The sequence below is a fragment of the Colletotrichum abscissum genome, assembly GCF_030869225.1.
Source record: "Colletotrichum abscissum strain IMI 504890 chromosome Unknown Scaffold_47.1, whole genome shotgun sequence".
Classification (NCBI taxonomy): domain Eukaryota; kingdom Fungi; phylum Ascomycota; class Sordariomycetes; order Glomerellales; family Glomerellaceae; genus Colletotrichum; species Colletotrichum abscissum.
In genome coordinates, this window is record NW_026850398.1 from 74,507 (window position 1) to 341,879 (window position 267,373).

The 267,373-nt window shown below is 51.6% G+C and overlaps 93 protein-coding genes across 93 annotated transcripts; 54 read left to right on the forward strand and 39 right to left on the reverse strand.

The window, feature by feature from the left end:
• Window positions 1-1,238: 1,238 nt before the first annotated feature.
• On the reverse strand, window positions 1,239-1,523 carry CABS01_13669 (uncharacterized protein; the record flags this gene model as incomplete). The annotated part of the gene is made up of 1 exon (XM_060547011.1): window positions 1,239-1,523. One exon carries the CDS (start codon window positions 1,521-1,523, stop codon window positions 1,239-1,241), a length of 285 nt encoding a protein of 94 aa, XP_060394601.1.
• A 2,375-nt stretch (window positions 1,524-3,898) lies between these two features.
• On the forward strand, window positions 3,899-7,390 carry CABS01_13670 (potassium/sodium efflux P-type ATPase; the record flags this gene model as incomplete). Its single annotated transcript, XM_060547012.1, has 3 exons — window positions 3,899-4,302; window positions 4,627-6,583; window positions 6,641-7,390. The coding sequence occupies 3 exons, from the start codon at window positions 3,899-3,901 to the stop codon at window positions 7,388-7,390; spliced, it is 3,111 nt and encodes a 1,036-aa protein (XP_060394602.1).
• Window positions 7,391-7,717: 327 nt separating this feature from the next.
• CABS01_13671 (uncharacterized protein) lies at window positions 7,718-8,618 on the reverse strand (the record flags this gene model as incomplete). Its single annotated transcript, XM_060547013.1, has 2 exons — window positions 7,718-8,394; window positions 8,447-8,618. 2 exons carry the CDS (start codon window positions 8,616-8,618, stop codon window positions 7,718-7,720), a joined length of 849 nt encoding a protein of 282 aa, XP_060394603.1.
• Window positions 8,619-10,435: 1,817 nt separating this feature from the next.
• CABS01_13672 (uncharacterized protein) lies at window positions 10,436-11,163 on the reverse strand (the record flags this gene model as incomplete). Its single annotated transcript, XM_060547014.1, has 2 exons — window positions 10,436-10,561; window positions 11,044-11,163. Coding segments are annotated over 2 exons (246 nt in total), but the record flags the coding sequence as incomplete, so codon positions are not given.
• Window positions 11,164-13,212: 2,049 nt separating this feature from the next.
• On the forward strand, window positions 13,213-13,924 carry CABS01_13673 (uncharacterized protein; the record flags this gene model as incomplete). The annotated part of the gene is made up of 2 exons (XM_060547015.1): window positions 13,213-13,365; window positions 13,424-13,924. 2 exons carry the CDS (start codon window positions 13,213-13,215, stop codon window positions 13,922-13,924), a joined length of 654 nt encoding a protein of 217 aa, XP_060394605.1.
• Window positions 13,925-14,224: 300 nt separating this feature from the next.
• CABS01_13674 (HET domain-containing protein) lies at window positions 14,225-15,757 on the reverse strand (the record flags this gene model as incomplete). The annotated part of the gene is made up of 1 exon (XM_060547016.1): window positions 14,225-15,757. The coding sequence occupies one exon, from the start codon at window positions 15,755-15,757 to the stop codon at window positions 14,225-14,227; it is 1,533 nt and encodes a 510-aa protein (XP_060394606.1).
• A 7,404-nt stretch (window positions 15,758-23,161) lies between these two features.
• Window positions 23,162-23,449, reverse strand: CABS01_13675 (uncharacterized protein; the record flags this gene model as incomplete). The annotated part of the gene is made up of 1 exon (XM_060547017.1): window positions 23,162-23,449. One exon carries the CDS (start codon window positions 23,447-23,449, stop codon window positions 23,162-23,164), a length of 288 nt encoding a protein of 95 aa, XP_060394607.1.
• Window positions 23,450-24,269: 820 nt separating this feature from the next.
• Window positions 24,270-25,751, forward strand: CABS01_13676 (uncharacterized protein; the record flags this gene model as incomplete). Its single annotated transcript, XM_060547018.1, has 2 exons — window positions 24,270-25,150; window positions 25,220-25,751. The coding sequence occupies 2 exons, from the start codon at window positions 24,270-24,272 to the stop codon at window positions 25,749-25,751; spliced, it is 1,413 nt and encodes a 470-aa protein (XP_060394608.1).
• A 330-nt stretch (window positions 25,752-26,081) lies between these two features.
• Window positions 26,082-31,403, reverse strand: CABS01_13677 (SNF2 family domain-containing protein; the record flags this gene model as incomplete). Its single annotated transcript, XM_060547019.1, has 1 exon — window positions 26,082-31,403. One exon carries the CDS (start codon window positions 31,401-31,403, stop codon window positions 26,082-26,084), a length of 5,322 nt encoding a protein of 1,773 aa, XP_060394609.1.
• A 775-nt stretch (window positions 31,404-32,178) lies between these two features.
• Window positions 32,179-32,836, forward strand: CABS01_13678 (NADH:ubiquinone oxidoreductase 20.1kD subunit; the record flags this gene model as incomplete). The annotated part of the gene is made up of 3 exons (XM_060547020.1): window positions 32,179-32,355; window positions 32,440-32,751; window positions 32,807-32,836. The coding sequence occupies 3 exons, from the start codon at window positions 32,179-32,181 to the stop codon at window positions 32,834-32,836; spliced, it is 519 nt and encodes a 172-aa protein (XP_060394610.1).
• Window positions 32,837-33,458: 622 nt separating this feature from the next.
• CABS01_13679 (uncharacterized protein) lies at window positions 33,459-35,390 on the forward strand (the record flags this gene model as incomplete). The annotated part of the gene is made up of 6 exons (XM_060547021.1): window positions 33,459-33,555; window positions 33,619-33,811; window positions 33,867-33,922; window positions 33,990-34,193; window positions 34,259-34,804; window positions 34,858-35,390. 6 exons carry the CDS (start codon window positions 33,459-33,461, stop codon window positions 35,388-35,390), a joined length of 1,629 nt encoding a protein of 542 aa, XP_060394611.1.
• A 1,244-nt stretch (window positions 35,391-36,634) lies between these two features.
• On the forward strand, window positions 36,635-38,452 carry CABS01_13680 (beta-glucosidase A; the record flags this gene model as incomplete). The annotated part of the gene is made up of 1 exon (XM_060547022.1): window positions 36,635-38,452. One exon carries the CDS (start codon window positions 36,635-36,637, stop codon window positions 38,450-38,452), a length of 1,818 nt encoding a protein of 605 aa, XP_060394612.1.
• Window positions 38,453-39,015: 563 nt separating this feature from the next.
• Window positions 39,016-40,689, forward strand: CABS01_13681 (ochratoxin A non-ribosomal peptide synthetase; the record flags this gene model as incomplete). The annotated part of the gene is made up of 1 exon (XM_060547023.1): window positions 39,016-40,689. One exon carries the CDS (start codon window positions 39,016-39,018, stop codon window positions 40,687-40,689), a length of 1,674 nt encoding a protein of 557 aa, XP_060394613.1.
• Window positions 40,690-41,826: 1,137 nt separating this feature from the next.
• On the forward strand, window positions 41,827-42,873 carry CABS01_13682 (alcohol dehydrogenase GroES-like domain-containing protein; the record flags this gene model as incomplete). Its single annotated transcript, XM_060547024.1, has 1 exon — window positions 41,827-42,873. The coding sequence occupies one exon, from the start codon at window positions 41,827-41,829 to the stop codon at window positions 42,871-42,873; it is 1,047 nt and encodes a 348-aa protein (XP_060394614.1).
• A 399-nt stretch (window positions 42,874-43,272) lies between these two features.
• CABS01_13683 (major facilitator superfamily transporter) lies at window positions 43,273-45,189 on the reverse strand (the record flags this gene model as incomplete). Its single annotated transcript, XM_060547025.1, has 3 exons — window positions 43,273-44,283; window positions 44,339-44,781; window positions 44,856-45,189. 3 exons carry the CDS (start codon window positions 45,187-45,189, stop codon window positions 43,273-43,275), a joined length of 1,788 nt encoding a protein of 595 aa, XP_060394615.1.
• A 3,699-nt stretch (window positions 45,190-48,888) lies between these two features.
• Window positions 48,889-50,337, reverse strand: CABS01_13684 (uncharacterized protein; the record flags this gene model as incomplete). The annotated part of the gene is made up of 1 exon (XM_060547026.1): window positions 48,889-50,337. The coding sequence occupies one exon, from the start codon at window positions 50,335-50,337 to the stop codon at window positions 48,889-48,891; it is 1,449 nt and encodes a 482-aa protein (XP_060394616.1).
• Window positions 50,338-51,696: 1,359 nt separating this feature from the next.
• CABS01_13685 (uncharacterized protein) lies at window positions 51,697-51,864 on the forward strand (the record flags this gene model as incomplete). The annotated part of the gene is made up of 1 exon (XM_060547027.1): window positions 51,697-51,864. A coding segment is annotated over one exon (168 nt), but the record flags the coding sequence as incomplete, so codon positions are not given.
• A 628-nt stretch (window positions 51,865-52,492) lies between these two features.
• Window positions 52,493-53,155, forward strand: CABS01_13686 (uncharacterized protein; the record flags this gene model as incomplete). The annotated part of the gene is made up of 3 exons (XM_060547028.1): window positions 52,493-52,657; window positions 52,746-52,966; window positions 53,041-53,155. 3 exons carry the CDS (start codon window positions 52,493-52,495, stop codon window positions 53,153-53,155), a joined length of 501 nt encoding a protein of 166 aa, XP_060394618.1.
• Window positions 53,156-53,821: 666 nt separating this feature from the next.
• Window positions 53,822-55,616, forward strand: CABS01_13687 (cytochrome P450; the record flags this gene model as incomplete). Its single annotated transcript, XM_060547029.1, has 6 exons — window positions 53,822-54,147; window positions 54,216-54,246; window positions 54,302-54,445; window positions 54,527-54,656; window positions 54,716-55,373; window positions 55,436-55,616. The coding sequence occupies 6 exons, from the start codon at window positions 53,822-53,824 to the stop codon at window positions 55,614-55,616; spliced, it is 1,470 nt and encodes a 489-aa protein (XP_060394619.1).
• A 1,580-nt stretch (window positions 55,617-57,196) lies between these two features.
• On the forward strand, window positions 57,197-58,591 carry CABS01_13688 (FAD dependent oxidoreductase; the record flags this gene model as incomplete). Its single annotated transcript, XM_060547030.1, has 1 exon — window positions 57,197-58,591. The coding sequence occupies one exon, from the start codon at window positions 57,197-57,199 to the stop codon at window positions 58,589-58,591; it is 1,395 nt and encodes a 464-aa protein (XP_060394620.1).
• A 3,182-nt stretch (window positions 58,592-61,773) lies between these two features.
• On the forward strand, window positions 61,774-62,505 carry CABS01_13689 (necrosis- and ethylene-inducing protein; the record flags this gene model as incomplete). The annotated part of the gene is made up of 1 exon (XM_060547031.1): window positions 61,774-62,505. One exon carries the CDS (start codon window positions 61,774-61,776, stop codon window positions 62,503-62,505), a length of 732 nt encoding a protein of 243 aa, XP_060394621.1.
• A 1,119-nt stretch (window positions 62,506-63,624) lies between these two features.
• Window positions 63,625-65,051, forward strand: CABS01_13690 (uncharacterized protein; the record flags this gene model as incomplete). Its single annotated transcript, XM_060547032.1, has 2 exons — window positions 63,625-63,981; window positions 64,071-65,051. Coding segments are annotated over 2 exons (1,338 nt in total), but the record flags the coding sequence as incomplete, so codon positions are not given.
• Window positions 65,052-66,137: 1,086 nt separating this feature from the next.
• Window positions 66,138-66,777, forward strand: CABS01_13691 (uncharacterized protein; the record flags this gene model as incomplete). Its single annotated transcript, XM_060547033.1, has 3 exons — window positions 66,138-66,310; window positions 66,372-66,466; window positions 66,560-66,777. The coding sequence occupies 3 exons, from the start codon at window positions 66,138-66,140 to the stop codon at window positions 66,775-66,777; spliced, it is 486 nt and encodes a 161-aa protein (XP_060394623.1).
• Window positions 66,778-67,075: 298 nt separating this feature from the next.
• CABS01_13692 (C2 domain-containing protein) lies at window positions 67,076-69,334 on the reverse strand (the record flags this gene model as incomplete). The annotated part of the gene is made up of 2 exons (XM_060547034.1): window positions 67,076-67,985; window positions 68,043-69,334. 2 exons carry the CDS (start codon window positions 69,332-69,334, stop codon window positions 67,076-67,078), a joined length of 2,202 nt encoding a protein of 733 aa, XP_060394624.1.
• Window positions 69,335-73,808: 4,474 nt separating this feature from the next.
• CABS01_13693 (uncharacterized protein) lies at window positions 73,809-75,441 on the forward strand (the record flags this gene model as incomplete). The annotated part of the gene is made up of 3 exons (XM_060547035.1): window positions 73,809-73,830; window positions 74,080-74,149; window positions 74,205-75,441. The coding sequence occupies 3 exons, from the start codon at window positions 73,809-73,811 to the stop codon at window positions 75,439-75,441; spliced, it is 1,329 nt and encodes a 442-aa protein (XP_060394625.1).
• Window positions 75,442-77,174: 1,733 nt separating this feature from the next.
• CABS01_13694 (uncharacterized protein) lies at window positions 77,175-77,729 on the reverse strand (the record flags this gene model as incomplete). The annotated part of the gene is made up of 1 exon (XM_060547036.1): window positions 77,175-77,729. One exon carries the CDS (start codon window positions 77,727-77,729, stop codon window positions 77,175-77,177), a length of 555 nt encoding a protein of 184 aa, XP_060394626.1.
• A 1,125-nt stretch (window positions 77,730-78,854) lies between these two features.
• Window positions 78,855-79,575, forward strand: CABS01_13695 (Erv1/Alr family protein; the record flags this gene model as incomplete). The annotated part of the gene is made up of 2 exons (XM_060547037.1): window positions 78,855-79,096; window positions 79,203-79,575. 2 exons carry the CDS (start codon window positions 78,855-78,857, stop codon window positions 79,573-79,575), a joined length of 615 nt encoding a protein of 204 aa, XP_060394627.1.
• Window positions 79,576-80,354: 779 nt separating this feature from the next.
• CABS01_13696 (proteasome component PRE3) lies at window positions 80,355-81,490 on the forward strand (the record flags this gene model as incomplete). Its single annotated transcript, XM_060547038.1, has 6 exons — window positions 80,355-80,388; window positions 80,477-80,522; window positions 80,582-80,596; window positions 80,655-80,689; window positions 80,832-81,072; window positions 81,175-81,490. 6 exons carry the CDS (start codon window positions 80,355-80,357, stop codon window positions 81,488-81,490), a joined length of 687 nt encoding a protein of 228 aa, XP_060394628.1.
• A 1,073-nt stretch (window positions 81,491-82,563) lies between these two features.
• CABS01_13697 (uncharacterized protein) lies at window positions 82,564-83,163 on the reverse strand (the record flags this gene model as incomplete). Its single annotated transcript, XM_060547039.1, has 1 exon — window positions 82,564-83,163. One exon carries the CDS (start codon window positions 83,161-83,163, stop codon window positions 82,564-82,566), a length of 600 nt encoding a protein of 199 aa, XP_060394629.1.
• A 4,281-nt stretch (window positions 83,164-87,444) lies between these two features.
• CABS01_13698 (cyclin) lies at window positions 87,445-88,962 on the forward strand (the record flags this gene model as incomplete). The annotated part of the gene is made up of 2 exons (XM_060547040.1): window positions 87,445-88,716; window positions 88,777-88,962. 2 exons carry the CDS (start codon window positions 87,445-87,447, stop codon window positions 88,960-88,962), a joined length of 1,458 nt encoding a protein of 485 aa, XP_060394630.1.
• A 1,756-nt stretch (window positions 88,963-90,718) lies between these two features.
• CABS01_13699 (glyoxalase/bleomycin resistance protein/dioxygenase) lies at window positions 90,719-91,190 on the reverse strand (the record flags this gene model as incomplete). The annotated part of the gene is made up of 2 exons (XM_060547041.1): window positions 90,719-90,891; window positions 90,974-91,190. 2 exons carry the CDS (start codon window positions 91,188-91,190, stop codon window positions 90,719-90,721), a joined length of 390 nt encoding a protein of 129 aa, XP_060394631.1.
• A 945-nt stretch (window positions 91,191-92,135) lies between these two features.
• CABS01_13700 (major facilitator superfamily transporter) lies at window positions 92,136-93,779 on the reverse strand (the record flags this gene model as incomplete). The annotated part of the gene is made up of 5 exons (XM_060547042.1): window positions 92,136-92,303; window positions 92,371-92,809; window positions 92,887-93,128; window positions 93,191-93,203; window positions 93,262-93,779. 5 exons carry the CDS (start codon window positions 93,777-93,779, stop codon window positions 92,136-92,138), a joined length of 1,380 nt encoding a protein of 459 aa, XP_060394632.1.
• A 2,396-nt stretch (window positions 93,780-96,175) lies between these two features.
• Window positions 96,176-97,246, forward strand: CABS01_13701 (homocysteine S-methyltransferase; the record flags this gene model as incomplete). The annotated part of the gene is made up of 1 exon (XM_060547043.1): window positions 96,176-97,246. One exon carries the CDS (start codon window positions 96,176-96,178, stop codon window positions 97,244-97,246), a length of 1,071 nt encoding a protein of 356 aa, XP_060394633.1.
• A 318-nt stretch (window positions 97,247-97,564) lies between these two features.
• CABS01_13702 (uncharacterized protein) lies at window positions 97,565-98,602 on the reverse strand (the record flags this gene model as incomplete). The annotated part of the gene is made up of 1 exon (XM_060547044.1): window positions 97,565-98,602. One exon carries the CDS (start codon window positions 98,600-98,602, stop codon window positions 97,565-97,567), a length of 1,038 nt encoding a protein of 345 aa, XP_060394634.1.
• A 2,834-nt stretch (window positions 98,603-101,436) lies between these two features.
• Window positions 101,437-101,691, reverse strand: CABS01_13703 (uncharacterized protein; the record flags this gene model as incomplete). The annotated part of the gene is made up of 1 exon (XM_060547045.1): window positions 101,437-101,691. The coding sequence occupies one exon, from the start codon at window positions 101,689-101,691 to the stop codon at window positions 101,437-101,439; it is 255 nt and encodes an 84-aa protein (XP_060394635.1).
• Window positions 101,692-102,106: 415 nt separating this feature from the next.
• Window positions 102,107-102,802, reverse strand: CABS01_13704 (uncharacterized protein; the record flags this gene model as incomplete). The annotated part of the gene is made up of 1 exon (XM_060547046.1): window positions 102,107-102,802. The coding sequence occupies one exon, from the start codon at window positions 102,800-102,802 to the stop codon at window positions 102,107-102,109; it is 696 nt and encodes a 231-aa protein (XP_060394636.1).
• A 600-nt stretch (window positions 102,803-103,402) lies between these two features.
• On the reverse strand, window positions 103,403-103,507 carry CABS01_13705 (uncharacterized protein; the record flags this gene model as incomplete). The annotated part of the gene is made up of 1 exon (XM_060547047.1): window positions 103,403-103,507. The coding sequence occupies one exon, from the start codon at window positions 103,505-103,507 to the stop codon at window positions 103,403-103,405; it is 105 nt and encodes a 34-aa protein (XP_060394637.1).
• A 196-nt stretch (window positions 103,508-103,703) lies between these two features.
• Window positions 103,704-104,447, forward strand: CABS01_13706 (uncharacterized protein; the record flags this gene model as incomplete). Its single annotated transcript, XM_060547048.1, has 2 exons — window positions 103,704-103,805; window positions 104,274-104,447. 2 exons carry the CDS (start codon window positions 103,704-103,706, stop codon window positions 104,445-104,447), a joined length of 276 nt encoding a protein of 91 aa, XP_060394638.1.
• Window positions 104,015-104,535, reverse strand: CABS01_13707 (uncharacterized protein; the record flags this gene model as incomplete). Its single annotated transcript, XM_060547049.1, has 2 exons — window positions 104,015-104,180; window positions 104,333-104,535. 2 exons carry the CDS (start codon window positions 104,533-104,535, stop codon window positions 104,015-104,017), a joined length of 369 nt encoding a protein of 122 aa, XP_060394639.1.
• A 742-nt stretch (window positions 104,536-105,277) lies between these two features.
• CABS01_13708 (Na+/H+/K+ antiporter P-type ATPase) lies at window positions 105,278-109,142 on the forward strand (the record flags this gene model as incomplete). The annotated part of the gene is made up of 8 exons (XM_060547050.1): window positions 105,278-105,495; window positions 105,583-105,650; window positions 105,746-106,285; window positions 106,394-106,664; window positions 106,735-106,975; window positions 107,040-107,446; window positions 107,506-107,854; window positions 107,916-109,142. 8 exons carry the CDS (start codon window positions 105,278-105,280, stop codon window positions 109,140-109,142), a joined length of 3,321 nt encoding a protein of 1,106 aa, XP_060394640.1.
• A 1,648-nt stretch (window positions 109,143-110,790) lies between these two features.
• Window positions 110,791-111,735, forward strand: CABS01_13709 (uncharacterized protein; the record flags this gene model as incomplete). The annotated part of the gene is made up of 2 exons (XM_060547051.1): window positions 110,791-111,560; window positions 111,639-111,735. The coding sequence occupies 2 exons, from the start codon at window positions 110,791-110,793 to the stop codon at window positions 111,733-111,735; spliced, it is 867 nt and encodes a 288-aa protein (XP_060394641.1).
• Window positions 111,736-112,003: 268 nt separating this feature from the next.
• On the forward strand, window positions 112,004-112,615 carry CABS01_13710 (uncharacterized protein; the record flags this gene model as incomplete). Its single annotated transcript, XM_060547052.1, has 3 exons — window positions 112,004-112,247; window positions 112,400-112,484; window positions 112,540-112,615. The coding sequence occupies 3 exons, from the start codon at window positions 112,004-112,006 to the stop codon at window positions 112,613-112,615; spliced, it is 405 nt and encodes a 134-aa protein (XP_060394642.1).
• A 1,012-nt stretch (window positions 112,616-113,627) lies between these two features.
• Window positions 113,628-115,251, forward strand: CABS01_13711 (uncharacterized protein; the record flags this gene model as incomplete). Its single annotated transcript, XM_060547053.1, has 2 exons — window positions 113,628-114,898; window positions 114,957-115,251. 2 exons carry the CDS (start codon window positions 113,628-113,630, stop codon window positions 115,249-115,251), a joined length of 1,566 nt encoding a protein of 521 aa, XP_060394643.1.
• Window positions 115,252-116,492: 1,241 nt separating this feature from the next.
• Window positions 116,493-117,202, forward strand: CABS01_13712 (uncharacterized protein; the record flags this gene model as incomplete). Its single annotated transcript, XM_060547054.1, has 3 exons — window positions 116,493-116,774; window positions 116,826-117,042; window positions 117,138-117,202. 3 exons carry the CDS (start codon window positions 116,493-116,495, stop codon window positions 117,200-117,202), a joined length of 564 nt encoding a protein of 187 aa, XP_060394644.1.
• A 733-nt stretch (window positions 117,203-117,935) lies between these two features.
• CABS01_13713 (thioesterase superfamily protein) lies at window positions 117,936-118,520 on the forward strand (the record flags this gene model as incomplete). Its single annotated transcript, XM_060547055.1, has 1 exon — window positions 117,936-118,520. The coding sequence occupies one exon, from the start codon at window positions 117,936-117,938 to the stop codon at window positions 118,518-118,520; it is 585 nt and encodes a 194-aa protein (XP_060394645.1).
• A 299-nt stretch (window positions 118,521-118,819) lies between these two features.
• CABS01_13714 (uncharacterized protein) lies at window positions 118,820-119,967 on the reverse strand (the record flags this gene model as incomplete). The annotated part of the gene is made up of 4 exons (XM_060547056.1): window positions 118,820-119,076; window positions 119,142-119,491; window positions 119,563-119,801; window positions 119,863-119,967. 4 exons carry the CDS (start codon window positions 119,965-119,967, stop codon window positions 118,820-118,822), a joined length of 951 nt encoding a protein of 316 aa, XP_060394646.1.
• A 1,283-nt stretch (window positions 119,968-121,250) lies between these two features.
• CABS01_13715 (uncharacterized protein) lies at window positions 121,251-123,342 on the forward strand (the record flags this gene model as incomplete). Its single annotated transcript, XM_060547057.1, has 3 exons — window positions 121,251-122,662; window positions 122,723-123,029; window positions 123,103-123,342. The coding sequence occupies 3 exons, from the start codon at window positions 121,251-121,253 to the stop codon at window positions 123,340-123,342; spliced, it is 1,959 nt and encodes a 652-aa protein (XP_060394647.1).
• Window positions 123,343-124,404: 1,062 nt separating this feature from the next.
• CABS01_13716 (uncharacterized protein) lies at window positions 124,405-126,187 on the forward strand (the record flags this gene model as incomplete). Its single annotated transcript, XM_060547058.1, has 2 exons — window positions 124,405-124,629; window positions 124,682-126,187. The coding sequence occupies 2 exons, from the start codon at window positions 124,405-124,407 to the stop codon at window positions 126,185-126,187; spliced, it is 1,731 nt and encodes a 576-aa protein (XP_060394648.1).
• A 1,619-nt stretch (window positions 126,188-127,806) lies between these two features.
• CABS01_13717 (uncharacterized protein) lies at window positions 127,807-128,316 on the forward strand (the record flags this gene model as incomplete). The annotated part of the gene is made up of 2 exons (XM_060547059.1): window positions 127,807-128,090; window positions 128,160-128,316. 2 exons carry the CDS (start codon window positions 127,807-127,809, stop codon window positions 128,314-128,316), a joined length of 441 nt encoding a protein of 146 aa, XP_060394649.1.
• Window positions 128,317-128,987: 671 nt separating this feature from the next.
• On the forward strand, window positions 128,988-129,818 carry CABS01_13718 (uncharacterized protein; the record flags this gene model as incomplete). Its single annotated transcript, XM_060547060.1, has 4 exons — window positions 128,988-129,402; window positions 129,467-129,506; window positions 129,557-129,602; window positions 129,663-129,818. The coding sequence occupies 4 exons, from the start codon at window positions 128,988-128,990 to the stop codon at window positions 129,816-129,818; spliced, it is 657 nt and encodes a 218-aa protein (XP_060394650.1).
• A 295-nt stretch (window positions 129,819-130,113) lies between these two features.
• CABS01_13719 (OPT oligopeptide transporter) lies at window positions 130,114-133,330 on the reverse strand (the record flags this gene model as incomplete). The annotated part of the gene is made up of 11 exons (XM_060547061.1): window positions 130,114-130,843; window positions 130,905-131,160; window positions 131,237-131,648; window positions 131,708-131,732; window positions 131,812-132,148; window positions 132,204-132,534; window positions 132,585-132,793; window positions 132,855-132,936; window positions 132,991-133,069; window positions 133,133-133,188; window positions 133,241-133,330. 11 exons carry the CDS (start codon window positions 133,328-133,330, stop codon window positions 130,114-130,116), a joined length of 2,607 nt encoding a protein of 868 aa, XP_060394651.1.
• A 12,118-nt stretch (window positions 133,331-145,448) lies between these two features.
• CABS01_13720 (TBC domain-containing protein) lies at window positions 145,449-147,772 on the forward strand (the record flags this gene model as incomplete). The annotated part of the gene is made up of 2 exons (XM_060547062.1): window positions 145,449-147,203; window positions 147,269-147,772. 2 exons carry the CDS (start codon window positions 145,449-145,451, stop codon window positions 147,770-147,772), a joined length of 2,259 nt encoding a protein of 752 aa, XP_060394652.1.
• Window positions 147,773-149,166: 1,394 nt separating this feature from the next.
• On the reverse strand, window positions 149,167-151,549 carry CABS01_13721 (eukaryotic translation initiation factor eIF2A; the record flags this gene model as incomplete). The annotated part of the gene is made up of 3 exons (XM_060547063.1): window positions 149,167-149,589; window positions 149,651-151,181; window positions 151,278-151,549. 3 exons carry the CDS (start codon window positions 151,547-151,549, stop codon window positions 149,167-149,169), a joined length of 2,226 nt encoding a protein of 741 aa, XP_060394653.1.
• Window positions 151,550-152,334: 785 nt separating this feature from the next.
• On the forward strand, window positions 152,335-154,329 carry CABS01_13722 (T-complex protein 1; the record flags this gene model as incomplete). The annotated part of the gene is made up of 3 exons (XM_060547064.1): window positions 152,335-152,738; window positions 152,815-154,189; window positions 154,270-154,329. Coding segments are annotated over 3 exons (1,839 nt in total), but the record flags the coding sequence as incomplete, so codon positions are not given.
• Window positions 154,330-155,533: 1,204 nt separating this feature from the next.
• Window positions 155,534-155,899, forward strand: CABS01_13723 (uncharacterized protein; the record flags this gene model as incomplete). The annotated part of the gene is made up of 1 exon (XM_060547065.1): window positions 155,534-155,899. The coding sequence occupies one exon, from the start codon at window positions 155,534-155,536 to the stop codon at window positions 155,897-155,899; it is 366 nt and encodes a 121-aa protein (XP_060394655.1).
• Window positions 155,900-157,032: 1,133 nt separating this feature from the next.
• CABS01_13724 (uncharacterized protein) lies at window positions 157,033-160,097 on the forward strand (the record flags this gene model as incomplete). Its single annotated transcript, XM_060547066.1, has 3 exons — window positions 157,033-157,162; window positions 157,249-157,541; window positions 157,614-160,097. 3 exons carry the CDS (start codon window positions 157,033-157,035, stop codon window positions 160,095-160,097), a joined length of 2,907 nt encoding a protein of 968 aa, XP_060394656.1.
• Window positions 160,098-161,006: 909 nt separating this feature from the next.
• Window positions 161,007-164,806, forward strand: CABS01_13725 (ankyrin repeat protein; the record flags this gene model as incomplete). Its single annotated transcript, XM_060547067.1, has 5 exons — window positions 161,007-161,594; window positions 161,708-161,980; window positions 162,081-162,252; window positions 162,312-163,303; window positions 164,180-164,806. The coding sequence occupies 5 exons, from the start codon at window positions 161,007-161,009 to the stop codon at window positions 164,804-164,806; spliced, it is 2,652 nt and encodes an 883-aa protein (XP_060394657.1).
• Window positions 164,807-168,729: 3,923 nt separating this feature from the next.
• CABS01_13726 (uncharacterized protein) lies at window positions 168,730-169,320 on the reverse strand (the record flags this gene model as incomplete). Its single annotated transcript, XM_060547068.1, has 2 exons — window positions 168,730-169,010; window positions 169,116-169,320. Coding segments are annotated over 2 exons (486 nt in total), but the record flags the coding sequence as incomplete, so codon positions are not given.
• Window positions 169,321-171,859: 2,539 nt separating this feature from the next.
• On the forward strand, window positions 171,860-173,368 carry CABS01_13727 (fatty acid desaturase; the record flags this gene model as incomplete). The annotated part of the gene is made up of 2 exons (XM_060547069.1): window positions 171,860-172,901; window positions 172,959-173,368. 2 exons carry the CDS (start codon window positions 171,860-171,862, stop codon window positions 173,366-173,368), a joined length of 1,452 nt encoding a protein of 483 aa, XP_060394659.1.
• Window positions 173,369-177,349: 3,981 nt separating this feature from the next.
• On the reverse strand, window positions 177,350-177,952 carry CABS01_13728 (uncharacterized protein; the record flags this gene model as incomplete). The annotated part of the gene is made up of 1 exon (XM_060547070.1): window positions 177,350-177,952. The coding sequence occupies one exon, from the start codon at window positions 177,950-177,952 to the stop codon at window positions 177,350-177,352; it is 603 nt and encodes a 200-aa protein (XP_060394660.1).
• A 2,539-nt stretch (window positions 177,953-180,491) lies between these two features.
• CABS01_13729 (deuterolysin metalloprotease) lies at window positions 180,492-181,743 on the forward strand (the record flags this gene model as incomplete). Its single annotated transcript, XM_060547071.1, has 4 exons — window positions 180,492-180,720; window positions 180,777-181,465; window positions 181,526-181,655; window positions 181,718-181,743. The coding sequence occupies 4 exons, from the start codon at window positions 180,492-180,494 to the stop codon at window positions 181,741-181,743; spliced, it is 1,074 nt and encodes a 357-aa protein (XP_060394661.1).
• A 2,666-nt stretch (window positions 181,744-184,409) lies between these two features.
• Window positions 184,410-184,610, reverse strand: CABS01_13730 (uncharacterized protein; the record flags this gene model as incomplete). Its single annotated transcript, XM_060547072.1, has 1 exon — window positions 184,410-184,610. The coding sequence occupies one exon, from the start codon at window positions 184,608-184,610 to the stop codon at window positions 184,410-184,412; it is 201 nt and encodes a 66-aa protein (XP_060394662.1).
• On the forward strand, window positions 184,509-185,179 carry CABS01_13731 (uncharacterized protein; the record flags this gene model as incomplete). The annotated part of the gene is made up of 4 exons (XM_060547073.1): window positions 184,509-184,533; window positions 184,646-184,707; window positions 184,770-184,924; window positions 185,062-185,179. The coding sequence occupies 4 exons, from the start codon at window positions 184,509-184,511 to the stop codon at window positions 185,177-185,179; spliced, it is 360 nt and encodes a 119-aa protein (XP_060394663.1).
• A 1,514-nt stretch (window positions 185,180-186,693) lies between these two features.
• On the forward strand, window positions 186,694-190,426 carry CABS01_13732 (uncharacterized protein; the record flags this gene model as incomplete). The annotated part of the gene is made up of 2 exons (XM_060547074.1): window positions 186,694-189,235; window positions 189,288-190,426. 2 exons carry the CDS (start codon window positions 186,694-186,696, stop codon window positions 190,424-190,426), a joined length of 3,681 nt encoding a protein of 1,226 aa, XP_060394664.1.
• A 565-nt stretch (window positions 190,427-190,991) lies between these two features.
• On the reverse strand, window positions 190,992-193,474 carry CABS01_13733 (zinc finger protein; the record flags this gene model as incomplete). The annotated part of the gene is made up of 2 exons (XM_060547075.1): window positions 190,992-193,013; window positions 193,070-193,474. 2 exons carry the CDS (start codon window positions 193,472-193,474, stop codon window positions 190,992-190,994), a joined length of 2,427 nt encoding a protein of 808 aa, XP_060394665.1.
• A 1,277-nt stretch (window positions 193,475-194,751) lies between these two features.
• Window positions 194,752-195,758, reverse strand: CABS01_13734 (DEK C terminal domain-containing protein; the record flags this gene model as incomplete). The annotated part of the gene is made up of 4 exons (XM_060547076.1): window positions 194,752-194,940; window positions 195,000-195,458; window positions 195,545-195,684; window positions 195,746-195,758. 4 exons carry the CDS (start codon window positions 195,756-195,758, stop codon window positions 194,752-194,754), a joined length of 801 nt encoding a protein of 266 aa, XP_060394666.1.
• A 1,629-nt stretch (window positions 195,759-197,387) lies between these two features.
• CABS01_13735 (short-chain dehydrogenase) lies at window positions 197,388-198,541 on the forward strand (the record flags this gene model as incomplete). The annotated part of the gene is made up of 4 exons (XM_060547077.1): window positions 197,388-197,474; window positions 197,531-198,127; window positions 198,187-198,352; window positions 198,408-198,541. The coding sequence occupies 4 exons, from the start codon at window positions 197,388-197,390 to the stop codon at window positions 198,539-198,541; spliced, it is 984 nt and encodes a 327-aa protein (XP_060394667.1).
• Window positions 198,542-198,881: 340 nt separating this feature from the next.
• On the reverse strand, window positions 198,882-200,030 carry CABS01_13736 (uncharacterized protein; the record flags this gene model as incomplete). The annotated part of the gene is made up of 1 exon (XM_060547078.1): window positions 198,882-200,030. The coding sequence occupies one exon, from the start codon at window positions 200,028-200,030 to the stop codon at window positions 198,882-198,884; it is 1,149 nt and encodes a 382-aa protein (XP_060394668.1).
• A 397-nt stretch (window positions 200,031-200,427) lies between these two features.
• Window positions 200,428-200,577, forward strand: CABS01_13737 (uncharacterized protein; the record flags this gene model as incomplete). The annotated part of the gene is made up of 1 exon (XM_060547079.1): window positions 200,428-200,577. The coding sequence occupies one exon, from the start codon at window positions 200,428-200,430 to the stop codon at window positions 200,575-200,577; it is 150 nt and encodes a 49-aa protein (XP_060394669.1).
• Window positions 200,578-201,664: 1,087 nt separating this feature from the next.
• Window positions 201,665-202,953, reverse strand: CABS01_13738 (uncharacterized protein; the record flags this gene model as incomplete). The annotated part of the gene is made up of 5 exons (XM_060547080.1): window positions 201,665-201,895; window positions 201,959-202,057; window positions 202,111-202,631; window positions 202,688-202,823; window positions 202,876-202,953. The coding sequence occupies 5 exons, from the start codon at window positions 202,951-202,953 to the stop codon at window positions 201,665-201,667; spliced, it is 1,065 nt and encodes a 354-aa protein (XP_060394670.1).
• A 1,277-nt stretch (window positions 202,954-204,230) lies between these two features.
• Window positions 204,231-207,474, forward strand: CABS01_13739 (amidohydrolase; the record flags this gene model as incomplete). Its single annotated transcript, XM_060547081.1, has 3 exons — window positions 204,231-204,378; window positions 204,527-205,737; window positions 205,795-207,474. 3 exons carry the CDS (start codon window positions 204,231-204,233, stop codon window positions 207,472-207,474), a joined length of 3,039 nt encoding a protein of 1,012 aa, XP_060394671.1.
• A 567-nt stretch (window positions 207,475-208,041) lies between these two features.
• On the forward strand, window positions 208,042-209,005 carry CABS01_13740 (uncharacterized protein; the record flags this gene model as incomplete). Its single annotated transcript, XM_060547082.1, has 3 exons — window positions 208,042-208,081; window positions 208,140-208,451; window positions 208,509-209,005. The coding sequence occupies 3 exons, from the start codon at window positions 208,042-208,044 to the stop codon at window positions 209,003-209,005; spliced, it is 849 nt and encodes a 282-aa protein (XP_060394672.1).
• A 352-nt stretch (window positions 209,006-209,357) lies between these two features.
• On the reverse strand, window positions 209,358-211,457 carry CABS01_13741 (uncharacterized protein; the record flags this gene model as incomplete). Its single annotated transcript, XM_060547083.1, has 3 exons — window positions 209,358-210,324; window positions 210,387-210,983; window positions 211,420-211,457. 3 exons carry the CDS (start codon window positions 211,455-211,457, stop codon window positions 209,358-209,360), a joined length of 1,602 nt encoding a protein of 533 aa, XP_060394673.1.
• A 2,758-nt stretch (window positions 211,458-214,215) lies between these two features.
• CABS01_13742 (glycosyl hydrolase family 61) lies at window positions 214,216-215,238 on the reverse strand (the record flags this gene model as incomplete). Its single annotated transcript, XM_060547084.1, has 1 exon — window positions 214,216-215,238. The coding sequence occupies one exon, from the start codon at window positions 215,236-215,238 to the stop codon at window positions 214,216-214,218; it is 1,023 nt and encodes a 340-aa protein (XP_060394674.1).
• A 3,795-nt stretch (window positions 215,239-219,033) lies between these two features.
• On the forward strand, window positions 219,034-219,520 carry CABS01_13743 (cytochrome c oxidase-assembly factor cox-23; the record flags this gene model as incomplete). The annotated part of the gene is made up of 4 exons (XM_060547085.1): window positions 219,034-219,116; window positions 219,176-219,283; window positions 219,376-219,403; window positions 219,473-219,520. The coding sequence occupies 4 exons, from the start codon at window positions 219,034-219,036 to the stop codon at window positions 219,518-219,520; spliced, it is 267 nt and encodes an 88-aa protein (XP_060394675.1).
• A 643-nt stretch (window positions 219,521-220,163) lies between these two features.
• On the forward strand, window positions 220,164-223,519 carry CABS01_13744 (N-acetyltransferase B complex non catalytic subunit; the record flags this gene model as incomplete). The annotated part of the gene is made up of 8 exons (XM_060547086.1): window positions 220,164-220,298; window positions 220,359-220,643; window positions 220,703-220,783; window positions 220,836-220,925; window positions 220,974-221,323; window positions 221,372-222,501; window positions 222,566-222,684; window positions 222,734-223,519. 8 exons carry the CDS (start codon window positions 220,164-220,166, stop codon window positions 223,517-223,519), a joined length of 2,976 nt encoding a protein of 991 aa, XP_060394676.1.
• Window positions 223,520-223,845: 326 nt separating this feature from the next.
• Window positions 223,846-224,566, reverse strand: CABS01_13745 (uncharacterized protein; the record flags this gene model as incomplete). Its single annotated transcript, XM_060547087.1, has 3 exons — window positions 223,846-224,156; window positions 224,222-224,360; window positions 224,453-224,566. 3 exons carry the CDS (start codon window positions 224,564-224,566, stop codon window positions 223,846-223,848), a joined length of 564 nt encoding a protein of 187 aa, XP_060394677.1.
• A 544-nt stretch (window positions 224,567-225,110) lies between these two features.
• On the forward strand, window positions 225,111-226,535 carry CABS01_13746 (prenyltransferase and squalene oxidase; the record flags this gene model as incomplete). Its single annotated transcript, XM_060547088.1, has 3 exons — window positions 225,111-225,825; window positions 225,886-226,187; window positions 226,263-226,535. 3 exons carry the CDS (start codon window positions 225,111-225,113, stop codon window positions 226,533-226,535), a joined length of 1,290 nt encoding a protein of 429 aa, XP_060394678.1.
• A 389-nt stretch (window positions 226,536-226,924) lies between these two features.
• Window positions 226,925-229,942, reverse strand: CABS01_13747 (uncharacterized protein; the record flags this gene model as incomplete). The annotated part of the gene is made up of 4 exons (XM_060547089.1): window positions 226,925-229,489; window positions 229,566-229,683; window positions 229,744-229,772; window positions 229,895-229,942. The coding sequence occupies 4 exons, from the start codon at window positions 229,940-229,942 to the stop codon at window positions 226,925-226,927; spliced, it is 2,760 nt and encodes a 919-aa protein (XP_060394679.1).
• Window positions 229,943-231,838: 1,896 nt separating this feature from the next.
• On the forward strand, window positions 231,839-233,154 carry CABS01_13748 (uncharacterized protein; the record flags this gene model as incomplete). Its single annotated transcript, XM_060547090.1, has 2 exons — window positions 231,839-232,892; window positions 232,961-233,154. 2 exons carry the CDS (start codon window positions 231,839-231,841, stop codon window positions 233,152-233,154), a joined length of 1,248 nt encoding a protein of 415 aa, XP_060394680.1.
• A 169-nt stretch (window positions 233,155-233,323) lies between these two features.
• CABS01_13749 (S-methyl-5-thioribose-1-phosphate isomerase) lies at window positions 233,324-234,487 on the reverse strand (the record flags this gene model as incomplete). Its single annotated transcript, XM_060547091.1, has 1 exon — window positions 233,324-234,487. The coding sequence occupies one exon, from the start codon at window positions 234,485-234,487 to the stop codon at window positions 233,324-233,326; it is 1,164 nt and encodes a 387-aa protein (XP_060394681.1).
• A 582-nt stretch (window positions 234,488-235,069) lies between these two features.
• On the forward strand, window positions 235,070-239,784 carry CABS01_13750 (uncharacterized protein; the record flags this gene model as incomplete). The annotated part of the gene is made up of 3 exons (XM_060547092.1): window positions 235,070-235,103; window positions 235,204-238,037; window positions 238,087-239,784. 3 exons carry the CDS (start codon window positions 235,070-235,072, stop codon window positions 239,782-239,784), a joined length of 4,566 nt encoding a protein of 1,521 aa, XP_060394682.1.
• Window positions 239,785-240,598: 814 nt separating this feature from the next.
• Window positions 240,599-240,823, forward strand: CABS01_13751 (uncharacterized protein; the record flags this gene model as incomplete). Its single annotated transcript, XM_060547093.1, has 1 exon — window positions 240,599-240,823. The coding sequence occupies one exon, from the start codon at window positions 240,599-240,601 to the stop codon at window positions 240,821-240,823; it is 225 nt and encodes a 74-aa protein (XP_060394683.1).
• A 1,102-nt stretch (window positions 240,824-241,925) lies between these two features.
• CABS01_13752 (3-oxoacyl-(acyl-carrier protein) reductase) lies at window positions 241,926-242,693 on the forward strand (the record flags this gene model as incomplete). The annotated part of the gene is made up of 1 exon (XM_060547094.1): window positions 241,926-242,693. One exon carries the CDS (start codon window positions 241,926-241,928, stop codon window positions 242,691-242,693), a length of 768 nt encoding a protein of 255 aa, XP_060394684.1.
• Window positions 242,694-242,876: 183 nt separating this feature from the next.
• CABS01_13753 (uncharacterized protein) lies at window positions 242,877-244,849 on the reverse strand (the record flags this gene model as incomplete). Its single annotated transcript, XM_060547095.1, has 5 exons — window positions 242,877-243,094; window positions 243,192-243,296; window positions 243,384-244,114; window positions 244,190-244,615; window positions 244,692-244,849. The coding sequence occupies 5 exons, from the start codon at window positions 244,847-244,849 to the stop codon at window positions 242,877-242,879; spliced, it is 1,638 nt and encodes a 545-aa protein (XP_060394685.1).
• A 2,886-nt stretch (window positions 244,850-247,735) lies between these two features.
• On the forward strand, window positions 247,736-248,601 carry CABS01_13754 (uncharacterized protein; the record flags this gene model as incomplete). Its single annotated transcript, XM_060547096.1, has 3 exons — window positions 247,736-247,830; window positions 247,974-248,506; window positions 248,573-248,601. 3 exons carry the CDS (start codon window positions 247,736-247,738, stop codon window positions 248,599-248,601), a joined length of 657 nt encoding a protein of 218 aa, XP_060394686.1.
• A 2,264-nt stretch (window positions 248,602-250,865) lies between these two features.
• On the reverse strand, window positions 250,866-252,691 carry CABS01_13755 (cytochrome P450; the record flags this gene model as incomplete). Its single annotated transcript, XM_060547097.1, has 6 exons — window positions 250,866-251,281; window positions 251,345-251,929; window positions 251,983-252,051; window positions 252,109-252,193; window positions 252,253-252,378; window positions 252,431-252,691. 6 exons carry the CDS (start codon window positions 252,689-252,691, stop codon window positions 250,866-250,868), a joined length of 1,542 nt encoding a protein of 513 aa, XP_060394687.1.
• Window positions 252,692-253,048: 357 nt separating this feature from the next.
• CABS01_13756 (O-acetylhomoserine (thiol)-lyase) lies at window positions 253,049-254,975 on the forward strand (the record flags this gene model as incomplete). Its single annotated transcript, XM_060547098.1, has 7 exons — window positions 253,049-253,252; window positions 253,320-253,403; window positions 253,465-253,824; window positions 253,882-254,302; window positions 254,368-254,512; window positions 254,570-254,663; window positions 254,724-254,975. 7 exons carry the CDS (start codon window positions 253,049-253,051, stop codon window positions 254,973-254,975), a joined length of 1,560 nt encoding a protein of 519 aa, XP_060394688.1.
• A 488-nt stretch (window positions 254,976-255,463) lies between these two features.
• Window positions 255,464-256,793, reverse strand: CABS01_13757 (aristolochene synthase; the record flags this gene model as incomplete). The annotated part of the gene is made up of 4 exons (XM_060547099.1): window positions 255,464-255,851; window positions 255,936-256,209; window positions 256,304-256,688; window positions 256,791-256,793. The coding sequence occupies 4 exons, from the start codon at window positions 256,791-256,793 to the stop codon at window positions 255,464-255,466; spliced, it is 1,050 nt and encodes a 349-aa protein (XP_060394689.1).
• A 755-nt stretch (window positions 256,794-257,548) lies between these two features.
• Window positions 257,549-258,559, reverse strand: CABS01_13758 (uncharacterized protein; the record flags this gene model as incomplete). The annotated part of the gene is made up of 3 exons (XM_060547100.1): window positions 257,549-257,953; window positions 258,000-258,433; window positions 258,493-258,559. 3 exons carry the CDS (start codon window positions 258,557-258,559, stop codon window positions 257,549-257,551), a joined length of 906 nt encoding a protein of 301 aa, XP_060394690.1.
• Window positions 258,560-259,652: 1,093 nt separating this feature from the next.
• CABS01_13759 (gibberellin 20-oxidase) lies at window positions 259,653-260,850 on the reverse strand (the record flags this gene model as incomplete). Its single annotated transcript, XM_060547101.1, has 3 exons — window positions 259,653-260,357; window positions 260,425-260,491; window positions 260,561-260,850. The coding sequence occupies 3 exons, from the start codon at window positions 260,848-260,850 to the stop codon at window positions 259,653-259,655; spliced, it is 1,062 nt and encodes a 353-aa protein (XP_060394691.1).
• Window positions 260,851-261,519: 669 nt separating this feature from the next.
• CABS01_13760 (uncharacterized protein) lies at window positions 261,520-262,406 on the reverse strand (the record flags this gene model as incomplete). The annotated part of the gene is made up of 2 exons (XM_060547102.1): window positions 261,520-262,060; window positions 262,114-262,406. The coding sequence occupies 2 exons, from the start codon at window positions 262,404-262,406 to the stop codon at window positions 261,520-261,522; spliced, it is 834 nt and encodes a 277-aa protein (XP_060394692.1).
• Window positions 262,407-266,828: 4,422 nt separating this feature from the next.
• On the forward strand, window positions 266,829-267,260 carry CABS01_13761 (uncharacterized protein; the record flags this gene model as incomplete). The annotated part of the gene is made up of 1 exon (XM_060547103.1): window positions 266,829-267,260. One exon carries the CDS (start codon window positions 266,829-266,831, stop codon window positions 267,258-267,260), a length of 432 nt encoding a protein of 143 aa, XP_060394693.1.
• Between the last annotated feature and the right edge of the window lie 113 nt (window positions 267,261-267,373).

Genomic DNA, 267,373 nt, shown 5'->3' on the forward strand with positions numbered 1-267,373 from the left:
CAAATGCCAAACGGGGCTGCTGCAAGGTGTGGTGGATTGGTTGTGACTTGTCCACAGTCATGGTCTAGAGCGAACTGGTCGATACGTGGCAGCAATTGCCGGGGCGTTTGCTATGTAACAAGGCTCCCCAGGCATAGCGTGTACATTGCTGAAACTTGGCCATTCTGCATTCCTTGATGATCTGATAGTATCGTTGAGCTGAGTGGCTGCTCATGATATCATGTGGACGTGGGACTGCAAGAGGATTGAGAATTGCTATGCAGGCTTGTTTCGGCGTAGCAGACTGGCCCAGAAGAGATCCACTGCGTCGACGATGTTTGAGCTGCCGTCGTTGGTTGGCGCTTCTTTCGCAGTGTTGTACCGTGTAGACTTGAGGGAAGTATGCATTCGTATCCTGACGCAGGTTTGGATAATTGAACTTGAGCAGGCATTTCTTCCTCGGCTCCAGTGGCCACCATGAAGCTGAGGAGACGCATTTTTCTTGGCGTTTAGCATTCAGCGATTGAATTTCAGTAGGGAAAGTCGAGGCGGGACTGGCCCCAAACATGACACTGCAGACCACGTACGCTTCCCTCAAGTTGGAACTTTGTGTACTTTGTACGTCTGCGCAGAAGTCGGTGGAAGGGGAAGAAGAGAAGACTGGTTCTAGCGGTGTTTGGAAATGCAAGGTCAGCAAGAAATCCCGCCGGGCGTTGAAGTATCCGTCTTAGGTACTCTGTTTCGATCCAAATGGCAGGTCCCTCAGGTTGGAGCATGGTGTGTGTTGGGATAAGGCTTGCTTTGGTCTGCTCACCTACCACTTTGGGAGGATAAGTGGATGAGGTGCGGAATTGCGCGATTGGCTGTGGGTGTCGACAAGCCTTGGAAAGACCACACAGGAATTGTGACAGTCAATCCAACCAACATTTGGGTCTAGTTTCTCCATGAGCGTCTGGACGTTCCCATTGTTTGGTGTGTTTGGCAATGGTCCCGTCTTTGCTGAAGAGCGGAAGCAAGCCAGTCACGACAGTGAGAGAAAACAATCCTAGCAACCAAACAGCCTGGGCGGAAGAAAACGCGGTAAAGCGAGGCGAGTCGAATGTATGCGTAATGTTGGTAGATGGAAAGCAAGGCACGTGGGCTAGCTAGACTTCTTGGTATGATGTAAGGTACCTAAGATATCGGTCTGTGGCTGTCTGTCAGAGGATACGATGAGCAAAGGTGAAGCTTGGCGGAACATGCTGCGACCGTCTCCGTACTCAGTGCTCCGTACCATTGCGAAGGCGAGATGGCCGTCGCAAGGTTTCGCAAGGTTTGCAAGGGTAGCCCTTCGTCAGTCCATTAATGTCTGGTCTGGTGGGGAAGGAACGAATGTCATCTGATGTCGCTCTGGACAAGGCACATTTTGGGGGCCAAATGAAGCGCGCTGAGGATGTGAAGGGGAAAAAAGTACATGATTCGGTTCGGATAAGGTAGAAGAGGAATACCCGCAGATAAGCGCACAAAGGTGTTGGATTGAGAAAGAACAGCTGCCAACGAGACATTCAATTGGCAAGATGCAGTCAAGCACTTGCAACTTGCCAGGCATTGATTGCTTCCTTCCTTCTTCTCGAACGGAATCAGGGTAGTGGGGCGGGGGGCACTAGCGCAGCTTGCCAAGAGCCGCGTGCCATTTGACCAATCGAATGACTTGAATGAGCAGGGATGACATTGGCAGTGAGGATGATGGCCGTGGAAGTTGGGACTGAAAAACGAAGGGATCATTGCGTGCTTGTATCCAAAGTCAGGTACCTGATCAGAAGCTTCAGGTAGCGTATCCGTATGTACAACTGTCAGGATTGACAAGCAAAGATTCCGACGACTGGTAGACTGGATGACCAAGAGTTTGGTGTTCTTGGCCTCAGAGAGCAAGACGGTTTGGATGAAGCGAATGGTTTGCACAGCCACTCTGGGCCGCCCCTATCAGCTATCAGCTGGCCAGAAACGGCCCCGACACCCCAGCCACTTGCCGAAGCCATGATTGGATGGCGGGTTCCCTCCTTCCCTGATGACGACGACCAGCCCGCGCTGGGCGGACATCGGTGCTCCTTGGCGGCGCCGCTGCGTTGCTTCTCCACCCCGGGCCTGCGCGTTCCCATCATCAGCACCGTTTCTCGCCTCGCCTTACCTTACCTTGAGGATACCTTACCACGATACTTACCTCACACAGTCACCATCCAAGGCATTCTCTCAGCTGCGTACCTTATTGAGTGATCCGACCTGACGCTACAGCGGACCTTTCAGTGATTGCCACCATGCTTCAGGGGCTGTGACGACTGATGCGTCACGCAATGTTGCTGCGGACTGCGCCGTCAGCCAGGTACCTCAGAGCTGTCATTGTTAGTCGATCCAGTGGGCTGGATTGCACCGTTTCCACAGTTTCGCCGGCACGAGACCGCTGGGGAACACGGAGGCGCTGACGGCGACTGGAGGAAGCTCGTCTTGGCAACTGCTCACTTGTCGTTGTTTGCGCCGCTTCGAGTCTTAGTGCTTTCCCTTTCTTGTTCAATTTGGCCTGTCAGTCCCGTCACTCTGGCAGCCGGTCTCTTCTGTCTTCCAAGTTGGTGGCACTTGCCTGCGCAGTACCAGAGTAAAGTACCTATCTTGAGGAAATGGAAATGGACTGGGAAGGAAACAGACAACCTGAACGAACAGTGTGCCTTCCCGTTGCTTGCAGCTGCATCGCAATCATGGAAGGCAGGAGCATCCGTGAAAGTATCAGGTACCTTTCCTTCCCGTCCCCTTTGGATTGCCGCATCTGCATCCACGGGCGTTGTTTTCGGTATACTCAGCCATCCCCCGCATCATCTTCAATTTGCTTCCTCTCGTCACGCCTTTCCCGTTTTCCCGTTTATCGTTTCTTCTGTCAAGCACAACCTTGACGTCTCGTTTCGTCCACAGCTGCAAGCCGCAAAAAAGCCAGGACTCCAGACACACCCCCATCTTGAACACATCTACTCCGTAACCTTGTCACCTATTCACTCCCCTGCGATTTGCCAAGCTTCCCGCCCACTTTGTCACTCCATATCCAGCATATCTTCGATCAAGGTATATGGCAAAGTACCTTACTTTACGTACCTGACCCAAAGTGCCTATCTCTACAAGGCACACCGCGCAGCTTTTGTTGATACCAGCTAACAGATGATACCTCATATCCACTCTCCAATGCCCTGCATGCAAGTCCTCCTCCCACCACTCTGCTCAACTGTTGCATTCCTTCGTTCCGTCACTAACAATTGTGGCCCTACTTTAGCTCATGACGGACACGGTACGAATACCTTACTGGCTCAATCTCCCCAGACAAAGTCCAAGACAGGAAGTCGCCCAACGGATGCGCTTCGGTCCTCACTTCTTCGGCCCATCCACTCGTCGTCCCGTTCGGTCGGAGCTATTTTCCCACCACCGTTCCGCGCCCGCGTTGCATCCCTCCACTCCTCCCACCCCAGTCCTCGGACAGTCAACGGGGGTCGCTTGGTAAGAGGTACCTCGTCCTCTCTCTCTCTTAGAGTCTCCAGGTCTCTCTCGTTCATCCGTTGCGGAGATACGTCCAGATCTTCCAGTATCCCATCCATTATCCATCCATCCTCCTTCAGGTTTGGTCGTCTTTCCGGTACATACATCCTCGCTCCCCTCCCTTGGCACGCATTCCACCCGCCACAAAAGTATAACTTAACGCTGCCTCCTAGCACACACCTCTCTTACCCTTCCCTCTTCTTTTTCCCTTCTCTTCTTCATCACCACCCCCAAGCTCTGAGCTTGCCCGTTCTCTATTAACAGATTTCTTTCCAGATCAATATCTGCAGGGCTTTACCAAAAGCACCAACACACCCCATCCAACCCCCCCAAGCGCGCGTTTTAAGCCGTTACCTACCGATATCCGATGGGAGAACCCGACGCCGTCAGGCATGGTGAACACAACACAGCTGCCGCGGAAGTAAATCCCGAGCAGGACGAGCCGCCGTCTATACCGCGGCCCCCGCCCATTCCCAACCCGGTCCCTCAGCGACCTGCCCATTCGGTTCCTGTCACGGACATAGGTCTCCTCTGGCAAACCGACCTTGAAAATGGTCTCTCAAAGGCCGATGCTGCCGCCCGTCTTGAACGGGACGGGCCTAATCGTATCGAGGGCGCAAAGGGCCTATCCGTTTGGGAGATTGTCATGAGACAAATCTCCAACAGTCTGACCTTGGTTCTTGTCATTGTCATGATTCTGTCCTTTGCTATCCAAGATTACATTGAAGGAGGTGTCATCACCGCCGTTATCCTTCTTAACATCGTCGTGGGGTAAGTTACGTCGCCTGCCTTCACCCTGTTACTTCGCAGTGGCATATGTCTGCTTCCCTCTGGTTCCTCGTGCCTGGCCTACCGATTCTATGATTCTCTTGAGTTGTTGCAAAGCACGACTGGCCACTCACCTGGCTGCCGCCCCACGACTGGGTAGGGTGACTGCTGACCGCTCCTGTGGACCGCGCACTCAATGTACCCTGCTCGCGAGATTCTTGGCAAAGTGGCTCATCCTCTACCCCTGCCCCCGAGCCAACTCGGTCTCACACACCTTTCCTACCCAGCACTTCAGTCGCCGAGCATTCATGGCTGACATCTTTCTAGCTTTGTCCAGGACTACAATGCCGAACAGACTATCCAGAGTTTGTACGCGCTGTCCGCCCCGACGTGCAAGGTCGTCCGTGACGGAATCGCGGAGACCATCAAAGCCGAGACTCTGGTCAAGGGTGATCTTGTCATGATCGCCGTCGGCGATGTCGTCCCAGCTGACCTTCGTCTTCTCGAGGGAATTAACCTCTCCATCGATGAGGCCCTACTCACCGGCGAGTCCCTGCCCATCAGCAAGCACCCCGAGGCACTCTTCGAGGAGGCTGATATTCCCCTCGGCGACCGCATCAACATGGTGTACTCGGCTACCACCGTCACTCGAGGACGCGCTCGCGGTATCGTCACCACCACCGGTATGGAAACCGAGGTGGGGAAGATCGCCATGATGCTTCGCACTACTCGTAAGAGAGACGAGAATGCCTCACTCCCCGCCCGCGCTCTCGCGCGCTTCAAGGCTGCCATGAAGAGCATCCTTGGTCTCGAGGGCACTCCTCTTCAGGTCAAGCTTAGCAAGTTTGCTCTTCTGCTGTTCGGTCTGGCTATCCTTCTGGCCATCATCGTCTTCGCGGTCAGCAAGTTCGACATTGACGACCAGGTTCTCATTTACGGTATCTGCGTCGGTGTCGCCGTCATTCCCGAGTCCCTTATCGCCGTGCTCACCATCACTATGGCTGTTGGTACCAAAGCAATGGCGTCTGGAAACGTCATTGTTCGCAAGCTCTCCTCTCTCGAAGCCGTTGGTGGTGTCACCAACATCTGCTCCGACAAGACAGGTACGCTCACGCAGGGACGAATGATTACCAGGAAGATCTGGCTGGCCGAAGATACGACCGCCATTATAGAGGGCACTACCGACCCCTATGACCCGACCAGCGGCAAAGTGCGTTGGCCTGGATCGACCGCATCAAGCTCGGGCTCTAGTGGAGCGTCGACTCCGACGGTTGAGAAGTCTGACGACACTATCATTTCCTCATCCTTCGGTGCCTTCCTCAAGGCTATTGCTCTGTGCAACAACTCCGCTGTTACCGATGGCAAGGCCTCGACCGATACTGAGTCTATGACCACCGCTACCGAGGTGCCGGTTTCGTGGACCGCCATTGGCGAGCCCACCGAGATTGCCCTTCAGGTCTTTGCTATGCGATATGGAAAGGGAAAGACAGACCTCATCTCGTCCGAAAAGACGAAGATGTTGTACGAGTTCCCCTTTGACTCCACCTGCAAGCTCATGAGTGTCGTCTACGAGTTCCCTGGCGCTCCCCGCCAGGTCTTCACCAAGGGTGCCGTCGAAGTCATGGTTGAGAGATTGGCCGAGTCGGACGACGTCAAGCAGAGGATCGCGGCCAAGGCTGACGAGCTAGCCTCAGAGGGTCTCAGAGTCCTCTGCGTTGCTCAACGATTCCTCGAAGATGCTGACAACGCTAGCGAGAGAAACGAAACGGAGTGCAAGCTCCGTTTCCTCGGTCTTGCTGGCCTGTACGACCCCCCTCGTGTCGAGACTCTCGGAGCCGTCAAGAAGTGCAACACGGCTGGTATCTCAGTCCACATGGTTACTGGAGATCACATTAAGACTGCTACTGCCATTGCTCATGAGGTCGGTATCCTGCGTGGCGGCGAGCCGTCTACTGCAGTCATGGCCGCTGGACAATTCGACGCCATGACCGACGCCGAAGTTGACGCTCTTGAAGCCCTCCCTCTTGTGGTCGCTCGATGCAGCCCTTTGACCAAGGTCAGAATGCTCGAGGCCATGCATCGTCGCAAGGCCTACTGCATCATGACTGGTGACGGTGTCAACGATTCGCCTGCTCTCAAGAAAGCCGATGTTGGTATTGCCATGGGCAAGAGAGGCAGTGACGTTTCCAAAGAGGCAGCGGACATGGTTCTTACCGATGACAACTTTGCTTCCATCGTTACCGCCATTAAGGAAGGTCGTCGCTTGTTTGACAACATCCAGAAGGTTTGTTTATCCACACATGCACATTTCCTCGAGACACTTTTCTAACCAGGCTGTCAGTTCTTGCTCCATCTCTTGATCTCCAACATCTCCCAGGTCATTCTTCTCCTTATTGGTCTGTCCTTCAAGGACAGAAGTGGCACCTCCATATTCCCTCTATCCCCTTTGGAGATTCTGTGGGTCAACCTTATTACATCCTCATTCCTGGCTATCGGTCTTGGTCTGGAGGAGGCTCAACCCGATATCCTCCTGCGTGCACCTCACAGTCTACGCGTTGGTGTCTTCACCTGGGACTTGATCCGCGACAAGATGATCTACGGTTTCTTCATGGGCTCGCTCTGCTTGGCCGCGTTCACTTCCGTTGCGTACGGACCAGGCGCGGGCGATCTCGGCAGCCATTGCAACGACGGCTGGAACGAGACCTGTGATGTCGTCTTCAGGGCCCGGTCCACCGTTTACGCCACCTTGAGCTTCCTGCTCTTGGTCACTGCCTGGGAGGTCAAGCACTTCCAGCGCAGCTTGTTCAACATGAACCCTGAGTTGTGGACTGGCCCCACGGCTGTGTTCAAGACCATCTTCAAGAACCGTTTCTTGTTCTGGGCCGTCGCCGGCGGCTTCATCATGACTTTCCCCGTCATCTATCTCCCTGTTGTCAACCGCGCTGTCTTCAAGCACGGCATGATTACCTGGGAGTGGGGCATTGTCGTTGCCTGCTTGGTCGTCTATGTTGCTCTCATTGAAACCTGGAAGGCTGTAAAGCGTCACATGGGTCTCGGCATGATTGCACGCAGTCCTGAAGGACAGGTTTAGTCCGCGCGCTAGATTGGAGATGATTCTGCTGCAAAGCAGATGCCTCTGCGCAGGCTGTAGTCAAATGCGTGGGAAGTTTCCTGGTAATCGGTGCCTCGGTGCGAAGTATTGGCGGGATTAATATCGGATCCAACATCGGTAATGGGAATCAGGCAGAATGGGGCTATTCAACATGAGTCTGGCAGGCTTTCGGGCTTTGGTGATGCGTTCGCTTTCGTCACACTCTTTTAGTATCTTTTCTACAAGGCTCTGGCTGTCGAGGATTTACTCCAGCCCCAAATTGCCACGCAATAAAATGAACTCGATGTTTCGAGCTCAACACACACTCTAAATGTTCCCTTGCGTACTAATGTGCTGACGTTCAATGGACCCTTGGTTCTCTGCATGCTTTTCGACAAAACCTGCTTCTCTCCTCTCCTGCTCAACCTTCTTCTTGTACTCAACCCAATCATCGCTCCTCGGAAACGGCACATTCGGCACCTCGGCCCCCAAAAACGCACAAAGCGGCTCCCATCCGTCTCCAAGTCTCAACTCGAGGAACTTACGCCCATCGGTCCTAAACGCCCTCACCTCCTCATGGTGCCTCTGAAAATACGCCTTTCCATTCTTTCCAAAGTCGTTGTCCCAACAGACAGAGTGGTATGCGTTCGCCAACCCCTCCATTGGCGACTTTCGAAATTCATCCCGGTGGAGATGTGCGTGGATCAGCGTATCCCGCATCGAAGACGCCCAGGAGTCGAAGGAGCGGGTGGTGAGGATTATCGGGGTTGTAGGGTATGCTTCTGCAAGGGCGGTTGGGAAGAGGGAGGGGGGGAAGTCGGAGACTGCTTCGTACGAGGAGAGGAGGGCGTCCCATTGGGATTTTGACCAGGGGCTTGGGGGGTTGGAGATGGGGAGGTTGTCGGTTATGGCGGTGATCCAGAGGTCTTGGTGGGTGTTTTTGGCGACTTCGCGCATGTGGTATACGGGGGCGATTTTGAGGATTGCGAGGGCGTCGGCGAGGGCTGGGGAGTGTTAGAGAGGTTTTAGTCAACGGGGATGGTAGGTGAGAGGTACACTGTATGCCTGTTCTGGGGAGACCCAGGACGAGAACTTTCATTTCAGACATGTTTGGCAAGTTGATCTTGTTAAAAGCGGACGAGGATACCATGATGTTGAGATGGGCGGGTTCTCGTTTCGTGAGTGAGCTGACCACAGCGATTTGAAGGAACTGAATACAAAACTTCATTGCGACTTCTGGGTTTGCAATAGTTTCTGCCATCTGACCTCGATAAAGGGATCGAATGAGTCCGAGATGTTCCGCAAGGCAAGATCACGGGGCTGGCTTGGATAGGAAGCTGACTCGGAGCGGGTCGGATCGGAGATGCTCTGAGGATCCGGGGCCCGGTCGCGGTTCCACTTTTACGGGATTGCGGCCGGCGTCATTCCCGATTTTGTCCGCTGGCAGATTACGTCACTCGAAAGAAGAGCCTCTACTGCAGGAAATTTGAGAACTTCTGAGAAAAGGATGAAGTATGGTCTTTGCCGAAAGAATAGGCAGTCTTGAGGGGACGGCAGGGCCACTCGATGCTGGATGCTCGACTGGGTGCAGGGAACTTTGGCCGTTGCTTGTATAGAGCCTAGCATACGGAAAGACACAAAAACATTGGAGTTCTTCGTGAAAGAAACGACCGCGTGAGGATCTAGTGTAGTAATCGTTGCCAGTGATTGAAGACGTGCGTAGACCAAGTACTTGTTTAGGTCAATTCATTTGTTGATCTTCAGTGCCCCCCCGGGGGGGGGGGGGGGGGGGGGGGCGGGTAGGGGGGGGTCGGTGGGGGGGTGAGATGTTGTATTATTTCTGAAGGGTTAAGAACGGGGCGAAAAAAAAAATTTTTTTTTGTTTAATTTTTTTTTTTTTTTTCGGCCCCCCCCGGGGGGGGGGGGGGGGGGGGGAGCCAGTATAAGTAGGTCCGTACGTAGTCTAAGAAGCGATAGAGCAGGCAACAAGCATGCGCGTGCAAGCATCAACAGCCTGGATGGAGCCTGCTCACCCATGGCTGTGATGGGAATAATCTGGATTGGTCAGCCTGGGTGGTGATGTAAACAGTGATAAGCAGACAACGACTCGCCAGCTAAGCCTTTACCAGTCGCCCGTTATTCTTGTCTCGGCACCACCGCTACCAGAGTATTCAACCCCTAATATGTGCGAGAAGTAGGATAGTGCGGGTATATTGGAAAGAGTTCTTATACTGGTCGTAAAGAGCGAAAAATACAGGAACAGCTTACTATTGAGTGAGTTAAAACAGGCACATCTTTTCCACACCGAGAAATTCGAGATTTCAGTCCCAACATCCCACCGTCTGGTTGCTATCTCAGAGTTCTCTGTCGCCCCCTTTTATATTGTTAAATTCATGCAATTGACCATGTCTTGAGAGCAAGAGATACCGATACCCAGACACCGAGTACCTTAAACAGAGGGCCATCAAATTCAATGCGAGTGACACGAAACGACTGCCATAACATCAATGAATTGCTATACTTCCACCTCAACGCGAGCTTGTAGTTGAGCTCATGTGTTCAGACATAAAGGGTGGCATCCAAGCTCCGATCGGAACAAGTAAAGTGAAGCTGGACAGTGCAGCTCAAGTGAGCAAACACCAGTCAGTTGCGGTCTTCCACCCCAAGACAATTTCATGTGAGTCTGTCAAAGAAGCTCCAAGTTTAATTAAGATAGAAGAGTTGGCATATTTTTATACTTAGGGCGGCTGGTACCTCCACGGGAATTCAGTTTGTTCTAGAGCATTTACCTACCAAGGTTACCCTGTACATCACAAAAGGGCAATGTTAGGGATCTACTAATATCAGGGACCATTCATCTTCAAGTTCTTTCAAGTAGACTCTCCGAGCACGGATCTCAAACTGAGGGTTCGCCCCTCCATCAGCTAACTTTACCCCTTTCGTCATCCGCTCATCGCGATTTGCCTTTCGGTCCTGCAGGCTGCGTTCATCTTTACTCACCAACACAAACTATACCACCGAAGTTCGCCCAATGCCGGAACACTCTCAAAAGTAAAATCCCCCAAGGGTCCGTCTGGAAGAGCAGGAAGTCTTTCTCAACTGGAGTGGGCATGGTTTGGAGTTTGGAGTTTGTCGATTGACGGGTTGAGTTCCCTGCGAGATAGGTCCTTTCCACGCCACCGACATGGCGTTAGACTAGATCACCCTATCTTTGCGAAGCGAGACTGGAAACATTCCAATATTGCATCGCCGTAGGACCATTACCGAACTACATCTTATATTACCAAAAAGAAGGAAAAGGCCATGTTGGTGATCTGGGGGCTTGGCTGCTTATATCTACTCATTGCTTCCATTTGCCAACAGCCACACCGATCACTCATTCCGTGGAGCAATGTACCGAGGCATACTTTGCCACTGATAAATGTGTGATAAACCAGTTTCTTTCCAATCAGAAAGCATCGGAGAATAAGCTTATTCGATGAAGAGCGAATCGCATTCGAAATGTGTGCCGTGAGGTCAAAGCAGATGACCCGTCACCTACCTATGTCTTCAGCCTTCTCCACAATGGAAGCCACAAATAATCGTTTCATTCCTCGAAAACCATCTGCCAAATACCCTAGAACTCCGCTCGTACCTCTGGAGAAGTGTTCGACTTCAAAGCGCGCGACTTCAAAGCGCGATGGGGATTTGTTGATATCAGGGCTACTTGTTTGGACGTCTGATCTGGTCAGTGAGAAGACAAGCTCCGAATATCCAATCTGGGCAATACTCGGCCTAAGAAAAAATCAAGAGGACAAGAGAATCAGCAGAACTTTCTTGATCAGGCAAGAAGATTGTGAGATGATGCAGCTCAGAAACTCCCCTGCAGAGTCAAACATTTTGGGCAAATGGGGGCCGGACTACCAAGGGTCCGGACCTTTGAGACCATGAGCTATACCGGACTGTTAGGACAGTGGCCTTTCAGACCGAGAAGGTTCTGGTGGAATTGGACGTGACGAATCCGCGGTCCAAGCCAGCCAGCCTCGGTGATTCGCCATTCTTAACCCAGGCTCGTGAACCAGCCAAATAGGGGGCACAGCGCGCCGCCGTACCCTGTTTGAAAACATCGGACATCGAACGAGGGCTGGACATCGAGTGAGAGGTGCCAGCTACCTCGCACGCATCCCCTCCCGCTCCGAAGACCACCTGGTGGTCCACGATCACTTGGCCCCCTGGCATCCACAAATCTTGTTGCCATCCGACGAACTGACCTGGGGGAAGGACCAGTTGATGCCACCACCATGACAATGACAGATTCAGTCATTCAAGTCCATGTCGGGATAACCCATCCTCAGCCACCCCCGTCCCAGAAACAAATTTGGTGACAGGGTTGCAGCTTCAGAGTCCTAGCCAGGCGCGGCTATGCGCCTGGCACGGACCTCTGCAGAGGAAACCTGCGGCGAAGTGACATATGGCAGACATTTGTCAACTGTGTCACTGTCTCGGATGGGGCACAGGATGCTGAGTCGAATCCGAATGCGCGGCTTTTGATTGCTTGGCACTGGCCGGGATCGTGGACACAGTTATTGGGACATTGGGCGCTAAGACGTCGTGGAGGCTCCCATCGAGACGTGAACGCACGATGACACTCAGTGCTGCACTAGCGGCTGCCAAACAGGAGACAAAGTGTCTCTGTAAGATGCCTGTCTAGCGCTACTCCGCCTTGCTAGGCACTAGAGGCAATTGACACACATAACGCTAACATGTTATGTGCAGGCGGAACACCCCGGAGTGCTGCTGCGTGCTAGCCTTCCCGCACCAGTTACCTGAAGTTCTGCAGGAGTGAAGTCAACTCAGTCTGCGCCACTGATTAGTCTGCTGAATACTTGAACCATTAAGTAAGCTTATTGCGTTAGTTTGGAGAGAATATGCGGGCCGAGAGGCGCGACAGTGTGCAGTACGTTTGCCAAGACCGCGAGCCTGATATCGAAACCCAGGCTCTCAGTGTTACCTCGGAGCCATCATAGCTGTCGAGCAGAAACATTTGACACAATATCTTGACAAATTTAGGGGAAAGAAATTAATGATTTGTGCCATCTGAAATGCTTCGGTGGGTATCGCAGCTTGCCGCGATCGCAGTGTGGTCTAGGCGGTGCGATTCATGAACGCACACACCATGGGAAATGAACAGCACCGCTGCCGGAGGATGAAAATAGAAGGAATCACCCTTTTCAGGTTCAGGGTCGCCATGCAGACTGAATGTAAAAGCCCACCACTTTTTGCCCGGGTCGAGAGACTGACGCTTCTAGTGGGGGTCCGTGAATCCACATTTCGTTTCGTCTGACCGTGAAAGCCGTGATCTTTGGTCGACGACCGAACCACGCTGCATGGCGTGCCGTCTGCGCGCGTTTCAAGGGTTCATCCTCGGCCGTGACTACACTCAGCCGGATGAGGCTTCCGCGGCGCCAATTGCAACAGCTTAGGCGAGTACTGACAGATTCTGACGATGGTTACTGTGAGAGAAGTCGGTTTTGCGTACCGCAAGTCTAGGTACTGAGGATACAGGCTGATGAGCCGTATGGAATTCGATGCTTCTTGGGCTGAGACTGCAATGGCTCGGATGAAGTCTCTGTGACGGGAATGCAAAGACCAAGTTGACTCGTCGTCAATGTCCCGAAGCTGGTATATTAAGACGGTGGATTTCCAGGTCTAGGTCAAGTTTTCCTTCCATCTCATCAGCATCCAGAATTCTCAGCTTACAACGATATTCCAACACTTTCCTAAATAACTTTCATCCTTCGCGTCAATCAGACCAAGCCTTCGCTTACCGAATACCAATCAAAATGCACTTCACCAACGTCTTCGTCCAGGCCCTGCTTGCCGGCTCCGCCGTTGCAGCTCCCGCTTCTCTCGCCAGCAAGCGTCAACTTCAGCCCATCCAGGCTGCCTTGACCAACGTCCAGGACTCTCTCACCGGGCTCGACACCGCTGTCAAGGTACGAGAAGATGACTCGAACATGATTCAGTGACCGAAGCTAACCCGCTCTTGCGTAGGCTCTCAACGCCGCGGATCCCAACACCGCCGCCAACCTGCTTGATGCTTCCAACAAGGTCCAGACCTCGCTGAAGCAAGGTACCACGCAGATTCAGGGCGCCCAGGAGCTTTCCCTCACCGATGCCCTCACCCTCCAGCAGTCAGCCGGTGGCTTGACCACCGCGGTCCAGACCTCCGTTGATGACTTGGTCGCCAAGAAGCCGGAGCTTGACAAGCTTGGCGCCACCTCCATCGCCGTTGACCAGCTCAAGCAACAGAAGGCGACTGCCGGTGACTTCAGCAGTGCCATCGTTTCCAAGGTCCCCGCGATCGGCCAGGGTATTGCTCAGCAGTCTGTTGACCAGGTTACTCAGTCTCTGGACGGTGGTATTCAGAAGCTCGGCGGTGATGCCGCCGGTGGTGCCGCCGGTGGTGCCGCGCCTGCTGCCCCCGCTGCCCCTGCCGCTCCCGCCGCCCCTGCTGGCGCACAAGAGCAATTCCACGCTGAGGTCATGGCCTAAGCAGCGGTTATTCTGAGGAGAAAGATGGTACAGGATCCAACCATGGAGATCTGATGATTATATGAAGATTTTTAGCGAGTTTCCTTTTGTGTGGTGTATTGATAGGTGAAGACAGAATGGTTAGCTGAGCTGCCGGAGCAGCTGCGCTGCATAGTGTGTATTGTTCAATTGAAGCCGATTTCTCACATTGGTGTTGCCTTTTTAGAGGGAACCTTAAGATTTGACTCTGGCCAAGGGTCTTTGACAGATCCCATCACCTTTCGTCTGGTGCCAGTGCCTGCTAGAAAGTGGCAGTGAAGATCACTCAGACTCGCTCAAGGCACCCAACATTCGGAAGTATTGGCCTGAGCTAAATGAGTTGCTGATCGGACCTTTTCGAGGATGAAATTTTCGAACACGGTCCATGTCAAAGACGATTTCCACCATCAACGCGGCTGTCATTGACAATGAAAAATTAGGGTTGATCGGTATTGCAGTCCTAATCGTTACCAATATATTTCCAACAAGGCTTGCAGAACTAGGTGGGAAGTTTTCGTTGAGTTGCATAGCGACATCGAGGCCATCCTGTTTGTTCCAATTAGGTAATATGCGGCATGCTCGAGGCCAGTCTTGCAAGGCGCCTTCGTTGTCCAGTGCCGCTTCGAGATAGATACCGATGTAACTGCCATCGTCACCCCCAGAATCCGTTATTCCGAAGATAAGCAGGCTACGACCATTTCCATCAGTAACTCCCTGGTCAAGCATGGCCATCAGACTCGTATGTTCATACAGTGCCTCGGGGGGATCTACTGCGTGAAGACGATAACCGGAAAAGCCACGCGGGAATGTGATGAAGCAAGAGACCTTGTTGAACGTTCCTTCTGTTTGCCTGAGAGGCTCAAAAATCCGTCTCCAAAGGCCTTCCTGGTCCGCCTCGTCAAGCATGGAGATCATGATGTTCGTTGATTCTTCGGGTATGAATTCTGAAGACAAATCATCAGGAGGCGAGGCGTTTCCTTCATGCCATTGAAGAAGGGACTTCATCGAAGCCGAACTGAGCGATATCCACGGTGCAGGCAGAGATACGCGCGTAAACTGGCGCCGGTAATCGTTGTTGTGAGATGACAAAGGTATGCAAACGGCGCTCCTAGCATGCTGCTCCTCAATGCTCGTGGTGCAGTTCAAAACGCCCAGAACGAAGTCAGGCGACAATGTCTGGATCAGGGGCAAAGATATTGAAAGACCGGCATTAGTCATTGCGTAAAATGGCGGCGTCATTGCCGTTGGCGCTGCCAGACGGGACCAGCGGATGATATCTGTTGACTTAGAGAAGAGCGAAGGTGACGTAGCCAAGGGTGCCGTCATGAGTAGGCTCGGCATATCGGAGACGAAAATGCTCTGGTCATCGGAGACCCTGATTATCTCCTGCTGTAGCCTTAGGAAAGCCTTGATGCCCTCTCCGTAGAGAAGAGGCATATGGACATCACAGAGACCGAGGAGACAGTATGCTTGGTCTTCTAGGCGAGTTGTGACACGGTGAGCAGCCCAAGACATGATTCTGGCAACACTGTAATTGGAAGGGGATGTTTCGCCTAAAAGACACCATTTGTCGATTCCAGTTGCTCGATGTATTACGTTAAGCAAACTTGGTTTTGTTCCAATAAATGTCCAATCCTGAGTGTAAAAGTCGATGCGGCGGGGAGCAATAAGCTCCTGCAAAGTCCAGCCACGAGTAAACCATTTGCTGTTCAGGAATTGACTGTCCAGGTCGCGATCATCCATGGCCCTGCTTGAGACTGATACGTCGGCCATATAAACGTAACAAATCGCTGCGTCCTGGTACCAGACAAACATGGAGTTAATAGCCTCTGTCGGATTAGAAGTCCAATTCGACCGCGGCATACAGCCGACTGCGCAGGGGCCAATTAGGGGCCCTATTTACGATTATTATAGCTAGCCTAACCTACAGTTAGAACCTCCCTTTTATACTTACTATATAAATATTTATATAGTTTAATTAATCTCTTCGTTAACTACGGTTCGAATTAATTATTTTATAATAAAGATACTAATATTAATTAGTAATTAAATTCTATTATTATAAATTAGTAAAGTATTTTATTATATAAAAGAAACGACTTTTTAATACTATACAGAATAAGAAATTCGTATTAATTAACTTTATAAAAATAGATAAACAAGGGAGGTAATTCTTAAATACTATACGGAATTAAGTAATTATAGCCCTTTATTATTTATAAAAGGTCGATATTTATTACGTTAAACTACGTTAATTAATAAAACTACTTAAATAATTAGACTTTTACCGTCGCTTTAAATAGCTTTTTTACTAAATAACTTTTCTATAACTAGCCCGTAATTAAAAATTAACTAATTAAATTAGTAAAAAGTATATTTACGTAATAACTACCTACTTAATTAATTAGCGTAATAAGTAAGCTTAATAATATAATATAAAAAAGTACTATATAATTAAAAAAAAGAATTTTTAAATATAAATATTCTTAGTTAGCGTAATAAAAAGTATATAAAAGTTATTAAATTAAGAAATTTATAATATATAAAAAAGTCTATTATTATAAGAATTTTATAAATATAACTTTAAGCCCATAATCTAAACGACCTCTTTATAGCTCCCTTAACTACTTTCTAAGTATTATTTAAAAATATAATATAAGGGACGGTTTAATAAAAGAGGAGGGGATTTAAAGGTCTTAATAATATTAAATTAAAAATATTATAAATCTCAGAAATTAATTTAAAAAAAAAGCGACTATTCTAAAATAGTCCTACGACTTTTTAATAAAGTTATTATTAGTTTAAAAAAAGGCTAAAAAAACGAAGATCTAAAGGGAAAAAAAAAGAATTTTCTAAAGGGCTATTAAAAAGCTTTTTTTTTATATTAATTCTTAACGTAAAATTACTAATTTCGAAATATTAACTAAGTAATAAAAGGGATTATTAATAAGCGATAATTACTTAACCATAATTAAGCTATAAAAAAGACTATTTAAAAAATATAAAATAGAGTATTAAGAGGCTATAAAAAACGAGGTCCTTAAAGTATCTAACCTTATTATATATAAATAATAAGTAAGTATTTTTAATAAGTTTTTAAAGTTTACGATTTTATAAAAAAGAGGGCTTAATTTTATTAACCGTACTTAACAGCTTATATAGTTCTTAATAACTTATATAGTTCTTTTATAAACTACTTAATATTTATTTTTAACTATTTTTATAAAATATTATTTTAAAAAAGATAGGTTAAAAAAAGAGGTTATTTAAAAATTATAAAAAGCACGAGGCTTAAGAAGTTAAAAGTATATAAAATAATAAAAATTAATAATTAGTAAAGATCTTGAGACTAATTATTATATTATTTTATAGTAATATAAACGTTTATTATTATTATTAAAAAAAAGAACTATTAAAACCTACCTTTTTATACTAAATAAAAAAGAGGATCTTAATAAGTATAATAATTAATAATCTAAAAAAGTAATAATAATTATTAAAAATAATAAAAATAAGAATAGTAGCGAGATAGTAAGAAGAAGTAGGAATTTCCTAGACTTTAATAAATTTATTAAATAATAAAAATACGGATTTATTATAACTAATACGCGGATTAAATATATTCTTATTAAAATTAAATACGCTAATAACTACTAATACGAGTATAAGTTAGAATATAACCCTTAATAAGTTAAGATAAAAAAAAAAGGATAAAACCCGATCCTAAATAGAATCCTAATCTTTTATAAGTAAGTAAATATTAACCCGGATTATTAAGGAATATAAATATATAGAATTATAAATTAACTTAATAATAAGTAAATTAATATAGTATTAATCTATTTAATTAAGGTTTATATAAAAAAGGGGCTATAGGGGCAACCCCTATTTTATAAAATTATAAATAATCTTAATTACTAACTAAATAAATAGTTTATAAGCGCAAGCTTAGGAATTATAAAAATAATTAATAAATTCTTTTACGAGCGAGGGGTATTATTAATATAGTTATAATTATAAGAACTATATAAAATCTTAGTAACGACGATTATAGAGGAGGAATTTATATTATAAAACTAAGTATAAGTTGATAGGGTATATAATCGTTTTAATAAATTTAAAAAAAAAGTAAATAATATAGATTTCCTTTTTATAATTATTAATAATAATCTATTATTATAAAAGGATATATAAAAGCGAAATATAATACTAAAAATACGATAATTAATAATTCTACTTATTTTAATTTATAGCTCGTTACCGTTACTAATACGAAATTTAGTATTAATTAGTTAATAAAAAAAGAAATAAACGACCTAAAGTTATTAATAATACGTAGCTACGTAGGGATTATATATAAATATTAAAAATATAATAATAAATATAAAGTAATTTACTAACTTTAAAAAGATCTTTTTAAAAAAGAAATTATATTTTAAAAAGAAATATAAGGTTTTATAAAAAACCCTAATAATATTTTATAATTATTATAAAAAGATCGGGATTAGGGAATACTAATACTATTTAATAATTAATATCGTATTTATAAATAAAGCCTTTAATTACTATTACGAAATAGTACGTAATCTCGATCGAAACGACTTTTTTAATATTATTAACGTAATCCGAAGCCGCTTTAAAACTTATAATAAGAACTTAAAGCTCCTATTTAAGCTATAAGTAATTTATTTTATATTTATAACTAGGATAATAAAGGGTAAATCGTAAATAAAGATTTTTAAAAAGCTTATTAATCAAATTAATAAGCTAGTAAAAACCTAGCTAAATAAGGGAACTAATAAATAGAAAATCGAATATCTTTATATTATAATTTAGTATATATTAAAAATAAAAATAACCCTATACTAAGTATTTAAAAACTATAAGACGCTCTACTTAAAACTAAAATTTAGCTTTAATATTAAAATAAAAATACCATACTAAACCTATTTTTAGAAATATAACGGCCCTTATTAATAATATTATATTAATTAAATATATAATAAAAAAAAAAGAGGCTAAATATAATAATTACTAATAGGGAGGCTTAGATTTATTAAATAGGCCGAGATTTAACTCGTAAATAAAGTAATAAAAAAAATAATATTATATTTATAAAAAAAATAAATATTAGTTAAGTAATTACTCTAAGGAAGAGCGTATTAAATTATATAAATAGTATAAAAAGTTAAGAATAGTAAATAGTAAAACTAGCCCTCGTTAGTTTAACTAATTCCTTATTATATATAAGAGTAGATCCGGGGGTACGGAACTTAGTAATAATAACTAAAATAGTAGTTTAAAATATCCGCTCCTTATAAAAAATTCGGAAAATAAAAAAGATCTTACCCTCTATATTAATAAATTAGATTATAATAAAACTAACGATATTAATTACTTTTTTTTTACCCCGTTAGTTTTTAAAAAATATACGAGGCTAAACGAATAAAAAGTAATAAAAGCTCTTAATAAGTAGGCTTTTATTTATAAATAATAAAAAAAGGTCCTTTAAATAATAAATACGGAAGTAGCTAAAAAAGTAAATTTAATAAGGCCGAAGTCTATTCCCTTAATACTTAGGGAGAAGACGCTATTTCTCTTAATATTTAAAAAAAAAAAAATACTAAGTAAATTTAGAAATAGTTAGAGGGGTCCTTTTTATACCTTTTAAATTACTTAAATACTAAGCTCGTATAAGTATTTTATATAAGCAAAAAGTACGGCTTAGATAATTTTTATAAAATTATCCTAAATACTAAAGTATTATAATAATTAATAAAAAAAAAAGGGTAATTCTAAGTATTATAAAAGATCGTACTAGTAACGCTTAATATATTAATAATAAGTATTATAAGGATTAGCTTTAGCTTAGGTAAGGAAATCGTCGCCCTAGGTATAGTAAAAATAAAAACGTATTTTAGAATAATAACTTTTTATATTTTACTTATTAATACCCTATTTCTCTTATACCTAAAAAATATAAATTAACTAGGTATTATATTTAATAATATAAGGAATAGAATCTCTAGTAATAAGTATTTTAAAATAGTCGAATAACGATAGGGGTATACGTTTATAAAGCTTATTAATAATACGAAGTTAATTAATTATTTAATAAAAAGTAAGCTTAGATAACTATACTAAAAATTCGGGCACCCGTTAGTTATAAAGCTATATAACTTTTTAAAATAATTAGGTAATAATAATATCGAAATAGGGGTACTAGAGTAGTTAATAAAAGTATATTACTAATACTAAATAAATATATAAAGCCTACGTAAATTTAAATTTAAATTACGTAATAAGCTTAACTTTAATTAAAAAATCGTTATCGATATTTTTTATTTAAATAGTCGGCTAGTCCTATATATAATTAATATAACTATATCTTTTTAAGTAAAGTAATTCTTTTAGGATTTATAAATAAAAATAGTATAAATAGCCCTATAAAAAGAATAAATCGATATATACTAAGGACCGCTAAATAGTATTAAAACCGATACTAGTACTAGTTTTAAATTAGTAAAATTTAAAAAAAATACGATAGCTTATAGTATATAACTAAAAGTTATACTTATTAAAGCGTATTATAATATTAAAAAAGTAAAAAGGGTATATTAGTAATTAAAAAGGGCGTTTAGAATTATTAAAAAAGAAAATTTCGATTTTATTAATAATAAATGCTTCTAGATAGTACTTAAATACTATAACGATACTATAGGGCCTAACGGGCTTATACTAATACTATTAATATTTAGAGTATATTTAAAAACGACCTTAGCCTCGCTATTATTACTAAATATAAGCTAACGAGCCTAAGTAATTAAAAAAGTAATATAAGTATTATATAAAATAAGTATAAAAAAGTAAGTTAATAAGGTAATTATTATATATAATAAGCCTAATATAGGGAGTAATTTAAATATATTACTAAATTCGGATATATAAGTATAATATAAAATTACTTAATAATAGGCTAGGCTATATAAGTTAATTTTTATTAACGAGCGCTCTTATATAGTTATAAAAGATCGTAATTAGTTATTTAAAATATTAATTATAGTAATTAGACCGTACTATATAAATCTTAACGAAATAATTTTTAATTTATAAAAAGAAAAAGAGCTAGGGGAAACTATATAACCTATAGTAAAGGTATAGGAAATTATCTTTAATAAAATCGTTATAGTAATATTAATAAATAATAAAGAAAAAGAAATTACTAAAAAAGTACTAATATTACTAATAAAATATTATAAAAAACCACGATAGTAAGCCCTAACGTAATAATTTATTATTAATAACGAGGTAATTAATACTTTTTATATAATAAAAAAAAAAGCCGATTTCGAATTAGTAATTAAACTACGTAAAAAAGGTATAATTATAATTACTAAAAAGCTATATAAGGGATTAGATCTTATTAAAATAAATATTTTTTATAATCGAGGGGTTTATTAATTTATTTTTTATAACTTAGAAAAGTATATAAACCTCTATATATTTAAATTATAAATAGTTTATAAAATTAAAAGGAAAGGAATATCCTAGCTATATAAAAAGTCTAAATACGTAATTTAGGGATATAGTAACGTTAAAAAAGTAATACTACTTATATAATCGCTTATTATATAGCGCTATAGCTAATAATTAATAATAGTATTAATAGTATTATTACGGAAAAAGGGATACGAGATTTAAAGTTATAATATTACCTAGGCCTATATTTAATCAGCTACGGGGCTTATAAAAAAAATCCTAGCCTATTTACTAAAAAAAATAGTTAGTAAGTACTTAGAAAGTACGATTATTAAAGTATTTAAGCTACTATATAGGCTCGTAAAATCGGGTACTTATTAATAAACTACTTATTACGATTTTTATATTAATTAATTATTAATAGTTACCTCTATATATAACCTGTACTTATTAATTTCTAAATACGAAAGTAATTAATTTAAAATCGTTAAAATATAGACCGATAATATATTAAGCCTATTTAATATTAATTTTATAAAAAAAGAGAATAAAGAGCTTTAGAAAGCGGGTTTCGTAATAAAATTAAAAAAGGTCCTTATAATAAATACCCCCCTAGTTTTTAATAATAGGATTTTTATAATTAAAAGGGAAACTATTATTTTTTAATAAAAGGGGTAGGGTAAGAAGATTAACCTTATTAATCCGAACGTAATTAATATTAAAAAATAGTATAAAGCTAAGCTTACGCAAGGGGTATATATTATAAATATTTATTAACCTAAAGTAATTTTTAATTATATTAAAGTAGTATAAGCTATAAATCTAATTAAATAAAACGTTAAGGTACTTAATAAGTAACTTAAATAGTAATAAATAAATCTTAATTAAGGCCTTGTTTATTACTTAATTAACTTTATAATTAATAAGCTCTACGTTTTTATTAATAAGTTATTTACGAATAATAATAACCTTATTTCGTAATTAGGGTATATTATTATCCTAGTTAATAAGAATATAAGTAAGAGCGAATTTACTATATATAGTAATATAATCTATTACTCGTTAATTAAAAATAAGTAAATAATAAGAAGTATATTAATATCAGAGGTTTATAATATAGTTAATAACGTTAACCTCTCTTATACGATTTTAATAATACTAAAAAAGATTACTAATTAACTTAGTTTTTTACTTATTCTAATAATTATTTATACTAATTTATACTTACTATATAAATACCTCGTTAAATTAGGAATAATAAAAAAAAAAGCTTATAATTAATATTATAGCCCTTAAGTAATTGTACGAAAAGTATAAAATACTTAAAATCCGTTAGATTAATAATAAAAATAACCTTATAAACGCTTTTATAAAAGTAGTACTAAATAAGGAGTTAAAGTAATTCGTAAATAGTAAAAAAGTTATTATATAAATAGAGGGATAGGTTATATAAAAAAAATAAAAAAAAGAGAGAAAAAAAAACGGCTTAATAAATAAGCCCGAGGTCGAATTATACTTCTAACTATAGTAATTAAATTAGTAAAAAAAAAAAAAAGTTAATATTAAATTAGAAATCTAATTTAATTATAGTATATAGCTAACTATATAAGGGCTAATTAGGGGCCCTATTTATAATTATTATAGCTAGCTTAACTTATAATTAGAACCTCCTTTTTATACCTACTATATAAATATTTATATAATTTAATTAATCTCTTTATTAACTACGGTTCGAACTAACTACCCTATAATAGGGATACCAACAGCCTCGGATAATTTAGCAGAACTCCGCTTATCGATGCAGTTGGTATCTACCCAGGCGTGTGTGTACCCATCCTGCAGGGCCAGGCGGCAAAACGATTCGATCTTGAGGAAGCCTTTCTTTCCTGTCCTAGTCTCACGCTGGCTCCATTCTTGGAACGATACTTCTCCGTCCTCCCAGGTGTGGGAAAGAATGGCATACGGTGGAGTGCCGGCACGGTCAAAAAACTCCTCGAGCTCCAATGTCGCCGTGTTGATCAGATGCATGATGGGCTAGATTGGGAGCACTCATAAGAGAAGCTCACATCTAGATAACAAGAAGGCCGCGATGAGATCCACGGTGAGAAGGTGAGGTGTCAGAAGCGAGGTGTGTTTGGGATGAGGGGTATCCCAGGCATCCATCAGTTGGGAGAGCCTGATCACTTAGAACTTAGAAGCTATGTTGAGATGACTAAGCGGCAAGAACATGTTCATCTTATCTTTTGGAAAGTCCTTACCTTCTATTTGGGCAGTGCTTTCATCGCATGATGCCAATTGTACTCGAAGGAAGCATCAGCCAACGTCCCTTTCCGCGCGTTGACGGCCACCTCCGCTGTGAATCGGGCAAGTTCCTAAGATTAACTTTCCAGAGCCGTTACGACCGACCTGATTGTGTCTGAAATGCTCTCACGTGCCTATGTTGGACGAACATGGAAGCTTCTCAGTTTTGCCACAGGATTCATTCTGACATCATCCCTGAATCCCCGGCGGAGCCTCTGCTCCTAGCCCCCCCCCGAATGTCACCACCCGACATCTCTCGACCAACAAATGAAGCCTTAGATCCTTCTATCTACCTTTGTTAGTTATGGATCCTCGTCAGTTAGCCTGTACGATCAGTATGACTTTCCGTTGGAAGTCCCGGAAAGTCATGATCGTCTCCCTCTGGGGTCTTGGCGACGTGATGTCTTGCTATCTGTTTTGATTTACTGCTTGACTATCCTCATGGAATCTATGATGGCCATCTTTTCTTCGCAAACCCTTTCTTCACAGGCGTTGTATCCTGTTTCCGTTTAGTAGATGTCTACGATCTCCCTGGCTTCTGACAGTGATGGACGAGAAAGCAGCTCCTGGGGCCGACAGCCCCCCTGGTCCGAGGCATCCGCGCGCCCGTGATGCCAACGTTGAACATCACCATGCTCATCAGTATGACCCTACCGCATTTGGTCGTCATAGTCTACAGATCAGTCAGGCTTCACAGCCTGCTTCGGAGTTTCAGCCTGAAGGTCAACGACAGTATGGGATCGTTCCTAGCACAAGAGATGGAGACGTGCTCGATGAGAAGAGGCCACAACCACAGAATCCGCCAGACATCGACACATTCCGCCGCCCGGCCTCAGCACCACACAACCAACCATCATCCCCACGATCTCCAAAGAAACACACCACCAGACCAAGCCATGACTTTGACCGTCGCTACGACGGCCCCTTCAGCCGGCCAAGCCTCGCCATGACCCGGCGAAGCTCGCTCTCAGCCACACGGCCGTCAACGGACCCAAACACACCCCGCGCCGGCGAAGCCCCCGGCACGGCCGGTGATCCTCCCCGAACCCTCCCGGCCTTCCATCCAACTCCCCCACCACTAAACTACACCCTCCGCACCCGAAAGACAGCAATCGCTTTGTTCTGGACCCTCATCCTCTTCGACTCCATCGCCATGCCGATAGCCCTGTACTTTGGCCTTTGGTACGGGGTTGGCCCGGGGACCAACACCCCCACGGAAAAGAAGGAGAAACTCTCTCCCAACGCCGTCTTCTCCATTGTCACCGCTGCCGTGGGTGGCGCCAGCATTGTAGAGTACTTTTTGCGCTTCTGGCGACTTTGGCGCAAGGGAAGTAAGTGTCGTGTCATCGGGGCGCATAGGTGGTACCTCGACTGGTTTCACTGGAACTTTTCGTTTGCGTGGATCATCATCATGATTGAACTCATCGTGTAAGTGTCCACCCTCCTCGCATCAATCTCATAGTTACCTCAAGTCACACATTATTGACACCATCCAAGAGGCACCGTCCCAAGAAACCCCCCAATCCGACTCCTCTCCATGCCCGTCCCAACAATGCTCCTCGTCTTCGGCACCCAACTCCTCCTAATCGACGCCCTCCGCGCCCTCCACATCCCCTCCCCTCTCCGCATCTCCTCCGTGCCCCGCAGAGCCCAGCTCCGACCAGGCATCTACTCCCTCATCGAAGACGTCTGCGCCGTCGACGGGTCCGGCGGCACGGACTTCCGCGTCGCGCTCGATAGGCGGTACGAGGCGAGCCACGTCTTTCGCGCGATGCTGAGGCGGTTGGGTGTGTTTTGGGCTGTTGGCGCTGAGGGCTGTGCTGTACTTTGTACGGCGCTGATTTTCGGTTTGAGGAGCGGGGAGGCGGCGTATGTTGTTGGGTGGTCGGTGCCGTTTGTGTGGGCTGGTGTCTGGACGGTTGCGACGTTTTGGTATGTGAAGAGAGAGTTGAGGCGAGAGGCAGAGGCTTGGAGTGAGGAGGTCGCAAGGAAGGGGGTCGCAGGGTCCATGTTCATGGCGTCGGTTTGAAAGGACTCAGGTTCACGTAGACATGTAATGAGGTACCACAAATCACGTACACAAATCACGTACACGAAGAGTGACAAATTACAGATGCTTGGAGATTTATCTTGATATTTTTGCTCTCGTCCATGTCTATGCTTCCATGGGGACCTCCCCTCATCAACCCAAAACGCCTCGTTCACGACCAAAGTCCTCTGAGACGCCGTTTTCTTCCCCTCCCAGCAATACATACATGCAAAGGTCTATTCCTCGAGACCATCTCGAAAGAGAACCATATAATACAGAAAAGGAAAGCAATCGTCCAATTACACAAGGTGCCGCCCTTCTACACACAGCTTACCGCTTCCGCGTGTCGCGACCCTTCTTTTTACTCTTCTTCTTGTCCTTAGGCAGGTCTAGCGCCGTGCCCTTGAGCTGCTCCGCCATCGTCCGGAGCATGTACTCGTCCACATTGTATATTCTCTCGCCCCACGCGTTATGTTCAATCTCTACCGCTTCATCCGGTGCGACAGACTCTGAGAACCGGCCTAGCCCAGAGGGTCCCGGGCCGCCGCCTGACTGACCGGCGACATCCTCCCGCGGCGTGCCTTGGCGGGTGCTAGAGGCGCCAGAAGGTGCGCCGCTCTTTTCGTTGAACTCTGCGTCGTCGTCCTGAATCTCCTTCTCGGCGGCCTTGGCGGCTTCTACGTCTTCCTGGTCTTCGGCCTGCTTAAGGTCCTCGGCCACGGTTCTCGACGCTCCACTGTCTCCTCCACCCAGAAGGCGGTCCATGGCGGCATTAGCGGCATCATCGACCAGGTCTGTTCCCTCAGTGCCGAGAACGTCCCGCACGGAAAGTTTGTTGAAGTAGTCCGTGGTGAAACTACCCTCCTGAATGACCACGTCGTCCAGCATCTGCTTCTGCGACGCTTTACGAAGAATGTTGGCTTCAATTGTGTGCTCGCTGACGAGTCGGTAGATGTGAACATCTCGTGTCTGACCGATACGATGGCATCGATCCTGGCACTGCTTGTCCATGGCTGGGTTCCAGTCTTGGTCGTAGAAGATGACGGTATCGGCCCCAGTAAGGTTGATGCCCAATCCACCAGAACGTGTAGACAAGATGAAGCACAAGATGCGTGGGTCATGGTTGAACCTGTCCGTAAGGATTTGCCGCTGCTCAATCTTTGTTTGTCCATCAAGTCGAAGGTACTTGTGGCCGTGGATATTGAGGAACTGCTCGAGAATATCCAGAACCTTGGTCATCTGTGTGAAGATCAAGGCACGATGGCCGCCGGCTTGAAGCTTGCGAAGAAGCTTGTCCAAGGCTTGAAGCTTCCCACAGTCGTATTGAAGCAGACGCTTGTCTGGGAACTGGATGCTGTGGCGCATGCGAGACTCGTGCCATGGGTCAATGGGTGGCTGCTTGGGCATGAAAGGAGCCCACCGGACAGGCGCTGAGAGCTTGAGATCCTCGTCCGTAAAGGCCTGAGCCGCCTTTCTTCCCAGTATCACCTCGTTCATGTCGCGAGTGATGACGGCGGGAGTGACGCATGTGAACTTTTGAATGATCGTCTGCATCGCATCGGCTCGTTCGTCAGCTGGATGGATGACGGCACGGAGGAAGTCAGAATCCTCCGCAAACCAATTCAAGATCTGGTTAGGAACTCTTGGCTTGGGTTTCCGGGGTCTGCCGTCTAACCCGAGCGTCAGGAAATCAATCAGGCGCTTGCCATAGATGGGCCGACGTTGGCCGCGGAGAGCGTTCAGGTACACGCTGTGCTGCAATTCCTCGAAGCGGCGCCAGCGAGCCAGGCTGTCCAGATACATAATGTTCGACTCAACTGTTGAAGGGTCGAGGTTTGTACGAGCCAGATGAGCTCTGGTATTCTGTGCCTCTCTCAGTTCCATCAGTACCCTGTGGAGGCTGAGCTGCGAAATACGCTCCGCCGTTGTGTTGGACATATTCTCGTGTTGTGTAGGAATCATGTTGAGAACGCCCAGGCTAACAATGGACATAGGCTCTACTGCAAGTAAAGATCGGTGTAGGAACTGATCGGTAACCTGAAATTCTGCTGGAACGGATTTCTGCATCCTAAAGGACGTCATGATGGGGCGGTCCACGAAAAGGTCGGGATGGTTGCAGACTTTCCGCAACTGCATCAGACAATTGATGATGGAAAGGTAGTTGCCAGAGGACAGCGTCTCCCGGGTGTCTGTGCGAGCCAAGAAGCCATCATACAACTCGCGCTGACGTTTCGACAGGCGACAGAACTCTACGTGTTCGTACTTGGCCGGCATTTGCTTTTCGACGTCGGCCTTGAGTCTTCGTAGTAGATACGGTCGCAAGACCTTGTGTAATTTGGAAATGATCGCTCGCGCTTCCTCGTCCATCGTCTCGCGGCCGTTTTCCAGGATTTGAGACTCTGGCTTGTGGAACCAATCGTGAAACTCTTGCAAGTCTGCGAATCCACCCACGCCATTTTCGGCTGGCATGAGGAAGAACAGCAACGACCACAACTCGGTGAGATTGTTTTGGAGCGGGGTGCCTGTAAGTAGAAGCCTTGCCCGAGTATTGAAACCGAGGAGCGTCTGCCACCGCTGTGATTTGAAGTTCTTGATGTTGTGGGCCTCATCGAGAATCATGTAGTGCCACCTCCGACGTTTGAAGACCTGCTGGTCCTGGATGACAAGCTGGTAGGATGTAATACAGACGTTCCATACGTCATCGTTGTTCCATCCCTGTCGCTTGCGTTTCCTCTCCTCTTGAGTGCCGTAGTAGGAAAGAATTTTGAAACCAGGACACCATTTCTTGAACTCCATCTCCCAGTTGAGCATGACACTTGTTGGTACGATCACCAGATGCGGTCCCCAAACCTCGTGATGGCAAGCAAGATGAGCGAGTAGCGAGATGGTCTGGATGGTTTTGCCAAGACCCATCTCATCTGCAAGAATGCCATTGGTGTTGTTGGCATACAGTCCCGCCAGCCAGTCCAGTCCATGATGCTGATATTCACGCAGAGTACCACGAAGCAAAAACGGGATTTGCGTCTGTTGTGAATTGGGGTTTGGTGAAGCTGACCGACTGACAACATCCTTTGCCCCTGGGGTCGCCAAAGACATTGTGTCCACATCTGAAGGCTTTGTGTCGGATGTAGGGGGCGAATGACTTTGTTCTCGACTTGGCGGGACGGTAATGATATCGGTATCAGGAGTGACATGTTTGGTTGCGACCGTAGCAGCGGTAGATGGCGCCGGGGGCATTGACGCCTCTGATGTTTTCGATGGCGCATCTTGCATTTCCGTATCAGCAGATTCCACTGCCTCTGGTATCCCGTTGGTGGCAGCTACTACCCTCGTGAATGTTGGCTCCTTATGTATGCCATTGACTAAGGCCTCATCTGACTTGAGCGACTGTACGGGCAAGGTGAGCTCCTTCTCTGAGGCTGCAATTTCGACACCTTCATCCTGGTCGCCAGCGCTTGGTAGCACAGTAGCTTGTCCTTCTGTGTCAACCTCCATCTCGTCACCGTCCAAGAAGATACCAGGGTGTTGAATGAGAGACACTTCATCATCATCATCATCCTCAACAATGTCGTCCCTAAAGTTCGATGATGCCTCTGCTTGTCGGGATGCGCCATCAGCCACCAAGGCTGTAGCGTTTTCATGTGGCTCCTTGTCATCGGGCGGCGCCTCATCCTTAATTTTCTTCAACTCGGATTTCCCAAAGAGCATGCCCAACAATCCAGATGGCTCCTCGTCGCCGTCTTCCTCTTCCGACTCTTCATCTGCGGCAGAGCCGTCATCACTGTCGTCCATATCGGTGGACCCCATGTCGTCGTCCATGTCAACGGACTCATCGCTGGTCTCTTCTCCGGGGCTCGTTGCCACGACTTTTGAGTCTGCCTCGGACTCGACGCCATTGGTGAGTTTCTTTTCGGCTTGTTCGTCGGGAGGAAGCTCAGGTAGATTGGCGTATTTGGCGCGAAGCTGTTCCATAGTGAGCTTCTCATCGCCAGCATCGCCGGTGTGATCTTCGCCTGCTTCCTCCTCTTCTGAAGATGACATGACATCGTCGTCATCGTTGCCGGAGTCATCATCATCCGCATCTACCGACATCGCTTGGCTGTTCTCTAGGTCGCTGTCGAGGTCATCCAGGCCGTCCTCATTGTCGTCGTCGTCATCGTCGTCGAGATCATCCTCATCGGATATGTCCGAATCTGCCTGTGTTCTTCTTGCCTGCAGCTTCTGCTCTGACAAATTGACGGCCTCCTGAAGCGCAGCCTTGACCCGGCGCTGCTCCTCTGCCTCCCATTCTTGAATCCTCCGCCGATTGATCTCGTATCGAACATTCTCCCAGGTTCCAAACATGCTTTTGACAACCACTCTGTATCGCCCGATCCACACAAAGCGCGCCTCGGCCTCGAGTTCTTCTGCTGACTTTGGTTGGCGCCGGAGCCAAGCGTCCTTGCATGCTTCGGCAATCTTCTTGGCCTGCGCTCGATGTCTCTGCTGCTCTGCTACCATCAGCTTGCGGAAGTTGGTAACAGCCTTGGCCATGTGGTCTGCATGAGCCCATTGGCGAGGTGGTTCCTCTTCCGCCTCGGGAACAAACAGGGTGCAGCGCTCTTGTGAAAGAATACCGCCAGGCTCCACAGCCTCTTCAATGCGCAAGACAATTTGAGCATCCTTCTGGGCCATCTCATCAGTGTAGCTAGGCCCCTCCTCTGGGATGTACATGCCACCATCCTCAACGGGTATTGCCTGCGCCTTTTCCCAGTATTCTTCAAAGTTGGGTCCGATTCTTAGCCTCTTGCTGACTTGTCCCGGATGTACAACGGGTAGCTCGGTCGCGCGCACACGTAACTTAATCCGCGTACGGTTCGGGCTACCCGCCGATGTCGTCGCTACCTCATCGTCGATGGAGCTGCGACGGCCCCGCCTTGTCCGCGTTGACTGCCTAGTTGGTTGAGCAGATGGGGAAGGGCTTCGCTTGCGTGTGGATCGGGAGGTGGATTTGGTTTCGTTCGCAGCCGACTTTCGGCTGGAGGTCTTGGGCGGAGGCGGTGCGGGCTTTGCTGCTGATGGTTTTCGCGAGGGAGTCTTGGACTTCGAGGTTCCGTTTGGGGTGGGGGTCGCGGCATGGCCGTTGGTAGAAGCATACTTGTTCTTGGAGGGCGGACTGCTGTTAAGAGCTCCTCTCGTCATTCGCTTGCCGGATGGCGGATGGAACTCAAGGGGAATAGTGTTGATTCGACCAGACTTGCGTCTGCCATTGTCGATAAAAGACGTCGGACCCTCGGCGGTGATCTTCTTCCATGGCGGAGAGATTTGCTTCTTTTTCTGACCAGATCCAGGGGCGGATGGCGTGGAGACGCGACGTCGTTTCGAAGGGCGTTCATCATCGATGTCGGAGGAGGGCACGGGAGGGGGAGGCGAGGGCGAGGGTGTTGACGGAGATATTGGTGATGCAGGTGATGGTGAGCGGAGGGGTAGCCCGATGAAGTCGTTACCGTTGGGGGTCAGTTGGCCTTCGAAATCGTCGGATCCGAGGGATTCAAGCGGTGATGAGGGCGGATCGGTATCATATTGAGGTACAGTCGCGGTTTGTTTGTCGCGTTGGGAGTCGATGGCCTCGTTGGTGGGTTGCGCAGGGTCGGGCGACGCGGTCTTGTTCATAATAGCAACGGGGGGCGGACGCGAGATGGGGCCTTGATCTCGACGGGGCCGGCATCTGAAGCGTCAAATTTAACGTCTATAGAATGGTGTATGCTCAGAGAATTCTAGTTTCGAGTTTGAACATGATGACACGTCTTGGTGGCCGGCTGCGTTGGAAAAAGGATGCAAAACCAGCGTCGCCAGCAAAAACTTTGATGATAGATTTTTTTGCAAAGATGCAGCTCCGACCTTGCCTGGGCTAGCCGAAAGGAGAACGTTGGTACTTGGCCTCAGACCTCAAGACTCGGGGGGCGTAGGGGCGTAGAGGCAGTTCGGGTGGTGACGGCGGACGATTGATGCTGCCCTGAGGTACAGGCTACACACCACTGTGACTCGAACCACCAATGAATGACGACCGCTGTTTGGGGGACTTTGCTCCCTTGAATCAACGAAATGGGTGACAGGAGTCAGGGCAAGTCCATCCAACCAGACGTCCGGATTCGACCAAAGTGCCCCACATCTGTCTTTGGCTGGCGTGCACCTCAAAAAAGTGACCAGTTCTGAACAATTCACGCCTCAGGCATTCATCCCATCCAGGCTGGCCAACCACAATCGAGGGATTTGGCTAGCAATCATCAATCGACCGAAGCTTCGGCTCAGACCTGCGACGACATCACATCCAAAAATACCAAGCAATTGGGCCCGCATCGGAACCACAACTTCGGCCACGGTATGTCCATTCCACCCTCAATTGACTCGTAGACTATCGTGACAATCTAACTCGCCTCTTTCGCAGATGCTGTCCCAACGATTTGCGCGGGCCTCGACGGTCCGCGGCGCCGTCCAGGCCGCCCGACGAACCCCGATTGTCCAGCAACGTACCTTCTTCCCTCCTCAGTTCAACGACCGCAAAGTCCTCGAGGAGAAGTACCCCGAGTACCCGACTCTGTCTGACGCAGAGGACCCCAACATGGTCAGTGACACGGCAATTGGTTGCGAGAGAGGAAGGAAAGAGTGAGAGAGGCTCGATAGCCGTGGCTAACTCGAAGACGCGCAGAACGGCGGATACATCAACCCTCCCTTCATCAAGAGACAGTTCCGCGATCCCCACGGCGATTGGTGGGACAAGCAGGAGCGCCGCAACTTTGGCGAGCCTGTCCACGAAGACCACGACTTGCTCGGCATGTTCTCCCCTTTCGAGTACACCTGGACCACCACCGGCAAGGGCCTGGCCCAGATCGGTGCCTTTATCGTCGTCTTCCTCGGTGTCTGCGGTGTTGTCAAGGCCAGCTACCCCGACAAGGCTTCATACCCGAGAGAATTCCCCGACGGACTCGAGAGGGAGTTGGGAGGTGCTAGCGCTCTGCGGGTAGGTCTTGCGGCAGATATATGAGATCAAGACTGCGAGACTAACATAATGACAGGCGAGAAAGGCTGGCGACGCTGACCCATGAAAAGCGTGACATGTCGGGGGTTACGAATGGAGACGCATGTGTGTATTTTAGAGCAGAAGAAGAAATCCTTTGGGAACCCCACCAGCAACAAGTTCATATGTCTTCAGTCAATGTTCCAGTCAGAATCATCCGCAGTGAAATCAACCATGCTAGCCTGGCAACCAAGGTGGTCGCATCTGACAGGCGGAGTGGGACGCAGACGCGACAGCTTTGCCGCCAAGAATGGCAAGAACGCAAGGTACCTAGTTGGCTATTCCTCGGCCAGTTCTTCACGATAGAAGGGCAAGTGCCCGGCTGGCGTCGGCCTCTGGGTGTAGAATGGCGTAGAAATGTGTGGGAGCTCCTTCTTTCCGCGAGGCAACTCAGTTCCATCTCTGCTTGCCCCTTGGACGAAAGGGGTACGGTACCTTGCCGTACCAAAGTCGTCTTCTCTGTCTACCATCCGTCAGTAGACGGGGTCGACGTCAAACAACACAACTACAATATTCAGTGTTCCCAGCATACTAATCTCGATCATCGGACTCGACCTTTGTCGTACCCGTCATCGTCTGCTCGCGTTTCTACTAACAATAAAGATTTCACCCATTGTCGCGCTCGACTAGATACTGTGGGGGGTTTCGACATGCGTTACGATAATTGGGACGTCCTGCTGTTCCCCGGCAGTGGATCGGTGCCGCTGAAGGAGTTCAAGACAGACTGCTCCGTCATTCCGGACCTTGGTCAGTCTTGACGAGCTCAGTAGTCATGGACGTTTCTTTGCTGATCAATGGATGACCTGACAGAATCGAAACTAGCATCATCTCCGGGGTCTTTTGGCTTACCGGTTGTTCATGGCTTCGTCCCCAGTCTTCCCCGCAACATGCCGCTCACGGTTTCCATCTTTTCTTGGACAATCCCTTCTATCAGCAACCCGAATCAAAACGCCAACCTTGCAGTCTTTGCGGCGAGGGTTTACATCGATGGAGAACTCGTCGCGTAAGAACTTTGCCGTCGACATCGGTGTCGCTTACAGCTTCTAACGGACTTTCAGCGAGGACGTATTCGACCAAGGTCGGCGGACGCCTCTTCCCATCTCTCAAAGTCTCAGTAAGTCGACACAGTTGCCGATGCATGAACTCGCCGAGGAATATGCCGCTGATCTGACTCTTTACAGAACCAAACAAACACGGTGACCGCGATCTGATCAGGTTCCCTGCATTCAACGAGAAATATTTACGAGAATACTCCTGGAATCCTGCCGCATCCCTTGGCCGCATCCAAGTTATCGTCACGGAAGCAGTCCAGCGTGACCCGACGACTCTTTCCTTGGACCACATCAAAAATATCGCCGCATTTTCTTTCTGCCACGCTCCACTCGGTCGGTAGCACCTAGTGACTCAGTTCGCTGTCTGGACTGCGGGCTAATCATTTCTAATGCAACAGAGACGCTCGAGGAAGCTGCCATTGCCTGGCCGAACCGACGCATGTGGGAGAGTGCCACGCCGGCACATGGCTTTCCCTCAGCAGTCTATCCAACAGGCCACGATCTATCTTCTCAGCAATGGCCTACAAGACCTGTGAGAGATCCGCCTCAACAGCCTTGGTCTTCAACTCCTGCGCCCACGACTCTGCCAGTATTCCAAATAGAGGCGAGTCCGTCAGACCCGCTTCGTTCGACTGGAGATTCCGTTCAGCGTGCCATAGAAGGGTCCCATGGTTGCGCTATCCGTCGGAATCCGTCACGCACTGGTGTTCTGTCGGCCTCAGTCAGCGCAGCGCATCCATCCCTCATGCTTCAAGATACCACCAATCTAATCGGCCACAACCCAGGGCCATTAAATCCTGTTCATTGGGATTACCCGGTTGGCGAAGCCCTTCATGGCGACCGTAACCCAAGCAGTTTCTCCACCCAGAGCCGACAAATACGTGGTGAAGCACCATTGAGTTCATTGGAGGCTTCAGACTCTACAACCGACAAGTTTGTCTCTTGTACGCTATCTCGTTTCTCACTCTTGGTTGGAGATTGTGCTGACCTTCAGCAGCCGTCCACGATGCGAGGTCGCAGGCTGCCCCGGCCGCGAAGTGGAGCATGTCAGTGCTTGGTCTGCCAGTCTCTCATGGCAATGGTCCTGAACCTCGACGGGAGCTCTACGCTCCAATCCCCGCAACGGAGGTCAAGTCTCGCAAAGAGTGCCAGCCTCAGCACAACATCTCGAAGCCATTGGCATCAACATTTCCCAAATCAACATCAGACCCGGAGCTGTTGAAAAGGGTGAAAGGTCGGGCGCTCTCGACCCTGAACACGCCTCAGGCCAGGTTCATGTTGATTGATCCTGCCAACACCGCCAGGCGCGCTCCGTCGTTGGGCACGCTGGGCACGCCATCGAAGAAGCGGTCTTCGGCGGCGAAGAGTATCCGGCGATCCGTATCATTTGGTCCAGTCGTCAAGGACATTGAGATTGAGCGGCCGCAACCTGGCATAAAGCCGAGTCAGTGTAAACGCGACTTCACGCCTCTTGGTGTTATAGAAGTTGTCGCCCAATCTGACCAAGGCCATTCCAGCCCCATCCTTTGATCATCTACTGCACTGTCAGGAAGTATTGGGTGCCGAGATATCAAGAGACACGCACGTTGAGCATGACTAAACTAATCAAGAGAAGTCGCTCGGCAGAAAGAGTTTCGGCTTTGGGTGGATCGTTATGTACCAACGTATGAGACTCTACCGGCGAAGATCATGTATTGTTTACGCTGTGAAGTCTTGGGCCATGGATTACTTTCCACGAAGCACGTGTAGTGTTTACCAAAATGGCAACGATTCCCGCAAGTAGCATTCCTTGCCACTAGCAGTGAATAGAACTGTAATTCGTTAATCGAAGCTTATCGTTGTTTTGGAGTACAGTCGGCCTCAAGCTTGATCCGTTGTCATGTTACGAGCATGTGCCTCTTTAGCCACACAGTATGGTAAGATCATTCAAGGTTATTCAGAAGCTCACAAGTTACCACAGCCCAGCCGACGGTTCGGGGAGAAATTCTTGGATATTCCGGAGGTAGGGGAGCTTCGATCCACTTTAGGGCCGATTGAATACGTGGGTGATGTATGGATCCCCGGATGGATATCCATGGTGGCCATCCTCCTCGGCTCGGACTATGACAGGTCAGTGCATCATCTACCTGTTCATCCCATGAACCCCTCCGTTCCATGGGCAGATCTCGATTTTCTCTCTCGTGTTAGTTTATAGCTGGACATCCGCTTCTTGTAACTCTTCAATGAGTCGCTAATCTGTAAATGTTGTTTCTGAAGTTCTGTTAAAAGGGGCATCATTGTCCATTCCTTACCCATCATGGCTCGAATTTCAATTCCATAGTAAGTCAATACTTCAGGCTTGTACGGGAGACTGACAACTTCGGGTTTCTGGCGCTGGACGACGCCTCCCGAACCGAAAGCCGGGATGGAGTACTCGCCGGGATGGGTTGCAAAGGTACTCCAGACCCCAGATCTCGCACTCCGCAAGTGACCCATTGTGACCTGTAATTCGTTGGTTTACATGGCCTAATGCAGCTAACCATCGTTTGCATGTGCGGGGATTTGGGGAACTGCTCAAAGTGTGGGGTGTAAAGGAAATTGGCATTGGAACGTCGGGATATCCGGTCGACAGCGTGAATACGGTTGTTCCTGGCAGGCTTTGGGCAATAGTGCCTCGATTGATCTGGTATATAAGAGACTTCATGTCCAGATTTCCATATCCCGTTCGCCCCGATGGCTGATGTCCTGCAAGCCCAATTGCGTTGCAAGTAGTCAGTCAAACAGAGATCTTGACAATGCTGCAAGCATATCTAGGTCTAGCAGCAGTCTCCCTGACTGGGGCGTATGCCGCTGCGCTCGAGACTCCCGGTGCTCCATCGACAACCGCCCGGCCAACTGCCGCAACTTTGTGGTCCTACAGCACCTTTACGTATGAACAGCTGACGGTAAACCGGTACCCGACGCCGCTGCCATCTCCTCTGACCATCGCGACCCCATACGCACCACACTTTACCGAGGTTTCGACATTGTTGCCAGAGAATGTCACTTACACGACGTATTCCCTCAACCCGTCGGCTACAGCGTCCCCCGATGGCCAGTACGGCCAGAGCGCCTACGCCGCTCTCTGGGCAAACTACACTTACACGCATGAGCCTCCCTTCACGACAACCGCATCCCCGACACCCATCCCGTCCAGCGAGCTGGTATACCCCCCTCAACTGCCCGCCAGACCCCTAAATGACAACACCAACCTCAAGTTCCCTTCCGACTTTGTATGGGGCGTGGCTGCCAGCGCATGGCAGATCGAGGGAGGCCTCCAAATCGAGGGTCGCGGCCCTGCTGTGCTTGACGTTGTTGGCGTCAACGGCCAGGGATTGCTCGGTACCAATGACTCGAATGTGGCAGACATGCACTACTTCCTGTACAAGCAGGACATCGCGAGGCTTGCGGCTCTTGGCGTGCCGTACTTCTCCTTCTCCATCTCCTGGACTCGTGTCGTGCCGTTTGGCAGGGCAGGTTCGCCGGTCAACCAGCAGGCGTTGGACCACTACGACGACGTGATCAATACTTGTATAGAGTACGGCATCACTCCGGTCGCCACGTTGATGCACATAGACAACCCCGTTGGCATCTTTGAAAATCTCGACGAGTTCCCAAATCACTACGCCTACTATGCCAAGCAAGTCATGGCGCGGTATGCGGATAGAGTGCCGTACTGGGTCACCTTTAACGAGCCAAACATTGCCGTGCAATTCACCCTGCCCAGCTACGATGGATTAACGGCGTTCCTCCTCGCCCACGCGGACGTCTACCGCTGGTACAAGGACGTCCTCGGCGGTACTGGCAGGATCACCATGAAGTTCGCAAACAACCTTGCTGTCCCTCTAGACCCGGGCAACCCAGACGACGTCGCAGCCTCCTACCGCTACCAAGACTTCATCCTCGGCATCATGAGCAATCCCCTCTTTTTGGGGAAACAGTTCCCCGAAGTAGTTCTCAACACGCCCAAGATGAACGCCACGCTCACAAAGGCCCTGACCGACGAACAACTCGCCCACATCAACGGCACCATGGACTACTGGGCCTTTGACCCCTACGGCGCCCAATACGCAACAAATCCGCCAGGCGGCTACGAAGCCTGCGCGGCCAACTCCTCAGACCCCCTCTGGCCTTCATGCGTGACGCTCACCACAATTCAAGCCAACGGCTGGGCAATGGGCGCGATCTCCGAAGGCGGCGCCCTCATCGCCCCGTCCTACGTGAGAGAGCAATTCGGCTTTGTCTGGAACACGTACCGGCCGTCGGGCATCATGGTCACGGAGTTTGGGTTCCCGCAGCTGGCGGACGCGGAGACGTCGCACGATGCGCAGCGGTATGACTTCGAGAGGACAATGTATTATCAGAACTTCTTGACCGAGACGTTGAGGGCTATTCACGAGGACGGGGTGAATGTCATTGGGGCGCTGGCGTGGAGCTGGATTGATAATAATGAGTTTGGGAGCTTCGAGGCGCAGTATGGGATGATGGGTGTGAATCGGTCGGATCCAGGGTTGGCGAGGTGGGTGAAGAGGAGCTTTTTTGACTACGTGGACTTTTTCCAGAGTCACATCTAGCTTGTGTAGATACTGTTGAGGAAAGTCGTAAATACTACTCAAAGATGACTGGACAATTCATTTAGTACGATTTCGAGGTTTTGAGGTGTTAGTGCAACAGGTGACATCGGTTCTAGTAAGCGGCTATTGCGGCTCGTTTATGTCAGAGTCTCCGGCCAGTCCTGGCCTATCCACGTTTTCATCATGTCAGACTTGATGACGATCTTTCGGAGCCCCGTCCAATCTGGACGTTACCGGCCGCTAGACGAAGCTAAGCTTACGACTTTTGCATTGGTAGGCTAACCCCAGAAATTGCCTTTGTCTTCCAAAGTTCCCAAATGCCCCAAGTTTTGATTGATTAGTGGGCTAATGCACCACCCAGCTGACGTGAGAGGAATGTGGGCTAGGAGGATTGAAATCCGTGATGACAACTTCCTGCTCCACATAGTGTTCATGATGTATAAAGCAGATAGGTTACCTTGGCATCTGGATGTCCACTTGAGATCTTCTTGGCATGCTTCTTACAACCCATATTCTAGTGTGCTCAATTCATCCAAGTTGGCAGCAACAGTAGCTTCATGACAATGGCAGACGAAAGTACCCACCGCCTCATTCCACACGTTGTGGCCGAGCAGGTTGCGCGGGACCCAGATCGCATTTGGGCTTCATACGCCATCAGTAAGGACATCGCCAAAGACGGGTTCCGCGATGTCACCATCCGTCAGCTATCAAGAGCAGTAGACAGAGTGGCGTGGCACATCGAGGCCAACATCGGAAAGAGCACAACATTCGACACGTTGCTCTACTTTGGCCTCCCCGACATCAGATACGCAATCAACGTCATCGCCGCCATGAAGACGGGCCACCAGATCCTGCTGTGTTCTCACTTCAACAGCCTCATTTACAACTTGAGTCTCTGCGAGAAGAAGGATTGTCACAATGTGATGCGGAGCGAGGGCGTAGACGCCATGGTCGATCCGCTGTTGGCGGCGAGACCGATGAAGACCTTTCCCGCACCATCTCTAGACAGCCTTCTCGGTGACAATGGCGATGTAGACCCGTACCCTTACACGCGGACCTACGAGGAAGGCATCGACGATCCGGCGGCCGTGGGACACACCTCGGGCACGACGGGACTGCCTAAGCCTGTCACCTGGACACAGAGGTCCTTTGTCGTCGTCGATACCGTCTGGCGCTTCCTCCCAGATCTCGATGGCCGACCGTCCTATCACAAGGTTCTCTCAAAGGGGAAGCGCTGCTACCAGACCATGCCCATCTTCCACCCCTTTGGCTTCTTCTCAGCCGTCACCGACCCCCTTTTCCGGAAAAAGGTCCTCGTCTTGGGCCCCAACACCCTCGGTCCCATCCCGCCATCGACACTTGAACTGATGTTTGAGCACGGCGACTTTGACTGCTTGGCTGGAGTACCGATTTACCTAGAAATGGTGGCAAAATCCCCCGTGTGCCTCGCCTCCGTCGAAAAGAAACTAAAGTTCATCTTCTACGCGGGTGGCGCGCTCAGCAAACCCGCCGGCGACGCGCTCTCAGCCCGTACAAAGCTTGACCAGCTCATCGGGTCCACCGAGGCCGGCGCCGCCCTAGGTCACGAGACGGACCGCGAGGACTGGGACTGGTTCTGCCTCAACGACGAAGAGAGCGGGATCGTCTGGGAAGCCTGCGAGGTCAAGGGGTCCGGGTCTGAGGGTGAGCCGCAAGAACAGGTTTACGAGATGACGTTTGTGAGAAACCCCAAGGTGGAGAAGCAGCAGCACGTCTTCTGGCACAGCAACGTCGTCGACGGTGTCTTTCGGAGCAACGACTTGTTTGTGAAGCATCCCACCAAGGCGCACCATTGGAAGTTTTACTCAAGGAGGGACGATATTGTGGTGACCAAGTTTGGTTGGAATGTCAATCCCATGTTATTGGAGAGGGAGATTGCGCAGCATCCGGCGGTGAAGCATGTAGTTGTCGGCGGGACGGGGAGGCGGCATATTTGTGCTGTTATTGATCTTGCCGATGACGGTCAAGGGACGTCGGAAGAGGAGATGTTGGATAGTATCTGGCCCTTCGTGCAGAAGGGTAACGAGATCTTGGATGCGGCTGGTCAGTTGGCTAAGGAGAGGATCTTGTTTAGTCGACAGGCAAAGCCGTTCCCCATTGCCGGGAAGGGCAATGTACAGAGGGTGGCGGTTCTCAAGTTGTATCAGGACGATATTGATGACATGTATGCCAGAGTTGGGGATGGACCTGGATTGTAGGTGGGCAAAAGATTGATCTTGAGCAGTTTGAAGAGGCTCCCGGCTGTTGTACTTAGCTTCCATGTCTTTACAGAAATATTGAGGGCATATAACTAGTAAATTAGTTGATGCTGCCATTCTTCCCGACACCTGTCAGAGTCAGATAACCCCGTACCGCAAGATTGTATCTCTATGCTGCGGTTGAATAATAATGCCAGGAGACTTGTTGGACCGAACAAAAAGTCCGTACTAATTGATGTGGTTGTGTATGATATGGCTTGAGCCAGAGTATTAACTCCGGTATCTACGATGTTAGAGTTCAATTGGCTTACAAACAGACTCAAACTGCGTGTAGGAATAGGCCAATTTTGAGTTGCTGTTGTTGTCAGATAAAGGCACAATACTATCAATGACTTAGTACTAAGGCGCCGGGGCTCTAGGGCGTTGGATTGTTCCGGATTTCCGAAACTAGCATCAACTGATACAGGTCAAATCCTGTTAACTAACGATGCATTCACTAGAAAGCGAGACCGAGATTTGTCTCCACTATCCGACTTCATAACGATAGATGACTAAAGTAGCGGAGTTTGGGCAGCGGACTTTCACAACTCACCTAGTGGGTGCAACATTGCCAGACTTTGGATTTGTAATCCGCCCTGAAGCCCATGCTCTGCCCCTCATTTGAAGTGTTGGACTGTGGGTGCGATCACCACACACGGGACGGGGACCCGGGCGGGGCCCTTTGGAAGCGGCTCGCCCGGACCTGCGTTTCCCTGCGCCGAAGCGAGGCCCCCGTGTTTGATTGGAAGAGTATTGAAGATGTTGAGGAGGGGGGCCATGTGGTTGTAGCAGGTGTTCTCTTGTCCGAGGGAGAAATGGAACCTAATGCCTTGTACAGTGGTGTAAGGAACTGGGAGGTATCCTCTTTTCGGGAACGTATTCGGGATCGAGACTGGATGCATGGAATCTAGAAGTACAAAGAAGAGCTTCAAGTCCCGGAAGTCTTGACGTCACTGGCTTCGATATTAGAGCTTCAATTCTTATACATTACAGAACGATTCTTTACCTCGACAGTATTCCAAACTTTAGGGATTGTCAAGTCTCATCCGAACAAAACTTACGCCACTCTATCATAAGCAAAGCACATCATCACTCACCATGAAAGAAGCCATCGTCAACGCCGACCTCTCAGTCGACATCAAGGACTCCCCCATCCCCGAACCGGGCCCAGGCGAGCTCCTCGTCAAAGTCATCGTCTCCGGCACGAACCCAAAGGACTGGAAACTCCCCTTTTGGTTCCAAGCCGCCTCCAACTCGGGTGATGACGTAGCCGGCACAGTCGAGAAGGTCGGCGCCGAGGTCTACGAGTTCGCAAAGGGCGATCGCGTCGCCGGGTTCCACATCATGCGCACAGCCAACGGCAGCTTCGCAGAGTACGCCATTGTTCCCGCCTACACCACCTTCCACCTCCCCGCCAGCGTGTCCTACGAGGAGGCCGCGACGGTGCCGCTAGCGGCGTATACCGCTGCTGTCGCGTTGTTTCACTCGCTTGAGATCCCCTCGCCCTGGGATCGCAAGAGGGAGACCAAGGCGCCGGTGGTGATTTACGGCGCCAGCACGGCGATTGGGGCGTTTGGTATCAAGCTTGCCAAGAAGGCGGGCGTGCACCCCCTCATCGCCATCGGAAGCAAGAACAGCGCGTTCGTCACGCCTCTGCTAGAGGAAGCTAAGGGCGACGTGTTCTTGGATTACACGCAGTTCGATTCGCAGGACAAGTTGGCCGAGAAGCTGAGGGAGGTGATCAAGGCGACCGGACAGCGATCGTTCAGGGTCTTTGACACGGTCAGCGAGAAGGGATCGTTCCAGATGCTTAGCAAGGCCATCGCCGGGCCGCCTGAGGATGGCACGGGGTTCAAGCCGAGAGTCACGACGGTGTTGCCCGGTAACGACTTTAGTGACGTCGATCCTACCGTCGAGGTCGTGGTCACGAGCGTCGGCTTCGTGCACGAGGAGGAGGGCCAGGGCAGGCTGTTTGGCCTGATTTGGGCGCGGGTCTTTGCCGAGGCGCTGAGGACGGGGTGGATGAAGGCGCACCCGTATGAGGTTGTTAAGGGCCTCGAGGGCGTCAAGACGGCTCTCGATGGGTTGAAGAATGGTACCGTCCGTGCCAAGAAGATGGTTATCCGTGTTGCGGACGGCAATTAGTTGGCGAGATGTTAGTGGTAGTGTAGTTGACACCATGAAGATCAAAAAATTGCTTGGCTTATTTAAGGTGCTTACGGCTTGCAGGACAACTTTCGCCACGTGGGATCGCAGATGATGGCTGACATGTAATCTATTTTTATTCTTCTTCCGCATTCAATCGGAGGATTCTCCAAAAGATGCGGCATGCTATCCCGAGTAGACGGATGTTCCCCGCCAATACCGCCATTCAGTTCCGATCAAATCAAGCAAATGCTCCTAACCCGTAACGCCTCCCAATTCATAGCTTACATTCTGAAATCACGCCAAGGAACATAGGGAAATGATGAGCTCTGGACGCGAAAGTCCCCGAGCTGAAGGAATGAAATCGCCGAGAAGCTCGACTACATCTCCGAGCCTCGACTACGCCATGCCTACGTGGACATCCTTGCCCTTGACACTCTTCCACTCCACAAACACGGAGCCGATGATGGTCGCCGAGGCCGTCACAGCACTCACTAGGAACGCCTGTGCTAGGGCGTCGCTGTAGGCGTGCTCTACCGCGGGCAGGAGGGACGGATCGATGGTCTTGCGGATAGCTGTCACACCCGCGGCGATGACGGAGTGGGGGTCAATGGTCGGGATGTACTCGACTAGGCTCTCCACGAGCTTGTTGGTAAAGACTGTCTGACCGATGGCGACAAAGATGGCACCGCCAACCGTTTGTGTGAAGATGATGATGGCGGTTCCCGTGGGCACGTCGGCCATGTCGAGGACCACCTGCACAGCCATTAAAGGCTGCTGCATAGCGGCGCCGACTCCGGCACCGGCGAGAATCTGGTAGCCGATCCACATCGCGGAGGATGTGTTGGGGTTGAAGGTGGAGATGAGGCCGTATCCGATTCCCATGAGAATCGAGCCAAGAATCATCCACGGGGTGTACAGGCCCCAGATAGTGACAGCGGCACCGGCAACGAGTGAAGCGATGATGTTGCTGACCAGCATGGGCAAATTCCTGACTCCCGAGTTGACGGCGGAGACACCCTGAACGGACTGGAACCAGATGGGCAGGAAGTAGACAGACAAAAGAAAGGCGGCGCCAGTGTTGAAGGCGAAGAAGGAGGACGACCAGACTGAGCGCTGCTTGAAAATACGCGGCGGGACTGTGGCGTTTTCCTGGCCAAGGTACTGCAAGTAGAGGAAGCCCGCCATGCCGAAGCCGAAAATCAGGAAGAGAACGATGACGCGGGCAGAGGCCCAGGGGTATGTGACGCCACCCCAGTGAAGAGCGAGAAGGAGGCAGATAATGGCCGGCATGAAGAGCATGTTTCCGAGAGGGTCCATCTGGATGAAGCGCGTTCGCCATGTCTCTTGGGGAATGGAGCGGACGGGATCAGGGAAGAAGAAGAGAATGACAAAGATGGTGACGGCTCCCTATCTACGGCGTTAGCACGGCGGCATCAAAGACGAGGAATCGAAATCAACTTACAATCGGCAGGTTAATGTAGAAACACCACCGCCACGTCAGACTATCTGTAAAGACACCACCCAGCAAAGGACCAGCGACGGACGAGATACCCCACATGCTACCAACGGCACCAGTGTAGATGGGACGCTTCTCGAGAGGCACGCTATAGGCGAGGATGATGAGTGCTCCGGCAAAAATGCCGGCTGAACCTACTCCCGCGATGGCGCGGCCAATGATCAGAGCGATACTGTTGGGTGCGACACCGCAGATCAAGCTGCCCAGCTCGAAGATGGCGATGGTGATCAAATACACCCACTTAATGCTGAAGAAGCTGTAAAACTTGCCAAAGAGCAGCTGGAGAGAGGCTGTTGTGAGGAGGTAGGCACTGCCGTACCAGCCGACGTCGTTCAAGCTCTTGAACTCATCCGTGATACGCGGGATGGCGGTGGCGATGATGGAGTTGTCTAGGTGGTGGTTATGGTCAGCTGTAGCTCTACCCTATTGAAGGAGTGTGGAAATTGGGGAGACGGTTCCTTACCGAGAGCCATCAAAAACACACTGAAACACAATGCCATGACAATCAAAGCCAGCTTCATTCCCTTGGGATATTCGAGATCGTCTTCGTTATTTACGATCTCGGCTTGTTCTGACTTGGCGGAAGGTATTCTCGATAGCTCGCTATACGGGACAGGAGGGAGAAGGATGGGATCAATTCGTATATCTTGAAACGATGCGGCAGAGCTCGCGATGTCCTTTTCCATCTCATCGTAGTTTGAGCTCGAGTCGCTTGGTGTCAGGGTTGACGCTCTTGACTGCAGGAATGTCGGAGGAGCCATGAAGGACGGCACTGCGGCCTTCTGAGCGTCGAACATGTTGGCGATGACGACGAGACGGTCGAATGCTGTAGAGAGGGTTGAGAGGTCTACAAGTGCCAGTGAAGTAGAGTCGGGTACTCGGGATGGAGCAGTGACACGATGCGGAAGGCAGATGAGATGGCAGCGCTACTCTGTTGATCTTGTTTGTTTATCCTGATGAGGAGACTGGGAAACAAGGATACTGTAGGGGAGAAGATCACGGATTCTATATAGATCAAGTTACGTGTGTTGAACGTGTCAGTCCTTTGGGGGAACTTCCGACCAAGACCATGGCCTTGCCGAGGACGTGGATGCTGGGGTCGGAAGCAGACGGTGATGGTCGCGCTGGGAGAGTAGAGAGCGCAAGTCCCCGAGACACTTGTCTGGGCTCCCATGTCACACCGGCTTGCTTCCGGTAAGGGCAGGAGTACAGAAGGTGAGGTCGCGCTGCCTCTGACTCTGGCTGGTGAACGAGAGGCGGACGCCAAGTATCGGCCCCTTGGTGTTGTACAAGAGACGATACCCTGGGAGGGGGCCAGACGTTGTCTCAGATGTCTTGGGGGGCTCTTCCTCCATGCGTCGAACGGTGTGCTGTGTAAGCTGGAGCCATACCTGGTGGCGTAGTCGGGATGATGATGACGAACTAGTATTGGATGCAGTAAGTGGACGTTAGCCAACAAGGCAACTTAGCAAGCGCCGGCACTGGGCGTGCACACGGTACTTGGACTGGGGTAGGAGAACATCATCCCTCCCCGTCGCACTTAAGACTAGGCAGTAAGGGCAGCGGAAGGACGCGACACCCACACGGAATGGCAAAAGACGGGAGGCTCCAAGACCAGAGACGGGTAGAGAGCGTCATTGGCGGGTTCCTCGTAAACTCCGAGCCATTGAATGTTGGCGGATGAAGACTAGACCAGACGAGATAGAATCGATAAGGGGCTTCCAGGAGAGACGAGACGGGTCAGGGTTCAAGACAATTGCTCAGTGATGTGATGCGATGGGCGAGGGCATCGCCAAGTCGCACAACGAGGGCCTCAAGTAGTGAGAAAGGGCGGCAGGCTGCTTCTTCTGCACGATGCTGCAATCAGTTCGAGGGTCTTAGATGCCGCTCACTTGATGCATCCAGCCTGACGTTGAACTGTTGAATGCAAGTGCCCGATAGATTGATCAAAAGCTGTTGACGTGCAGTTTGATGGACATGAATGGCAACGCGTAACGTCCTCCGTTTGCTCTGCGTCCATTTCCGGGAGACAAGTACGTACCGCCGCTCCAATCATTCTGGTCACGTGCCGATCCATGGTGTTAGTCATCACTCGAATGATGACTAAGGTGAGGTGCGGGATGTTCCCTCCGCGCGCCTTGAACAACTCCGTCGATATTGCTTTGCACAAACTATACTTTCTCCTTGACTTCTCCATTCGGACCTCAATTTTGGACTGTCTCGAATTTTCTCAGTGTTTTCCTTCGGTATCTTCGAATGGTCCGCCAGGAAGCGAGAAACTGCGCCGCACGAGACCAACACGAACAGGTTCTAGCGAAGCCGTTAGATCCAAGCGGCCAGACGGAGCCCCCCCAGTTCTCGTTCGGCGGTGAGGCTTAGCATCACGGAGGGAGTCCTCCAAGTAATCAAGGACCACAGTTACGCTCGCCCATCTCTTGTCACTTGTCAGATCTAGTCGCACCACAGACTCAACACCCCAGATTGTCCAACCATTGGAACAGTTTCCAGAGTTTCGGTTGCGACCGGGAGAACCCTCGCTGCCTTCGCGGGACCAGAATGCATTCCTGCCGCTCTGTCAACCTGACTTGGGTCGTTTGGGTCTCCGACTTGGGTTCGATTGTTCCTCAATGTGCCACCCCGTTGTGCGACAACTGTCACCATCTCCTCTTCAAGTTTCTCTGATAATCGTTGGCGTCTCCTTCGTTCCATCGATATTCTAGGTCTCCTTGACAAGGATCTAGCCCTCGCCCTGCCTGCCATCAAGCTATCAATGGGAAAGGCGGCCAGGCTTGCGCTTCTCGCATCAATAATGTCAACTTGGCGATCCAACCCCTCATCATAGCTGGTCTGTTATTTCTACGAAAAGACAAGGGAGCATGTCCATAGACACGGTGACGCACGTGGCTCGAGATCGATGGGAGGTTACGTTCACAACACCATGACACCACGACACGCGCTTCTGCTACTGAGATGGGATCGGCGCTACGTTTCCTTTTGACACAAACGCGATTGCTGGCATGTTCATGCATTTAGTCCGTTCAGTGCTCATATTCAGACAGTCTTGCCCCGTTGTGTCCTTATCTTCCCGCGTGGGGCATGGCACTCGACTTTCACTCTATGCCGTCTCCCCCACAAGTCCGCGAGACGCGACACCTCGGTCGAGGCACATACCTCGAATGTTTGCGTCGTAATTTCAACATGTAACCGATTTCCCGGTCCTTGCGCTCCGCCACGAGTCTCTACGCCGTCTCATTGCACCAACTCCACGCCATCAACGTCGACAAGCCCTCTGTCGTGGACCGACTCGGCCTCCGGGGTACCTGCACCATCAAATCAACGTTGCCTTTACTCCAAGACGCTATCGTCGACGGCCGGCACAACCCCAGTACCAGAACTAGGAATGTCTCGGGAGTCAAAGACACCATTGGCGCCGCCACAAAGTTTTCAACAAATTCGAGGTCGTCTACATCTCTACCTTCGAAGCTGGCCTCTCGCTCTCTCGCCCCTATTCAGCTCTAGCTCAACCCGTCCCCCTGTTCACAAAGCCGTTGACACCATGCGAGGGTTCAGCCAGAGGCGTGTCGAAACAAGTGGCTGCTGTCGCTGCGCTACTTTGCAGGCGCACCTGTCAAAACCACCGCCGTATTGATCCTCCGTCCAGTTATTGCGGCTGATCTGAGACATGATCGAGCAATGTATTCGGCGACGAGACTGTTCCAGAACTCGGCTCTTTGCGGGCATTTGACGAGAATCCACTGAGGGACATCAGCATCGACAGCGACATCAACCTCGGCTGCCGGCATGTTCGCCGTTGTCCTTGACTGACGAGCAAACAAATAATCCGATGAGGCAATGGTGGTCGCACTTGAATGTGCTTGTGGAACACTCGGTCGTCGGTTGTATCCGCTGGATGCAGTTTGCACGGCGAGGTTTGGCAAGCATCACTTGCAGCGCATACGCGGACATCGGTGTTATCTCTCGTCGCTTGAAGCGTTTGCTTCATCTCAGTCCATGTCTTTGATTTGCGTATCCGGCCCGCTAATGTTTGTGCCAGCTACATACCGAGATCGAGGTTCTGGGCCACGGTCCCAGGACTGTTCAACCGCTTCGGAGCTTGAATATCGTTTAGGGTATTACCGACCTCGCTTGCTATCCATGCTTCCAAGGAGACGGGCGTATCGTGGTCATTCGCCTGTCTTATCCTCCATAGTCGGCATATGTTCGTCGAAGCCCGTCGGAACACACCTCGCCTATCGCATGCGTTCTGGCAGAATTGTAATGAACAGCTTTGTCTTCGATGTTTATTTCTATATGCCCGGCGTGAGGGGCCTATGGCTTCTTCGTCAAATCTATGTACAGACTGACAATGCTATGCCATGCCCCCGTTTCTATCTATTAGTCTATCTATTATAACACTCTACAGGCATTGTCTCATGCAACTATGGTCCTTATCCATGAATCGACTCTGGTTCGAGGTAGACCGACAGCAACTAAGGTCAAGCCGTTACTTCCTCCTTGATACACCCTGCATTCCATATCATTTCGATGCCCAGCGATTGGAATCGGGCATTCATAGTGTCTACGCATTGCACATCAAGGTCGCTTTTCTCTATGAACTCGTCATAGTTGACCTGAACAACCTTCAGATTGGGTAACGTGAACAAAGATTCTTCGGCAAGCCGCCTGAGCTCTTCCTTGCAGTTTTGGTCTGCATGCAAGATCTCAACCCGACGAATGGACGATGGCAAGACTTCGGCCAACCTCCATTCGGTGTATAGATCCACTCCATATTCCGAGGGAACTGCTCTTGGGGTATTGTCGATTGCCGCTTGATCAAATACAAGCTCCTCTAGATGCTCAAAGGAGCGGAAAGACCAAGCTATCCCGCCAGACGCAACTTGCCGGGAGTCTGCCCTAGGCGACCGACTACAATTGTGAGAAAGACGCAGTTTCCGTAGAGTATGGCGAACCGGGTCAAATGCCTGAAGCAATTTTGACATATCCCAATAGTCAAATCCCGAGTTGCGGTAGATTTCTTTCGCTGTGACTGCCAGCTCCTCCAAACTCGGGCAGCACTTCACCAATAGATTAAGATCTTCAAAGCCTATCTCGCTCAGCGACAATCTCCGAAGATTGCCCAACTTCAGCGTCCAAGGCTTCACGAGAGTCCAAGGACTTTGACCGTCGAAGAGACTGCAATGCATTGAATGCAAGTTTTCAAGATTTGGCGCCGCGGCGAAGAGCGCAGAGGCCTCATAAATGTGATGGTTCTTCCTGACGCCCCTGAGAGCAATTGATCGGAGTGCAGGGAAGGAAGCCCGACTATCTCTGATATGCTCATAGTCCACAAAGCTATCACGGGCTATGAGAAGCATAGCGAGGTTCGGCGATAGCAGAATTGCCAACTCCCCGAGCCAGTGGTGAATCTTCCGTCGCTGGATTCGCAACAAAGCTTCTGGCTGACCGGAGAACCCACGCCATGTTTTCGTTTGGAGATAGCCCCTGCTCGGAGCGTGCCGTAGCGCGCCAGCATCTTCGGTCGCTTTGATGAGGAGTGGAGCTAGTTCTGGCGTGCACCCTCTGATCACGTCGTTCTCTACCAGCTGTAGCATTCTGATGTGAGATGCTAGATCCGGACGCTGTATGATGCTGCGCAGGAAGACGGGCAGCTTGTCTTCGTATTCGTCGTCTTGTGAGGGCTTGCTAGGTTGTGCTCCGATACCGCAACCATGCCTTTGAAGTAACCCGCCCGTGGCGTAGTCGTGGAAAAGGAACGGCTGGGCAACAGCGCAAAATCCTCTGGAAACGCGACAAAGTCGTGATAGTGCCCTTTTGCTGAGTTGATAGTCGTCGCTTTCGGCGTCGGAAAAAGTCCCTGGGTGTCGACAGTGGAAGCAGAGTAATGAGCAGATTTGCTCCACGAGCTCGAGAGGCAGCGAAGCCATTTTCTGGAGAGTGTTTGTCGAGTCTGACTTGTTTTACAGGCAAGGTGTTTGCATCAACACTCTCCACCGCTCAGGGTTCGCCATGATGATAACATGCGCGAGGTCGGCCATGGGCCGATTGAAGTGCGCAATTATATCTTGCGATTAGCATGCTCGACTTTTTTAATAACGCGTTCGGGCGGGCGTGGCGGACGTGTACTACAGGGATGCCGGCTTGACAAGGTTCACCTGTGTTGTCAAAAGTCTGCTGTTAATATATGGGTGATGGTAATTACCGGCCCATTTCGCGGCGAGCCTTGCCCTCTGTGAAGCTCTCGGGAAAGAGTCATGAGATTTAAGCTTTTACGATAGCAGACCGAACGCTTCGTACAGTGATATCATTCCGGGTCTTCCGGTACAGTTTCATGCTCTGAGCGACGGCAAAATGGCACGCCAGCGCCGGCGCCGGCGCCGGCTTTCCACGGAGGCCGGCTTAACGCCCCGCAACGTACAATAAAATCGCGATGCATCCATGATTCTCTGCGTAGACTTGATCTGGTGGAGAGGCTGTTGAGATCCTGATTTCTGCTTTGTTCTTGGAGGAAAGAATTTGGAGCTTTAACTTAACGACTCTTATTCTTTTGACCCAGCAACGTCGTTTCCATTGTGAAGGACGCAGTGACACTATTTGTCCGTCACTATCAGTGTCAACTGCAATGCGTAAGCGCAGCTACGGCCCAGCATTTGAATATCAAGATGCACATGCATCAGACATTGACAACGAGCTTCACCAACTCGCTGACTACCCAGACACTGGACCACGCTTTACTCTATTGCCCGCACTAGGCGGTTGCATTACTCATGTTCTCTGAGAGAAAAGTAAAGCCGAACTCTGTCAAGCCACCCAGGAGACTTTGACAAGAACTTCCATGACGACTAAATTCGTGTATGTTGGTCATAATTCGCGTGGTGATTCTCAAATTGGTCATGCAACTTTAAGATCAAATCTACTCAGCTTCTGAAGTTGGCAGCCCGTCGTCAATGGGCGGAATTGTGCCCTTTTACCAATAAGATGCATCACTCGAAGCAAAGGTTTCGTCACTCTCCGAGTGCCGATTTATATACAAGTAGGGCGGCCGTTGCGCCGGTGCGAAGCTCAATATCCTGGTATCAAACTGCCGGTGTGCACGAAAGGAAGAAAGAGACGAAGCCTATTGCTTGCACCGAAGTAGAAGTAAATTGATAGAAGAGCTTTTTGTAGCGCCAATGCCACCTACGAACCAAGAAGAATGTTCCTAGATTGAGAGATCCAGTCGGGGACTCGGGGGACAAGCCGCGAGCAAAGTCTACCTAGTAAGTTGAGTGCGAATTGCTCGGCGAATCAGTCTATTCAAGGATCTTCCCCAAAGACGGCTTTTACTACACAAGCGATCATCAATTCAAGCAGCAACACAGAGAGCGCCTTTGTCAGTTTCGTCGCGCCAACCATCAACCGCTATAAAGGCAACGTGTGCGGCGGTTTCGAAATCCATCTATACGAGCGAATGACTGGCAAACAGTCAAGAGCGCGCCAGCCCAAGCACTGCCCCAAGTCAAGATCTAAGACAAACGCGTACAAATGACGCCTTGCGGTCCCTACGCCGCAGCATACGTAGCGTCGAGAGACCCCTTAAACCCTTGGTCAGCAATCTGGAATCTACCTATGCGCCTTCTTAAAGCCTCGAGCCAAGCAATCGGGTCATGCATGCCACGCGGCAACTTCAATTATGGGCGTTACGGATAATCGCGCTTTAGCTAGTCGGCTTTAATCTCACCTGTAATACTCGATGTAGCATCTGGGGTGTGGAGTTCCTCAGCCATTGTCTCGAGTTATTGTGGCGATGCAACTGGCGTTCGAACCTTATACGCGTATACGTCCTCACTAAACTCCGCGTATATGTCAAAAACCAGTTGCCGAGCCATAACGAATACATGTAAGCAAAAGTCGAAGAATATACAAGATGAATTGTTCAGTTTCAAATCTTCTACAAATTTCCAACTTCACCACCTCATCAGACCTAGAACCGCACTCATCGATCATCTACAATCAGACCGAAATCCGATCCACCGCCCGTCAAAACCGCCGACTCAGCACGAAGATCTTACAGTAAACATAAGGAAAACGATTATCGTCATCATGGGCATCCGCGACTTCTTTGACGGTCGATTTTTCGATACCAGATACAAGACCAAAATCCACATCGCGCAAGTCGCCCTAATGGCACTGGCCATCATCCTCACCATCTGGCGCATGGCCATGCCGGTCCCCTTCACTCGCGGCAACATCATGGCCCTTACAATGGTGAGTTCTTCGTGGCGGGGGAAACTTTGCAACGTTCCTTTTCGCAATCATTGTTGTCGAGAATGAGACTGATACCAGACGATTACAGGGTTTCAAGTCTCTTATCATTATCGGCTACCAACTTCTGACGACTCATAAGGAGCGCTTCAAGAAGTGGGCTTCGCTCAAAGCCAACGCTATCCTCAACACAATGGAGATTTTGTTCTGGTTCGTCGCCTTCGGTCTGTTGTGCCAGGCGAATGGAAGGTTCTGCACTGGTGGAAGCTGTGCTCTCAGCTGGATTGTGACTCTCATCGTCATGGTGTTGATGTAGGTTTCTTTGCCTCTGCCCAAAGGCAGATCCGGCTCTGCTTAATATCAAAACGCTGACATATTCGCACCAGTGTCCTTGCCTTCCAGACATCGGTCGTGTCCATCAAGGACTACCGGTACTGGAAACACTTTGGCATCAACCGAGAGACGGAGACTAAAGCAGCTTACCCGAGACCTCAAGTCTGAGATCTCGGATATACACTAGGTGCAGGTAGCACTACGATAAGGATCGCCTTGAAAAGGCCACAGTTGAAGGATTGCTGTACGGCGTGCTTCGCTTTGCCTTGAAGCGGACTAGTGTGGGAAGAAAGTACTCCGCTGGTTGTCACCACGGACAGGCTGATCGGAGGTGCAAAGTTCATGAGTGATGGAACGTGAATCACGGAATTACGGCTGCGCCTAACATTAGGGGAAATATGGGTTGACTCGGTGGTTGGTTTTGTGGCCGGAGGTCTCGGCTGATCCGTATCTTCGGGTCTTCTTAACATTAGCGATCAGAATGCGGGGCCGAGCCCGGAGCAGGCGTTGTTTTCATATCCACAAAACAAGACCGCCCATCCGGAATTCGCCAATTCTTAACATTAGGGGAACGGAATCGAACTAAATAGGCGGGGTAAACCGCCCATGACTCAACAACAAAGGTCTCGTTTGATTTGTAGGGGATTTGATTCGTCTTGTTCTGTCCTTATCTGCCCCGGTTTTACCGTTCTTCCCCAGCTGACCCCGCGGCAAAGCTGTACTATTATTACGGGGTATTTATGTTCAGCATCATTCCCAACCCTTACAAATCGGCGTGATTGATACTTGAGGTTTCACAGCAAGGCAGTGCTACCAGCAACGACAACTTGCATCATGTTATTGAACCCGCTCTCTGTGGCGGCTATCCTTGGAGCCCTTTTGGTGTTCTACCTGGCACGCTGCTATTCATCCCCCTTGTGGAGAATCCCCGGGCCAGCACTGTCCAAAATCACCTCAATCGCCTTGAGATGGCACGAGTTCGGCGCAAATCGAACGCTATACATCCACTCTTTGCACTTGAAGTATGGCCCGGTCGTGCGAATCGCTCCCAATGAAGTTTCATATACGTCTTATGAGGCTGTCAAGGAGATTTACGGATCACTCGGAAGTGGTTATGACAAGCATCGTTTCTACAACCTCTTCAAGGTTTTCGGGCGCAGGTAAGTGCCGATATTACATGGAAAATCTTGAGATGGCGCTGACCGTGAGTTTTGCGCTCGTGATTTAGAACCATGTTTTCAACACTTGTGAAGGGCGATGTAAGTTACCTAGCTTTAAGACTTGTCTGAGGCAGAAAATCTAACTTTGACTTAGCACGCGAAGCGCAAGCGTATCATTGCCGATCGCTATGCTAATAGCAATGTGGTGAAGCCCATAGCGCTGAGCGGTATTGAGAAGCGTGCGGAAGAGTTTGTCAGGCAGTGTGCTGATGCAGCAAGTAGAAGTGTGAATGTCTATGTAAGTTCAAATCTTCAAGCACGAAGAAGTGGCGGCGAGTCCTGTATCAGTAACACTGACACTATTGTCCCTGATCACCAGGTCAAGCTTCATTCTTACGCCTGTGACTGTGTAACCCATCACTTGTTCCACCCTTACGGAACCAATAGTCTCCAGAAACAAGAAGACACGGACATGATGGAGCAAGTCACGACGGACGATAGTCTACGAAGTAAGGTTGCCCGAGTTTATGTGCAGTGGGTGCTTGCTAACCCTCAACTTACTAACCAGACCGCCTTATCCAGCATCACTACCCCGTCTTCTACCAGTACTTCTCTAAGATTCTTGACTTGTTCTTCGATCCACGAACCACTCCCCTTGCTAAGGATTTCGTTATTGGTGCTACCTCCAAAATTGATCCCGCGCCGTTCACCCTGTTAAGCCGCCTTCAAGACAAGAGGGAAAGCGGCAGCAGCGTCAATCAGATGGACGCCATTGACATCGCCGCGGAATGTACTGATCACATGGTAGCTGGCATCGATACAACGGGTGATTCGCTGTGTTTCTTGTTGTGGGAACTGTCACAGCCGGCATCTCTCGAGATTCAACGGAAACTCCGGGAGGAGATTCGAGAGAATCCAGACGCCTCTTTTGACAAGCTTTCTTACCTTGACGCCGTGGTTCAAGAAGGCCTCCGATGCTATCCTGCGATTCCAATGTCCCTACCTCGCGTGGTCCCACCGGGAGGGAAGACCGTCGATGGCTACTTTGTTTCCGAGGGTACCATCGTGAGCAGCCAGGCCTACTCGGTTCACCGCAACAACGATGCAGTCTTCCCCAACCCTGACACCTTCAAGCCTGAACGCTGGCTATCCCCCACCGGAGAAGCCGAGAGGAAGAGACACATGTTTGCTTTTGCTCATGGTGGAAGAGGCTGTGTCGGAAAACAGTAAGGACTTACACTACCTTCCCACAGACTATGGGCGCGAGCTTATGCTAATCCCGAAACAGCCTTGCGTTAGCAGAGATGAAGATTTTACTCCGTGGCATATACGGACGATATTCCACTGTACCAGATCCTTCCATCACTCCCGAGAGTATGCGATCTCAAGACCAGATCATTTCTGCCCGGCCATACGGACAACGTTGTCTCTTGCGATTCGTTCCTATTGCGAATGAAGAGGCTGTATAAGCGACTGCTGGTCACTCCTCTTTGAACTGACATGACGGGAACATGTTTAAAATCGCGAGATGAGTGACTAATGCTCAAGTTGTGAAGAGGCGGACTGGAGATGATTGTAGTAGCGTTCTGAACAGTTGTTGATCAGCAGTGCTAGAGCTAGACCCAGCTGAGGTCGTCTCTGTACAAACAGACGCTACAATAAACTTTTCTAGTACGAGTTGATCACCTCTAGCACGAATCACTTCCAAGCTATCCGTGACCCGTCCACCATTGCTTCTTTACTGAACTAGGATTTCTGATTATCTTGTCAAGTTCTTGACGAGACGATCTCTCCTGAAAAGCGACCTTGGGTTTCATCCCTCTGAACGATGTATTTCGTTCAAGTTGTACTAAAGTCTCTTTACCCATTGCGTCGTCAAAACCCGAGGCGGGAGGCGGGGCGTGAACGCAACGGTTGTGAGTCAAATCATCCTTCAAGAGTGGAGTTGGGGTCTGAAAATCACGGGGGCCTTGGCCACCGGGAAATCCCACCGAGTCAGTGTCGGCATTTCATTGGAACCTTATTCATTGCTGGCGCTGTTGCCATGGATGGTGCAAATTGCGTAGGATCTCTTTTGCTTCATGTCTCACGGCCAAGCGTGACGAAATCCGACTTGATAGTGGATCACCAGTGTCAAAATACAATTCATCACCTTGCGAAAGAGTCTTGAACCGGCGGTGAAGTCACAGCTTTGAAGGCAGCGTACAGAGGTTCAAAATCCAGCTGTTCAGCGAAAAATATCGCGCATTCAATGCGAGAGCGAGCGCCTTTGATCAAAAGTTCGAAAATGACTTCTCGTGACTATTCACAATAATGAGTTGACGTGACGATGTGAAAGCTTGTCTCGGACGGAGAATTGCGCTCGCGAGGCCGGCGGAAATAGCGGGCGCATGCAAAGGTTTTTACAATGAGTTCAGGCTCATTTTACTCAGCCCACCTTGGTCGCGAACTAGTAAATTGGCATTTCTTTCTCTAGCTGTCACTCAGCCCTGGTCAATCAAAGCGTTGAACTCTAAGAGAGAGCATCTTGATCTAATCCTTGCTCAATAAGGTTGTAATCCACCGGACGGTCCGGGATGCAGTGCCTTTCGAAGCACACAAGCATGGCCTACATGCTGCAACGGGACCATAATGTAGTCTGTATCTCGACCACGGCAAACGATATGAGAAAGACGATCAAGTCAGTACAGGCAGGATTGTACTCCGTAGTGTACTCCGAAGTAACCAAATACCCGCAGAGTCCGGGCCCGGCCTTGGACTCAGAAGATGTTCGTCTGTTAATGTGGAGCCCGTTATTCAGAGTTCGTGCTCTTTAATCAATTTGACTTCATTACCTCTTTGAGTCAAACTCTCCTTGGTGATTGGCCTTGGCTCTCAACTTTACCGGACCGCCGGGCTCGGTCGGCACCTTTTGCCTTGGAATACGGCATGTACGGATATATAGCTTCTATAGTCGCCACGCCTTAATAACCCGGTCTTGGAAAGAAGCACATCTCCAGTCACTCCTTTGATTACCTAGTCATTCTTTTTTCCACCACTTCTCTTTGCCATGCGTTCTCACCTTTTGTCGCTGTGCGCTTTCAGCGCCACATTAATTAGTGCCGCTCCCTCCGGCCTCGGCTGTTATGACGAGTCCGCCTTCAAACCCGAGGACATCATCCAACGCGACGTTCTCGTTATCGGAGGTGGAGCTACCGGAACCTACGCCGCCGTCCGTCTTCGGGACCAGAACAAGACCGTCGCCGTCGTAGAGCGCGCCGACAAACTCGGAGGCCACGTTAACACCTTCCGCGACCCCGCGACCGGCGCACCTATCGATTACGGCGTACAGGCATTCATTCAGAATGACCAGACAACACAGTTCTTCGAGCGCTTCAACGTCCAGCTGAACGCCTCCGCTCTGTCTCCTTTCCCGAGCAAGATTGTCGACTTCAAGACCGGTTTCGTCGTCCCCAACGCCACGGCCGTCGACCCCAATACCCTCGTCGGGCCCCTGGCGAACTACCTTTTCGCCACTCTCAACTTTGACTTCTTGGCTGAAGGCGCCTACGATATCCCCGAGAACGTTCCTGAGGATCTTCTTCTGCCCTTTGGCCAATTCGTCCAGAAGTACAACCTGACCGAGGTTGTCCAAGTCGTCTGGATCTTCGCCCACGGTGTTGGCAACCTTCTCGAGACCCCAACTCTGTATGTCTTGCAGAACTTTGGCCAGCCCCATCTCCTCGGTCTCTCCAGCGGCTACCTGTACGCCCCTGGTGGCAACCAGCAGGTGTACGACAAGGCCGGCGCTTTCCTCGGAAACGACGTCCTGTACTCCAGCACTGTCGTTGCCTCCAAGCGCTCTGATGATGGCGTCAAGGCCGTCGTTGCCACCTCCACGGGCCGCAAGCTCATCAAGGCCAAGAAGCTCCTGATCACCATCCCTCCTACCATCCAGAACCTCGCGCCCTTCGACCTCGACGACTCTGAGACTTCCGTCTTCAACCAGTGGGAGAATGTCCCCTACTACGTTGGTGTCGTCTCTGACTCCGGTCTTCCTGACCTAACCAACTTCCTCAACGTCGATATTACCGCCCCTGATGCCCTCCCCTCCAAGCCTTTCGTCTGGCGCCTGGAGACCGTCGGCGTTCCCGGCTACCAGACCGTCAAGGTCATCGGTGAGGCTGACTCTACCAAGGCCCAGGGCTTGGTCACCGATGCCGTTCGTAAGGTCGGAGCCTCTTCCAACAGCACCTCTGCGACTGGCGGCGAGTTTGCCGCTTGGGAGGAGCACTCCAACCTCCAGCTTCACGTTTCTACGGAGGCTGTCAAGGCCGGTTTCTACCGCGACTTGTACGCTCTTCAGGGAAAGAGAAGCACATACTACACCGGCAACGCTTGGTGCTCTGACTACTCTCCTCTGCTTTGGCAGTTCACTGAGAAGAGAATTCTCCCCTCCCTGTAAAGGAGATTTTGTTCATAGAACAGCGTAATTAGTAATTTGACATACCACTGCTGCGAACACCTTTCTTGGTCTGGTCAAACCAATGAACCTCTATCATTCATCTTTAGTGCTATCACCCACTGAGCCTTGACACCTGAATAACTTACAGTTTGAGTGACTACTTAGTCTCCAAGAAGAATGTTCTTTGGCTCATGGCTCTTAATGTCACACCGCGACATTGTATACGTGAATGGATGCTAGTACGGACATGTGACTAAAAGTTGGCCCCCTGCCATGTTTCTCTGCACGAGTTTCGAATTGAGTAATTAGAGCAGCGCCCCTATAGTATACTCCATTGAGCTCACAGAGATACAAATAGGTCCCTGCCAAACCAGCCTCGAGGATAGGTGCAAGGTCTGAAATCTTCCCGTCAAAAGTTTAAAATAGCTTTTTTCGTCCTGCTTCTTCAGTGTTCAATTAGTTTTCAAATCTTACAAGAATGCTCAGTGGAGTTGACCTGATACTCTACTCGTAAGAAAGAACTCAAGATTTGGTCTTATGGTATGCGAGTATTGTTGTCCAGGTCCTCTGGTTTATATTGGCATTACAAAACTGACCGAACGTTAGACATAAAATGGCCCTCAAAAAGGGGTGCCCCGTTTATGGATGAGCATCAGATATATGTACACATTAGGGCAAATGAATATATCGGCCAGCTAGTTGACTCTAATGTTTCTAACAAAATGTGCAGTCATAAGATCTTCTATCCTGCTCAACATCGGTTAGTCGCATTCTCCCATGTTTCTGGCCCCGGCGATCCTTCACCAACAGGGGATTTAGTTTAGTAATCCATTCACACACGAGTACCGGAGCTTTTTAGTCAACGTGCTCCAGGAATTGCGATTTTGAGGTGGATCAGCTAGAGGGTAGCATTATTGATCTAAATCTAGGCTCTCGTCGCTGATTATCGTCTTCGTGAAATGGGAATTTGTGCACCTTGCCTAGGTAGGACACTTATGTCGTAGTCACGGTGACCTGGTCGTTCTAGTACACCAGAATAGAAGTTATCACCGTGATACGTCATCGTCAAGCATGGAGGGGCTCTGCTTGAGGCATCGTCGCCACTCGTTCTAGTGAGAGGCTTCAAGACCAAGTGTAGGTCCCAAGCTCTCATTTTCCCACCTTTGAGACATGTGTGGGGTGGTCGAGGCCCTTGCTGTATTTTGGGGCACCGTATTAATGCTGCAGTGGTCACATTGTTATGCCTTAAGCACAAGCCTACTACGCCCCTCTAGAGATCTTTGAATTAGCACCAACCCCAACTTTACAGACTCTAACGGCGAGAGGGAGAACTCAATGCTCAAAGCAACGAATTGCTCACATTGCAGAACAGAGCACTCGGCATTCAAAAGAAACATCAATCCTGTTCCAAGAAATTGGACACCCAGTCCAAGAGGCCATAGGAGACGCCGAGTTTCATGATGGCACTCGACTAAGCCTGTTCCTGCAGCCTGGGAAAACCTTAAGGCTGAAGTGATCTTGGCAGTCGGCCTGTCTCCGAGAGGTCGGCCTCTGATTTTACGATTAGTTGGCGGCGCTGCGGACAGTCCCGCCCCCCGGACTCCGTGAACCGGCCGAGGTGGTGTTGTGGGGAGCTTCAAAAGCCACGACCAATAGAAATACCGATGCCGGCCTTCGGGGAGTTTTCATTGGTTTTTTCCATCAACGCATGAAAGGCGCGCCTAATCCATGAAGCATCAAGTGGCAAATACACCGCTGCCAAGGCCCCCTGTCAGAAGGTTGGGGGCTGGGTTAAGCTTGGTCACCAATAATTCCACGATCCGCCGGCGGCCTATTCCCCGAATGAGCCTATTTGGGAGGTGGGCAGCGGTCTAGAATGGCTGCTCGAGTCAGTGAGCATACTTTCTTTAGCAACCTGTCAGCAGTTTTGGGTGTAAGCGAGGAAGCACGCTGTTTCAGTCCAAGCCCGCAAACTCCGACAGAAACAACCAATAAATTGTTTCGGGTGGCCTTTGATGGGAAACCTCAGAAAATGGACAGACTTTCTCTAGCGGCTATGCTTTGATGATTTGACTGTAAGTAGCAAAGGCCTGTCCAGTATGACAAAATATCTCAAGGCAATTATGTCAGAGTAACATGGTCATTCGCATATGCTATCCAACGAATATGTCGATTTATTGAAGAAAACGAAAAGGCAGCCACCACTTTCTTCTCTTAGTTCCACATGGCTCGTGACCCAAAATAGCATGTTTTAAAACCACTTTACAGAATACCACACCATCTCTCATATATGTCGTCCGTTAAGGTCACCCGGTCTGACATATACATAGTCTGAACGGGGGGCTCTCGAGCCATTTAGAGTATCCAGTAGGGCTGGGTGCGTGTGGGGGACGTAACATACACAGAGGGGCAAAGTGCCAAGAAACAATGCATTGGGTGACTGGCCTTGACATGTTCAGCTCTTTACTGCAGAGCCAGGTAGTATGGTTCAGCTCTACAGAGCAGAATTAGGTAGGTAGTATTATCGGCCTTGTTCAGAATGACCGTCCGCCGAGCCGCACCAGCCCAAAATGGCCTTGAGATAGTCTTGGATCAATCAATATGAGGTTCATGGAGCCATCTAACCGAAAGGTGTTCGGACGTCACGAGCAATCGAAACCCGCGCCGAGAGTCCGGTAAGACTAACGACCTTGTCTTCATTGCCTTAGAAGGCCTTCAATGAGACCTTCATACTTTTCCCCTGAATATTCACTGCCCCCAATATGGAGTCTTGAACGTCAAAATCAGACAGGCCTCAATCTCGGAAGGCTTGGTTAAACATCGTGTTCTGGCGACTGGTTGGCCTTGATGCCACCCACGGCCCTCAACTTGGTCAGGCCAACTAAAGACGTCTAGAAGTTTGTTTAATTGCTATTTTCAACGTGAGACGAGGATTATAAATGCTCAGCTCCTTGGCAGATGCTTTGGTGATCTTCAAGATAGTAATCAAGACATCATACAAGCAAAGCATCATCATCATCAGATATTCGAGTATAAAGAGCAAGCCTTCGTCCTTTTCCAAAGCTATCATTTCTTCTTCATTCATCGCATCAATTTCCTTCCTTTCACTCAGACTCAACTTTCATTCGCTTTACAGCACACCCACATTCACTTTTCATTCATTTGATTCCTTAACTTTCACAATGGTTTCTTTCAAGGTCTCCAACATCCTGGCCCTCGCTGCCGCCGTTGCAGCCGCGCCTACTGAGCTCCTTCAGTCCCGCGCCGTTGTGGCTCACGACTCCATCAGCCCCGTCGCCCAGAGAATACAGACTGGCGGCCTCGGCAAGGTCATCGAGACCTTCAACCCCCTTCTCCACATCGCCCACGGTTGCCAGCCATATCCCGCCGTTGCCGATAACGGTGATACCAGCGGTGGTCTTCAGGATACCGGCAGCTCCACCGGCGGCTGCCGCGATCAGTCTAAGGGTCAAACGTATGCCCGCGCTGGCACAGTCGACGGCAAGACGGTCATCATGTACTCTTGGTACTTTCCCAAGGACCACCCCACCGGCGGTGACGTCGCCGGAGGCCACCGCCACGACTGGGAGAACATTGTCCTCCAGATCGACGACCCAGCCGCGGCTACCCCCAAGATCATCGGCGGAGCTGCCTCCAGCCACAGCGGCTACAGCAAGGCCAACGGCGCTCCGCCCATGGACGGTAACAGCGCCAAGGTTGAATACTTCACCACCTTCCCGACCAACCACGAGCTTCAGTTCACTCAAACCAAGGGCAAGACTTACCCCATCTCCGACTGGGATGCTCTCCCCGCCGCCGCCAAGACCGCTCTTCAGGACACCAACTTTGGAAAGGCCAACGTTCCCTTCAAGGATGGGAGCTTCGAGAGCAAGGTCCGCGAGGCTCTCAAATAGATGGGCATTATATACATGACATAACGGCTTTATGGGCGCTCCATTACGATTTTTACGAATGTGTTCTTTGGTCAACCATTGTTGTGAATTTGGGTTCATTTTTCATTAGCTAGCTATTTCTGATCTATCTTTCCAATACGATGAGTCTGAGTTGTTCTTTCAAAACTTTGCAATGTAACGATTGGCATTGAGTTGTTGTGACATGCTGGACTCTCATACTCTATCAGGAGTACAATGCATGCCAAGTATGCGCTTCGTTGAGTTCTTGAACTCCAATTTCTCTTATCTATAATGTTTCAATTTCAAAAAGCGCCTTCGGTTGACGTGTGTAGAGACACTGTTCCGAAATCTTGAAATGCCAGTGTTGATTATCAGAGGCTGGCAAATTGTCAGCAGCTTTTTCTGCCCTCCATTGACTTCATGCGCTGTGCATGAGACACGAGATGGCCCGACCTCTCGACCTGTATCCACATAACATAGGGAACTTCAGCGCGAAGATCCGTTATCTTGCCGATCTCAGACGGGAGTCGATTGACTTTCCGATGTGTTTGGTTGATCTAAATTCTGCTCACCTTCTCCGTGGATTTTATGCCCAACAGTTGAAACGAATCCTTCAGCTATCCGATGTCGAAGGACCGCAACCTATTTATCTACGTAATGCTCAAAGAAAAATAAATTCGATATTGCAACGACTAGGCTTCAGTATTTCATTTTCATCAATCTTCATAAAATCATGTTAATTTCTGACAATATGACTTTCGGTATCCTCTCTCGGCCTGGGCGAATTGAGCTGGCCCCTATTCCTAGGTAGGTAACTCATTGTAATATCAAACAATCACGGCCAGAAATATACAACTTACGATTCAATCTCTGATCTTTCAATAGCTTCATTAGCCTCACTATTCGTTCATCACAAGATAAGGTAGTTCTTCCGACATGCTGAGCCCAGCTCATACTTTCGGATAATCACAGTCAGCCTGACAATTGATTCAAGGAACTTTGACAACATTACACAGGCTATTTTTGACAATTTCGTACATCAGACATCTCGATACACGAATAATACTGATTGGTCCAGACAATTGAAATTTCGTCGGCTCGGTCTTCATTAATGCCGAGAACATCATTTCCCCATGCCGGGTGAATCTACGTCTTCCGACGAGTCAGTCCCGCCCTTCGCCCTTCATCCCATCTTCGGCGGAGACGTTTACTTCCTCTTATTTCTCAACTTCATCACCCGTGTTGAAGCACGGATCGATTGCAGCAATTCCTAATTCTATCTCATCATCTCACGGCGTTTTTGAGATGTCAATTAATGGCGTGGTGGCTTACAATGTGGCCGTCTTCGTCAGCACCCTCTTCCTTCTCGAGGCCGGCGCCGACAAGTTCGTGGAGAACACGGCCATCGTCGCTCGGCGCACCGGCATCCCGGACAACCTCATCGCCCTAATCACCGTCGGCGCCGAGTGGGAAGAAGTAAGCCCCGCCTCATCCTGACTCTCTTTACATCTTGTCAACCACATCATTCTCTCGGAGAACAGCCTAGACTCACAATACATCTCCAGCTCGCTGTTGTCGTCAGCGCGCTGGCGCAAGGCCGCACCTCGCTCGCACTCGGCAACATTGTCGGCTCAGCCATCTCCAACATCCTCGGCGCATTTTCGCTGGGTCTCATTTTCCGCAAGCAAGGGGACGCGTTGGAGTTTGATCGCAGCGCGCGCATCTACTCGCTGCTGTTGCTCGTTATTACGACTGCTGTCATTCCTATCGCGTACTTGCCACGTACGCTCCTTTGGCGGGTCACCGGCATCGTCTTGATTGTTGTATTTGTGGTCTACCTACTATCGATAGGATGGGCAATTAGCCGAGGAACCCTGGTAGCACCAGAAGGTTCAGACAGCGATAGCTCCAGCGATGGAGATGACACTTCATCCAGTTCTTCAGACTCTTCCATTTCTTCTCGGGGAAATAGCCGCGCTCCAGCATCGCAACCTGTACCAGAAACTAACGACACCGACGGCGAGCGACAACCCCTCCTCCGTCCCTCGGACCGATTCCTGCGCCGTCGCCGCGGGCTAACTTACCACATCGCCTACCTCTTCGCCGGCTTCCTCGCGATCTGCCTCTCAGGCTACATCCTCTCCCACGCAGCGACCAACATTGCCGACGCCCTCGGTGCCTCCGAAGTGCTCTTCGGTATCGTCGTCCTCGCCATTGGCACAACCCTGCCGGAGAAGTTCATCGCCGTGCTCAGCGGCCAGCGCGGGCACGGCGGTATCTTGGTTGCTAACACGGTAGGTAGCAACGTCTTCTTGCTGACGCTCTGCCTGGGTATCGTCATGGTAGGCACGGAGGGGGCGTTGGGGAGCGCGGGGAGCGTATCGGGCGCTGAGTTAGCTGTTCTATGGGGTAGTACTGCACTGTTTACGGGGTCGATATGGTTGAATAGGACTATTCAGCGGGTGGTGGGTGGTATTATGTTGATTGGATATGTTGGGTTTATTGTTGCGGAGTTTACTGTGTTGCGTAGATCGGGAGATTTGTAGGCTGATTACGGGTAGAGTCGTCTGTAAACATAGTTGTGTCGTGATGATACTTTAGGATGACTGTCCTTATTCTCTTCGTCTAAATCACGTCGGAATGTGAGGATGAGTCTTCGGAAATTATCTTTCAAAACCAACTACGTCAACCATCTCACTCCAGCCGTGCCTTCATCCATAGATCAGGGGAGATAGAACCACCGTTCTCTGAACCCGCTGTAACTCAATCCTAGCAACGGTCTGCTTCGCTGTCTGGGTACCTAGAGTGGCAACCCATTTGACCGGTCAGTTTTCAATTTGAAGGTGGTGTTCATAATACACGCATTTCAGGCAAAACCTGTCTTGGCATGACCATTGTCACTTACCAAAGGAGCTTTTTCCGCTCCAAGGGGTCATCTGCTCTTTGACCTAGCACTCAGATCCGTTTCATTGGGTCATTCTACACCGCAATGCCATCAAACCTGTTGACATCCATGACAACAAGGTAGCCTCACCTGGACTCAGTCTGGCACTTTGCCGTTTCAAAGATCGAGTTCATCCGGCGCACACGTCTACTATGCCGCGCGAAACTGTCACAATCCGACTATTGCTGGTCTTCTACACTCATAATTGCTATAACTATTCGCCTCTAGCTTAAATTCGGGATGGATACACTTCAACGTAGCATCGGCACTTTCGATATATGAAGTCCCGGCAAATATCTGCAGGTGAACAACCGGTTGGCATATAGAGATCCTCGTCTTAGCGCCTCCCCATTTCAATTTGAGAACCCCCAACTTGTCCTGAACGTTTTGGCGAATTGCCGTTTGCGGTAGCTTATAAATGAACCATGATAGATGGACTGTCTCTGGGAAGATGAAAGAGGCAATAGGCTAAATCCCCGCAAACTCGGTAGTTGAACATTACCACCAGCTCGATCCCGCATACTCGCTTGGCCGGCGTGAGCCGTAATGCTAATTGCGTTTAAGGATCTGACAGCCATGTCTTGAGTCTCCATTATTTTGAGTATAAATAGAGTGTTCAAGCGTCTTCAGACAGATGATAAAAAGCCTTCACCAAACAAACTAAACCAAACACTCAAAACCACAAGCCATGAAGTCCATCATCATCGCAGCCACCATCTCAGGCGCCCTCGCCTCCCTCAACTGTACGGCCACAGCCGAAGTCAAAACCTACTGCTGCCCGGACACCAAGTCCGAGCTCGTCAAGACAGGGCCCGCTGGTGCCCTCATCATGATGGGCTGCGCTGCCGACAACACCAATAAGTACATCAAAGTCTTCCTGACCTTGGCTCAATAGCTCTGAGATTACTGATGAGAAAACAAGGAATTGGTATTGGAACTACAACGGCCTCTACACGGCCTACTCGACCCAATTCAAAGATTGCTACCTTAACACCATCCCTTTCAACGACCTCAAGGGTAAGCCCAACCAGATTCCTACGAATTCAATGCCTACATCCTCATATGTCTATTAATGAAGAGTAATTGCTAACGATACTCACAATGACACAGTCCTCCCCGATTGCAAGGACGATACATACGTTCTCGACCTCACCCGCGGCAAGTCCGGACCCCTCGACAAGTGCAACCCCAATTGCGTCAGCCAGAACAAGTTCCCGGCCAACACCTACTTTGGCGACCGGCAGAAGGAGACCAACATGGCGTCTGATTTTCCGCGTCCCAATCCGAGCCCGGGATGGCCTGGGGTTCGTAGAGGGCGCAGAGTCTAGACTTCGATCCCTTTCAGCAATGAGGCGGAAGACCTCGAGTTCGATGTTTCGAGATGTGGTCACGAAATGAAATTGCAACGAGATTCGTACTTTCTTTTAGTTAAGGTAGCAGCGATATTGTGAAATTCAATTATAGTCGATCTTGCAGACCATCCAGTCTCTGATCCAAGTAAAGCAATGTCCAAAGACGGGGAATATCCAAGTAGAAATAGTCAACGCCGTACCGTTGCGGTAAATCCAAACTCAAAAGGTATCAAAGATATAACGTCAAAAAAACCCATACCCACAACCCCTACCATTAATGGGCCGTCGAACTCTCCCCTCCCCCATGATGCCCCGGCTTCAGCATCCTCTTCAGACTACTCGGGTCCTCCAGCGCATCAAGCGCCTTCTGCGTCGTACTCTTGACCGGCTCGCCATCATATCCCACCTGGTCCATGTGCTCCAGCGCGCTCTCGTTGGAGCTGAGCGAGCTCGAGCTGGGACTCCGCGCCACCATGTTGATCATCTTGCCCTCCTTCTTCTTGGCCTCGACCTGCTCCTTCTTGAGCTTCTGCAGCTTCTCGTCCTCGCAGTGCATCACCACGATGCCCAGCCCGGGGAAGTTTGCCTCGAGGAATTCTTTGAGTTTCGGCAGGATCGACTTGTCTGGTCGGTAGGTGCCCGAGTCGTTATCGATGTAGAGCTGGTAGTACGACGGATTATGCGGCGGGTGCTCGTTCGGCGGGCCGTTGGGCAGCTCCTCCGTTGGGTGCGTCCGCTCAGGCGGGTCCGCCTCCTCCGACGCATCGGGCTTCTCGAGGCGCCGGATGAAGAACTCGCCCGAGCAGGCAATGTACGTCTCGACGTCGCTGTGCATGGTATGCTTGCTAAGCATGTCGATGCTAAACTCCTTACCCGTCTCCGTAAACCGGAACATGCCGTCGAGGGTCAGCACGTAGGTGAAGATGCGGCCGCCCTGGTCAAAGTGGACGAGCTTGAGGAACTGCAGCGCGGCCTCCTCGGAGCGGGCCTTGAAGACGCCGTACTCTGTCGAGCTGTCAAAGTTGTAGACGCGGCTGTGCTGCTTGTGCAGGGCCTTGTTGAGGATGCGGCCGCGCAGGCCGCTCTTTGCGAACATGAGGCCGATCATGGGGCGGAACTCGACGTAGCGGTGGTAGAGTTCGGGAGGGACGGGTCCTGAGAGCTGCATCTCGTTTGACTGGAAGCTGTGACAGCGTGTTAACAACGTGTTTGGCAGGATGGTGTCGGGCGATGAAACCTACTCGTATTTCTGGGTCTTGTTGTCCTTTTCCTTGTTTTCGGCCTCGTCAAACAAATCGGACCGGGCGTCGTTCTCCTCGTCCCGGTTGACCTTGATACCAGTAAGACGGCCAATCATGGGACTAAAGTGCTTAAAGTAGGTGGTCGGCCCGAGTGTGCACATCTGCGCGTGCGGCGGGTCAGATTGTCCTAGGAGCTCCATACTAATCCACAACCTAGGGGACATATCAACGCGCGGATCAAAGTGGCTGGTGATGGCCTTGACGAAGTAGGCCCGCTTGCTGCCCATGCGCTTCTTGGCCGTGAACTCCTGGCCGGGGCGCGGATACCCCTTCCAGTCCGGACCGACGTGGGGCACCCTGACGGTGACGTTGCCGAGACGGTCGTCGTGGTCGGGCCAGTCCTCATCATAGAGGCGGCATTTGAGGATGAAGCCGTCGGCGGGGACGTTGGCCACCACCCACTCGGTATCCCAGACGGGCTCCGTCGTCTTCCGGATGGTTTGGGTGCGGAGGGTGAGGTCTGGGTCTTCCTTGTGGCGCTTCGGAACGGCGGCGCGGAGGGTGACGTGGATAAAAGGGTCGGAGGACTGGGTGCCAATGTCGGCGGCGGGGAGGTTGCTCGCCTTGTGGAAGATGAATCGCACGGTGTAGCCGGGGGGCGCGTCGGGTAAGGGTGTCGGGTCGAAGCCGCCAGAGGGCTTGGTCTTGTCCTTGACCTTTTCTTTGCCCTCGGAGTAAAGGCCCTTGAGATCGCTAGAGTGGTGATGGGGCTTCTCGTGGGGCGGCTTGTGACCGTTAGCATCCGGGTTCTGTACGCCCTCGATCTTGTTCTCGAGGGCTGCTCCCTCTCCGTGCTTGGGCTCATGTTCGTTGGTTGGCGGCCCACCGTTTGTTGTTGTTGCTGATGGGACTGTGCCATCATTGATCTGCTCGCTAGCGGCGGCCGGCGCGCCGTTGGGCGAGGATGAAGGTGACGAGTGCCCGTTCAGGTCCGGCGCATCGTGGGTGGTGGCATTGCCGTTGAGGGCCGCCGGGGAGTGAGTTGTGCCATTGGGTGCGTGGCCGTTTGTCGAGGGACCGTCGGCTGCGGTGCCATTCACCGTGTGGCCGTTGAGGTTCTCAATCGGCTCAGAGGTTGTTGCTGTTGTTGTCGCAGGCTGAGCGGCGCCGAGATCTGTTGGTGGCGCCGAAGTTGTGGCCGTGGTGGTGGCAGTTTCGGCGGCGGCGGCAGAGGTGGACGGGTCGGCGGAATGTGGGTGTCCGTTGGGCCTTTGTTCGTCGGCGGCCGACATGGTGCGGATGGTGGTTATAGTGCGCGATTGAAACAAGAAATACTTTGATTGGAATTACGGGAGAATGTCTGCGATCGCGACACAGACAGCGACAGCAGCGACGGCGATGGTGGCTTGAAATGCGCCCGTCGGGGGGGCCGGAGAGAGGCGTTGGGAACCCCGGCAAGTGTTGGTTTGCGGAAGAGACAAGTCCCTGTGTCTTTCTCTCTCGTGTATCTCAATTTCTTAGGATCTGTAGGGCGCAGATGGAGCGAACAGAATAGCGCCAGATCCTGTCAGAAAAACCCTGCAGCGCCGTGGTGGCCGTTGCCAAGACCCGAGAGTGTCGATCCCCCCAAATCGTGGAGGGGCAGCGCGCTGCTGTGTCTTTCTTCAGTGCGAGTGCGAGCTTTCAGTCACTCTCTCTCTCTCTCTCTCTTACAGAGCTGGGCTGAGCTTCACTTCACTTCTACGATGAGCTTGAGCTTGAACCGGGAACTGAGTTTGGGTTTGGAGAGCTGTGTCCAATGATGTCTTTGGGGGGAATCACCAAAAGCTTGGCATGGGGTCCGTGGTGTCCGCTTGCAAACGAAACGAAGCTTTGGCGGCGGGCGGGAGGAACGTTGGTTTGTTGAAGAAGATGCGCTGGCTGAGGTGACAAGGGGATTCGAGGTACTAGTTGAGGTGGATGGCGCTTATTCGTCTGTTGGTTTGAAGGAGAAGTATCTATGCCGAAGGCCAAGGGGGTATCCAAAAGAACAAGATATGACGATGGCAGGAGAGAGTTGTTTGGAGGAAGGAAAAAGAGAAAAGAAGCCTTGAAATGGGAGGTAACCGGATGGAGCGAGAAGGAAGAGAAAGACTCGGTCAGACCAGACCACTGACCACTGACCAGACAGACAAGACGATGCGAGGGGCTGGGGGGGTAACAGAGACGGGGCCCGAGGGAAATCACAGGCCGCAGTCCAAACCATCAAAATTGCTCTCTTTTGGGTTAGACGTGATCCTTGACTCTTGCGCGAGCTAGCTAGCTACTCCGTTCGTGTAGGCATAGTACGAATAGAGACTAGGACTCTTTGCGAAAAACAAGGGACCCTGCCCCCTGTTCATATCCTCAGCCTCTGTTCCCCTGTACAGATAGATCATCATTAGAGGCATGGCATGGCATGGGTACGGAGTAAAGGAAAAGAGAGAGAGACAGAGAGAGAGAGAGACAGAGAGAGAGAGAGAAACCGAGCCAACATCTCAGCATAGTGAGCACCTACACACCCACTCAGCATCACACAATACGAAAAGAATAAGATACGGAACCATAGAACGCAGCAAGATCAACAAAGCGTCGCAAGCAACATGCAACTCGCGCCTGCGCCTGACGTCATGGGCCCCTCCAAGATTTGGCGTCGAGGGTGCGGCTAGAAGATGCCGGAGCCGGGGTCATGCTGCCCAGCTGAGCCAATTGCCATCCTAATCTCGAGCCCCCATTCCGGCCATCAGCAAGCACAAGTTCCTTGAGCCTTGAGCCTTGAGCCTTGAAGTACCACTAAGGTAAAGTACAGTAAGCTCTCATGCGCCATAGCCGGCCATGTCCGGGATGCTGCCGCCAGCACTCGCAGCGTTTCACCATCACGAGCCTTTTCCAACTTTGCCTTTTCTTATTACCCTACAGTAAACTTGGTAAACATTGTGCCGCTCCCCTTGCATGACAGGTGCTGCAGTCGCCCACCGGGACCACCAGTACGTAAGAAGACCAGCATCTGCGCAAATCTTATGTGGAGAGATGATGGCAACAACCAAGATAAGGTGAACAAGCGTGACACAAGGTCTCACCAGCTTGCCGACCATCCGGCTTCTCGTCCATTTTTTTTCCTGTCTCTTTTCCTGAGCCCTGCCAAGATTTAAGGTAGGACCACTTGATTAGCTGATCTGCCGCCTGGGGTCCTGCGCTGCATTCCCGTCTCCGGCACACTCCGTGCCGATTGTCTCGGCGCTGCTCCACTGAAACTCGGCCAGGCCACCCCGCTCCGCTCCGGGTTCTTGTTGACACCGACACTCCAGAAAGCATGCTGATTGAGACGTCTATACACGTTGAAGATTGCTTTGAGCATTTATTCTTCACTTTCTTGATGTTGTCTCATCCATTCATGAGCTCAAATGGCGAGACGTCCCAACAAATCCATCTCATGTCAAATTGGCCAATTGCAGGATGGCGCATAGGTACCTTACTATAGTACTTGTACCCTCCACGGAATATCGCAACATCAGGATTATAGAGGCATCTCAAGTGTATTTTTGATAAGCTTCATGTCATCATATCAATAAAGGAGATATCATCATCATCTTTGACTCACTCCAAGACACCATTTCTTTCTAGCCCAGACTCGAACCTTCGAGGTCATGTCCACTTTTCTTCAACATGATGTGCCCTGATCTCTTTCAACTCACCTTCGTACCTGGAAAGGACTTGACCATTCGATTCCCTTTCAGGTGAGGAGAATCTCTATCTTGCCCCATCCAACTATTCCTCTCTACCAATTTTCTTTGCGGGATCTTGCACTCATTTCCCTAGCCCTGTCCAGAGTTGTTCACCCTAGTAATACAGCAATTCACGAACAAGCAAGTGATAATGGCAGGTCTCACCAATGCGAATAAGCTTACAGTTAACTATCTTTGAAAGCTGTTACCCAGATCAATCTCATTCCAAAGTTATAGCCCTTTCCCTAGTCCGGGCCCGACGGTGCCAATGATGAACCTCCGGGAGATGGAAATTTCCCTCTTTCTCCCGGGCCCGTCCCATCCATAAGGTATATCGCTGCCTGACAACCATCTCTGAAAGCTACCATTCTTTGAGACCATTCTTCTCAATTTGGCCTTGCAGTGTCTCAATATAAAGCCTAACTATTACTTTCACTGCCTAGTAATAGTTTCCGGGAGCTCCCCCTCTCATCGGAACCCTTCTACCCGCCTCGCGCTCACTTTAGACCATACCCTAAGATAATTTTCACTGCCTGATGATGTCTGGCAACAGCTCTCTAAGCTCCCACCATTCGAAGTGCCTTGCCCCCATGTGTTTTTCACTGCCTGCACACCCTCATCAAGACTGCTCTGCTTATACAAAGCCTCATGATGCACTTTATGGATTTGAGAGGAATCGAATTTCCTTGTCAGTCATGACCGCCTCACTATAGCCTCGGAAAGCCTTCTTTCTCATCAATTGTTGTCCTTTATGGAGTCTATCCCTCGATCTTGCTCATGATATGATTGGTAACCTGGCAGCCGCCTGCGAAATGATCTCTGCCTGTCATGGGAATAGGTCTTCCTGCACCGAACAAGTCCTCAAACCGGCTTCAGGATAAGGCATGGCAGATCGGCCACTTGCTCTCGACCCACTGCATATCTAATGTGATTTCTCACGGCCTGGCAGCAGTCCTGTCCGGCTCCTACTCTTGAGGATCACTCGGCCCTCCCACTTCTCGCCCTGTAAGGTTATGCTACCTATGCTTAATGATGCTATTCACTGCCTTGGACCAGCCTTCGGAAGCTCTCGCCCTCTGCGTTCTCCTAAATCTTATCCTATTTCTCATGCTGTATTTTCTCCCCATTTGTCGTGCTGCCTTCTCGTGCCCCTTTTCCGTACTGCCTTTCCTGTACTGGAATCTTCTCGCGCTGTCTCTCTTGTCCTGCCTCTCTGATATTATCTCTCTCTTGTGCTATTTCTCTCACTTACGATGTTATCCTTATGATATCTCTCTTATGCTATCTCTCTTGTGTTATCTCTCTTGTGCGGTCTCGCTTATACTATCTCATTTATACCACCTCTTCCTTCTAGTCCCTCTGTTACTACCTTTTATATACTACGTCATTGATATCGTCTCTCTCCTTAACTTTAATGCTCTCTTTTGCGTTATCTCTCTAGTTTTATCTTAATCTCCCGTGCTACCTCAATCTATTATAGTGTCTCTTCCTCTAGTCCTATACTATTTCTCCTTTTTACGCTAAATCTCTCTCCTATAGTATCTCTTTCTCTTATACTACCTCTCTTTCTTTTACTATCTCTATCTCCCGTACTACCTCTCTCTCTTATAATACCTTTCTCTATTGTGTTACCTCTTTCTCTTATAGTATCTTTCTCTCTCGTACTATCTTAGTCTACTATATTACCTCTTTCTCTAATGCTATCTCTTTCTCTAATATTATCTCTTTCTCTAATGCTATCTCTCTCTCCTGTGCTGCCTCTCTCTCCTGTGCTGCCTCTCTCTCCTATGCTGCCTCTATTCCCCGTGCTGCCTCTGTCTCCCGTGCTGCCTTTCTCGTCCACCCCTCTTCCCTTCCTAGCTCCCGCCCCTTTCGATCTCGCCCTATCCCGTAGCCCATGATATTATCCACAACGTATACGGCGAGAGCTAGGCGGGGCGAGCGGTCATAAAGGGCTTTCTTTCCCTTTCAGCCTTGTCAACAAAACTTCTCCTCCACATCCACATCAAAAAGTCCATTCAAGATGGACCAGCAGTACCACGAGGGTAAGTCTGCCAACCTTTCTTTCATTCCAGTGTTTCTGGACCCCTCAAAATTCTGATCGAGGGCATTGGGCCCCTGGTTCACTGCCTCTGAGGCTTCCACCTCGATCGCGGTATAAAAGGAACCCTCTTCTCCCTCCTCGCAGCTCGATCCTTGGCTACCAGACACCGGTCTCTCGGCCCCAGAGGTCATAGGAGATTGGCCTCCCGTCGCTTTGAGGCGCAAGAAGAAATGCTGACGATGTATGTTAGAGGAGCGCAAGCGCCTGGAGTACTACCAGGCGGAGAGGGCCAGAATGGCTGGTGCTTACCAGTACGTCCCGTAAGTTCACCCCGAGTCTCGCTCAAAATATCCTCTTCTGATGCTAGAAATATAGCCCCGAGGAAGCCTACCCGGCCGAAGCTCTGGCGGACCACAACGAGATCGAGGGTCCCCGTCTTCACGACAACTACCACGAGGCCGCTCAAGGCGCCCACGAGAATCCGCTCTATGTTGAGCACCTAGGCCAGAACGTCGTGCTTCCCCAGCAAGCCAACAACGCTGTCGAGGGACCGTTTTCTCAGCAGAGCCAGAATGATGCCATCCAAGCCGAGCATTATGCTCCCATCGACCCCGAGCTCCAGAACCAGGCCATTATTGCCGTTCAGCCGGCCGGAAACGCTCTCAGTGAGCCTCACGTTGCTCCCGCAGGCGATTTCCCGCACCCGAATTTCAACAATCTGCTTCCCGATTACATCTATGACTTTCAGACTGGCGCTGCGAACATTCAGCCAGGCCACGCCGGCCAGATCGACAACTTGCTCCAGGACGGCTTCAACATCCCGTACCCTGACTTGGGCCCGATCCCTGCACCCTTCCCCGACTTTGGCGATCCCGAGATGTTCCTTCGAGAGCACGAGCAATGGCAGTATTACAACAACCAGGGATTCGAGCAGTATGGGCAGAAAATGGTTGGCATGCAGGCGCAGGAGATGCCTTATCAGGACGTGCAGCTCCAGTATCGTGAGGAACAGCATAATGAGGGCCGAGAGTATCAGGAGATGCCTTACCAACAGCACGCTCAGGACAATGAATATCATATTCATGGACAGGGCCACCACGACCAAGTTCTTCACCAGCAGCATGATCACCATGTCCACCAGAACCACGCATTCGATCAGCCGCAGCAGGAGCAGCACCATCATGACCACAACGAGGATGCCCCTCTTCAGCAAGACGACGCCCAGGACGCCGCCGCCGCTCCCAACCCGCTCGCACAGGACAATAACCCTCAACCTGCCGCCAACGTTCAAGCTCCTCGGGCCAGAAATGGGAGACGGTCCCATACCAGAACCATCGCAGGTTCTCAGTTCAACGACGGAACGCCCGACCCCAACCCGGAGCACTATGGCCTGGCAGATGTCTCTCCGAGACCACCTTGCCGGGAGCTCCCGAGAATGGTGAATGGCGTCCAGAAGGTTGCAATTGCATGCAACCGATGCACTAAGATCCTGTCGCGCAAAGATGAGATGCGCTGGCATCTCCGCCGCGACCACTATGGAGAGTATTATCCCGAAAAGGGGTTCCATATCGAGAAGGGCCGCCAGCAGGCCCTTCTCGATTGCCCCAAGTAATTGTCATCAGGGTGGAAGAAGTTGGGCATGGTTCCGTAATTGATAGGTTGGTAGTTGAGATAAAGAAATATTGACCGAGAACTTAATAAAATGGATGTGATTTCTCGTAGACCCTCGTCAGTAGATTTAACGGGACGATTCGTCAGAGAATAAACAAAGCGTGACTAAGCGATCACAGAGGAGAGTAATTAATAGAAAAAAGAGGTGCCACATTGAGAAGGGCCTGCTGGTGCCCCTTCTCGATTGTCCCCAGTGATTGTACTTAGGATGGAAGGACTTGGGGATGGTTCTGGAGTTTGTTTAGTAGCTAAATAAAGAAGTGCTTTCCCATAGACACTCGTCAGTAGATTTAACGTGACGATTCGTCAGAGAATAAACTAAGCGTGAGCGAGCGATCACAGAAGGGGCCAAAGAGGGTTAAAGTGCTGGCTCAAAGAAAACATCTTATATAATCCATACTAAGATATCCTCTTTTGAAAAGTCTTTCCCGCAAAGATGAGATGGGCTGGCATCTTCGCCGCGGCCACTATAGAGGATATTATTGCGCAGAGGGATTCCATATCGAGATGGACCGCCAGAAGACCCCTTTTCGTTGTCCTCGCGAAAGCAGAAGGAAGATTATGGAGTATTCTGGTGGGATAGAGTCGGTAGTCAATCCAGACGTGCTAATTGGGAAGTCCAGGAGATAGTGACACATTGACCAGGGTCAAGATCAGGTCCTGCTAGAATGCTCCAGAGATGGTTATTGATCCCCTTTGGGCGAACTGGTGTCGAGTACTAGAATGGGCTTGATAGTTGATGAGTGAGCCTTGCTTAAGAAACTCAACAACCTGGAAACTTGACCACTTGATGTACGGATCGTACGGTGGACGCTGCGGGAGAGATGATGAGCTGAGTGAGAACAAAGCACCAAATGCACGAAGCTGGACCAAAGGTTCTAAGTGAGAACAAGGAGCAAGTGATTGACGACTTGAGCTGTAAATGCTTGCCCTTGAGTCGGACTCTAGTCGTGGACTAAGACCAACTCTTCCAACCTTAGGGAATCCCACAGGAAGAGTTGCTGTGAGTAGGACTTACTGGAATGTCTAGAGGATGAACGATCGTGCTGAACGTAAGTAGAAAGTAGTTGAAGAGACTAGATAGACATGGAAGTTTAGTTGACTGTGTCTACAAAGGGATCTGTATAGAAGAATCCAAGAAGCACCATCGGATATATAAGTGTCCCTCAACTTCGGAAGCACGTTCTACGTGAGGATTCGATGACGAATAAACAACGCGAGATTGAGCGTTCACAGAGGAGAAAACTACTATGGTTGGGTATATGTAGTCTATGAGGTCTACCTACCTTATAGTGAATGGCGCCCAGAAGGTCGTAATCGAGTGCAATCGATGCGACAAGATTCTTTCGCGCAAAGACGAGATGCGGTGGCACATCTGCACAATCTATTACGGGTAGCAAGGTATTCAAGTAACTGGTGGGAATTACGAGATGATGCCTTTGAGCGAGGGCAAGAGCAGACCCTGCTTGCCTGCCCCAAGAGCGATTGATTGCATTCGCCGAGTCTGGTGCGCTGGAATCCTTGGAACTTGATAGGATCATCCCTAGTGTATGTAGAACCTGACGATAGCTTCCAGCTGAGCCTATGTTTTCTGCACATCTCATCTGCCTCGATATCAATTGTTGAGAGAGACCATGAGAGACATCAGAACACTGGAAGAGTTGCTCCAGATATTCAGACAAACGTCAGATTCTTATTCTTGAAGGGAATCAGAGCTAGAATGACAGCGTGGTGATAGTACGAAGTCCGATCAATGACACCATCCGTCAACATGCCAACAGACCCCTTGCTCTGTTTGTTGTTCGTCTGGCCAAAGATCAAATCATCCGCGTGCCCCAACTCCATGCCCTGGCGCAGTAGCGCAGCACTCTCCTGGGGGAGGTAATACGCGCCGGTCCTCGCCTTGCCCACGCGTCCGTCGCGGCTGATGACGACGATCCAGGCAAAGTTCATGATGGGGGCGCTCTGGTCGGCCGGCATGTCGATGCCGCCTTCGAGGCCGATCCAGTAGTCTGCGTCCTTTTCGACCTCCCGGGCGTTGCGGGCCCGGTTCAGGGCCCCGCGGAGGGTCTCTTCGTCGGTGAGGGGCTGGTCTGGGACGCCGGAGGGGACGCTGATGCCGCGGACGGTGTAGGTTGCGCCTGGGAGGGCTGATTCGAAGCCGAGTTTTGCGGCTTGGACTTTGACTGGGTTTTTGGAGGCTACAATGATTGAGATGGGGGTTGCCATGTTTGCTGTGGTGGTTGGTGTTGTGATATGGATGAAGGTAAAGCAAATTCTAGGATAATGGTACTGGCTGAAATGCTGGATTTGTGGTCACAATGGAAACTCGAAAAGATTGAGGTATGCTGGCATGGAATCAACTGAGAGTGTGGTTGCTATTGAGTTTCTTATGAGATATCTAGAGTTGAGGCTGAGAAAAGTGAGTCATCCGGGGAACACCTGATGAGCGAATTGCTTTGGTTAGTAGATAGTTGCATTTTCATGAGGCTAAAACCAGTGGATTTTGTACCTTTGAACGCGCAATTGGCAATTGCAGCTTACCTTAAGGTACCTTACTGGAGACGGCGGGCGGGAAGGTCGCCGGCACCCTGGCCGCTGCCAGGCGTTAGGGGAGTGGAGTGGGCCCGAATATCAAAGTTAAGGGGTAGCACGCTGCACGGGCCAGGGATCCCACAGGGCTGGGCCGATTCAACCAGCGACCGTCAGCGACTATGACCCCTAAGATAACGTTGGTGGCATTAGATAAGCAAATCTTGGAGCGAGCTGGAGGGGAACCTGGCCTGAACCTGAGGAGACACCTCTGGGGCTCTGAGAGATGGGATTTTGGGGGGCCATTTGGAGCATCTGGAGCAATTTGGGGGGGCATCCATGTGCTATGAAATCTCACCACTGCGGCGGACTGCGCCAGGGGCCATGCGACAGGTGGCACTACGCCCAAACTGCGGCGACGGGATTGGCGGCAGCAAAATAGCCTCGTCTGACGACCCCTGCGCCGTGGGCCGACCAAATGTCCCCTTACTGCGTAGCTTCCTGAAAGTCTGAAAGATGAACCACCCCCCTGGTCGAACCTGTCGTCCCTCGCCGAGTCTCCCCTCCTCGTCGGTGATTACTTGGGGAGGGTTTCTTCCCGGCCCTGGTAAGCTCAGATAACCTAACCAAAAAGCTGCCAGAACGACGCGATTCCCGTCCGAGGTTTCGCATCCTCCTTTTTGCGGGAGATTCTTTCTTCTCTTCAGTCCTTTCCTCCACCCTTTCGTTACCTTCTACCGACCGTATCACTTACCTCTGCGCATACCTCGACTTTTGCAAAGTCGCCCCCCCCAAAAGTCAAGCGACAGCCAATCGCCCACCATGGCGCGGAGACAACACCTCACGCTCATGGTCCTCCTGGCCGTCGTCGCCTTCTTCAGCATCTCCTACCTCTTCTCGAGCGGCACCAGCGAACCCTCATCCCCCGCGCCCCCGGCCGCCGCCGTACCCCTAAAGGGCGATTCCGTATCGTCGAGCGGTGACACCCCCGATCTTGGCCACATCTCGAGCAGCATCCTGTCCGGCGAATCCATTGCGCCCAAGTTGGAGAATGCGACGGCAAAGTAAGCCTCCCGCCCTCTTGCATGAGAAGAATACCCACATCCCGGGACCGTTCCCTCGGGTCTTCCTGGTTCTCAAGGTTATGCTAACACAGTCTCCTCCCCGCAGAGCCGAGCTCGGCCGCGCTTCGTGGAAGCTCTTCCACACCATGATGGCCCGCTTCCCCGAGAAGCCCACTCCCGACGACAGCCTCGCTCTCAAGACGTACATCCAGCTCTTTGCCCGCCTCTACCCCTGCGGCGACTGCGCTTCCCACTTCCGCAAGCTGCTGGCAAAGTATCCGCCCCAAACGAGCAGCCGTAACGCTGCCGCGGGCTGGGCCTGCTTCGTACACAACGAGGTCAACACCCGGTTGAAGAAGGAGCTGTTTGACTGTAACAAGATTGGCGACTTTTACGACTGTGGGTGCGGCGATGAGGATAAGAAGAAGACGGAGGGCGGTGGTGATAAGCCCAGCGCTGAGCTGGCCAAGGACGGGTGAGTTATGTTGCTTGTGGCAATGACTTTGGGATTGCTCTACATGGGGCTTCTTTCGCTGACATGATGGCAGTCTGACCAAGGGCGGTTAGAGTGTTGATTGATCGATATGTTTTGGATATCCGAGGCGCGTGACCATTGTACCATATCTACAAGAATACCTGTATAAAGATGCATTTCCTGGGCTGGCGTTGTGGATCACCACCGGATCCAGCGGAACAAATTGAATTTGAAGGTCTGGACGCATTTGCTCTGATCTGTGTCAAACGGAAATCGTCTATATTGGGGTTAAATTTCACATGCCAGTATCTATGGTGGCAGAATCTCCATCCCAGAAGCTATCGTCCTCACGTGGGCCCCTCCGGAATAGCATCGAACAGCTATTGAAAGGGTGATACTGTGACCCTAACACCCAAGCCATACGATGAATTTTCTGTATAAGGATATGAATTTTGTTAAGCAATCGGACTTTTCGTTGAATTGAATTAAAATCAGCTCAATATCTGCTAATGCACATGGCATCGTTGCGCGCGTCACCAATGACTGATTATGTCAGCAGTCACGTGGCTCATCCAATCGTCCCGGGCGGGCAAGGCCAACGCGTTCTGGAGCTGCCTGAGCTTCGTCAAGCTCCGTTCAACCTTCCACCGACGACACATCAAACCAATCCACCCCCCTTCGATATCTACGCCGAATCTCCCCCCCTCCCTCCGACCTCCAATCCTCGACAAACCGAATTTTCACACGAAGTAACGAGTTACACACCACACATAAGTCATCAAAATGGAGTTCACCACCACCGGACAGCTGAACGAAGGTACGGGCGGGCAGAAGCTTGGATGATGCTATTGCGGGACCACACACCCCAGAACGGAACACTGAAGCTGATGATTGCGGGCGGACAGACGGCATTCACATCGACATGGAGAGATTAAAGAAGGGAGAGGTCAAGTGAGTGATGATGCTACATCCTCGGCCCCCCACAGAACCACTGCTAACCTATGTCGTAGCCTCGGAACCTCAATGTAAGCTACCCCTCCGATCGCCCCTCCCCTCCCGCATACATCTGACACCTCGCGATAGTATGGCAGTCACCTTCAAGGACGGTGTTATTCTCGGTACGTCAGATTTACCCATACATGTCTTCCCAAACGCATACGCCCCCGCGGCGGCCACAGTAGACTTTGGTCACTCTTGGAGGGGCAAACAACCAGGGACCATACGAGGAACGTACAACTGACGACGAGTCACTCCATCTAGGTGCTGATTCCAGAACAACGACGGGCGCCTACATTGCCAACCGAGTCACCGACAAGCTCACACAAGTCCACGACACCATCTGGTGCTGCCGGTCAGGCTCCGCCGCCGACACCCAGGCCGTCGCCGACATTGTCCAGTACCAGCTCGGCCTGTACGCCATGCGCAACGGAAAGCCTCCCATGACCCAGACCGCCGCCGCCATCTTCCAGGAGGTCTGCTACGCCAACAAGGATCGCTTGACGTAAGTTCTCTTGCCTTCTGCTCTCGCGCAAGTGTCTCCGAGCGACCATGGGACACAGGGACGCTAGCATCTGGATGAAAACTAACTCGAAACGATCCACAGCGCCGGTCTCATCATTGCCGGCTGGGACGAGCGACACGGCGGCCAGGTCTACTCCATCCCCCTCGGCGGATCCCTACACAAGCAGTCATATGCCATTGGCGGCTCGGGTTCGACGTACATTTACGGATACTGTGACGAGCACTGGAAGGAGGGCATGGAGGAGAAGGAGGCCGTCGACTTTGTCAAGGGATCGCTCAAGGAGGCCATCAAGTGGGATGGCAGCTCTGGTGGTGTCATTCGCATGGTCGTCCTGACCGCCAAGGGCGCCGTGCGGCATCTGTACCTCCCCGACGAGGACTACAAAGTGCAGCACTAGGTGGGAGTAGTTGAATGTGGGAAAGCGAGAGGAAGAGGCAGAGAAAGGGAGACGTTTATTGTGATGTGGTTTGAGGAAAGCCAACTGGTCACCTGCATCGACACCGGCCGGGCATGATGAGCAGCAGCAAGACGTCACACAGGCTAGTTTGCCGCGCGGTCACGAAATTGCCCCCCGAGTCCCGAGGAGAGAAGACAGAGCGAAGAACGTCCATGCCGGGGCGAGATCTCGGGCTTGGCGACAAACGATGAATGTACAATAAATAGATTACCCGCAAGACGAGATTTCTTCACGAGAGGCTTGGGGGTTACTCCATGGGCTGTGACACTGTGACACCCCAGAAGATTACGATAAGGTACGGTACTACACAGCACGGAACGGGAGTAGGTACGGGTAGTTCGCGTGGTCGATATGATAAGATGCGATTGCGTGCGATGCTGCAACGCCACAACGGACGGGGGAGAGCATCAGAGTCTGGGGGTAAGGTTAAAAGTTCAAGTCCTGGTATTGGTAGGAAGTGGCTGAAGGAGATGCCGGCACGCGAACGCTGCCACCCCGTATGCACGATGCAGGGAGGACGGCACAATCACTCTACGGAGTACCTACATGGTAGATTAAAAAAAACTAAGGGGTGTCAGAGTGTCACTGTCGCTATCACTGTCGAAGCCTCGGATTCGGAGGCGGTGAGGGATGGTATGGGGGAGGAAAGGGGATTTAGCGCTGCTCGGTTCTGCGGGATGGTGAGTGATGAGCGGGAACAAATCAGCGGGCGGGGGCGGGGGAGGACGGGGGGCGGGAGGTGCCTTTGGCTTCTCGTTGGAGGATTTGCGATGTGATGGTGCTGTGTGGGTTAGCTTAACCTGTAGGTGAGGTTAAAGGTGAGTTTGTCTGCCCGAGGCACGCTTGATGGCATGGTGTGTTGTCTGGGCAAAGGTATCCAGAAGTTGAGTACGCAGTACGGTTCTTGGGAATCTTGACGCTGAGAGAGAATGTCGACTACACAGTACCCAGTCGACACGAAGCAAAGCCATCCAAGTTGTAACATATGGAGTAGGAGCAAGTCAAGTGCATGACTAAGTTGGAGAATGATGACGGAAGGGTGATAGCAAGTCGTTGGCCGTCGGTAACGATTTAGGAAAGGTCATGGAAGGGCGGTGGATAGGAACGTGGGACGGGGCTGTCGGGCTGCGGGCTGCGGGTGTGCCACGATGGCTGCCATGGGCTGCAATATCTGGCGATTGCGCGATATGCCTTGCTCCGTCCAGATTGATCATTAGGGTACCCGTACCTGGGGGCCGGGGCGGTATTGCGGTGAAGGCCTCATTATGTGTGTTGTACCTATCCATAAGGTACGGGGTAGTGTTGATTAGATGGGGGAATTTCTTGGAAACAAACCCCAAGATCCCAAGACCTCGTGCCGGAGGGAACGCCGGGTATTGGCCGGGAGTCACCATCCGTGCAGGCCCCGGGGGGGCGTCAAGGTGTCTTGGAAGGGGGAAAGGGGAGCTGGGCGTGGGATGGATGATGATGAAAGCTTGTTTTTGTGTTGCCCCTTTTGGCCGCGTTGGTAGTGGCAATGGGCATTGCCGTTGACTAAGGTATCTTGCTCTGAGTGTAGTAGGTAGGTAATGGGTGTCAGGAGGTGGGATAGCGGCAGCTGAGTGTTTGTACATAGATTGCTAGCGGTGTAAGCAGCAGACAACCCTTTGGCGCGAATGCAACGATCCGGCGGGCATTTGGTCGTCTCATGTGCTGTTAGTCAACATTCAGTCGGTGTTGACAGGTATCTCGCGTTGGACGGGCCCGGCGGGTACCTGGGATAGGTAGGCGACCAGGAACGACGGTCGGTCTGTTTCTATTTTCTGAGCCCCGAAATGACCGGTCGTCAAAGTCGCCGTGGCCTCCGTGTCCATTGTCAGAGCCCGAGACAGCTTTCTTTTTGAAAGGGTGCGATACTCTGTGGAAAGGGGGAAATAATGGGGAGAGCGTGGCTGGCTATGCGATTATGGAGTCAACAACGATGATGTTGCTTGATTTGGACGGAAGTGAGGTCCAGATTCGGCCGGGACTTGAGCGGGGGATACTGGAATAGAAATCCAGGATACCAGAGGGGCATGTACATACACAGTACTCCGTAGTGTAATGCCACTGCGCGGTGTTTGCGAATTTGCAGTACGTAAAATGGGAGAAGCTTGTCGATGTTTCCTCCGAGATCCAATTTGTGCCATGGCCAAAGTTGCAAGCTGCAGTTATTTTGGTGGAGCTGGAAGGGCATCTCGGGTCCAGCGTGTCGTATTACGGCAGGCAATTGGCGATTGGAATTACGATGCGAATGCTCCGTACCCAGGTATCTTACTGTGGTAAGGTAGGTACCTTATTGCTACTCGATTGGTTCCATTGGGTGTTCAGGTCACCTCAGGCCAGAAAGGGAGGTGGCAGGGCTGGCGGGCGGAGAGGAGGGGAGAGGGGAGGAGAGGGAGATACGTACCTTATCTTATCCGATAAGACATCAGAACAGCAGAACGTGCCAGGGGGTGAAAGTGTCGAAAAGTCGAGGTTCCAGGTTCCCCTGCCGGGCTCAGGTGGCCCCCTGCTCGCCAAATCTCTTATCAGCGGTATCGCGTTTCTGAGAGACCAATGGGAGAAGGGCATGGGCACACCCTCTCCTCCCGACGATGCGGATGGGTCGTCTGTCTTTCCGCCGCGTGTCAGTTCCAGTGGTCCGCCGTCTTTTGCAAGCGCTCTCTCTATGATTTCTTTTCATTTTGCGTTTTTCTATGCAGACGCTCCGACTCGAGGCTGTTGCCAACTTGCTTGGACGTGCTGCGAGTGCGACCTGTCAGGTCAGTCAGTCTCTGTTGAGGCGAAGTTGAAGCACGGTTGCGGGCTGGGGAAGCATCCAAGCCATTCAAGGTCTGAGGCACAAGGCAGAGGTTAGAGTTGCTCTATGGCGAGAATAGTATTCGTTGGGCAGCCATCCATCCCATCGGGAAATGTTGGAGACTTTGGTACTCTTCAAGTTGGGAGAGCTCGGGAATGCTTAAGCAAGGACCGGGGCTTGTGAGGTTGCGGCTGGAGAGGAGCGCAATTTAGGTCCATGTCGAGGTGAAGCTCCAGCCTCCAGGACCTCGGCGCGAGGGACGAAAGAGTGAGAGCTGGATCATGGATGGAAAATGGCGAGAGCAGGATCGCAATGAGGCTGTGCTTGGTTCGGTTGGGCCCGCCGACTAGGAACTGGGAGTTTCCGACTTGCAACGATGGCACGAGCAGAAATCCAGATTCGGGGGGCAGCCTGGGAGGCACGGAGGACCCTTGGATTTCTTGGCCCACAGGTGACGGGTGGTGTTGCTGTTGCGGGAGCTGTGAGTGGCTGCTACCTCACCTTACCTTGCCTTCCATCCATTGCTTGCTTGCTCGTGGGAGTGGCACGGTCGGGTGTTGGTGGCTAGCGCGGGCTTCTGTCATGTCATGTTTCGGGTGGCTCCTCATCTTTTTTTGCCATGCCGCCACACGAGATGCAGCGAGACATTCAGTCAAGATGAGATTCATGATGGTCATTAGCTGTACATGTAGACCTTCTGCAGATTTCGAGCAAAGACGGAAGAGGTGATGAGTGAAGAGTGATAAGACTTGGGTTTCCATTGCTGAGAATCACTCACTCACTGCTCACTGAATTCTCACCGAGTCTTAGAGTGAAGCTCAGAGCGAAGCTCACATGCCTGTGAATGACAACTCACGCGCGGATCCAAGACACGCGGGGAACCACGGCCGTGGCATCGCAACTGAGCGTGCATGCTGCCAGCTGCGCTGCGCTGTAATGAAAATGGAACAGTTCGCTGCACGGCACTACTTACTTTTGAACCCGTCAGCCACCATGAGTGACGAGCGACAGACGGTTTGGAGTCTGGAAACAGTCTACAGTGTAACAGTCTAAGGTAGAGAGTCTGGAGTCTGGAGTTTGGAGTCTGGAGTGATGCATCTGTGCAGTGTGCCGTCATTCGGGGAGCTGCTGCACATCAACAGGTGGTAAGGTCCTCTCAATGCTCTCTCATCCACTCATCCTTGAATCGACTTAACCTAGCTGAGCCTTCTGGCGGCCATCTTTTTGCCATCTACCTCATCCGTCTCCACCAGACCGCCAATCTCATCAAGGGTCCCCCTCTAACCATCTCACTCACTCTGAGTATCTATCCTCTCTCATCAGGTCACAAAAGTAAGAGAGCTGTTTCCCTTCTCATACATCTCGAGTAAAGACCAACCAAGCCACACAAGTAACTCACATTCATGACCTGATACCATCGTCTTTACTCGATATCTGGTCCAGACAGATGAAGCAAGGTGCCTGTCCTCAGCAACAACAGCATCCACTCCCCAAGTTCCAGGCCCAGTCCATCGGCCATTGCGTCTCCAGCGCTCTCTCCACCAGCCCGCTGCCCCCTCTACCGTCCCTCCAAGGTCCCGCTGCCCAGGTACCTAAGCATTGAGCGCTGTTTCCTGCCTTCACCAAGTTTCCCCCTCCATCGCTCCTGCGCAGTAAAGGGCCACCCACCTGCCTGCCGCCTGCCACCCACCGCCGCCGCCGTCGCGCCCAAATCCTCCCGCCGTTCTTCTTTTCCCCCCCCCCCCCCCCCCCTTCTCTATTACCCGTCGCCCATTTTGCCAACCCACGCCAGCTTCTCCCCCGATTCATCCTTCATCCACCATCCATCCACACACACCCTTCCAACCCGCTCTCCTCCGACCCTTTTTCTCTCTTCCTCCTTTCCTCCCCCAGTCTGCTTTTCTGTTCTGGCTTGTCTCGTCCTTCCTCTAGACTGGACGTCTTTTCAACAAGGGGGGCTTCTTTCGACGACTTCCTCTTCCTTTGATCTCGCCGACTCCCCCCTCCATCGGTACCTTGATTGTTTCTTGGTACTCGACATCGCAGACGCTCTGCGAAACAGAACAGAAACAAATTCTCGAGTCGCATAGTCGGACGAGCCCTCTTACCGCCTCAAGATTCCTGCTCCGCCAAAAGGTCGCCATCGCCGCCTCCTTCGACACCACCCAACCGTCTCTGTCAGGCCTAACGCGTCTCGTTGTGAGCCTACTGCCCTTCGACCCGATCCGACTAGACCTTGTCTACCTACGACCTCTTCGCACTCGACACCTCGTTGCTATCTCCGACGAATACTTCCTGCGACCGCGGCAAAGATACACCGTTGCCCCTTCATCGCGTCGACCTTCCCGCCTCTCTACCCAAATACTCAGTATCTAGTAGATCCATCGCCTGTCGACAGGCCCTTCCGCCTCTTTGTTGGACGACTTAGGTGAGTTCGTTCCGTCTTGCCTTCCGCCTCGGCGATTCTCCATCTTCCCTGCCTTTTCCCTACAACCCATGTCGCACTTCACTTGATTCGTCCTGGCAATGAGAGGCGCCCCTGTGACGTCGTTCGAGCCTGCGCGCGATGCTCAAGGCTGCCATCAGCTCTGCACCCAAGGCTGCTGCCATCACGATCAAGACGTTGGGCTGTGGTCTCAGCACGCTTGCCTGTGTCGTTGTTTCCCTGCTGGTGGATTCCGGCTGCTCATCTGCCATCGAGCTGTCCTTCTCATGCCTTGACCTGCATGTGCAAACACTCAGCCTTGCTTGCCCACCCTCCGCTGCCCATACGCACTCCCCTTCTCCTTCCCCACGATTACGGCTCTTGCCTCACGTCACCGCCCTCGCACAAGCTCTTGAGTCAGCCTGAGGTTCGAAAAAATCGGCCTTGTGCCGCGCTCGTTTTCTCGGTCGGGAGTCTTGGGCGCCAATGTCATCACACGGCAACCGTTGCTGCCCCAATACTACTTTGGCCTCGTACAAACGCAAACCACAAGATGCAATTTAGACATGATGCTAACTCGTCGTTCCTGCAGTTGCCTGTTCCAACCATCCTAATTGTAACTCAGTCTTGCTGGAATAATACGATGCTATGGCAGCTGTAATCGGTGACTACGTCTCTGATCCCTCCCGTTTCCATAACATGATTGCCAACCCGGGCATTCAACACCAACACTCGCACGATTCTCACTACCGATCCTCAAGTCGGTCAAGAGACGTCCCTGCACACCACGCGTCTGCGAGCCCGAGATACGCACATTCTACGAGCACCCCGCCCACGCGTCAAAAGCGCCCCGAACAAGACTCGGCCGAGAAGCCCGCGCCCCCTAGCGCAGGTGCATCTCGCTTCCCCTCGCCTCCATCATCTTCGTCGCCAACCCGCAGGCCCCAGCATGCTGATAGCCCCGCATACATGGCAACCGATTCTCGCGATGCCGGCCATGCTGGTTCCGTAGTCGCCTCTGAACAGGCTCACCCCGCTCCTAGCCAAGACTCACAACCTCAGCAACCTTCGCCCGCATCCGATGGAAATGGTGTTGCCGGCGCCACAAACTCATACCCCCTCTCCGATGCCTCGTCTCCCGTACAGCAACCCCAAGGCCAGACAATTCACATTCGCGACTTGGCCCATATCCAGAGTCTCGCTAAGGCCGACCTATTATCGGGTAATGGGCCGGGGATACTGAACGATCCGCCGCTGCAGGCGATGAAGTACGAGATCAGTGCGATGCCCATTGGCGACATCATTGAAATGGTCGCTGCCCTTCTCACCAAGATCACCACCACCAACGACCTGCAGCATGATGCCATGCAGCGCAACGTTGCGCATCAGCAGCAGGCGAGCCAGAACAGCGAGTCAGGCAACGGCTCGCAAATGAGCCCGTTGAGCACGTCTGTGCTTGCTTTCCATGGCAAGAACATCCCTGCTATCACAATTCTGAGCTACTTGTCCCGCATTCACAAATACTGCCCGACCACCTATGAGGTCTTTTTGAGTTTGCTAGTCTACTTTGACCGCATGACGGAGCGAGTCAACGAGATGGTGGTCAAGCACGAGGAGGCACGGAGAGTGTCTACTTCCCAGTCAACTCCAAAGGCACAGTCGGCCGACGTCGAAATGCGTGACGAGGACGACGAAACCGACTCGGATCTTGCCGACGATGACGATGCGGACGAACAGAACACCAAGACGAGCGAGAGTACCGGTAGCATTGTACCTCAGCCGACACCTCCTGGCGCGCCCCCGGCGGCTACGTACTTTGTTGTCGACAGCTTCAATATCCATAGACTGGTCATTGCGGGCGTAACTTGCGCGAGCAAGTTCTTCTCAGACGTCTTTTACACCAACTCCAGATACGCCAAGGTATGTAAATGGTTGAACTTGACCGATTTGTCTCGCCTAGTGCTCATTCTCATGTCTTAGGTCGGTGGTCTTCCGTTAGCCGAACTCAACCATCTCGAGCTTCAGTTCCTCCTATTGAACGATTTCCGCCTAGCGGTTCCCGTCGAAGATCTCGAGGCGTACGCGACCATGCTGGTCGAGTTTTACGCGCGGGAAGTGGTGGCACAGCGATCACGCCCTGCTGCTGTGACCGGTGGTGATTCCTAAGCAAATTTGCAATATTGCAATACTATGAGATTAATACCCTAAACTACGCTGATTTGGGGTCGAAGTGGTCTGCTATGGCTTGCTGGTACCTTTTACTAGCATCGCATCCTGGTAGAATCAACTTTTATACGTTTGGCTCGTTGGCACCTCAGAGCTTGGGAGGGATATTGGACATCTACTCATCCGACTGGGCACCAGAGGCTCGGAGCAGATTACAATTCTTGGGCGAAGGGTGCGCACCGTTTCGTCAGGGCGTGTTTGGTATGACGTCGAGCGACCAATGGACCGATGACCAAGGAGAATGGATCAGTTTTTTTCCTCGAAATACCCGGATAGAACGGGTCTGTATGGAGTTTTCGTGGGCGGTATTATATTGCAAGTTCTGGTGGAGCGCATTTGAAGGCGACTTCATACGTTGATCTCATTACGAGTGGTGGATTTCGCGCGCGAGCTGTACATGGGCAACCAGACAGACGAAAGACGGAAGACGGGTTCTGTGATGAACGGGCAGGGGTTGGACTAGGCTACACTACACGCTACGTTACGTTCTAGACTTTGCGCGGGCATACTTGGGACAAGGCGTTTGGTGTTCCGAGACTGACATAGATGGCGAGCATAATGAAATGTCCTGAGTACGAGAAATTTAATTGGAAGCCGGCCGAACTGCAGTCTTTGATTGATTTGTGATGGGCATGTGATAGGCAGTGTCTGTATGTGGATGACTCTTATTAAATGACCATGACAGGAATGGATTTGAAGCTGGCTAATGATAGATAGTCTCGCCGCTCATCGAAAACTATCTTTAGCTACTCGAAAGGGAAATGCGGTTGAATGTGTGTCGGCTGCTGTCTCAACTTGCTCAGATTTCTCTTATCAAGCTACTTTAGGAAGAGTAGGAAGATGGTTCTCTTTACCAACATGTTCCTCGTAGGGTGGAAGAGCAGGTCAATTTACTGGAGCGTGGGGCAGGCTGACTGGGTGGGAGCAAATCCAGACGAGATGAGTTGAAAACGCAGTGTTAACTTGACATCACTACTCGCTTCACTGTGATTTTAACCCTTCCTGAGCGCTTGCGATTGCATCATCTACCGACGCATGAAGTATGCAAGAGGCCCACCTCCATTAGGCCTTGGAGAGAACGTGGGACTCAACACTGATTTCTGGATGTTCAACTACCTATTGGGGTGACTTACCTTATCTTATTTCGCAAAGTACCAGAGGGTTGCCTTTGTGGCAAGCCAGACATTAGGTGTTCAACCATCCAGGTCGTCTGTCTGACACGCTTAGCGCCGTCTATCTTCGCGATGATGAAGTTGGACGGCGGGTGTGAAAACTGTGTATTCTGATGAAGAGCTGCCATTGAGGGTGCGAAGAGAGTAAACCAGGCCTTCCAAGACTTGCTATGCAACATAGTCATGCTGAGTATGGTCATCTCGGTGGTAGAATCTGGCGAGAGATAGTATGGTCCTCCGTATTTTAACGCAATTTTGTTGTAAGCATACTGAGGCTCTGAGCAGAGAGCACGGGAGGGGCTGAAGTCGCAGTGTTCAGGCAATCTTGACTAAATTATGTAGTCCAAATCAAGCGTCAAATGATTGGGGGCTTCCTCATGGTCACCTTGCTGGAGGCTTGCAGTCCTCGTGAATCATTCGTCCATCAATGTGCCCAACCCCAGCTGCCGCAGTCTCATGTTACATATGTTGAAAGCGATCCTTCCATTGAGAAACCAAACGCCAATCATCCCCTCATTGATCTTTTACTCTGTCGCTTCCGGCATGTGGCAGACAACCTCGACGTTATTCCCCGAAGGATCAATCACAAATGCGCCGTAGTAGTCGAGATGATACTGCGGCCGCAATCCAGGCGCCCCATTATCCTTCCCCCCGGCCGCAAGAGCAGCCTTGTGAAACTCGTCAATTACTTTGCGGTCTGTGTTGAGGGTACATGATCAGCCAAAAACTTCTACAGCGTTACGAACCCCCGGCCACCAAGTACATAGTGAAGAACTTACTATCCGCCTTGAAGCCAATGTGGAGCGGGATATTCGCCTTGTCGACCTGGTGACAGGCGATCCAGAAATCGGGCCGCTGTACGCCGAGGCCGCAAGCGTATTCGTTTGGTTCGACGAACTTTTTGAAGCCGAGGGGGGCCAGGGCGGCGAGGTACCAGTCTACCGTTTCCTTGTAGATTGAGGCGGGGACGTAGAGGCCGATGTGATCGATGGACATGTTGGATGTAGTGGACGAGTACGCACTATGTGTGTTAAGGGATGAGAGATACAAGATTCGTCGGATTTGTATGTTTGTATTGGGTTGAAGCTTTTGGTAGTAGAGGAGGATAAGAGGAGAAGAGAGGAGGGGAGGTTGGCGGGGTATTTTGTAGACAATGGCGGTTTCCCTCTCTACACGTTATCGCGTGGACTAGTTCGCGGGTATTGGAACGTTCCGTCTTGGAATTGCGGCGCGAATGAGGCGCGAGTACACGTGCAAGAAGGGGGAATTGGGGGACCAGGTATCACCGCAAGCAGCCGCCGGGTCTAGGAGGAGCACAGGAGTTACACTAGAGTCGTGCCGGTCTGACTCAGATGGGAGCTACCGATGCCAAGCAATTAGGATAGTTGGTTTGCTGGGTAAGGCGCACGAGAATGTTTGCAATCTTTGCGCATTCAGATCATGTCTGTCAGCAACGTTGCCTGTTCAGGATGGACTTTGGGAAGCTGTTGTATCTTAACACGGGAGATCCCCGCCCGGGGCTATCGGCGGGCTGAAGGCGCCAAGTGGGGCCGCGTAGGCAGCAGCTGCGCCGGGGCCGATGATTCTCGCCTTGTCTGAGGTGGATCGTGCGGGGAAGATGAGTTTGGACGAATGGCGAGTGAAGAGATACCAGGAAGTTTTCACGGGTGCCTGCTGAGAGTCTGGTGTCTTTGCGTGAATCAAGGGTCCGATGAATACGAGACTGTAGAGGCTGAAGTCACATTCACCGCCCCTTTGCATCACTCGCCGGCCGGCCGGTCTACGGTGTCTATGGGTACTGTTCATCCGGCCGGACTTTCGGCCAACGTCTGTCCTGGAAGGAGGTTACTGGTGATGAACCTGGAAACATGCTTTCCATCGTGTTACTACAATATTGGTACAGGGTGCTGTGCAACAGCGACGTTGCCATTCACGTCATTCTCAAATCTTTGCCAAGATCCTGCTGTTTATGCGGAACCTGACCATGGCGACTAGGCCAGCCGCCGCCAATGACAGAGAGCCAGCGTAGAACATGGCCGGACGGTACGCTTGAAGACCTCCCTCGGCGCCGCCATAGGCTTCAAGAAGATATCCGGCAATCGGCGAGCCCTACGTCGACCGCATCAGTATACCATACTTTTGAAAGGTAGTCAACATTGGAAATTGTGCAACTCACCATGAGATAGCCGCCGGCCCATCCAGTCACAATCATGCTCATAGCGACAGAGACCCTCGCAGATCCAAACGTGTTCCCGACCACCGTAGGCATAGTCGAGAAGAAACCACCGTTCGAGACGCCATTGATAATGACAAAGGCAACCATGGGACCGAGCGACGTCGAGACGGGCCAAATGGCCAGGATACTGACCGCAGACAGGAACAGGGAGACGAAGAGCACGTTGAGCGCGCCAAATGCGTCGCAAAAGGCACCGCAGCAGATGCGGCCGATGGCAGAAGAGAAGTTGAACCCCGCTACCAGGCCGGCGCCCGTCGAGGAGGAGAGGCCGATGGATTTGGAGTAGAGGGGGAGGAAGAAGGGAGGGACGAAGAGGGGGAAGGTCCCGACTGCACCGGCTAGGAAGACAAGGACGAAAGTGAGGGATTTGAAGAGACGCCTGCATTTCTGTGTTAGTGGCTGATACATGTTCCATCTTGGAGATCATGGCGAGAACGAGAAAAGAGGGCTTCTTACCACTCGACGAACCCAGTGCTGCGGACGGGAACGCGCTCTTTGATGAGCCATGCTGCTGGCAGTCCCGTGGCCAGGGTGACAAGGGCAAGGACGCGGTAGGCCCATGCGGATCCGAGATGGTTGAGGAGGGCGTCGAGGGCGAAGCTGTTTACTGCGCCGCCGAGACCACCGCCGGCGAAGACGATGCCATTGGCAAGGCCGCGCTTGCGGCTGAAGTACTGTGCCGGGACCACAGAGACGATCTAGACGATCTCGTCAGCAACAAAGTTCAAAGCGTTGGGCTAGTTTGAGGGGCTCAGCTCACCGTGAAACATAAGCTTGGCGATTTGTTAGCATATACAATTCGCAAAGAAGCTTCACGAAGGGACGACGTACCTCATTCCCAGGCCCATGATGACACCGCTCGTTGCAAACATGGCGCCCACATTCTTGACCGCGAAGCTACTCAGCAACTCACTCACCCCCAACAGCGAAATCCCCAATAACCCCGTCTTCCTCGGCCCGATCCGCCTCATGACGCGCGAGTTGACAATAGCCAACGCCGAGATGAGCGCCGCGGCCAGCGACCCGACGAACGAGAGCACGGCGGGGGTGCCGAGACCATCTTCGATGAGGGCGCCCTGGATGACGCCCCACGAGTACGAGGTGCCGATGATCCACCAGGCGACGACGAAGCAGCCGCCCACGACGACCCAGCCGTAGCCGCCTTCGGGGACGGTGGAGTCTGCTTCGCGGGAGGCTTGGAGGATCGGATCTGTGGCGTCGTCGACGTTTTGGGATGTGGATGGGAAGGGGGAGGGCTTTTGGGATACGTTGGCGGGGAGGGGATGGAGTTCTATGCCTGAGGTGGAGGCTGAGGCTGATGCCGTTGCTGTTGTTGTGGTTGTTGACATGACGGCGAGTATTGGCTTGGTATGAGCTTTCCGGTGAACAATGCGAAGAATCAACAGCCTTCTCTCCTGGTGCGATTGTGCTCTCCTTAAGGGAAGACTATGCGATGAGCCAAGGAGTTGAATTGGTGTTAGAGGCGAAAAGCGAGGTCATCAATGGATGTCAAAAGTCAATGTGCCCCACCGACGCCCAGCGCGCCCTTCCGTTGACAGGCTCCGTTTCGATTAGCTTCCGGCTCGGCGGGGGAGTGCCGGACGCCGAGTGAATTGACCGTGGGCCCGCCAAGGTCCGTTGAACTGTGTTTCCCATCTTCCGGGGTGCCGGGACTTGAGCACGGGTTTAAGTTGACGGAGCCAAGATGTCGTTAGTATTCAGCACCACACTAGTGTCGTGATGGATGCATGCAGCTTGGGACATGTGCTTGTGGGGACAGTTATCGATACCGAGCTCAGGGAGCCGGTGTAAGTGAGAGGCATCCATCTTTCCTGGGAAAATTCCTCGAGCTCCTAAAGAAACGACTCTTATTCTAATAATGAATGTTTAAGTTGCAACGCTATTTAAGGAAGAAAAAAAAACCCCCCACCATTATCTGTATTCGTACGGATATACGAAGTCCATGATCCAGAAAGCTTGTCTATGAGATCGCCATCCTGCGGGGAAAGATGGCGAGGGCGGGGTTCTTCAGATTCGTCACCAATTAAAGTTAAATGACGTTGCATCAGCCCAAAGAGCAGCCCCATTCCGCTCGGAAATCGGCTAGCGAGGGCTCGGAGGACCCCTGCCAACCGCCAGGACAGGAGCGGGAGCTAGGAAACTGTAACTCGCGCCGGCCAGTCTCTGGGGTTGCAACTTGACATGGTGCTGTTGTGATGAACGCAGTGGAAAGTATCATTGAACTTTCTTGGGTTTCTTGAGCCTTGTTGATAGAATCATGATCGATCAAGTGGGGATGGTCTTGGTCTCGTGCTGTTCCTCACTGACTACCTGTAAAAACCAGAATGAAGGGCAGGTGTAATTCATGTGCAAGTTGACGTGGTATTACACACAGAAATGGTCAAAACATGACCTTGAATGTGAGAACTCACATGTCCATACAGATACTATGGAAAGTCTAATCCACAAAGGGGCGTTGGGAGACAGAATATGCCGGTGGGATGAAGAGGTTTGGGTCGGGCGAGAACGAGTTAGACCGACAGCATCAATTACATGGAGTGAATCCTAGCGCATCTGAAGTAAGATCTTCCCCATGATCTGAGAGCGGATGAGATGGGATGACAGAACCTTGAGCCCGTGGCAGCATCCGTACTCCATACTACACAATGTGTGAGCTTCACGGTTGGATATGATCTCATGCTGCGCGTCTCAACCTCTGAATGAATCAGGCGAGTGCTGATTGGATTGAATTGGAGGACGGCCGTTTTGCGGTGTCATCCGGTTTGTGACGGAATCTGGAAGCGAGATTGAGGTACCTGCCCTGGTTACCTTAGGTAAAGGTAAGGTAGGAGGAATACGGAATACGGAGTACGGAGTACGTATGAGATACGGGTATGCTAAACCGAGCAAGTCCCATCCCGTCTTGGCATTCGGCAGGCGCGCTTGCCAGTCACGATGCTTCCATTTCTTCCAGGTACCTTGTCTTCTGTGACCAGTTTGCAGCAAGAGGGGTATTTCGTACCTTGTTCAAGTTGTGCGTGGCTTCCCTTTCTCAGGCCAGTGACGTACCACATCACGGGATGCTTGGGGCATTGGATGAAGCAAGGGAAGGTACGAGATTATTGAGGGAGGCACAAGAGGGAGAAAGAGCAGGAGAGGAAGGGGTGAGTAAAAATACACGGAAGTTGCTGCCGGTGGCTCTTGGCAGCTGGAATTAGGTGTGTTAGTCAGCCAGAAGTCGTCGTAATGCTTTCCCAAATTTTTCTCCAGGTGTGGATCCCCTCGGACCCTCCTCCTCCTCCATCGTCCCAGTCACCACCCGCGCCTTGCCCGCGTCTCCGCTGGCCTCGCCTTTCCTCTTCCCGCCCCAAAGGACCCCAAGACCAACGAGGACCCAAGACCCCAAGACTTTCTTGTTTCCCCCCCATTCCCGACTTACTCGGACACACACACACACACATACTCACCCCTCCAAGCGTCAAGACTTGCAACGTCCCGCCGCGCGTTCAACTCTTTCTTCCTCTTTCTCTTGTCCTCGTTCTCGTCTTGATCGCGCCGGCCCCGGATTCAGTCTCACCCTTAACCTAATCTCATCTCATTCTACCAGAGATTAGGTAGTCTCTCTATCCGTCTATCAGATCTCCCTTTCCGGTCCGAACCTTGTTTTGCGCACCTCGCCCTTCCTGGAACTACACCCACCAAGTACACGCTCTACACACTTCGCTTCACTTCACCTACACCAACTATGGCTGCCTCCGCTTCTTCCCAGCAATCCAAGGTCCTCATCCTCGATGGTGGCCTCGGCACTTCCTTGGAAGACAAGTACGGCATCAAGTTCGAGTCAGCCACCACGCCTCTCTGGTCTACCCATCTTCTAGTCGATGGCCAGGACACCCTGCTCGCCTGCCAGAAAGACTTTGGAGATGTACCCGTTGACATCATCCTCACTGCCACCTACCAGTTATCCATTCACGGCTTTGCCAACACCCGCACTGCCCAGTTCCCCAACGGTATCGACAAAGCCAACATTGGCAACTTCATCCAGGACGCCATTCGTATTGCCGATGAGGCGGGACGTTCCCAAGGGAGCAAGACAGCTCTCAGCGTCGGTCCCTATGGAGCTTGCATGATCCCTGGCCAAGAGTACAGCGGCGCTTATGACGCCGACCACGATACTCTCGAGAAGCTCCGTGACTGGCACGCCGAGCGGCTCCAGCTATTCCAATCTGCCGGCGCCTTCTCTTCCCCCGTCAGCTATGTCGCCATTGAGACGATCCCGCGTACAGATGAGATCAAGGCCGTGAGGCAGGCCCTGGATAAGACCCAAGTCTTGGCATCTGAGACCCCCATTCCTTTCTGGATCGCGACGCTTTTCCCGAGAGAGGACGGCCTCCTTCCCGATGGTTCTTCCATCAAGGAGGCTGTGACGGCTATGCTCAGTCGTGACGTTGCCACGAGCCATCCCTGGGGTATCGGCATCAACTGCACCAAGGTGTGGAAGTTGGAGTCTCTCATTCAGAGCTACGAATCCGCTGTCAAGGAACTCATCCAGGAGGGCGCCGTCGACGCCGCTCCCGCCCTTATTCTCTACCCGGATGGCACCAACGGTGAAGTCTACAACACGACGACCCAAAAGTGGGAGCTTCCCCAAGGATCACAACACCCTACCACTTCATGGGAAGCCCAACTCTCACAAGTGGTCTCTAACGCCGAATCTCGAGGATTGTGGAAACAGATTGTTGTGGGTGGATGCTGCAAGGCAAGCCACGCTGATATTGCTCGGCTCCGAACTGCAGTAGAAGGCCTATGTCGGTAGAAAAAAACAGGACCAACATTTCTTGACCGGCTTCCACCTCCGACTCCGACTCCGTTCTCGGCGTTCGGTACCGTGCCGAGCGCCTCTCTCCCGGCCCTCCGAGATCGACCACCGCCGGCCTGGTTGTACCATGCACCATGCACCTTGCACCATGCTCCAAAGCAAAAAAAGACGTATTCCAAAAGGAAGCCCTCTATCCGGTGGTATCGCTGCCCAATGCAAAAGAGGGAGTCTCCCCTCTAGTGGCCAGTACGGCCAAAGCAAAAGAAAAAAAAGAAAAGGCATTTCATGTCATCATTCCAAGTTGTCTTTTTTCCCTCATTTCTTCCAACCTTGTCTCGTTGTTATCGCTTGGGCTTTCCAGTCGTCGAAGCGCTTCTGTCTCTTTTGCTGTTCCTTCTCGTTCCACGCCGCGATCGGCTGGATGGGTAGCCTGGCGAGCATCTCGTCCAGGTCGAAATGGCGTCTGAGTTCGCCGTTGACGCGGATCTGAATGGTCCCGATGCCTTCGTACAGGGCGGCGCCGAAGTCGGCCCAATCACGATACATGGACAGGAGACCTCCGATCTGGCAGCACATGAAGAAAGCCAGCTTCTCGGCCGGGATGAGGTGCTCCTTGCCTTGTGGCGGACGGGGCCAAGTGATCCCCCGGCTCTCTCGCTTTTCCGCGTCCATGACCATGGTGGTGAACCTTTCAAACATGTCATGGGCGGGCGGCCGCGGTGCACCGCCGGAGACGAGCCGATCGTGCTTCTGGCCAGGGGGCGGTGGCAGAACGTCGAGCACGAGGTTCTTGATGGTGAATTTTGCCGGGTCGGCGACGATACTACTGAAGGCGGTCGGGCCATACTGCAAATAACCAGACAGCATGGCGTAGAAATTCCAGACGATGAAGGGCGGACCGCCGCTACCGCCTCGAAACTGTTCCTCGTTCTTCCAGTCAGGGTTGACATCGGAGGGGGGGTCGAAAATTCGAAATTGGACTCGGACGCTGTCGGCATGGCGGGTCGCTCTTGGCACCGCGAGCCAAGTCGGCCACAAGCCACATTCTTTGACATACATTACATCGAGACGGCAATGCGTCCCCCTTGTCGCAAGCAGCGCCTTGGCTTCGGCGTGTATCTGTCGATTGACGAGGAAGATGTTGGTGTTGGGGGAGCCGGAAGGCGGGGAGTGAATCTTCTTCTCAACCCAAATGTCGTGGCCATCGAAAAAACCTTTGCCCTTGTATTCGCGCCTCTTGCGGTCCTGGCTGACTGAGGGATTGGGCGGCGGTTGGCGGTCGGGAAGGAAGATGCATTCGCCGAGGATCAAGTCGCGAATTTCCCGCGGGATGCTGAGCAAACCGACGACCATGTTTGTTGTTGTGGTGTTGTGCGATTTTGATGTTTGCTGCAAAAAAGGGAATTTGCCTATACAAACGCAACCGCACAACTGGAGAGACGAACAGACACTTTGGGTGAGAGTGTCGCACAGAGAGGGGGTGGGCAGTGGGCAGTGGTGGTGGGCAGGGAACAGGACTAATCGACAGAAATTCGATGGGGTCGGGTGGCAACGGCGGGCAGCAAATGGAAACAGATGGGATGCAGGATGAACAGCAGTCTGGAAGTCAAGGACGACTGACTGGCAGGCTAGTACAAAGGTATAGTACAAAGGTACGGTGACCCTGACTGACCTACTGACTACCAGGTATCACCTGCAGCAGCAAGCAGCAGGGCAGCCAAAAAGAAGTCGGTCGAGTCGTGGAGGGCGAAAATTTACTCGAAAAAGGCACCACAGAAAAGTCGGGGTTCGAGGTCGAGTGAGGCGCAGCACGCAGCTCGCAGCGGCAGCGGAGTCGGCCCTTTGACCAACGACGTCATTCGACGGTGCGAAGGCGGGCCAAGAGGAGGAGAAAAAAAAGAGGAAGCTGGGGAGAATTTCGAGGGGCCGACGAGAGATCCAAAAAAGCTGGATACCGAATCAACGAAAAAGGCGCGATGAAAGTCAAAAAAAGTAATGGGGAATTTTCGGATACCTGGACACGACAGGAGACGGTAGACGGGAACGGGAGGATGGCTGATGGATGGGGTGGGCCGGGTAAGGTATTGTGTGTGTGTGCGTGTTGGTGTCGGTGTTGTGCACGAGGCCATCTACCAGTTCCCAGGAATCATCTGGGAGAGGGGATCGGATAAATGGGCTGCCATGCGATGCGTGTTGTAGTAAGTTGCAGCGCCACTGACTGACTAACTGTGAGATGCAGGGGAACTTCTTTCTTTCGTTCTGGATTTGAGTTTTTGGGTGCTGCTTCGTGCTGCTTCTTTCGCGCTGAAAAAGTTGATGGCGAAGAGGGCGAGGTTGCGTACGCGCGAGTGCGTGTGCGTGCTTGTGCTTTTGCTTGAATCAGCTTGGGTTCTTTTGCTCCAGGGAGTGCAGCTGTAAGTAAGTAAGGTAAGGTAAATGTAGGTCAACTCGGTCTGGAGCGCGCCGAGCTGACCATATGGGAGAATTGTCAATGGATGATGGATGATGCTACGCCTCACTCGAGCCCATGTCCATGCGACTGACTGACTGATGAACTGTCTACCTAATTCCAAGTAATTACCTACTACAAAGCAAAGCGGCAGCAAGAGAAGAGAGAGCATTGACCGACGGGCCAGACGTAAAGAGCTGTGGCCCGTGGCGCGGAACCAGAGTCATCGGTAGCCTCCCCGTTAGCTCCCCGAGACAGACACAGACAGAAACAGGAACAAAAGAAATTTTGGGAAATAAAAATAAATAAAAATCATACACCAGTACCAGTACCAGTACCAGTCCAGTTCAGTCTCCAGTGAGTGAGTGAATAGTAGCCAGTCATCAAAGGAGATACCGGGAGCGGAGCGAGTGCGTGCGGGCGTTTCTGCGGTGTGTGGTTGTCAAATGCAGTGCAGTGCCGTACCTTTTACCCCATATCCTCTCGTCTCTCCATCCGGAAGAGAGGGGGGGAAGGCCCATGACTGGATGGGGGGATGAATCGGGGATCCATTACGCTGCTGCTGATGCAGAAACCAGCGGCCGGACTGACTAAGAGCAAGAAAGAAAGGAAAAGAGAGAGACGGCCAGGCCCAAGCCAGTTTCTTTACTGTGAAGCTGCTGCGCCTCGGTGGTTGTTATATAGCGCTGCCTGTGAGTACGTAAGTATACTTGATGTATGTCTGCTTCAGTACGGCGTTCTACATCTGTGTCCGAATTTCTGCGTATGTAGGCGCATGTCTTGACCGGTTTGGGGTTGCTGATGGCTCATCCTCGTGGCTGGGTTTGCTGGGCATCGGCATCCAGGGTTCTTGGTCCTGCTCTGTTCTGTCGGGTCCGTTCCCCCTCTCACTCACGCAAGCTGCCGAGGGTTTGCTCAGGGTTCTCTTGCCAGGCCCTGCTGCTGTTTCTGCGTTGCCCGGGCTCTACGTAGTATGTATTTCTGATGGGGGATCCTCTGGCACACAGAATGGAGGATGGAGCCCCCGGGATCGGTAGCTGGTTGCTGAAGGGGGTTTAGTAAGAGGGATTTTGTGTCCGGGGCATGTGCTTCGCGCCGCCGCTGCTGGTGCTCGTGGGACGTGGAGACCATCCCCATCAGCCAAACCAACGGGCGCGGGCGCGACGATGAAGAGAACTGGGATGAGCCATGGTTGAGAAGCTGGAGGCCGCCTACGGGACTGGGTCTACCGGCCTTGAACATTTTTCTCTCTCGCAGGACGCACTATCTTTGCAGTGAAGACCAGTTTTGGAGGGGGCGCGCGTGATGGGATCGACACTACCTTGGTCCAGCGGGTTTATCACTCACTCACTCTCACTCTTACACCTCACTGTGGGGGGGGTTCCCAGTCCGAGGGAAATGCCGTTGATTGTGGTCAACGTCAAATGAAGCCAAATTAACAGCGCGAAAAAAAAACAAAACCCCCCATCCAAATTAAGCGCGGCCGAGGAGGGAGCAGCATGAGTGCTCTATACTCCGTACGTAGTAGCTAGATACTTTCCCCTTCCTTCCAGGGTTTCGGCGCCGACCAGTACACACACACTCCTGGACAGCAGAATGAGAGTGAGAGTGAGCGTGAGAGTGAGAGCGAGAGCAACGGGGCAAGCCTGACTTCGGTTTGACAGGTTTTTTCTGTCTGCCCAGTGCAGTTATTACAATGATGAACGGGCACAGCCCCAGGCCCTAAAGTCGGCACTCACTACTGGCACATACGCAGGACGGAGTAGGGCGCGGCGGTGATTTGTATTGATCGGAGACTCTTCGTGGTCGATCGCCGGTCAGAGACCAGATTTGGGTGTATCTTGAGCGGCCGTTTTGGATCTCTCTCGTTTTCGCCTTGCTTTGAATGACTGAGGTGCAAATGCGGCAAGCATCGCTTTACGGTAGATGAACAATAAAGGCTTGGAAATCGCAGGCCAGTGGCAGTGTAAGTACGTACACACTGATTTGCCATCGAGACATGTAATTCAGTACGTCTCTGCTTCGCTCTTCAAGTCGCGGCCCGAGGACTTGCTTCTGGTAGAAAGAACAAGAATAGAAGCAGGCATTGAACTAAACAACAAAGGAGTCGGCACATGGGAATGTAGGTAGGTAGGCGGCAAGCCAGGCCGGTTTCACAAGCGGCAGACTAACAGACCGCCGAAGAAGCGGGATGAGCTTGTTTGACGAAGCGATGCGGCATCACCGCTTCTTTGCTGTGGGAGAGCGCAATAAACAAGCATCGACGGATCATGGAAAGACGCGCTGGAGGGCAATGCGTGGTGGCCGCCGCAGCCTCTAGAAGTTGGCTATCGCCTCGCACACCTCACTGAGTTAGGGTGGCTCTGCTTATCCAAATAACTTCCCCAAAAAATCGGCACATGCCGACTTCAAAGTGCCTGAAAATGTAAGATTGATGACCGGCATGGGCGCCGGCGAAAGGGCCGGGTTGGATTTGGAGTGTGGTCCCAGGGGCTGTGGAGTCGCACAAAGATGAGTTCGTGAAGAGCAAATGAGTATCCGTAATCCCTCGGGTATCCGTATCCCAGAGTGAACAGAAAAAGGCGCACAGCGAAGATGACGAGAGAAAAACATGAGGATAGCTGGCTTGAGCTGCACTGGAGCTGGCTCCTGAACGCTCTCCAATTGGACAAATGACGCGACGCGGGATGTTGAAGCTGAGCAGACAAGATTTGGGGGTGAGGGAGGACTAGATTCGGCATGCGTCTCGTCTTAGCTCCCCCAGCTTTCTTGTGTAACGAATGTCGCATTGGAATGTTGCGATCATGGATGGCACTTTGAACGCAGCGACCTGGCTCAGAGACGAAAGAGGATGCAGCCAGGCCAGCCAGCCCTGAGCCAGCAGCTCTCTGGATGTGGGCATCCCGGACGCGGGCACCGCTAACTGCTTGCAGCAAACCGAGACATGGCCACTGTTTTCTCCACACCTCACAACTCACATTGCAGCGGCGGTCAGCTCCTGCGCTGTGCCTGTTCGGCCGGTCCCCCGTGGTGGTGGGTGGGTGAGTGTTACTGGTGATGGGAATGCGTTGTTGTTGTTGGAGAAACGGTGTAAGAAGAAGCATGTCGAGCACTTGCACCAGAAGGGGACAGATGGATTGTGGCAGTGCCAGCGCCAGCAAGCTCTCGAGTCTCCCCTCCTGCATTTCGTTCCTCTCTGATCGCCTTTCGACTGCTTTGCAGCGGCACTGCAGAAGTGTCTCTTGCTTGTTCCCATATAGAATCTATAAGCCAGCGGCGGCAGACCGACAATCATCAGGGATGGAAACTTGTAGCGGGACCAATCTTGTTGGTTCTCTGCCCTCAATCTATCAAAGGTACTCGAGTAGCGAAGCTGGTAGCAAAGCTGGATTCAAGCTACACGGTAAGCTAGCTGAGAGGATCTCGAATGGACGGATGGATCGATGGTTCGGCCAGTGAGATGAGTGCAAAAGCTAGATGCAGGGCTGTAGAGGAGGGCAGACGGTAACGGATTCTGCGGGCAAGGGAAGGGAGGGGCGTGAACGTGGACTCTCGAAGGGGGTAGGGGGTAGGGGGGCATTTGGAGGGTAAGGGGACCTTTCCTGTGTGTCTCAGTGAGTCTTGTCATGGACTACTCATGGCTCTGGGACCCGGGAGAGATGATGGAGGCCGAGGGAGGTCAAGAGACAAGATCAGAGGATGGATCATGGACCAGGACGCACATGGGCGCGGGAGCCCTCTTCCTCCTCCTCCACACATCCTCTCCACAAACCGCACCAAAGCCAAGCCGAGTAATAAGTGGTCAGCATCGCCAACCTGGTCAACCATCTCTGGTCAGTGGTCAGTGATAGGTATCCATATCTACTCCGTCTCCGTAGTGTAACTGTCTATAGTACGGATCCAGGAAGGGCTAGGTAGGTAAATAAACCAAAGGACCAAGGGACCAAGGACCCAAGGCAAGGTAGAGGACGGGTATCGAGCGTAGTGCCGCGAGCACGGGGCAGGATGCGCCAAAACCTTGATTGGTTGTCACTGGCAAAGTCCTTTGAGAGCCTCTCTTGCGCCAAGAGATACTTGGATATCCAACTCTCAAGACTTCACCAACGTGTAATTTCGCATCAACGCCTCCAACCCTTTCTATGAGCGATTTATCACCCTCAATACTTGCACCCTTTTCCCTCCTTTCATTAACCTTCGCAACCAGGCCCGTTGTTTACCTACCATAGCCGCTCTCTTTCAGTTCTGCGGCTCCCATTTTTATTCTATTTTTCCTTTTCCCGTTCTAAACGCCCTCCCCCCCCCCCCTAGCCAGACAATTAACCACCCCCCGTCCACCCGATCATCGTCTCCTCCAAAGCGCAACCGAGCCTCCTCCTGGCAGTGCCCTTCTCCCCCTTGGTCCTTGGTGCGGCCGCACGCAACGTTGTTTCTGTGACACGCCTCTCGCTCTTGATTTGGACACCTCTCTTCTGCTCGCTGGCCCTGCTCATTTCAAAACAGCCCGGCCTGGCTTAGCCGCGCCGGAGCAAAAAAAAAGTCTTGCGCATGAGGCATGAGATTCCCGTGTCCCCGTAGGCTGTCAGACTTGTCGGTCACAGTACGCTCGGCACGTTGGATTCTCAGTGCCATTTCACCGCCTCCTGGCGCCGTAGATACAACCGCCGTCCAACCTCCATCCTTCTTCGCACGTCGCCCGTCGGCTCTGCTCGTCGAGTCGTTCGTCTAGTGCTCCGTAAGAGTAGTTGCTGATGTTGCCTTTAACGGCCAGGTCTTGGCCCTTGGGGCCTTGTTCCTGTTTGTCATTGCTCACCACATTCGTGCTCGTCTCCTCGCCCATGCCTTGTCTTGTCTCTTGTATCGTCTGCCCTGAACTGGGGAACGCGACTTGTGAACTTGCACCCCCATTCCCTTCTCCTTCTCTTGACTATACGCCCTGCCCATACCATCCCATCCCATCCAACCGACTCCTCGGGAGTCAGAAGAAAAAGCCGCTCGCTTGGTGTTTCCCATGTCTCCCCCCCTCCCTTTCCTGCGACCAAAACAGGCTCTTATTGTGTTCCTCTTACTTGACACCATCCCAAGTCGATCCAAGTCAAGCAAAGCGTCGAGTCCCAGCCCATGCCATGTGATGGAATAAATGCGGATGCCGCAATCTCCGCAATGGCGGTGCGGCGTGTACGGTACCGTACCTTTTGGGAGAGGCTGATTGTCTCTCGTAAACATTTGCATACCCAAATGCCAAGAGCTCATGATAGACATGAGGGTTAAGACGGATACCCTCTTCTGGACTTCCCGTCCCGTCTATTGTCTCGTGGCCCTGCCTTGTCCATTTCGTATATAAGACCCTGAATGTTTTGCAGGACGTTGCAGTGCAGATCTGCTCACAGACTCGCTCACTTCTCAGTTCCCTCCCTTTTCTCCCTCTCCTCTGAGTGAGGCCTCCCTCCTATTGTTGTCGTTGTTACTCTGAGCTGTCCTGACAACCCGGAAAACCCTATTCTACCCTACCCTTATTCTTAACTTGAGATCACGTTGCACGAAACTTGTCAACTCGGAAGAAAAAACACCGCATAGACAAAATGGACGAAGAATCTGAGCTCAAACACCAGAAGGAGGCGGCCGGAGACCGCATTCGCTGGGACGCCGACGAGGAGGCCGGCAGGAAGGCTCACCGCTCTAACGCTGGTCCGGCTCTTCATCATGCCCGGTCAAACACGTCAATGTCTATACACTCGGTCCGGTCGAGACGCAACTCCATCGACGCTGCCGCTGAGCTTCCTATCCAGTACCGCACGGTGTAAGTGTGGAACAACATGCGACAAAACAAATGACAAGAAATGCCTCATCAACACCTTTCTCTCGGCTAACAACCCTCTTCGAAAAGTTCCTTTGAAATTGAAGAGTACAAGACAAAAACCGAAGCCGTCAAGAAGGCCAAAAATGTCGCAACAGGTTCGTGAAGCAGTCTGAAAAAACCCTCGTCTTGATCTATTGTGTTTCGAAATCGACGTGAACTGCAGCGACTAATACCATCTGCATCTCTGCAGAACTCTCGGAACTCGAATGGCACACCCTCTCCGTCGACGAGCTTCTCAGACGCCAGTCGTCCTCCCTCGCCGACGGCCTATCCGCGGACCAAGTCCAGCGCCGCACAGCACACTATGGCAAGAACGCCCCCTCGCCGGCCCCGACAAACCACACAAAACGCATTCTCGGATACTTCTTCAAGGGCTTCGGTACAGTTCTCCTCGTGGCTTCCATCCTCGTCTTCATCGCATGGAAGCCCCTGGGAAGCCCGCCCGCCGTGGCTAACTTGGCGCTGGCCATCGTGCTGCTTGCCGTCTTCTTCATCCAGGCTGCCTTTAACATGTGGCAGGACTGGTCTTCTTCGCGCGTGATGAACTCCATCAAGACTATGTTGCCTGAGAACTGCATGGTTATTCGTGATGGCAACCAAGTTGAGCTCATGGCTGAGAACATTGTCCCTGGTGACATTCTCATTGTCAAGTCAGGCAACAAATTGCCTGCTGATGTGCGTTTCCTCAAGGTCTCTTCGGACGCAAAGTTTGACAGAGCCATCTTGACTGGTAAGTTATTTTCTTCTTGTGGCTTTCGTTAAATTAGGCACTGGTGGTCCAGAGGTTCCCTTCCATTCTGACGTTGGGAAAAATCACTGACAAAGTACAAAACAACAGGAGAGTCTGTCCCTTTGCCCGCTTCGGTTGACTCGACCGATAACAACTACCTCGAGACTCGATGCATCGGTCTTCAGGGCACACATTGTGTCTCGGGCACTTGCACTGGTGTTGTCGTGGCTACCGGTGACAACACTATTTTCGGACGCATCGCCAAGCTGACCAACGAGCCCAAAAAGGGGTTGACAACTCTGGAACGCGAAGTTCTGCACTTTGTGTTGATCATCTGCTCCATCATGTTCCTCATGATTGTGCTTGTCTTGATTGTTTGGTATGTCATCAGGCCAGATACATGTCTTGCACAAAAAACTAAACGCTAACTTCTAATTTTCCATTAACAGGGGTACATGGCTTAGAAAACAGTATCCTAACTGGATCAACGTTCCCAATTTGATCATCTCTTGCGTCTCGGTCGCTGTGGCGTTCATTCCTGAGGGTTTGCCTGTTGCTTTGACGGCTAGCATGACCATCAGCGCCAACATGATGCGGAAGAACAAGATTCTGTGCAAGTCGCTCAAGACTGTCGAAACACTTGGTTCTGTCTCGATTATTTGTTCCGACAAGACGGGTACTCTGACCCAGGTAAGTTGCATAATTATCCATACCTAGTTCGTTATAGTATGGGAACTAACCAATCATCTTGCAGAACAAAATGATTGTGACCGAGTGTGCCATCGGTACCATGAAGATGACGGCCGACGGTGCCCGGGACAAGATCGCAGTCGACAGACACAACCACCCCAATAACAACTCCTTGGAGCAGCTTCGTGCGCTCGCTGGTCTCTGCAACGCCGGCCAGTTCGATGCCGCGACCGTCCGCTTGCCGCTCCACGAGCGCGTCATCCACGGTGATGCCACAGACCAGGCCATCCTGCGCTTTTCTGAGAGCCTGGGGCAGACCGCTGAGCTACGCCGTTGCTGGCAGACAAAGTACGAACTCGCCTTCAACAGCAAGAACAAGTACATGATTCGCGTTCTCGGCATGTCACACCCTGATGGACTGTCGCTTGCTTTGCCTTCCGATACTGCTTCAGTCTTCCAGCCGGGCGATGTGTAAGTTTCCACGTCGAACAGGATTTCAAACAAAGGGCATAATCTAACAGTGCAACCAGCTTGTTGACCATCAAGGGTGCTCCTGATGTGCTCATGCCGAGACTGAGCAACTACGTTAACCCTGCCGGATACACTACCGCTCTGGACCCTTCAACTCGTGCATCCATCGAGCAGATCAAGGACGAATGGTCAGCTCAGGGGCGTCGTGTGCTGTTGCTCGCTCGCAAGGCCATCTCAAGATCTGCTCTCAAGGGTCACCCGTCTGACAGCGCGTACGAGATGGAAATCAATAACCAGGCGAAATCCGGTCTTACGCTCGTCGGTCTTGTCGGAATTGTCGATCCTCCTCGTCCCGAGATCCCCGAGGTTATGAACACCCTCCGTGGCGCAGGCATCCGCATCTTCATGGTAAGCTTCTCCCAGCAATCCGTTGCACTCCTAGGTTACACAGAAGACTAACAAAGTGTAGGTTACTGGTGACTTCGCTCTTACTGCCCAGGCCATCGCAGCCGAATGCAACATCATCAGTGTTCCTCGCTCGCAAGTCGACGACATCTCAGCTCTCCAACGCGTCAACCACGTCGACCCCTCCATCAAACACATCGTGGACGACCTCGAGTCCTCCCCGCGTCAAGCCCTCGTCCTCTCCGGGCCCGAGTTGATGACCCTCAACGAAGAGCAGTGGGACCAGCTGGCTCAATACCAGGAAATCGTCTTCGCCCGCACGACGCCGGAGCAGAAACTCCGCATCGTCCGCGAACTCCAGTCCCGTCACGAGATTGTAGGCATGACCGGTGACGGCGTCAACGATGCACCATCTCTTCGCGCTGCTGATGTCGGTATCGCCCTCGGTTCCGGAAGCGATATTGCCATCGAGGCCGCCGACATGGTTCTGCTTGACTCCTTCTCCAGCGTCGTCGAGGCCCTGCGGTATGGACGCATGATGTTTGACAACCTCAAGAAGACCGTCGCCTACCTCCTCCCGGCTGGTAGTTTCTCCGAGTTCTGGCCCGTCATGACCAACGTTCTCTTCGGCATTCCCCAGATCCTCAGCAGTTTCCTCATGATCATCATCTGTCTCTTCACCGACGCCGCTGCCGCCATCGCCATGGCCTACGAGGCGCCCGAGGCCGACGTGCTTCTTCGCAAGCCTCGTGTGCCCGGAAAGGACCGCCTCGTTGATTGGCAGCTCGTCGTTCAGTCTTACGGCCTGGTGGGTGTCTTGGAGACCCTGTCTTCGTTTGCCATGTCCTACTGGTACCTGGAGCGCAACGGCATCAAGTTCAGCGATATTTGGTTCTCCTTTGGCAACTTGCCGTCATCGATCGACCCGGACTACTATCAGCAGAAGCTCAATGTCGCCAGTTCAATCTACTTTGTCAACCTTGTCGTCATGCAGTGGTTCAACCTCCTAGCCATCCGCACCCGTCGGTTGTCGCTGTTCCAGCACCCGCCCATCGGCAACAAGCGCACACAGAATTTGTACCTCTTCCCCGCCATTATCTTTGCGCTCCTGATGGCCATCTTCTGGCTGTACGTTCCTGAGTTCCAGACGACGCTCGCCACGGCCCCTGTCCCTGTCGAGTACTGGTTCCTGCCGATGACTTTTGGTCTGGGTATTCTTCTCATTGACGAGGCGAGAAAGTTTGCTGTGCGGAAGTGGCCTACGGGTATCATTGCAAAGTGTGCGTGGTAGATGTAGATATCGGCGTTGGGTTCGGGGGCTTGGGTCGGGGATCGTCTACTGCAAAGGAAATACCCCTGGGCTGAAGGTTCTTTCTAGTGGGAGTCAAAGGGAAGGCATATTGATGTAATATTGTTTTTCCATACAGCAAGCGAGCCAGCGTTGACTCTGCAAGCGAATTTTATATCTTCTTGTGTCAAAATTAATATGACGTTTTGCGCCTGTCTTAGATCCCGTCGCTCAATAAACAATGTTGAGAACCGTCATCATACATATTTCAACACCTATTGCTTGAGGTGTGAGTAGTCAGGACATCATGCAAAATGATTTTGGCAGCCGTTACCATGGCGCTGCTAGAGATGCAGTAAATATCTCTAATGCCACATAGTCACGTCGTCCACGAGACGATATTGGATAATTTACAATCGGCCCGTATGGTCAGCCTTCCTCAAGGCCTTGATCATGTCACAAAAAGCGGGCCCACTCAATGTGGGCAGCATTAACCACATCCATATCTCGTGACAGATCAAGACCTAATCGTAATTCTTGCCGTTCACGCATAGCGGTCATCTTTTCACACCTCATCTCTTCGTTGTATATTCCAATTTCCATCCATGATCAGCGGAATTGGCCATTTATAGCTTAGCTCTGAAAGAGCACCTTTTGATGCATGAGTCTACAGGGACCACAGGACGTGCCACTGTCGAAATCCAGGCATTGCAATCATCTTCCTTTTCCCAGTGAATGACGAGCTGCTCGGAATTTTACCATACGACCAGACTTTTGAGTAGGAAGATGTCATTCTAGCGCAGTTTGGGCCGCTCAAGGTTCAAGACGAGCTGTGGTGTCGTTTGCAATTGAGTTCTGTCCTGCCAATAATCCGGAACTTCTGAAGAAGGTTCGTCCTATCGGTGGTAGTCAATCAATAAGTGCCTCTGTAAGCTCCGGTACTTATTGCGTTTCAAGTGGGTTAGATCCGGCAATGGTGCTTGAATTACCACTTGTCGCTTGATAGTTGCGGCTATAAGATGTTGAGCGAGGTTTGGCCTCAAGCCGAATTCTTCCGAATTGTTCTGGAAGATGATCAGGTTGAGTGAGTTGCAGCCTCCGCGCGGCCGCTGATGACAGTGCGTCGCTAGCTGAAGCATTGCATCTTGGAGTTACGAGTTGTTGCCGCTTCTGGAAAGGCTGCCTTTCCAACCGAGCGACCCCGACCTTGGCATACGGCGCCGATCTATAGGCGATCTTGGCGACGCAGGCCTGGCACGCCTAGCGACTGGGATGAGGTAGATGGCGTAGACTTGACACGGACATTGCTGACGCGCTGTCGAACCAGCGTGAATCTTTCCCGTCTGCATTTACGAGCGACTTTGATGTACAGCGATTTCGTGAAGCTCGTGCCAGATAACGTCAGCACTAAATCAATCCTTCGTGAGGGACAAATTGTACGTGTCACACGTTCTGAGCATTCAAACCAAAGTGCCTCCTATGGCTATGGCCGCTGATCAAGTAGATTTAGCCAGTAGCAAGTAAATCCTTCAACCCCAGACAAAGCAAGGATGGGATGAAGGAAATATAAAGCCGCCGTCAATGCACTTTGGGATTTTCTAGTTTGCGAAAAGGTACCCAGAACTATTTGAAACCCCACGCCACCGCCCGGATGAAGTCTCCGAGTTTATTTCGTGCTGCCTTCAACCCGTTCGAGGCGCCCAACGACACGGCAGGAAACCTGCAGGGAACTGGATTCCGACCCACAATCATGGGTTCAAGTTGGGCACGCATCAACGACGGCTGGGACGCGGCAGAGCTGCTCTTTGAGAAGCACCATATCTTTCTCGAAATCTTCTGGATTTCGAGCACGTACCTGCGTTTTCTAGTCCCAAGTTGGAGGAAGGTTTCGACGCCGACTCATGCAAAGTATACGGCGCTGCCGTGGATTCCTCTCATGATCCATGTCATTCTCGGGACCATCGAGCTGGCCCGATACTACTACCCTCTCGTCATCACCGGTGAACCTCCCGTGCCAAACTTGATCGACCTCGTTCTAGGACTGGCTTTCTCGGCCGGAAGCTTCCATCTGGCTGGGTATGTCCGCGAGGGGAATATTCCCTTCATTAGAGCCACGTTCCAGGCAACGTCTTTCCAGCGAGCGCTCGCCTCCACGTTGGGGTACGTGCATGGTGACGCGCAGTGGCACCGAGCGTCCATCAAGCTGCTGAACAATTTCACTTGGGTCCGATGGCTCTCCACGTTCGGGAAGCATCTCCAGGGATTCAGAACGTACGGGGAAGCCTTCACGGCCACCGTGGTCATGGCTCACCCGCTTTCTTTGTGGGAGGGAGACTACCCCGCGGGGATTCCTCTCTATGCCTCCATCGTGCTCGCGTTGCTGGCCGTCGACAAGTGGGCATCACGAAAACTAGACGGAAAGTGAGTTGCGCTAGAAGACCGGACGATCCAATACCGCCGTCCGAAAATGTGGTTTTTGGGCTGACCTGAACGTCACAGACCAGGGTTCGTCCCCCGCGTTCTCGCGCATTGCGGACTTGTCACCGTGAAGAAAGCGTATTTCGAAACATCGACGTCTGGGGAAAAGCTGGAGTAGCTTGGTTGCGCGAACATGAGTGTTGGAGGTTGGAAGAAGGAAGCTTTCTGGGCACGTCACGGACTCCGCGAGAGGTTTTGCTTTCGGCTGCGCCCATTACAGATACGCACGCCTAGATTCATCACGGAACAGGGTGGAACCATGGCTCGCAATTGACACATTGTTTACAGTCACATCAGACTGATTACTTACTCACAGAATTCAACGTTTCAAGTTCTCAGACTCTTGGCTGCTCCTTGTTGAGTAACGTGGTCGTAAAGAGTTTGCAATGAGTATTGGCAAAACAGTCACAAGAGAGCCGCAACCGCAGGAACAATGTGGACTCGGTAAACCTCCGAAGCGCGGATGGATCACCGAATCTCGCATGCAGGTTACGGACCCAATCCCAAGTGCCGCAGCTAGTGGTCATACACCTGCATTGGGCAACGCTCGCCGTGAAAAGGGAGAGCGAAGCCGATCGGCTCGTCGCATTCGTAGCGAGTGCCCTCACCCGCCAGGGTCCGGCCGGCGAGGTAAGGAACACGAGGGCCGTCCTGAGACTTATATGCTTCCAAGATTCCACACCGCACCAATGGCTCCTTTCCATACATGAGATCTGATCGAAGGGGAAGGGAGAGGAAACGGGCGCGGGCCTTATGCCGTTATCTTATTGCGCGCCTTCTAGAAGGCATAGCGCGTCTTACTAAGTTACGCCGTGTATTACGCCGTCGTCACTATCCCCGTTCGCGCCGTGTTCTCAGAGGCCGCGAGTCAGCAAGCCGTTCGTGACGTGGGGGTCTTTTCGGTTCGCACATCCACTGATAGTGGTCCTTTTGGTCAACTCTTGGCCTACGTTGGGGCCTTGGCATCGCATGCTGCCGTCTTGGCTGCTGTTGCTTAATTTTCGCCGCATTGCATGGCATCGTTATCAGTGCTGGGCGGATCATCTTCAACGGTTCAATCGTTCAACGACACTTCAACAGAAGCGCCGTGTGTTTGTAGGTGGAACCCTTTTCCCACAATCCATACACCGAACCATCCATTGCATCCGTAGTATTCTAAGGCCTGCATCTAGGCTCGTACGACCAAGCTTCTTTGGCTTTTTCTGCCCCCCTTAGCCGCCATGTACCATAGGCCGGTTCCGCAGCTTGCTTGCTGGATGGTGGGAGGGATTTAAGCAGCAAGGCGGGACCTGGGAGGGTCGTCATGAGCGAAGGCGGCGAATAGGTGGAACGACAATTCGTCTGAGCGTCTCCACGGGGGAGGTGTGATGAAGCTATCGCCCTCAAGGAAACGGGACGGGTGTGGCTGGCTCGGTCGACTTCCGTCCTAGCCCTGGCCGAGTCAACCGGGCCACGCACAACGGAGCGTAGTCGGCATTGACGACACAGGAAGGCCCGCCGTCGCCCGTACGAATACTTCGTAGCTTTGGTTCACCTTACGCTGCGGCTGGGTTACTCCGTCCTACTCCATGGTACACTCGATACCTTGTCGAGCCCTCTCCAAGACTCCCCAGGCCCGCCAGGGCCATCTCCCCTCTCCTTCTTTTCTCCATCTTTTGCTCGCAGCCCCTCCACATTGCTGACCCTTACCTCAACGGAGAGGCAAGCTCGTTTGGAGTTTGGATTATGAATCTGCCTTTGCGGTCAGAATCCCGCGGGGTCTCCGCAGACCTTTCCCCACAAGGGACAGTCACATTGAGATGAACGCGGTCCGCTAGATGAAATTCCTTAAGAACAAGGTCGCCTCGCCTCTCTGTCGTGTGCCCTTAGTCTGGCTTCCCTATCCCATCCCTCGTCGACTGTCTGTTCTCATTCCTACCGTGCGGACATACTCTGAGGCTGAACCTTCACCCGTCACCTGAAGAATTCGGATCACAGCCGTGCGTGCGCCCACAAACATCAGTCCTGATAATGGGTGCAAACTACTTCGGCCAGACAGGCAATGCCCTGAGCGTTATCCAGATCGCTCTCGTCGTCTGCCCGGCCTTTATCCTCTTCGGATACAACCAGGCTGGCCTCGGTGGCCTCCTGACTACTGAGGACTGGGTCAAGACCTTCCCTCAGATCGATACCGTCAACACCACCGGCGAGACCAAGAACGCCAACTCAACTCTACAGGGTTTCGTCGTTGCTACTTTTACTATTGGCGCCCTCTTTGGCTCTCTCTCATGCTCCTGGTCTGGTAACGCTTTCGGACGACGCAATGTCATCTTCTTCGCCGGTATCTGCACTCTCATCGGAGAGATCCTCGAGTGTGCTTCCTTCCACCTGGCACAGCTTATCGTTGGTCGCCTCATCGTTGGTCTCGGAGTTGGTCAGCTCAGCTCTATTGTGCCCGTGTGGCAGAGTGAGACCTCCGGCGCCAAGAACCGTGGTCGCCAGGTCGTCCTGACTGGTCTCTTCACCTGCGTCGGTTACGTCTTGGAGAGCTGGATTAACCTTGGTTTCTGGGAGTTCAAGACTGGCCCCGTCACATGGCGTCCCCCTATCGCGATTGCCATTCTCTTCTCCTTGATGCTGATGGGTAGCATCTACTTCCTTCCCGAGTCGCCCAGATGGCTCGTCATGAAGGCTCGCTCTGCCGAGGCCCGTTCCATCATCGCTGCTTTCCGTGGCCTGCCTGAGGACTCCCTTGAAGTCCAGGCCGAGGTTGCTGGTATCGAGCACTCTCTCGAGGAGACTACGCAGAACGCCGCCAAGCTCTCCGACATGCTCAAGATGGGCGATGACAAGCTCGCCTACCGATTCGGACTCTGCATCCTGCTCCAGTTCTACCAGCAGATGTCGGGAAGCAACCTCGTTTCCGTCTACGCTCCCATCCTGTTCCAGCAGAACTTGGGCATGGAGCCCGAGCAGTCCAAGGCCCTCGCTGGTGGTGCTCTGACCTGGAAGTTCCTCTCGTCATTCCTGGCCTTCTTCGCCATTGATCGGTTCGGTCGCCGTGCCGTCTTCATCTTCAGCGGTTTTGGAATGGCTGCCTGCATGACCTGCTTGGCTATTACCACATCCTTCCCCAAGGACAACACTGCTGCCCAGATCGCCGCTGGTTGCTTCATCTACCTGTTCAACACCTTCGTGCCTATCGGCTTCTTGGGTGCCAACTTCCTGTACTGCACCGAGATTGCGCCCATCCGTCTCCGCATGGCCATGTCTTCCATCTCTACTGCCAACCACTGGCTCTGGTAAGTCGCAACTACGTTTCTCGTTCTCCATCATCTCTTCTTACTAACGGTTGCCCAGGAACTTCATTGTTGTCATGGTCACCCCCGTTGCCCTCAACACGATCGGCTACCAATACTACATTGTCTACGCCGTCATCTCGGCCTGCATTCCCGTCAGCGTCTACTTCCTCTTCCCCGAGACTATGGGCCGCAACTTGGAGGAGATCGAAATGCTGTTCAAGGACTCTCCTTCCGTGTTTGCCACGGTCAAGTTTGCTAAGAACCGGCCTATCGCTATGCCCCAGGAGTTCGAAAGCGACAAGCCATCACAGAAGGCCGACTATGTTGAGAAGCAGACGGATGACTCTGCGTAATGTGGAATCTAAGAATATTACGGCCGGGAATTTGCAGGATGGACACTACAGGAACAGTTCAGCATTAGCAAGCGGAAGTCTTTTTTAGCGAAATGAATCAATCGTGATGATCTTGGTATCTGCGAATACCACACCCAACTACTGTTACTCTTTCCCTGATTATACGTGAATATGCCTCAGCCTCAAAGGCGATCTTGATAATTCGTTGAACTACCCACTACAGAATCAAATGAGGAATCATCGAGAGTGCCGACAGAATGACGAAGCCAGTCGGCAGTGGTGCAAGAGTGGCGCTCGGGTTCCCTTGAACGTTGTTGTGTTGGTTGTTATTCCCGGGCCCACTCAAAGATTGCCCTTCCTCTCCAGCTTACCTTCCCTGGGACTTGAAAGCAAGGCAGATGCAGCTCACCTAGATAGACACTGACATCACCCCATCGCGTGTCGCTCAGGTGACTCCTACCCAGTACGAAGTCTTTAAGCCGGGAAAGATACTATCACTGGCGTTCGCTGTGACTGTATTGTTGATGAGGGGGTGGGCCGGTGAGAGACAGTGCTGAGCGCTCATGATGCGTATGTGAGAATGGCGAATAAACCCCGAACGAAGGCCAGCCTTGATCGAATGCTTTTCGAAATCAAAAGAGGGGCGGATGGAAAAACTCAATTGAGTTTCCGTAAACCTCGTCGCGTCAAGCAAGACCAACCACATCAGCGTGTTCATGTGGGAGAGTCAATAGTGCTTATCTATGCATATTGGATGCCCTTGATCTTGTGAGATTGCAGAGAGGTCAGACGCGTACCTGTCCGGGCCGCATCTGATAGTGGTCACCAACATTTCCCTGGTCTTACTTGCAGGTACACTAAGCCCCAATCTGGCAGGAAACACAGGCTCGGACGTAACATCAACAGGGCTGATATGCTGGGGTAAGACCGCTGTGCCTGCTGGAGTGCTATCCTCCAGTTGGCCATGGGACGATCGAGGCCTCTGCCGCCTGTTGGCCGCAGAATATTAATCACCGCGACATCATTTAAGCTTGCAACGGACGACCTGTCAGCGACGCAATGCAACAGCAATGCAGCATCTCGTATTCGTCTATGTCTTGGCAGCCTCTGCACCGTTGGGGTGCGATAAGTTTCAGGGCTTATTATATCGAGCCTCCGCGCTCTCCGGGTAGAGGGTAATTCGGGTCTTTGCAGGTAGACTTCACTTTTCAGACATTTGCTTGATTAAATCCAGCGATAAGATGCTTGGCTCAATTCTCAAGACTGTGCTATCGGCTGCGGCTGTCGTATCAGCGTGCACCCCTCCGACGGAACCTCTCTCGAACAACATCACCGAGGGTTTCGGAATCCAGGTTCAGAACGCTTCAGTGCCCATCATTCACAATCGCTACATCAACTTGTGGTCAGCAGGCGGTGGTGACCAGCATCTCTATTTGAGCCCAGCTGGAGACTCTGCTTTCAACTTGACCCTAGTCAACGGCGTGCTGTCGAGGGGCATCATCCATGCCGTCATTAACGGAGAAGTAAGTTGATCGTTCGCAGTTTGGCGTTGGCGTTTTATTGACACTTCGTAGTACACCGCAGACGACAACACGACCAAGATGTTCATGACGGAACGTGGAGATCCCAAGGCCTTCTTCCAGCCGGTGTATGGATGCAACCCAGACACGGATGCTGTGCAGGTCGAGTTGGACTTTGTTTCCAGAGCCGCCGTGCCAGGTGGTTTTATCTGCTTCAGAAGTGCTTCCGGCGAGAGGCACGAGGCCAGATACTCTCCTCCCGGTAACACTGGTGAGTTTCTGGCTTCCTATCCTTCGATCTATGATTCTCCTCATACCAAGCCTTTTTTTTTCTGATCTCGAAGCTAACTGAATATCTTAACCCAGTCGTCAGAGCAGACCGTCCTTGCTACGAGGTTACCTTGGCTGTGGTTCCTGCCCCGACAGCTTGAGAGGAACTGAACGTGATTGTGTCCACGTTAGGAAGAGAACCATGTAGTTCGTATAAGAAGGTAGCACATCTTAGTCGATGACTGTTCAAGTAATTTCAGAAATTCTCAAATCGCGACGACTTGATATTCAAGTCTGTGATGTCTCCGAATAGAGAATTGCTCCTCCATGATTCAATGACTCCAGCTCAAAGTTGTTAACCAGAAGTGCGCAACGTATCCCATCGGGTGCTTGATAGCGTCAGCATATCTCTACTTGGAATAATAGCAAATTTGGAATTATTCCTTTTAATCCATACTGTTGCCATTCTAATCCTTTTCGATACGCCTAATTGAAAAATTCGAAAAGAGATCAGCGTTAGGGAAAACAGAAGGTCAATGTACTGACGCTATCCAGCATGTTGAAATAAGTCCGCAAATCAATCCTTATGAATTATGACGGCAGGTACTAGAAACTTCTGATTGATATTCTTGAGTGTCAATCCAACTTTGGGTTAAGTACTAATTCATATGGCTTAGTGGTAACTGGCTGGCACCTATTATGAAGCTTGATGCACTGTTTACTCACGTGAAACATGCACGCTGAAAGCGCTGCGGAATCCTTGCCGAGGTCCAACTCGCTTGTTTGGTAGCGACCTTTGGACTTCTAGGTAGCAACTCATCGCCAATTTTGCGTTCAATACACAACAGCAACGCCTGTGCATTGACTACTCTACAAAAGGAGTTTTGTTTCATCATGAGTCGAAATCAGATTGACGGAAACTTACCGGAGACGGTCGCTGAACTAGAGGCCCTCCCTTGGTGTCGCGCACTCCTCAAAAACCCGTCAGTCGTCACTTTCATTCCGCCATCCCGGGTACCAGAAAACGCCAACCCACACGACAGGTTCTTCGGTAAAACACTCAATAACTTGACCGGTATACCAGCTTGCATCAGCTTTCATACCGAGGCCCCGGGTCGATCTGTCATCACCGAACTCTCGTCCCTATTCGCGCTTTCAAGAGGGGTTGATGGCTATCCCAACATCGCGCACGGTGGCATGACTGCAGTTTTGATCGACGAGGTCCTTGGCGTCTTGATTCAGAGGAACATGGACACGGAGAGGGACGACCCGATCTTCAAGATGAACACAGTCACTTCTTCGATGAACATCAAATACCTCAAACCCATCAAAACGCCTAGTGTTGTGCTAGGAACCGGGCAAATCAAGGAAATCCGTGGAAAAAAGATCCTACTCAAAGCTGTTCTCAAAGACGCGGATGGTATGGAGCTAGTGATCTGCGACTCAATATGGATTGGGATTCCCAGAGTCAAGATGTAATACTCTATCGAAAAGAATTGGAGACTCGGAGGGACATCTAAATACACTTGCGACATTGAGGGTTCGGTCTACACAACGTCAGGCCACATTCATTTCTTGGAAGTTATTGGAACCTTGACAGGGCTTTATATCTGCAGACATGATAGTCCACATGACTGTGAGACAATTTTAGCTTCTTTCAAAGAGAGACACATGTTGAGCTTCTAGCTTTTGAACCTCCATGAATATGCACAAATTCATTTGAGTTTCGAACTTGCAGATCCCCGTTCCCTGACATCGCACCGCGACTCTTTGCAAGTTCAAGCCTTCCAAGCAGTTTCCAGGATTTCCTTCACAGTCCAAGCCTTAATGTCAGGGAAGATCTGGTTAAGTGTTCTCTTTCCAGCCGGGGGGATATCGAAGCTTCCATTTTCAAACCAGAGACCGAATACCGAGGCCATGCCCTGGTATGCTTCTTTGGGAAAGAATTGATATGCGGGCACTTGGCTGGGAAGTTCTGTCGTCTGGCCAGTCTTGAGTTTCTCAACGCTGTCATACGCAACGTTGAATTTGGTGCCTTTTTGTATCGTCAGTTAGCCTGGGACCGTGCCTCCTTGAGTTGTGCATCCAATATGAAAGTACCTTTGGCAGCTTCCGCAAGCTGAACAAACTGGTTGAAAGTAACCTTGTCGCCAACGATGAAAGTGTCAGGCTCCCACTTGTCCAAGTCCAGTGCAGCCGCTACAAACTTCCCCACATCTTTGGTGTGAGTGAAGGCTGAAGGCGTGTTTCCCGAGCCCGGGATAGCTGCGGCATTGCCTGGAATATCGATAAAGAGTGTAAAAGGGCTCATATACGAGGGAACAATGGGTGTCGCCCAGTAGTCAAGGAAGAAGCCGTTGTGGACGACGGTGTACTCGAGATCCTTGGTCTCTTTCAAGAGAGCGGCGGCGCGAAGTTTGTTGGGCACAGAACCCAGTTGGCTGCCTTGACTTCATTGATAGTTAGTATCAGGGTGCAATTCTGAAACTCTGGATATCATCCGCGTTCGATCTAAACTAACCTCTCGTTGTGAGGGACGCCCCATCCGCTAGAAATCATTCTCTTGGTCGATGCTGATACGTCGGCGGCGCGAATTAGCTCAAACTCAAGGGGAGTCTCTCCTGGTGGCGGCATCATGTTGATAGCTGAAATGACCGTATGGATATTGTGCTCCTCCAAAATCTTGGTAGTGGCTCCTACATCGGCGTAGTCAACTACGACGATCGAAGCTCCGAGTTTCTTTTCCAACTCGGGGTTTGCCTAAAGAAATAAATTAGTACCAATTCTAGTAGAATGACGATTCCTTAGCATTGTGCCCTACCTTTCTTGCGAGAATTTTGACCTCATGCTTGCCAGTGGCCACGATTGCCTCGACCAAAGTTCGGCCCACGTTTCCGGTGCCTCCGGCAACTGCAATGACTGCCATTTTGCGTGTGGTGCTTTCGGAATGCAAGACTAGATGAAAGTTTTCACAGTAATCATGCGAGTGAGTAAAGGTAGAGTTGCTGTCTAATTATTAGCTCTACGATAATAACCATGGCCGTGGTGGCACTGGCTCTTATAGAGGTCCATCATTTATTCTACGAGCACACAATTGCAGTCCCATCAATACCCCGCTAGTAGTTAGCGGAGTTTGTAGTGGTGTACCCCTATCCATATCCCCTCATTATCCTGGCGGCGGAAGCAAACAAGGTTTTCGGACTTTGTATTCGTAAAGGCGGATTCAATCGACACAGCTGTTAACTTATCGTGGACGTGGTGGAATTAAATATTCGTACTTCGTACCCCGTACTGAATCCCATCCAGATATCCCGGTAACAATTTGCTTCCGTGGAGCCATTGAAGGATCCATAAGTCTAGTGTGCAGACTCCAGAGTGCCCAAAGCGGTTGTGTCCCCATACGGCATAGATTACTTGCGGAAAGTTCCCTTTGCGGCGGTTTAACTGAGTCGGACCTGAGCAGCCTCCTTACCTAACCCTTTAGCACGGATGCATTTTACTTCCGGAAATTACGTGACCGGGCCAATCATGAAACTACTTCCTCTTCCTCTCTCATCTACTGTGAAAGTTTTCCTGCATTTTGTCCGATTCGATCCTGGAGCCTTAGTCGGATTCTCAATCTACTTCTCTTTTGCGGACTGCCGGCTGCTATTCGGAGCCGAGGTGTCGTTAGCATATCGTAACGCGCCGCCTGGCCGAGTGGGTCGCTCAGTCCGGACTCATTCCCGAAACAGCCGTCCGATTCTCAACTGAACCGTCCGGGGTGTTGGCGGTCCGGTATCCCCACACCCCCGCGCACCGGCGTGGCACACCAACATACATGCTTTGCCATGGACGCTATGGATACTGAGTCCGTCCAGAGCGGACGGACCCAAGACAAAGCTTCTCGCATTGCGAAGGTTTGTGAGACCCTGAGAAGTAAGGACGTTCAACGACAGACACTTACACGTGGAAACAAAGGCCTGTCTCCGATGCCAATCGAAGAAGATCAAATGCGATGGAAAGACTCCATCATGTACACCTTGCGTCAATCGCAGTCAGGAGTGCGTGTACCAGCAAGTACAGAGGCGCCGTGGACCTGGTCGAAGGTACGATCATCTCGTAGCCTGCACACTTACATGACTCTTGCCTTTCTCAATTGAATATTGAAATTGACTTGAATATTAAAGCAAAATGTACATCCAAGCTTTAGAGGAACGACTATCCAAAATGGAAGCCGTGCTCAATCAAGCTGGGCTTCCAAGACCAGGAGCACCGCCGACAAGAATATCGCCGTCAGAAACTGATGCCGCCTCCGTCTCCGTGTTTGCAGGCCCGGCCATACCAAACAGCACAGTCCCGATAACGAACCACCGACTTGATGCGCCGCAAGCTGCAGCCAGTCATGTTCCGTCAGATCACCCCATGGGTGATGAAGCGGTATTGTCGGCGCCTAATTCAAGAAGCAGTCAGACACCCGTCCCTCAGCCTCGAGAGATCCCCGAACCGCCGACACAACTTTCGGGGAAGATGCCAGTTTTTGCCGTAATTGCAAGCCGTATGAGAGAGGTCAATTCCGCCTCTTACTGCTCTACATTCAACAGACAAGTCTTCACTCCTCGACTCGAAAGGGAGGAAGCCATCACTATTTTGATGCCTCTCTACGACGACGTCATCAGCAATTACCCGCTTTTGAACTTTCATTACTTCGTGCGTCATTTCGAAACATTACCGGAAGCGGATGACACTTTCAATAGTACGTCGGGATGGGCATACATGAACGCCGTCATCTCTGTAGGGACGCGGTGGAAAACCATCAACAGCGCGTTCCAAGAAGTTTGTCAACTTGCCTGGCCTTTCTTCAAAAATGCATTTTCTGTCCTGACAGAGCTGATGGTGAAGGGTGGCGACTTGCTCTCTGTACAGGCCATTGTCGCCATGGCGGTTTTCATGCAAGGAACTACATGTACCAGAACTGCGACTCTGCTATCTTCTGCGGCAGTGAGACTGTCTCAAAACATCGGACTACATCGGCAGCCTTGTACAATGATGTCCATGTGTGCTCAGGATGTTGAAGCACGGAGTCGGGTGTTCTGGGCGGCCTACATACTGGATAAAGAAACGGGTCTCAACCATGGCCTGGATTCGATACAAGACGATGACGACATTGAGACTGAACTGCCCAGCGGTTGGGGAGAAGGTGTTGACATATTGAACCTCAGAGCGAAGCTTGCGATGGTAGAGTCTTCAATCCGAAGACGATTGTACACGGCGAAAGGACTCCGCCTTACCGACGCCGATCTGGTTAAGGCCATCATTGATTTAGATGCTCTCCTTGAAGAGTGGAGATCAAGTATGCCCGCAAACCTCCAGCCATCATATGAAGCCCCTGCATTGGGGTCAGACATTGCACCAGATATCCTCAACCTGCAGTTGGCATTCTATAGGTGCACAATGATGGTCCACTGGGCGGCTAGACGGCATGACCAATACTCGACTGTAGCTGTCCTCATGGGAACGCCCGCTGGTTTCGAAATGCCCTACATTCAGCTGTCCTTTTCGCAGAAGCGATGCCGCATGGCGGCGCACGCGACCTTGGGATTATTTAGGACCATTTCAACGCCGCAATATGCAGACCTATGGTAAGTCTCCGCGCACGAAGCTGTCACCCTTGGTCTGAGACACTCGACTCACATTTGCAGGCGAATCTTGTGTTACCCCCTTTGCGCAAGCATTACTCTTTTGACGGATGTGCTCGAGACTCCAGGCTCTGCTCGTGCTCGAGGGGACTTAGCAGCAACAAGGAATTTCGCCCATTTCCTTCAAAAGTTCGAAAAATCTGAAGGTTGCGACTTGAAGCGTGTCCTGACGGCGTGCGCCATGATGCAACGGACAGCGCAATATGCCGTCGATGATGCCCAGAATATAATGCGCGCCCAGAATTTGGTCGGCAACAACGGCGGTGGTGTGCCACTCATCCCGGGTTTTAGTCTCGGTGAAGATGCACAGGTGAGACATGATCTGAAGTGCGAGCTTTGAAGCCACGACCACAGACTAACGTTTCTTTTCTTTTGATACTCAGGTTTTGCAATCTTTGCTCGGCACGGCAACACATCCGATGTATCTCGTCCAAGGACTGATGGGAAACTTGCCCAACCGAGACCAGAATCTCACAATGAGGCTTGCGCAACTTCTTGGTACTCCCTTTGAGAGTGGCAAGCCTGGTAGCCCACTCGGATCTCAACCTTTACAACCGGAGACGTACGGTTTTGGGTTCGGTCAAGGCCAGGCTGGTAATGACCCGACGGCCAACTGGTCTTGAGATTGGTAGATTTCGCCCAGCAGACAGAGGCAGACCCATGCTGCACGAGTTTACCACATTGAACAATGGGAATTATCCGGAGCTATACGTGCTCGCTTCGGAAAATGAAAGGTGCCTAAGAGATGCCGAGACACTGTCGCACAACCATCAGGATTTGAGCTGAGCTAGTCTACCGGCGTTCCATCAGGTAAGGGTCCGGAATCTTAGATGGGAATTGAGGCCAAGATGTGGCTGTTATTTTATATACGTCCTGCGCCGCAGACTTTCTTAAGTGTGTGCCCGGGTAACGAGCCTGATGTTGAACCTCAGTTGACTTCTAATCAGTACATATTCGCATTTTGCCCTCGAGTTGCGCTTCTTGCGAAACTTGCGACGTAAAGCTCTCAGTAGCTTTCTATTAGACAATGCATTTTATGATCATGTATCACTGCATAATTTGCAACAATCATTAAGATAGCATGAAAAACAAGTTGACCAAGCCGTCTTAATCTCTTAGATAACCCAAAAGCCAAGTGTCTCTGCCAAGTTGCGGGCTGCCGTCAGCCGCCACAGCATCCCAAGGTCGGGGTGTAAGGGCCTCTTCCGGTCACTGTGCGGCGTGCCTTATCGTCGACGGCCCATCATTTCTTCAATATCATACAAAAATTCTTTCCAAGGCGAGCCAGAGCCCCTTGGCACACGATTTTCTCCTATGAGGAGGCGGATCGGCCACACAATTTCGGCTTCTTGCCGCCTCGGCTTGACTTGTTTTAAGCCTAATCGCAGGGCAAACGCCACATCACCTCAGCTTCCTAGGGAGCAAGCAATTCAGCAAGGAGTATCTGTGAATGAGATAAATTTCACTTTGCCTGATGTCTTGCATGCGTACTATATCAATATCATATCAGACTGATCGCAACCCGGGTTGACTGGTTCGATAAAGAGGCCCCTCTTCTTCATTTCTCCCCATCAAGCGTTTAGTCCAGTTGCGTTCTTATTAGCTTGGACTCTTTACACACTCTCTTTACACTTGCCTGAACTTTCGATCATTCCTAACATTCTTTACTCAGCAAGTATCCCGAAATGTCGGTCCTCACGGATGTAGCATCTGGCATCATGGCGTGGACGAGGACGCCGCGCAACCAGACCTACAGAAAGCTCAACGCCGAGATTGATGCTGAAGCATTACGATCCCCCAGGTCATGTGATAAGCAAAGCTCCTCACATAGACTCCATAGGACGTCCCCTAAGGCTTTGATAAAGCTTATTGTTCCTGTCATCCTTTTCTCTGGACTACTATTTGCCGTTGTTAGTATCCCTCTGCCTCGCCAGGTGACAGCGCAAGCCCTGACACATACAGAGTCACACAGATATCACACAATACATACCCGATTCGACCAGAGACGCACTATCATCGTTGCCGCCTGTGGAGAAAGGTGGTCAGCGACGTCTCAGAATCATCGTGCCGGCCGATGGTCCATCTCCAGGATTGTGCAAGATGCTCATGTCGGGTGTTGCATCCGGCTATCCCAGCTCGGTCATTGTGAACTGGGGCCGCGACTTTCAAAAGTCTCCTGGATGGTTCGGAGGCTCTCATCTTGGCAAGATCGATGGCACCCTCGAGTTTCTTGATTCAATCACTTCTGAAGAAGCCCCAGACGATGAACGCCTTGGACCAGATGACCTCATTCTCCTCGTCGACGCCTACGATGTCTGGTTTCAGCTGCCGCCATCCGTCCTCATTCGACGATATATGGCGCAGAATTACGCTGCAGACGAACGCATTCGAAAGGAGTGGATAGGATGCCCTTCTCGGTTCTCGTCAAACTCAGGAAACAATCTCATACCGCGGCAGACTATCATTATCTCGACCCAGAAGAAATGCTGGCCCGATGCTAGTCTTGGCTCTGACCCCCACTGCGACGATCTTCCCGAGTCTAGTGCACGGGAGGACATGTACGGGCCCCATACGGACGAAGATCCTAAGCAAATGCACGACCTCCGCCCACGGTATGTCAACAGCGGCAGTCTTATGGGCCCCGTCGGAGATATGAAGCGTATGTTCCGTCGTGCCCAAGAGAAAGTCGATGAAAAACAGTCTGCCGGTGCAGGTATATTCAGCGACCAAGGTATTTTTGCGGAGATCTTCGGCGAGCAAGAGATTTGGCGGACTTCTAAGCGACAAAACCACGATGAATGGGTGAAACTCCAAGCTGATCAGCTTGAAAAGTCTGCTCAGGAACTTCAGCAAAATGACTTCAGTGTCGGTCTAGACTATATCCAAGACCTTTTCACCCCTACCGTTTTCGAAGAAGATGATGGGCTATACATTGCGTCGTCAGATGGTCCTGGACTCCGACAAGCCGCGGCCGATAGAGGCATTGATCCACCAAGGGTAGCTGGCATCCCAGGAGACATGCTTGGTTTACGCAGTCCTATCCAAGAGACTGCCATTGACAAGAATATGGGATGGCAAGATCTTCCGCTTTACACCGATTTCTGGAGTACTTCAGTGCCAGTTGTGGTACACCATAATGCCCATCGTAATGGCTTAAAAGGCCAGAGACTGCGCGATTGGTGGAAGAACAGCTGGTTCTTTCCTTATCTCCGAAGTTTATTAAAGCTGCACTCAAAACCACGAGAGGCCCTGGAGCCGCTGCTCAGAGTTCCGGGTCGCAATGGAGTGGAAGACTTGGTTTACACAACACCGGCATCAGATGCTCGGAAGAGGAAGCCCCGCATCTTCAAGAAACAGGATCTCAAAGAACAAGGGTTGGCAGAAGCAGACTGGGACAGTCTGTGTAAGTCTGAGGGTCATGACGAGTGGTGGAACGACGTTTTGCAGGACGGTGACGGACCTCTCTAGGTCAAAGGGCCGATGTGCTGTACGATATTACTTTCATTCCAATTACATTTTCCGATACAATTTCTTCAACGAATGTACAAAGTTCCGAATCATTACACCTTGCTTTAGCATTCAATTGAGTTCGTGCTGTTCTCAGCAATGAATTGATCTGAGGGGGAAGACACATGGACAAGCAGGGATACTCAATCATCTTGATTGCTATTCTCTTACCTCTTCATCTCGTCACAGATATTTCGCCACACTCTCACTCCAATGATCGATGATACCATGTTGACTGACAAGCTGTGGACAACGAGATACACATGACGCCCTGACAGATTCATGTTCTATATGAATTGAGCTGGACTCGGGGAGAGGTCCAGCTTACAAAAATGATATCACGTTTTTTTTTTTTTTTTGCTTCACAGTCTTCAACTTACTTCATTGGCTCCAGTTTGTAATTTCAAATCAATCTCCACGGCATCAGGAGCGTTCCACTCCCATGCACGACTGACACGAGGAAGAAATACGTCTTGGCAGCATGTGTATGGCTTTAGGCTAGACCCAAAACACAGCCTGCATCCTCGGGCCCGAGGCCACGAGCCATGGCAGACCGTTAGAGGCCGCGTCAGCTCTCCCCATCAACAAAGAAATGGATCGATAAAGTATAGAGCTAGGTCTGTCACTCTGACTTTGATTCTCATACCAGCGGCTAGCCTCTTTCAAGTCTGACAAGGCTACCTCCATCCACTGTCAGAAACTGTGTCTCGTCGAACCCCTTTCATATAGCATTTAAAAACAATGTTCTTACCCAAAACACTGCTTGTACGTCTCTGTACTTCCTTGAGTACGTCAGGGTCCACTTTGTTAGACAATGCCTAGTCACGAGGCCTCATGGCCACGGACCACAGACCCTCAAAAGCATCTCCAACCAGGGTTTTTGAAGTGCGGAGAGCCATATCCCAGGAATTCTGAATCCTCATTGATATCCAAGCCGGTTCAATCCACTAAATCATAGTTCCTGTATGGCTGTGGAACTGAAGACGGATTCGGCGATCGGCAGGGAGGGAACACGAGCTCTGGGTGCTATTTTGAGACGGCCAGGCAGCAGCATTTAGAGCGCTACATTTCCCCGAAGGATTCGACTGCCAAAACGGGGAACGGGCTCATAGTAACGAATGAGGCAACTTTTTTGGCACAGGTCTATTTTGCTGGCCAACAGTGTCTCTGCCACGATGTAATTGGTTCCTATTGATAATGACGGACAACATGGCTGGTAGAGCCTTAACAATGACTTACAGCGATGCATTCGGCGATATGCAACTGACGTCTGGTAGACTACAGATGGCAGGTTCCGTGTTTCATCAAAGGAACTATCCCACAGCTGCCGTGATTATTGGTCAACGGGGTTGCTATCCGTTGGTTGGGTTCCATGTTATTCGAGTGTGTGTTCCATGTCTATATGAATGCCTTTTCCCGGGCCCTTGACTATAACTCCTCATCAGTTATCTCATCCAATCTCAACCGAATACAATACTCGTTTTAGTTGCAATTCCAGGCATGAGCAAGAGTGAATTTGGTAAGATATATCATCTCTAGGCAGTTTCCACGACTTAGGCTAATTGGGACCATTAGAAACGATGTCGAACGCTCCCGAAGATTTCAGTATCCGATCTCCAGTTCCTCAATACCAACCAATGCATACCCCCGCGTCAACTGCCATCGGCAGCCATGATATCGCCGGACCTAATGTCAAATACTGTCACGTTGTCCACTGCAACCATGGCGAATCTCTTGGTGAAGGCTCCCGGGCAAACGTCGTGCCTGTTGCCCTCGTTGAGAGATGGCCTGCCTTGATCGAGTGCCCTGCTTGCAAGGGCGTCACTCCCACTACAACGGACCATACCATTGGCAAAGGAGCGCAGTACGTCGTCCCCATGCCGTGTATCTCATAATTACTCGAAACTTTTGACTGATACTTTTATTTCTGTAGCTGGATGGCCGTCATGCTGTTTTTCACCACTGGTGTTGGCGTATTCGCTCCGTATGCCATGAGGCCTTTCAAGGACGTCGTTCACAGCTGCCAGCGATGCGGACGAAAGGTAGCGACTCGGCGATTCGGCGGTGGCACTAAGGCGCACCTTATGTGAAGTGGAAATCATAAGCAGACGCAGGGACCATGATGCCATTATGTCATATCCTGCTACGACTTTTCCTTTTGTTTGGGCATACGGTGTAAATGAGACACGACTGGTTCGTTAAACACTATCTTCTACCTAAATGAATCTAAGCTTCATTCCATCCCGTTCCAAAGATGGACCCTTGTCATCGTCAAGTCTTAAGCGTCCCAATGAAAGTCCGCCTGGGGATTTATCCCATGCAGCCTTCTTATCGCGAGATGCAGGGGAGTTGACAACTGCCGCACGGCAGAAGGCAGACGAGGTTCTGAATTTGGGTCAGGATGCATTCACACGTTGCATCCTGGGATCAATGAACTGGCGGGGCAGATTCCGTTCGAACATCACTGATAAAGTAGGGTGACTTCAGATGGATGAAGAGTAGCTGATCCTGGTCGAGATTTGTTCAACTTCCTGAAATGGATTATGGGGCACGACCGTTGCAACCGCCCATGGCACCGTCCCGATTTTCTGTGAGACTGGTTGCAGAAGATGTCAAGATAAGTTCGTAATCATTAGGCATAAAAGGCCAAGGTAAGTACAGCATCTGGATACATCACTTCGTCTCGTCTCAGTGGGTAGAGGACATTGCGGCTTTCATCCTCGGCTTGAGAGATCTAACCCAACATCAATACACCGCCAAAATGCGTCGCGCAATTTTCGTCCTCCCTCTACTCTTTCTGGCCAATCCAGTATCGGCGGTGACCTGGTATTTCCTCCGTTACTACCCCGCTTCAGGTCAGAAGTTCACCTCTCTCTCGGGCGAGATGGTGATCCCGTCACTACCGCGCGCCGGCGTTTACTACCTCTGGCCAGGCTTGCAACCGACCGATAACAGCGGCGTATACCAAAACGTACTCGACGGCCGCAGCGGAACATGGTGGCTCGGCTCCGGGTGGTGCTGCTCCAACCCGAGTCTCCCTTGGGGCGGAGGCTTCAACACGTACGGCGGGGAGACGATTTCGTTCCAAAACACCCTGAAATCGGACAATTCGGCGTGGACCAGCACTGTGACGAGGCAAACTGGTGGTCAGGTTGTTACCAATGACTTCGCTTTGGGTAAGCCACCATTGGATGATGGGGGATGCCGTGTAGTAATACTGACTTGAGGTGCCTACTCTAGCCGATAAATCTTTCAATCAAGTGCTCTTTGCCATTGAATTGTGAGCTTCACCCGATGTCAAACAACGGATTGTCGACTAATGTTCTTTAGGTACGACGTCTCATGGGACTTTGGTCCACTAGCATTCGACAACGTTGTAATTGTGTGTCCAACTATATCCCAGCGTCAATCAGGGAACCCAACTGACAACCTTCAGACCTCCACAGGCAGTTCAGACTCAAGTTGGTGCACCAGCTTGCCGCAGAATTACAACTCCGCGACCAACTATACCATCACCGGCACGAGTGCAAGCGTGAGCGGCGACACAGTCACTTGCAGTATTCAGTCAGTTGTGCTCAATGCACCGGCGTGAGAGACGAGCCTAGGTATTGCGACGATAATTGGTAATATTATGTTATTCTAGGAGGGACGATCCTCTGCGCTCAACATAAGGGGATATCAAGAAAAACCAGCTCAACGCTACATATCAGCCCACAGCCCCATCCATCTCTTTCTCTCTCATATCTGTCTTAGTCATGATTAGACGTTAATCAACGAATGTATGTGAATCAAAGGATTGATCTGACGGAAGACCCGCCGCGGTTCACATCATTGCGTGCCCAACAGAAGCAGTAAACGCCCAGTGGGACAAGCAGCGATGAAGCAGCTCAGGGGGCGGGAACCTGGGAGGGGTTCCACCAAGGGTAGAAGCGTTCGCCCTCGGCCAGGGACTTGAGAGTACATGCGGAACCCTCGCAGCCGGCGCCGATCTGAGAGGTGCCCCACCAGTTGACTTCCGCGCCGAGCCACTGCACAGTGAAGAGCATGAGAATGCCCGAAAGTGCAATGCCGGCGGAGAAAGAGGCCGACAGGACAAAGTTATACTTGGACCAGAAGGCCAAGTAACGGGTTCGGACGTAGATCCAGGACAGCCAGGCGATGGGGACGGCGGGCCAGGCGTAGGAGAAGCTGTACGGAGCCCAGTTGATGCCTCCGTAGAAGAGAGCAACAGGGTGGAACTGGCGGAGGTAGCGGTTCTTGGGGTAGAACTTGATGAGGTAGTAGAACAGGACCGGCAGAATGATGCCCAAGGGGAATCCGAGCAGGAGGTAGTTGTACTGTCCCTGGTGACCGAAGACTTTGATGGGCCCAATGGTACCCCAGAGCACGGCAGCGGTGAAGAAGGTGTTGGGACCTGGGCAGAAGAAACGCATGGGCGCATCGGGAGTGCAGACGTTGGGGATGTTGATTTGGAAGTTCATCACACCGGTGCAGACGAACGTGGAGATGAGAGTGGCGACCATCTGGCAGGCAAAGGTCTGACGGGGAGGGATCTTAAGGTAGTGAGCCACCTTTAAGTCGTTGGCGAAGTGGACGGCATGGGCGCATGTCACGTAACTAATCAAACGCTATTAGAATCAGGCGTAATCAGAAGGATTGAGAGACTTTTAGGACTTACCCGAAAGACTTGAAGAAGTTCATGGCCAGAGCATTGCCCTGGACCCACATACCACCGATGAACTCAGCCAGAACATTGAGGGTAACCTCAATACCTGTCATGGCCTTGATGATTCCGATAGGAATGACGAAGATAACAGCTAAGAAGATACCGTAGGGAACAACGCCTGGCGTGGTGTAGGTAGGCCACGCCGCAACACCCGCAAAACCGAAGCCCGCAGCGACGATGAGCGTGCCAAGGTACCACCACTCGGAAACTAGAGAAATAGTCAGTGTTTGCCGCATTTAGTTGCCGTGGGAAGCACTTGCCTTCGGGGTATGCAGCCATGAGACGGTTGTGGACATCCTTGTACTCGCCAGAGTCCTCGCCCTCGGCAACGGTCTTCTTCTGGCGGCGGATGCTCGCCCACATGTTCTTGAAGCCCATCACAATCTCGTAGCGGTGGAAAATCGCAACGTGGGTGACAGCAGCAGCGTATAGGGCAAAGAACGCGCCATAGACCAAGGTGTTGGCGGCTGCGAGGTAGGCAGCTGAGTAGTTCATGTACTTCTCGTGGTCATACATGCCGCGGTCATCGAGAGCGCGCGAGACGTTGTAGAGGTTTCCGAAATGGTCAAAGACACGGTTTGAGTTGATTGGGAGGTACGCGGTGTTCCAGGCGTTCGTGTAGTAGAGACCCATAATCACGAATCCAAGCAGCCACATGCCGAGGGTACGGTTGAAAGTGGAAAAGGCAGGGACCATCTATTCAATATCAGCCAAGTCCTGAGTAAGACGTCTTGAGAGTACAAAATAGCACTTACCAAGGGATCGACACTATCGAAAAGCCTATGCCGAGGGAATCAAGTCAGCGAGAAGTTCATTTGGATAAGAGTAGTGCATGGTGAGCCGAGAAGAGTCCACTCACATGACGTTCCAGTCAAAGGTAGGCCAGGGGTTGAACATTCCCAAGCCATTGCGGAAACCTGTCAAAATCTCCAAGTTGTGGTTGTCGGGCGAGATCCAAGTCATCCAGCTGAAGAAGGTGAGGACTTCAAAGATGTAATTGGGGAACCAGAAGTACACAAACATTGCGGCAAAGGACCACAGGAAGAACTTGTATCGAGTCATCGAGTACAGTCTCTTGAATGGTCCCGGGACCGCAATGTTGTTTTCGTTGTGGAGCGCCGAGTTGAGGGCGATGGTGACGAGAGACGCCGGCCACACGCAGTACGAAGGGTACACGATGAACCGACGGGTGAGGCCTGCTCTGCTGTTAGCATAAAATATCCCTTAAAAGTACGCCGTTGCATCACTCACCAGCGAGACCGTAGCCAATGAAGTTTGTAGAGAGCGCAATCAGGATCTGGTAGGCAAAGCTCTTGGCGTATGGCTGGTTGAAGTACTGGGGCAAAACTTGAGTCCACACGATGTACTGGGTGTACGGCAGACTCTTGGCAGTGTTGGCCATAATGGCAATAAGCATGTGCTCCTTCTTATTGAATCGGCCTGGGTTGAGGGGGATCTTGTAACCGAAGACGCTGAAGATAGTGTTCGGCATGAACTTCTCCCATGCCTTACCGAGGGGGAATGCGAGAAGTTGGGCAACGTTGGATTCGATGCTGATGAGGGGCTGACGGATACTGAATAGCTGTTTCTGTCGTTAGCACTGTGGTGCGGACTGGCGGAGCGGCAACTTACCTGGTTGATGAAGGCCAGGAAGACCGAGAAGAAGACGCCAATGGTCCACGCTCGGATCGTTCCACACGGAAGGGAAGGGTCGTCCTTGTTGTCAACGACGGCTCGCACCTCGGCGTAGGGGCTGTTGTTTGTGATCAAAGCAGCCTCAAGCTTCATCTCCCAAATCAGTTGCTCGTGCTTCTCGGGTCTCTCGAAGACGTCCTGGTTGTCTGCCGCTGTGTCAGTCTCACTGGCGCCGAATGTCGCCATCGTTGCGCGTGCTTTACTCACCAAGGAACTCGTGGATTTTCATGAGAACACTGTGAGGAAAGTTCGGGTCTCGGTTATGGATTCTCAGGACAGTCTCCATCATCTGTGTCCTGTGTCAACGACTTCTTGGTGCTATTTAGGTCGTATCTAGACATACCTTGCGCACTCCCTCCAAGGAGAGGGTGGCAGCAACGGCCTTGGCCTCAATTAGATCGTCTTCTGTGACATTGAGGTGCCTTGAGAATTCGTCAGCTCTAGCTAGTTATGGGGATGATCAAGGCGTTTGTTGAGAAACTCACGATTCAAAGGCTTCTTCCTCGGAATTGAGACGGTGGAGCTCCTCGGTATGTGCGCCCTTCATAAGTTGGTCAACTTAATCCGCACTGTTTCTTGCTATTAGAACTTACAGCAGCAAGTTTCTCGTCAGTCAAGACGCCCTGGTCCCTCCCAATGTCAATGGGAGAGACCGGCGAGTCGTTCTTCTCGTCGTTCGCCATCACGCTTTGGGCGGCTGTGAAGTTGGACCTGGGTGTAGAGCAAGAGGCCACGACACAAGACCCAAACCCGGCAGCGTGGGACGCAGCGATAAATAAACATTTTCGAGGAGACTGAAGACGGCCAGGTCGCTTATCAGCGGTACCACATGGTCGGCGCCCAGATGCCAACCGGGTACCTCACACATGATGGGCTGCCACATCTGGATGATGCGAACAGGTCGGCAGGTGGCAAGGTATCCAAGATGATTTTCGGAGGCAGTCCCAGTCTAGGCCGGCTGGGCAACATCTTGGCTGTCTGGTCGAAAGGATCGACCTTCTCGGTCAGGCAGAGAACCGATGAGATGGGGTGGACAGCAGATATGCAAGAGAACGAGGATTGGTCCGTACCGCCAGACCACTGACTTCCAGTCGCGAAGACGGCGACCACAAAGTCTCGGCGCGCGGTGCCACCAGACCAGGAGGCAGGGGAAACATTTGGGTTGCCAGACGACAGCCCAACCGTTGGTTCCTCTGATGGAACAGAGGGACAGGGAAGGGTGGTCGCAGAAGAAGCAGGGTCTTGGACGATATCCTTGCACAGTACTGTCGGATACGTGGGGGAGGGTCAAAATTGGTAGGTTAACGACAAGGCTGGTGGTACGCGCTTGTTGCTTGCCACGTTCTGTGCACACGGGGAAGGTAACGGGTCTAACCATGCTCTCGTACTTTGTGACCAGAGAGTGAAAGTGTGTTCAGTGTGACTTGGGCGGAATTTGTTGTTCGATTATAGATTCTTTTCAGAGACTTGCAGCAAGCAGGAGTACCAAAGACTACATTTGGCGTGATCAGCCTCCGGCATCAACATGAGAAATCGAGGGTCTGTGACGACAGGTCGCGGTGATGTTGAGTAAGAACCTGCTATGCCGTCATCATAGCAAAGGATGAGTCCATTCTAATGGGCCCAGTCTGCCTGGCAGAGGCAGAGGAGTAGGTTGACCTAGACGCCCAGTCAGTCGCGCTATCTTTCCTGACCGCGCTCCAATTGCCCCTTATGTTGAACATTGTAAATAGGGAGGCCTTGGCAAGTCTGATGTTTCCCAGAGGAGCGTGTCAAGGTTCGAAATATGAGAGACGGGAAGGAGCCCAATGTTCAATTGGAGCAGGAATTCGGCCACAAGACGCAGAGAAGTGGTTAGCTCGAAAGGGTGCATGCTTGAAATAAGCTAAATGCATTTCTGCCCAGCCTTACAAAAGGCCGACGGGTACTTTTGTCTTTCTTGGACAATCATATAAGCCGGAACGATATCCGTAGGTTAGGAGGAGATGGAAGAGAGCACTCACAGCACAATAGAGAAAGAAGAGGGAAAAGGGACGAAAAGCAGCCCCCAAAATGGGCACTGAGCATTGTCACGTGTGGCTGTGTGGGGGAAATTAAGGTTAAATTGGCGCTAGCACGGATCACCTACGAACCGATCCGGCTCTTTTTTGTGGCGTAGTGTTCATATGTGGCTGGTGCAGTCTACGTACCGATTGGTGACAGCCGTTGCCTTTTCCCAGCTGCATCCATCTCTACCTATGTTCACACTGCTCTTCTCCGTCCAGATTCACTGCTTGCGATAACACGACCAACTTGTCGGGATTCCGTCTCGATGCGAGACTTGTCCGCCGACGACGCTAATGATACGATCCTCCTCGCAATCCTCAATTAGGCGCCATGTCGGGAACTTTTGCCAGTCACTCACGAGCTTACTTTATCTACTACGTAGGGAGGCCTTCCTCGCATCGCAATGACTGTGAAGAGCGGGGAATAAACATTGTATGACAGGCCAATGCCGTCTTCATGGAAGGCAAGCCGCAGAAGGGTCTCGTTCTCGGTGGTTTTTCTTCTAGCGGCCGTTGCTGGACCCCTGCTTCACACCCTGTCTCTCCCACTCCTCGAGACTCCTTGTCAGCAGTGCCCAGATCTCGCTCGGGGCCAGTCGAATCATCTCGTTGCGCGCAAGTTGTCCAGCCGTACCTTCAACGTCCCATTCAGGCAGGAGGATAACACCCGCTTTATATAAGAACGGCACCACCACTCTCTTGGCTTTCCTTGGTTTCTCTTGGAATTTGCTTGGAACAAAGCCACCGTCGGCGATTAATCCTCGTCCACTCTCGCTATCAGCATTTTCTTCGTCCTTGGCTCCTTGGCACGTTCTGCTATCATTCTCCTCTTCGCCAGAAACTCTCCTCTGCGCGATACCCCTCACGACTCACGAGCGGTGCACACGATCCCTCTTCCCACCCACTTCAAAGTCAAACACCATCAGCACCAACGGGAACAGGCCCCAACTTGCGCCTCGCAGTTACATCGATCAACATCTCGGATAGCTGACGTCTCCCGTCTTGCCCTGCTGCAAGTGGCGTTTCTTAGCTTCTTCGCAGAAAAAGGCAGGTTTTCTGGAAGAATTCAAGGAGAGAGGCGAGTTCAGCTGACGTCGACCGCGGTTGTTGTATTATTCGTCAATCACCCCGGGCTTATCGCAATCTCTCGCCAAGCAATCAAGACCCCTGATGCTCCAGACTGAGCGGGTTTCTCTTTGTTGGAGTCGTCGTATCCCGGTTCACAATTGCCATAGTACGACCCAACCTCCGATGGCAACGAATTTGCGGTACGGTTGCTGCAGCTGATCTCAGTGGCCCCCTCCAGCTGTTGCACGAGCTTCCTACCTCAGGTAGCTTCATGCAGTCCAATCCTGGCGTCGACTTTGTCAGACTGTGAGCGCCAACTTCGAGAGTGTCGCCCCACATCCCACGTCCTTGCGTGCCGGTTGAAGACGAATGCTCTTGGGTTCTGAAGCAGATACCTTGTAGATTACGAAAGGGCGCTTCTTGACCCGCGCCAGACGGAGCCAATTCTCACGATGTGGACTGTCGAATTAGCATTTGCCCACCATCATCACAAATTTCGTGTGGACCACCTCTTCTTCTGCAGGCAGGAACATCCGAATAGTCCATTCGAGATGCAAAAGGACAGAGCTGTATTAGCCGACATACTGTGGATGGTGGCGTCTTGATACCTTTTTCAATATTGCCACATCGATCTTCAATCAAAACGTTACGCGAGACGAAACGGCAATGATGGTATTGGCTGCAGTTGCGTCTACACAGAAGGTCGTCGCTTGAGTAGTCTCGCCGATTTCCACCATCAAATCGTGTTGCGAACTGGCCAATCCGAACGACCTACCTACACGAGAGACGGGGCAGACTTCCTGTTCTAGCAGTCGTGGGATTCTAGTCCAGAGGCCACATCACGCAGACATTCAGCTGCGCCGCAGGTGCAGCGGTCGGCGTTCAATTTTCTCAACCAACGCTCTTCTCTTTGGACCTCGGTATCGTACAGCTGTACGGTGTCAATGCAGTCTGGTGATGCCATAGTCAAAATCTACTAACATGTATAGATGATAACAGGATACCGTCGGCTCGAAACGCTCTGCAACACTCGGCCATTTGAATGGCGCCCCCAAGGTGATGCTTACACCACCCAGCAAAGTCTCCACGGATGATGAACTCCTCATGGGTTGAAACGACAGATGAGACGAAGTCGTTGCCACCAGCTGTGTGGCCCCTTGCTCATGTATCACTGCAACGAGTTTGTGGTATACGAGAGCTCGATGAACGACACATGCTGCTTGGCTCTGATCAGGCGCCATGGCATCAGAGCTGCACGGCGAGTTCTGCCAGCGCCTATCAAGAGACTGTCACTGTCTCCTCTGGAAATGTACCAGCAAAAGAAGGTGAATCCAGGAAAGTAGACCCGGCTGGTTGGTACCATTGTGGTATTGCAGAGACATACGCACATGACATCCACGTCCCTCCGAACCCCCCAGTCTCTTGCCTTCCTCGACCCTGACATACTGTGCCACTCTTGGATCGGCTCGGGTTACCGATGATAAGAGTGTAGTCAGACCCAAACAAGTAGGTGAAGGGGTGGAAAGTCAAGTACGGTAACTGGACCGGTTCTAGAGGAACTTAACCGAGAACACGGGGGGCAAAACTCAAGATTGTCAAAACCAAAGCAACCCGATGATTTTCGACGCAGCCCAACCGACCAACACGATGTTCTGCTTCATGCGCCGAGGCTGTGGCAAGTTGTCTTCGCCGCTGCCTTTCACACAGATATGCATGCTGCAGCCCGCAGCTCAATCCCCTTCTAAGCCAAGAAGTAGTAGAATCGGTCGGTTACTCCAGCAGATGTGTGAATGCCACTTTCATTACATGCGCGTCGTACGGTTGCTCTCGGAGATCCGCAATGTCGGAATATCGCTGGCGTTCGTCGTCAAGAATCAGAGACATCTCCCTTTTGTTCCTTATCATAGACGAGCTTGGCTTAGCAGCACACAGGGCGGGATATGATATCAGATGTGCCGAAATAAGCATGATTTCTCATTCTCTCGCCTCACAGCTACTCTCGTTTCAGTCACTTGAATTCTATGGCCGAATGGTAATGTCATCAATTCTAGCGCCACGTTGTCTTCTATCATCTTACTTTGGTGCCAAAATCTTCCGATCATTGATGATTCTTTACAATATAAGGGTCCTACCAGCTGTACCGGTGGTTCACCTCTCCATGCCGTTCTCACTGACTTGGAAATCAGTCTTGTGTTACGTCTTATTGAACAGCATCTCACTCTATAGTCAGAGATCATTGTTCTAGCACTGTCATTCACTCCTCCGAATCTTCCTCTGCTATCTGGCACTCTATTCTCAACTTATGTCAAGGACTATGAGGTCATCGTCTACGAGTTCACTTTACGGATGATATTGCCTAGCCATATGGAAATGAGAGTTTGTTGAGCAGGTCCCCCAAAAAGTACCAAAAGGCCACACTTACCTTCAACTTGAAAGAACAATATCAACATGTGAAACCCTATCTGACGACATTTGATCGCGGTCTCATGTTCACAACTCGCTGTTGCTGACCAGCTTTACGTGGAAATATGCGCAGAGGGCTCTTGGTGAGAGCAACCTCTCATGTAACCGTCGTCATGCTTGCTTCCCATATCTAAATAGAAGGATGAAGACCCCATTGAGCCACGTCCTCCCTCTCGTCTCGTCCGATTCATTCTTCTCTTGCTAAGAAGTAGACAGAACGTGAGAACGGCTGTGAGGTAGTACCCTTCGAGAGCCATAAGAGTCATTCAACCGAAACGTTGAAAGTTCTAACGGTCGACGATAACTATTGAAGTTCCTTCAAAAACATTTCTGCAACTATCCATCGGGAATCCCGTCAATAAAGGAAGATAAATCACCAGTCTTTTTCTCGACATCATGACGTTGACAGGTCCCCCCAGAGCCCTCTTTAGACCTGCACTGGCCGTCATTGACGAAGTAGTAAGAGAGCTACAGCAGCGCAGGACTTTGATTCCTCGGCTTGGGCCACGACAGTAACGTCACGTTACGAATGCTGGCTCTCAGCTTCAGACGACGAGACATATCTGAGTGGCTGATATACTCAACCTTTCAAGGTCTGTCGCATGATGGAGTCAAGATCGCGGCCGTGCCTCATGCCGATGGGCCGACGAGAAGGTCTCGCAGGAATAATATATACTTGATGGGTGAAAGGCTGACTACTGTCTCCGGCTGGATTTCCGGCGAGAGACGAATCCTTGGAAGGCTGAAAGGCCCGAAGCCACGCTATATGTTCATGGCACAGATGAATCCCTTGGGGGGACATCACCATCACAGCGCTGTCGGCTTCCAAGAGAGAATTGGGATGGAAGGCTTCGAACCCGACGTGGGCTCGACCATGTGGCACGGAGCGGCAGACTTCGGGCTCATCTTACTCAGTCTCTGCACGCAGGCCTGGCTGTGATATGCCGAAATGCTTGTCTGGACAGAAGCTGAGGACCACAATAGCGGAAGGTGTTCTTGCTGGTCCCGCCCACCTGGGCGGGTTTCCGTAATGAGATGTAGTCTCATCGTACCTTGAAGGCCCGGACTTTGTCCTATCATTCTCGTCTCTAGAAACCCGCTGTCTCAGTCTTTACCAGTAATAGAGCTGACAGCCTGCCGCCCTCCTTGCTGCATTGTATATTCAGAGATGGAGCAATTTCCGATGGGTGGAGTATTAGTAGAGCACAGTAGACATGGGGAAGCAAACGGGTGCCCAGGATATTCATCATCCCCAATACTGCGAGATGAGTCTACACATTGTGCAAACATCTTCATCTAGTGCTTTGCCATGAAGCTACACGGCCGGGAGGGGAACGATGGCGAATGCGGGGCACGGAGGCGGGAACGAATGATTTAGACGGAGGGGAGAGGCCACTTGATGGAGGCCCGAAGAGAGCTCATACGAAGTTACGGCGCCTAGTCAGTTGGAGTGACGAATATCTGGTCAACTACCAATTGATACATGCTCTGTCACATCTAGAGAGAAGAGGTCCGGATCAGCTGAAGAGGAGGATGGCCAGGATGTCGCCGAGGAGGCTGTTTCGTATAACACTGACGAGGCACATGGTATTCGCACTCGCAAAGGATGTTGAGAAATGATGATGGGCCCATAGTACTCGGGGGCAGATCAAGAGCATACGACCGATGTAAGTGGTGTATGTGTCATGAGGGTTTACATCCTGTCATTGATTGACCAAACACTGCAATTCGGAAAGCTCGTCACGAACCTGAAGTACTTCTTCAGCCGGTACTCACCCTTCCAATGATGAGTGAAGTTACACACATAATATTCCGACAAGCTGAAGGCGCTTCTTGAATGCTGCGGAACCTAACTGCGATTAAGCTTGAAAACATTCCGTCCGTTGCACGCGCCGCGTGTTCTCAACTGCTGTGCTCCCACAGCTATGAGAAATGCCATTCATGTTAGTCTGTCTCAGCCCTTTCTTCATTCACGTTTCAGCGGTGGCTACGGTGTTGAGATCTTTGTCCTTGTAAAACCCTCATCTTTCACCAGCGCTGGGTGTTAGATGCCCCTGGAGATGTCGTCAAGTAGCCCATGTCGATAATTGAGGCTGCGCACGCCAGATCTCGTGACTGTCGCGAAGGGATGTGGCTGAGTTTCTTGTGTCACAGAGAAGTGTTTGAATACACACACCCGCGAGACAGTGACCATAGATTTTCCGGTGTCACCAGGAACATGGACTTTGAGATTTGGGTGGATTGAACATAGGATCCCCTTTCCATTAGACTGCACACCTGGATCACGACCACGGATATGGTGGAGGGGCGCACACACACCACACACATCTGTCGCTCGGCCTAGTTCGTCCCGCAGATCGTCATCAAGGTCAGGGTCCCGGCCAACTAAGCTAGATCTCAAAAGTATTTTGTCGCACAGAATTCTTCAGTAGAAATAAATGACCTTTTGATTCAGATCTGCTGAATTCGTTCTCTGACTGGTGAGACACACGCATCAATTGGGAGAGTTGCCTCGTGAACCGGCTAGCTCGGGGCATGGGGAATGCAATATCTGGTTATTAATAGCATTGTATAAAAAAGAAGGAAGAATGAGAATGAGGCGCCTAAATTGATTGTTGTGCCATCCGCCAACCTAATCTTGCTCGACTTGCTTCCGCGACTTGGATGGAATGTTGGCCAGGCATGTCTCATATTCGATGTCATTATTGTCATTATCACCTGAGGAGAGCCGCACCTGAGAGGTTCTGGCAGTGCCGGTAGTACCATTCACTGTGGCCCTGGCGACGATGTCGCGACAGCTGACTGGTAGCCTGACAATGTGACCAACACTGCGAGCTAGGATTGATCCCTAGGTAACGTTAAACATCATTACTGGGTACGGCCATGAAGTAGGTCCTCGACCAAGGCCAATAGTTATCAATGCTGATGCTGCGGGATACTCTGAAACACTTCAAACTGCTCTGGAATATGGCGAAGATGTAGGCTGATTCGTTGTTCACCAGAAACATGAGAGATGGATTGAATTCCTCAACGAAGGCGCCGCTTCCTGCCAATGCAAGTTTCGGTGGCCGACTCTGACAGCTCGTGGTGATGTGTCTAGCCCATTGCCCTGCATGCATCAGCAACGTCACGGAGGACAGCTGGCATATGCAGAGAACGTGTCCCGCTAGTCGTTAGAGACGCCTTGACATTCGCGTCTTGGGAGCTCGGTCGGTAGTGGTTTTCAGCCACCGCAATGTGAAAGACTTGAGAAACCAACACAACTTTTTTCTTAAGCCTGATGGGGAAGCGCGATGCCGGCAGCTCTAGCGGCGATTTCCATAGAACCAAGTACGGATAAGCGCCGGCGGTCTGCAGTAACCCTTTCAACGGCGTTGCGCCTGGCTCGGGTTGGTGCAGCGCTTATCAACACCATTGGAAGGCACTTGCCGAGAAGCTTGGGTACTGTCAGCATAGGTAGCTTTCATTCAACTGTTTCTGAGGAGGCTGGGGCCAGAACCCAGGAGCTTCAGGAGCTTCAGAAACGTTGGTGTTGATGATGACCCCGAGGTCGCCGACAGCCATGTTCGCGGGTCTTCTCAGCATGTGCTAGGCCGTGCTTTATAATGTTTTGACCCTACGTTACCAAGAAAAGATAAGGGCGGGTGAGGATGACTCGGGTCATGAAGATGGGATGAAGGTGCTGCGGCTGGCTGGACGTCATTGTGCCCGGGACAGATGGCAAGAATAATCATGTGCCATTGCTTCGGATGACCAGAGCCAAGTGCACTGACACTGCAAAGATATACTGGAAGAGGTCGAGGACGAGAAGTTACCTTAACGAGAGTGAGCCGAGGAAATGATGCCGTCATGGCGATTGGTCGTGTTTGGTGCAGGCGCTTACTGAGGTCATCGCGGCGGTTACTTTATGCCCAAGGTCGTATCAGACGCGAATGAGTAGTCGATCCAGATGGACGATACCGATGGTGAGGGCAACCTACGTCTCGCGTTGCGAACTCACTGTTCGGATGAGATGAAATGCGGCAGCATTGAACAATTGTGAGAGGAAGAAGAAAAGAGGCGTGTTCGAGGAACAGTCGCATCACAGGATAAGATTAGTTGGATGATGTGCAATGACGGCAGGCCTCCAAAGTCCTCAGCGCGAGAAACAATCAGAAACGGCCGGGGCGTTTCAATTGACGTGCCCTCCAGTTCGTGGTGAGTCTGACGGTGCTCGACCATCGTCTGAGGTTTTGTTAGGTAAGCACCCGAGAAGGGAGGAAGACGTGCATGAACTCAGTGTCATGTCACAGAGGTGTGGACTGTGAGTGACATGAGTGTGCGTGTGGCAGTGGCCAGTGTGTGAGAGTGTGGATGGGAGCGGCACTTGCAAGGTGAGAGTAAGCAGTCACTCAGAGTCTCAGGTGCAGTGAGAGTGAGTGAGGGGACGGGAAATGACACTGGAGACGGGAGATGAGTGGATCGGACCTCCGATGGGTCCGAGTGAGGCAGTGAGCGGGCGGCCGATAGTAAACCCGGGCCTGGTTCGACGCCGGGCCGTTGATCTCAGCTGAAGTGTGGTGACAATCACAGCTGGACAGGCGGCGATGGGCAGGGCGAGCAGGCAGGAACCCGGCAGCTTTTTTGACGGTTGAGAGACTTGTGGGTGCCGTAGATGCGTTGTTACTGGTGCAAATGGTGTGCGTCTTGTCGACTCTGGCGAGTGACTGAGTCGTGAGAGGTGGAGGTACACGGGGGGAGGTATCCTTGCGGACCCGAGCCAGATTGACGTGGGTGGAGTCCCTGGTGGGCAGTACTTGCGATCTTGTACCTAAGCGAGAATTACATCTGCAGCTGTGGGCGGATTTGGAGGTCTCGACTCATCTGGCCACTGTCTACAGCATTTCCTTTCCATTTCCTTTTGATTGTTGCCCTCTGCAGAGTGCAGACCGACAGTTGGATTGACAGCCTGCGCACAGCTGGCCAATTTTGGCAGTGCATATTCTCTCAATGTCAGAAGCTCGATCTCTCAGAGCTCACTCGAGTAAGGTAATCCTGGACGTCGGGCCAGACCACGGCTGCCGTCTGCATGCTGATATTTGACAATGTCCGGGTGGATCAAGGACATTGTCTCCCCGTTGCCATGGCGGCCTCTGAGTGGTTCAAGGTCCAGGATTAACCTCCCACCCTCCCATGCAACTTCACAGTGAGGTCGAGTGCTGGTGCGTGACTGTGACTGACTGTGTGTGTGTGTCCCCTGGCGGTGCCATGTTTCGCGCGAGGTTCTGCACCCAGAGAGCCTGTTCTTTTCTTCGGTTTCCCAGCTGGATGGCTGCAGTGATGATCCAGGGCCAGCACACCCACTTGGACACAGCCTGCATTCGTCCAATCTGCCGCCTGCATAAACTGAGATCATGATTGCAACTCTTGTTTATCACGCTGGTGGGAGTCAGGATTTCTGGGATTCATGGAAAGAGTATTCTCTCATAGAACATGTTAGTGTTGTGTACATGCACCACGGACATTGCGCTCTGCAGTCGTTTTGACCACTAGCAGAGTACGTACCCGATGTGGAAATAGAACCTGTCGAGATACCTCACAGATAGCACCTCAAGGTAAGTACCTGCCGTGCACAATACCTGGAAGGAGAGACCTTTGCATTGCGGGAAGTGAGGAAGGAAGGGGGAGAAAAGGTACGTCCCCTCCAGGTACCGCCGACATCTCCGCCCCCAATCAGAAAGGGGAAGAAAATCTTCTCCACGTCCACCACCTCTAAGGCTCTCCCTCAACCGCGAGTCTCCGTGTCTCTTCAAACTCCTCCCATCCATGATCCCTATCCCGTCCCTCTCTCTCTCTCCTTGATTCTTCCCCATTGGCATCTGCATCGGATCCTGTTTTCCCTCCCCCCCTTTTGCCCCGTTTTGCCCTGGTTTTTCCTTCGACAACACCGCCGGAAGGTTGTTCGTCCTGTCTCGTCCGCTGTCTTCCCTGTCCCTGCTCACTTCACTCTTGTCTGCTGTATGCATAGCTCAACTCATCGTTGATTTGCCGCTCATTTGCTTGCTCTCTCCAATCTGCCGTCATTTCGGCTCTACCCAATTGCCCATTGCGTCTTCACCCCTCCTCATCTCCCGTCATCTGTTTTTTTTTTCTCACTATCCTCTGCCATTTCGAAAGTCTTGGACTCGGCTCGTCATCTACCTACCTCGAGTCTCCTCTGGCATCCCATCCATCATCCCACGCTCGCTACTTTTACCTTGCCTTAGTATTCTTTGGATCCCTTTCGTTTCACTCACCCCTCCAGCCCTATCCCGTCCGTGCCTATCAATTGACACCTCTGCATTATTGTCCGGGTCTTCATACACTATTACATGCCGTCGCTCGCTACCTCACCTTGCCAACAACGCATCCATACCTTAGACCTCGACATACCGCACCAGTAACTGTTACCGCTCTTCTTACCGCTAGATTGTCGCCGTTCACGGACTTTACATCGCTGTTTCCTCTATCCGTATCCGTACATTCGTTCACTCGTCCGCACCGCACCAACAACCGCCAACACGCACATTCTTGCATCACGTATCATACTATACAACAAGTCCCGTACAATATCAATAACCGGACCCGAGGTCAACGCTTTCAGCTGTCATCATCCCATTTTGTCCCGATCAACGACGCATACTCCCATCACTGCGTGCTGTCCATACAACACGTCCTGTGACCTTGACAACCGGCCACCCCGCCGTCACTATCCCAGCCATTTCGAGACACTTCACCTGGGCTTTCGTACACGCTGAGCATCAAGGGGTCCCTCCCCACAGACAGTCTGCCTTCGTCTCGTCTCATCATCCCTCGTCAGAAAGACAAGACGACCAAGCACCAGCCAAGCCCTGAGCCAGGGATTGCCCGCTACGCATAATTGCGCCTTGCGAACCACCCGCGCAACCCGCAACCACTCTCCCACCTCAAGGTTCCAACGCCCAGATCCCAGCAATCATTACAGCATAGCCTGGTCCATTTCCCTTGCTCCACCAACCCGCACCCAGACCCAGGTCCCGACTCCCAAGCAACCTGCCCAAGGGGCCCTCCACCATCCACCCTATTCTGGACTGTTGCCCCGTCCTTCCAAGGCCTGGCCACGACAATCTCGACCAGAGATACCGCCAAACAAGCTTTTTGTCTTGTTTTCTCTTCCTCCCTTTCGTTTCCTTCCTTTTCCTTCTCCTCGATACTCGGCGATGCAATGATGATATACGGGCATCAAGACGTTGATCTCGCGGGTCCTAGTCCAGGTTCACCGCCAGGTATGACGTCCTCAAAGTCGTCAAAGTCCTCTTCCTTCAAGTCCTTCCATTCCGACGACAATAGCGTCCTGGACGACGTTAGCCATTTTGAAGAAATCGGTCTAGATGACGATGCTTCTCATTACGACACACAACGCGTTCGCGAGTCCCATTCGAAGCCCTCTCAACCTTACTCGAGATCCTACGCCAACGACTTCCGCCCTCCGTCATGGAAACCACCCCATTCCCGCTCTCCGCCGGTGACACGAGACCTCGCGAAGCCTAGAAGCTCAGGTCCCACGGCCGACCTCGCTCCCCACTCTCGCGGTTCCTCTCGACCTCCTTTCTTGAGCTTGAAGACCGACAGCCACGTTCTCAACCGCCGCAGCCCAAGCGCTGGCCGCCTTCCCGATCCCCGTCGAAGCCCGGTGAACCCGGTAAACCCTCGAGGTTTCGCGAGCCACTCGACGACTTCCCTTCAATTCCCTCGCAAGAACCGCAGCCCGAGCCCGAACTTCTCACTATTGCCGAGAGACCCCAATGTACCCCTGAAACCGCGCCGGGGCAGCTGGCAGTCGAACCAAGACAGAAAATCCACATTTGAGTTGGAAAAAGAGTGCGACGAGGATGACACGGACGACATTCCCGACGGCCTTATTCTCGACAATGTTCCCATCTCTCCTCGACCCAAGCTTGAGCGGACGCAGAGCAGGCCAACTTCCTCTGGAGCATCTCCTAACCGGCCGCCAAAGGAACGTGTTCGCAGTGTGGGCAACGGAACATCTCCAATCCCAGTTGAGACGGGATGCCTGCGTTCACCGTCGTGGAAGTCCGACACAGCTCTGTCCTCGATTGGCGAACGTGGCCCTGAACCGCTCAAGACTCGGGCAAGAAGCTGGAATCTCGCACTGGCAGAACTCAATGCCGATGCCAAGGACTTGACGGAGAAGCTCGAGGAGCACTCGGATTATGTGCGTGAAAAGGCCGCTGAAAATGCCAACCCTACAGGACGTCACACGTGGAATGGCAAATCTCTCGAACAACACGCCCAGAAGCCCCGCGTCAAGTCCGCTCTTCCCGAACTTCCTTCACTGCGGAGTCAAACCAACATCATGATCGACCCACTCCCAGTTTCCAAGGAAAAGGAGGCTGTGCTCAGTCGCACCAGACCATCATGGCTTCCTCCCAAGGATCCCGCGGAAGAGAAGCGTCATCTGCGTGAATATAAGAAGATGATGGCACGCAGCGCCGAGGCAGATCGCCGCCGTGAGGCTTCGCGTCTCGCGCGGAAATCTTCACGCGATCTGAAGGTTGACAGCTTGATGCATATTTGGGAAGACGACATCATTCCGACATGGACCGACGCAATCCGCGAACGTCGCACCCGTGAGCTGTGGTGGAAGGGAATCGCTCCGCGCAGCAGAGGTCAGGTCTGGTCCAGGGCCATTGGCAACGAACTTGGCCTGTCGGAAAAGTCCTACAAGGCCGCCCTCGGCCGGTCCCAGGAGCTCGAGGAGCGAGTCAAGGCTGGCAAGGGCGATTCGGAGGATATCCAGAGAGCCGCATGGCTGTCAGCTATCCGCAAAGACGTGGCCGAACACACATGGCAGGATCTTCGAATTTTCCAAGTCGGCGGGCCACTTCACCAGAGCCTCGTTGACGTCCTGTTCGCCTATGCGCTGTACCGGAGCGATATCGGCTACGTCAAGGGCTGCAACGTAAGTCCACCTCAAGTCTCACAAACATCGTTTGGAGTGCTATCATGAACTAACTCCCTTCGCAGACCGTCGCCGCCCTTCTGTTACTGAACCTTCCCTCGCCGTCCGCAACATTTATCGCCCTGGCCAACGTCCTAAACCGCCCGTTGCCTCTGAGCTTTTACTCAGAAGATCCCGGCGCGAAGGCTTCAGCCTACAACCTCGTGATGCAGACTTTGAGCGTCAAGGCTCCACGTCTTCACGAGCACCTGACCAAAGATATTTCCGAGGGTGACGCAGATTTCTACCTCGGCAACTTCTTCATGGGACTCGGAACCACACATCTGGCTATGGACGAAGCCGCTCGCCTGTGGGACGTCTACGTCTTTGAGGGCGATGCGGTCTTGGTTCGAGCAGCTGTGGCCACGCTCATGCGTCACGAAATGGCACTCCTTGGCGCCAAGTCGGCTGGAGAAGCCAAGAAGCTGGTCGAAAGCAGCGCCAACAAGGATGGCCGTAAGGCTGTAGTTGGCGACGATGGTGCCGAAGACCAGTGGATGCGATCCGTTCGGGAAGCGGGCAAAGCCTAGTCTGTTCCGAACGGTCTCGTATTGAAAAGTCCTTTTACGCTTGATGAATATTTCGGCTTTGGAAAAATACGACATGATCCTAACTGTTTATATCTAATCTCCTGGGCCGGTGTCGTACCGGCCCTTCTATCGGAGGCAATCGCACATACACCGAAAAACCAACAGCACTCAACTCAGCTCACATAAGGCAGTCGGCTGCAAGCTGTCTACTAGTGGGCGTGTATAAAGAGCAACCGGCGTCTGCGGCGCGATGGACATTACCTGTGGGAGCTGGTTTTTTGTAGCAACCCTTTTTGTTTTTTTTTTCGTCTCTTTACCTGTACGGGATATATACTATTCTCATCTGTCGCCTGGAAGTTTCGCAGTGCGCGAGCATCCTCATGGGCAAAGACAGACATTCTTATTGTGGCATGTAGATATACAGACGCTGGGCGCCGAGGAACTTGACCATGCGGAACGTGGCAGGCCCGGCTTTCCCTGCGGATAAAACAATGTTTATGTTTCTCCTGGGACGAGAGACGATCCCGGATAGAGGATGTAACCTGTATTGGTTCTACACCGTCGTCGTGTAGGGGCGCGTCGTTTACCCCGTAAGACAGACGACCCAGGGGTTGGGGTTTAGCATCAAACATTTTCTGGCGTCGCTAGCGATCCGCATCTTGCTTTCATTTCTTGAACCGGGCGGGGTTCATGGCTTATTTTTTTCCCCAGAGGTGTCGATCACCTCTTTGATATCCCATTCGTATCATAGTCGTATTGTAGAAGAACCCATGTGTGCTAGTATTACAACTTAAACCTGCGTCTATGGTCCATCAAGACAGTGAGACAATCGTGACAACTACTGTGACGTAGCTTTACAAGGACTATCAAGGTCTTTCACAAGGCGAATATGACTTGTCAAAGACTTCATCTGAGCTAAGATATACTTGGATGTTATGTGACGTTCGATTACCATTGGCTCTACAAGAGTGTCGTCCATCTCGCATATCAAGCAGGATACCTTGGGCTGTATCGTCGTGTATGCATGCCATCACCGAGATACCCCCAAACATTTAGTCACGATAGACATCATGAACAGCTTGACTTCAGTTGCACTCACGAGCGTCATGCAACACGTGTGTCTTCAAATCCGTGAATTAACCTTCCTGTGCAGATGCCTCAACCTCACCTAACCGCCCAAATGGGAAAACAACTGGGAAAGGCTTGTTGTGACGGGCCCCCTTTAGACTTTTCACTCCTCATCATGGCCCCCTTTTTGGCTACTTTTTCCAGGAACTGCGACGACAACTTGTGGGCGGACGATGGCTGGTTTGCTTCCGTCCTCATCTAAAAAACACAACGAAAAAATATCACCCAACCTCTTCATGTGTCATCTCTTGCCTTAACTAACCCTTTTAGTTGACAATCTCCTCCGTCTCCTCGAGAACCTCCTCCACAATCTCCTCAATGATCTGCTCCTCGCCCTCGCTGGCCTGCGTCTTCTGGGAGAGGAGGTAGGCGACAATGTCCAAGGGCAGGCCGAGGTCCTTGCGCTCCTCGGCGACCTCCTCCTCGATGGACTCACGCCAGGCGACCCACTCGGCGAGCTGGCGACGGCGGGCCTCGACGACCTCGCGGTCGGCAGAGGCACCACGGTCCATATCCTCCTGCTCGAAGACGCGACTGTACTCGCGCAGGTTCTTGCGGATCTGCTTCTGCTCCTCCTTGGTGAGCAGCGTCGGGGGGCGAGGGCGCCACGCGAGCTGCTTGAACTTCTCGACGGGCTCCTCGCGGAGAGCCTCACCCTTGAAGTCGTAGATGTGGTATCCGTTTTCCATCTATAGTCCGTTTCGTTAGTAATTGCGTTCATTTGGTCAGGGAAAAAGCATGACCACATACAGAGTGCTTCCAGGCGGAGGCCCAGGTGGCGACGAAACGTCCTGAGGGGTCCCACTCAATGTCGGTGACACCGTAGTGGTCGCCGGTGTTCATGAGCTGGAGGTTGGCGGTCAGGTCCTTGTCTGACTCGGGCTTCTCACCCTCAAAGTCGAGGTCGAAGAAGTCAAGGTCGGAGCTCTGCTGGTTGTGGACGGTGGCGATCACGACGAATCTACCGCGGGGGGACCAGTAGATGGCGTTGCTGTTCTTCTTCTCCAGGGTGCGGAGGTGCTTGAAGTTACCAACGACGTTGCCCTTGGCCTTCTCGGGGCAGAAGAAGGAGACGGAGGTCTTGGGGGCGACGGCGACAGCGCCGACGGGCTCCGTTGTCGTGATGATGACGAATCTGTCACCCTTGGGCTCCCAGGCAAAGTTAATGACTGTGTCCTTGATGGTGTCGACAACCTCGACGGGAACGCCCTTCTCCTTGATGCGGAAGATCTCGAGAGTGGTGGCCTGGGACTTCTTGGACTTGGAGTGACGATCGACCTTGACGCAGAGGTATGAGGCATCGGATTGCCAGTGGAGCTTTGCGTCAGAGACGCTGAAGAGGGGCAGTTGACGGACAACCTCCTTGCTGGGGATGCTCATAAGACCAACCTTGGCGGGGTTGCTGCCAATTTCGGGTGTCCAGTAGGTAAGAAGCTGCTCATATGTCTTGATACCATCTCTTTGGACGCTAGCCGGGGCCCAGTCGAACTCCATGATACCCTCGATCTTGATGGAAGTCTTGTCGAGGAGGTTCATGCGGGGGAGCTCGTAGACGGAGATACCGGTCTGGTAGTTGAGACGCGCGACGTACTTGTCATCGGCGGACCACTTGAAAGCGGGCCAGAGCAGCTTGCGCTGCTTTGCCTCGTCCATACCCTCCATATCCAGGTTGGCGAAGGAACGAATGGGCTTGCCAGACTCGACACTCCAGATAACGTAGTTCTTGCCATCATCATCGACAGACAAGGCCGGGTGGCCCTCGTCGGGGATGGAGATGGGGCGAGCAGACCATGTCACCAGGTACTTCTCGGAAGGAGACCAGTCGACAAAGGTGACAAAGGGGTGAGGGAAACGCTTCTGCCTTGACCATGACGGGCCACCCCAAGTCTGAACACCCTGGGCGTGGACCGAGGTGAGGTAGGTTCCCTGTGGTGACCAGCGGATGAAGCTGTCTGTCCAGTTTTGACGGTCAACAACGTTCTCGGGGACGTCCTTCTCGTTGTTCCAGAAGACGCCAACGGTGTCGCCGCGATACATGGCGAACTGGTCTCTTCCACGTCCGCTGGGGTCCTTCATGAATGATCTCAGGTGCTCGGTCTCGGTGAACTCCTCAATGTGAGGCGGGGTGTACTCCTCGTGGACCTTGCCTTCGCGGCCGTAGCGGTCGACATCGGTGAGCTTGTTGACGCGGAGGGTGTGCTTCTTGTCGAGAGGGACCTGGTCGAGTCCGCGAACGGCAGCGGCGGCTTCGCTGGGGGAGGAGTACTCGACAAAGGCAAATCTGAGCGGTCATCGTCAGCATCGCTGTCTTGTCTCGAGCGCGATCTCCATCTCTCTGGGTCAGATCCGAGACGGGGATCCACTAGACCAAACGTACCTCAGTGACTTTCCATTGTCGCCCATGGGCATGTAAATCAGATCCTCTCTCGTCTTTCCAACAGAGTTCAGCTTCTTCAGCAAGAACTTGACCAGCTTGGGCTTCTGGTCCTCATTGACTTCGGGAAGGCCATCGATGACCACGAAGGTGTCGTATCCCTGCTCCAGCTGAACCTCGTACTTCTCGCGCAGGTCGGAGATGTCGATCTCCTCCTCATCGTACTCGTCGTCGTCGAGATCTGCCTCGCGCAGATGGTCGAAAGAAGGCGCCATGATTGCGACGACTGGATCAGTCAACAGTCGAGGTGTGGCGGTTGTGAATTCTTCGGATCGGGGGACGGAAGGGGAAGGGGGTACGTGTCTCTCGGCGAGGAAGCGTTGCGATGGCCTTTCTGTGGTGGGAAGGAAAAAAAGAGGTGCCAAATAGAGTGGGGTTGGGGTGGCTTTCCAGTGGTTGAAAAGTGCCCCGCGATTTTCTCGGTTTTTTTGTGAGGGTTTGCGGCTTGCGGAGCGCTTCAATGTGGCTCTGGGTGCAGGGCAAATTCGGTGCAAACTCTACGAAACGGCTCTGGAGATTTGGATGCTAGCGGCTTATCGACTGGATGGATTTCACGTCTTGAAAGGGAGTTCTACAGGGGGTGGCAAAGGGGACCAAACAACTATTGCGCACACAATTTGGACCTCGTTTTGGAAAGTTTTTGGTGATATGGCACATTCGTGTGGGCTGGATTATTCGGTTGTTCCGGTCCCGAGAAAGCCCCTCGCTACTGCCTGGGGCCTTGGGTAAGGTACTTCAATACCTCGTCGCAACGGCCACCTCTAGGAGAGTCACGTGTGGATTCTGCCGGCCGTCACCGTCAGGTACACTTTCCCAATCGGACTGCGTCAGGGTCACGTCTCTCACCGCCCAGAGAAGCTCCCGCCATAAGATGTACCCCGCCAGGTGCCCATTGCTGCCATGAACGCGCACTGACCACTAGTAATTGCTACAGTGGAGGATGGACGTCTGTAGAAACACCACAGCAGCTCTGCTTCGCTGACCACACTGCCTGGAAGCTCCTGCCCAGCACACCCCACTTCGCCAGGCTGAACCCCCCCAAATTTTCTACGACGATTTTCTCGGTGAAGCTCTCCCAAGGCTGAGGATTGTACAACCCAGATACCTTTGCTTTCCCCCCACCCACCCAGTCACCGATTCGACTTTCGATACAGAGTGTCTGCATAATACACATTCACCATGGTTCGTCTCAAACACCTATACCCCCTTGGATGTGGCCCAAGATGCTAACAAATGGGTGCCCCTCCAGTCGTCCTTCAGCCCGACACAAATCTTCGAGGACGGAACTACCGAGGAGAAGGGAGAGAATGCCCGTCTCTCCGCCTTCGTTGGCGCCATCGCCGTCGGTGACCTCGTCAAGAGCACTCTCGGCCCCAAGGGTATGGACAAGATTCTGCAGTCTGCGTATGTTGAACCCCGCCAAATTCAATAACCCCCCATTTACCGCCTTGATCCACTGACATGGCTGACAAACGTCCAGATCGACTGGCGAGATCATGGTCACGAACGACGGCGCTACCATTCTAAAGTCCATTGCCCTCGACAACGCGGCGGCCAAGGTGCTGGTGAACATCTCCAAGGTCCAGGACGATGAAGTCGGTGATGGTACCACCTCCGTTGCCGTCCTTGCGGCGGAGCTTCTGCGCGAAGCTGAGAAGCTCGTCGACAAGAAGATCCACCCCCAGACCATTATCGAGGGATACCGGATAGCAAGCCAGGCCGCCCTCAAGGCCCTGAAGGAGTCAGCCGTCGACCGCAGCAACACTCCCGAGGCATTCAGAAAAGACCTGCAGGCCATTGCCCGCACAACCCTCAGCTCCAAGGTCCTGGCCCAGGACCGCGACCATTTCTCCAAGCTCGCCTGCGATGCCGTGCTGCGACTCAAGAACTCCTCCGACCTGAGCCATATCCAAATCATCAAGAAGGCCGGTGGCAAGTTGAGCGACTCGTACCTGGACGAGGGTTTCATTCTCGACAAGAAAATTGGTGTCAACCAGCCCAAGCGCCTCGAGAAGGCCAAGATCCTGGTCGCCAACACCTCTATGGACACAGACAAGATCAAGATCTTTGGCGCTCGCGTCAAGGTGTCAACGACGAGCAAGCTGGCCGACCTCGAGAAGGCCGAGAAGGAGAAGATGAAGGCAAAGGTGGAGAAGATTAAGTCGCACGGCATCAACTGCTTCATCAACAGACAACTCATCTACAACTGGCCCGAGCAGCTTTTCACGGACGCCGGCATCATGTCTATCGAGCACGCCGATTTTGATGGTATTGAGAGATTGGCGTTGGTGACGGGCGGTGAGATTGCCTCAACTTTTGACCACCCCGACCAGGTCAAGTTGGGACAATGCGAGCTTATTGAGGAGGTCATCATTGGCGAGGACACCTTGATCAAGTTCTCTGGTGTCGCTGCTGGCGAGGCATGCACCATTGTGCTGCGTGGTGCCACAGATCAGCTTCTGGACGAGGCAGAGCGCAGTCTGCACGACGCGCTTGCCGTCCTTTCGCAGACGGTGAAGGAGCCATGGACCACTCTGGGTGGTGGATGTGCTGAGATGGTTATGGCCAAGGCTGTCGAGGGTGCCGCCACTCGCGTTGAGGGCAAGAAGCAGATGGCTGTCAGCAGCTTTGCGACTGCGCTGCGCCAGCTGCCCACCATTTTGGCCGACAACGCAGGTCTCGACTCTGGCGAGCTTGTGGCCCGTCTGAGAAAGGCGATTTACGACGGCATGACGAATTATGGTTTGGACCTGCTGTCGCCCGGGGGTGGTATCACCGACATGCGCGACTTGGGTGTCGTTGAGAGTTACAAGCTGAAGAGAGCGGTTGTTTCGTCTGCCAGTGAGGCAGCAGAGGTACGTGCCATACCCGCCTAGCAACGCCTTTGGTGTTGATTGAGAGATGATGTCTGGGATGAATGACTAACACACAGTAGCTTCTTCTCCGCGTAGACGACATCATTCGCGCTGCTCCTAGACAACGGCAGCGCGCTTAAATGACATGCCAGTGATGGCAGCACATGAGGGTTTTCTCGGCAGGAATGGGAGGTCAAGAGAGAGCAAGAAAAAAGTCATATTTGCATGTTGACGTTGGGTCAAAAGACAAAAAGTGAATACCATAGACCGGAGGGGATCAATCTTGGGCTGAATGAATCAATGGCAGTGTCATGAATGATTTGAGCGTCCATTGGTGGATTTCGATGATTGCAGCGTGACTTGACAGGATGTCGACACTATTTGTGATGACCGAATAAGGTGGTATTCACAGATTTGATGCTCCCGATGAGAGCAAGAGACCGGCATCGGACAAGACGAGGTCAGGAGCTGACATGTGGCTGAAATGTGAGGCTTCCTTCGTCTTACCGCATCGGACGGTAAGGTATGGTGTATATCTTGCATGGGAAAGATGCGGCTTAGAGTTGGACGACAATAAGCTTTGCGGTGCCGTTGGCTGGCGAGGAAGAGGAAGGTTTCCTTGTGCATGATCGACGCGGAAAGCCGATGACAGCTAGGGGTACCACGGTAATTGAAATAGGCAGAAGGATTAATGACTTGATTTCTCCGCACGACATTGGTTGAGAAGTTGAGTTTCTGGGTGTCCGTGCAAGTTGCAAAAGTACCAGGAACTCGTGTTTGTATCAGCAAATGAATGATGAGTTCTTGGAGTTTCGTCCTTCCATCCTTTGCGCTCATGACATCCGAACTCTGGCCAACGTCGTTCATCTCAATCTTGCCAGCCGTATCAGCATTCCTTTCCGTCTCTTGTATTCTCCCAAAACTACGGCTCCGGATTTCTGGTCCAAAAAGATGAGAAAAAGATGGCAGCATTGAAGGTCAGGTCCACCGGGCCCGCAGATCGGAATGTCGAGGGATGGAGTCGGAGGGCAAGCATTGTCCATGAGTCGCAATGATTCCGTTCTTTTTTCTCCACACACAACCACAGCCGCTTTCACCAATGACCAATATGTGCGGTACGAGGTACACGTACGACTGTGGCCGTGCAGAAAGCATCCCTCCGGATCGAAGTCAGGAGTAAGGCGTACGAAGTAAGGATTCGACTCCCATTCCTATTCTCTCTGCCGGTTCCAATTACTCGGGCATGGCTTGATGAACCCGTCAGCTAAGGTAAGGTACGGACCTGAGTACTTACGCATCCCGTTCCTGGGAAAGCCACATCAACCGTTACAGAAAGCTGCGCCCATGACGCCATGCTTTCGTCTGTTTGTGTTTCCCGTTTTTTTTTTCCCCTGGTACTCCATACTCCGTGCGACTTCTTCGTGTTCTTCAACCCCAGTATACAAACGGCCCCGTTTGTACGCAGTCTCTGTAGCGAAGCGACAACACAGGTCCAGGCCCAGGCCCAGGCCAAGGCCCATAAGCATCCCAACCCGTCGCGTCCAACGCCACGTTCCTTGGACGACCATTGACCATGGACCAGTGTCCAACACGATACGGGCCAGAGAGTCGGAGAGACTACTACCTACTCCGTACCAGACGGGGATTTGCAGCTTCCAACCAAGGTTCTTGGTGCACCCTCGTGTGTGGACCGGCTGTACCGCACAATGACGGTAGAATGCTACGCCGTACTGGACGGGAGGCCCGCTAGAACATGATTGGCCCGTACCTTGGTCAGAGATAGAAAGAAGGCACAGCAAACGCTGGATGGACTCTCCCAGCCCCTCCAAGTTCCCCGAGTTCTAACTAAAGGGTGGGAAAGAGGAAAGGTTTGGCACTTGGCAGTCGTCGTTGGTGCCATGGTGGTTGCTTGCTTCCCTTCCCGTCTGCTTGTTTGCCTCGTGTTACCTACCTTACCTACCTCTCTGTAATTACCTTACACAGCAATCACAGCAATTAAGTGCCTCATCCGATACGTCTTGGGTGTGTGTAGCGACAGTAGCGACTGCAGCCAAGCAGGCCTCCCATTGCCCCAAGATACCAGATACCTTAGTATTACCTGATAGTCTCCGTATCGAAGTATCCCATCGGGTGGACGTCTCTGTTTGTCACTCGTGTGTGTGTCGGGCGTACGCTAGCCATTCTTCAGAAAGCACTATCCTCGAGCCGGCCTTGTCTTGCATGTTTCTTCTATTCCTTCTTCCCCCATCCCCCCCCCCCCGTCTTTGTCCTTGTTCCCTCTCTTCCATTTGACCATTTCTCTATTTCTGATCTTGGCTTGGTTCAGCTTTGACCTTGCTTTAGCCTTAAATCCCTCCGTCAGCTTACCTACCTACAAGTACTTACCTCCCCTTGGGTTGTCTTGTCACTTTGCCTGCCGCTTCCATCCTTTTCATAGGCGCGCGCCGCGACACCACACTAAAGCAAAGTCCTGTTTGCCTCGGAGTGTAGGAATTAGACCAAGGAACGTCATGGTCGCATTGGACTTTGCTTACCTCACAGTAGCATGATCCTTTTGGCATTCTTCTTTGGTTCTTCTTCGCGCATCCCAGATCACCTCCCCGTCATCAATTTATCCCGTTACATCTGGAGTCGACGTCTCTCTGCTTGCCAAGCCGGCGCTGGGTAGGGCAAGTTGACAAAGGCCGATGGCGGCCCCGCTGAAGAGACATGGCATCTTGGCGGCTTGGTGAGTGAACGCCCTCATTCCTTGCTGCACTACGTGTACCTTCTACCTGCTATGCGGTCTCAGATGGCATCAGAAAAAGTCTCAAAACCTGCAGCTTTTTGACACAATTTCTCCCATGTCTCGCCTAATTGTATTTGGATTTGCGCCAGTGACATTGCTGACATTAACTCCGTTCCAAGTATTCTACTACTTGCATGCACAGCATGGATATCCTCACGGTTTAACAGCAGCGCTGCTTTTGGTCAGTAAACCCACGGACTCTCTCTACCTCGCCTTGCTTACAGATTACGACATAACCATTGCATGGACGACAATTACTAACACCAAGCAGAGCGGCCAATACACTTCTCCATCTTGACGCTCCTCGAGTCCGGTCTACTCATTGCGATATGGTGCAGACAGATCTCGCCCTGGAAAAGTGCAACCAGCAGCGGGTATCAACTGGCAACCTTTTCAACCTCGAAAAATGACTGGCGAAAACGACTCCAAGCTGGCATCGATGTCGCGCGCAACCCTCGGTTCTTGTTGTCGCCCTATTTCTTCCTAGGATGCGCTATCGTACTGCGATCGCTGCTCTTTTGGCGCACTATCCGCACGATTCACTGCTCTTGGGAGAGCTTCGAGGTTCGTAGACCGAGAGCTGTCGCAATGCTGAAGAATTCCCATGGCCGCGAAGAACTAACACGCCGCGCACAGGTATTCCTCCCAGCTCTTGTCGTCCTTTACACAACGTTTTCTCCCTCCACCATACGACTCCAACAACACAATGGTGACCAAGCTCGATCTCGACGCTGCTGTAATGTTGCTCACTTGCGCTACTTCGTCATCGCCATCGCTTGGGCCTGCGCCACGAGGGCCACTCTCGCCCTATCAACACAGTCGGCCGGCGCAATATGTCCAGCAGGCTTTCTTCGGTGGGAGAGACAGATCCCCATAGCCCAGGTCGTTACTGTCATTTTGGATGCGCTGCTGCTGTTTTACCTGTCGAAATGGCGGCAGGACACTGTGGATGACGCACCGCAGGCTTGGGGATTCGTGTCGAAACTCTTTCTAGGGTCCGCAGGTGTTCTGGCTTTGCTTGCCTGTTTCTCCCTCCATAACGCTCGAAACACCCGTTGGGCGTTTGGACTTCACTTTGTCGAAATCAGAGATCTACTGACGGACAGCACAGTGGCGTCGCTGGGGCTGATATTGGGATTTTATGTCATGAGTGACATGCATCCTAGCACGTTGGGCATGATTGTCACTGCTTCAGGCGTTTATGCCCATCAGCTCGTCCGCATGCTGCACACCGCGCTACCCATGGACGGCTCTCTACCCTACATGATAGCTAGTGGTCTTACGATAGTCGGCGTCGGCCTCCTTTTGCGATACGAGAAGGATATCGCCAGCGCTTCTGGATCTTCGCCGGGAGATCCACGGCTCATTAGGTTTCTCTTGATGTGGTACGTCGTCCTGGTTGGCGTCCTCTGCGGAACCTACCTTATCTTTTACCCGGACTTTAACTCCACCGATACTCTATCCTTCCCCGATCTTCTCTCTGCGGCCAATACCAAATCCGACGCCTGGATCGCGAGAGCGAATCAGAGCTCCACCCTCGAGGTCGCGGCGAAAGAATATCAACAGCGTTATGGTGTGGCACCGCCTCCCAACTTTGATAAGTGGTACGAGTACGCTGTCGCCAACGGTTCGCCCATCATCGACGATTTCAGCCAGATAAACGACGATTTACTCCCGTTTTGGGGCGTTGAGCCGAAGGTCCTGCGAGATCGTACCAAGCATTCCTTGGAGATACCGTGGCTTGGCATTGGAGGCATTCGGATTCGGGGGGGAAAGGTTAACGTGGCTCCCGGTACGCCTGGATCCCACATGTGGATGATGACCTCTATGAAGAACATGATTGAGGACTTTGCCGAGCATCTCCCCGACATGGACCTTGCCATCAACCTGAACGACGAGCCTCGCGTGGCGATCCCTTTCGAAGACATGTCTGGACTTCACGGCGTTGGCTTGGAATCGAGGAGGAAGCTCCTCAATTCGGAGGATCGAAAGACGTTTGACAGATCCAAGTCAGCAGTTTGGGGTGACGACGATGCTGTTAAGGGACCTGAGCAGCGGTCACCCTTCTTCGAAGACCGCATCCGAGATCAAAACTACTACGACTTTGTTGCTCCAACCTGTCCGCCCGACTCGGCCGCCCGGAACACGAGATGGTGGAGTCGTAAAGAGGCGTGCCGTGGATGTCTCCTGCCGCATGCTATCCGCGTCTTTGAGGCGCTCGAGAACCCCGTTGTGTCGAACTGGACCTCAGCTACAGACCTCTGCCACCAACCAGACTTGGCATACCTTCACGGATTTCTATTGTCTCCGGCGCCGGCCCTTTTCACCAGAGATGCGTTTCCCGTGTTCAGTCAAAGCAGGACGTCAGGGTTTGCTGATATATTGGTGCCTTCGCCTTGGAATTACGACGACAAGGCCGCGTACGATGAGAACGAGGACATGGAATGGAGCAAGAAGAAGAACACCATGTTCTGGAGGGGGTCATCGTCGGATGGGTATGCAGCCTGGGGCTCGTGGCAGGGTTTCCTCAGGGCTCGGTTCGTCCAAGCTGCAAATTCGATTATGAGGGTTACGAAACTCCAACAGGATGGTCGGACACTGGTCTTGGGACCGGATGATCTGCCAAATTTTGATGTTGGCTTCGTGAGCAGATGGACCAAGTGTCACCGAGAGGACTGCCAAAGCGAAAAGGATACCTTCTGGGGCATTGGTCAGGACTCCCCCGACAAGTCCCAGGTCCCCTTCACCGACCATTGGAAGTACGCACACCTGATGGACCTCGACGGCGCGGGATTCAGCGGGCGCTTCATCCCCTTCCTCCGCAGCAAGAGTCTCGTATACCGCTCCGGCCTCTTCCGGACTTGGTTCAACGAGAGGGTCCACGCGTGGCGTCACTACGTCCCGGTCGATGTGCGACTCCACGAGCTGTGGGATCTCCTTTCGTACTTTGGAATTGACACGGAAGGCAAGAGGCGAGCAGAGGCCATTGCGGAAGAAGGCAGGGCGTGGAGCCGCAAAGCGCTCCGGAGAGAAGACATGCGTATCTACATGTTTCGGCTACTACTGGAATGGGGACGACTTGTGGACGATGAGCGAGATCAACTTGGTTTTGCGGTTTGATGAAATACCCCTTTTTTCTTGATCTTCATTGCAACACCGGTTCGATAGCATTGGATGCATGGCGTAACTTGGATAAGAACTGGGCATCCGGCGTTGGGTTGATCAGAAGGCTGGCTCATGCTTGACATCCCGTTGATAGAGCATCTAGGGATAACGAGGAACGAACACGATTACAGGTAGCGGCTTTTGGCCACCTGAGGTACATAAATGAGGACATCGCTGTCATGTGGCACTTCAAGTTGGTTCTGTTCAGATCCATCATTGTAAACTGCTAAGGTCTTCTCATCGAAGTTGTTACAGTCGGCTTTCGGTTCAACCTCAGTTGGTTGTGTATAACTACTTCAGTATCGACAACAATCACCTCGCCATCGATGCGCAACTGTGAGTATACCTCGAGATCGATATGGCTAAAGCTCATGGGCCTTGGACTCAGCCATCCTCCATGTACTCAGACCGAAATGACACCACCCACTCAATTCGTCGGTGTCAAGTATCAAAGCCTGTCTAATCGTCATTGCATGGAACGTTATGATTGGGTAAGTGGGCTTGCCGCCCATGCAGAAATGACAGGATAAGCGCCTGCCCAGCCTGCCTTAAACCTGCCTGGTTCCTCCTCCTCCTCCTCCTCCTCCTCCTCCTCGCCATAAGGTCACTCAACACTGAGGCAACCGCAGCAGGCAATACTCTCGGCAGGCTCTCAACGCCATGTGATAAAATTATGCGACAGGGGGTTTAGCTTCGCTCCTGTACCGTGTTGCCCTGGGCGGTGCAAAGACACACCCCAAGCGGGCAGTTTGTTGGTTCCTTTTTTGTAGCCGAACTTAAGCCTGGTCACATTTTCCGATTCCCCTTCAGAGCGATGCTCTTCCAGAATCGCAAACCATCATCTTTCTTGCTGATTTTTTGATCATGGGCTTCAGATCGTGGGTATCGGCACTGTTCAAGTCTAACAAGTCCTCTCCCGGAAATAACGACACTCATCCAGATGCTGGCACCGATTTTCAGACGAGTAGTCCGCACCCCGAGGACACTGCGGGAACGACAGAGGACGATCTTCGGAGCAACTTGAACGCATCATCGAGGCGAGATATCGACTCTACACGAGATCCGGGTAGACGCATTGCACAAGCCGCTGCGAGGAAACAAGATTGTTACGGCCTTAAGATCCTCGTCCCGCAGCCGTCGGACAGGACAGGATGCGTGGACATTGTAGCTATTCACGGGCTCAATGGTCACCGCGAAGAGACATGGATGCATGCCGATACGAGACTGCAGTGGCTGAGCGACTCTTCATGCCTGCCAAAAGACATGCCCACGGCACGAATTTTGACATTCGGCTACAACTCCAAGACCTATTTCAGTCGATCCGAATCAGAGATACCAGACTTTGCCTCCGAATTGCTTTGGGCACTAAAAGCCCAGCGTACAAGCGAAGAAGAAAAACAGCGCCGTATTGTTTTCATTTGCCATAGTCTTGGGGGTCTGGTTTTCAAACAAGTATACGCAGTGTCTTTCTCTTACCCTATCCTCTCTCCTCATTTCCTATGTAACATTTCGCAGGGTTTCGCGGCCCTCCCAAATCGCGTGAAACCTTTTGCTGACTGTTTCAGGCCGTAATCATGGCCCATGAGAAAGATCGCTACTACTCCTGTATCCTGGACCAGATTCATGGTGTGGTTTTCTTCGGTACACCGCACCGTGGCTCCAGCCTGGCCGCATGGGACGAAATCGGCACTCTCATTGTCAAAGCTAGTACACTTGGATACGCAACCAATAGCAAATTATCGAGCAGTTTGAAGGTCGATTCGAAGTTTCTGAGGCGCACATCGGAGTCATTCGCAGCTCGCGGGGAAGACTTCGAAGTTAGAAGCTTCTATGAGAGTGTACGGATGAAGGGTTTGAACTGCAAGGTATCGTAGCAAGCCAGACATCATAGGCCTCCCTACCATGTAGTATGTGTTGAAATTGACAATGAACCTTCAGGTCGTCGAGAAGGAATCGGCCATATTGAATTGGCCAAAGGAGCTGCCCATTGCCTCGAACGCCAATCACTCCGATATCTGCAAGTTCTTGTCACCAGAAGACTCGAGATACAAGGCTGCTTCTCTCGCTATTCGCGAGGTGGTGGGTGACCTAGCATCAGGCATCGATGTTCGTGAGTCTTGCTAAAGGCAGTGCTATTGACTATCATCATGTCGACTAATGTAACCTAAGCGCTCGATCTGCTAGCGATGGCATGCTTAAAAGAACTCAATTCAACCTATGAACACCATCTTGACCAGATAGACGACCCGATAGCCAAGACTTGCGAATGGGTCACATCACACAAGATCTGGAATTTATGGGACTCGGTACCAGGCTCGGCTCTTCTTTGGATCACAGCTGATGCTGGCTGTGGAAAGTCGATAGCGGCGAAGTATCTGGTCGATTTTTTTCAGAAGCGAACCTCCAGAGCATATCTTCATACTCATGTCTGCTACTTCTTCTTCAAGGAAGGACTAGAACACCAGGACAAGGCACACTCGGCCGTGTCAGCGGTCCTTCACCAACTCTTCTCCAAACAACATCGATTAATGCACCATGCCATGGTCAAATACTCTAGTATGCCAAAGAGTAGCTTCAACTGCTTTTCCACACTCTGGTCCATTCTCCTAGCGACAATGGAAGATCCTCACACGAAGAATGTGGTGTGGATACTGGATGGCCTAGATGAGTGCGAAGAGAAATCATTGGACGAGCTCATCAAAGCTCTGGCAGACTTCGTGCAGTCTCGCAACGCGGTCTCCATCAAACGAAGGCCGGCCTGTAAAATCATTCTCCTAAGCCGACCTCTCAACTCTATCGAAAGGAGGTTCGGACTTCGGTCAGGCAATGGTTGCTACAATACTGGCCTACAGTATACCGAAGAGTCTGACACTTTCAGGCTCAGTGCTGAGGAAGAGAGTGGCTCCGTTGCGAAAGATATCGCTCAATTCGTTACATCAAAAATTTCAGATCTTGGTCGACAGTCAGAACTATCTGCCGATATTCTCCATCAACTTGAACAACGGCTTATCAGCAGTGCTGATTACACTTTCCTTTGGGTGTCTTTGGTCATGAATATCGTGAAAGAAGCAGAGGTTGACGGAATTTCAATGGGTCAGATCGAAGCCATCTTGGCCACCACCAGGCTTGAAGACGTCTACGAGAAGCTCCTGTCTGGTCGAGTATTACCTTTGAAGACCAGAAAAGTTTTGCTACTTATCCTTTCCGCCGTTCGCCCACTAACTTTGGATGAGTTATGCGGAGCTGTGGAAGTCAATCAAGACTACCACCAACAGCAAGATTCAGAGGAATCGAAACGAGCGTTGGCCCATTTAGACAGGGCAAACTTGGACAGGATATCTCGAGAGGGTCAGTCCGGTCAAATGAAGAGAACACCAGAACTCGGGGCCGTCCAGAAATCCGAAATCACCGAGGCCACGACAGGCTTACCACCAGTATCCTCACCCCCCACAACTAGTCGAGTCCAGGTGAAGAATAACAAGCAACAAAGAGTTATCATTAGGTCCGGAAGAACAATTACTTCGACCAACCTAATGCAACAACTAGAGAATAACGAAAGAAGAGCCACGAGGGCTATTTCGCTCTGGCCTGAGGCATATCATGAAAGAATCAGTAGACAGCCAAAATTCCAGATGCCAACAGTGTCGAATTTACAAGAGCTGCAAAATCACATGCCCAAGCCGTTCATAAGTCATCTACGAAAAGTTTGTGGCCATTTCGTCAGGATCCGCAATCAAAAAATTTATCTAGTTCACCAGACAGCCCGCCAATTTCTGTTGGATAAACACAGAGAGCTCAAGTTTGGGACGATTTCTCAACGACCAAGGTATTATTTACCCACATACCAAGACCGGCAGAAGCCAGGAAACTCGACACTTATTTCTCAATGGCAACATTCAATCAGTCTAGCGGATGCAAATCTGTACATGCTTCAAGTTTGCGTTGATTACATTGGCCTATTTCGGTCAGCAAAGGCATTCAAGAAGACTGCCTTGAGTAGGCAAGAAGCGAATGCTTATCTCAGAGATTGTCGCAAGGACCCTCCTCGGGCTTTCCTCAGATACGTTTCACGTCATTGGTTAGATCATTACCGACCTGTGCGGGAGGACCTCAAGCTCTCCTATGACTATCTCCTACAGCCGAGTACCCCACAGTTCAACGTATGGATTATCTCCCATAGCTCGTGGATACCGGAAGAACAACGGAGAGTTCTGGAAGTAGGGGGTGTTTCCATCATAAAGGAGGATAAAGAGGAGCTTGGCTTGCCCTCGAGTCTCCCCTTCCAGGCGGCCAACGGTAGGGTCCAAACACTTCAGGCTGATGCCAACATCGGCCCTTCGGAGAAGAAAGAACGGGAACTCCAAGCGGCTCTGCAACATTTCAATCTCATGGGTAACGAGATTGATTTGTACGATGAAGAGTACATTCATGGGAAACGATACTGGAAAGCAAAAGACTACATGGGTTCAGGCGATGCCAGCACCTCAGACGAAGACGAGGAACTTGACAAGGACTTGAAGGAATCGAAGGCAACAATTCCTGATCGTATGCAGTACTATCGCCAACAGCAGAGTCAGCGGGTGGTCGAAAGCATTGCTGAGGGTCGACGCGCAACCTCGGCTTCCATGGCAAATCCGACTTCGTCTCGATCCTGGCTGAGGTGACGATTCCATCGAACTCGAATGCTCACCACCAGACCAGCCGTGGATTAGCTGTAGATATTCAAGCTACTAGACGATGAATGGAGAGACATGGCTTCTTCAAGTCAAAACTGATCATTCCGGCGGCCGAACTCAAGCTGATGCCAGTTTACGAAACGTCATAGGGAAGTTGTGAGGTAGGTGAAAGAATACGAGCAGATGAACGAAGGCGGTTGAGACACTCGTGGTGCTCGCCATTTCCACACATGAACCAAGTCGTGATAGGATTAATGGAATGATTCATTGTAGAGCACATTCGTCACTCGCGGCTGCGAATATGAATTTCACTTCATTAAGAGGCTGAGAGTACCTATACAATCCATCTTACGTTCAACTTTTGCCTACAAAATATCACGACCTACGTGCGATACGTACCGTCTACCACACCAGCTCTGCTTCAATCGGGGTTGTACTCAACGGCTTTCCACCTGCCTACTTCAGAGCAGCGCCTCATACTTGTACGGAAGCCCGGGGAGCTCCACATGAACAGCAACTCCGGCTAACTCAGCACAAGAAGTCAAATGCCACGGCACCCTAAGAGATCCAAGATACCTTCACTTCCTGTCAGGCTCTCCTCTGTGACTCGGGGATGGCGTCTCTGAGACGCGGGGTCGGATTGTTGGGTGTCTCAGCCGCGACGGATGGGGCTGGCGCTGTCTGACAGGAGGCGCGACTCTGAGTGCTTCTGATAGGTAGGTATGCCGGTGACGCCTTGCAGAGGGTGTCAGGTAAGGTGGTAAGCTACAGATCGCACTTCGGACCTGTGCTGAGGTCTCGTCTACAGAAAGCCATGCGAATCTACTTGCGGAGCAAGCCGGGAGATATCAAGCGTATTGCAGCACCTGACGATGAAGCTGTTGAGAACGGCGGCATGTCAGGGTGGCACGAGTGACATCAGAAACGTGATATTCGGGCATTTTTGGGGAGGGAAGTGTATTTTCACATGTCTTCGATATGATCTGCGTTTCTTTCGAGAGGTAAGGCAGCCAAACAGCAACGCAGGTTAGTTGGATACCGTGACATTGAGCCTGCGCTGGGTATCGTTCTGCAGGCTGTCACGAGGCCCTGGACGACATGTATTCTTGATAAGGATATGAATGATAATAGGTGTCAAAGAGGGGCTTGTTTGTTATGCAGCAGGCTGTCTGGGTGAGAAATGGTATTCGTGTATCGTGTGATTGGCGGTCAGGGAAGCGTTGTTCCACGTCTCGGGACTGAGGCGGTGAATAGGAGGTCAAGTATGGACCTGACTGAGACTTGGGGGGATCCTCCGTAGTGGTAATCTGTGACACGATTCGCTGCGATTTTGAACCGGTTTCAACAAGTTCGATTACCTACTTCAAGTGAAGACAGCATGTGAGTAATTAGTGGTAGGCAAGACTGAGAGAAGTGTGAGTAAGGTAGGTATGCTTGAGGCTGTGGCTCTCGCGGATGTCTCATCGAAAACTCGCAACTCGTAAACTCTCCTCGAGTGACATGCTGGAGCTAGAGCTGTCAGTCATCCGGACTAGTACTGGGGTAACCGAGACAAAAGTGTCGTCAGCTGAAAGCCCTACGAGACATGGTCATCTATAACCGCAACAAGCCAAATCTTTCACAAGCTACTGTTGATTGGTGCTACTACGAATCTTCTCCTCTTCTTCTTCGAAGAGACGATGCGAAGCAGATACGGATAGGTACACAACCCTGAATTTCCTCCAAAAAAAAAAAAAAGCTAGGGTGAGTAAACCTGCTTGAGCGTTAGCCCTCCGCGGCCAGACGGGATGAAGGGAATGTTCCGCCTCCAGCCAGTGGCACTGCTAGGCAAACGATCTCTCGCCCCCGAGTCGTGCTTGGTCCGTCAACTCGCAGGACACTTTGCCGAGATGGGGAGGTATCAGCAGAGTGCCAATACCGTCGTTCCCTGATTCCTCTGCAAAGCTAACGGAACGGATATACGTGCTAGCAAGGGGTGAAAAGAAATGTCGTGACCTTTGGAGTAGGTTGTGGCGCCTGTCAGTGGTCACTGCCGCCTCTTCTCGCTATCCTATGGAGGGGAGCAAATCACATGTGAAGGAGGTCGGCCCTGTGGTTCGTGAAAAAGGGCCCGGCCTCGGGTTCGTTAGGAATGAGAAGCGGACGGCACCACACCACAAGTCCACGACAGTAGGCGACGGTGGGCCCGACTTGCACGAGTGCCGCGATGAGCAGTGCAGATTGCAGAAGCGTCGTGCGAATAGCCGTTGTCTGTGGGCCGTGGCCTCTGAGTGATGGATTGAGGAGGCATACTTTTGCCCCTGGCGTGCTCTTCGTCTACTGCCAGAACGGATATCATTCCAGGCTGGGCGGGAGACGGAGCAGGATCAATATCGAACAATTACCATGTGATAATTGAAAATTGGCTGTAAGCAGCAGAGAGACCTTACCAACAAGCTACTTGCCAGCTTGTCCCAATCCTTGTCCCCCGTGTAATTGAGTATGTTGGGATTGGTCCTTGGGGATCTCGATGGTCTCAGCGTTAGGTGGAACTGAAACCTCGATAGAAGGTCTCCACGATAATCGGGATTCTGAAAAGGCGATGGAGCTTTGTTTCCCAGTCCACTGAATATCATAATGGCCGGCATTGCTGTGTGCTTTCACCGCAAGGTATCCATCGGATGTGAAGATTCAAGGCTCAAGAAGGAATCAAGACTGGCGTGTGCTAAAGTTCCCGAGGTACGTATCCCTAGGAAGAGAGCAGGAAGTCACGACTTGTGAGAGCAAAGACCGGGGATTCATCCGTCTGAGTGGGGTTCTGTCAGTACGTACCAATGAAGCTCTGCCATCGCGACAAGGCCCTGCCCTGGACTGCAACCATCTCAACAAATTTGAACCCCAACAGAAAATTTCAAGGGCAGTAAATGAAAAATAAAAATAAAAGAGTAATAGAGGGGGGGAAAGGGAGTGACTGATCTTCACAGCGCTACCTACAGAAGCGAAGCAGGCAAAAACCGGACCCTGGAATGCCATGATGCTTCCAGAAAACGGCGTTCCCACCCTTGTTTCAGGGTCTTTACGTCCTGTTCAAGCTGTGAGCTGTGGAGGTCGTCGAGCGACTCGATCCTGGGTCGTTTCATCCTCTGTCTCGCGGGTTTGCCCGAGGCAAGTCGAGTAGAGTCTAGTCCAACTGCCGTATTCTCTATCATCGGTCTCCCGTTGTGCATTGCGAAATTCCGGTGTGGAAATTGAATGCCATGCGAAGCGATTCAGAAATGTTGCCAGCTGGTGAGAGGTTCATCTTTGGCCACTTTCTTTCCTTGGACGTCGTCGACGAAAGCGAGGGCGTCAATTCAAGATTCAAATCCCTTCCCCAGCTGCGGGCCCTTGATTGGCTAGCCGCGTCAGCAACTTGCTCTACTCCCGATTGGCTGGAGCAGGCTGAAGACGTTGCTGGCCAATCGTGAGGCTCCAGTCTGTCGCGTCTTCCCAGTCCGCTCTGCTTTCCGCTGCTTCGTTCGTGGGGTTGAAAGAATGGGAACAGAAAACATGGAGGACCACTTCCTTGCGTGCAGAGGTACGTATACTTTGCTCATCCCTGTCATCCCACCAAGAAGCGTGGGGAACCCGGGTACGTACTGCCGTCCCTGAAGGCTGAACGACGGCGGGCACCTTCTATCGATCGTATCCCCAACTATGCCTGGATCCTGTCAACAATTCGAAATCCAGCATGTTGGCCCTGGCCTACTGCGACGCAAGAGGAGTCTCCGCCGTGTACTTATATCAAGTCTCGCCCCAGAGACATCCCACAATGAAGTAAAATCTCCTGATCGCGAATTAGTTGGAGGAAGTCGGCGGAAAGGACTTCTCAACGCACGGCAACCAATGTACAGAGTGACTGCTGCGGTGCGGTTTTCGGGCATGTGGTGAGATCAAAACGGACCAGAATTGCTGTCGCTGGTCGAATGGTGCAGGGTTGGGGGCGGTTGTTGATCTGACTCGATATTGGCTAAGCTGCCACACCACCGCCGTCTACGACTGGAGGATTTTCCGATCTGAATCTTGCCCCGAACAAGCGCCATCTTCACATGCACGGACGAACGCCGGTTTGTGCCAAACGTAGGCGACATTTGCGTGAGTGACTGGTGGGCGCGCGGTGACTGCACCACCTTCAAGAACAAGGCCAATCGACAGTCTGCGTGTTGCATGTTTGCTACGAGACAAGACGTCAGAGAGCGCAAGTATGACCCGGGAGGAGGCATAACGGGAGCGGCAGGACGCCTGATGCATCTTGGGCGGCAAGTCAGCTTCAACTTACATGGTTGTGTCTTGGATACTGCCAGCCCGTAGGTTGAAGGCCTGGGTACCACAGCAGTGACAGCATAGGCTGTCTTACGCAAGATATGTCCAACTCGGGTCTCCAAAAGAGGCTGTCCTAGGATCTGCAGGCCTCCGATGGAAACGGTAGATACAGTAGGTATTGTGGTTGAGTCCGACGTCAAACTATCGAGGCCATCCGGGACCGTTTGAGGGATCTGGCATTCTGTTGCTGCTGCTGCTGGTGATGAACCAAATTGACTTTGCCACAGTCTGGCTCTGATCTGCCTCTCAAGCTCCAGAGTTCAGCCGGCTAGCTCGAAGGGCGGTGAAGTTGGAGCATGACCAGAGTGGACCACAGGTAAGGGTGCATCAGCATGAGCCAGGCGGTAGTGAAGCACGAGGAGGCATGGGGCGAAGAGATACGGTTCAAAGTCTCGGTACTCCTAACCCCGTCGAGGTATGTCGGTGCCGAAAGGTACGGGTACCTGGTAAGAGCTTCAGAAGAGAGCTCCAAAGTCCAGACACCAGTGACCAAAGAGACAGCGGATATGGTGCCTGTCTCGCGTTGCAATGGAGCGGTCCATGTGTTGCCCTGCCAGGCATGAATTCGCCTCCCAATAGGGGTAGATTTGCTGCCGGGAGCTGGAACATGACCCAGATGCAAACAGTGGCAATGGCGGGGACGGCGAGAGGATCTAGACTGATGCAAATACCGTCGCGTGTCAATAGCGGCTCCAAGAGGAAGGGGAAGAGAAAGAGGGCGAAATTCAGCACGGTCAATGGAAGACTCAGAATGCCTTGCCTCGAGTCTGTGCGGTAAATGCAGCATTGCAGCGTGGGTGAGGAACGGTCAGTCAAAGGCACTTTTCCATTGCTTCAGGTCTCCAAGTACCTTACCGTACCTCACTGCTGCAAGCTGCGTCTGATGCAGGTGGACTGCATAGGTTGGGTTAGAAGGTAGCGGCTACAATGTGTCTAGGCAAAGGAAAGTCAGAATCTGGGCGGGAAGAATCTTGGTGGATGTAGATGTACATCAAAGCACGACTGATGCATTCCCAACTCCCATTCCTTCCTTCCTTTTCGCCTTGTACTAGAGTCGGGTACGTACCGAACCAAGACCCTTCAGACCGCCGACTTCGTCCCAAAAATTCTTTTTCAGCCGATCTTTTGCCTTCCCCTCTGGCGCGGAAAGAAAAAAAAAAAAGGTGTGCCTTCTCCAAAAAGGTTTGGGAAAGCTGCAAGAATTTTGTTCATATTCGGCATCGCCAAGCTATTCATCCACCAAAAAAACGGTACGCCGGGTTTTGGCTTGTGAGTGTCGAGTTGTTGCTGCTGTGGGAAGGCGAGCAACTCCCGTTATCAAGAATAGCCGAGGAAGAGGAAGTATCTCACAAAGTATGCTGTGATCCATCGATATAATGAGTACTTGAATAAGGTAAGGTATTCAATGGCATTTGGCATAACCAAAGCCCGGTGTCTAAATGTCTGAACGCCGTCTAGATGCGCCCCTCCTGCCTTCCAGTGATATGAACTGCAATGCCTTCCTTACCTAATGATATTCCGTATGGGAAGGAATAGATCCAAATACCTGACCAGGCACAGCTTCCAGCTTCGGTATTTCCTTCCGTCCGGCCTCTCATGGGATTCGGAAAGGCTACCTGAGGTAAGGTAAGGTACTCGCATAGATGGAAGGTAGTGACGTTACGGAGTACCTTAGCCCATAGACGGAAGGAGGTGGAGAGGAAAGATACCTCCCAACACATGATAATTGATGCAACAATCTTGTATCTCGCCCAAATAGTGGATGTACGGGTTACCTGACTTAGGTTTCTTGCCTCCTCCTTCCTCCACATCGTCCTCCTTTGGTGGGTAACTCAATCAACATCAAGGCCCAGCAGAAAAATCCAACAGCAATTGGGATTGGAAAGGAAGGAAAGCAACCGATCACCACACGGCACGACTTGACACGAACACATTTCATTGCTTTCACACCCCCCGGTGCCTCGGTGGCCCCCCATCCCTCGTTCCCTGCCACGCATTTCGTCCCTCCCGTCCCTGGTCCTGCCCTTTCTCCCCTTGCACCGTGCCCTGCAAATCCCCGCAGGCCACAAGCAACGGAGCTTCCTCTCTTTCCCTCTCCAGTTCGTCCCCAACAAAAACGGAACCGAGGCCAGACAGACAGCACACAGCATACCTTACACGGTAAGGTAGAGCACAGAACACCACCACTACTCCGTACGGATACCAAGCAGACCTCACCTCAGTTTATTACAGATGGTCCAATTTACCTGCACACCACTCACTCCTACCGAAAAAAAAGTCACAGGGATCTCCTTTCGCTCCATCCGTTACGGTACCTGACCGGCCACTTGTCACTACTCGGTACTAGCGAGCCAAGGCCCTGGAGAGACACAGTTGACAACGGGCCCCGTCCCGACCCATCGTTTGTTAATTATTTTGTCTTTTCGCCTCCGCCACGACCCGATACCGACCTGAGGTTTTTCCCAGAGTGCCTTCATTTATTACTCCCCTCCCTTCCTCCTTTTTCCCGCTTGTGCTTCTTGATTCCTGTTCCCTCCCCGCGACCCAATTGGTATCCCTCTCTCTTCTCCCAAGGGCCATTGGAACTTGTCAACCGTTCCTCTGTGTGTATTCATCCAATACCGAGGCAACATCACCCAAGCTGCTCTCATAGTCCCTCTTCTCTTCCCTAGCAGCAGCAGCACAATAATACCAGCCGCTATGGCTTCTACCACTTCGTCTGCGCCGGCCGGCCAGAACCCCGTTCTCCGCCGCACCGTCACCAGCAACACCGCCGAGACCGACGCTTCGGTTCCTTCTACTGCCATGGCTTCGCCCGTGGATTCGCCCCGTCCTTCTGCTTCGTCGACGTCCTTGTCGTCTATGGCTTCTGACGATGCCGTCCTCGAAAAGAAGGCCAACTACACCAAGCTGTACGACACCTACGGCAACGAGTTCACCCCTCCCGATTTCACCATCAAGGACATCCACAACGCTATCCCCAAGCACTGCTTCGAGCGTTCTGCTCTCAAGGGATACGCCTACATCGCCCGCGATATCCTCTGCCTCACCACCACCTTCTTGATCTTCCACAACTTCGCTACCCCCGAGTACGTGCCTTCCAAGGCTGCTCGTGTCGTTCTCTGGGCCGTCTACACCATTCTCCAGGGTCTCTTCGGAACCGGTCTTTGGGTCATTGCCCACGAGTGCGGTCACCAAGCCTTCTCTCCCTCCAAGACCATCAACCACGCCACCGGCTGGGTTCTTCACTCGGCTCTGCTCGTTCCCTACTTCAGCTGGCAGATCTCTCATAGCAAGCACCACAAGGCCACCGGCCATATGGAGCGTGACATGGTTTTCGTGCCCCGCACTCGCGAGCAGCAGGCCACCCGTGCTGGCCGCTTGGCCCACGAAGTCGGCGAGCTGGCTGAGGAGACCCCCATCTACACCCTTCTGATGCTTATCGCCCAGCAGCTCGTTGGCTGGCCCAACTACCTTATGACCAACGTCACCGGCCACAACTTCCACGAGCGCCAGCGTGAGGGCCGCGGCAAGGGCAAGCACAACGGTGCCGGCGGTGGTGTCAACCACTTCGACCCCAGCAGTCCCATCTTCGAGGCCAAGGACGCCAAGCTCATCATCGCTTCTGACATTGGTGTCGGCATCACCATGACCGTTCTCGCTCTCCTCGGCAACAAGTTCGGCTGGTCCAACATTCTGGTCTGGTACTTCATTCCCTACCTCTGGGTTAACCACTGGCTCGGTAAGTGTCAAAAGGCTCGTTTCGATTCTGTGACTGTCAGCTAATTTTTCTTCTCAGTCGCCATCACCTTCCTCCAGCATACCGACCCTACTCTTCCTCACTACACCGCTGGTGAGTGGAACTTCGTCCGTGGCGCCGCTGCCACCATCGACCGCGAGATGGGCTTCATCGGACGCCACCTCCTCCACGGCATTATCGAGACCCACGTCCTTCATCACTACATCAGCACCATTCCCTTCTACAACGCCGACGAGGCCTCTGACGCCATCAAGCCCGTTATGGGCAAGCACTACCGTGCTGACGTCAAGGATGGCCCGGTTGGCTTCATCAAGGCCTTGTACAAGTCTGCGCGTATGTGCCAGTGGGTTGAGCCCAGTGCTGATGCCCAGGGCGAGGGCAAGGGTGTCTTGTTCTTCCGCAACCACAACGGTCTCGGTACCGCGCCTATCAAGGGTGCGGTGAACTAAGTTACGGAGTTGAGCGACTGGTGAAAAAAAGAAAGAAAGGTCATGTCTTCTCATGAGCTGGTCCATGATGGCCCTCTCTACATATGCTAGTGTAGGATTTTGGCGATTCGTATCGCTGAGTGCTTCTGGCTCTGGGCCAGGCCGTCGAGTCTCCGTTTAATGTGCGATCCGAGGACGCCGTGGTAATGTCGAATCGAGCACGGGAGCTCAGGGTGGCCTGGAGACGGTACAGAAGATATAGTGCAAATAACTGGCAAGGCGTTAGCATTTTTATACCTGCACCCAATGGATAGATCCATAGACACAGAAGTCAAAGAGAGAGAACAAGCAATAGAATGATAGCTTCCGAGCATTCCGATCACACCGCCACCTCTTGACAAGCGTGTCCAACGTGATGAGCATGGCAGCCGCATTCCGCGCCATCAACCGGGAGAAGGTCTAATCCGCGATCACTTCGTCTGTCACGAATCCTTGTGCCGGTGTTCTGCTGCTTTGGGGTTGCTTCTTCGAGGTGATGTGAATCTGGGAAATAGCCCAGGAGCCAAGAGAACACGCAAGGTTCGGTTCAATTCATCCTGATCGTGGAGAGAATGCGGGGTGCACACGCGACCTTGCGGACGCCGGGACGCCGGACGCCCTCGAACCCGGACGGACCAATGAGTGACCACCCGATGGTAACAAAAGGCAGGCAGGCAAGACCTGGGGTCCCAGGCGGGAGGCTTGGGGGGAGGGGAATAGGGACCGTGAGCGCGCGTCTGCGCGGTACTCGGCGTTAGTGCGCATGCGTGTATCTCGTGGGTATTTGCTAACCGAGATGACATTGTACCTCTGCCGTACTGCCGTTCCGACCGCTCCGGGTCGCGCGGATCCGAAGGTGGAGAGAAAAGAGGGGGGCCGGAGTGCCGTTTAAGGATCCGAGGCCGGTGGTATGGGGGTGTTGTTATCTTGACGTCTTGCTTGACTTTTTGGCGTGCGCCGTATGTTTGCCGTTGTATTGGTACCGGCTTTGGGTAAAATCTGTTTCACGTATCGAATATGATGTATTGGTGTGATCAGTTTAGTTGTCGAGGCTCTTTGGGTGAATGGATGCACTATGCGTCACCTTGATGCTTGTATCTGCCTACCTTATTAGCCTAAAGGTCCTCCTTGAGATTTAGACACCCTGATTGTATGAAACGCTGCAGCAAAACTTAGAAACGCAGTCTATGTTGATCCACCTGAAGGAATGACATAAACTCGTTCTCAGAGTGGGAAGGTTTCCTTCTCGACATTCTATTCTAGAAGAGGGTGCTTGGCCCGTGAGGGCCGGCATGGAACACTTCGAAATCAATTTTCTCTCGCAACTTCAGATATCGGTCAATGTCAAATCAAGATATGAGCCATCTTGGGCTTCAGTCGACTTTGCCGTGTCACGCGGTTTCAAGGTACAGGAGAACTTCCCCAATCCCGACTACATTTTCCACGTAGGGAGCACACGACGCATATAATTACGGAGTGTGGCTTCTCTCTCTGCCTTAGTAATCTTCCTACCACTCATTCCCCCCCCGAGGCCTTTGAGCTCTGGTCTTACCACGCCGACCTCTGATACCACTCTGAATACCTAATAACCTATTCCAAGGGCGATGTTTGCAAATTTCAACGCCGGTCTATTGATTATATCACTGGAGTCAATGTGGATATGCGTCAGTAGTTCTCCAGTTGTCTTGCCTCACGCAGTGCATTCGTGACGGTACTGAACTGCCACAATGCGAGACAACTTCAGCTACCTTGATGAACAAGTCCTCCGCTGTGATAATGGTCTCAAGACTAAATAAAGAACACTAATATATGGAAGAATGTTCTTGGATATCGGAAGAGTACTGAAATCCTACTTTACGTATAATACTGAGAAACAGGTCAGCCTTGAAGTCTGGATACGATATCTGAGTTGATCCCCTCGGTGGTACTTGTCGTGGTTTCAAGATAGTATTTCGCAGCTGAGACTGAGATTGACTTATTTCTGATAGCTGAGGATACTTTTAGGCTTGTAAGGCTGTTGCGACTCTTCGCTTTGACAACATCAAGCAAGATTGGGAAGTTAAGAGAGGGGGTACAATCATTGTAGGTGGAGATATTGCTTCAGCAGAAAAGCTTTACGTGTACGAGCATTCGGCGCGAATATTTAACAGATAATTCGAAGATTGAGAGGCTTGAAGACCGCTGGTCTGGTCTGGTCGTGATGGTGTGTGATCTGAACCTGGGTCTTGCAGGGCATTGATACTGATGGGTCCCGCGCTATCGTAACAGGTTCTACTAGATACGACCGTAATAGTAATTGAGTGCTCGACTAGAAAAGGATACTGCAAAGAGACAAGTTCGAAAGAGACTAGGGGCTAATTGGACGTACACCTGATAAATTTGAAATATACTGTAGTGCCAGTTACATTGAGTTGCTAACCGTCACACTTGACGAAAACAACCTGCAGCAAGACCTTGGACTCTCTGTCTAAACCCGCTACTCCATAAACTAGTGAACCCCGAGTTCAAGCACGTACCAAATGTAAGCAAGAGACTTCGTCATGAGTGTTCTCGACTCTGGTCTGCGTGGTGTCTCAGTCACGGCAGTTGAAGCTGTGGACCGCGTGGACTTGTGCTGGAAGAAATTCTCCGTCTTCAACGATGCTCGTGGTCCTTTTGCGTGGGTCTAGCCTCGGAGCGCCGTGAACGTGGAAAACGCGTGAACGTGTTTGATGGATGCGGAAAGAGAGTACGTCTTGGGACAACAGATCGTTTTTTCTAAAGTAACGGCCCTACTCTAGGGAGGGGGCCAACGCCCGTCAAATCCACGGCACGTCGGAGTGGGTTCCGAATTCTCCAGGGTCCGGACCTACGTTCGACCTCTCTAGTCTGTGGAACCGTGATGGTCTTTTGATCAGTATCGGAGGGGGACGAAGGACACATTCGAACTGCATGCGGAAGTTGGAAAAGCCATGCTTACGACCCTCATGGCAGCAGAGAAAGAGGATGCCATGCGGAGAAAGCGTTTTCTCACGAGGGACTAACGTGGTCCACACGAGGCGGGACCGAGTCTCGACCGTCCCATTGCTGACAGCGATGTGGCGAGAAGAGCCAGGGCTCTTTGGTATTAGCAGTCTACCAACAGAAGAGAACGGCGGACGGGCAGTGTGGGCGGGGGCATGAACGACAGCACCGAGACATTGGGCCGGCGGGCTTCCAGTCTCGAGGCCGCCGATTTGTTAGATTGGCCGCTTTGTCCGAAGAGGCAACGTCTCTCCGGGCTCTAAATGTTCGGTAGTTGTTTGGCGCCTTGTTGATATTGCCTCTACAGGTGCTAAAGTCGACTACTGGAGTGTTGTCGTCCACGATCCACGGGAATCGGAGCGGGATACCTAGTTGTTGGCGGTGATCTGAGACTATCTTCCCGTCCACCTCGGGCATCGGCTGATGTGACTTAGATTGAAGCCGAAATCCTGCTCCCGAGAGTCGGCAAGGAGAGGAAGAACAAGATGAAGGGCACACGGGCGCGAGGACTTTAGCCCAGCCTCAAAGAAGAGAAATGGGGTTAGGTACCTCCCGATCCTAGAAGAGTTAGAGCTAGCTAGTCCGAACACGGCATATTCCTCTGAGACATCCTGACTTGGACGTTTCCTATGCTTACTTACACAGGCCCTTCCGGAACAATGTGATTTGCCTCGTCGTCACATTCAGCTGGTCGGCCAGGTTCCCCCGTAGACCATGCCCAGGCCACGTTTTCGAGACACGTTATTTTTGACGTTTGCAAAGAAGCTCTCGCGTGACAGGGTGCCTGGATTTGACAAACGGACGTATGATTAGGACCAGGTCACGATAGGAATGTCATACTGAATCAGATAGGGAGGAAGGAGGAAGTGAATCGACAGTTTGCAATAGTTTGACAGGTGGTGTAACGAGGAAACGAGAAAATATCGATTTCGTGTGACTTGACTAACTTGCCGAGACGTCCTAACCAATCGTGACATCGATCGTCTCACTTTCAAATTCACCCGTCAAGACCCCTTCGCCAAACTGCAACTTCTCGAGCGTTGCCTGGCTAAGCTTGTCCGCCGTCGTGGGCCAAACAACCTGCCACTTGCCCTTGACAGCCACCCGTGCCGTCTTGCCGAGCGAATCGAGCGCCACGATGGGCTCCTTGAGGACAATCTCCTGCTCCTGGCTCTCACCGGGCTGGAGGGTGACGAGGTCCTCTGGGCGCGGCGGCATGATCCGGCGGAGCTGAACAGTGTGGACCTCGATCGGCTCGCTCTTACCCTCGGGCGTGATGGAGACGAGGCCTACCTGGATGGCGAGGGGGTCGAGGGGCGTATTCCAACGGAGGATGGTCAGCGGGGCGTCGTGCTTGTTTTCCACGGAGAAGGATAGGGTGGGAGGTTTTTCCGACGTCTGACGGATGCGGAGGGCGAGCTTGGATAGCGCGCCGGCGTGCTGGCTCTCTTCCGCCATGGTGTCTCGGGAGGAACCGCTGCGATTCCAGGTTGAGAGGACGAAGATGAGAGCTACGATGAGGACGATGGGCCGAAACAGCGAGCGGGCTTGGAGGTTACTCATCGATCTTGGCGGCTGGCTGGTGAGATGGTGTAGAAGATGGCGGTAAGATGGCGGTAGGTAAAGGCGTGAGCGAGTATCGGGGGTTTGTTGCAAGGGCTTCTTCTTCTCTCTCAAAAGGTATGTTATGTGGGATTGAGAGAAATAAGGCTACTCTTCCCAAGGCAGGCGAAGTGGACGTGGTCAGCAGGATGCGCCTGAAGCGGAACAGCTTCCTAAGGCGGGCAAGTGGCATGGAAGATTCCGGCTGACGTCAATTGATCAAATGCGGCCGCCTACCGGTGCCGCTGGGAGGATGGCTTTTGTTGTTTGAATGTCTGGTAAAACAAAGAGGCAACGTGGGTGAATTGGAATGACTTTTGTCGCGAGAACGCGCGCACTAAGCTTGAAATAGGAGAAGAAGCCGTCTGCCGAGAAATGCCCAGCGGCTTCAGCCACGCAAGTTTGGTTCCGTTCCTTTGGGACGGACGAAATGCCATGCTTGCCACGATCCATGGCTTGAAGCTACGAATGCCATAGCCTTCATGCGATGGTGTCAGCGGCGTAGTTGAAGTGTTCTACGGGAGAGTTCCGATGTATACGGCGATGCGATTCATGGTGGACCAAGCTTCCATCTAGAGAACCCGGCAGATCGGGTTTGCGCTTCTATCCGCGACGGGGGCTACCCTATCGCCAGCTAAACTTGCCTACTTGCGATGAACTACCTTAAGTAGATGACAGATTCGGCCGGACGGCGGGAGACCCCGCACTCTGCAGGGTATCGAAGGAAGAGATGCGCCTTACTATCCCCTGCTCTTACACCCCTCTTAGAGACCACCTACCTAGACTCTAAATCGGTCAAGCTGGCGGCACAACTTCAGACGACGCTACATTGGCATGATGGAGACGCAATCCTTCGACTCCAAGCTTGGTGCAGGAAAAACTTCGCGCTGGTCTACGGACGAAAGAGGAAGGTCGCCAAAATGCTGCAGGTAAGCAGTGATACGGGGACACGGCGCCGGTGACCCATAATTTCGGCAGACCCACTCCGAATGGCAGTTGCTTGCGCGACCACCGGTCTCAGGGTCGAGGCCCTTCGGTGATGTTTCCGTTCTGCTGCCGACGTCATCTCGAACGAGGAAAACGTGAAGACCGTTTCTAGACTCCAACCCATCACAGCTTGTCTCAGTTGATTTGCCGGCATTTCGGGACACACTTCAATCGATAAGAGTACTTTACTTGCTGCTAGATTGGTCCCCCCCCCCCCCCCCCCCACCCGCGCGAACTTGCACGTGATTTGCTCCCCCGCCCTCCCTCGTCGCGGGCGGGGGGGACATGACTCCGCAGACGTAGTCCTCAACATTCCCACCTTCTTGTGGTCAGCCGGCAGAACCCATGGGGCGGGGTGGGCCATGGGATAGGGCTAGCACACCCCCGGGCGCCCCTAGCTATCCCTGTCTTACTCGTCAGCCAGCCCGTGTCTCGCAGCGGCCTAGGGCAAACCTTTGGTGCCAGCCATGTCTCACTTTCGCTCCTTGTCTCTAGGAGACATACAGCAAGGTGCGGTGCGGTTAGCATCTACAGAAGAGGCTACGGCTCCCCGGGCTCCTTGCACGAGTCTTTATCCCCACGATCCCGGAGGCCGTTTGCGGATAGTGGACCTGCTGGCCTGAACAGAGACCCATGGAGCCCGCTCCGACCGTAGGATTGGGTCTGTTGGAGAATCTTTCACCCAAGGGGCACGGCAGTTGAAGACTCGTGGTCCTCGTGGCGACTTGCTGATCACTTGCTGATCGGCAAGAGCGTGTCTTTGCTCGGTCGTTATGTCTCCTCCCCTCCTGGTCTCCTAGCACAATCACACGCATGGTGCTTTCACCAACTTCCAAAGAAATTGGAAGACAACATGGGACACATGTCTAGTGGCGCCAGATGTCTCGTCCATCACCTCAATGAAGTTTCCGCATCTGCTCTTCGTGGCTTACACCAGCCAGGCTTACCCATCGAGTTGGAACCCATAGGTTTCCTCTGCTAGACCGCTTGAGTCCGACGCCTTTGCCGATTCTAGGCACTGCCTAACTTGTCGTGGAGGATGTAGGTCCCCACCCGCGCTCCAGCCTGCTATGCTTTGGGATCATGATACACTCACCCTCCTTCTTGGGGTTCTCCTGTTAATCACAACTCAGGTGTGTCTGTCAATTCTTTAGCTCCGACAATGGGCAGAAGCACCTCCCGCCCCATGGACTCTTCTTAGCCATCGGACCATCCTCTGGAGCCTCCAATTCCTTCCAGACAGCGATTCTCCGTGGCTTGAACCACGGCCGCTCTGCTCCCTAGGCCGGATCGGGAAGAGAAGCCCAGGTTTCATGTCACCTCGGAGTGGCATCGTGGGCTGAACGGTGAGATCCGTTGAAGCCTTGATTTCCTGTATAAAGACGATGAGAATTCCATCGACTGAATGGCTTTCTGTTTTGGATCATCACTCTCAACTCCAAACGGCCCTCTCTCATCTTCTCAGCTCCTCAGCTTCAACAACCGAGACACTCTCCACTTTGCAAAAGTCAAGATGAAGTTCTTCACTGGTCTCACTCTCCTGGCCTCCCTCGTGAGCGCCTCTCCCATCGAGCTCGCCCAGAGGGACACTGCGACTCCGCTCCAAGCCAACATCACCAAGAACGGCAACACAGCAGTCAAGATCGCCTTGAAGAACATTGGCAAGACCGATCTCAAGCTCTTCACTCCGGGTACCGTTTTGGACACGGCCGCCGTTGAGAAAGTCGCCGTCTTCAATGGAGGTAAGTAGTAGTACTCTCCCACATTTCAATATCAAAATGCTGACTCAACCTACAAGACGACCGCCTCCCCTTCGACGGCGTCCGCCTGCGCATGGCACCTCAAAACCTCCTCACCGACGCCTCCTTCCGAACAATCAAGGCCGGCGAGACAATCGAATCCGCAGTCGACTTTGCCGAGCTGCACGACCTGGGCGCGGCCGACGCCTTCAAAGTGAGAGTCAACGGCGGCATCCCCTACGCCGAGGCCGGCTCAACCACCATTGCCGGCGTCTTCAGCATCGACAGCAACACGCTCAACATCAACAACGTCAACGTCACAAAGGCCGCCCTCGTCCGCACCTCGTACAAGCAGATGATCAAGCGCACCATTGTCCAGTCCGACTGCAAGGGCACCCAGAACACCACCGTCACCAACGCCCTCTCCAACTGCTCCAGGCTCGCCCGCGCCGCCGCCGACTACGTGTCCAAGGACGACAAGCGCTTGAACGAGTACTTCAAGTCGACGACCGCCGCCAGCAAGAAGATTGTCGTCGACACCTTCAACAAGGTCGCTTCCGAATGCGGTAGCCGCAACAAGGGCGTCTCCAAGCAGTACTGCAGCGACGTCTACAAGTCTTGCTCGCCTGGTGTCTTGGCTTACACCGTCCCGGCTTACAAGTACATGGTTAACTGCCCCTTGTACTTCACCGCGCTTCCTCTGCTCACCACTGGTTGCCACAACCAGGACCAGTCGACCACCACTGTTGTAAGTACAGCACTTTACTGAAGATCATCGAGCTTGAGCTAACCAGTTTGACTTTTTCAGCACGAGATGACCCACTTGCTCGAGGTCAAGGGAACACTGGATTATGGCATCTACGGCTACACTGCCTTGAAGACTCTCACGAGCGCTCAGAACCTCAACCACGCTGACACCTATGCGGTCTATGCCAATGGTAAGTCGATTCAACTCTCAAGACACAATAAGGAAAGCCATGGCTAACAATGAGATTTCCAGCTGTCAACCAGGGCAAGACTTGCTAGTCGCAACAAGGAGTTGAGAGTTTTCGTACATATCCACCACAAAGACTATCCAGTTCTTCTGTGCATATTCAACGGGACCGACTACGCTAGGAGTTTACACTGCTCCATGTATGGGCGCCGGTTCCTCTTAATGGTTAATTACTAGTATCAGGGTTTGGGATCGCGAATTAGAGGGCATTTAGATCTGCCATTTTCAATCTTTTCCATAGAAACGAAATCACGATTCATTCAGCTTTAACAAGTGCCCGATTATATGATTAATGACTCAAATATGATAGGGATTATTGAAAGACTCTGCAATTACCCGCAGATGGCCTGAAATGGAAGCAGAAGAGCTAGGCAGGGCGCTTGTTTGCTCCAAAGCCTCCCGAGGCGACACAAGATAGTTTAGTTTTGCGAAGCAACGCTGACCGAAAGGCCGATGGCTCATTCTTTGTGGTACACAAATAATAGACATTAGCTTATCAGGGATTCTAGACTAAATATGAACGAGGTTGATGAATCGTTTAAACAAGGTCTTTGGAGAAGAGTAGTAGGAATAGAGCTACACACAACAAGACCACCGATTAGTGCCTGTCTGAATTTCTCCGTCAGTTACGTTCCATGTAAACCGTTCCGTTGGGGAAGGAAACGAGCAGAGACAAGTCTTTGCCAGAGACATGTAAGCCGGTATATACTTAGGTGTTGCACCAAACATGACTGACCATGGTCTCACTTGGTAACTCGCTGTGTTGCATTCCAAAGTCCCAACGTTCAACCAACGACAAGTCTGACACACAGCCCTGGGCCCTCGTACCCGTTGGAACCGAGACCTTCAGCGACCCAGGGGGTGCCCATCCGATTTTGGGGGTTAGGGGCGGCACTTGGACACAGATAACACGTCCGACAGGGCAGAGACAGTGACGTGCAGAACGACCCGATCCTCGCCTGTTGGGAATGGAAGCTTTGGAAGCTCGTCCCTGTTTGTGAGCCGCAGTTTTTGCAAATTCCGACTGGGGGGCCGGCTCTACAGGATGCTCCGGGCGGCGGTCGGGTTGGGCATACGTGTAGTCCCCGGGCGCTAACGGCAAGGCGCAGTAGCACAGTATATGCAAGCTTGACATTTGTTGTAAGATGTCTTCTTCTACGGAAGTACGGATACCTTAGGATGAGATGAAGTCCCGTTCTTAGTTCCTCAATTTTGAATATCAAAGGCGGGCCCGGCCTTGGGGGCCGAGAGGGGCGAAGCTCAATAATTCACTCGACAATTTCACATGGAATTGAATAGTTGGAAACAAGTTCGGAGTCCGGGCTGGAAACTCGCAAAGACTCGAAATAACATCCTATCAATCCCGACCCGCTGGGACATTGGACCGGGGGTCGCCGGAGCCAGCCGTTGGCCTGAACCTGAGATCCAAATCACACAATATTGAGCCCCGCTGAGTGGGATCGTCGACCGTTTGTTCGCACTCGGGCCCATCAGCGGGTGCCGGCAATCGAACCTTCGAATGACTCCTCAATGCTCACAGTGTCGCACTTTGTACTCAGGAATCCGTAAGTGGATATTGCGAGATGCGTACGGAGTACGCATCGATCTATGGGCATTCGGGTGCCACTACTGTTTGCTCTGCTCGCCTTGGATGCGCAAAAGCCACAGACGCAAGATAGGTACGAGGTCTGCAGACTTAAGGCTGTCGTCGTGGGGGTCTTTTGATACGTGCTAGTCCTGCAGGACGAAAAGTATGCCGAGTCGTGGGCTGCATCTTGTCCGTGCATTATTACACGCGCGGGCGTCAGAGCCTCGAAAGGTGAAGGAGCAGAGGCAAGGTTTGCTGGAATGTTCCGTGAGCCTGTTTGGTCTTTTTGGTGCGTTTGGTACAATCCCTTTTATTAGGTATCATTGCGGCGGACCGAGGAACGGCGCAGGGCACCCGCGTAGAGTTTTGGGCCGTTCGGACTGGGAAAAGTGTAAAGCTTGCGAAGAAAGCACCGAAGCAAGGGATATGGGATGAGCTTGCGTTGCAGGTCGGCACGTTGCGAAGGGAGACGGTCGCAGTGGGAGGAAGGGCCAAGACGAAAGGGATGGCGGGATGTCTGGGATGTCGCGTCTTGTCACTTGTCAAGTTCCAGATGGAGGAAAGATTCCGTACGAAGGCGAAGGCTGAGGGGTTGATCAAATTTGGGAAGATTTCGTCGGCTGAAAGTGAGAGAGCATGACGGTTCTTGTCGCGATTTGAGCCCAAATACCAGCAGAAAATATGGTTACAGATGTTCAAGCCATCAAGACTCGACAATCCATCCAGTCAGTCTCTGTATCCATACTGTATGCCGTGCAAAACACCTTGGGGGATAGCAACATGTTTGTTTGCGTGCGTTCTTGTCGTGATTTGGGAGGTGGGCTGTGGACAAGTATCAGGGGGTGGCGAGTTACGTAGTGGGGTGGTCTTCCATGTGCCGACAGGATATATCTTCTTGTGTGTCTTGCGAAAAAGGTACGAACGAATGCTGGGGCTCTGGGGCGATGCCGACACAGTGTGATAGGGCCGGTTCGGCTATTCTCCCGTGGCATGCCGCACCGAATTCTGGGTGTCCGTCGTCGTCGCTTGCTTCCCGCACCTCCATCCGCTCCTATTTTGCCAACCAGTGACGACAAAGCTGCAGGAACAGCCGGCGTCGAATGACGACGATCAGATAGCGGCGGTGCTAAAGAGAAGCATCCCTTGAGGACACTGTGTCTGACACACCTGATCTGCTGGATCAGCGATTCCGTCAATCAAGAATTCAAGATGGTCCTCCGCATCGACAGACTCGGTGAGTGATCCGTTGCTCGACGGGCTCGACGGGCTTGAGGGCGGCGTTGGATAGGTTCCGATTCGGCAGCCAACCATGGAAACGAATGGGGCAAACCCACCACTGACCTCAGACAGCCACGATCTCTCCAAGACACTGAAGACAGTGACGGGACCGCCTGGCGCCGTGTACACTGTAGACCGAGCCTTTGAGTGTCTGTGCTGCGTGGTGCGTGTGTACTATGTATTCGTATGCAGCACAGTGGACAGCAGCAGGCCGGCCAGCAGCTAGCTCCCGGGAGCGGTGGAGAGTCGAGGTCGCAGTCCAGTCGGGTCTGGTGGATCGTCGTCTTCAAGAACGCAGGTCCAGCCACATTCGCAGGCTCGCAACCCGTCACAGAAGTTCCCCGGTGGTAAGGTACGGCGTAATGGTGGAGGACTCGATGGCGACGGGCATTTTTGCTTGGTGAGGAAGTGTGGAATGCCGGTACTGAGTATCCGTACGGAGTCCAGCAGTGCACTGTGCTGAGCTGACCTCATCCCTTTGCAGCGAGCGGGCGAAACCTTGCAACAGAAAGCCTGGCGACTGCAGGATTGCGACACCGGCCACTAGGCAACTCGGGTCAAGACCGGAAAGCCATGTCGATTCGGACTGGGCGAGCGGCTAGGGGGGCTGGCACAAGGGTTCGGGACGCGGAGCCCTAACAAGGACCCTGAATTCTCTGTGTTGAATATCGGGAGGTTATGGTAGCATTGGTGGTATTGGTGATGGCTGAATCTAGGTAGGTGGTCGAAGGCTCGAAGCTACGCTGCGTGTCTGGTTAGTAGATGGGGCGGTAGCACAGAGACTAAGGTAAGGTATGGAGGTTTGTTGGACGAACCTGATCACCAAGCTGGTGTTCCGCTTTTCCACCGGTTGTTATGGAGTTTGGCAGATCATGCTGTTTGGGTTAGAAAACTTGGGAAATCCCCGCGATTTCAGTTTGCCACGGTTTGAGGCTTCCAAGGGGTGGTTCTGGTGTCGCGAGAGTCTACCACGAAGTATTCGTAGCGTGAGGAGGAGAAGTTAGGTGGATGTACGTACTCCGTACCGCGTCGAGGAATAGAAGTCGTGGTGGTGGTGGTGGTGGCAGGTGAAGGCGGTGGTGCAGTGGTGCGCTCTTTCCCCTCCCTTTTGAAACTGGGGGAGAAGTTGCGAGCTCTGAGTGGCCGAGGTGAGGCGGTGGGTGGGGCTCGCTTGACGGGAATGGCGGGGCTGGACAGTGCAAAAGCCCTTCATCGTTTCTAGCACAGTATACATGGCCTCTCCAGTGGTTTGTCTGCCCAGTGCTGTGCGCGTAGCCCGTGGTGTTTCCTCTCTCTCATCTCCTGGCCTTGCACAAGCCTGCAAAGGCCCCAAGGCCCCCCCCCCTTTCGGCCAAAGGTGATCCCAGTCAGCCGGGCGCTGCCCTGGTCGTACGACGGACGCCCACAAACTGTTTCTGTACTGCACTGTGTACTTGCAATACCCCCAAGAGCTTCCCTTGCCTTCCATCCAGAACCCGCCTGTCGCCAGTTCGACCGGGCCTTCCCATTCATTGGCATGGGGCAAGGTACGGATTGCGGGCACTGGGCTGGCTGACAGAGACCCCAACTTCCTCCCTCCTTCCTCGAGGAACCGACCTTCGAGACTCAAAGTGACTTCCATGCTTGACTTACCCCCGGTGCGTGTGCGTGTATCTTTGCTTCACCCCCCCAAAAAACCCAAAGCTGACAGGGTCAAAAAAAGAAGAGAAAGTGAGCAAGAGCATTCAAACCATCTGCTCCTGCTCCCTCTTCCCAAACGAACCACCACTTCTTCCCCCCATCTTCAACTCCATCTTCAACTTCAACTTCATCTTCACTTCCGTCCAACGAATTCTCCCATCCATCAACAAACCTTTGGTTGATACCCCAGACGCATCCACAGCTGCATCCATCCCACTTGTTGTGTGTGTACCTACTCTTCCTCGTTGTGGGCTCCGATTTACTTCGCTAGCCCAACCCACATTCACATGGTCCTCTGCCGCCGTCGGACCATCGACACCACCACCTCGAACACGACCTCGCCGACGCCCTCAGCTGCTCCTATGTCTCGCCTGCTCTGCAAACAACACTGGGAAGCGTTGATGTAAATCCCTTCCACATAAAACACACACAGATCATGCTGCGACGGCCTCCAGGCGACGGGAGGCGCGTTGCTCGTCAGCGAACCTACCTCCTTGCTCTCGCTGTACTCGCCATCTCATGCCTCCCACTCGCCGATGCTCAACAACAGCAAAAACCCATCGAGCCGGTAGCTCAGATACATAGAATCCATCAACACCAAACCCCTGCTGGAAGCAGTCAACACGAAGCTGTTCGTGATGCCCTCCCCGACGCTGCCGCCCGCAACTGGGCCGCTACCAACATCAAGGCCGACAATGCTGTCGAGTCTCCGAGGCGCCGAAACTCCGTAACCTCGAAGCAACCCCAACCTCAACCCAACAACAAACAACCACACGACCGTCGGTCCAACCCCGACAACATACTTATTCCTCACGATGCGAGCGCCATCGCAACTTTGGCTCCGGCTCAGTCCGTCCGAGCACCTCCTTCTGGACATCGACCCATTGCCTCCCGCGTTGGCGGTGGTGGGATCTCTACGCAGCACCATGCGCGGAGTCTGAAGGATTGGGAAGTAGAAGACTTCGTTCTTATGGCGACCGTCGATGGACACCTCTATGCCACTGATCGCAACCACGCCACCGAACGCTGGCATCTCGAGGTTGACCAGTCCATGGTTGAGACCAAACATTACCGTCTCAACGCCTCCGACCTGGACGACGACTACAACCACATCGATCACTACATCTGGGCCATCGAGCCCAATCGCGATGGAGACATTTACTACTGGTCTCCAGCTGGCTCCACCGAGCCCAGACTACTATCCACGGGCTTGACCATGAAACAGATGGTCGACGAGGGCGCCTCGGCCCTCGACAATCCGCCAATCGTCTATACTGGTACCAAGAAGACTACCATGATTACACTCGATGCCGCTACAGGTCGTGTGCTCAAGTGGTTTGGCTCTGGCGGCTCACACGTCAACGAAGCAGAGAGCTGCCTACGCCCGAATGCACTCTACGACCAGAATAACGAAGAGTGTAGCTCGACTGGTACGATCACGCTTGGTCGTACCGAGTACGAGGTTGGCATTGCCCGCAGAGACGGTCGCCCGATCGCTACACTCAAGTTCTTTGACTGGACTCCCAACACAAACGACTACGACCTGCTTAACCAACACCACCAGTCCATCGACCAGCGCTACCATACCACCACCCACGATGGCAAGATTTATGGTGTTGACTACGCCAATGCCCACAAGGACAAACTGCCCATTTTTTGCAACGCGCAGTTTGCTTCGCCTGTAGTCAAGGTTTTCGACGTCTGCAGGCCCGTGGGATTGGAACCGTTGAGCAACCCCGACCTCATCGTCCTTCCTCAGCCTGTCCCACCAGCCAAGGATGACAGCAACGCTCGTATCCGAAGTCAGCGTATATTCGTCAACCAGACAGACATGGGCAACTGGTACGCCTTGTCTGGGCGCTCCTATCCTCTCATCTTGGATGCTCCCGTAGCCAAGACCTCGTCGCCAGACTGGCTGCAGCTTGCTCAGCCATGGGGCAAGTTAAACGAGACGCAGCGGGTCGGCGCAATGGTTGGAACCCACTACATGGATGGTGTCATCAGGGGCAAGATCTATCAACCTCCCAGTCTACCCGGACGCGCAGAAGCGTCTGATGCAGTGGTGGACCCTGAAAGTCACCCAGTGCTGCCCACTACTGTGCCGCACGACGATCCTGTCGAGACGCCCACCATCGTCAACAAAGTCAAGTCGATTCCTCATCACGTTTCCAACAGTGTAATCGACTTTTTCTCCAACCCTGTCTTGATTGTGCTCATTGTTTCTGTTCTGTTTTACTATCAGAAGGATCTACGTCGGTGGTACAAAACTAAGACGACAAAATGGTATATGCGAGACGAGGCTGCTTCCGATACAGAGGATATGGGTGCCGATGCCACTCCTGAGCAAACGGTACAGGACGAGATCCCACCATCCGCTCCTCAGCGGGCGGCCGCACCTTTAGTACCAGAAGAGCCTGTTGCCGACAAGAAGCCAGTATCCGAGGATGGGGTTCCCTCTGTTGAGCCTGCCCCTGAGAAAGAGAAGGATGATGACAAGATGCCTATCGCGGATCCATCGGCTCCCGGTGCCGAGACCCAGACTTCTGCCACCCCCCCTGAACCTGGCACCCCTGAGGTCAAAAAGAAGAAGCCCGCTCACCGTGGCCGTCGCGGAGGCACGAAGCACCGCAAGGGGAAGAAGAGAGAAGAAATGTCTCAATCTCGCGATGACGAGCCACGTGCTTCCGTTGAGGAAGCTGTCAATAAGGCAAAGAAGTTGGGTGTACAGGCTACTGGTCTGGAGCCCGATGTCATGACTATGACAAACGACATGCAAACTGTGGGAGAATCGATCATCAAGATGGGCGGCATCGAAGTTGACACCGAGAACCAACTCGGCACAGGCAGCAATGGTACCCTGGTCTTTGCCGGTCGATTCGATGGCCGCGAAGTAGCTGTCAAGCGGATGCTTATCCAGTTCTACGACATTGCCTCCCAGGAGACAAAGTTGCTGCGAGAGAGCGACGACCATCCCAATGGTAAGACAGAAACATGGCTGCTTTCAAGGAAGTATCTAACAATTAAATCTAGTCATTCGATACTACGCTCAACAGCAACGCGACGGGTTCCTGTACATTGCTCTCGAGCGCTGTGCAGCCTCTCTGGCTGATGTCATTGAGAAGCCTCATCACTTCACCCGACTGGCTCAAGCAGGCAAGATGGATTTGCCAGGTGTCTTGTACCAAATCACTAACGGCATCCACCATCTACACAACCTTCGCATTGTCCACCGCGATCTCAAGCCTCAGAACATTTTGGTCAACATGGGCAAGGATGGACGACCGCGCCTTCTTGTATCCGATTTTGGTCTCTGCAAAAAGCTAGAGGGTGGTCAGTCCTCCTTCGGTGCCACTACTGGCCGCGCTGCGGGAACGTCTGGCTGGCGAGCCCCTGAACTGCTACTCGACGACGACGCCAGGGACACTGCCACTATGGAGTCCAGTATCCAGAGTGGATCGGGCTCTATCCTGGTTGGTTCCGACATGATGTCCAACCGTCGTGCTACTCGCTCCATTGACATATTCAGCTTGGGCTTGGTGTTTTTCTATGTCCTGACGAATGGTTCCCATCCTTTCGACTGTGGCGATCGCTACATGAGGGAGGTGAACATCCGCAAGGGCAACTACAACTTGGCGCCACTGGATGCTCTCGGCGACTTTGCCTATGAGGCAAAGCATCTCATCGGCTCGATGTTGGATGCGAATCCGAAGGAGCGCCCTTCAGCTCGCGATGTCATGGCTCATCCGTTCTTCTGGTCTGCCAAGAAGCGCCTTGCTTTCTTGTGCGACGTCTCGGATCACTTTGAGAAGGAACCCAGAGACCCCCCAAGTGATCATCTTGTTCATTTGGAGAAGCATGCTCCGGCGATCACCAAGGGAGATTTCCTTCGGCTTCTGCCACGAGACTTTGTGGACTCTTTGGGCAAGCAGCGCAAATACACTGGGTCCAAGCTGCTTGATCTGTTGAGAGCTCTGCGCAATAAGAAGAACCATTACGAGGATATGCCCGACGCGCTAAAGCGGGCAGTTGGTCCTTTGCCAGAAGGTTACTTGGCGTTCTGGACAGTCAAGTTTCCTAGACTTTTGCTGGATTGTTGGAACGTGGTGTGGACCGTGGAATGGGATAGTACTGATCGGTTCCGGGAGTACTATGAGCCAGCCGGTCTTTGAGTTGTCGATACATAGAAAAGTCAATGATTTTTGCCGTGCCTTCAAACTTGTTCCACTTTTTCGTGACCTGATAAGCTCCCCTAGTCAAGAGGTAAAAAAACGTTGGAGAGCCTCTTGATGCCTACTCAGAATCTTTTATTCCAATGCTGCAGTAAAAAATATACTGCAAAAAGTAGTCTACTTTTCGTAACCCGAAGTTATATGTATCAGATCCACTCCTTGCCCTTGCACAGACAGACGCGTAAGAAAATTACCTTGGGCAGGTCGCCAGGTCTATCAGGGTCCTCACTGCTCGAGACGATCTACAAGGTACATGTCATGACCCAGAGCGGTAGGTAGCCACACATTTGCTCTATTCATTGAAGACCTGTTACTTTTCTCTGGTCTATTGTGTCTGTTACTCCTTCTTTTCTTTATACCTCCTGAAAACTGCAGACCACCCACGTATGGCCAACTCCTTTAAGTGTTCAGCAATCTTTTACACGCTGCGAGGCTCGATGGACCGTCAAACAGTGTCGTTCATCACCCCCATCTCAGAACGCCTTGTGAGGCATCTCCCAGCTTCTCAACCCCACTGGACAAGCACCTTCTTGCCCTTCTTCTTCTTGCCACCTGTGCTCTGACCAGCTTCCTCGTCTTCCCTCTCCGATACATTCTCGCTCGCGGCTCCGCTTCCTGGGGCCGATCCCCAGCTGAAGTTACTGGCAGCGCCGCCCAGATCGCGTCGCACACCTCGTCCCGATCCATAGCCAAAGATTGTTGTGAGGGGCTTCTGTGCCGGAGGCAACGCGGGGAAAGCAGATGATGGTGGCGGTCGACCGGCTGGTGTCGAGCGCACGGGTCCTGCGGAGCCCGAGGATCTCGAAGCGGAGGGGTTGTTCGGCCCAATCCAGGATGGCTGTGGTGCCGACGACTTGGAGGACGAGGCCGCGGGGAGGGCAGGGAAGGCCGATGGTGCTGGAGGGCGAGAGGAGCCCGACGTGGAAACCCAGTTCGCCGAAGCGGCCGGGGCCACCGGTTTAGGCCCCGAGACGCCGGCTCGGGTGCTGTTCTTCAGCCTCAACACGCGGTTGGAGTGCTTCTGGTTCGAGCTCGGTGCGGCAGCTGGCGCAGTGGGGGACGGCGAGGCTGCACTAGCCCAGCCGCTTGAAGCCGTCGTCGCGCCGTGCATACCGCCCAAGCCAGGCAGAGACGGGTAGTCTTCGTTGATGGCTCTCCAGTCCTGCCACGCTTTGTGCAGAGCCGCGACCTTGCTCTTATCCTCGAATAGGTCAGCAACTTCACGGACCAATGTACCCAATGCGTTTGACGATGTATCAGCGAAGAGCGAGAAGAAGGCATCCACCAGTTGAGGGGCGGTCAAACTCCCTTTTCGGAAATTTGAAATGTAATCGCGGAACTCCTTCATCTTAGACTGGTCGTGGCCAAGCAGGTTTGAAGCGCGCTCAACGACGCCTTGGTGGCGCAGCATCACCGCTCTCTCCTGAGGAGGCAATGATGCAATGTCAGTCACATTGAGCTGCTCCATCTCGGCCGTAGGCAGCGCAGGCGCAGGTGCGGCTGCAGCTGCAGGGGCTTGACGTGATGAACCTCCAGGCGCCGGCGCACCATTACCTCGGCGGGACGAAGAAGCGGGTGTCGTACTCGCTGGCTGGGAGAGCGAACCGCCAAAGGTACGGTTAGAAACTGACTGTGCCGAGTGGATTGCCATTTGTCTTTGGAAGGCAAGCTCATCCCGGCGGAGCGGTTGCGCAGAGCTGTGAGGTATGGGTTCGGCATTGGGATCCCGGCCACGGCCACGGCCTTGGCGTCCGCTGGAGGGGCCATCACCACCACCGCCGCCGCTTCTACCGCCGCCACCTCCTCCACGTCTCTCGGTCTCGTATGTCGATCTGTAGTCAAAGCCTGACATGTTGACTACCCTCGCATCTCTCCGAACATCCTTGGACAGAGAGTTGGCATGCTCTTCCAGTTGATGCGCCTTCAAGTCCATTTCCGACTCAAAGACGACGAATTTCTTCTCTAGGCATTCCTTGTCCAGACAGGGGAAATGGTCTTTTTCAAAGTGCTTCTCCAAAGCATTGTAGTTGACAAAGTAGTGGGGGTGTCTCGAGTCTCTCCGGTCGCAGATGAAACATCTCTCGTGCTTTTCGCGGCAGTGATCAAAGAGCTTATCGTCGTCGTAAAAGCGCGATCCGCAGAACCCGCATAGGGGATGTCCCTTGAAGCCCGTCTGGTCAATGGCACCTGGCCTGTCGTCTCCGTGCCTCATATGCTTCTCGAGCTCCTTGTCCGCAAAGAGTTCATGCTCATGGGTAAAGACCTTCTTGTTTCTGGTACACAGGTCGCACATCTTCATGTGATGCGTTGACCGAACGTGTCTATGAAGATCTGGCCAGCCTAAACCGGCAAAGACACAGTCTTCCGCAGGGCAGTTGTATCGCAGAAGCACGACAGTGTCGCCGACAATTTCCTCATTGGTATATCGGATGCCAATGTTGCTGTCGAAGCTCGTGATGTCGGCGTCGGTATAGTCCTCGTATCGCTTGTTCGCATCGTCCGTGAAAACGACAAAGGGAGAAGCAGTCTTGCTTGAAGTTAGTCTCGGCGTATCGATGGCGCGTCAGTGGAAGTAAGACTTACTCGACAATGAGGACAGTCCTTAGTCTTGTACAGGGCTCTCATGCGTAGACCACAGATGTGGCAGGTCTTATGGTTGCATGGTGCAATCGAGTGGAACTTGATGGGCTCTGCGCAAATGAAGCACACCTCTCCGTCGCTGCTCGCGGTATCATCGTCCGCTGCAGCCGTACGTGTGAGCACCTTGTTATCGGCTTTGGTGACGGGAGCTTGTGATGCGCTCGAGGTTTCTGGCTGGGTTGATGCAGCAGCGTTATTACCGCCTCTGCCACGTCCTCCTCTTCCTCTTCCACGGGTTCCAGCGTTGGCTCCTCCTCCACCTCCACCACCGCCGCCGCGACCTCTTCCACGGTTGCGATTACCCCTCGAGGGGTTCGAGTCGCCGCCGGCAGCGTGAGTATCGGCCATCGGGACAGTCGTCTTTCTCGTAAATAATGAGACTGTCGAGTCGGCTGGACAATCCTGTCGAGACCAACGGTCTTACACTGGCAGTGCCTTTCTCGGATGCGCGAAATTGGTCCTCCACTTGAGCTTGCTTGTGGGCCGGTGTAGCTGCAACTGAATAGCTCGTTCCAGATTGCGTGCAGTGACTTGAAGAGGTAGCGTGAATTGGTAAGAGAGTAGGAAAAGGCCGGGATACAGACGGGCAACCCGGTACTTTTAATCGGGCGCTGCGAGACGATGTACGTCGAAATTAATGATTATGTGTGGCTCCCAAGGGAACCGCGAGTGGGTTGGATTGGCTCTGGCATTGGTGGGTGGAGGGAACTCATGGCGGGGTCCAGCAAAAAAAGTCCCCTTCCATTGCTCGTTGAGGTGGCAGCTGCTGCCACTGAGGGTGCTAACTTCCATTCTGGTAAGCGACCGCCGACCGGGGTTTCTCCGTGCTCTCGGTGTGCGTCATTCACCCCTGCAACCGCCATACCGCCATGCCGCCATCTGAAGAAGCTTCGAGGCTTACATAACACAGCAACAACCACGAGCTGACAGCTGAGCTTCGCGGAGTCACCAGCCGGTTCCAGGCCACATTTGTGGCTTTGCACTCGACTCATCGAGGCGGTGCAAGAGGCATTCGAAGTCTTTCTCAATGGATGTCAGATATCTCGATTTAGAATCGCCTCTGCCTTACCTCAGGTAGCCCAATATGAGTTGCATACAAAATGACTCATCTGTAATCATCGTTTCTCTGCTGTAGCTGAAGCATTGTTGTGCGGTGCCAGTTTCTCTCTCATTCGATGCCTATGGTCTTGCATCATTGACTTCCCAAAATATGTTGCGTCATTGGACAGGCAGAGGACTAAACCAGTATCTTAATAGAGTGTATTTCAAGGGAGACTAGTCTCGACCGATTCCAAAGGCCGAGCTAGCCTAGATTCTCTACCTCAGGTAGCGTAGAGCCTGCAGTTGCAGCCACAGCTGCAACATCCAGCATGGCCAAATACTAAGTATGTAAAGATGCCATGTCGACAACGAACCCACCCTCTACTGATATCCTCCTCCAACGACCACACTAGAAGGCACTTCGCGATTCGCCATCCATTTGCTGCCTGTACCCGGATGTCCAACCAAACCGCCCGGAAAGTTCTGATTGCCCATCCCAAACCAGAAAGACGCCATTGCTTTAAATCGCACCGCTTGTCCGTGTCATTTTCATCCTTGGACCACGTCCCTCCTTAAATATGATCTCACTGCTCCTCAACCGGGTAAAGATGGGCCCCGATCATCTTGTTCATTTGGAACATATCCACCTTGGATTGTTTGAAAATCGCGTGCATCTTGTCGTCGCAAATGATTTGTCTCTTGTTTTCCGGATCCTGTAGGTCGTTGCCCTTGATGTGTTCCCAGAGCTTCTTGACAACCTGCGGGCGAGAGAGCTGGGGTAAAAAGTCAGCATGTTATTGTCAGACAGCATGTCATCCCGGAAAAATCATACCTGAGGTTCGCCAAGCAACTCTGACAACGGCTCGCTCAAGTTGAAGGGCTTTTGGAATCCACCACCAGCCTTGCGTTTCGGCGCTTCGCCGCTGTCCTCGACGTCGCTGTCATCAATCTTCTTGTCGCTCTTCTTGCGGGGCGCCTTCTTCTTCTTGGCCGCTTTGCTACCCTTACTGCTTGCGCCATTGCCGCCTCGAGTTGTCCTTCCTCTTGCCATTTGGTTTTCCTGAGCTTGTAGCTTCGCAGCGAGCTTGGCATCGGCGTCTTCAGACGAGTCCTCACGCTTCTGTCTCTTCCGGACAGGCGCGACGGACACCTCAATCTCGCCATCAATATCATCGTCGTGGCCGTTGGCTTCGCGCTTCGGGGCGGGACTTGCGGAGTACGAGTCGGGGGCTGCGTCGTTGGAACCCGAGATGGCGTCGAATCGCTCTTCTATCAGCGCCTTGATGGCATCCTGCAAGCATCTGTGTTAGCTTTGACCCAGGTTATTGGTAGGTGTATGTCTGCAGCTGGCAGTGGGATTACTGGGTATATAATTACCTTCTGAGCAGTCAGGTCCTTCCCGCCAAGAGCTTTCTCCAGACCCAAACGGATCTTCTTGCGAGTGATGGTCGTCAAGTCCGCGGTCGCAAGGATGCCATCTATGATGGCCGTGTAGTTATCCTCATCTTCAGAGCTCACTGCAGAAATCAGTTTAGCGACAGCGTTGCAGGCAACAAGACCTAAAGCGCAGGAACATACGGGGAAGAGACATGTTGCTGCCAGAGTGTATGATGGTCCTGGAGTAGTGTTTTGTAGATGTGTCGATATTCGATCCGGAGCGACCGATAGTCGCAGGTGCACGGTCGGTTGGAGTTGTCGCGCAAGAGTATTGCGAAGCACTTGGAGACGCAGCTGGCCGGTCGATTGTGGAAGAAGCTGAGGGATCGGCAAGAAGAGAGTTGGTAGGTGGATTGTTTGGTTGGCCTCGAATCAAAGCATATCTTTGACGTTCCGTACCTCAGCTTGGCATCAGTGGGAAGGCGCGAGGGGCATGAGAATTCGAATTCGAATGGAAGATGCAAAGTGGGACAGCACGATCCACGCCTCTGGCTTCTTTATATCGCGGATGAGTGCATCAACGTGCCGGCACACACACACACGCACAAGGCTGAAGAGAGGACGATCTCTTGGTGGGGCGTGGCTGCCAAGGCGGGAGTCGCGAAAGAGAGCTGATGCACCTGATGGATATAACGTGTCGCTGGGAGACGTGGAAGTTGATCTGGGGGTGTGAGAATGGACCGGCGAGGTTTTGTCCCAAACGACCAGATGCGACGGATGTGCGGTGTCGGTGCAGTGTGTGCAGTGTGCAGTGTGTGGTGCGATCTGTGGCCCGGGCAAGAAAAGGTGAGGCTCACACTTTCCGATGTTTGGTTCTTGTTCGGTCGGCACCCTAGCGTGTGGTCTGTTCTGAAGACCGGGTAGTCTGTTGGTAGTGTATCTGTACGTAGTACGGGAACTCCGTAAGGTGAGGTAAGGTCAGGTATCCGCAGCAGGGGAGAATGAGATACCTCAGCAACCAAAACAACGCCGACGAATAGAAAGCCCAAGTGCGGGTTATGTGTGGCTGAAAGGATGGAAAGACAGAAAAAAAAGTGGTCTTTGGGTTCTTTCTTGTCTTGCAGTTGTGCATTAGACGTTGGCTCGTGCTGCCATCAGTTCCAGACCTCGACGCCGTGCCAATCACATTGCCGAATTGACTCCCGGCTGATGTTCCTTCGGCAGCCCCACCCCACACCGGTCGCCTGACAAGCATCACGTGGCTCGGCTTGCATTATACGGCCGGGGAAGGCGCCTCTGGAGGTTTCACCCAGTCTTATCTCATTGTCATGGTATGTCTACCTTAGTAAGCAAATCAGGTAGTCATATTCAGTCGAATTCAAGTAAGATAATTACCATATATCAAGATGAATTAAAGTGCCTATAGAGAGTATTTTTTAACCTACCTACCTTGCTAAGTATTGATTATGTCTTATGTCGAATTCGATCGCATGTCAGCACCTTGTCTGGCCGGTGGGATTCTTTTTCGGTATGTAAGCCAATCAGAAACTAGATTAAGTCTCGGTGAGGTCTAGAGCGGTTCCCAAATCGGCAAAGGCGCACTCCACTATTCCAAGTTAGCTTCGGGCCAATGAAGTCTCTGGCGGTCACTGCTTGACCATCATCTTCTGCAGACTATCAGTCTATCTACTGCGCTTGTGTCTAACCGTTGGATTGGTGACGTCGGTCTCTCTGATCGCACTTGAGTTATTCCATATTCTTATTACTCTCACTACTTCTGTCCTACATCGTCTAGATTACGCCGTTCTTTGCTTCGAGATTGCTATAAGGGAGGCAAGTCAGGATGCTCAACCCTTTCAGCATCTTCACCCAGGCCTTTCCGCCGCGGCCGCAATTCACAGAGAAGGATATTCCCGATCTCTCTGGCAGAGTCAGTGTCTCACGTAATACCCTCATCATGACTCGCTTGATACTTACACGTCGCAGATCTGCATCGTTACAGGAGCAAACACTGGTGTTGGCAAGGAAGTCGCACAAATTCTGTACTCCAAGAACGCCACTGTCTACGCTACCTCTCGTTCGGAAGAAAAGGGCCGTTCAGCCATCAACACTATCAAGGAGGCGGTACCTAATTCTACAGGAAAGCTGGATCTCCTCACTCTGGATCTGGCCGACCTCACCACCATCAAACCCGCAGCCGATGCCTTCCTCGCCAAGGAGACGCAGCTGCATCTTCTCATCAACAATGCCGGTGTCATGATGCCGCCTCAGGGGAGCAAGACAGCCCAGGGGTACGAATTACAGCTGGGAACAAATTGTGTCGGCCCGTTCCTCTTCACCAAGTTGCTGACGCCGACTCTGGTGCAAACGGCCAAGACGGCACCCAAAGACAGTTGTCGTGTTGTCTGGGTCTCCAGCTCAGCCGCGGAGGTCTTGTCGCCCAACCCTGCCATCGAGATCGATAATCTCGACTATAGTAGAGATAGAATCAAGGAGTTCAAGTACGGCATCAGCAAGGCAGGCAACTACTTCCACTCTACTGAGTTCGCCAAGCGACACAAAGCCGACGGCGTCATCAGTCTAGTAAGTCTTGGCAAATATCTGGTCAAGAGCATGTGAAATGGATAACTAACTATCCAAAGGCCTTGAACCCAGGAAACCTTTCATCAGAGTTGGATCGCCACATCACGGCGCTGATCCCGACGCTGTTCAGAAAAGCCACCACATATCCTGCCATCAATGGCGCTTACACGGAATTATTTGCGGCGTTATCTCCCGATGTGACCATTGAGAAGACGGGCGATTGGGGTGCGTCCGACCTTGTCTGCTGAATTTTATGAGTTGCTAATCGGACGTCTTACAGTTGTTCCCTGGGGTCGTTTTTATGCCATTCGGGATGACCTTGTCCAGGGCTCCAAGTCCCGCGAAGATGGCGGTACAGGTCTCGCCGAAGACTTTTGGAAATGGACTGAAGAGCAGGTAGCAAAGTATCTCTAGTGTACGAGCTTGTTCAGTCACCTAAGAAGGTCCAAAAATCTGCCAAATTTCGTCGTTCACCACTTGTTACTAGGGGCAAATCCAGCAATACAACATAGCCAGGGAATCGTCAAGTGGTGAGTCACTAGTTCTTCATCACAGTTCAGACATCAAAAGAGCGGGCAGCTTTGGTATCGTACACTGAAGAATATATTCAAAACTAAGTCCAATAGGCACAGTGACAAGTCTTATATGCAAAAATGATATGTACATCAGAAGTGGTCCTATCCTCGCCTCGGAGTCCAAAGGGACACCCGAGCAGCTTTCGTTCTCCTCAAGCTCCTATCAACAGCGGAAACGCTTAGTTGCGCTTGGCGTGGTTGCGGCGGCGGCGGCGACGGCACGCGGGCTTGGCGCTGGCAGAGGCAGCGGGAGCAGAGCTGGTGGTGGCAGCAGCCGGGGTAGTGGCAGCGGGAGCGGAGGGCTCCTCGGAGACAACGGGAGCGGCAGAGGAAACGGGGGTGGCGACGGGAGCAGAGGAAGCGGGCTCAGACTCGACGGGAGCGGCGGAGGAGACGGGGGCAGCGCTGGTGGTAGGGACGGCGGTGGTGGTAGGAGCCGCAGTGGTAGGGGCGGCAGCAGCGGGAGCAGAGGAGGAGGCGGCGGCGGCCGAGGTGGCGGCGGGGGCAGCAGAGGAAGCAGGGGCGGAGGAGCCGGTGTCGGAAGACCCGGAGCCGACAGCCTTGGTGATCTCGCCGTTCTCAATGTAGACGCCGGAGAAGTAGAAGTCCTCGGTCTCGTCGGCGTAGCCGTCGCGGGGGAGCTCGAGGACACCGACGTGCCAGTCGGCACCGTTGCTGGAGGCGGAGGCAGTGACGGGGGCAACGACCTGAGTCAGGGCCTCGGCGCCGGTAGAGTGCCAGAAGCCGACGGAGCCGCCGTCAAAGTCGATCTCGTAGGCAACGTTGTGCCAGACGTCAGCGTCCCAGTTGACGCTCCACTCGGTCTTGCCGCCGACGACCCAACGGAGGAGGGGGTCCTCGGTGCCGGTGGCGCCGCTCTGCCAGCCAGACTTCATCTCGACGAAGTGGCTCTCGAAGAAGGCGATCTGGTGCTCCTTGTTGAGGGAAGGGGCGTTGGTGTCGCTGCGCTTCAGGGAGAAGTGGTAGAAGAGCTTGCCCTTGCCGATGGCGGCGGTGGTCTGGGGGATCAGCTCGGTACGGCGCATGGTCTGGCCGTTCCAGAAGGAGGTGCTGGTCAGGGAGATCTTGGCACCCTGCTTGGAGCCTGTGTCGGCCGGGTTCTTGAAGTCGGAAGAGAGGTTGACGTAGTCGGTGGTGGCGCCGGAACCGTGGATGTAGTACTGGTAGGGACCGACCTGGCTGCTCCAGGACCACTTGTCGAGGTCAGTGGCAGAGGTCATGTCGTTGAAACGACCATCCCAAAGGATCTCGCACTGGGCGCGGGTAGCCAGCAGAGCCGCGCTGGCGATGCTCCATGTGAACTTCATTTTTGCGGGTTGGTTGTGTGGTTGGCTTGGGAGTTTTGGGTGTAAGTGAGCGTGTATATGCCTAAACCGACCGGGCGGCTTGGAGAAAGCTTGAATTCAAGGGTTTGAGCGAATGGAATGTTTCGAAAAGAAAGAGAGGACGCAGGTCGCAGCAATCGATGCCTTGGCCTTGCTTGAGGAAGTTCAATGTACGATAGAGAATGTAGCTAAGCTCAAACGAAACGAGGCATGCGTTACGCGTTGGCAGACCAGCTCCTTTATGTAGGTCTCCCTCGGCTTCCTGGACTTTAACCCTTGGGATGAAGATTCAACTCCATCCTCGCTCCGTGGTTCCTGGAAAGGAGATGACCCCGCAGGTTTAGCTGCGAGGAATAGAGTAGAAGGCTCCTTTGGGGAGATGGGCCTGGCAGAAGCACTTTGTTTCACGGCAAGGTTTCCCGGTTCAGCGGATGCATCTTGCAAGCCTCTGTCAGGCGAATTAGGCCTGTACGCACTACTACGTATTCCGTCCGCAGTGAGTGGGATTAGATTGCGGAGTTGTCCCTGACTTCAGGTGAGGCCATGGTTGATGAGGCCACGCCCTTTTCCGTACGTGTGCGGCCTGCAGGTCCCAGGTTGCGGCGGCAAGGCAAGGCAAGGTAAGGCATGCCCCATACACAGTAGCAACTTTGGCTAGGAGCAAAGAAGCAGAAACTGCAGGATCCCGCAGCGAAAGGAGTCATGGAAAGACCAGGGCCTGGGCTCGGGTGGGAGAGACGGACCAACACAGCCAGAGAGAAATGAACAGGGTGCTGAGTGGGCGCTTGATATTAATGAAGTCGAGCCCACATCTCGTTTGCATCTTGTATGGATGACGATGCAGGGGGTGCTACAAGACTGCGAGAACGCACGTTGAAGTCGAGAGAGAGCCGCCCAGGTGCGAAGCTTCTGCTGGTGGGAAATTTGCACACGGGGCTCGGGGTGGGCCCGCTAGGCCGGATCGGGGCCGTCTCCAAACGAGCAAGCCGCAAGCGCCCCTTTTCGGCACAACCGGGAATACCCTTCTTTGGGCCTTCGCCGTAAAGCACCCAAGTTCATCCCAGAAAACTCAATTTGAGAAAGCCACCGCCCGCCTGTCAAACTGCAAGCCTTTTTGCCGCCTTCATCGGCTGCCACCGTCGGGTTGTGGGCGACGGCGTGGCGGCGGAAAAGACTTCCAATGACGTGATGTGTTATACCCGAAATAACGTTCTTTTTTTTCGGCTATCGCTCACCTTAATTCACCTTAAGTATGTAATAGGACACAAGGGTACAGATACACTGCTTATTGGGATTTGATTGTTAAGAAGTGCGAATAAGGCGGGAGATCTCCCGAGATAGGCATGCATACCCGGGCCCGAGACTGTGGACTGTCCGCAAGCCGCCCCGATTTTCTCCCTAGGGCTTCAGATCAGCCCTGATCAATAGACAAGCAAGATATGCATGACAACAATCATCATTATGGAGAGAGGACAGCTATGTTAGGTCGAGAAAGGGCAGCAACATTTGAATTGGTTCATCATTCCTGCTCTCCAGATACTTTCATCAGTCCATCTTATATTCCTGGCTAACCGACCAAAAACCCGCTTCTTCATCTTCTATAGTCCTGGCTCTCATCACGACCTGAGGTACTCACAAACACTTTTGCCCCAACGCGACGCCCCCTTGTATACCCACATGCCAGGCGCATTACCCGTCTTCAACCCTTCTATGGCGTCCGCAAGTATGAGCCCGCACCCCTCCTTCTTCACCTCTTCTATAGGCGTGAGATACGTCTTAAATGAGAACATGATCGCTCCCGTCTTGGGAAGTCTGGTCAAGGTTTGTAGTTCTTGGCGCAAACGAGCCTGAGTGGGTGGTATGAGCTTTCTGGTAAACGGTACTTTGAGTGTCAAGGAAGGCCATCTCACCTTTGAAATATCGACATCCTCATCCTCTTCTGTCTTGTCGCCTTCATAAATGTGCAAGTTGCTCGGGCTAAAGAGGTTCTCATGCGTCGAAACAGACCACTATATCAATTCATCAGCGGAAGGACTCCGTATCCAAGAACAAGCAAGCTCACATTCATCCGCTTGACGCTCTTTCCAACCTGTAATCGAGAGAAGAAGCGCTCCATGCTTGCACCAATCTTCTCATATGACGGCACCGGGGTGTGAATGTCCTTCATCAGCTTTCCGAGCTTGTTGGACGGATCGAATCCAGCAGGATGGCAGCAAACGAACGCCACGCAACGATGGCCCTCTGGTGTCTCAACGAGCAAAAAGATGTCGTCTTCCACGGTCTCTCCAAGAGCTTTGAGGGCAGTCACGGGGTCCTCCGGCGGCGCGAGGGGCAGTGATGTCTTGGTAACGTGGTTATGGAACTCAGTCTTGTCCTCGGACAAGGAAAACATGGTTGGATATCGCTTCGGCAGATACTCTGAGAGCATATAAGTCCAGACCTCATGGAGAGCAGGTAGGCCTTCTGGCACAGCGCCCGCTACCGTTGACGTATGCTCTTCCAGAAGCTGACGACGCTCGGTCACTCGATCAAGGTAGTTGTTGTCTATAATGATGAGGTCTTCTGGCGGACTTGCTTGGATGGCTAATATGATGATCCGTTAGAATGTAAGCAAGATTCATGTGCAAGGTTCGTGGTACCCATGGTGATGTGATAGACTGGCTTGAATGGCCGGTGCTTGGCAGGATCGATGTTCTGCCAGTCAAAATCTTTCAGAGGCGTTATGTCGGTCTTTTCGTCTGATTTCTCCTGCAAGCTAGTCCCGACGAGGTTTTCCTTTACGCAGTCAGACGTCTCCGTGGGATCTTTGAAAGATAAGGAGACACACCTTTGTGGCATATCGCCACTTCCACCTCCATGCGGAGAATAATAGTACAGCTACAGCCAAAGCCGAGAGGAGGAACATATCGGCGTTTGGAAATAATGTGAAAGGCGAAGTTTAGAAGGCAAAATGTTTAAAGTGACTAAAAGAAGATGGGATGAGTTGAATCGTTTCAGCGCAAAAACGAACTCTTGACGTGACTCAGGATAACAGCCAACTTATACGGCGAGGATCCCTGATACAAGTCGAGGAGCCGAGAGGAGACCGTTATCGGCCCAGACAGCCGGACTCATTAAGTCTCCGCTAGTACTGGGTAGACTTTCCGAATCGTGGGATCCCGCCCCAGAGCCACGATACCTCTTTTGGGCAATAGATTGAGACCACCGGCAATCATCTGGCCTCGATTGGCTGGGCCAATAAGATGCATCTCATTTGGGCAGTGGAAAGAGACCCTACCCTACAACGCATGCCGTGTTCTCCAACTTTGCATGCATACATCAGACCCAGCGTAAATAGCGTATCAAGCACATAGTGTGGCATTCTACCACGCAGTAGATCTCCCGCCTGGAATGTTGACATGACTCCGATGCTTCCCCGCAAACGCCTTGGCTTGCCACCCCACAAGACGACTCCAACGGATCTGATGATGTCGGGCTGTAGTGTCGCGATGTCAGGTTTTTGATCAAATTGTACGTAATAGAACCTGAGCATCGCAATGCTTCAACCATCGGCTCGACCTTCCTGCCCCAGCCATATGTAGTTCACGGAAAGGGGTCATTTCCCTGGCTGTAACGCACGCAACGTCAATATCCATCCTCACATACCTTTAGTCAGTTCCCGAGCTGACGGAAACAGGGCCTAAGAGGTCTCAAAGAGACACGAAGGTGAGTAGGTAATGCAGCTAGCCTCACATTCTCATGTCATTGAGTACTAGGATCGCTTATGGCATGTCTTCGCACAATCAAGTATTTGAGGAATCCTCACCAAGCAGAGCCAGGACATGGTTATCAGACAATACATCTCACTGCCAGTAGTGGTGGACTCGAAAGACTCTTGTAAACAATGAAGCTGATGATGGGGAGTGAATGCCTCCCTGCCTAAGGTAGTGGTGACTATGCATGACTCTAAAGATAACGTACCTAAGGTACCCCGCAATCGGACCTGACATGCCGGCAATCGATAAGAGTATGACAAGATAAGATAAAGAAACCGAGGATTCTGAGATTAGTCATCATTCTTCAAGGTCGTGAGTGCTTCAGAGAGCTCATAAGTCAGCAAGAGCTTATCTCTTCAGCTACGTAATCACGCAAGCTCTGGCAGGGGTGAGCTCCTCATTCGACTCCACGCTCTCACCATCATCCATGTCATTGACCACTCACGTTGCCGAAGTCGCGACCGAAGAGAAGCGATCACTTCCCCGTGTGCCCCTCCAGATACTCCCAAAGCTCATTGTCGTCGGCGATGTCTGCGCTCTGGGTTTGAAACGTCGGCCGATAATCCAGCCGAACCGTCAGTCACCTTCTTGATTGGGCCAAGGGCTCCCCCAAGGAACCCAATCCTCAGAGCTTTGGGGCCAATATAACATATCCCTTGCTCCTAGAACTTTTCAACGTCTGCTATTTGATCTTTTTTGCTTCAAACAACACCAAAACGTTAGGTGTTGTCATGGATTCGGAAAAGAGCGGCATGTTGCCGCCGTACAGCGCCGCGGACCTCCCGCCGCCCTCGGCCCCCCGGCACTCTCATCATCACAAACGATGGCTACGACCCAGACGCAGCATGAAGCTCATCGTGGGATGTCTGGCGTTCATTGCCTTTGCTCAGTGGAAACAGATCTCGATACTGCCTTCCCGCGAGCCATCCTCCTCACTTTCTGCGGAGCGTTTGCAGCAGGACTTGGCGACCTGTGCAAAATTGCGACACAAGCCACAGGATCCAATTGGTCTCGGTCGAGAGAAGAATGCTCGTTTCGTCGACGGCCAGCGCCCGACGCTCATCCGTAATGCCACAATCTGGGTTGGCGAGGCCGCTGAGGGAACATCTCCAGAAGATGCGCGTGCCGGCAAAGGGTACTCGTGGATCACTGCCGACGTCCTCATCGATTACGGCCTGATCCAAAAGGTCGAAGCCGACATCTCCCCCGACTCCCTTCCTAAGGATACCCAGATTTGGGACGCCAAGGGCCGCCAACTGACCAGCGGTATTATTGACATGCACTCACACGCCGGTGTTGGTGCCCTACCCGAGCTCGTCGGCAACCAAGATGTAAATGAGATGTCCAACGACATTACTCCCTACGTTCGTTCAATCGATGGACTCAACCCCCTCGACCCACAGATCCAGGTCATCAAGTCTGGAGGTGTAACTACCTCGCTGGTTCTGCCGGGCTCTGGCAATAACATGGGAGGCGAGGCCTTTGTCATTAAACATGCCGTTGGCAAGCCCGATGGCCGCACCGAGCTTTCTGCCGAGGATATGCTGGCGGACCCGGATCGCAACTGGCGGTACATGAAGATGGCATGCGGAGAGAACGCGAAGCGCGTCTACGGAAAGGTCGGGCACAGCCCCTTCTCCCGTCTCGGCGAGAGCTGGGAGTTCCGCCATGCCTTTGAGCAGGCAGCAAAGCTTGTGCAAGAGCAGGACGACTGGTGTGCGGCCGCCGACAAGTCTGGAGTGGAGAGCCAGTCATCCTACTTGCCCCAGGACCTCAAGTGGGAGAGTCTCAGTGCTGCCTTGCGAGGCCAAGTGCACATCAACACCCACTGCTACACGATTCCGGACCTTGAAGCATTCGTTGACCACACCAACGAGTTCAAGTTCCCGGTGCGGGCTTTTCACCATGCCCATCAGACCTTTTTGGTTCCCGAGGTGCGTCTTTCTACCCTCTTTGCGTGTGATCCTCCCATCACTAATAAGCTTATGTAGATCCTGAAGCGCGTCTGGGGTGGTCGCCCCCCTGCTTCTGCGCTGTTTGCCGACAACATGTACTACAAGTCCGAGTCGTACGTTGGCTCCGAGTACGCTGGCAAGATCCTTTGGGAGAACGGTCTTACTCCCGTATACGTCAGTGATAACCCGGTCTTGAACGCCCAGCATGTCCTCTTCGAGGCCGCCAAGGCTTACAGATATGGCCTTCCTTACCATGCAGCTCTGTCCGGTGTGACATCTGCCCCTGCCGAGTTGCTGGGTTTGGGCCAGCGCATTGGCAAGATCAAGCCCGGATTCGATGCCGACATTGCTGTGTGGGATAGCGATCCTCTGAGTGTTGGTGCCGCGCCTGTGCAAGTGTGGATTGATGGAGCTGCTCAATTCTCTGATCCTTTTGAGCTTAAGAAGCCTCTTGACGGCCCTATCTTTCCCGACCCCAAGCTAGCCAACACTACTGAGGACATCACCGATCTTAAGGAGGTCGTTTTCACTGGCGTTTCCAACGTTTGGCTGTCGGGCGAGGAGGCCAACACAGCCAACAGCGAGACGGTGAACGTTGTGTTCTCAAACGGCGATATCAAGTGCATCGGCGCCTGCACCGAGGAGGTTGCAGCTGCCAAGTCCTCGTCTAAGAAGGTCATTGACCTGAAGAATGGCCACATCACCGAGACTTTCACTGCATTCGGTTCTCTCATTGGCCTCAACGAGATCGACAACGAGGCGGACACGGACAACGGCCGTAACCCCACCGGGTTCAGTCGTGGTCTTGACGGCCTTGTGCTCGACAACAAGAAGCTGCACATAGCTAAGAAATACGGCGTTACCAAGGCAATCTCGGCGCCCAAGTTCACAGGTGGATTGACGCACTCTGGAACCAGTGTTGGCTTTAACACTGATGCCAAGCACTCGCTCGAGAAGGGCGCTGTTTGGGCCGAGGACGTTGCCGTTCATCGTACATTGACTCTCGCCGCGAAGAGAGGTGACAACCCGTCCATCTCTGATGCCATTGGCAAGCTCCGACACACCCTCTTGGAGGCAGTTGCGACCAACGACACCGGATCGGATCCTTTCTCAGAGGCGGCCTACCTCAAGAAGGTGGTCAATGGAGAGCTGCCCTTGGTCCTGACAGTCCATAGTGCGGATACCATTGTCGCCGCTCTCAGAGTCAAGGCCACAGTCGAGGAGGCCTTGGCTGCAAAGAGTCAGTCCAAGGAGTCTCCCAAGCTCCGTGTGTCCATCATTGGAGGCGCTGAGTCTCATCTCGTCGCTTCAGAGCTAGCCGACGCCGGTGTTGGTGTGCTTCTTGCACCTTTTCAGTCGTACTCATACACCTGGGACCAAAGACGTTCTCTGACCGGCGCTCCTCTCACGAACGGTACCGCCATTGACACTCTCCTAGACGCTGGTGTCGTCACTGCCATTGGATTGGAGGAGGATTGGTTGATCCGTGACTTGGGACTACTCGCCGGCATTGCGCAGAAGAACGGCAATGGTCGGTTGAGCGAGAAGAAGGCGCTGGATCTGGTTTCCTCCAACGTCTACAAGATTCTTGGGATCGAAGAGTCGCAGTCGAGGAAGGCTCGCCACTTTGCTGTGTACGAGGGCAGCCCGCTTGAGATTGGAGGCAGAATTCGTGCTGTTGGCAGCGGCCGTGACACCGTGTCTGTTTTCGTGTAAACGAATCGTGGGAAGGTTCCAGGCCTACTTTTACAACGGGTAGTTCATATTCACCGAAACCTGAAAAGACCCATTTAATGACTCGGAAACTATTCCGATCCCGGTTCCGAACCGCGCGGGGAAGACAGTAATACAACGCATGATCAAACTGCACTGGCGGCTCACTTGACAACAGATAGTGATACTGAGAATGGTCCATTCTAAGCACATTAGATCCAGCTGAATCAGCTCTAGCCGTTATGATTTGCCGCAGGGTCGTGGCGTTGATTCCTTTGCCATTGTGGTCCCGCGCGGGTATTACCAATCTGATCCCGGACGGTGACAATCCCGGCGTATCATACTTTGACCAATGAGAAAGGATCAAATCGAAGCCAACTAAACGGATGCCGTTGCTATTTGAGCCTCCTGGTCCCCCCACCATCCGTTGGTTTAGTAAGGGTCTTAATAGCACTTGAATAGCATTGGATGACAACAGAAACAAGAACTCTGTCCTATTTGACTAGAACTCTACGACTTTCAAAAATCAATTGGATCAACAGACGAAAACTCAGAACATCATCATCTACAATGACACGCGCTGCAGCAATTTGCGTCGCGCACGGCGGAGGTACGTTGAGCTCCATTGAAGACCGATGAAACCCGCAGTGCTGACTTACACATCTTAGGTCCCATGCCTGTTCTTGGAGACCCTGGTCACGCTTCCATCACCGCATCACTCCAAAAGCGCGTGCCCAAGATTCTGAAGCTCAACACCCCAGACGCACCCAGAGCTATCGTGGTTGTGACAGCACACTGGTCAGAGGGTGCACCGACCATCTCATCAGGGGATCACCATGACCTGTACTATGATTACGGCGGTTTCCCGCGGGAGGCATACTCACTCAAATATCCCGCTCCGGGATCGCCAAGTATCGCAAATGAGTTGAAGCAGGCTCTCGAGAAAGAGGGTCTCTCACCGGTAATGAACTCACGTCGTGGTAAGTACAAGCAATGGCACGCAAGCTGTAGTAAACCTAGATTAACGTTCAACCCAGGTTGGGATCATGGCGTCTTCATTCCACTCCTCCTCATTCACCCAGCCGCCGACATTCCAGTCATTCAGCTTTCAGTACTGGCCTCTGAGGATCCCGAGGAGCACTTCCGCATGGGTCGGGCCCTCTCAGCTCTGCGCGACACCAACGTCGCCGTCGTCGGGTCGGGTTTTGCTTCGCTTCACAACATGGGGAAGTTGCGGTCACTCATGATGGGAGACCCGTCAACGGCAAAGAGGATCGGGACGCAGGTCAACGAGTGGAACAAGGAGTTGACGGGCGCCGCACTCCTAGAGAAGCGGGAAGACCGGATCAAGGCGCTGTCCAACTGGCGAAAATTCTCTCACAGTTACGAAATGCACCCTCGTTATGGCGCGGAGCACTTCATGCCTCTGCTGGTATGCGCGGGTGCTGCTGACGACGAGGTTGGCCGGGAGTACAATGACGACTTCCTTGGGGCGGATATCAAGACATACTATTGGGGAGATGTACGTGTCTGAAATTATTCTAACTAGCACCTTGTTCCATCTATATGCCCATTCCGAAGCGCCAGTTCCAAATCCGCATCTATCCAAGCGGATTGTGGAGAGGGCGAGATACTTCTCAGCCCTTCTATCCCATAATACATTTAACTCGTTATATCATGATTCTTTCAATGTCCTCCTAGCCAAAGAACCCCGACGCCCAATGCTAATGGAGAAATAATACAGTCCCCTGAGTGGGAAAACCCGCGAACATCCTCCAGTCCCGTCCCACTGAAACATCTTTTGTGAGCGATAAGAGTACAGAAAGTGGTGTAAAACATTACAAATTAGGGGGCCACGCTAGCGTAGACCAGGTCAGACAAGATTGTTAAAACTTGCCTCCAATGCCCATGGCATCGACGACGTGAGCCTCTTTTTCGACGACCCAGCCGGTCTGCACGTAGTTGGAGAGCCAACTGACCTCGCGTCCACGGTGGCCATCACAGTCACGGCATCCGCGTCTCGCCATCTCGAGTCCGGTGACACCGTCCATGACGCCGCTTCTGCCGCCGACAGTCGCTCCCAGGCCAGTCCAGCTGAGGCGGCGGCTGTCCTTCCGGGATCGGCGCGTCTGCGCGTAGTTTGCCATGGCAGCGAGCTCGCGCTTCTCAGCAATATCGCGGTCGATCATCATGACGTAGTCGAGGATACTGCTGGGTGCTTGCGGCGATGAAGGGTCGGGGAAGAGGGCCGAGAGGTAGTCTGTCAGAAGCATCACGGGTCGCTGGTCGGGAACCCAGTGGCCAGAGGGTTGGGGAACCTGGTTCTGGATCACGAAAACGCCGCCGCAGAATCGGCCGTCAAGCTTCTTTTGAACAGAACGGAGCACGCCCATTTGCGCAAAGGGGTCATTCGCGTAGGCGAAGTGCTCGATGTGAGGACCACGCTCTTCTACCACCGCGGTGGATCCATCCTCAAAGCGGGTGACCTTGCGGCTGGTTTCTCCGAGAGGCGCCACGAATTCCGAAGCCGCAGCACCAAAGGTGTAGATCTCCAGTTTGGAGAGCTTTTCCGCTTGGATGTCGGAGCAGAGGCGAGCGAGAACGTGCGCAACGGGCAGAGAGCCGTTGTTGTGGGCGAGTACGGCGACTCGGTGGACGGCGGCGTCGAGGAGGGCTGTGCGGAGCTCGGTGTAGAGGGCGCGAGAGGCTTGGGTGTCGAAAGGGAAGCACCGCTGGATGGCGAGGAGGAGCATGTCGAAGGGGAGTCCGTAGGTGGCCATCTGAATACCGCTGAAAGAGCGCCCAAAAAGGCGGGCGAGTCGAGGAATTGTGCATTGTTTGAGGTGTGTTGAGCTTCGTGAGTGTTAGTTTCCGTAGGATCGCTTCCAAAAGAGGTGAAAGAGAAGGGGACTGACCTCGTGCCCATCCCGCCAATGAAGATCCATCTCTCCTCATCATCGTCAATGTCTGTTGTGCTGTTTCCAAACTCGTCGCAGTTGGTCATAACTTCGTTTCCGTTCATCAACCAACTCAGACCCAGGACCATGCTCATTGAGATTCCTAGCCAAGCCCCGAACAAGATCCCCGGAAGAATGATGAACAAGGGAACGGCAAGCGTCACTATCCCAACTTCAACAATGGCCAGACTGAGTTGGATGACGATGTCCTTGAGGTGGCTCTTGGAAAGGTGCTGACGATGGTTGGCGACGTGTGTTCTTAGCGAAGCCATCAAACCCGGCATCATCTGCCACATTTCCCGTAGATCTTCATGAAGCAATGGCAAAGTCGGCTTCTGTGCTAGTGGTACGGTTCCACAAGCTCCATCTATAAGTGGTGGTATGTATGTTACTGAAGGTCCGCATGTCTTGTTCGGTCCGCATGTGCTGTTCCTTGGTGATGTGCGTGGTGAGCCGGTGGGTGACTGATACGATGGTGATCTCGATAGCCACGGCATGACAGGCGAGGTCGTGGGAGATCTTTTTGCTGCTATGAACGGCATCGAAGCAACCTCTCTGGAAAATCCAAAACGCAGAATCAAAGAAGGATATAGAGAAAGATGGCGGATTGAGGTAGGGATGTAGCTAGTGAGCTCGGAACGAAAGCAAGGGGGTTCGATCAAGAAGTTAAGGTTACATCCATGAAGATTCACATGCAATCCCGTGTTCTTTTAATCTTCGTTTCGTTGTTGTTGTTGATGTCTCGTCGTTCACGCCGAGTTTTAGTGCTCCCTCTCCCTTATCATTCCTGTTGCCGCTCGGGCAATCTTGTTGCAGACACCGGCGCAAAACGCTTGTTCGGTGGCGCATTCCTCGGCCAAATTCGCCCCGTGCCTTGACCATCTCGAATTAAATCGTACCCTATTTGAGCCAGAGTGAGAAATTGGTTTAGGAAGTCTGTTTGGGTTCTCGTCGAAGCTGGTTTGTTTACTTTCGAGCTCATCCTACTTACAAGACTTGCTGCGATCTCACGAGGGGTTCGTTGGACATTGTCTTCAAGAAAGCTGATTGGTGATGTTTTACACGATAAGTTGATGGTAATAATAGGAGAACAAGATCCCCCAAAAGCTAGCCTCCCTCAACCTTGCAGCCTTCAAAGACCTTGCAGCGGTCCGTCGATTCTCGTCCGAACTCTGAGCACAATCTAGATGGCATTGATCACCCCGGCTACTCGGGTTCCAGAGCCGGGTCGATCCCGTTGCGGCTGGAAGCCAGGGTCTTGCAGGAATTTCTTTGAAGTGAGTGGTGCACCGAGCAACAGACTTCCACCTTGCAGCCCTAAGAGAAAGAGGCGCACAGATGGGCCATTATTTCTGCCCGCTCTTCTTCCACTAAGCCGCTTGAGCTCAGGGTTCTGGTGAGCCTCAGGGGAACTAAAAGGCGAGAAGGCGATGGATTGTAAGCCGGTATTTTCGTCTAGGCTTTAGTAGCGGACTTTAGCCGCATGCTCCCTTGCATGTGAAGTTCTGACGTAAGTTCGTCTAGTCTCCCGCGCGCCCGGCAGAGCACGTTTTCCTTTGTGCCCGGATGGTGAGCTTCGATCTCCGATGGGGCCGTGATTCCGGCGTAAGACTCCAGTCGAGCTTCAGCCCACCACCCAGCGATGGGGAAAATGCGGGAGGACGAGGACCTCTTACACACTAAGTAAAACCAATTGAGGGTTGACCCCCAATATAATGGAGCAATTCAACCGTTTCAAGATCCCGAGGTTCCCATTTGGCACGGTATCTGCGGGTTAGGAATGCAACACTAATAACCCTGTGCATATATGGGTTCCGAGACCCTCAACGACGCATTACAGGGCAGCGCTTCCAAGGTGACCACATGCATTCTTTAGTAAGCTGGCCCGACTACTATCTTTGCCCAGGCACAGAGATATCTTTATCCAAGTGAAAGTTTGTCTGGAATAGGAGGATTAGATTGAGCTCTTTCTTGCCATGGAGGTCAACGCCCACTTTCAAACACGAGGCGTTCAGCTTCTGTCCAGGAAGGAGTGAAAGCACGGACTGGACGTGGCGGAGGATTGCTATAGGCTGACCGTTATCCGTTTATCATTGATGGACTTGAAACTGTTTCTTTGAGACTGTCTGGTGCGTTGCAAACAGATTGTACATACGGAGTAGTCTTATGGGCGTCAGCCTGTGTTACTATGGCACTGAAGCTTGCGTGGTAGGGGTAGAAGCTTGGTGGCCACGCCGCCTCACACGAGGCGTCTCTGCGATGGTCTTGTCTATGCCTCCGTGAAGAATGGCATTGTAAGTGGCAAAGAGAATCAGCCACGCTAATCAGCCACTCGAAGCCACACTTTTATCATGTCCGACGAATCCAACGCCATTTAATTAGATAGGGGTTGCAGCTCTAGCAACCGCGTTGTCAGAGACGACAATCTCGAACAAGGACACAATCACGGGCGTCGAGATTTTTTCGCTATCATCATGACAAATATCTAGCGAAAGATACGCATGTCTGAATACACCCAACCTGCGAAATCCTTTACATAAATATGGAGAGACGATGAACCTTCCACTTCCCGAAGCCCATGAAGCTTCAAGCACCATCCTTGTCTTAATGCCTCATCTGATCTTGAGATCGAGGTTCTGGGTCAAGCGTTGCATTACTTTTCTCTTCGGCAGTCCTTCACTTTAAGATTGTTAGTTGCTTAAATCCGAGATTCTCGCGAGTCGTACGAAAATCTATGTAAAACCCTGTCGGTGATTTATGCTCAGTGTCACAGCAATACTCGACAAGACAACGAACCACGATCTACAAGTGTCTATCGAGATTTCCTTTCGTGTGAATGACAATTAATAGTTTGGCTCTACTCAGAACCCACAACTCGTTTGGATGATCTCTTTGTCCATGAAGATGATACCGATCACAAGGTCGAACGGAGTTACGGCAATACGCGGGTCAGCAAGTAGCATCTTACAAATTGAGTCAGAAACTAAGGCTATTGGCTGATAGTTACGGGGACAGTGTGACAATACCACAAAGTAAGGTAATTTGGGTGACCTGAAAGTTTATTGGACGATCAGCAACAGCCATATGAAATACACCACAAAAACATGGATCTTGAGTCAATATCCTTCCTTGTCTCCTTTCCTTGGCAGATCTAATTGCGACATTCTTTAGCTTCCCGATCTGGCCCTCGATAAGACCAGCACCAAACTGTAACGGCAATTGATGGTTTAATATGCGAAGCCAGTAGCTTGCCCCCGAGGCCCTCATCGCCTGTGGGATGCCCGCACAACTTTGTTGATGCCGGCTCCTTACCTTAGTGGGCTGACATGATCTTACTGGGGTGGTCGAAGCAAATTTTGCTATTAGGGGCATTCATGTGGATTTGCAGAGTCATGAACTACGAAAGAAAACGCGAATGTATCAAACAACCCGCTCCGTGTCCTCAACTGGGCCGTCGACTGCTCACGGTGGCCACTGGGAGAAACATTGTCTAGAAGATTCACTTAGTATTAGAACGCTGAAATTTTGGTATATGCAGGCTTAATGCTATTCAAGGTACTATGTACAGGAATGCAGAAGTGAGGTCGAGTTCCAAAAGACGGAAACTCGTGCCTCTAGAACCGTGCACCGGGCATGACACAGTAAGCCTGGATTGCACATCTGGTGTCTATGATAAAAAAGAACTCCAACTTGAGACTCGTGAGACCATCATGATTGAAAGGACCATCTATGACCGCTTAGTCTTACAACTCTATCTCTTCTCCATGGCTCGTTGCGCAACACTAATTTAGTGAGCAGAGCGGCGGGCCTTGCGGGAGCGGCGGCGCTTGCAGCCGGCACTGGGGGCCTTGGTAGGAGTAGCGACGGGAGCAGCAGCGGAGCTGGAGCTGGCAACGGGAGCAGCAGAGCTGACAGCGGTGGAGAGGGTGGTAGGCTTGGCAGCAGCGGCGGAGGTGGCGATGGGAGCAGCAGTGGTGGTGGCAGCAGCGGAGGTGGCGGCGGCGGCGGCGGTGGAAGAAGCAGCGGGAGCGGCAGAGGAGGCGGGGGAAGAGCCAGAGCCGGAGCCGGAGCCGCCGGTCCAGACCTCAGGGCCGGGAGCCTTGTAGGTGGAGGCATCGGCGCTGTAGAGGTTGAAGTGGATGCCGGCGTCGGTGTACTTGTAGCCGGTGGTGAAGTCGAAGTTCTGGGGAGGAACATCGGAGCCGGTACCAGTGATCTCGAACTGAGCGCAGGCGGGGTAGAACTGAGCACCGCGGGCAGGGTTGACATCGTAGGTGGTGTCGGACTCGTGGTGGGCAATGATCTCCTGGCGGACGAGGTACTTGCCAGCCTTCAGGGTAGAAGGAATGGTGACTGAGGGAGACATACCCTTGTTGGCAACAAGAGTCTCAACAGCCCACTTGCCGCCCTCGTAGGTAGACTCCTGGATCTTGGTCCAGATGGCCTCGGCACCGCTGCCCTCGGTGTAGGGGGCGATCCAGGTGCTGATGGGACCCTTGTGGGAGAGGTCGATGATGTCGTCACCACGGCTGTTGTGGTACCACTCGAACTTGAACTCGTCACCGGCAGCGGCCTTGACGAAGCCAGTCTGGGCCTTGGCACCGTTGACGTTGCAGACAATGGCGTCGCTGGTGATGTCCTTGACGGGGTTGTTGTTATCGGGGGAACGGATGTACTTGGTGGTACCGGTGCCGGTGGAACGGCCATCGCCCTGGTCGGCACCGTTGACCCAGACGTCAATGGTGAGGGTGTGGGCGGCAGAGTAGCCGACGAGGGTGGCAAGAGCCGCGGCGGTGAATGAGAACTGCATCTTGATGGTGATGGGGGGAGTTTTCGGTTGAAAAGTGGTTGGATTTGAAGTGAAAGTGTTACTGAGGTTGTGCTTAGTGAGCGTGGGCGAACGTCTAGTTCGTAAATGAGTGTATGGCACAGCCAACAAGAGAGAGACTTGAGTACAGGGAAAGAATGACACCGATGTGATGATGAAGAAGGAGGAGAACAACAAGATGGTGTCCTGAAGCAGGACGAGGGACTTTTATAAGACGTGTCTATGCTGCTACGGTTGTATGTAATTAGAGCCCCATCCACAACATCTCCCGAGCCGTAGGGTAGACCAGTAGCCCTTCTTTCCTGCTTCAATCTCGAATCATCTATGCCCATCTCCGACCCAGGCCCATCTAACCGCACTAAGTCGAGGTAGGCAGCCAATCTAGGATTGCATCTCGCCCCTCTCATCGCGCGGCTAGAGCTGGCGATTCCGTCAGTTGCCCAGCAAGACAGCCTGCTAGGGCCCCTGACCACTCCAAGTGGTCTTACACAGTAGTCCGCAATACAAAGTGTTGATGTGGACTCGTGGAGGGCAGGGGTTTGCCCTGGCAGTGCGTATACTTCGATGGAGTCTTTCGTCTCATCCTCCTCTCCTGCCAAGAGCTGCAGGAACGCTGCAAGACGTAGAGAATGAGATGAGGCTAATGGGTCCGTGGGGTGTTCTGCCCGTGGATAACGTGTTGGATCCCGCCAGGCCCTGTCAAGCCCTGCTATTCGGCCGCAACCGAGGATGGATTCATTAATGAAGCCGTTGCGATTAAAGTGAGGATGGGGTCGTGAAACATGCAAACAGGGTGGTAGTGGACCGTGACGAGGCCCCTTGCAGCGGCGCGGCTAACCCAAACAACCTTCTTGGGCCTTGATTCCCGGGGTTGGAGCGACTGGAAGACCCGGTCGAGTGGCCACACCCCCTCCAGGTCTCCGACAGGGGCACCCTCGAAGGGCCATCATTCCCAAGCTGGTCAAGCACTCGCTTGAGAAACATGGTCGAAGAAATGGAGACTTTCTCGTTGGTGGCTAACTGCCTACTGGTGGACTTTGGAGCCACTTGACGGCTTGTCAACTCTGTAATCAGGCTTCTTGGGGAGCAGTGGGGAGGTGGCATTAATAAAGTAGAATGCAAAAGGAAGCAGTTAATCGCCCAGTTTCAGGTCGTTGATGCACGACGCGGCGCTAGCATCGGCCATCACAAGTTGGCTATAATCCTCAGAGCCTCAGAGTGCTACGTCGAATAGCATTGGACCAGTCTTGAGAGGCTAGATCTGGAATTTGACCTGCTTGCCAGATACCTCCAGTATGGAATTAAAAGGGCTGATGAGAATTGGATACGGAATAATGGCAGAATCATTCGCAAGGGCAGCTCGCCCGCCACGGTAAGGGTACCCAAAGCGCGATCTCCAAGAGATAGGTACTCCGTACATAAGAGTGTGATGGTTGAAGCAAAAATCAAGACCTGGGGAATGGGTGGGGAGAGTGGCACAGACAAGAGAAAGGGATCATTGGGAGATCGAGAGAATAGGAGAGAGCAAGAGAGAAAGCAGCGGAGATGATGGCGTGAAAATTGTGTCGGAGCCGGACCCGGACATGCACGTCAATCAATTTAGGGACCAGTCCTGGGAAGCTGGCTGGGGCTCCGGGAGCCTTTGTTGAACCGAGCTGAGAAGCCAACCTGATCTGAGACGAACCGTGAGGCCGGTCTCTTGGTAAGTTGGTCCCACCACCAACTTCCGAGCCATAAGGCATGAGCTTTAGCCACTTGACTCGGGGATTGGACGAATTGTATTGTGTCTGTGGATGAGGGACGGGGAGTGGAGGTTGAAAAATACTGTGATGATGATGGCATGTATGGTTCAACGATCGTATGTTGCATGATCTTGCTGCGGGCCACAGAACATCATTGCGACTCTGAGGTGTCTACATTGTGCTGGGGGTCCAGTCAAGAGGGCTGGCCGTTGGATAGTCTAGCCGCTACGGCGAGCTAAGCGGCGAGAATCACACTCGCCTGTTTCCCTGTTCGGGTTCCTGGTGCCAGTGGCCGTCGAAGAATTAAACATACGGGCCAACATACTTCATACAAGAAAGATTCGTCGAAGCGATAGAAGGAAACTGTGGGGGGTTTTGCTACTCGACTGAAGAGCAAACTCGATACAAAGGGGCCAATTCCTCCCAGGCTGGTATGAAGAGACCAGTGTCCATTTAGGCATGTGGCGGTGGAGATTGAGTACAAGTAGTGTAGAAGAAAACCATGCTGGGTTCGGGAGACGGGCCAACTCGGGGGGCATGGCAAACTCATTTCGCAAGAACCTGGCAGATCCGCCCGATGTTGGTGGTGATGCCTGCTAGCAGGACTGCGGCGGTGCAGGTTTATTGAGTGGCCTGCGGTAGGCATCGGAGTATTTGCGTCCCGTCTGCAATTTTCTCCCGTCCACCGCTCAATTCTTTGCGGTGTGAGTTAATAGGGGGCGGCCGAGGTGAGTAAGGTATGAGTTGTGATTGTGGGAACTTTGGAAGCTCGGAAAGAGTCCAGGCCCCGGTTCTGCTGAATAAGGAAAACATCATCCGCGGGATCCGTAGGACGGGGAGTCGCGGCAGTCCTTTACACGCGACGCACTCATACCCGTACCAAGACTTTCGTATGCCTTCCAGGTTCGAAGTGAGGTGGAAGTGTAAGGCATTAATAAGTTTCCAAAACTCTTCAGTCAGCCAAAAACGCAGTGTCACTGTGTCAGTCAAGCTTCGTGCCGGACTAAGACACGGGACCTGACAGCGCTTCTGAGCCGAGCTTGTGTTAGATTGGCGATTGGTGTGGCTCTCAAAAGCAACGGTGTGTCTCTCTTACAGTTGCCCTCCACATGACGGTTCTTGGCAGCGACAAATAAACAAGGTGTATCTCTCGTGCCGGTGGGTGCCGGTGGGAGGTGGAACTTGGGAGTGGACGTATGGGCAGCGCGGTGGTGTCCAACCAGGGAGAAAAAAAGACCAAAAAGGGGGGATATTGGCAGCTCTGTCCCTATTCCGTGTGTCTGTGTACAAAATGGCGTAATAAGAGGGGGAAAGAGAGATAGGAGGATGGATGCAGGTGGATTATCAACAAAGAAGCATCGTGGACACGTACTATTGTCGACGTGGAAAAAGAGGGACGAATGTGGTCAAAATAAACACCATGCACCAGAGCACCACTTGTTATCCAGAAAAGCGGTTTACGGATACCTTAACGATAGAGTTATAGAAAACCTTGAACTCTATTGAGGAAAGACCTCTGTTTGTCGGCAAAATCGGCCAGGCACGGCAGGCGTTGCCGGATTCCCACCCTTTAACGCAGTATTTGTCGACGGCAAAAATGAGCCGGTGCGTGGACACTGGGCAGTCAATCATAGAAGCGGATCTTAAGGTTCCCTCGCTGCTGGGCATTGCCCTGTGCTCGCTTCAAATCGCATTCTGCTGCTCGTTGCACTTAGGCTTTTTTTCCGTTTCTTCTTCTTGGCAGCCGGGGGGATATTCACTTATTCTTGCCTTAGTCAGCGAATGAGCGATTGAAGGAAGGTCATCATAGATGCCTTAAAATAGAACCCCAGGTCGCCAGGCACAAAACAGCTCTTATCTTATCGCAACCAGAACCTTCTCCAATCGTAACGTCACCGACGCAAATGTTCGTCGCGTACCGCCAACACCAATTCCCGGCGCATCGCACCTTCAATTGTTCCACGAATTGACCGAAAATAACCGAATATCACGCCCCGAAAATCCTGCGGAATTCGAAAGAATACCTTCTATCAAAATGTCGGAACCTCAGAAGCCTGCGACGGCCGCACCCGAAAAGGTCGACGAGACCTACACCGAGAGCAAGGCCAAGTTTGAAGGGTAGGCCGGCCTGCGTGTCACGTTCAACCTCGTGACAATCGCTCAAACATATTGCGTAGGAAGGCGAAGAGCGAGTACTTTGATCCTTGTCAAGAGCTTGCGCAGAAGAGCATTAAATGCCTGCACCGGAATGGGGGAGACAGGGCCATGTGCGGAGATTACTTTCAGTAAGTGGGAGTTGCTACCTTTTCTCTGTTGTTCAAGGCTCTTGGCCGCCTTCTGAGCTGCGCGAGAATACTGGACTGACTTGATATCCCAGAGCATACCGAGATTGCAAGAAGGCTTGGGTACGCTACCTTCCCTCCTCACTCCGTTGGCGCAGCTAGCCGTATTCTCAGGCCCTAATTCTATAGCAGTTCGACAAGCTCAAGGCAGACCGAAAGGCGCAGGGTGCTTGGTGGTGATGTGAATGGGTGTAAACGACGTTCGCCAATGCCGATATGATACCGAGACGATCCGAACCGAATCTAGTCGACGAACTTTTTGCGGGTGCAAGAAGATACGACATTGTACATTTTGTAAAACAACATGCATGCATGGAAAGGAGTATTCATGTGTATGAGTAATTCGGTCATGTTTCAAGATAGATACCAGCTCTTCTCTTTGTGTCTCGATGGCTACCCTTAGACCAAATCTGCCATGTGTCTGCAGGCTAAGGTATCCAAGTCCAGGTAGTGCCCTGTAGAGACTTAGTTACTGCATGCTCGACAACGTGCGGAAGATGCGCCTCGTTTGATGATAGATTATGTGTCCCATCCAGTAGTCGACATGTCTCACTAGAAACCATAGCCAGCCCCGATCCGGGCTTGGAGGTTAATCGGCAACGTCGGTCGGATCGGCGTCGGGCTCTCGGGAGGAACGCGGCCGGCCAACGGCGCCGGAACCCCAAACGTGGGGGGTCGGCATTTCGGGAAGAGTATTTACCCGAGCAACCAATCAAGCAACACAATGCCCATCCCTAAACGTCTCACAAGCTCCTGCTGCACTCTTACAGCACAGTGCCCCTCCAAGCTAATTCTGCCCCGCCATCCGATCAGAAGCATCACCATGTCCTGGAACCGGCCTCAGCTGAGGAGCGGCACCGATCTGCAGCTGCAGTCGGCTTTCAATGACGGACAATGGGCCAACGCCATCCGTCTCGCGGAGCAGCGATTCCGGACCTTCAAGGATCCTTATTTTGAGGTTTGCTCTCACCTCACCGCCAAATGTGAACCCTAAAATAGAACTAACCACATCATTCAGGCTGTGAAAATATGCGCAGAGAGTCAGTTGGACTCACCGTTGGAGAAGGCATCGCCCTTCATTGCTATCCGCAAGCTGGTTCAGGATCCGACTGCCGTGAGAGATCCTGACACTTTGGAGTTGCTTGAGTGGGCTTCAGAGGAGTTCATTGAGGACCGCGACTTTTCCGAGACCTTTGGCCCCCTGAAGTTGCGCTACGTAAAAGCCAAGCCCAAGGACAAAAATGGTGGAACGAGATGCTTGGAGTCATGTCTGCTACACTGGGATCTGGTTAGCGCGCAGCAAGTGAGTTCATCTCTGTCCTGAGCCCATGGAGGATTGAAGATGCTGATGCAGGCAAACAGATTGCAGCAGTGCTCGACAAGTCATTCCCTCAAGAAAGGAGCTTCCTTTTCTGGAACATCGCCATTACGCATCTGCTAGCAGTGAGTTCTTGATACCCTCTCAACGCCAAGAAGCACGCTAATTCTGTGTGAGACCAATGAGCAATGTCCAGCTGGAAAGAAGCAGCTCTATGGCATGCTCGCTCTGAAGCAAATGCAGCGTGCCGCGCAATTTGCAGAACAGGTAAGATTGGTGGCAGTAATTCATGATGGCGGCTAATCTAGCTGATAGAGCGGTGCCGAGAAGAACGGCGAAGTCTCCGACCGAGCCATCAAGACGGAAGAAGAGATCCTTCTCTTCTACCGCATTCTCGAGGCTCATGGTTCTACGGCTGAATGGGAGGCGGCTCTGAAGGGCCCAAGCCTCAACCCTGTCTACCAATTCAGGAAAGGACGCAAAGACTTGTTTTTACAAGCGATAGAAGTTCTCGAGCGGAAGGGACAGTGGAAAACTGTCTATGACCTGTGCAAGGACTGCCTGTCAACGACGGACGAAAACCAGAAATTGAGCCTCCTCGCCTGTGACTATGCGGTGTGGAAGAAATTCCTCAATGCCGCTGGCCAGATAGGACAGACCCAAGAGTAAGTTGGACACCTTTGATTGATGACAACTTTGGCTGATGGTAGCAGGGCTTCGACCGAGGTTTCCGAACTCATTAACCGCTTCCTGACTCAAGAGGGTGTACGATCCATCTATAAGCGCAACGTTCGTCTGGCCAAGGTTGAAGCAGCTTTCCTCTTCCCCAAGAGCACGCAGTCTAGCTCTGATGCCGCATCGAATGAATTCGAGGAATTGCGCCAATACATTGAGGTTGAGTGCGAATCGCCCGCCTGTTTCGACGACGTCAGGGGCTTTGTCGAGCGGTTGCCACCACAGGAGATCAAAGCACTGGCATACGAATTCCTCATTGAATTGTCAGAAGAGTCTCAGGACTCCGCGAGATCAGCATCTGTGAAGGCGCTTGCGTACAAGCTGCAGTACCTTGGACTATCTTCACCCAAGACCCTCGTTCGTGTCCCGAATGAGGATGTAAAGAAACCAAATGATTGGAAGTGTATAACTTGCAACACCACCAACAAGTCATCTACCTGCACCACCTGCGTCAAAAAACTCCTGGAGTCGACCTTGACTTTGTACTCCTCTCTCCTCAACTCTACTGAAATAGGCCACCTCGATTGTGTCCCGGAACTTGCTATCCTTGCAGCATCATGCTGTGTGAGGCTGAGCGGCGCGCACGAGCGTGGTATCGACAACCCTACCTCTCTTTCGAAGAACGGTAGACCTGACCGCTTGCTTCAAGCTGCCCTCATCATCGAAGACCAGCTCACCAGAACACCAAAGCACACCCGACTCACGTTGGCCCTGGTGCGCATCTATCTTGTACTTGGATGTGCTTCTCGTGCTCGCGAAGTGTGGGATACCGCAGACGTGAAGCGTACTATTATTGATTCGCTTGGCCCCTACTTCTTTGACCGTCTGGCAACCATTGCGCCCACTTTAGTTCTACCGCCAAATAGACCTGAAAGAGGGCTGATGCAGGGACTGAAATCCCACTACCGGGCGTCTCTCAAGCTGAGAATGCCTAGAAGGCTGGCTGATGCTTTCGAGGCCGAGAGCTACACTGCCATTCTCGATATCCCTAGCTACACCGAGCGGCTGAGGTCAAGCTGCACCCTGGTGATGGGATATGTGGAGGAGTCCCAAGCTGCTCGAGCGCTGGATATCCGCAGCGACTCGATCTTTGAAGAGCCGGCGGTTGGTAAGTCATGGCTAGGCTAACTTGGTTGCCTACGTTGTTCCCTCGTGCTGACTATTATTCGTAGAGGAAGTCACCGACAATTCTGTGCTGAACGAAGTCATCGACTACGGATCTGTGCCTAACTTCGAAGCTGCCTCGGGCCGCCCGATATACGACGTCCTGCGGCTAGGCCCTGATCCATCGGTATGTCCCCTTCCACTGTACTAGGTACCATTTCTAACGTCTCATCCAGAACCTGCGTTCCCACTTAGCCCTCGCCGCAGAAAAGTTCTTTGAGGTTATGACCTTCAAGCCCGCATCGTCTTACAAAGTGGCCAACGTTGCGCAGACGACCGCGGCAGAGCTGGCCTTCGTCCTGGAATCCCTTCAGAGGTTGGGCAACACCTTCAGCAGATTCCTCCACACTCGCGGAAAGAATCTCACTCAACAGGAGGAAACCTACTACGAAGTCGTTTCACTTCTGATCACCCTGATCCCCCTCACCATCTCCGCCAGTCGCAGCCCACCACCTCCCGAGCTTCTGGCAAGCATTGCGTCCGCGATCAAGTCTGGCCTGGAGGTCCTTCGCGCGCAAGCACTATCGACGCCAGCTGATGCAGAAGGGTCCAAGACACTAATGATGCTGGGCTCACTCCACGGTCTATCGATTCTTCGCGACGCTGCCGCCGCCGTGAAGCTAGCGACGTCTTACATAGTGACTTTCAACGACCGTGAGAAGGAGAGGGACCGCTCCGGGCAGAGTAACGTGCCCAAGGACGTGATGGCGCAAGTCAAGGCTCTCGAGAATGCGGCTAGCACTGCCTTCACGGAAGGCAAGGCACGGGTGGCTCTCCTGAAGCAGGAAAGCAACACGCTGAATGCGAAACTGGGCTCTTGGACGTTTGAGACGGATTCTGGGGACGACTTGTCAAAACAGATACGCGAGGTGGCAGGTTCTCACGTTGGTGTTTGGTCACAGCGGGTGACCGACAGCTGGCGGACGAACGTGAAGGGTTGGGAATCGGTGCGATGGGAGTAGACGGCTCATTGCATTCATGATGTAGCCTATATTAACTCATTATTTTGTTTCAAGTTACCTAGAGTAGGAGGCTATCACTCATAAGCTCGGGAGCCCAAAAATAGAAAACCGTCATGTCGCACATCAAATGATTATTACGCCGAGTATGCCCTTTTTCGTAGCGCCTGCCATCCCAAAACTCCACGCAATGCTAAAGGGGCCACGCAAGCGGCCCGGGCCTTCCGGTAGCGCGGAAGCATATTCGTCTGATCGCTCCCGTGGTTGGGTGAACGCAACGCCTTCAATGCCTCCAGCGGACGGCTTAGTACACTCGATAAGCCTGTCGCTCAGTTGTACCCTGACTGACTTCCTCTCCTCTTGTGTTGGTTCTTACGCTGGAACTCTTCCTGCTCCTCGCGCAGGGTCATCCAGACCCAGAACCAGCATAACATCTCGAGGAAGGCAAAGGTCAAGAACACACGGTTCTTGAGGCCGTCACCGCCCCAAGTCGAAGGTGTATAGCGCGGATTATTCGACTGGACGGAGGGATGGGCGAAGCGACTGCCGCCTTTCGAGGTTCCGCCATAAAGGGGGGATGAAGGGCCGAAGAGGAAGGTGTAGAGGACAAAACCGAAGGACATGACCATACGAGTTGGTGCTATGATTGGGCTGTAAGAAACTGCCTCGAACTACCAGCATAAGAAGGAAAAGCATGTTGCTTACCCTGTGTTCCCCAGTGGTAGATCAACCAGACTTCTTCGGGCATGCTGAGGGTAACGAGGTCGCTGATGCCTAGTATCCCAAGCACGGCGGCGAGGAAAGCGAGGGCGGGAGACCTGTTTTCGAAGCTTCGCGCATGGGGCTAAAGAGGAAATGTTAGCGCTCGGCCTTGTTACGAATGGACCATGAAGTGAAGCTTTGGAGACTTGCCATGCCCATCGACTCGCCCAGCACGTACACCATCGCCTGGTCTGCGATGGTCGCCGGGTTCGTCAGAAAGAAGTATGCGAGGGTGACATGGAAGAGGGAGAGGGAGGTAATGATTGTTTTCGCTGATATGATCGCCATGATTACGGTTCCTTGCGATGCGCTGTATTCATCAAGGTGAGGGAACTGAAGCAAGCTCGTTGAGAAAGAGAGGGGGGGACAATTGACGTCGCAGTCGTAGGCGCAGTCGCGTCGGACAAGAAAAGAAATGGACCACCAGTCCAGCGCATGTCTTATCAGCAAGCAAACGAAGCGAAGTACCTAGGTAACCCTGTGGCTGCGAGGCTTATCGATCTGGAGCTTCTCATTCGTCTCATCAATTGAGACGGGGCGAGGCTTGAGCGCCGTTCAGCGGTCTTCTAGTGGACCTCCTCCCTGCTAGCGCTGTCGTTCTTTCCAGCAGCTCGCTGAGCTAAACCTGCTTAAGCTGAAGGTGCAGCTTTGGTGGGGGGTGGGGTCCGTTCCTGATTGTGTCCTATGCTGGCCTGGGGGTTGAGGTGGGATGAAAGGTCCTGCAAACCATCGGGGGATTTTGTTCACTTGACCAAACGTCCCGGAGCTAGGTAACAAACCCCACCAACACTCTTCCCACCCGACTGCGATCCTCGAATCCATCACGGCCAAGATGGCAGCCGACACAGTCATGCCGCTCGAGAAAGCGAGGCACATCAGATACTGGCAACGCTGCCACAAGACCTTCCTCCCGCACCAGTACACGTCGTCCGACAGCACGCGCATAGCTCTCAGCTTCTTCATCCTCGCCGCCCTCGACATACTCTCCCCCTCCGAGCCGACCAAGGATGCCCCCCATCTCCTCACACCCGCCGACCGAGCTGCCGCGCGCAAGTTCGTTCTGGGTCTCTACCACCCCGGCGGCGGCTTCTGCGGCTCTCCGAACCATGCTCTGCCGAGCGACTTATACGCCGGCTGGGACTTTGAAAAGGCAACGCCTAAAACGAGGAATGCGAGCTCGGCGAACCTGGCCTCGACATACTTTGCGCTGTTGATCTTGGCCATTGTCGCGGACGGGCCAGAGGAAGCCAAGAGCGCCTTTGCGGGCGTGGATCGCGTTGCGACGTTGCGGTGGTTGAGGCGGCTGCAGAGGACCGATGGCAGCTTTGGCGAGCTCGTGCTGGACGACGGGGCCATTGCTGGCGGGAGGGACATGCGGCTATGCTTTCTGGCCGCCACGATACGGTGGGCTCTACGGGGCGATGCCAAGGAGGGAGACGAGGACTGGGTGGAGGACATTGACGTTGATGGCCTCGTTCGGCACATCCGCCAAGGACAGACCTATGACGGTGGAGTCGCTGAGAGCTCCCATGCAAACGAGTCTCATGGTACGCTCCTGCTACAATGGTGATGATGCTGAATACGTGAAGCTGATATGAGGTTTGAAGCTGGCTACGCATGGTGCGCCGTCAGCGCGCTGGTCCTCCTCGATCGACCCCCAGACCAGAGTGGAACTCCACACGACAGCCAGATACTCCAGCAAGGCGTCCCTGATGCGTCCCTGTTGGTCAAGTTCCTGGTGTACCGCCAGTTCGAGTACCTCGAGAAAGAAGACGACTCGGACGATCCCGACCATGCCAACTTTGCGCTGCCCGCGTCGTTGAGCGAGCTGACATTGGATCCAAACCTGCGCTTCGTTGGGTTCAATGGAAGGTGTAACAAGGTCGCGGACACATGCTATTGCTGGTGGGTAGGAGGGACACTACAGGTACAAGGAATATAGATTGTCGACTGCCAAGGGCCACGGTTTGCTGACGTTTTCAAGATGCTTGGTCACACCGATCTCATTGACGCCGAGCCGTCACGACGCTTCATCACCAAAAAAACACAACATCTCATCGGTGGGTTCTCTAAGTATCCTGGAGGCCCGCCAGACATTTTCCACGGATTCCTTGGCCTAGCTGCACTCGCCATCATGGGAGACGTAGACCTAAAGCCATTCGATGCGTCCGTATGCGCGACAGACGCGACTATGCGTAATATCATATTTGCGAGAAACGGGCTCATCGAGACTACCAAGGCCACCAAGAAGACCTGAACTTGATAGACGCTATATCTCGGCGTCATGTGATCTACTTGCGCGCATTCGCTGACGGGAGGCTGGGAACTAACGCAAAGCACAATGACAGAATAACAGCGAGGTTTAGACATGATAATAGAGAAATACATCAAGCGTTGACTCGAGGTTTTATCTTCACTGCAAAAGAAATCTCAACACCCTTTGTTTGGTACAAGGTATCCTCTAAGTATAGTACAAGTCGCCAAAAGGGGAATATACAGAAAAGAAAAAAAAACACTATGAAAGCTTTTGCCTGGACTCGTTCCTTGGAGCGTGTTTGATCAAACTCGCAGTAAACATTGTATTTGAGGAGAAAAAAGTGGCCACCATCCTCCTCGATGGACGGCAGAAAGGGTAGTTGGGGTTGATCATGTCGGGACAGGGGCGGCTGATGCTTTTGGCGTTACCGGAGGGGCATCTTCCTCCTTCTCCTCCGCCTGCTCTGCCAGTGCCTCTGTCTCGCTGTCTTCAATAATTTGCTCCTCGATGCGCTCTCCTGGCCCCCCAACAACGGGGCTGAAAGCGTCAACCTCTTCGATTTCTTCTTCCGCTTCTTCGCCTTCTTCCTCTTCCTGGATGGGAGCTTCGCCCGACCGTCGTCCGAGTCCAGAAGCACTTGCACTGCGTGAATGGTTGGAACTTGTGCTTCGCGAGCTGCCGCCCCCTCCTCCGCCACCGCCTGCGCTGCCACCTCCGCCAAAGGCCAGCATCGGACCCTTGAAGATGTTCCGCTTTCGCTTGGCAAATTGAATGCCCCCTCCCAGGGCAAAGGGATTAGGCGAGCCTGGAGCCTGCATTCCTGACGTTACCGGTGGGGGAGGCATGCCCTCATTGAATAGAGCAAGGGGAGCCGGAGGACCTGGCCCTCGAACTAGACGGATATTCGACGGGAAGGCGGTCGCGGTGGGAGTCGCTGGAAGAACTTTGACAGAGTGATGAGGCGATTGCCCGCGCTGGAGAGTGTTCTTGGACATGGAAGTCGAGACCGATCCGTTTGAGCTTGTTGATGAAGCTTTGGAATGAGAGTGATGATGATGAGGCATCGAACGAATGGACGAGACCGATGAAGAAGTGGACTTTCGGCCCCTCAACCCTGCCGAAGAGCGCCGCATCGTAGTTCGTGGGGTCATGGGAGACGGCGACAGCGATTGTCGCTTGTAAGATGTTGTGATTCGGGACGGTACCCGCGTGGGGACAGAGCCTCCACCAGAGGCTGGACTGCTGAAGCCTCCAGATCCTCCGTGACTTGGCAGTGCCTTGTTGGCATGGCCATTAGCCACTACGCCACGAGGCAATCCGGCCTTTCCTTGAGGTACGCCGGCATCCGTTGTTGGGTACTTGCTCGTCTGCGGCCGAGGACTCGTGTCCTTGGAGTGTTTACTGCTGCTGCCGGCAACACTGCCGTTTTTATCGACCAGGTTGGGCGTTGAGTGACTCCCTCTCTTGTTCGCGTGCCGTCCCCTACGGGTGTTCTCGAAGAACCAGTGTGTCCAGTTCTTCCAATGCGCAATGATGGCCTGTGAGGGCTTCTTGCGAACCTTTTGTTGTTGTTCAGGTGGTCGCTCTGGCGTCCCGTTAGCCGCCAAAGCTTCCGAAGTGGTCACTAGATGAAGGGTCGAACCCCGAGATCGTGCGCTGCGGATCACGCCCTCCTTAGGGGGCGGAACCGGGCGACGATGTCTAGACGTACTGGCAGACCGGATTGAGTCCTTATCGATTGGTGGAGGTGGTTCCTCTGTATCGGGACTTCCGTTTTCCTTGCTGTGCTCGGGCAGGCCGGGCAAGTCCCCCAAGTCGGCGTAATGCGCGCTTCTTCTCTCTGACCGGCCTCTTGTCCGTGGTGTGATAGGGCCGTCTTCAAGTCTGATGAAGCGGTTTGTCAGCCCGCCGTCCTCATCGACCTCTTGCAACACAGGCGCAATCCGCTCGAGTCTGCTGGATGCGGCGGACAGACGGCGCAAGCTCCTATTCTCGGCCTCTCTTTCCCGCCGTTTTCTCTCTCTTCTCTTGACTTTCCGCTGCTCCTTTTCAATAAGCAGCGTCCACCAGCCAGCCAAAGCGTCACAGCGCTGCGCAAGCACGCTTTCGATGACGGAGTCAAGATCGACACCCGCTCCCCGCATGCGCTGAAGTGTCTCCTTCTCTAGATGCGTTGAAAAAGGCGGAGGCCTTTGCAGTTTTAGGATCGCTTGTTGTGCTGGGGAATGTTCGGCAAGGAAAGGATTGGTGAGGATGTCGGGGAGGGAGGGTCGGAGTAGGGGTCGCTTAGAGAGCAAAGACTTGAGTAACGGAATGGCGGCAGTTGGGAGATGGTCGGGGAACTTCGGTTCCTCGCTGAGGATCTTTGTACGTGTAACGTTGTCGTCGTCATCGTCGAACGGTAGCTCTCCGCATAGTAGGGCATATAGGATAACGCCAAGACTCCAGACATCGACCTTTTCTCCAGCGTACTTTTCGCCTTTCAGCATTTCGGGTGCCGAGTAGCATATTGTGCCGCAGAATGTCTGCAAATAGTTCGCTTTCCCCTCGTATTCTCTCGTGAAACCAAAATCTACAAGCTTGACGTTTTCGTGCTTGTCGAACAGGATGTTTTCCAGCTTGAGGTCGCGGTGGACACATGATTGTTGATGTACGTATGCGACAGCGCCAACGAGTTGGGCAAAAATCTTCTGGACTTTGTGGACGGGAAGGGGGCCATGTTCGAGGAGGTAGTTGTAAAGCTCGTCGCCTATCGAGTCCTTGTCAATCATCGTTTCTGTATCAGCAATAAAACGATAAAGCCTACCAGCACAGTATTCCAACACCAGCCACACCAGATTCTCCGTGACTATGACCTCGTACAACCTGGCAATATGTGGATGGACAAATTGTCGATGGTGATGTATTTCGCGTGCGAGATTCGAGTCGCCTTTATTTGCGGATTTGAGGACGACCTATACCCCAGTCAATGAGTATAACCATCCCAGACTCGACAGTATTGTCCCAGCACGCATGTCGGCCGTTGCCTACCTTGGAGCCATTGGTGAGCTTGTGGGAGGCCAAGTAAACCTTGCCAAAGGAACCCTTTCCGATGAGACGACCGAGAGTGTAGTTGCCGACGGAGCTGAGGTCTTTGTTGGAGAACTCGCTGGAAGCAGCGGAGGTTAGCCTAGGATTCACACCGGAGCGGGCGGATAGTGGAACTCACTCGAGGAGCTCCTGGTACGAGCGAGCAAGCTGTCATAGTAGTATTAGCCAAATGGCCGACTTGGTGGAACACGACGCAGGGCGATTGGGAGGACTGCGAAACAAAAAAGATGGATGGCATGATGGATAGTGGTATTTTTTGGGCGACGCACCTTGGCCTTGCGACCCAGGGCCTCAGCGTTTCCTCTGTTGGCCTGCATCCCTCCGCAAGGCGATGACCAGGCACGTCAAAGCCGACCGAAGCGAAGCCGGGCAAAGTGGGCGGACGGGCTCAGGCGAGACTCGACAAACTTATGGAATCGGGGTTTGGGTCCGGGCAAGCGTGAGGAGGTTTAGGATCGACTTTCGGGAGCCCACGGTGGCGCGCAAAGAGTGCAAGCTGCATCTAGAAGGGACAAGATGGGCGGAACGAATCGAATGGGCCTGCGAGGAGTCGAGTGCGCGTGGGAAAGATCGGTGGAAGGGATCACGGGGTAGCAATTGAAGCTGTTGGTGAGCGCAAGTTGAGGTTGGTAGCTCCAGGATCGTGGAATGCAATGGCTGGGGAAGTTTGCTGGGTTCACGAACGGCCCCTGTCTGCAAAGGTAGTGTACTACCTTAGGCGGTGCTCATCAATCCTTTGCTGGATTGCTGCTAAGGAGCGTTAGGTATGGCGAGGCAAGGCGAGCGAGAAGTGAGGACGGGGAACGAAACAGACCAAGTACCTGGGGGAGGTACCCCCATTTCAGCGCTCCAATCCAACTGCGTCCCAGAGAGGCAAGGAGCAGCGGCCAAGTGGGTCGCCGAGCGGTGGACACACGACCAAAGGCACATCACCTCGAGTAGATATCTACTGCACAGTAGGTACCTTGATACATGCTAAGGAATCATTGGTAGGCACCTCAAGACGAGGAAAAAGTTGCAACATTTACATAAATGATAAGGTAAAATCCTGGTGGGGTGCAGACTGGAACTCGATGTCCACTGAGTTTGCCCAAGATTGGCAGATCCGGGGAAAGAGCGGGCGGACCTGTTCCCTCAGCGGCGTGGAATTCTGCAAAGGTAAGGAATATCTAGCACTGCCAACTGCCATTGAACTACCCAGATTGGACACTCCCGTCTACGCATCCCCGTATCTCGTTCTTGACTGGGCTTTGATCATTGGTTTTCACTGCCTCGGACCGCCTGGATTAACCATTAAAGACAGCCGTGCTGAACGTCATTACCTAGGTACAAGAAGGATAGTATTTGGCCGTTTGCAAATAAGAGATGGTCACGTTGGCCACATCTTAAAACGTTTCGTTTCAGTCGCTTTGCACAGATTGCAACAAGAGCTTTGATACTACCGGTAGAAGCTGGTTAAGGTACACTAAGTACCTAAGATGCCCGGGCGGCTCATAATTAGGTAGGTATATAAAACCAGGCACATTGCTTGCTACCACTCATGATATTCTTCACCATTGGGAGCCTGACGCGGGAGAAACAGCACCTCAGCTAGACGGCAGCAGTGCAGTCAAGTGGATTGCGGGCACTCCAGTATCCCAATGTGTGTAAGCATCACTATCCCCAAGTCCACCTCGTTTGTCTGAGACGCTCGCTGAGACTGCACTGTTGAGGCTCTCTCCCCCCACCGCCATCTCATTGGATCGAGGGGCCAACCTGGAAAGCTTGGATCATCTCCCGCCCCTGCGGGAACATGGGGGTGGCTGACGGGGAACAGTCCGTGCTCGTGGCTGGAGCCAATGACGGGAGCTTGGGATGGAATGACCTCATTCTCAGACCTCGCACCTCAGCCTGCACTCTGCAGATATCTGACTCTTATCACTCATATCACTGACTTTTATCGCACTTCCCGTCACCGTGATTGAGGCTTGAGCTCCCAGGCTTACCTTACCAGGTCGATCTCCGCCCACTTCGTTCCGACACCGCTCCGTTTGCGGTTGCACCATAGCCAAGTCTCCGGGAAACTCTCGCGCCCGCCGCCGGCCATTGATGATTTGTAGCGGCGACCAATCTCTCCAATTGAGACCTCAATTGAGACCTACATCCTTTGATCAATGCTTGTGAGCCGTCAAAAGCAGCCAAATTTTCTATAGGCTTGAAGCTCCGCCACCACCATGCGTGTCTCTCAGCTCATGACCTTGAGCTCTGTGCTCTCCCTTGCCGCCGCCTCTCACATCCAGCAGCCCATCGGCGTCGAATCTTCCCCGCCAACGCCTCACTCACCCTCATCCGCCGCTCCTTCCTGGCGCGACGACCTCATCTCTTTACATCGATCCCTCATTGAGATCCCCTCCATCTCAGGCAATGAGAGCGCCGCCGGGAAGTTCTTGGTCGATTATCTGACTGGCCGCGGCTATGTCTCCTCTCTGCAATTCCTGCCACCGCGCAACAACAACACGGAAGAGACCCCGAGGTTCAATGTCCTGGCCTGGAAGACGAACCAACGCCAGCCCGCACCTCGCGTTGTAGTCACTTCGCACTACGATGTTGTGCCGCCTCATATTCCTTACGGCATATCCGATGACAAAATCACTCCCGACACTCGTATTAGTGGAAGAGGAAGCGTTGACGCCAAGGCTAGTGTTGCGGCTCAGATCATTGCTCTCGAGGACCTGTTCGAGGCCGGCAAAGTCAACCCCGAAGATGCCATGCTCTTATTTGTCATTGGTGAGGAGGACACTGGCGATGGAATGCGTTTCTTTTCCGATTCCCTCCAGGCAGCCGACCCGCCGGTGCAATTTGAATCCGTCATCTTCGGAGAGCCTACGGAGAACAAGCTCGCTTGCGGTCACAAGGGTGGTGTCTTTTGCGATATCTCGGCCAAGGGCGTCGCTGGACACTCTGGCTACCCATGGCTCGGCAAGTCGGCCAACGAAATCATGATCAAGGCCCTCGCCAAGATTATCACGACAGATCTCGGAAGCACTGACAAGTGGGGCAACACCACCGTCAATGTTGGCCAGTTCAACGGCGGCGTTGCTCAGAATGTCATTCCTGCCTCTGCTCTGGCAAGGATCGCGGTTCGGGTTGCCATTGGCCCCGAAAAGGACGGCGGCAACATTGTCAAACAGAGAATCCAGAAGATTCTCGACGAAACCGATGCCGAGTCCCTCGAGTTGACCTGCACCCACGGATATGGCGTGGTGGAGGCCAACTGTGACGTTGATGGTGAGACCCATGCACTTTAACCAAGCAACCTGTGCAGTTTGAATAATTACTGACGACTCATCATCCAGGATTTGATACCCTTGTGGCCAACTATGGAACTGACATTCCTAACCTTAAGGGCTCGCACACTCGCTACCTGTATGGACCAGGCACGATTTTGGTTGCACATGGCCGCAACGAAAACATCACCGTTGCTGAGCTTGAGGAATCCGTGGGAGGTTACCAAAAGTTGATCCTGCATGCTCTCAAGGACTCTGCTTAGTGTCATGAGACAACCTTGAAGCAGTGTCCTGCTAATACGCTATATCCCCTATAGACAAAATTCAATTTTGAACATACATCGGGCTCCGAGCTCCAGCTCCAGATCCAGCTCCAGTCTTTAACGCAAAACAAATATCATCATCATCTATGCTTGAAAGGAGAGATTCCCATCACTGGGCGACCACCTGCGCCCATCTCTCGGGCATGATGTGACGGAAATCAAATTGACCCTCGTCGTTCTTGACAACAGCACCCTTCTCCGTAACAACAGCATCGATCAGGTCGTGCGGTGTAACATCAAAAGCAGGGTTCCAGACGTTAATGCGCTGGTCCGCCGTCGCCACACGCGCTGTACGAGCGATATCGACGTTGCCATCAGCCTGGACGATAGCACCGGAAATCTGCGTGAGCTCCTCCCCCTTGCGTTCCTCGATCTTGATGCCGGCGCCGGTCTGGGTCTCGAGGTCGATGCTGGTGGTGGGAGCCGCAACAATGAACTTGACGCCGTGATGCTTGGCCAAGACGGCGAGTTGGTAGGTTCCAATCTTGTTGGCAGTGTCACCGTTGCGAACGACACGGTCGGCACCTACAATGACAGCAGCAATGTTCATCTTGTCCTTTTGCAAGTTGAACAGCGCGGCAGCCATGGAGTCTGTGATGAGAGTGCTGGGGATGGTCTCGTAAACAAGCTCAAAGGCGGTCAGCCTGCTACCCTGGTTGTAGGGTCTCGTCTCGGTGCAGTAGGCGTGCTTCAGAAGGTTATTGGACCAAAGTGTTCTGATGATACCGAGGGCGGTTCCGTGACCAGATGTTGCCAGAGAGCCAGTGTTGCAGTGAGTGAGGACAGATACTTTGGCATCAGGTGAAGCACCAGCGACCTCTCTCAACCATTGCGCTCCATGGTCACCAATAGACAGGTTGGTCTGAAGGTCTTTTTGCAGAATCTTCTCGGCTTCCTCAATGTATGCAGCAATGACCGTCTTGGAATCATCCTGAGGCGCGCTCCTAACGCGGGCCTTTAGTTGGTTGATAGCATTGGTCAAGTCGACGGCAGTCGGTCTGCTTTCCTTGAGGTAATCCAAACGCGAGTCGATGTAAGTGACGGCATCTTGTGATGAAGAGGCGGCGCAGCTGCCGTTGTGTAGCTCGACAGCGTGGGCGAGGGCGGCGACGATAGCAATGGCGGGGGCACCACGAACTCTCATCGACTTGATGCAGTCAAAGGCCTCCTCGCTGGTGGACACCTCATCGTAGTGGAATTCATGAGGCAGTCTCAGTTGGTCCAGGACTTCGAGACGACCCCGAGTGTACTTGACGGCTTGGAGTCCAGACATGGCGAAAACAGAGAAATTACGATGATGCTGTTGGAGAAAGAAGTAAAGCTAAAGTATTTTGCTTCAAGAAATATAGGGCACTTTATCGCTTCCTGATCCAAGGCAGAGGAGGGGCATTTCTCCCCAAAGCAAAACCAAAAAAGATTCTGCCGTGCCCCTCCATTGACGTTCAGCAAGCAGCGTCATCTTGGGCCAATCATTCCAGCACTGGGTAGCACACCGCTCTCGGGGAATCATCGGAGGCAGAGCTACCTTTGTACCTACCTTACATTGTCGAGGTTCCTAGGTACCCCTAGGCCGGGGCCGACTAGGGGATCCCGCCGTTGGCTGGCGCATTTCGCCAGCTCCCATCCTCCCGTCCAGTGCTCCAAGGCTCCAATTCCAACAAACGGGACCGAACCCCTTTGATGTTCCAGCTCCAAGCTCGCTGAATCGCGCCCAGCGTCTCCACCGAAGCTAGAACCTCACCGAGGCGAGTTGTACACCTTGCATTCGACCGGCACCCACCCGCCGCGCAATTTAGTAAATGAAGCTGCGACGGACCATGTAATTTAAAAGTCCAAATTGGAGGAGCCGTTCAAGATGGAGCGGCCTTTTTCAACCTCCAAAGTCACAGGTAAGCTCTACGCGTCTCATGATCCTGTTGTTATCTCGTTGGCCTACTAGTCGTACCTTGACTGCGCTTCCCCCCAACTGACCAAGCATGCTATTCGCAGTCGAGTACTTCGATCCCCACGACGTTTACAAGCTCGTCACCCCGGGCCTCATTCCACGACTGCCCCTTCGAAATCTCCATTGGCAGTCGCATGCTGGACCTTTGCGCTCGATCGATACCCTTCACGTAGAGCTCACGCCCGCTGGCGGAGACCCAGCTGCCCCAATCTCGCCAACCATCTCCCCTTCGCTCCGCCGGTCAGTAAGCGCCGGCGCAAAGGACGATGGCTTCCAAACGCAGTCTATCGGAGGCAAAAGCACGTCTTCAGATATTTCCGATACCCCAACGATAGCGGCGCGACAGCCTGGCAAGGAACGGCGCCACCAAATACCCGGCCTGAGGCGGACCCCTTACCTCAAAGTCCTGCTCGTTCGATGCGACGACAGCGATACCTACAAGTCCCAAACAAGGGCAGAAATCAGAGAATGGATCAAGAAGAATACACCGCCTTCGCAGTCTACCCGGAAGCTGAACACACAAGAGAACCATGATGCATTTGAGTTCCTGATTATTCATGTCGTAATACCCAACACTTTTGCGGCAAATCAACCTAGGGTCAGCGGAAAGGGCCTCGATGCTGCCGAGAAAGCAAGATCGTCAAGATGGGGCTCCGGATCCTCCACGTTATTGGAGAAGCTTCGGTCCGACTTCAACAGCTCTAGCAAGGGCGCGATCGATCGCGTGGCCCAGATCCGTATCGGCATCAACGACGTTCCATACGATGTACTGCCTCGAGTTGTTCCTGCCACGCCAACCGGTTATACCGAGTCGCGTCAGGATGCCGAAAACGCATGGGATGACCTCGTTGGCAAATTCAAGGAGCTGATTCTGTCATCCTTTGACATGAGGGTGTCCCAGTACGAGGAAGACATCAAGGAGAAGGATGCTCAGCGGGCTCTACCGGGTTGGAACTTCTGTACCTTCTTCATACTCAAGGAGGGTCTTGCGCGTGGGTTCGAGAGTGTCGGTCTTGTAGAGGATGCCTTAGTTGGCTACGACGAGCTCAGTGTCGGTCTCGACACAGTCATCCAAGAACAGGCCACCTCCGGAGATCCCCAGACCCATGGGGGCTCTCTGTTGAGTCACACGCAAGACCTCGTGAAGCGAGCTGAAGCTGCCGTTGCCGCACTGGGTGCTGAGGACGGCTCTCTAGAGGATGACCAGCCTGTTGATCTACAGGCCACGGATGCCTCCAAAACCGACAAGTTCGACGATATCCCTATTAGCGCCACAAAGAAGCCGTACCGCGAAATGATAGTAGCCAATAATGTGTCAGTCTTTGACTTTCGCTGCTACATCTTTGCGAGACAGATATCGCTGCTGCTCCGCCTTGGCAACGCCTGGTCAACTAGGGAAGATCTCCTGGCAAAGCTTAGAGAGCAACAGGAGTCTGTCCTTCACGGCGTTGCACCGCAAGCGCCGCCCCCAAAGCAGACAGATGAAGCCGAAAACCTGTCCATGTTGGCTGAGATCTGCCGAAGGACCCTAGAATTCGTACCGGCTGTCTCGCAAGTTATGAGAGCCGACATCTTGGCTGCGCTGAAGAACAAGCTTACCGAGGAAGATTCCCCGATTCTCAACCCCGTCCTGGCGGAGGCTATTGATAATCTTGTTGCATCATTCGCATTCTCCGTCGCGCAGCAGATTCTTGCTCAAACGTCGAGCAAAGCACTGCCCATCCCCCCTTCGAGTTTGACTCCCTCCGACGGCCATGAGCCAAAGTCATCAATTCCAGAGTTGAAAACCATGCTACACCCGGCTCGAAACTCGTCTTTGCGTGTAGGAACGGGTTCCAATACAAGTACCAGACCACCGCCCAGTCCTGGAGTGTTTCCCGGGGGAACAGGCCCCAACCCTGATGACAATACAGCACCCAACGCCCAATATCTCAAAGCTGGCCTAGAGGAACTCGCTGCGCGTCGGGCAGAACTCTATGCTCTGTCTAGGAACGTCCTCCAAGGCAGCGGAAAGAAACGAGGCTGGGATATTGGATGGACATCTGCGCCGGTACTAGGGGAAATGGATGGCAACGACTTTGAAGACGTTGATCTCGACGGGGATGATCACAAGTCTCAGACAGACAACCCGGATCCGCTCTGTATAGGGCTGGCTGGTATCGAGAACGGTCTTCTCCACACTGCCCTCGACAATCGGGACGACTTCTATCGCCTGTACGAGACACTCACGGACAAGGCCTTGCGTCATTACACCGTGGCCAACCACACTCATGCAGTCAAGACAAGCATGGCCGACCTCGCCGTGCTCAAGTATCACCTTGGTGAGTACGGCCCGGCCGCTTCTTACTTCTACATGACCACTCCATTTTTTGGGGAGAACAGCTGGAGCCTATTGGAGCTTTCCATGCTTGTCATGTACTCTCGATGTCTGAAAGAGCTTCAGCGTAAGGATGAATTTGTTCGCGTGGGACTGAAGCTCTTGACGAAGGCAGCAGCCGCAGAAAATGAGAGGCTTCAACAGAAGAAGCCCTCGTTTGTAGCTCACTCGGAGATTCAGTACCCCGAGAAAAGTGCCATCGCTGGCTTTCTCGATGAGGTATTGAGTGTAGCTAAGACCCTTTCCAACGAGGTCAGGGTGCCTCTGGGGCATCTCTTCACCCAAGTCGAAGTTGTCGGGCATCCAGCCTACCACACCGGCAAAGATTGCTTCTCTCTTACCATTAAACTAAGAAGCTTGCTCATAGATGACCTAAGCCTGGAGAAGGCCGCCATACGCTTGTCCAGGACGTCATCCGGGGGGACAAAGGAGGTTTGGTTACACACTTCCGAAGCGAACATTCTCAAGCCAGGGATCAACGAGTTGCGGCTTACCAGCACTGTAAGTAGTATGCTGACGATACGAGAGAAGCTGAACTAACAGATGCTAGACCAATGTCGCCGGTCACTACAGGATTGACCGGGCAGATTTGATTTGCAACAAAGTTGACTTACACTGGGAGCGGGATGTCAACCAAACACCCAGCAAGACGGCGCAGATCTTCCGTCTTCCCGACTTGGAACTCTATCGCCCCACTGGCGGTTTGAGTTGTCGCTTAACGGCGGCAAGAGACATTCAGTTGGACAAGAACAATTCGCTTGATTTGGAACTCTTGACGGGATGGAACACTATCAAGTCCTGTGAGCTTTCGGTCAAGCCATCGACTGGCGGCCTTCGAATCATTTCAACCGAAGCAACGTTTCTTGGACCTGCACTAGAATACGAGAAGCCTTTGGAGGCCGGACTTTTCCGCTTCGGAAGCATCTCCGCGTCGTCCGCCATCAAAATGCGTTTCCCGTACACCATCGAGCAAGATGTTCCGAGCATATCGGCTAGAATCGAAATCACGTACACTACAGACGAGGGCACTTTCACATACTCCAATGTATTCTCAGTCCCAGTGGCACTCGCCTTGGGCGTCAATGTACAGGACGTTTTCAAGCACAACGCCTTATTCTCCCGCTTCAGCGTCTCAACAGCCTCGTTGAGCCCACTCAGAGTGTTCAAAACACATCTGATCGACTCAGATGTCTTTGCTGCCCATTCTGCAGCTCCACCAAACAAGTCCATCATTGTGTTTCCGAAGCAGCCTGCCAGTTTGCTTTACAAGATCACACGCAAAGCTTCAGGCAACACCACACCCAAGACCCAGCGGACCCTGTATCTTAAGCTTCATTACAGCGTTGTCTTGGATGAGATTATTGCCCTTGTTGAAGATTCCCTGTCAAAGTACATCGAAGAATCTCCTCTTTCCTCCTTCTCAGGCCTTTTGATCAACCGCGTACTGGCAGAGGTGCGGTCTAGCCTTTCGGCTTATGACTTGGAGCGAGCTGCTCTCCTCGGCGAGGTTTCTACGGCCTTCGTATCGCCTTTACTAACAGGGAATATCTTCAGAGGTCTGGGCACAGCCCCGGGCGGCAAAGAAGACACCTCTAAAGCTCTTCAGGCATTCCTTGTTTCCTGGCAGTCAACGTATCCAAAGTTGACCATCAAAGGAATCGAGTCGATCAGTCGATCAATCCTCATCCCTGTCGACGTCCCCTCCATTCCCGTTTTCCACTCGGTCGACATTCAGCTTCCGCCACCCGACGAACAAATAGCAGGTTCGACCCTGGCCGTCAACCAGTTGTTGTCTGCTAATCTGCGTTTGCGCTGGACTCGCATCTGGGACACGGCTGTCAGTGATGGCAAAGGCATCAATAGGGACTACGAGTTCAGCTTTGATGTGACTGGTCCAGGTGACACATGGCTCATCGGCGGCCGGAAGCGCGGCAACTTCAAGAGTCTGGGAGTAGACAAGTCGGACGCCAAGTTTGGAGAATCCGAGTTGCATGTTCCCGTGCTCATCGTACCGCTGCGCGAAGGACGGCTGCCCTACCCCAATGTGGAGATTCGCGAGGTCAAGAAGGAGGAGAATGACGAGACAGCTGGTCATCATGAGATCGATTACCAAAACATTGGCGAGACAGTACGGGTCGTTGCTGACTTGCAGCGGGTGACCCTAAGTCTAGATGCTAGCGGACCCAGTGGTGGTCCATTGGTTCTCGAGAGCGAGCGGCGCGAATTCCATCATCGGATCTTACTGTGATGATGCGATAGATGTCTTTCTCCAGCCATTTACCTGGCTGTGTATGATAGAAAATGAAGAATACAACGTGAATAAGTCGAAGCCAATTCGCATTGAATTCCATGAATAGTGAGGTGAGATAATGTTTATGGCCATGCCGGCAAGCGCGCTGCCGCTCTTCTCGGGGTTGCCGTTCTCCCCCTATCAGCTTGCGACAACTTCACGTTGCCCGACGAATCCATGTGACTGCCCGCTCGGTCCACTTTGAGGCTCCGCGATGGCTACCAAGCCAATACGTGTTTGCAAGCGACCAACATATCCACTTCGAGCCCAGGACAGGAAGGTGCTTGAGCTGTGCCTCAGTCCTCGTGACCAACTGGGCGTTGCTCCCCGCTGCGCCGTAAAGTAGTCAACTAACAAGGCCTCATTCGTCACCACGGAAGTGGCCGGCACTTTGTTCACTGTGCCAATGCACCTGGGCAACTGGAAGATCCAGTTATAATTATCGGCTACGACAACGCCTCTAGAGAGAGAATACATATATTCGACTTGAGTCTACAACAAATCAAAATAATAATCACTTGGCGCCAAGAAAAGACGATTTGTGCCAGCACATCACTCGAAGACTGTTAATCGATTGTCCTCTGCCCAGAACCAAATCATATCAAGACTGCCTTCCGCCTACACTTACTCTGAACGAAACTCCCGCTACCAGGATCGAGAGCTGTCTATAAACCATTTTCTCTGAAGCACACGCGTTCAGATCAACAGATCTGATCAAATTAGCAAAACCGACAGTCAAACGCCGCTTATAAAGCACGAAACTTCCGAGTCTATGCCAATATCCACGTCGAAGAAGAGATCACTCTATCAACGCATGCAAGACCGAAACAGAGTTGAGATTTCAGAGGAGGAATTGCAAAAGTACACCGGAATGAGCAAGGCGGGTCTGCAGGATTGGGCCAAGGATCGCCCGGGGGTTGGAGCAAAGACACCCGCTAACATGGGGAAGAAATTTGAGTCTTGGGAATCTATGCGTGTCACTACAGGGATTATGTGACGTTAGTGATTTGCATTGGTTGGGTTTGAGTATATAGTAACCGAGTTGCATTGGTCAGGTCTGAGGCTATCGTAACTGAGTTGCATCTTTTGATGATAGTCAACCCAAAACACTAAGTGAATACGTAACAAATGGTATGAAATTCGTTGTAAAGTCAACGGCTGGAACACATGTTTTGAGATGGGCTTACGATGCTCCTGGTGCCGAGTACCTCATGTGGCAAAAGATTCTCAGACCACATAAATATCCATATTGAAATTTTGATTCATCTCCCCAACGACTAGGGTACGACAATGGCACAAAGACCCTCTGATATCATGATCTACCCAGAGTCATTCTAGACCCACTGAGTACTTAGGACCTTTCAATCCAACGACAGGCCGTCGTCAGAATCGATTTAGTATATTGATGTTTTCGATATCTTCCTTGAAGTTCACAGAGTTGCTATTCTTGCATCATATTCAAGCACTGTGGGTGTGGTGTAATGCCTATCTGATTTCCAAAGAGAGAGATTAAATGCGCATCAATTAGGCTTCGATGAGTTTGCAAGTACGGAGTAAGAAGTGAGTATATGCTTGACCAGGCCATCCCATATTGCTTTTTTAATATCAGCAAAAGCTGCTTAGTTTTATAATTATGTTTCCCCCAGTAGCTTTAACTGCTGTCCCTCGAGCGAGTTGCAGTGTGGTCTCATCATTGACCCCGGGTCCGAGCAAATTTATCTCAGACCACCCCTTCAGACGATACCGGGTGAGGCACGTCGGAGGGACGACGCAACTATTCTGCCGTATTGCTTGAGGACCCGAGCGGCGGGACGGCAAGTGGACTCCACGCCATCCCCCACTTTCCGTGCCGGGATTCGATACCACGTCGGCAGTGGGTTTGAGGGGCGGGAGCGGGGGATCGACACGAGCCGGGGCAAGCGACCATCGTGGTTCTGGGCTGAATAATACGAGGTTTATATGTGTTACAACTTGAGAAGGTCCCAAATGATGCTGTCAAACATTTTAAAACTGAGAATTGCTAGTATTTACATAAAGTCTGCTTATCAGATTGCGAATCTGCCTGGAACCACACCCTTCCTCATTGAAGCTCAACCCTCATGGCCGCAAACCACAGTCTCGCGGGCAAGATTGCCGTGGTTTCCGGTAGTTGCAGTGGTATTGGGCATGCAATAGCGAAGGAGCTCAGCGCTCGAGGAGCCCACGCCGTGATCAACTACCCAAACGCCTCCCTAGCAGATGAAGCGGCCGCAGCAGTGGCGGCACTTTCCACCCCAGGAATCGCGATCGAAGCCAACATTAGCACTGTGGACGGACCGAGGAAGTTGATAGAAGGTGCAGTTGAGGCCTATGGTCACATTGACATTCTTATCAACAACGCCGCAGTTGCCATCAATTTGCCATTTGAGGAACAAACGCTCGATCACTGGGATTCTTTGGTCAATCTCAACGGTCGTGGAACATTTCTCTTGACGCAGCAGGCTCTGCCATACCTTACTCGTGGAAGTGGACGCATCGTCAACATTTGTTCCATTAGCTCCCGCGCTGCCCCTCCTCTACAAACTATCTACGCCGGGACCAAGGGGATGGTAGATTCTTTCACCCGTGTTTGGGCAAAAGAGCTTTCCCCAAAATATGGATGCACCGTCAATGCTGTGTCCCCTGGCCCTACTGCGACGCACGGGTTCTTGAGTGCCGGAGAGGAAGCCATGAAGGTCCTAGGGCCTACAATTGAAGCAACGCCGGCGGCGAAAAGGCTAGGCAAGCCAGAAGAAATAGCGGATGCTGTGGCGTTTCTTTGCGAAGAACGATCCCGATGGGTCAATGGAGAACACATGTTCGTCAATGGGGGGCTATACATGGACTGAAAGCGACGAGGTTGTCGAAAAAGCCACAGGAAATTGTCACATTAACCTAAGGCATATATGTTGAAACAAAGCGAACAAGTCACTAGTTCCCTCTTGCTTTCTTCCTTCCAAATATTGCCCAAGTATCTACCTACAGCGACGAAGGATGTTGCGGGCACTGAATGAAGCGCTTGCTACAGTAGCCTATTCGCCGACCTCCCGATCTGGGTGCCAGTGCAGGAACTGCCTGGAAAACTTCCACTTCCATGTTGCCTGTCGCATTCGATTTCCAAAAAAGTAAAAGGGTATGGTTGACAAGAACACAGCCGCCGATATACCCGCTAAGGTTCCAAATACGGAGAGATATCCTGACTCTTGGACCCAAACATTCACGTAAAAGCTGAGAAGAAATCCAAAAACGGCTACTAGAACATCAGCTACATGAACACAAAGAAACGCCCCCTCAAGGGTCGTATCTCACAAAAATATGTCATAGGCACATCTCAGGAATTGGCTCACCTTTGAAGAAAGACTGCGTTACTATAACCTCACCGGCTATGGGCCGATAAGAATCAAGAATATACACAAGAGCCACGTTGTTTGACTGAACAGTGGTGAAGTTTACTATCCAAGTTAGCTTGTGACGCCCTAATATCCCTTCCATAACATATGCGTGTCTAAAGAGACCGAGAGGAAGGCGGATAAACGTACCAAGGCCGATACCAATAGTGGGACAAATCCAGTGTAATTTCTTCGCGAAGCCTGCCCCGTATAAAATGCATGATAATGGACCCGTGATCAAGCTGATTATCATTGCAGGTAACCGCATTTCGGGGATCCTGGTTCCGCCACTCCGAATCGTCAGTTTGTCTGCCATCCAATCTGTGAAGTGTCCCCCGCAGAAGATGGCTAAGAAGGAGCCAAATATCGTAGAGAGATACGTTAAACCGGATTGCCAGGTATGAAAACCGTAGACCGTCGAGAAAGCGTTCGAGAAGTTCGCGGATATCACAACGATCATGCCAGTGGTGATTGCGTTGATTAAGGTCGCCCAGAATACGGCTGGCAAAGTAATGGCGACAAGAGGACGGAACATCAGAGCCAATAGAGGTTCGCTAGTGTAAGTCCCCGAGAAGACTGTCATAGTCGCCAAATAGGTCTTCCACGTCGATGGAGATGACGTGTGCGACGAAGAAGGAGGGTTCTCAAGACACTGAGAAGACGGCTTGGTGGATTCGTGTCTGGATGGTACCACCTCTAGCTCCGTTGCATATCGCCTTCGATAGTGTGTTTCGGGGAAGGTGAACAGTACTAGAACCGTACAAGTTCCGACGAAGGCAGAAAATACCCAGAATATCATCCTCCAGCTGTAAGTTTGTGTGATCAGGCCCGAAAACACCACGCCCACACCCACACCCGCAGATAAGGAACATGTGTAGATACTAATGCAGATTGTCAGAATCGGTTCATCCTAATTGAGGCGCTCCTGGGATGTAAGCAAAGAAGGATAGACTGACACCATGGCACGCCCGCGTTGGTGCAAGAAGAACAAGTCAGTGATTGTCAAGGGTGCGACGATTTCTGCAGCAGCACAAGCAAAGCCGAGAAAGAGCCTGCCAACAAGTGCACTGCCAAAAGAAGCCGCTGCGCCACTCCATATACAACTTGCCGTAAGTAAAAGGTAGGACGCGATGTAAACGGGCCTTCTGCCGTATTTGATTGCCAGAGGCACCCAAATAAGATTGCCCGCACCAATCATGAGTGAACACCCGGTTTGAAGGTATGATGCTTTAGCAATGTTGTTTGGCACAGTGTCAGGCCCAGGGCCGAAGAATTCGAGAGTGATCAACTCTAGGGCAACAGCAGGCCCGACAATGACGGCATGGGCGAAGAAAATTCCAAAGCATGTCAGCGAAAAAATGTAGTATTTGCGTGTTGGTGACCTGGTACGTTATGATTCAGCGCAAGTCTCCCTCAACTCGTGGTATTCGTAGCAATTTGGAATGAATCAACACTCACCAGTTTAAAGGATCGTTGGGGTCATTTGAGGGCGTGGGTACCAGAATGATTTCATTGGTTTCATTGTGGCGAAGCTGAACTGTTCCCAGCGTTTGTTCTTTCAACTTAGTGTCCACATCTTCTTGCAGCCGAATCTCCTGAACAGGCAAGATCGACATCGTGTTACTTTTGCAAAGAATACCACGACAGTCAAGAGCAGAAGCGAAGTGAGATGGATGATATGATCACGGGTGAGGAAAAGGGGTCTCAAGAGCGTCCCGGGCTCGCCCAAATGGCTCATATTTAAAGACAGACACTACGACGACCGAACCCTGGGAGGTATTGGGTTGCAAATTTTCCAAAAAAAAGTTGTATAGAGGCCCCGGGACCACCATGAGGTTTCATTGAGAAAGCATGAGGAGTGTCGGGATGTCCTGCTGAAATGCGGGGGTGGGGCCTCGGGGCGTGATAGCTGAGGTTCGTTCTGTGTTGGTGGCGACAGGATATGTGATTGGGAGTAGCCACCAAGGAGGAAGTACCTAGGAAAAATAAAATTTCCTGTCACCCATCTGAGAAAAGTGAGGTATAGTTGGCAGGTTACTTGGGCAAAGTCACCGGCACGGCGACACCCACTTTACCGAGAGGCTCCAAGGAGCGCCGTACCCCAAACGCAGGAGACATTACGAGTCTCCTGGAATAGGACCCTGGATCATGAATGACTCTTCGCGAATAATGTCATTGCTCATCCGGGACAAAAGGCTGCCTGTATTGAATTGCTATCGTCAAGGACTGCGTGATGCCAACTTTCGAGCTTGAGGTACGCTGAAAGAATGTGCCTACCTTAGTTGACAACCTTTTAACTAGATTGAAACAAATCGATCTTCAGAGACGCACTAGTGGGGGGACGATTCAATTATAAGTGTAAGTAATCAAATGTGGATACGTCTCTATGCTCCCCATACGCAAGGAGTCAACGATAGAAGCTCTATCCATGTTCCATAGGAGGGCAAGATTCAATCTGTGAATCCACCCCAAAAGCGTACGGGCTGAGATACCGTCCTATCATTCAGAGCCTCAAACCAAGGATTAATAAATGAGTTCTACGCGAAGTTCGAAATGCTTCAACTGTCAGAACGTCGCTATTATACTGAAACTGCATAATTGGTGAATATCTGGAAACTTTTCAATAAGTTGATGTCGTGTCAACTTGAAGCTTAAGTTGCTCATTCATCTTCAGAGTCGAGTTTTTATTTGAAAGTCAGTTGTGTTAATTATTTATGAAAGCTAAAATCGACTTTTGAATAAGCAAAGACTCATGAATCCATGAGCACGAATTTCGAGTTTGCGACATTCTGATGCAATACAGAGGCCACTGCGTCAACTTGATTCCAATATTGGCATCGACAGGTTCAGGATCTAACCAAGTAGGCCAAAATGGGCAAGTCACAGGACTCGCAATAGCCAGATATAGCATTTGAAAAAGCTTCTCAAAAATCATTTCCCAGCGGTCTTGCAGTTTGGGCTCATCGAAACAAAAATCTTTCATATTCAAGCAACCAACTCAAGCAATTTGACCAATCCGCCGAGGCATCTTGAACCACCATGTGGGCTTGTCATTGCATATTGATTCATGCGGTGCAATCGACTGCTCCTAGTAGGTCTGAAAGAGTGTGAAAATTGCCTCAATCACTCACCATTTACTCCTTGAAATCCTGAGGCGTACGGAAGTACTCGAACCCAACATCTAGAGACATCTAGAGGGTATAACCCCGCGAGAAGTCAGGGTTTACTTAACGTGTGGAAATGAATTCCATGCTTTACTACCCCTGTTCGAAAAACGGTCCATTATTACCCCGTTGCACATCGCAGCGCGTATTTTCCACCTCCCCGGGACCAAGATGGGAAAAGCAGCGTGGCGAGGCTATCGTATTTCTTCGGCATACATCCTATTTCGTCTACGGGGTTCTCGCCTAGAAATCACTTTGCCGATCTTGCGAGCACAACCCTGATATTGATACGACCTGTCAATCAAGAAGAGAGGGGCAGTTGGGGGGCAAGGGAAACAGCGGTGAACGATCGAGGGCCACGCGAGGGGCGCCGAGGAAGTGGATAGTTTCATTCGACTGTTGCAGGGTTATGCACGGCTTTCAACCCGGACGGAATGTCGGCCTCGATCGGAGGTCGGTGGAGCAAGCAGACAGTGGAGATGGTAGAACGTGGCTAGGCCCGCTCCTTGATACGCCGAGACTCGTAGTCTCATCCACATACATGATATTCAGGGTCTTCCAGAAGGGAACTTGAGACGACGTTTTGTATATGAATAACTCAAACTTTGAGCACGGTTGGCTCGGTCCGGGGTTTGCTCCCAAGACAGCAATCCCAACCGTCCAGCGAACTTTGAGCTCTGGCATTTATGCCTGACTACTGTCGAGCTTTGTGAGGGATGGGACACCGGACGAAGATGTTGATTTTGCCTGACTTCCTAGAGAAATTGAGTTTTGCTTTGTGATTAGTGACACGCCCCTTTTTGTGTGGGAGCCGGGGTAGGCACCGCGGGGAAGATAACTTAGGGGACTCATGTTTGGCAACCCGGGCCTCGGTCTATCATGATAGCCGCTGTCATGGCGCCATCCCGTGATGTGGGATATTCGTGTTTTGAGCCAGGTCCGGACCACTGGGTCCCAGTGGACAAAACGACTCGACAAGTGGTACGAGAATAATGCAAATCTGGGAATCTTCATCCTGAAATGACCGCGCGAGGGAAACTTTATTTAGAGTTCAACACTAGGAATAAAGTTCATCACCTTCTATCTCAAGACATTCAGCGGAGACGCAGCTTAGACCAGAGTTACATCAATGGACAAGGCACCCTGCATTCCTCGGACTCCGCCTCACGACATGCAGATGGTGTCTATCGAGCTTTCAGATGGTTCAAATTGGAGATATTCTGCTCCAGAATGTGGTGATATCGTTCGTCTAGTCCCAACTTACCGAAAACTTTCTGAGTTAAGACGCAGAACTCGGCTCTCTCGACATGTTTGCGACGCTTCGAACCGAAGACCGAGATGGAGAGGTCGTATGCATTTCAAGTACACATCAACTACCGCAACCGGGTCAGAACACAAACCATTTTGCTTGTGACGGCTGCCGAGCAAAGAAGGTATAATCGATTGATTGACTGAACCTCATGAGAAACCGCGCTGACCTGCTCACTCAGTTGAAATGTACTGGACACAGATTTGGCTGTCAACGATGCCGAGACCGAAATCTAGCTTGCACATATTCCAATACTCTACCACAAAGGCGTCGCAAAGGTGGAAGGCCCCCAGCGCCGCACAAAAGCGCAACGCCTCGCGAGATCACGCCGTCTACGTCAGAAGAACCGCCGATGATGGTCCCTTCTGAATCACCCAAAGAGCGATTACAATCGGCGCAATTGGAGCAGTTGTCTGAACCCAAATGTGTCTCAAAGGGTGCTGCATCGGATCAAATCTTGCCACCGGAGCGAGCCGAGATTGACATGGACTCCCAGTCAACCAATTTGCTCATCCAAACCCCGACATTCGTTGGCTCGGGCCAATCACCAAGCACCCTGCTGGAAGAGGAGTCGTCTGGCACACCGCCTGACTTTGAGGATCTGGCCCTTCCAGATTACATGGAGTCAGACTTGCATGAGTTTGATATGGACGACTTACAATTACTTGATGCCGAGATAAACTTGTCCGAACAGGAAGCTGAAGGCCATGACCTAAGCGAAGCATTTGCATCCAGTACAACCCCATTCAACGTCCAAATCACACGGGAAACTAGCTTTGCTAGAAGCAGCTCATCGTCAGGTGAGTTAGAGCTCTCCAGCTTTCAGCTACGCAATACTGCTTCTGAAAGCTTCCGCCATTGTCTAGATCAAATGATTGATGCTAAGTGGATGTAGATGATTCTCAATGGAATGCTATTCAGCGGTCCAAGAGCAATCACACAAGGGATGACACCTCTCATGATATCTCTCATGATTTCGTTGCCCCTAAACGGGCGCCGTCTAGTCTCTCATCGCACGGTATCAGCTCCACGGTGCCTTTCACCCCTCACCACCACCCACACAGCTTTCCTTTAAATGCCCCAAGTCCGTTACTTGTTAACCGTAGCCATGGCAGCCCAATCACTGGGCCGGGGTCACAGACGAGCATCGCAGCCACAGCGCCTTGCCGCTGTGTTGGCGTAACGCTGAATTTGCTTGAAAAAATGCAGACGCAGAGCAAAGTAACAACCTTTTGCATGGCGGAAACCTCCCTACATCTGCTTAAAAAGTCGATAACCCAATGCCGATCTATAAGTCATTGCTCTTCGTGCCGGAATCGTTCTAGGGTAATGACATTCTCAATATTGCTAGCCGAGAAGATTATGGCTATATTAGAGGATATTGCATCTGTGTGGGAATGTGCTTCTCAAGCCTCAAATCTCGGAGATGACGGGAGAATTGAGGCATACGGACATGCACACCGTTGGATTCCTGTATTACTGGGACAGTATCAGATTGATACTGTCCATGAACGTTGCGAGATTTTTGGTTTCTTGATTCTGCTGCAAGTACGGCAGCTTGGAGGCTTCTTGGAATCTTTGCGCAATTCAGTTGACAGACAGAGGTGGGCGCCACACCAGAATTCGCTACGGCCCATCTGTCTCCGTCTCGAGGAGCTACAAGAAGCTTTGAGCGGGCATGCATGAGACGTATCTACTTTCTATCTTGAGCAGCTTCTTCTACCTACATCTTCGAACAAGAAAGCGGAATCTTGAAATACACATCATGAGATGAATCGAATATTCTGACTCGAAAGCCAAACGAGTGCAAAATACACCTACGTTGACTAATCAACCTCTGCCCGCCTCGGGATTACAGACACCACTTTCTTTGGTTACCTCAGGGTTACGGACATATTTCGCCAAGCTTTTGCAGAGTCTCCCTTCTCCTGGCCTCGGTCTCAGCCGCTACCCGATGATCTATCCGAAGATGATCGGACCGTTTCTTCTTATAAGGACCTCTTCCCCGTAGATTAGCCGATAATCCTGGCAACAGCCGGGAGAGCGAGTCATTCGAATTGAAGATCTGATTGGACTTCAAAACAATTGTGGATGTATTGGCTTCAAGACGGGTTCAAGGTTTCCAAGCCCGAAACCTTATTTCTGACTTCCCCGGTCCCATATGCATTCGCAGAAGCTTAAACATACGAGTGTTACGCTTGATGAGCCACAACCGCCGGAGCACTGTAACAGGTCTAGCGTTCCATCAATGAGAAACACACCCTGAGATTGAACAGCTGTGTCAGCCTCAAGTTTGCTAAAATGGAACGTCGCCGAGAGGCCTAGATCTTGGTCATTCGCCAGCGTATCAGTATGCCCACGAGTCAACATTAATATGCATTGCGCACACGTTATAGAAGTTGTCCAGACGCCCGCTCTGCCTCCATCTTATGCACAGGCCGTAGCCACTTCACACCTTATGACTAGGGCTGTTTCCAAGCGCTGCTGGGGTTCATGAGTGCGGCTTCCCCGGCTCAACTACCCTACAGCGCATCCACTTCAGTTACAACACATTCTGGGGTCAGCTACACCAGAGCAACGGCTTATGCATGCCGCTTAAAGTAAAAGTTGGCTATGTGGCAGAAATTCTCCAGGGAACGGCCACAATAGCTAAGAAGACATGGTCTGGTACACGTGGTCAAAAGGTTCCTCGCCATATCTGTCGCAGTACGTACTGCGTACAGGAAGAGAAATCGGACACACCCAACACGGAAAGGTTCCGATGGAGATTGTTCTTGCCCCGTTGAGAATTTGGAGTCCAGCCGTGACACAATGGCTGCTGCCACTGTCTGATGTGGCGTGCATGCGACAGACTTGTTATCGCAACGACTCGAGCACGGAGCTCCCTTACGCTGTCAGAAAACTCAGACCACTGGTCAGTGGGTGGATATCTAGATTCCAGGAAGTCACTCGAAGGCCAGTGTATGATGAGAAATTGCTTGGGAACTTGGAGCTTGTTCTCTCAGAAATAAATCGGCTTTAGGTTGGGCCCTCCTTGAGTGAACTTGTAGTGGGTGACACATTGGAAAAAGAAGAAAACGCGTTGAGACGATTAGCCGGTTCCATTCAGTGCACCTCCAAGCGGTTCATTGCCACGCTAAAACTATCTAAGTATTCGCTCTAGAGTCTCTTCTTGAACTCCACAGTCGCCCATGGGTCCGGTAGATATTGTGTTTCCGCTCGTACACTTTGCGGGCGTCCCTGTCCATGTGTAAATCGCATCTCGTAATTTTTCAACAGATGGGCCATTATGGCCTTGATCTCATGAGCCGCAAAAAAGCGTCCTGGACAAGCATGGCGCCCGTAACCAAAACTCAAAGATGTCGGATTCGACGCGACATACTGGGCGCGACCGTCCATATCTGAGCGCTCTTCTCTTATCCTGGCAAAGCGAAACGCATCGAAAGTTTCGGGGTCCGGATAAAAAGATTCATCCATTGTGATAGCTTGCGTTGGAATCCCAATGGTGGTATGAGCTGGAATTGTGAACCCGGAGGATAGTGTATAAGGCCGGTGAACCACTCTCTCGAATGTGACTGCACACGTTGATGTATTAGGTGACCACTGTGAAAGGCTAGAACTCGTTGGGGTGAACGTACTTAGAAGTAGAGGATTAAATCTTTGGCTCTCTTTCATGAAACTGTCCATCTTCACCATTTTCAAGAAGCCCGATTTTGTTATCAAATCATCGTTGCCAGTAAGGCTCTCGACTTCGTCCCGCAATGTTTCAATGATTTCAGGACGTTCGCATAGGTCGTAAATGAGCTGTGCAGGTGCAGCTGCACTCGTGTGTATCGCAGCAAAGCTTATCTTCAAGAGAATACTGGCCAGGAATGCCATGTCACGTTCTTCGCCTTTCGCCTGCTCGGCCATCCAATATAGAAGATCTTCAGCTTTATCTCCAGTGCGAAGGCGACTCTCGAGCAGTGGAATAGCTGCAGCTTCTGCAGCAGCGTAATGGCCGGCGATCTTGGCAATCTCCGGAATGAAACGAGCTGCAAGTGGCTTCAGGAACTCGGGGTATCTTTTCAGCTTCTGAGCGCCAATGAAGCCGTCAATGGCAAAGTCGATAGATGATTGTACCCATTCTCGATTGTGAGATAGAGTGGTGCCACCGAACATACAACTCGAGACTCTTGCCACAATCTGCGTCAATGTGTGCACGACAGGGACGGGCGTCCAATCTGTTCGGGTTAGCGGAGAAAACTCATTCGTCAAGGCCATAATTATTGCAAACCTTCACAAGCAGGAAATGTGTCATTGAATGCGTCAACTATTTCTCTCTGCACTGCCGGCATTACGTCGGCTACAAATTTGTTAGAAAGATCATATCAACTCTCATGACTTATGTAGAACCACCTACCGAGATGATGATTCAGTTGCGCCTTAACAACGCGAGGATGCAGTGTCGACCTACTCCCCATAGTGGTGTACTTGCCCTCGAACATCTTTCCGGCATTAGAATCATCATGAATGAGTTAACTTAGTAGAAGGATGATCTCATTACCTCGATAAACGTAGCAACAAAGTCTACCTGGTCGATTGGGGCCGTCTTGAGCTCCTCTAAGTACTTCGAGGGAATCATCAGACGTTCTCCTAGTGGACTGGGGACGTAGAAGAAGTCGCCTTTCGCCTAAACACTGTAAGAATGACTCAGGTATTTTGTTCTTTAGGAGGCAACATACGCGCTTGTACCCTTCTTGAAGCATTTCTTTTGCATTTTGGCGAAACCGCTCTCGATTTGCCTTGATGCTGTATTTAGCATTCCCACCCACGACTAGAACACCAGGAACGAGTTTTTGTTTGTCTGGCAAGAGTGCGCATAACAAAACGATCAGTCCTACAGTGAGACCCAAAAAGGTCATGGCCAAGCCGTGGTTTCCATTGGTATAGTCGTGAGCATAATGCCGTAATAGAAGGCTATCGAGATCAAAGAACGATTTCATCGCGATGTATTGATGGCTTCATGAAAATCTGGATCGAACCGCGCGCTTGAGAAACCGTAACCGCTTGGCAAAATCGGCTTATACGTCGCGGATACTGCCTGGCAAACGCTCGGAGCTTGCGAGGTTTGAATCTTTGGGCTCGGGCTTTTCCCGAAGTATGCGAGTTCCGAGGTGTCGGCCGCCACAACTCCCAACAGGGAAGGCAGCCGAAGCCCGGATGAGAATGACTGAGATCTCAGCAACACCATTAGTGAACACCCGGACAATACTAGGCTTGAAGTATAGATATCTATCACTTGCAGCTCTAACTTGTCCGACATTTCTCCAAAACATCAATTTCAAAACCATCTTCTCACCATGGGAGAACCGATCCATGACATTCCGTTGGCGAGCTCAACCCCTGTCTCTCTTAGCGTTTTACCTGAGGGGCACGATGCTTTCCAGCCCTACAAAGTCGAGAAGTTTGACGACGGCCTTCGATATGACACTCTTCAAGTTCACGGAGGACACCGACCGGACATAGAAACACATGCTCGGGCAGTCCCAATCTATAACAGCGTGGTGAGCCTTTATATCTGATTATCCCCGATGGGCCATGGTCAATTACCTAACTCAAATACTATCTCAGTCATTCATATTCACAGATAGTGAGCATGCCAAAAGGGTGTGTGCCACCCAAGAAGCAGGCTACTTCTACAGTAGAGTATCGAACGTAAGTCTTTCATGCCTGTTATCTTGGGAATTGTCTCCATTTTACTGAACCTTATCCGCAGCCAACGGTTGCAGTCTTCGAAAAACGGGCCGCCGCTTTGGAAGGAGGCACTGCTGCTGTAGCCACAGCCTCAGGACAGGCAGCAATTTTCAACACAATCATCGGCCTAGCAGGAGCCGGTGATAATGTTGTGGCCTCAATCAACTTATATGGAGGCACCTACAGCCTTTTCAAGACACTGCTTCCGCGACTTGGTATCACTGTGAAGTGGGCCAAACAAGAGACCAGAGAAGAGTTTGCCAAACACATTGATGAAAATACCAAGCTCCTCTTCGTCGAAAGTATTGGAAATCCTCGCTGCAGCATTCCCGATCTTCAGGGATTGGCAGATGTGGCACATGAGAACCACGTTCCATTTGTGGTAAGTAGCAAGAAACTTATAACGAAGGGCCAATCCCAAAAGCTGACACAGTGAAAGGTTGACAACACATTCGGAGCCTGTGGCACATGGTGCCGCCCTATTGAATTTGGCGCCGACATCATCTTGCATTCCGCCACGAAGTGGATGGGTGGTCATGGTACCACCGTCGGCGGAGTCATCATTGACTGTGGCACTTTCGACTGGGGTGCAGCGGGTCACCGGTTTCCTCGTATGATCAAGAAAGATGGCCCAATGAGCTTCTCATACTGGAAAGCCTTCGGCAATATCTCGTTTGCGATGGCGATGAGGATTGACATCTTGATGGAGGTTGGGTCAATACTGAGTCCAGCCTCAGCACAGCAGCTGCTCATCGGGATGGAGACACTGAGTCTACGCTGTGAGAGACACACCAAAAATACAATGGCTGTGGCTCAATTCTTGGAATCACATCCAAGAATTGCATGGGTCAACTACCCCGGTAAGTTAGCACGTTCAATGTGTCGACACAAAATCATCTTTTGGATGTCCTAACAAAAAGGCCAGGCCTGGAAAAGAATCAGTATCACGACAACGCCAAAAAGTACCTCAGAAATGGTTACGGCGGCGTCCTTTCATTTGGCCCTAAGGGAGGAGACGTCGCTAGCAAGATGCTTATGAACTTTGTCAAGGTTATATCCCATCAAACAAAGTAAGTAAAGATCAGCATTATTAAAGAACAGAGGATTTACTAAATCGTACGCAATAGTGTTGGAGACTCAAAGACTCTGGCCACTCACCCTTGGAATTCCACTCATGTCATCATGTCCGAGAAGGATAGAAGAGAGGCTGGAATCACCCCGGTGAGTATCATATATTAAATCAACTGTTGATGTTGCATTGACTGATGTGATCTCGCGCAGGCATTCATTCGATTCTCAGTTGGAACAGAGGATGTTCGAGATATTATCGAGGATCTTGACCAAGCCTTGGCACGGCTCCCGGATGACATTGTCCACGTTCATGATGAGCGATTGGAAGCTAAGCTAGCGGCTGCTATTAGTGGTGCAACTTCCGCTGCATCCATCGACAGCGCCGACTTTATGGACGCAGATGTTTCCTTGTCCAAAGCCAACGTCCCGCTTGGACGTCAGACAGCAATTGGAAACTGGTGAAAGAGAGCTACATTAGATGGAAAGGCATAAGGAGTTACCCGGTCTTACAAATTATACATATTTAGCCTAGAACTAGCATGAAAACGTTCATTGAGAGCCTTTTTCTTACACCATCTCAGTGGCTCGCACGACAAAGGACTTGATGCTTCTCCATCGTAGGTTCCTCTAAACTTGGACAGAAATAGAGTCTATGCTACTGGAAAGGGAACATCGATGCCGAAAAGCAAATGCATGGCGTCTCTCAGTATGTCATATGCCTTATACTGTTGTAATCTCGCGGATGAAAAATAGAGGCTGTCATACAAAACATCATACATACAAAGTTCAAATGTAGACTACTGTATACAAGACTTTAAGTGAGGCAGGTGAAGTAGATACCACAACAAATTATTCTAGAGTAACGAAGCTGAAGTAGGATCCGACGTTGAACTGTAAAGGAAATCGTGATCGAACTGTTTTTTCGTTTCGAATCCATGTACAATGTTGATCTAAATCGAATGGTATCTCGGTGTAATGCTGCTCCACGCCTCATTCCCACTCATTTGATACTCCAAGCCTTTCATAAACGCCTGCAAGTCAGAACCACAGCCCGCAGCACTAGAAATTCTACTAGTGACCAGCTTACTATGAAGAAGCTCCCATTCGCGACACATTATCCACAATATGCGCTTCGACGCCGAATAGTCCAGGCTAGTCTCCGAAGTCAAGACTGACACGGATGAACACAAAGCGGATCCTTCCTTATGGCCTATCTGGGAAGCCTTCAACTCCTTTTCCCAGCTATAGATATCGTTGACAACAGAGATATGTTTTGAACAGTTAAGCTCAATATCTTCGACCGAGCTCAGGTCTTCAGGGCTAAGATGCAGGCTCATGCTAAACCTCATGAGAGCAGATAGCAATCTAGACATTGTGAATTCTTGAACAAAAGGGGAATAAAAGATATCCGAGTAGACTTACGCTTTGCCAACGTCCTTTTCTCGATACTTCAAATAGTGCCCCAACTCCTTGATTTGTAGTCGCGTCTTGTCAGTTTGAGCGCGCATGAACGTAAATACTGGTTCAAGGATCTCATTGGCAAGGACTTCATCGCAAGTCCTCATATCATTCCACAGGTCATAAGTTATCCATTCGACTGGGACACTGCGATCTGGCAACGACTCCCCCTTGGAGAGTAGTATGAGTCTCTCGTTGTAGGAAGAGCCTGCTTCAAAAGACATGTCTTCCAAGAGATCTATCATAACACAGCGTTAGCAGATTTGGCCATGAAAGCATTTCAAGACATTCAATTGGTCTGTTGCTCAAGCTTTTGGAAGAGCGTCACTCACCATCAATTAAGAACAAAAGCGTTAAAAGATAACAGGCGAAAGAAATCCTGTCGTTCAACGCGGTAGGATAGTAGAAGCAGGTGACTTGTGGGAAACCCGCAGCCACGAACTTCTTCCTGGATTTCGAATCTGCAAATGGCCAGTGATTGAGGAAAAACCCGTTCACTTCCGCCGAAACCTCTCGCTCTCGAGGGTGTATCTTGGCGGTAAACCGCGCCGCAGGTGGCGGCTCGCTAGGATTGTAAGACCTCTGACCAGATTTGGCTGGCTGGTCAAAAACTTTCAGCGACGTTGACTGAGCAGGTAGGATAAAAGACGCCAACGCATGTAGGGAAATCATTTTGACGCTGGTAGAAGGATCGCCAGTGGATGGATCTCGAACGAACTGAGAGGGGTGAATTGGTGACCGAAGACAAGTTAAATGCTACGTCAGAACCCTTTCTAGCGCAGTTGTCCTAGGTGCCGTACTTGAGACGAAAGTATTTACCATTGATCTATGATCTTGTTACCTTAGTTGGGCGTGTGGGTCACACACATTGACCACCAAGGGATAGATTGGGAAACTTTGCGAGGAGACCGCGACTCGGGTTTCATACAAATCGGGCAATAAAGCGAGGCCGGCAGCCGACAGAGAACCATTAACTCCACTCTCCCGGGATGAAAGAGGAATACTGCGCCCGGATCGAAGTTGTCTGAAGCCGTGCAAGTTTGATTTTGATATCCAGTCGATTTTGAAAAACAAATTGGCCAATCAAGCAAGTAAAAGTACTATGAAAAGTGACGAAAATGATCTCTCACGCGATGTTGGGTATCATGTTGCTGAGGCAGTTGGTTAGACCGAAGGCCCTAAGGCACCATGATTCTTCCTGGACGCAGAAGTAGAGATGATTTCACGCGTCATTACCTGTTCGTGGCTGACATCACGTCTAATGTCATGTTCACGGCAAAGGGACAATAAGTTCATAGTTGCAATCAACTCTTAGTAAATGTGAGGTATGATGAATGACGGTTGATCCTCTCCAAAGTTTGTTGGCTTTGAGTTGGCTGAGCCCCCAATATGTTTCATATGTGGAATTGGAGAGCATTTGGTGCTCCCAAATTGGAGATTTGAGAATTTGAGAAGCATGGCTTAGAGCATCACATTGCTACTTTTCCAGGCCTGCCGCCAGAAACAGGAAGATTGACGGGTTGGGGAACTCGATCTAGACATACGTGCCCGGACAGGACTATGGAGTATAGTTTTCATTACAGACAGCTTCTGAAATCTGTTGCAGCTTGCTGCAACCTAGTCTCTTGCAAGTTTGTCGCACCAATCCATGTATTACGACAATTCGCCAAAGGTTCCTCCAACTCGGTGTACCTCTCACCCAACGTAAGAATGACTCTGCCGTTCCAACGGCCACTCGTTTCTCTCCACTCGGCAGTATCCTTTCCATATGTTTGAACCTTCTTGGCTTCCGTGGCAACAGCGGAGTACACCACTGCGAGCCCCACGAAATGCGCAGAGCTCACTGGCAAGCCAGCAGTCATTATTGGAGCAGCAAGCTTCGCCGGCAATAGTCCGGTGATAGTTGCGGCTGGCGCGACAGCATTGATCGTAATATCAGTGTCTCGCAAATTCGAGCGCATCGCACGCAGGTAATTGATCAGCTTATTTAGTTAGTCTTGTATTTATGCTCGGTCAGGTTCTACTTACTGCAGCCTTTGTCCCACTGTATACAGGGAGTGATTGTTCCGGGGAGTAAGCAGTGGCGCTTGATGTCAGCACAATGCTTCCCTGTACGCCGTTTCTTTTCATGCTGTGAAGTGCAAGTTTTACAAAATTCAGAGTGCCTCGGAAGTTTACATCAACCACATCGTAATTTGGTTCGAGCAGGTCGCCATTGTCGTTGTACGCATCGTTCAGATATGTTCCGTCTTCATCTACTCCCGCATTTGCAATCGCGATATGGACTCGTCCTATCTGAGAGAACGCATCGGAAAGCTCAAGCCAGCGCCTGATGTCGCATTTGCGAAATTGTACAGATGATGGCAGTGTCTCTGTGGGCTGGCAGACATCGAGAATCACTACGCCAGCTCCTCGAGATGCCAGGATCTTTGCAGTGGCCAATCCAATTCCAGACGAACCACCTAAAGTGTTCATGGTAATTAGTATTGAGAACCAAGTGGAATGACTCAAAGTTATTTACCCGTAACAATTGCAGTCTGCCCTTCCAAACTCGGGATGTCCGTTTCTTTGATATTGAGTGTAGTCATTGCGAAGTTGTGGCGAAGGTGCTGGCAAATGTCGTCACAGCTGCAAGGTCGAGCGACAGAGTGGAGGTTTGACTTCAGCCTTCAATCAGGTCTTGGGCGTATGTGACTGAGAGGTGGAGTGTAGAGCTCTTACCTTATCGTAGGGAGGAGTGCATTCGATCTGTCTCCAAGACGTGCCTTGAGGTTCGGTTCGGAGTATTGCCATTTTCGGCATCTCTAGTTTATCTCGTAATCCTTCGGTAGCGATTTAGCTCTTGTTCCATAGGTGACACAAAAAATACTAGCAAAATCTTTTTTTCCTTTCTTCGGTTGCTGTCGACAGCTCCCGTTGTTTTTGATGCCACTGGCTTCTAATAATCTGATAATCTTGGTGTTCATATGAGATTTCAGTATCTGTCCTTGATCGAATTCATTGGTTTTTGCTTTTCTTTTTTCCGAAGCAAGAGGAAATCAAATCCCATTTGATACTATTCAAAGCTAGAGGCACTCTCTATCTACGAGTACCTTAGTTTAAACATACGTCAGGCAAGAATGAATGCAAGACATTGTAATATATATCTATCTCCATATGATGGTTCGCTTGATAATTGTCAAAGCCCTCAAGCCATATTTATAAGCTACTTCATCTCATGATATGTATCAGGTATCGGATAATGGGAAAGTCCCATGTGCCTGCTTTCGTGATAAATCATTGTTCCCTATTCAATCAGAAACACAGCTTTAAATGCTTGCGAAGTACCTTAGTGCACGTAACGAAACAACCACCAAACGGCAGGATGTCACTGCCAATTGAAGCAGGCGGCAACCTATGGCAAGAAACTCAAGCTGAGAGGGCTTCTACTTCTGCAATCATTTGGCATACTGGAAAGAGACGGATCAAGCAAAATGAAAATAGGAAAGCGAAAATTCCAGGATTTTGGCCTTCCGCTGTCGCCTGTAACTTGGGATTGAAGTCCACGGATCGCGTGAATGAGGTAGGGTTGTCTGAGTACTCTTTCAATATACGATAATCACACCGGTTCTTGATGCCCTAAATCATGCCATTCTTATCGATCGAACGCAGGACAGAGTAGTTACGCCATCTGATCCCCGACTATACCATGATAGTTTCACTCTCCTTATCCACCTCCGGATCCCAATAGCCAACATATCCTTCTCTTCCAGTCAAGTAAGTCCCCGTGGCTTGCTCCTCGGCTGTTGCACGAAACACGGCATGTTTCTTGTTCGTCCAGTCGAGGCCCTTCCAAGTAACACCTTCCGAGTCAACGAACTCTGCATCCATTTCAGGTCGCAAGAGGTAAACAATAGAATACTTGTGACGCGTGACTTCGTCCTTGTGGGGAATTATGCGGTGCAAGCTCGACTCCAGAAGTCCCCCAGAAATGAAGCGAAGCGCATCGCCGACGTTCACAACTGCGTGCCCGGGCTTGGGCGCAATGTAGTACCACTGATCCTCATTCGGTTTTAGAACCTGGAGACCACCAACCTCGGTGAAGACGATTGAGAGACTTCCAGCATCAGTATGAGCAATCTGGCCCACTTTTTCAGGTTCAACGTCTGCGAGGGTGTACTTGAGAAGACCCAAGGCTGTTGGGCAAACGGCGTTTTTACGGTGATATTGCTGATAAGCAAGCTCTTCATTCAAACCCAAAGCGGCAGAAAGTCGAGACAGTAAGAGAATGCTGATTTCCCGGAAGTTTGCTGTAGCACTTTTCAACACGTCGAGCTGTGTTGCGATCACACTAGGTCCTGGAAATGTCGAAAGATCGCTGATCTTCGAGATTGGATGTTCGAAAAGCTTCTTAAGTCAGGTTTTGCTCATATGAATTGGAGTACGAGACGTTGGAATTTGAACGGAGCCTCACCATAAGCCCTTCGAACCCGTCCTTCTTTCCTTCGACTGGCCCGTTGCCATGCCCTGCTGGTTTGTATCTATTGCAGCAGAAGGCAACCCATCGTCAGATTGACAAAAGCAGTGCACTAGTAGGAGATCGAACTGACCCCATGACTAAGTGCTCATCATGATCCCGGTCCACAAGCCACGCCATCTTTTCATCTTGAGGTAGATCATAGAAGCTTATAGCTAGGTCATACATAGATTGTACATTTGCCATGACCTGGCCAGAAGCAACCTCCCGACAGTCAAGATAGAAAAACCCGAGATCGGTACATGCTTTCAGCAAATGCTCACGGCACACCTCATCTCCATCGACGAGTTGCTGGAGGGAGATGACGCGCAAAGGAGCATTCTCCTCAGCAACCCTGTCAGGCAGTGACTCGGGATTCGGCATATTGAAATAAAGAGGTACTGTGAATCGTAAACTAACTGGACAGACTGAAAGCCAGACGAATGAGACAGAAGACGTACACAACGTCGGAAATGAATCACAAGGCTAAAGTAAAAAGCACAATGCTCATAGGTGGCTTTCGGCGGGTTACTACTTCGGGCGAATCCCGACAGTCGAATGCTCGGGCCACCATTTGTCAAGACCTCAGGCCCTTAGTAGTGTAGGTGAATTTTATTGGGCATCAATAAGTTATGAGACCAAAGGTGCAATATCTGGCAGGGTACAGGTATTGCGCTTTGCGAGAGCGGGATTAGGACAGCTGGTGTGATTCTTGATGCACCGTCTGTGGCACCAAAAAATTTGATATATTCACACACTTACTAACTAACTTTTGCTAACATGAAATACAACGACTTAATCTCATTAGCGAGGAGAGCCTTGGCGGATGACTTACGTCTCCAATGTTTGGGGAATATCACTCATTGTAATGTGACTCGATGCATCAGCCGCTCGAAAGTTCTAGCACACATGGATGGACGTTGGGATTTTGCGGCTCATCTGTGCTCACCGACGAAGGCCCTCGTTGCTCTGATTGCCAGGTTGACGGAAGCGAAATAGGCCAAATAAGGCGGGAACTTCAAGAGCGATGGAATAGAACGGGAATCTACTTATCTAGACTTTACTCTTGTCTTCCTCATGGAAAATAAGCACTCTAACCTCGATACTCTGTCTTGGGTCTTTGTCAACCATTTCCGCATCCGTAAATGCGGCGTGCGGGACCCTGCGAGCGCGCCCATCCACCTTCCAGTCATAACACTTGATAAGCATCACCTCTTCTGGTGTTTGAAAGCTTTTGTAGTACCAGCGATGCCTGCTGTTGGGAAGAATCGTACATGGTTCGCCCACCCAGTCCGGGTAAATGAGTTTGACCGGCAAGATGTCTGTGTCCAACACGGAATGAGAGTCACAAACCGCGAGAGGATCTTTGTAGATTGTCTTGATTGGTCGCCAAACGTTGATAACCTGGAATCGTGATTGCAATAGTCGAGGCGCTTCTTCGCCCAAGTGACGTTTAACTTGGTTCATAGCCCCCCACTCTGACTGGTCGATGTGAGCTCTTTTCACTGGTCGGCGTTCATCATCAGAGTGCGCGGCTGAGGGATTCGGTCTCCGAATGGTGTGGTCGAAAATGTGCAACCGTGAGGCGCCAGTGCTAGGTATGGATTAAGGATGTTCCCGATTACGACGGTCTAAAGGAATACTTACATTTGCGATAGAAGCTTTTCGATCTCGGGGTAATAAACTTCTTTAATTTCTTGATCACTCGCAAAATCCACTAACTGACTAGCGTGGCGACAGAACTGAAAGCCATGGCTGTCGAGAGTGAAGCTGCCTTCATTCCCAGTGATATCGTGAACAACAGTGGCAAAATCGACTGATGGCTGGGTGAATGTGCTCCGTTTTCCCGCAATGCTTGGTGCATGCTCACTTCCATCGCCGGGATCTCGATAGTAATTGATGGTGGTTTCCACATTGCGTGGACTGGCCAGTCTGGTCATGGCAGGAATGTTCAAGGTATAGAGAAATTCTGAAATGTCGGGTGACCGTACTTGATTCTACCGGTACAGCCAAACTTTATCTGAATACTTAGGCATGGAGTTGGGGGTGGCACGAGAAAATAAAGTTCCTCGCAGACAAAAAAAAAAGAAAAAAAAAGAAAAAAGAAAAGAAAGGGGGGACAAGAAATAATACGCCCTCGTTTCCAGCAGGTCCCAAAAGGGGAAAAGGCCGAACATCGCGTGCGTAAAAGCCATTAAACATCTGAACAATACGTAAGGCCCACCCATTTGCGAATATTAAGGCTCTTGGGATTCAACAATAAACCAAACAAAACTCAGCATCGAGGAATTTGGAGAACAGTGAAGCATCTACAATAAAATTAACGTAATAGGATTCTAGCATCTCGATTGTGTATCGTTCTGCGTCTTGGGCTTATTCGGCGATCTGCACACTTTATTTGGCTCGCCCAGTTAGCTATAATTGAAACTCCAGAGTTCATTTAAGTTGTAAATGAATAGTCACCTAAAGACCGTGGGTCAAGGACTTTTAGACATTCGTCCTTTGTATAGCCCGATGCTGAATACATACTAATTCAAAGACTCTGAGACGTTGAGAACCTGGAACAAAGTGTCCGAAGCGTTATGGCAACGAAAAAGAGTCAGTAGGGAACATAATGTTCATTTGGGTGTCGCAATTAGGATGGTTTTGCAGACCGAAAGCGAATCATAGTAGTATTGATGTGCAGCCACGTGAAGGATTCTGGATCGGTGCATAATTGTGCTCTTCATGCTGCAAACCGAGGAAGTCACGAATCAGTCGCAACTAGGCTAGTAGAGATATTGGCTACAATCCTCCAGCAAGATGAGATCGCATCGACCACAGAGACTTCGGCTGACGCAGGGGCTGTCAAGCCCGTCAATGCGCTCCAAGCTCTACAAAGTGACAGGAAGAAGTTCCACTCAGAACAGAATGTCGAGGCAGTAATCTTAGCGGGCCAGGTATCCAGGCTTCGTTGGTTGATTGATCATCACTGAGATGATATTATAGAAATTCCATATGACTCCCTTGCTACAGCAGTGCTCGACCTTCATCTGCACACGGTGCGATTTCTCCTTGTTCAAGGGCTGAACGTCGAAGCAAGCAGCCAATTCGGGACACCAATACGTGCTGCAAGTTCAAAGGGGCACGAAAAGATCTTCGAAACGTTTTTAAGCTGCGGTGCAAACATTGTGAGTACAAGGGAGTTTTAGCAGCTGTAAGGAATGGCCATCTCTCAACATTGCAACTTTTGGTGAAGGTAGCGGAAAAGGGGTCACATGTCGGGTTTGATTCCGAAGTCGATCTCGCGCTAAAAGCCGGGACTGCACATGGTCACTTGCCTGTTGTCGAGCTTTTGTTTGGATCTTGTTCTGAGTCCAAGCGACACTATTATCGATACGGCTTGCAAGACCGGGTACGGGCATATCGTGGAAGGGTTTGATGATCCTAATGATCACTTCCCAGACATTCCAACATACAAACGGTCATTAGGCCTGAGTAAGAAGGAGGGCTCACATCTACTGAGATTGCTGATAGCCTCTGAAAAATAGACAATATACATCTGTCTCAGTTCCGATCTTTTTCGTTAAGTGAAAATCAATCGCAAGTGAAAACAAGGTAGACAAAACTTGAGAAAGCTATCAACGTACCAAACCGAGGTAATTTACCAAGCCTGAGCTCATGTTAGGCTTGGGATTGGTAATAACTGTCTACGTTCCAAAGTGGCGCTATATTCCATCTCTTAACTTGGTCTCCTTCTGTTTAATCAACGGTCATCTGTACAACTGCACAGCTGACTTCCAGGACATCAATATGACAACATGCAGCAGTCAAGCATCACAAGCTACTTCATCATTGGTAAGTCACGTATGTTTGAATGACAGGAAGTTTTGAATCTGAAACTGAACCAAGCCATCAATCTTCCATCTAATGAGATGAACGGCAAGCTTTGGAAGATCGAGAATGTAGGCGCTTGCCCCTGAGAACAGTTGATCATAAGAAGAAACGCATGGTCCTAACATGGCCGACTTGACCGAGTCTGACGATCACTGTTCGCACGGATTCTGATTGAGGTAGAACAAGAAGATACTTAGATGAAATTAACTACACTAATCTCTCATGCGTTGGCCAGCCTTCCATCAACATTCTGACCTAAGCTTTGGCATGAAGACCAAAGATCATTGTACCGTACGCCTAGGTCTGTGAGTATCGTTGCACTCAAGATGTCAGCAGACCCATAGTTCTTAAAGTGCCCGTAATGACTTTGGGTAGCCTGGAAAACGCGTGCACCGAAATAAGCGAATCCATTCTCTACTTCTTCTAAATACCTATGTCCGTGTATGGTCTACCATCTTGTGCCTTGCAATCAGACTGGAAGCATACTTTTGAGTATGACTCGGTTGAAGTCATGAAGCCAGCATGCGTGCAAACTTTTGATTGATAATTGCTCAAAAGATAGCTGATGTAGGCTTCGCCTGACACGCCCACCAATTCGACTAATATCACAAGATTTCTTGGCCAAGCCAAGCCCCAAATCGTCTTGCCAGACGCCCGCAATAAAAGTTGATCTCGTAACGTGTTGAGACAAGGCTAGAATTCCCCCTATAGCCGGTAGTATGCTGAAACCATCGTCGAGGACCGTAAGACAAAGCTCTCGACTATAACCGAAATCCATCTTAGTATCAAATCCTTGGACCCTGGCAGTGTTGTCGGGCGCAATGGCAAAGGGAATGACATCCCTGCTAGCCACCGGGCACATGCAGATTATCGGGGCCCCACGCCTCCATCCAGAACGAGTCCAATGTAGTTTAGCGTTCGGGTCAAAGCTCACTTCCCTGCAGACATCAGCCTTATGGGCCTAGAGGAAGTCTACGGATAGTTTCTTTGGACCCATGACTAAGGCACGGGCTTAAGCTTTGCGGAATAGACACAGGCCTGGCCACGAAAATTGTTTGGCCTTACTCGCTTGACAGTTTTCCTCTGTATGGCGGCAATTGGGCGTCGAAGCTGCTGATGCGGAATGCTCCTTGATCAAATGTACGTTGCGATAGATGAACGCTGTCAGTCAAGATTCTTGTGGCTTATTACGATGTGAATAAGGTACTGAACGAAGTAGATAGTATGTAATGTTTAGGGACATTCCATGTGACGTGCGGCTATCATGTCTTGCAGAACTACATTACTTCTCGGCCAATGACCGGGATGAAACCGAGCCTATCTAGAAAATTATGGTTCGCCCGGGATCCCATTACTTGGCATCGTTCCCGTTACCGATCCTGCGACAGATTACGATGAACTTGTATGCTTCCGCGGCCTTGAATTAAGGTAGATGGCCTCGAATTAATACAGAATCCGATACCGAACGGCAAGATACAAATCTTCATAATAGCTACCTGTCAATACTGGTAGCTTATGGCCTCTCCCACATGTGACAAGATCCATCTATTATAGAGGAAGTCTATTTATAGTGTTCCAGTTCACATGCCACTGCACGGACGATAGCATACTGTGCAGATTAGGAAACTACTCTTCAATCAACCCACCCTTACCTTGTGCCAGGACCCTTGAGGGCTGGGGTATTTCGGCCTGATCGGCCCGTCTCGATCAAGTCTCGCGGCTCGCCCAATGGCCCTATCCACATCAGCGGGTCTAAAATGAATCGGAAACTGTCGTTCCTAGTCAACCTTACGACTATATATACTTTAACAAGTTAGCGCAAACACGGCCCGCAGGAGGGCTCATCCGCTGCACCGGTTATCGGGAGAATATCATCCCCATGTACCTAATCGCACGGCAACTGCATTCCAGGCTCTTATGTCTAACTTTAATAGCCGCTCCTATCGCTGTATGATCTGCTGACAGTGCCGGGGACCCCGGAAACACAGATCTGACAGTTTGAGCATGCCTTGGCAGGACAATAATTCATCCAGATACATGACTTTCCTCGCCAAGACCCGGAACTAGGCCTGATCGAGAATCTCATGCAGGAAGTTCTGGTCCTTCTGAATTCTGCCTCCTTTGAGAGTTCATCTTTCGTCGCAGCCAAGACTCATAGTCACGAGGCACTATACAGAGTAGTGCATAGGGCAGAAGAATCGGTCTTGCCGTGTCGTTACGTCTTGAGATGTTGAAGGGACAACATGCGAGTGATCTCGTACTGGCCATTGGACCATCCGAAAGACACCAGAATGAGGTGGACTTGGAGACTATAAAGGATCAAGATATTCTCCCGTTCAAAGGTGCATACTTCTCTCCTCATCACGATCATTCCACACTACAATACCATTCAGCTCATTCCTTCAAACATTCATTACCTACACTCATTCAAAACCAACCCTCATTTTACCAACACCAACAACACCACCAACACCAACACTATCAAGATGCACGCCTCTGCCATCCTCGTCACTCTTCTTGCCGCCACTGGCATGGCTGCCCCTAGCCCCGCCATTGCCAACCACGACGGGTCGGGCGCCAGTCAGTTCATCGCCCGCCAGGACCCTAAGCTCAAGCAGGCTCAAGACAGACTCACGGGAGCTCGCAACGCTGCCATGGAGGCCATCGAGAATGGCGGTGGCAAAGGCCGCAAGCTCGGAGAGATGAACTGTGGCACTCTCTGCAGCCAATGCCAGACTGGCGCCGTCACGTCTGCTGTAGGAAAGATTGCAATCTGCGGTACCGCTGCGCTAGGTCTTGCTGTTGTCAGCGGCCCTATCGGGATCTTCCTCGATGTTGTCGGATTTGCCGGCTGCGAGGCCGAGGCTATTGGAGAGCTGAACAAGTCTGAGGCCGAGTGCCAGACCATCGTCGGCTAAGGGACATGGAGAGGTCGGTCACAGGAAGCTCGCTATCTCATGTAACAGTAGATTGTACACGGTTCGAATTTGTTTTGCTTTTTGTTTATAGAAATTGGGATCCCATTTGCTTT